Raw genomic sequence first — 243,793 nt, 5'->3', positions numbered from 1 at the left:
AGCATAATTATTAGCTTGATAAACATTTTCAATTATTTTTATTGTATGTGGACTCTGAGACACCTAGCATGTGAATTACTGCAGTAGAACCTATCTCTAAAGGTGTCAGTAGATCTATGAATTTATTTCCAATTAGCTACCTTCATAAAATGGTGAAATGAAAAAAATGGCTTCAGTTAAAAACGTTTCAAACACTCCCTCTTTTGCTCTAATTTCTATGTCAATAGCCCAGCTATTATCAGTTATTTTCAGATGGGCATCAGTAAAAAAAAAATTTTTTTTTTTTTTTTTTATCAGTTAAGCTGACAGAAGAGTACCTAGGGAAGAACAATACGACTGCAGGCAATGGCACCGGTGGCTGCAGAGCCTCCAAACAACAATCATAATTAATGCTGTTAACATTTAGTGTGTCTACAGAAGTTGTCCAACAACCAGGACATTGTTCAAAGTAAGGGCTTACAGAATTCCTGAGTGGGACATGATTGCTCCAGAGGACTGTAAAGTGACATGCTGTTGTTGGCTGCTGTGGTGTTGATTCCGACTCATAGCAATCTCATGCCACAGAGTAGAACTGCCCCAAAGGGTTTCCAAGGCTGTAATTTTTTTAATCTTTATGGAGGCACACTGCCACATCTTTCTCCCATGGAGCTCCTGGTGCGTTCAAACTGCCAACCTTTCAATTAGCAGCTGAGCGCTTAACTATTGCTCCACCAGGGCTCCTTAAAGTGACACATTGTATCAGCACAAATCCCTGCAATCTACCACACTCCAACAAAGCTGCGTTCTCATGGTTTTGATTAGAAACTTAGTATTCTTAAAATATCTTCCACATCTGTTGCATCAGAATGTCATGGCAAAACCAAGGCCTATTTGTCCACTAGGCACAGTAGGCACAACACCAAGGCCCACAACACAGGGGCTCATGAAAATACTTTGATTTCTTTCAAAGTCAGAAAAAAAGATAAGCTTTTTAGTCAAATAATGTTTAAATAGGCAATATTAATATATTAATCTTTATATTGATGTACCTGCAAAACATAATTTTTAGTATAAATAAATAAAAAATAATTAAGCCCTCCACCACTAGCTGAAAAATTCGGGGTTCAAACCCACCCGGAGGCGCCTCAGAAGACAAGGCCTGACAATGAAGGTCGCAGCCTTAAAAACCCTACGGAGCAGTTCTACTCCGCACGCATAGGATCTGCCATGAGTCAGAATCCACTCCTTGCTACCTAACATCATATATATACAGATTTTTTTTCTTTTTATAAAGAGGGCTCACAAAAGTCATAGTGCGGCCTGGCCACTAAGATAAAAAAAAAAAAATCGGGGACTTTTAAGGATGTAATTTCCGCTAAGCATTGGGGGCTTTACAGCCTCTTCAGTGTGCCCAAGTCAGAAGACTTGTGGCCACTTCAATTCTTCTTGGGGACCTCGGGGAAGTCCACTGTCACTTCAGGGGCTTCTACAGGCCGCTGCCCCCTCTCCGAGCCTCAGGCCCTCACTGGCTCTCGTATTCGAGGCCGCAAGCTGGCTGCTCAGCCTCCCAACTTCTGCACCTCGGTCCCTCAGCAGTTCACCCGAGGCCGGCACCACAACGCACCTCAGCCACAACGCCGTGAAGCGGGCCAGAGGCCAGGCCGGCGCCTTTGCGCACGCGCGCCAGCGCCGAACTAGCTCCTCGGCTCGGCGAGCGCCTTCGCTGTAGCTGAGGCGCTCGCCCCAGGAACGCTCGCTCCACCCTCCTTCCCGGCGACTGGTGAGTTGGCAGTTCCGGGGCGGGGATTGGAGGCTAGCAGCCATCTCCTCCAATGGGAGCGAGACTGGGGTGGGCCCAGAGGCAGAAGGAGCATGGCTTGGAGACTGCTGAAAGTGAGTTCAAAAGTGGGGTTCTTGTTATAGCGAGGAAAAACGGGGGCCGGGAGAGGGGAGGTTGGAGGACTGGTCGGGGTGAGGTGTGGGTTTAAGGCGGCTCCAAGAGCGTGGGCCCCTTTGGGGACGTTCTTGTGTCTCTGCGAGCATCTGCAAATGCTCGTGCGTGTGCATTTACACGTTTATTTGTGAAAATGTGTGTGAAAGACCACGTACACATATAGGTAGTTGCCGATTTGTGTGCCAGTGCAGGTGGGCCAAGTTTATATAGAGCTTGGCATTAGGGACACTCAGTAAACACATTACCGCCTAGCATGCTGTGCTGCATGCAACGTGGAACGAACTTAGAATAAGACAGGGCCCCTGCCCTTCTAGACAAAGTTTTGTAAGGGCAGGGTTCTAGATGTGACCTGCGAATTGTTGTATTCCCAGGGCCTAGCACCTGGTTAGGAGCCCTGGTGGCGCAGTGGTTAACGGCTGCTGACCAAAAGGTCGGCGGTTCGAATCCATCAGCCGCTCTTTGGAAACCCTATGAAGCAGTTCTCCTCTGTCCTGTACGTTCGCTGTGAGTCGGAATCGACTTGATGGCAACAGGTTTAGTCTTCGTTTTTGAACACCTAGTTGTTGTTGTAGTTGCTGTTGCTGTGGAGTCGATTCTGACTCATGACGACCCCATGTGTAGGTGCTCAAATATTTGTTTATTGACATAGGGGGCTTCCTATAATCTGGAGGAGACTAGAACTGAGACAAAGACTGTTCGATCTACATTAACAGCTAGGAGTGATCCTTAAAAGCAAATCTGATCATGTCATTTGTTTAGGGAAGAAAACCCAGCCTATCCTTAGTTTCATTTTAAGCCAGGCTATCCCTCATTGCTCGGTTCCAAATTCCCCTCACCCCTAATTCCTTGGGTCGTCACATTCTATTCTGTCACTGAGAGCCTTTAGGCTTTTATCTCTCCCAGAAAAATGTGCTCCCTCCCCCTCCTGCCTCCTAGTTAACTCCTATTTATCCTTCAGATATCATCTTTAAGTCACTGCAGCAAGGAAGCCTCTCCCTACCTCTGATACTAGGTTGGGTCTGTTTTTACCCTGTACTTTTTTTCTTTATAGCACTCCTCATGTTTACATATTCGCATGATGACTGATTGCTGAGTGTCTCATCCTGAGATTGTATGCTCTTTGAAGGCAGGGATCAGGTCTGTTTGCCCACCTTGAAGTGCTCAATAAATATTTGATAAATGATTGGACTAATAAATGAATGAGGGACTCACCATCTGGTGTGGTAGTTAGAGAAAAGCATTGTGGATCACGTTTGAGCTAGGATAGTGGTTCTCCACCCAATAAGATTTGAAGCGTCTCTTTTTTATATCTTGCAACCCCTCTTTATTGTCCTGATATGGAATTATGTATAAGTATTCTATGTATAATTCTTAAAAATCAACACAATGTCCTAACTGGACATAAAGGAGAAATTAAATGAAAGTAACTTATAATAAAATAACATATTTCAATATGCAAATATTGGGGCATGACTCACCTAGATTTTGAGACAGTTGATTCCTTGAACCTGTACTTAAACACCCAATTGCTATAGGTATATTAAGATATGTTAAGGAGCCCTGGTGGCTCAACGGTTAAGTGCTTGGCTGTGGTTCGAACCCACCCAGTGGCGCCATGGGAGAAAGCACTGGCGATCTGCTCCCTTAAAGATTGAAAAAAAAAAAGATTATAGCCTAGAAAACCCTATGGGGCAGTTCTACTCTGCCATATGGGGTCACTATGAGTCGAAATCGACTTGATAGCACCTGAGAACAACAGGTATATTGTTAACCACCCCAAACACTGTACCACAATTTTCTGAAATCATGAACAATTCTTGGTAAAGTTCTGTACAGAACAGTACAGTTGTCCTTCAATTTACAAGGTAATTGCATTCCTGGGAAAGTCAATGTATATGAAAATCATACAGGAGATAGTTTGTATTTATGTGGTGAAATACAATTAGTTGTGGGTTCAGATAATTAAGAGAACAGAATTTTTTTTTACCTATGTGAGTGTCAGAGGGCATTCACAAGTTCATACAGGATGTGGGACAATTCATGTGTCATACTGTCTCAAGCATTCCAGGAAATCTGACCTGATTCTTGCCACTAAACCTGTTAACACTCCCCTATCACTGTGATGAGCAAAAATGCCCCTAAGTGCTCCCTAGGGGGCAGTGCTGTCCCTCCTGAAAATCCCTGGCCTGCAATCCTAAGGAAAACCTTCAAGGCCAGGCAAGTGTGTGTGAGCACAAGTGTAGATACAGACTCTGACTGTAGAGGCCAGTGTGTGAGCGAGACTAGAAATGAAGGAGACCAGTATCAGCAAAAGGCCAGGGACATCACTTCATATGGCATGCTGCCATGTCCTGTGTGTATGTGGGAGTAAAGGGCTTAGAAGGTACTGCATTCTGGTGTTGATGGGGCCTCTGATGTATTCTTTTTTCCAGAAGCGGGCCCAGGATGCTGTGGTCATCCTGGGCGGTGGGGGACTTCTCTTTGCTTCCTACCTGACCGCTGTGGGGGATGAGCATTTCTATGCTGAAATCTTGATGCCAGCTCTGCAGCAGCTGCTGGACCCTGAGTCAGCCCACAAGCTGGCTGTTCGCTTTACCTCCCTGGGGCTCCTTCCTCGTGTCACGTTTCAAGACTCTGACATGCTGGTAGGTGCTCCCAGAACATCTGTGCATTAGATGCAAGGTTAAGAGTGGCATCCCCTAGTGTACTCAGCTGGGGATGTCCCTTTTGGAAACCAGAGCCCCAAGTTAGTGGTGGGAACATGGAGTTCAATCCCAGTAATAATAATAGTAATTCTTAATATATTTAAGTCTTATGTGGAGCTTACTGTGTTATACAGTTTTCTCATTTAATCCTTACAACTATTTCATGAGAAAGGTCCTACTATCATCCCATTCACAGATTAGGAAACTGAGGCACGGAGTAGTTAAGTGACTTGTCCAAAGTCATACAACCAGGAAGTAGCAGAGCCAAGCTTCAAACTCATGGAGTCTGGCTCTGGCATCCATGCCCTTAGGCACTTTCTGCTTCGCTGATGTCTGAGGTACCTCAGTCTTCCTCTCTGGAAGACTCAGATGGCTGACACTCTTCATAATCTCACCCCAACCTAACTTTCCAATTTTATCTCTCCATCATTCCCCTAAACTGGTGGTTCTCAACCCTGGTGCGTGTTAGAATCACCTGGGAGGCTTTTGGAATATATAGATGCTCAGGCCCTGTGTCAGACCACATTAACCATAATCTCTGGGTGTGAGGCTGGACACTCCCCAGGGGACTCTGCCAGGGTTGGGAACCACTGTCTGAAAGGAAGATTCTCTAGACCAGCCATGTGTCTTATCTCATTGTCCTCCTAAGGTGCTGCACGCATTCTTACCTTCATGTTTTTATTTTTATTATTCTTCCTTCTCGGAGTGTTCTTTCTACCTCCTCTTCCAGGATCAGATGGTACCCATCATTGGAGACCCTTGCTAGTGCCCTGAAAGTTTTTCCCATCCACATCAGCTTACAGTGATGGATTCCTTTGGCAATCACTGGCTTTGTGACATCTCTTGATTTCTTTCATGCCTTTTAAAATATTGCTGCTAGATTTGTTGGCTCCATCAGCAATCAAGTCTGACCAGCTGAGCACTTTTCTTCCTCCAGCTCCCCACAGGGATCTGGGGATCGGAGAGGGAGGGACCTTGCTGGGGCCTCTCATTAGCCTGGCTGAGGAGGGTCATACCTGGGGCTGTCTTATTAAGCTGATTAAAGGGTTTTGCTGCTTGACACTCCCTGGGTTCACAGTAGCATTATCTAGGGGCTGACAACAACTAGCCATTCTCACCCACCAAGTGGAGTAGATAAAAGTGTACAAAGTCATAACCACAATTGGAAAAGGCAATGGCCATCCCCTGCTTAACCAGTGGTAGGAAACACTGAGTTTTTCCTCCCAGTCTTGATAATAATAATAGTGAGAGCCTACTGGTTCTCAACCTCAAGCGGGCGTCAGAACCACCTGGGAAGCACTATTAAAAATAAAGCTTTCCCTAGTGCCTGTCTGTGCCAGATTCTGGTGCTATAGTCTGGTGTTGGGCCCTAGAATCTGATGTGTAACAAGCTCCCCAGGTAATCCTGATGTAAGTGTGCCAGGGACCACACTTTGAGAAGCATTGATATAGCCTTCTGTACCTTTGACTTTGTCTTCTTTTCTCCAGGAAGTGAAGATCCTGGGCCATAAATTTCGAAATCCAGTAGGAATTGCTGCAGGATTTGACAAGCATGGGGAAGCTGTGGATGGACTTTTTAAGATGGGCTTTGGCTTTGTTGAGATAGGAAGCGTTACTCCAAAACCTCAGGAAGGAAACCCCAGACCCAGAGTCTTCCGCCTCCCAGAGGATCAAGCCATCATTAACAGGTGGGTGAGCAGCCCAGAGTTAATAAGGAACACCTTCATGCAGGGCTCTCAGGGATGTAAGATCTGCCTCTGCCTTTTCACTGCTGTCATATTATGGGCACATTTTTCTGAATTGTTCAGAAATCCTGTTGAGCATCTACTGTGGGGTAGGCATATATTCTCACACCAACCCTTATTTCAGTTTAACGCGTTTACCCACTGAGACTTAGAGAGCTAAATAACTTAGCTACAATCACAGAGATAATAAATGGAAGAGGCTGAGTATCGTCAGGCTACTTTGACTTCAGAACATGTGCCTCTTCCACATCCTTACTCCGAGGCCCTAGGCCAGTGCTGTCCAATACAAACATAATGTGAGTCCCATGGGTAGTATTAAGTTTTCTAGTAGCCACATTATAAAATTAGAAAGTAATATTTGAAACTGATTTTAATAATAAAGTTTATTCAATCTAATATATACTAAATATAACTTTAATATGTAATCAATATAAAAGTGATGAATTAGCTTTGAAATCCAGTGTGAATTTTACATACAGACTAACCACAATTCTAGTGCTCAGCCACATGTGGCCAGCAGCTTTTGTTTTAGACAGCACAACCCTAGCTGTCCAATTTTATGAAATAGGAGGATTTAACAATCAGCATATACAACTGCTTTTAGTAAGGGGAATCCTGGATTGTATGAAGCCCTTCTCTTTGTAATCCCTGGGTATTTTTTCAATACAGTAAATCCAGGAAGTGAAGAAATTCCTACTTTTTAGTAACATTTGAGAAGAGCTTCCTTGGGGAGATCTTGATAGGCATCTTTGGAGCCATTAATGGCCTTTTGGGAAACTAACTCATGGGAAGCTTATTTGGCTCTGCTTCTTGCTTTAGTGTGCTTGCTTAGAGTAAATCTGGTGGTGGTTAAGAGCTATGGTGGCTAACCAAAAGGCTGGTAGTTCAAATCCACCAGCTGCTCCTTGGAAACCCTATGAGACAGTTCTACTCTGTCCTATAGAGTCGTTGTAAGTCAGAATCCACTTGATGTTAACGGGTTTTAGGTGAAATCTTCAGGCATTAGAGATTGGGTTAATGATCTATCTGCCACTTTGTAGGCTGGGGTCAATATCTTTAGCATTGGCCAGGCAAAATATATATTTGTTTTTCTTTCAGCTGCCACAGGTAAGTACAGGTACTGAGATAGTGGTCCTTAGCAGTGCCCCATATACGACAAGTGGCATGTGATGGGAGTGCCTGTGCTTTGAGCACTTGCTCTGCCTGGAGCCTAGCATATAGTAGGTGATCAGTAAATGCTTGTTGAACATATGAATGAATGAATGAATGGGGTGGATATTCATTCATTTATTCATTAGATCAACAAATCCATGTGCCACTGGATCTGTTACACTGCTTTTGGCTGCAAATAACAAAGACCCAATTAAAAGCAGCTTCATAATAGCCATTTATTATTTTCTTCTCATAGCAGGTAAAGCAGGTGGTTCCAGGGTTGGTTGGACAGCATGGCAATGTCAAGGCTCTGGGGCCAATTTCTCAGGGTCTTCATTCTTGTTTGCAAGATGCCTACCATCTTGTTTGCAAGAAGAATGGGAGAGATGAGGTCCCTGCCTTGTGGAGCTCTTGTGACAGGGCAATAGTGAAGGAAGACATGTCCCTTGCCTTCAGTGATTATAGTCTAGTGGGAAAAATTAAGCATGTACATTAATCCAAAAACAGTAGAGAAATAGGTACGAATCACTGTATGAATGTCAAGGGGTGAAGGAACACTTGTGACTGGAAGTTTTTTGGGGAGAAAGAGAGGGAGAATTTGATCTGGGTCAGGAAGCATGGAAGATTTTAATAGGCAGAAATGATAGGAAAATGGAGTGGAGGGATAGGTTCTAGGAGGGACATGACAAGGAGGTGAAAGCATGAGCTTATCAGAAAGGGTAAGCATTCAGTTGGGTATGAGTAGCGGGATGAGTAAGAAGGAGGGAAACTGGATCCTCACAGGCCTGGGGCTGCTTCCAACGCTAGTTGGCTGAGTGGCTTGTTTGCCGATTTTAATCTTTCCCTTTACGTTTGATGGTGGTCTGGCAAGTTCTGTACGAGTCCTGGTGTGTTTCGACTTTGGAATTTTAAGAATTAGCTCTGATTTTCTTTCTTTTTAAATTTAAGTTATATGTATGTGGTGGAACTGTAAGTATGTAGCCATGGAACAATCTTCCTGCCTTCTGGCAGAAGGGCTCTAACCTTGTCCCTTTACAGATACGGATTTAACAGTCATGGACTCTCAGTGGTGGAGCACAGGTTACGGGCCAGGCAGCAGAAGCAGACCAAGCTCTCAGAAGGTAAAATGGAGTTGAATTGGAGGGGCTGTCTTCATTTTTTGGGAGGAAACATGTGGGATAAACATCAGGAATCTTAATAGTGAATAAACATGGTTGAGCAATAGCAAAAAAAAAAAAAAACACAACTACGTGGGGTCCTTTCCTTGAGGAATGTCCATGTTTTCACTATACCCTCCAAGATTTTAACTGAATTTCCCAATTTGATTGTTACAGGTTGAATCGTGTCCCCCCCAAAAATGTATTATAAATTCTAACCTCTATACAAGTTGCAATATTGAAGGATTCTGTGGGGAAAATATTAAATGATGCAGGAAGCATCAAAAGAAGATGGAATGAATACTCAGTGTCACTACATCAAAAAGAATTGGTCGACATTCAACCATTTAAGGGTTAGCATATGATCAGGAAATGCTGGTACTTAAGGAAGAAGTCCAAGCTGCACTGAAGGCATTGGCGAAAAATAAGGCTTCAGGAATTGACGGAATACCAATTGAGATGTTTCAACAAATGGATGCAGCACTGAAAGTGCTCACTTGTCTATGCCAAGAAATTTGTAAGGCTGACTGGAAGAGATCCATATTTATGCCTATTCCAAAGAAAGGTGATCCAACCAAATACAGAAAGTATCAAACAATATCATTTACATTACACACAAGTAAAATTTTGCTGAAGATCTTTCAAAAGTGGTTGCAGCAGTACGTTGACAGGGAACTGCCAGAAATTCAAGCTGGATTCAGAAGAGGACATGGAACCAGGGATGTCACTGCTGATATCAGATGGATCTTGGCTGAAAGCGGAGAATACCAGAAAGATGTTTACTTATGTTTTACTGACTATGCAAAGGCATTTGACTGTGTGATCATAACAGATTATGGATAACATTGCGAAGAATGGGAATTCTAGAACAGCTTAATTGTGCCCACGAGGAACCTGTACATAAATCAAGAAGCAGTCATTCAAACAGACCATAGGGGATACCACGTGGTTTAAAGTCAGGAAAGGTGTGCATCAGGATTGTATCCTTTCACCATACTTATTCAGTCTGTATGCCGAGCAAGTAATCTGAGAAGCTGGACTGTATGAAGATTGAGGCATTAGGATTGGTGGAGGACGCTTTAACAACCTGCAATATGCAGATGGCAGGACCTTGCTTGCTGAAAGTGAAGAGGACTTGAAGCACTTACTGATGAAGATCAAAGACTATAGCCTTCAGTATGGATTACACCTCAACTTAAAGAAAACAAAAATCCTTACAACTGGACCAATAAGCAACATCATGATAAATGGAAAAAAGATTGAAGTTGTCAAGGATTTCATTTTACTTGGATCTACAATTTACACCCATGGAAAGCAGCAGTCAAGAAATCAAAAGACACATTGCATTGGGCAAATCTGCTACAAAAGACTCCTTTAAAGTGTTAAAAAGTGAAGGTGTCACCTTGAAGATTGAGGTGTGCCTGACCCAAGCCATGGTGTTTTCAGTTGCCTTATATGCATGCAAAAGCTGGACAATGAATAAGGAAGACCGAAGAAGAGTTGACACCATTGAATCGTGGTGTTGGCAAAGAATATTGAATATACCATGGAATGCCAGAAGAACGAACAAACCTGCTTTGAAAGAAGTAGAACCAGAATGCTCCTTAGAAGCAAGGATGGTGAGACTACGTCTTACATACTTTGGACATGTTATCAGGAGGGATCAATCCCTGGAGAAGAACATCATCCTTGGTAAAGTGGAGGGTCGTCAAAAAAGAGGAAGACCCTCAATGAGATGGATTGACACAGCGGCTGCAACAATGGGCTCAAGCATAACAATGATTGTGAGGGTGTTGCAGGACTGGGCAGGATTTTGTTCTGCTGTACGTAGGGTCGTAGGGTTGCTATGAGTTGCAACTGACTTGATGGCACCTAACGACAACAGCAATACCTGTGGTTATAATTCTATTTGGGAATGTTAATGAGACAGTGTTAGAGTAGGGTGTGTTGTAAGTCAATTTCTTTTGAGACAGAAGAGAGATTAAACAAGCAAGTGAGGAAGTAGAGATGAGGAAGAGAGATGCCAAACCACATGAAGATCGCCCAGGAGCAAAAGCTCAAACCAACAGAGAAAGACTTCCCCTAGAGCTGGCACCCTGAATTTGGACTTCTAGCCTCCTAAACTGTGAGAAAATAGTTTTGGTTGTTAAAGCCACCCACTTGTGGTATTTCTGTTATAACAGTACTAGGTAACTAAGACATTAATGAAAACTTGCTTTGCTTTTGCCTTGTTTTGAACGGATATTATATCATAACTGGGCAAGCTTGGAAACAAGAAAAGCAATGTGGCTTGCCTCTGATCATAGAAGTAGTTAAGATTGGAGCAGGACTTGAGTGCCATTTTCTTACTTCCTGCAAGAAAATTAAAATTACTCACAAACTTCCCCATTCAGGCTAACTTCTTGGAACTTGAAGATATCCTTCTAGACTTGTTTCTGAGACTGCGTGCAGTTTTGAAGGCTTCTGCAATGCTAATGCACATTTTCTGCGTCTCTCTACTTTGCTTTTTTTTTTTCTCTACTTTGCACTAGGTGCTCGTAAGGCTATATGGAGTCCTGACATAACTTCCTGGGTGGCCTCTGAAATTGTGTGAGGCAGTGGCCCAGTAGGAATCATTTTCCTCTTTGATCCCTTCAGTCCCACTCTGGAGTGAAGCAAAATCCTATAGCGGTGCTCTGCACATATGTGTTCATCAGGGCAGATGGCCCACAGCTGGAAGCCTTGATGACAGCTTCTTTCTAGCACGGTGTCAAGGAACGTGTGTTGACAAAACCTATGGTATGCTTTCAGATAGAGTAATTCAGCAATTTCTTCTAACTGCAAAATCTTGTCAGTTTGGGCAGATGACTACTGTGTGGAAAAGAATTAAAACTTACAAATGAGCTTGTCTTGATGGGTGCTAGACTTGGGAAGCTTGGAGACCTTGCTATATAAGGAAAAACTAAACAAATCCATTGTCGTCAAGTTGATTCTGACTCATGGCGACCCTATGTGTTACAAAGTGCAACTGTGCTCCATATGGTTTTCATGGCTGTAATCTTTATGGAAGCTGTTTACCAGGCCTTTCTTCCATGGAGCCTCTGGGTGGGTTGGAACTGCCAACCTTTTGGTTAACAGCTGATTGCAAATACCTTGTACCACCCAGGGACATTTGCTACATAAGGCTTTTGTCTAATTGGGCCGAACTCCCCCTACCCCTCCACACCAAGAAAATAGCTACACAAATCTCATTTACTTTCAAGCTGGTGATAAAAAGGGTGACTTTATGTTTAGGGTAAGGGAAGGTGGTCAACAGTATAGATGTTGTTCTTTGATCCTGCCTGACCTGACATGTATTTTATGAGCTAACTTGGTGTTCCAGGTCTGTTCCCAACCATCAGATGGAAAAAAAAAGTAGCCAGTACCATTTACCCTTTGCAGGATGATCCTAAGGATACTGTCTTTGGAGAAGAAAAGTACAGACAACCCCTTGCTTTCACACATATCATGTTTCTGAAAATATGTTTTTCTGAAAGTCCAAAAACAAGTCAAGTGATGAGTACCATGGATTTTTTTAAATAAGGTGGCCATATCACTTACTGTATAAATTAAGACACTTTTGGGGAGCAAAAGGGAATGTTAATAATTATGCCCAGGCTACAGGAGTAATTATAGCCATCCTGGGAGAATCAGGGTGTCTGATCCCCCTAGTTATAATGGGGAGTCACTTCTCAGAGCACTAAAATTATAAATTATAAAATATTTAATTATACTTCAACATTTTAGACACGATAATTTTAAATATTTTCCAGTATTTTATACATTCTTTAATTTTGTTTTTTCTTTACAACTGTGTACCCAGTCACTTGACTGGAGTCCAACCAGCTTCTCTTCAGATTAAATAGTTTATCCTTACGACACGCCTACTGATTTCTGTCTGTTTCTCAGTTGTATTGAGTTTATGAGGTCTACTATTTTTTTTTTAGTCAATAGTATTTATATTCAATTTCTCCATTTTCCATATTTTTAAAAATAAAAAGGATAAAATGCAGTAGAACATCCCAGTAGTTGCTCAAATATTGCCAAGCAAAGATGGTGAGCAGGCAGCAGCACCATGAAGTAGTTCAAAATGTTTGCCAGCTGTTGCAGAAAAGTTTGTATGTGGAGGTAGAAGGCCCGAAATGTTCGTAGGCTATTCAGTCAAGGATGGGCTCAAATTCTTGATTGGCTATGTTTACAGATGGGCTGCTACTGGGAGTAAACCTGGGGAAGAATAAGACATCTGTGGACGCTGCTGCGGACTACACAGAAGGGGTGCGAGTCCTGGGCCCCTTGGCTGACTACCTGGTAGTGAATGTGTCCAGTCCTAACACGGCAGGGCTGCGGAGCCTTCAGGGAAAGGCCAAGCTGCACAACCTGCTGACCAAGGTGGGCAATTACATCTCTTCTCCATGCCCACTCCACCAGCTTGGCCTACTGACTCCTATTCATTCTCCAGGGCCAAGCTTAGCATCATTTCTGAGAGCCTGTCTTTAACAGCTGGACCAGTTAGGATTCCTTACTATTCCTTGCTATACTCAATTAATTCTCGCTGTTAATTAAACAATTATATGAGAGCAGGGACCGTGTCTCTTTCGTTTATGAGTGTATCCCTGGCACCTAGTACATGGAATGAATGAATGAACTAAATGATTTTTCATCACACAGTACTTGTGATGGTCTTTCCTTGTCATCTCTTTTAGGAATAAAAGTCTAAATAAATCTCAATACACCACTGCCAGCTATAACATTAGGGACTTAATCCCTGGGTTCAAAAGAGCCTAATCAGATCCATTCTAGAGGGAGTCCCTTGCATAACTGATGACTTTGTTTCCTGAAAAACAGAAATCCTTCATGCTTTCTTGTGTAAAAACACTGATTTGTGGCTGCAGGTCATGGCAGCCCCATTGGGCGCAGTCTCACGGTCCCCACTCTGTGGCTGTGTTGCTGTAGGTACTACAGGAAAGGGATGCCTTGAAGGGAGCTCACAAGCCGGCCGTGCTGGTGAAGATCGCCCCTGACCTCACAGCCCAGGATAAGGAGGATATCGCCGGGGTGGTGAGAGAGGTGCAAGCCAGGGCCCGCACATGAGGGATGCTTCTCGTTGTCTGTAAAAATCATTTGGCCAGCTGGACTAGCCCAGGATGGTAGCCTTTGTGATTTCCTCCCTGGATATTGGAAGGCTGGTTTGGTGTCTGTCACGATGTAATTAACCACAGAACACAAAGGGAGTGTTTGAATAAAGGTCTGAGTGAATCTTTTTCTCATGTCTCTCTCCTCCTCTCTTTCCTCATCTTCATCCAGCAAGGGCATTAAGACTTCTGCTTGCATCCTTGGCCAACCTCATTTGGAACTGAATTCTCTCTCTCGCTCTCCCCAGCCTCCAACTACCAGGTCTCTGTATCATAGGACAGTAGTGGAAACACAATCATGGAGCCCAGCAGTCCTGGGCTGAAGTCCTTGTTCTACCACTTATTACCTGAAGGCCTTGGACAAGACACTCTAAAGTGGGTTGTTGTGAGGATTAAACCCTATCCTAGTGGAACACTGTGGGTGATCAATATGTGATGGCTGCTATTGTTATACTGAAGCTTAATCTGTGGACTCATTCAAGAGATACAGTGAGGTCTGATATAGTGCTTGCTTTCTGGGGGTTATAGGTGTGGGCACCTGGATGGCTACCGCGTGAGACCCTAGGGAAGCCTTTTCCGACTCCTTTGGCACTGGGACTAGAGGGCTTTTCTGCTGCCAGCAGGCAAGTGGTCCATTTCTCTCTCACTCTGCAGCTGGGCATCGATGGTTTGATTGTCACAAACACCACCTTGAGTCGCCCTGCCAGTCTGCAGGGTGCCCTGCGCTCCGAAACAGGAGGGCTAAGTGGGAAGCCTCTTCGGGACTTGTCAACTCAGACCATTCGGGAGATGTATACGCTCACTCAAGGCAAGGATTCTGGTGTTTGTGTCTTCAGATTTGGGTGTGGTGGGGTCTGTGAGCTCCTGGTTCTCCCAATACATGTCCTTCCTCACAGGGTGGCCATGTGCTTCTCTGTAGGGAGAGTTCCCATCATTGGGGTTGGCGGTGTCAGCAGCGGGCAGGATGCGCTGGAGAAAATCCGAGCAGGGGCCTGCTTGGTGCAGCTGTACACAGCCCTCACGTACCAGGGCCCACCTGTGGTGGGCAGAGTCAAGCAGGAGCTGGAGGCCCTTTTGAAGTGAGTAGGGCCGTGAGTAGGAGCTATAATTATGGTACAATTCAGAATGATTCAACTCAAGGAGATGCTACTCATCCTCCTATTTATTCCTCATTCAAAAAGGATTTGAGGGTACATGCTGAACCCAGGGGAAAAATCAACCTGTGTTACTCTTTGACAAAGGACAAACAGAGCCAAGAAATTCAGGGTTAGCTTCCAAGGCAGTGGTGTTTACAAGGCAGGGTTGTCCATTTATGTGAGGGAGAAGGGCCTGAGGAATCCTGGCAACATTCCCACTAATTAAGTCACATTGGTTTGATGTGAGGAAGCAGTCAGTACTTAAAATCAGTCCCTTCCTGGTCTGAAGGCCTGGGCAGAAATATCTCCGGATCCCTGGGTGAAGACAGTGTAGGGGGCAAGAAATGTGCTCAGGATGGGGCCGTGCAATTGGGAGAGAGGGGTGGGTCCTTTATTGAGCTTACAGAGCGGAGATGGGCTGAGGGCTTCCTGTGGGAGAGGCCCATCCTTCACCATGGACTGAAATTGCTTTTCTTCCTTTTCCAGAGAGCAGGGTTTTAGCAGCATCACAGAGGCCATTGGAGCAGATCATCGGAGGTGAGGATGCTGTCTGGTGGGAAGCCGTTCTGTAACCTTCCCACTAAATCAGATGAACCCTGTTGCTGGATCGTGAGAGGAGGGACTCTCTTGAGCCAGATACCCCAAACCATAAGATTCCTTCCTTGGTGGCCTGGCTGGACTTAAAAGACAATCATGAAAGTCACTAGAATCAACAGATGTTCTACAATCACTTGGTCAGACCATAAAGTGCCATTGTGATTCTTTTCTATATTCAGATTCTAAGATCCTTCAGTATTGCAGAGACATTGGATATTTGGTGGTGAGCATGGAAAAAATAAAGCCGTTTAAAGCCTGAATTTGAACTGTAGTCCTTTCCGGAGGACAACTGGCTTTGTTACCTGGGGACTGTGGGGGGCTTCCATTTGAGTTTGACTGTCTTTCATTCTGTCTTTATTTATTTTAGTTTTTAACTTAATTTTGAAAATATTTCAAACATAGACAAAAGTCGCAAGAATAGTACAATGATCTTCCATATACCCTTCACTTTGATTCACCAATTGTTAACATCTTTCACATTGGCTCTCTCTCTCTCTCTCTGTGTACATTTGCTGAAGCATTTGGGGATAAGCTTCAAATATCATGACCATCATCCTAAAGTGTTTCAATGTCTATCTTCTTTTTTTTTTTCAATGTCTATCTTCTAAGAGATATTTTTAAATTATAAAACTGGTATGTCTTCATTATTAACAATTCAAGTAATACAGTATTTTTAAAGTATAAAAATTTCTAGTCCTCTTTCTCCAGAATTAACTATTGTTTGGATTATACCTTCCCAGCATTCATTTTATACATACGAACACACACATGCCCACACTCACGCATATGTGTATGTATATGTTTGCATATCTATTTGTACATGCCATAATACTGTTTTCTATGTTTGTTTTATATTCACATTTTATATCTGCACACCAATGGGATCATACCATCAATATGATTCTGCAGCTTGCTTTCTTCACTTGACTATAATATCATGGACATTGTTCACGTTGGATCCCATCATCTTACCTCATGCTTCTTAATGGAATATATTCAATGAATCCTCTGTTGATCCCTTGGGTAACTTCCAGCGTTTTCTTATCACAGACAGTGCCTCAGTGAACATCCTTGTATATGTGTCTGTGCCTTTATTTAGGTGTTAACGCAGAACAGATTCTGAAAGGTAGGATACGTATGATAGAGGGTTTGTGTGTTTTAAATTTTGATGGATACAGCCAAATTGCTCTCGTAAGCTTTTGAAGCTGCCATTTCCCACTGTGGAAGCAACAGCAGAGGAATGTTCCTAGCAACTCTGGCTGTGCCTGTTCAAAGTTACTGCTGTGACACCTGAAGAAAGAGGCACCATGATAACAACTAATACTCCCTGAACATCGACTGTAGGCCAGATGCCACTCTACAGGGGAGAAGATGGGGGAGGTACAGGCTACCAACTTGTTCAGGGTTACACTGCGTGGAGGCTGCCGAGCTGGAGTTGAGCCAGGTAGTCTGACTCCAGAGTGTGTGCTCCTAATTGCTCTACTATGAATCACATGATGGTAGGTTGACCACCCTCTCTGCTTCTCCATATTCATCTCCACTTAGGTAAGGAAAAGCAATACACTGAAGGAGAAATGGGAACGGGCAAAAAGGAAAGGTATATGAACAGGCTAATAGAAACTGTACTGTTGTGTTACATACCAGGCAGATATTTGAAGTGAAGTGTACCTGAAGGTAACAACCCTCCCCCCCTGTGACAAACTGGAACACCATCCTGGAGTCAGAACCACATTTACTATGGGCTCTGTGGGATTTCTGTTGTGGAGTGGCCATCTTTTAGATTTATAGTGGTTCCAGCTAGATGTTAGGTGCAGCTGTCAGGAGAGAGCATAGTTGCTTTGGGAAATCTACTTGCTGCCCCACTGCTTTCATATTTCTGTGATTTGGGGTGCCACCAGCAGACAAGTTTGCAAAGTTCTTGAAGACATTAGACAAGAAGCTATTGGGGTATATAGTCGTTAACTACAGAAATAGAGAAATGGCAATCTTTTCAATACCAAAGAGCAAATGGTGAAGTTGGAAACTCTGGGAAGTGCTGTTGATGTCTGGCACACCTTGACAGCCAATGCAAATTTACCTTTGTTCCCATAACCTCAGTACAGATTTTCTTTTGAAGAGCCATGCAACTGTGCAGTAGAGAGAACACATAGTATTGTCTGTCCGTGGTTTCAACACAGGCTCAGTCAGAGCCCTCTCCCTTTGCCCACTTCATGCTCTGCCAAGGAACCAACAGCCAGGATCCTGCTTTCCTTTTCAAAAATCTCTTTCTTAGTTTTTATTTTATTATGAAAATAATACCTAGTCATAAATAAATTCAAACAATACAGAAAAATATTGTTGTCATCGAATTATCTGCAACTCATGACAAGCCCCCAAATAAAAGTCTATTTCCTGCTCCCTCAAACAATTCCACTCCCCAGAGGTAATCAGAGTTAACTTTAGAATTTATCTTTCTAGGTTTTTCCAGACAGTTTTCTTTGTATATACAAATACATGTGTCCATAGCTAGTTGCCTGTATACTCATATATAGAATAATTTTAAAAATAGTTCAAAGACCTTGTTTTACACTGATTCACGTGACAGTAAGTTGCTGTTCTGATGCTCCAACACCTCAAATATTTTAGTGTGTGTTTTTTGTAAGCAGGTACATTCTGCTACATTGTCAACAGTACAACCATCAAAATAAGCAAATCAGCACAGATGTTTTTCTTCCATCTAATCCTCAGGCTGTATGATAGTTTGAATTTTTAAAATGCCCCCACCCCCACCCCCACCCCAAAGATATGAATCCCCAGAACCCAGAATAATCCTTTTCTAATCCCCAGGACCTGTGAATATGAATATGATGAGTATCACTTCTGTGATTGTGTTATGTAAACTGACCTTAAGATAGGGAGATGTACTAGGTGGGCCTAATCTAATTGAGCCCCTTGAAGAGGAGAGAGTTTTCTCTGGCTGGGGGCAGAAGAGGACATTAAAAGATTCAAAACATAAGAAGGACTCAGTGTGCTGTTGCTGCTTTGAGGATGCAAGGGGCTACATGTGGGGGAATGTGGGTGGCCTCAGTGAGCTGAGCAGCTCCCAGCAGACAGCCAGCAAGGAAATGGGGACCTCAGACCTACAGCCACAAGGAACTGGATTTTTCTCAGAGTCTCTAGATAAGAGCCTGACCTGGCCAACACCTTGGTTTTGGCTTTGTGATACCCTGAGCCTAAAGCCCAGCCCAGCCCATCCGGACTTCTGACTTAGAGAGCTGTGAGCTAATAGATGGATGCTGTTTCAAGTCGCTATGTTTGTAATAGAATAGAAAATTAGAACAAGCCCTCTTCGTGTTTTACCAGTTGTCCCAATAATGTTCTTTAAAGTAAAACTATCCAGATCATAATCACACATTGCATTTGGTTGTCACATCCCTTTAGTCTTCTGTCTGGAAAAGTTCCTATCTGTCCTTGACTCTATGTCCTGGACACTTTTGAAGCTGATAGGCCAGTTAGGGTGTAGAAATTCCTTTTTTGGGTTTGTCTGGTGTTTTCCCGCGATTGGATCTAGCTTTGGTAGGGAACACTACAGAGGTGATGCTGTGTTCTCATTGCATCCTACCAGGTGATGCACAATTTTAATCTGTCCCATTACTGATGATGTTTGCTTGGGTCACTTGAAGGTAGTGTCTGCCAGGCTTCTGTACTGTAAAGTTACTCATTTTTTCCTTTGTAATGAATATGTGTTTTGTAGGGAGGTACTCTAAAACTATGTACACCTCCTCACTTATCGACTGTCTCGTTATCTGACATTTTGCATTTATGACGATAGTAAAAAATCTGACTATTTTGCTCATTAACAATGTACATTTGGCAGTAACGAACACTGAGGTGCTGGCTTTGATGATTAAGGTTATGCGTCAACTTGGCTGGGCCATGATTCTCAGTGGTTTGGCAGTTAGGTAATGATGTGATTTGACAGTTATTTAATGATATAGTCATCCTCCATTGCGTGATCTGATGTGGTCGCCCTCCGTTTTCCCATGACACTGATTTCACATAATGACCTGGTCTTTGGAAGCTAACCATGTTGATAAGTAAGGAAAGGGTGTAATTATCCTGTTCCTCATCAAATTTTCAATTTATTCATTTATTTATTAGTGTTAGTATGGCTTCATAGTTTTTAATTTTATTTAATGGTTCATAATCCATTACTATCATTATATATTTTGATGCTCAACTTTTCCCATATTTGGCCAGTGGGAGCCTCGTCTGGTGGTTTGTGTCCTTTGGGCATGGTCTCCATCATTCTCTGAGCATATCTTTGCTTTCTGACACAAAATATTCTGGGCTCATCAGGTACTTTCCCTAGCCCAGGAATCTGCAATTTCTCTCAGGAGCCCTGGAGAATGATATTTGGAGGTCAAGATTTGGGTGTACTCGCTGCTATTGGGGTGTTGCTGTTCCCAGGCCTTCTCAGTGGACAGAAAAAGGGAATATACATATGTATATATATTTTTTTATATGCATATATATGTGTATGTGTATATATGTGCACGCACACATTACATATATATTTCTGTGTCTATATATTTGTCATGGATTGCACTGTGTCCCCAAAAATATGTGTACCCATTTTACTAGGCCATGATTGCCAGTATTGTGTGACTGTCCACCATTTTGTCATCTGATGTGATTTTCCTATGTGTTGTAAATCCTACCTCTATGATAGTGATGAGATGGGATTCCGTGGCAGTTATGTTAATGAGGCAGAGCTCAATCTACAAGACTGGATTGTGTTTTAAGCCAATCTCTTTTGAGATATAAAAAAGAGAAGCAAGCAGAGAGACACAGGGACCTCATACCACCAAGAAACAAGGGCCAGGAGAATAGTGTGTTATTGGACCTGGGGTCCCTGTGCTTAGAAGCTCCTTATCTGAGCAAAATTGATGACATGGACCTTCCCACCCCTCCACCCACACCCAGAGGTGACAGAGATAGAAAGCGTTCCCCTGGGGCTGGCACCTTGAATTTGGACTTCTAGACTCCTAGACTGTGAGAGAATAAATTTCTTGTTAAAGCCATCCACTTGTGGTATTTCTGTTATAGCAGCACTAGATAAATAAGACAATATTGAAAACCACAAGTTCAGATCCAATACCTTCAATTCCAATCGCAAACCATAGGGTTTCTTCTCCTCTCATATTTGTAGCTCCCTTCTCTGACCATGAAAAACCTGACCCCCCTTATCCTTAATATATTTAACTATTTCATCAATCTCCTTGTATGTAACTAATTTCCTGTTGCCACCCTTCTACCATGTGTGGCTGTCCTTTTCCCTTGCTTGGGTTCTGACATTCTACACTGCTCCCTTCTTCCCCCTCCAAAGATACCTTTCTCACCTTGTGCAGCTCTGACACCTACTCCAGGCTGTTGCCCTAGGCAGACATTCTCCTCACCCCTTTGAGGCTCTGACACTTGTGCTGGGTTGTTCTCTGTGTGGTTGCCCTCCTCACTGACTTGGGCTCCGATACTCTGTGTCGAGCACCTATACACACACACTTCATGGACACCCTGCTAATTCTGTTCAGGCTTTGTCATTACTCTGGGGCACCTGTCCTCCCTTTCCCCACAGTGCAGGCATCTACCTTGATCTGCCCTAAAGGCTCGAGGACTGAATTGTTCAGGAAAGGGGAAAAGTTACCCTTTGGAAGGCTCCGTATCGGAGACAGACATTCTGTCTCTCAGTGCAGCTGTAAAGTCTGCTCTTTCCTTGAGCACCAGACTAAGTAGTTGGCTTGCATTTAGGGGCCATGGGGTATAGGAAGTACCAGTTTTTCTTAACACTAGAAATCACACTCAGAGCCCAGAGAAATAATGCGTGGAGACATGTCAGAGAAGCAACAGACTGATGCCACCTGTCTCTTCCTTTGGGGGCCTGGGATCATTGTGAGAATGGTAAGCAGAATTGCTAAAGCTTTTAAAATTATTCACTCATGCTTTTTGTTGGGTGGATATTTGGCATCACTTGCCAATTTTGCATTAGTTAAATATACCAAAACTCACTGCCATCGAGGCAATTCTGGCTCATAGTAACACTATAGGACAGAGTAGAGCTGCCCCATAGGGTTTCCAAGGAGCAGCTGGTGGATTTGAACTGCTGACCTTTTGGTTAGCGGCTGAACGCTTAGCCACTGCACCACCAGGGCTCCAGTTAAATATATGCAGTTAATAAATTAAATTTTATCCTGCAACTTGCTTTTTTCACATATCATGGACTCTTCCAACGTCAGTCCTTTAGATAGATCTACCTTGCTGTTTTTAACAGCCCTTGTGTTTTCTACAGAATAAATATATCACCATTTACTTGTGGGGAGACATGTAGGCTGTTTTCAGTTTTGGGGATCACAGACAGTGCTGCAGTGATTACCCTGGTTTATGTATCTTTGTACTCATCTGGTAGAATTTGTGTACTAGATTCCCAGAAGTGGTATTACCAGAGCAAAGGTTTACATACACTTAAAACGTCGATAATTATTGCAAAATGCCCTTTGAAAGGGCTGTACCAATTTATACTTTCCACCAACTTTGTAGGCAAGTGGCCATTTCCTCTTATGTGTACCCACACTGGAATTTCCCAGTACTTCGTCTGGAATAAGCTGTTCTTCCTTTTCCACTTTCCTACTCTGGAAGCTCTGGGAATCTCTTACATTATGGTTCTTGTTGGAAAAAAGATAAAAGGAACCGTGGGTTTAGCAAGCCACTTGGGCTACAGCCAGAGTGATTACCACATCCACCTCTGTGTGTTGTGTATGTATGAGCTTCCTCTAAATCAGACCACAGAGAAGGACAACAGAAGGGATATAGTTTTCCTGGATTCACCCATTCTCACTTGTCTCAGGAGACCTTGCCAGTCTTCCTCCTGCCAATAGGGCCTACCAGTAGGCTTGGCTCTGTATCAATAAGGGCCGGGTTCTCTAATGCAGCAGTCTCTTTCAAAGCATTGGGTATATCAAGTCATACACATTCGGTGTTTTGAAAAAATCCATTTCCTCGCCAATCTGATATGCTGCTTTTGGCTCAGGTTCTATGGCTAATACTTTTTTGTCCAGTTGTCCATGAGAGCCAGATCAGGGAAATATCCCATTAGAATGAGTGTTCTCCAGGAAACCAGGAAATGGAGACACAGAGTGTGAGATAATTTGCTCGTTTTCACCTTGGAGGCCAACGGTGTCACTTGGATGGAACAGTGCGGGGTTCTTGGTGGCATTCGCCCAGTGCTCCCTGGCAGAAGAATCAAGTTTGCTCTTTTCAACAGCCTTTGGTTTTCCACAGTATAAATATATCCATGTTTACTTGCAAGTTGTGACATAAGCTGTTTTCATGAAGCTGAGGGCTCATACTGCTCTGCTGTCAGTGGCAGACAGGAGGGCAAAGACTCCATCTAGAAGAGCCAGTAAAAACCAGTTGCTATCGATTTGTTTCTGACTCATGGTGACCCTATAAGAGTCAGAGTAGAACGTGCTCCATAGTGTTTTCAACAGCTGCTTTTTTTTTTTGGAAGTACATAGCCGGGTCTTTTTTCTGAGGTGGCGCTGGGTAGACTCAAACCTCCAGCCTTTTGGTTAGCAGTTGAGTGCATTAACCATTGGCATCACCCGGGGACTCCCAATCTAGAAGAGGACCTTGCTATTCAGTTCCATATGACATGCCATGCAGAAGAGCCAGCCAGCTTCTAATCTGACAACAGAAGGCAGAAAGCTGGAATTTTTAAAACGTGAAATCTTCAGTTTTAAAATTTTGGGCTGGTATTGTACCAGTGGGCCAGATGTGAATTACAGCCATCAGTTTGGGTGCTATGGTTCATACTGGCTCTCAGCAGCAATTCCTAATTCCCTTGAGCCAGGAGGACGAGTAGAGGGAGGGCAGAGGGTAAAGCAGGAGAATGGCCAGCCCAGTCAAGTGGGGCAAGAGGGCACCAGGGGATGTGCTGGCTGCCAACTCTACCACCCGTGGTGGAGTGAAAAGAGAATGCAGACTCTGGATTCAGACAGTCCTGCGTCCTCCATGTGTTTCTCCTACATGGACAGTACACCTTCTTGCCAATCCAATCACAGATTTCTCTTTCGTCCCTCAGGTACCCAGACTTCTGCTCATCCTACTGATATGAAAGAACCTCACAATGCCAAAGCTCTCAGAGGAAGGACTCAGGATGTGAATGGGCTAAGTTTCAAACTCAGGGGAAAAGTAGGCTGAAAAGTCTAGTTGCCTACTCTGCTATCTATCATCCCTTTCTCTCTTTGTAATAGAACCTTCACATTTCAGCTGGACACATGGCTTCCCAGAATAAAGGCTACATTTCTGGCCTCCATTGTAGCTGGCTATGGCCATTTGACCAAATTCTGTGCAATGAGATACACATGGAAGTATTGTATGCAATTTCTGTGAAGTCTCCTCCTGCCTGGAACATGTGTAAGATAGCTGGAGCTTTAGCAGCCATACTACACCTGGGGACAAGGGCCATGCTCTAGGGATGGTAGAGGCAAAAGCTGGAAAAGCTCCATGGAACTGCCATACCAGCTGTGTCTACTTCCACACCTCTTTTACTTGAGAAAATAAAACTTCGTGTGTGCAAGTCAATTTAATTGGGATTTTCTCTCATATGTAGCCAAACTTAATCCCAGCTAATAGAGAAACCAGGTTGAGGCTAAGACACATTTCAGGGTTTCTCCTTCCTCCAGGCCCAGATCTCTAGTGCCAACACACCATAAGAATACGCTTGGACTATCATGCTACTGTCTAGTCTTGGCTTCCTATTGTATCCAATGAATCACAGCAGTCAGGGAAATTTTCTCTAAGGACCTTGTGTTATAAATGTGGGAAGTGAAGTTAATGTGGCTTGTCAAGTGTAAAAGGACACCAGGGCACAAAGCTGAGGGGCGTGTGTGCTGGAGCAGAGCGAGAATGATCTGGAATTGGCACACATGAGTTTGTGAAATACCCGGGCAGTAACACAGGGGTGTGGCTCCTGAGGGCAGGGCTCTCAGGAGAGGAAACACAATAAACAGGCAAACCCCTCCAATTCCTGCCAGCCAAGGAGAGGTTTCCTGGGTGTTGAAAACTTCCTTATCTGGAAGATGTCTCCAAGGACACAAAAGGAGCTATAGCAGGTGAATGCAATCTGGTGGTGTACCACCTGCCACCATGTTAATCACCAGAGTTGACCTGGTCGGTCCTGGAAGAGTTGCTGAAGACATTCACCCCAGTAGTAACCTTCACATTGTTATTTCAGTCTAGAGAATTTGTAGTCCTTAATGGGTCCTGGGAGCCCTGGCGGCGTAATGGTTAAGAGCTCGGCTGCTAACCAAAAAGTAGGCAATTTGAATCCACCAGCTGTTCCTTGGAAACCCTATGGGGCAGTCCTGCCCTGTCCTATAGAATCACTATGAGTTGAAGTCAGCTTGATGGCAATGGGTTTTTTTTTTTTTTAAATGGATCCTGTGAAACATCATCCTATCCCAACAGAGTGAAAAATGTGGATCACTCTGGTTAGATCAAAATTGCAGCTATATCCCTTTCAACCACTGGGACATATAAGTGCCACTTCCATTTGTTTGTCTCTCTGGTTTCTTGGGATGCTAGTATCCTGTCTAGTGGCGACATGTATAACTGAGTAAAACTGAAAAAATGTTCATTGACACCAAATCACTGTGTGTGTAGGTTATTATATGAGGTGGTATATCCTGGAGGCGCGATTGGGTGAAACTTTCATCTCTTTTGGCTTTTGTAGAGTGAGATAGTGTGTCAGGGTTGTATCCTTTCATCATACTTATTCAATCTGTATGCTGAGCCAGTAATCCGAGAAGCTGGACTATATGAAGAGCAGGGCATTGAGATTGGAGGAAGACTCATTAACAACCTGTGATATGCAGATGACACAACCTTGCTTGCTGAAAGCAAAGAGGACTTGAAGCACTTACTGATGAAGATCAAAGACCACAGCCTTCAGTATGGATTACATTTCAGCGTAAAGAAAACAAAAATCTTCACAACTGGACCAATAAGCAACATCATGATAAACGGAGACAAGATTGAAGTTGTCAAGGATTTCATTTTACTTGGATCAACAATCAATACCCATGAAAGCAGCAGTCAAGAAATCAAAAGATGGATTGCATTGGCCAAATTTGCTGCTAGAGACCTCTTTAAAATGTTGAAAAGAAAAGATTTTACCGTGAGGCTAAAGTGTGCCTGACCCAAGCCGTGGTGTTTTCAATCGCCTCATATGCATGTGAAAGCTGGACAATGAATAAGCAAGACTGAAGAATTGATGCCTTTGAACTGTGGCATTGGCGAAGAATATTGAATATACCATGGGCTGCCAAAGAATGAATAAGTCTGTCTTGGAAGAAGTGCAGTCAGAACACTCCTTAGAAACAAGAACAGCAAGACTACATCTCACGTATTTTGGACATGTTATCAGGACGGATTAGTCCCTGGAGAAGGACATCATGCTTGGTAGAGGGTCAGCAAAAAAGAGGAAGACCTTCAATGAGATGGATTGACACAGTGGCTGCAACAATGGGCTCAAGCATAGCAACAATTGTGAGGATGGCGTAGGACCAGGTAGTATTTCCCTCTGTTGTGCACAGGGTTGCTATGATTCGGAACCGACTTGAGTGCACCCAACAACAGGAACAGCAATGAGATAAGCCTTGTATTTACGGTGTCCTGTGTTACTTGCAAGTTGCAGTTTTCATGATCTAATTTAAAAATGAATAACATATTTTCAGGTGCAATACTTTATAAGCACATATTATAGTATCCTTGGTGTACCGTGTGTATGTTTCTTGCATCAAGGACTTCTAGTTTATGAGCTGTAAGTAGGTCATTTGAGATAAAAATTAACTCACTGTAGTAGTGCTTTTTCTAGGACTCCAGATCCTTTTGATGCTTTTATTTTTACAGGAGGCTGGAATTATGCTATGTCTCCCCTTGTGTATTCTCACTGGTTTGGAAGTATGGTACTGGTATTATCCTGGCTTTGCTGAACCTTGAATTGTTTTTTCCTGAAAAATTCCGTTTTCAGAAATAGGCTATTTGAAGGACAAAGAAATTCTAGATTATACCTACTCCTCGCTTATCGACTATCTCATTATCTGACATTTCACGTTTACGTCAATAGTAAAAAATCTACTGATTATTTTGTGCATTAGTGATGTACACCTGGCAGTAATGAATGCCGAGGTATAAGGCAAGAGTAACGCTGGCTGCAGTGGCATCACTAGGGTTGGTGTCACCCTGTGTGGTAACTCATGGTGTCAACCCCCCCCCTCTAGGGACCTTCTCTTGTACCAGCCCCAGACTGGGCTCCCAGGACTCACCTGTTGGCAGTGCTGCAGGGCCCAAGTGTCGGCAGCTTGTGGCGGCTCCTGGCTCTGGGAGGCACGGAGCAATGGCAGGGAGCCAGAAGGGCTGGTGGCTGTCTGTGAATGGGACAGCCACGTAGGAATGGCCCCTGGCCCCTGGTTTGCAGCTTCTGTGCAGTCCTGCCCCAGGCCTGCTCCCACTGTGCTCAGGTCTCTCCAGCGTGGATGACCTGCCCAGCTCTGCGGAGCTGTGCTCTGGCACCAGCCCCTGAGTTCCAACGAGCTCCCCATCCGGTATGCTGGAGAGCAGAAGGAAGAGGAGACCAAGGGGGTAGAAGGAAGGATGGAGAGACAGTGGGGGAGGAGTTGGGAGTAAGAGGAGAAAAGGAGGGTGTCATGGATTAAATTATGTCCCCCCAAAAATGTGTGTATCGATTTGGCTGGGCCGTGATTCCCGGTATTTCATGATTTTCCTTATGTTGTAAATCCTGTCTCTATGATGTTAATGAGGGAGGATGGGCGGCAGTTGTGTTAGTGAGGCAGATCTCAAATCTACAAGACTGGATTGTGTTTTGAGGCAATCTCTTGAGATATAAGAGACAGAAGCGAGAAGAGAGACAGTGGGACCTCATACCACCAAGAGAGCAGTGCTGAGAGCAGAGGGTATCCTTTGGACCCAGGATCCCTGTGCAATTTTCCCCTACTATTTTTTTTTTTTTAGTTAGGGGGAACATTGATGAGAAGGCCGACAGAGACAGAATGCCCTCCCCTGGAGCTAACGCCCTGCATTTGAACTTTTAGCCTACTTTAATGTGAGGAAATAAATGTCTCTTTGTTAAAGGCATCCACTTGTGGTATTTCTGTTATAGCATCGCTAGATGACTAAGACAGAGGGGAACAGGAGTGAAGAGGAGGAGGAGATTGGAGCAGACCTGCCATAGCAGGCACATCACCTGCCAGCCCTGAGGTGCTGTGGAAGAGCACATCCCTGGTCATCTTCCTTTTTGCATAACACTGACTTTTGCATAACAACCTGGCCTTTGGAACCTAGCCAAGTCGATAACTGAGGAATGGGTGTATTTCTTTTCTCTACCTGAGAATGAGGATGATTCTAAGGAGGAGTGTGATGAAGATGCCTCGAAGGAGCTTACCCATTTTGTGGAACCTAAAGCTCATTTTGATAGTAACAAAGACACTAACACATTAGAGGTATTAGAGGATGATGACACACTCAATGTTGCAGAAGAAAGGGGCGAACCAGATGATGATGCCCGTGATGAAATTGAAGAAAACAAAGGTGAATGATGTGAAGATGTCTCCTACTTTGAAAATATAACGAACTCACTTCAGCAATATGCCAAAGTTTACCCTAATTTGATCCATGAAGATGCAGAAGTAGGTTATTTTTTGGCTGTATTTATGGAAGAGATATTGGAAATTATATATATAAAAAAAAAACAAACCCAAAACCGAACCCAGTGCCATTGAGCCGATTCCGACTCATAGCGACCCTATAGGACAGAGTAGAACTGCCCCATAGAGTTTCCAAGGAGTGCCTGGCGGATTCAAACTGCCAGCCCTTTGGTTAGCAGCTGTAGCATTTAACCACTACACCACCAGGGTTTCCACTGGAAATTATAAAGGGCCAATAAAATCTTTATGCAACCCAGAAGCGCGCAAGGTAATACAGAGGGCGGGATATTAGAATGTCAAGTAAAAACCGGCAGCCTACAACTGTAGAGGAAATAAAGACATTCATTGTAGTGCATATACTGATGGGTATATACATCCTGCCAGAGCTCAGACATCATTGGTCCACTGACCTCCTCTTGGGTGTAACTTCTGCGACAAACCTTATGACTAAAACAAGATACAAGAAACTGACCAAGAACATACGCTGCAATGACAATTCAAAAGCTGTGCACAAAGGAGAACCTGGCTATGACTGGCTTTACAAATTGTACCCAATTATCAATGCTCTCAATAGCTGCCTAAAAGAGGTGTATGTGCCATCACATGTCATGGCAGTTGATGAAAGCATGGTGCTATTCAAGGGCCGTTCATCAATAAAACAATACATGCCAATGAAGCCGGTCAAGCGTGGGTACAAAGTATGGTGCTTGGCTGACTCGTGAACTGGCTTCGTAAGTCAGTTTGATATCTGTTCTGGTAAAAAAGGCATAGACCATGACTCATTTCTCTCCCTCGGTAAGAGTGCTGTACTTGGACTGTGTCATTCTTGCAACCATTCTCACAGTATCATTGCCTTTGACAATTTCTTTTCCTATCACTTGATGAAAAGCATAAATGTAGACACAGCGTGAACAAACAGAAAGGGGCTACCAGAAATGATGAAGAGGAAAGATAAATTATAGCGGGCAGAATTCCTGTTTTGTATGAAAGGATGTGTGTCGGTGGTAGTGACAATAGACCTGTGACAGTTTTGTACATGTTCCACAATCCAAAGGACATCACTAACGTCAAAGGAAAGAACAAAGAGGGTTCCTCCTCAGTAATCCCTTGCCCAAGAGCAGTTGCAGAATACAGTGCAATTTTGGGGACAGTGGACTGCTTTGACCAGAGGCATGAAAGGTGCGCAATCGGAAGGTGCTCTCTCAAATGGTGGCATTGACTGCTGTATTTCCTTATTGACCTTAGCATTATAAATAGTTTTACAATGCGGAACTGTAACAGTGGGGGCAGATGTGACCAACTTTCCTTCAGGCTTGCTCTTATTAGGCAACTTACTTTGGGCCAGGAAAGCAAAAGAAGAGGAAGACCCTCCTTTCTTGTGAAGACCAGGCCAGGAGCAAGCAGGGTGCCAAATGATGTATGGCTCCAACAGGTTGGAAACTGTTTACCTGTCAAGGGATGTAGAAGGCAACGCAGAGAATACAGCACTAAGAAGGAGACTCGAACCACAATTATGTGCAACCATTGCAGGGTGTCTTTCTGTGTTACCCCATGTTTTCAAAAGTTTCACACAATAAAATAAAATTGTTAAAATGATTTTTTTCATGCCTCATTCTACTGATTCTACCGCTAGAGTCCAGTGACATATATGTGTCCCATATAATATTTATCAAAATTCATCTTACCTAACAAAAATTTAAAAACTCAATGATTTAGCATGCATTCCATTACTGAAAAACATCTTATCATCAAAAACTTACAAACAAAAAAATAATTTGGTCATAAAAAGGTGTTTGAGACTCTGATATAACCATTTAAAAAACACATACATATATGAATATATTTTTACACACACGAGTATATATTTTTATATTCACATACATACACACTTGTGTGTACGTATATATAAATGAGAAGGGTCGACCCACATTCATCTTCCCTTTTCCTTCCTTCCTTCCAATTAGTCATTTATTGGGAACCCACTTCATGGTCATGGCTGTGCTACATGTTGGGGCTGAAGGTAAGTGAGTTTTCCGGTACCTCTTTCAGAAGAGACAAACACAAATACAACTGGCCAGAATCCAGTAGGTCACAACCTACAAAAGAGAAAAACAAAGTGCTTCTGCAAGGATTCACTTGGAGGCTTAGCAAGATACAGCTGTGCTGATTTTCCTGTATGGTCAAGACTAACTTCACGCTATTTCCTGGGACCACAATTATGCAAGTTCCCCAATTTCTTGCACTGACTGCGCAAAAGCATGCCATTTTAACACCATTCCTTCCAGAGAGGTCTGTCATAGGACCTGGGTAGATGGTTCAACTCTTCCCAACACCTGGCTGGCACCCAGGGGTTGCTCAATGCTCTTTGTCCGGGAATGTTCCTTGGTCTGTTTCCTAATACATTTACCACCCAGGGACCGCGTGCTCTTTGCCTGCTCCCTACAGCCTCCCCGCGGCAGTGCCCCCCACCCTCAAGGCCTGTACAGAGGATCATGCTTGGAAAGTCTCCACTTCTTCCCAGCATCAGACTCCTTCACCCTGGGGCCTCAGTGCTGTAGGGTCTCCTTGTTCTCTTTGCTGGTTATCAATGCCTCGGTCATGGTTTTAATCAGATGCATATGGTTCTTTATGGGCTGATACCATAACCTGGCTAATGTGGTTAAAAAAAAAATTAGTGGCCAGTTTATTATTCCTCCCGGGTAAGTGATGTCTTAACCCAGTCAAGGATATGTCACCAGTTGACCCTTAAAAGCCTCTCTAATCGTGAGAACTCAAGGCCAATTGCTGTGTAAAGTACATCGTGCAGAAAAGGCAGCAGCTCAGGGCACTCAAGATCTCAGCCTGGGTTTGAATCTTGCCTCCTCTACTTACTAGCTGTGTTACTCTGAGAAAGTTCCTAGCCTCTCTGTGCCCTATTTGTAAAAATGGGGTTATTAGATAATAAAAAGACCTACCGCTTCAGGGTAGTTGAAGAAATAAATGAGTAAACACACAGAGCAGCGCCTGGCACACAGTAAGCACTCTGAAAGCTGTTAGGATTGTGAGGTGACTGCCCATCCTAAGGCACATACAGGGCTGGCTTTGCCAGCAACTTTTGTGCCCTGAGGGCCTAAATCTCTGCCATGACATGGAGCATTTAATTATGTTGTGTAGTATTTATTTCTTCTCCGACTCTGAACTTTTTGAGGACAGAGACTATGTTTATCATCTGCTCAATTCAGCAAACACTGACTGAGAGCTGAGTGTGCCAGGCATTGCTGGGTATAGCAGTAAAGGCAAATAAGCAAATAGCAACATGGTCCCTCCCCTGTCTCCCAGGGCCTAAGGGGATGTCTGTCTCATAAACATAGGATGGTGAAATTGAGGAATGTTGATATGAACTCTTCTGAATAAAGATCCAAATTTATCTTATATTTATCCCCTCACACCTTTGGCCTCTGACCAATTTCACACCAGAAAAGGCAGATTTTGTTTGAAGTCTTGACAGACCACGTGGGTTCACCATCTCCTATAGGATGTCTTTGTAGGGAGGAAGTAGGTCTGAGGATAACATCTGATTTAGAAGTCTGGAACTTGGTAGTTCCTCATTTATACAGTGCCAGAGTTGATGCTACTTTTGAGCACCTTTTGAAAGGTTACAATATCAGCATACATGGTACTGTGAGCATATTCTCCTTGAAATTTCATTTGATTGTGAGTGGCTCAGTTTTCGAGAAGAGAGTTGCTGGCACTAAGGAAGTACAGTTGGGAACTAATTCCAATATTCCGGGCACAGCAGGACCTATCTCTGTCGCCTGAGGAAAAGAAAGAGGTGTAATAGTGAGAAGGTCTTTGTTTAGTTTTCTTATCAGGACAAACTGGAATTATGAACAAAATGTGCTGTCCCAAATTCAACTCGACTATCCATTCTGTTCTAAGGTCATGTACACTCCTGGGAAAATCTAGTGGTTCCCATTCCATGGCTGGGCATAACTCTGACCACAGCAGTTCATCAATTCTGAGATGCTATTTTCCTACTTTAACATCTCTGAAATGGAGATGTCTTAAAATCAATGGTATCTTGAGCATTTTGTCAGAGGTTAACTGGCAGAGTTTTCTTTCTTACAACTTATAGCATATTAAATGGAAGACTTAGGGCAGTGGTTCCCAAACTTTGCTGCACATTGGAATCACCTGGTTACCTTTAAAAACTACTGATGCCTGGCATCCACCACCAGACATTCTGGTTGAATGCATGTGGGGCACAACGTAGGCATCGGAATTTTTAAAAGCTTCCCAGCTGATTCTAAAATGCAGTAAACATGGGAACCATGGAAATACAGCATTTCTGCTTTATTCAAGCTTTATCCAGCTCCTAGATTCCATGGACAGCATCCTTTACAGGTTCTCCTTCAATGTATTGAGCACTTCTCCATCTCATTTAAGGATGTTTTTTCAGCTCTCCATTAATCATCCTTTATATTCAGACAAAGATACTTTATGGCAAGAAGAATTATTAGACATAAAGGACATTTCATAACAATAAAGGGCCAATTTAATAGGAACATAACACACCTAAATTTGTATGCTCTTAATAACAGATCTAAAAGAGAAAATAGACAAGTTCACAATCCTTCCACTAACTAGTATAACAAGCAGAGAAAAGTCAGTAAGGATACAGAAGACTTGAAAAAGGCAATTAACAAAAATGGACATATATAGAACACTACGCCCGAGAACTGCAGTCTTCTCAAGTGCATGTGGAACTTTTATCCGAGTAGGCTATATGCTGGGCAATAAATCAAGCCTCAGTGAATTTCAAAGGACTGAAATCATATGGAATGGGTTCTTGACCACTGTAGAATTAGCTAAAAATCAGTAACAGAATGGTAATTTTAAAATCTCCAAATGATTGGAAGTTAAGCAACATATTCCTAAGAAAAACATGGAACAAAGAAGACACAAATGGAAATTAGAAAACTTTTTAAACCGATTGACAATAAAAATACAATATATTAAAACATGTAGGATATCAGTAAAGCCAATATCCTTTGTCTCACATACTCTAGACATGTTACCAGGAAGGACTAGTCCCTGGCGAAGGGCATCATCCTTGATAAAGTAGAGGGTCAGCAAAAGAGAGAAATATCCTCAACGAGATGGACTGATACAGTGGCTGGAACAATAGGCTCAGGCATAACAATGATTATGAGGATAGCGCAGGACCAGGCGGTGTTTTGTTCTGTTGCATGTAGGGTCACTATGAATCGGAACTGACTCGATAGCACCTAACAACAATTGGTAAGGCAGCATGTAGGTAGAAATGCATAGTTTTTTTTTTTTTTTTTTATCGTGCCTTAAGTGAAAGCTTTTTTAAATTAATTTTTATTGTACTTTAAGAGAAAGTTTAGAAATCAAGTCAGTCTCTCATACAAGAATTTACACACATCTTGCTATACACTCCTAACTGCTCTTCCCCTAATGAGACAGCACACTCCTTCCCTCCACTCTCTCTCCTCGTGTCCATTCGGGCAGCTTCTGGCCCCCTCTGCCCTCTCATCTCCCCTCCAGACAGGAGATGCCAACACAGTCTCATGTGGCTACTTGATCCAAGAAGCTCGTTCTTCACCAGTAACATTTTTCATACCATATTCCAGTCCAATCCCTGTCTGAAGAGTTGGCCCCGGGGAATGGTTCCTGTCTTGGGCTAACAGAAGATCTGGGGACCCCGACCTCCAGGGTCCTTCTAGTCCCAGTCTGACCATTAAGTCTGGCCTTTTTACGAGAATTTGGGGTCTGCATCCCACTACTCTCCTGCTTCGTCAGGGGTTCTTTGTTGTGTTGCCTGTCAGGGCAGTCACTGGTTGTGGCCAGGCACCATCTAGTTCTTCTGGTCTCAGGCTGATGTAGTCTTTGGTTTATGTGGTCCTTTCTGTCTCTCAGGCTCATAGTTACCTTGTGTCTTTGGTGTTCTTCATTCTTCCTTGCTCCAGGTGGGTTGAGACCAATTGATGCATCTTAGATGGCTGCTTGCTAGCGTTTAAGACCCCAGACACCACTCTCCAAAGTGGGATGCAGAATGTTTTCTTAATAGATTTTATTTATGCCAATTGACCTAGATGTCCTCTGAAGCCATGGTTCCCAAACCCCTGCCCCTGCTTCGCTGGCCTTTGAAGAAAATTCATAGTTTTAAATGCAACTAATAGAAAAGTTAAAATCAATTACGTAAGCTTCTACCTTAAGTGCAAAAAAGAAAATTAAAAAATTAAACCTAAAATAAATGAAAAAAAAAAGAAAAATAATAAAGAGTGGGAATCATTGAAACAGATACGAGACAAACAGTAGAGAAAGCCAGCTAAGCCAAAGTTTGAACGGTAAAAAGATTAATAAAATAGGCAAATCTCTAGCAAGATTATCCAAGAAAAAAAGAAGGAAAACACAAATATTAATATCAGGAATGAAAGAGGGGACATTATTAATCCTACTGATGCTAAAAATATAACAAGATAGTGTTGAGAATAGCTTAGTAAATTTGACAACTTTGCTAAAACGGGAAACTTTCTAGACAAATACAACCACTGGAAGGAAGAGAAAATACGAATAGCCCTTTATCTACTAAAGAATCTGAAATTTAACATATTCCTACAAAGAGAACTATTGGCCCATATGGCTTCACTGGCAAATTTTTCCAAACAATTAAGAGAGAAAGAATGTTAATCTTACATAAACTCTTACATGAAATAGAGAAATAGGGATCACTCCCCAACTTGTACTGAGAGATCAACATAACCTTGATATGAAACCGTGATGAGGACATTACGAGAGAGGAAAACTGCAGGCGAATATTTCTCATAAAGGCAGATGCAAAAATCCTTAAAGATTTTAGCAAATCAAACCCATCAATATATAAAAATTGTACCATATTATGAGAAATTGAGGTTTATTCCAGAAAGGCAAGATTGGTTTAACATTCCAAAAACCAATCAGTGTAATTCACCACATTAACAGAACAAAGAGAAAAACTATATGATGATCTTAACAGATAAAGAAAAAAGTATTCAATACCTGTTCATGGTAAAACTAGGAATAGAAAGGAACTTGCTTAATCTGATAAAGAGTATCCACAAAAAATTAAAAAATACCTACAACTAAGCTAATACTTAAGAGTAAAATCTTGAAAACCTTCTCCTTGAGTTTGGGAATATGACAAGGATGTCCACGTCCCACTTCTATTGAACATTGTGATAAAAACCATATTAAGGTGAGAAAAAGAAAGAAAAGGTATAAAGACAAGAAGCGCTAAAGAGTGATTACTTGAAGATGACATGGTTATGTATCTAAAAAATTCAAATCATTAACAAAACTATTATATTTAATTAGTGAATTTACCAAGGTTTTGATGGATACAAGCTCAATATACAAAAATCAATTATACTTCTATATACTAATAATAAACATTTGGGAAATTAAGTAAAAATATTTACAATAACATAAAAATAAAATAGGAATAAATCCAATGAAAAATGTACAAGAGCTCTATACTAAAATTTGTAAAGCACTGAAATTAAAGACAACCTGAATAAATGAAGAGATGTACCATGTTCAGGGATTGAAAGATTCAATATTGTGAAGATGTCAAGCCTCCCCAAATTGATTTAGAGATTCATTGCAATCTGAATCAAAATCCCAGCAGGACTTTTTTGTGAAAATTAAAATGCTAATTCTAAAATTTATATGCAATACAAAGGATCTAGAATAGTCAAGACAATCTTGAGGAAGAAGAATATATTTAGAAGAATTATAATACCACCCAGTAAAAACCCAGCGCCGTTGAGTTGATTCCAACTCATAGAGACCCTATAGGACAGAGTAGAACTGCCCTATAGAGTTTCCAAGGAGCACCTGGCGGATTCAAACTGCCGACCCTTTGGTTAGTAGCCATAGCACTTAACCACTACACCACCAGGGTTTCCTACCAGATAGCAAGGCTTACTATAAATTCCAGTTAGGACAGCGTGGCATTGGCCCCAGATTAGACAAATTGACTAATGAGACAGAATAGAGAATCCAGACACAGACCCATACATATATCATCACCTAATTTATAACAAAGATACCAGTGCAATTCAGGGGCAAGGGACGGTCATTTTAGTATATGGTACTGGATCAATTGCATATGCATGTGGATTAAAATAAGCCTAGCCTCCTAGCTCACTTTCCTGTGTATATGTAATAATACCCCTCCTAAAAATAATATCCACAGAGGTCCTAATTATAACACAGAAAAAATAAAATTAAATTCTCAACAATGAGGGCATGTTCACGTATATATGATACAGCCTTAAGGTAGGAATTTTCCAACATGGAAAAGTCCTATAACATTGGATAAAAAATGCAGACCACAAAAATTCTGCATAAACAATGATCAAAACTGTGCAAAAGTGTGTACAGAGAAAAACCTGCAAAGAAGTAACACTAAAATGTTAACACTGGTTGTTATGGATTGAATTATGTCTCCCCCAAAAATGTGTGTCAACTTGGCTAGGCCCTGATTCCCAGTATTGCGTGATTGTCTACCATTTTGTCATCTGATATGATCTTCCTATGTGTTGTACATCCTACCCCTATGATGTTAAAGAGGCAGGATTAGAGGCAGTTATGTTAATGAGGCAGGACTCAATCTATAAGATTAGGTTGTGTTTTAAGTCAATCTCTTTTGAGATATACAAAAGTGAGCAGAGAGACAGGAGAACCTCATGCCAGCAACAAAGCGGCACTGGAAGCAGAGCTCGTCCTTTGGACCTTCCTGTGCTGAGAAGCTCCTAGACCAGGAGAATATTGATGACAGGGATGTTCCCCAAGAACCGAGAGAGACAGTCTTCCCCTGGAGCCAACACCGAGTTTGGACTTCTTTCCTCCTAAACTGCGAGGGAATAAATTTCTCTTTGTTAAAGCCATTCACTTGTGGTATTTCTGTTATACCAGCACTAGTTGACTAAGACAGTGGTTATCAGTTGTCTTGGGGTAGTGAAGTAATGGGTGAGCTTTTCTTTTCTTTTTATTTTTCTGTAACTTCTGAAATTTCAAAACTTTCATAATGACAGAATAAATTAAAAAAAAAAAACTTTTTTTTTTTGCATCTGTAATCAAAACACTACCCTTCAAGCTCCGCCAACTGCTTTCTTTCTTATTAATCTCTCAAGCTCTCCTGCTTTCCATTTTCCCTACAAAATATATTCATTACTTCCTGTGGCTGGGTACACTAAGGCTTTCACTTGCCACTTCCCCACCTAGCCCCACCCTACCCCCAATTAAGAGAGAAAGTGTTTGGGCTACTCTTTGTCATCAAGTTAATGAAGAATGCCCAGGCAGGGAGGGTATAAATACTCCCTTGTTGCAAAAGGCAAAGGGTCAGAGTAATGGAGTCCAGGTTATGTTCATAGGAGGAAGGACAGTTTTCATGTACCTTTGTTGAGTAAGCAATTATTCAGTGGTGGTGAGAAATGTTTCATTTTAGATACTCTTTTTTTTAGGAGGGTACCAGCTGCAGCCCAGAGTGGAAGTTTCCCTTCTGTTTCATGGGACTGGAGTTCTGCCCACTTCCCTGGGGATTCATAGATCCACAGAAATAAAGCCCATTTCTTCACTCTGTGGAAAAGTAGCAGCAGCTGGGCAGAAAAGAAAGGAGCCTAGGGCTGTGACATTTGCAAAACACCAGTGGTTAGAGACTGAAGTTAGATGATTTCTGTAAGGAAGAGTGAATGATTGAATGGGGTGGGAGGCAGGGAAGGAGGGAGATGGGGACACTAGAGGAGGAAAGGTTTTCAGGCTCTATGCTAAACCTGCACAGCCTTCAGTGTGTTCTCTTCAACAAAAGGCTTTGGAAAAAGTAGAGAAGTAGCTCCTCTTTCCTGGTTATTGAAGGAAACTGGGTGGCAAAGAGCTGGTACAGAGGAGCTGCTACAGAAGACATAAGGGAAATGACTTAGGGAGCAGATTCAGCCAGAGTAGTTCCATTTTCATGTTCCATATACTGGCTGTATCGCTTAACACTTGCAACCTAACACACCTTCCTAAAACTTTGTAGCTTAAAGCAGCAACCCTTCATTTAGCTCATGATTCTGTTGGTCGGCAATTTGGGCTGGGCTCGGGCCAGGCTTGGTTTATCTCAGCAGGGGACTACTCATGCAGCTGCAGTCAGTTTGCAGGAAATTAGAGCTGGCTGGCTAACGGGTGGGACTTCTGGGTTCTCTAGAGCCAGCTCAATCACTTGGTGGTCCGTGGATTCCAGGTGCAGTCAGAGAAGGCAAGCACCAATTCACAAATCATGTCTCTGCTTGTGTTACATTTGCTATATCATTGGCCAAAATAGTCACTCAGCCAAGCCCAGATTTCAAGGGGTAGAGAAATGTGTTCCACCTTAAGACTTGAAGAGCTGTGGAGTCCCGTTGCAAAAAAAAGAAGGCTGAGAAGAAGTTATGGACATTTAAAATGCAGATTCACAGACCCCACTCAGACCTACTAAATCTCATCAATTCAAGTGGGGCCTGGGACGCTGATTCTTAGTAAGTCCTTCAGGGGCTGTCCCCCTCCCCCTCCTTTATGTTTTTAAACGTGTTATTTGATACTTATAAATATACGTGATATATACAATATATGTAATACTTATTAAAAAAAAAAAAACAAACCCATTGCTGTCGAGTCAATTCCGACTCATAGCGCCTATAGGACAGAACTGCCCATAGAGTTTCCAAGGAGTACCTGGTGGATTCGAACTGCTGATATTTTGGTTAGCAGCCATAGCACTTAACCACTATGCCACCAGGGTTTCTGTAATATGTATATAAATTAAAAAAATAAAGCACAATAATATGCATTTATAAATCTATCACCCAGCCCAAGAACATTAACAATAATTTATTTATACTTATATCTACTATGTGCTTCCATTATCCCTTCCTCCTGCCTCCCCACAAGAGGTAACATCTTATATTTTCTGTTTTTCCTTCCCTTAAAATTTTTGAAAGTATAGTTTTTATCTCTTTAGTATCCATGCCTCTATAACACATTGTTTAGTTTTGCTTGATTTTGAGCTTTATAAAAGTAGCATCAATCTGTATGTAATCTTCTGAAACTTGCGGTTTTCACTCAACATAGGGTTATCTATATTCTGGATGTGGAGAAACTGGAACGCTTATTCATTGCTGGTAGAAATGCAAAGTGGTACAGCCAGCCACTGGGGAAAACATTTTGGTCGTTTCTCAAAAAGTTAAACAAAGAGCTACCATAAAAAAAGAGCTACCATATAATCCAGCAATTCCACTCCTAGGTATATACCCAAGAGACTTGAAACAGCAACTCAGACAAATATACACCAATGTTCATTGAAGCACTATTCACAATAGCCAAAAGGTGGAGACAATCTAAATGTCCACTACTGATGAATGGATAAACAAAATGCAGTATATATATACAATGGAGTATTACACAGCTATAAAGAGAAATTAAGTCCTGATACATGCTACAACATGGATGAACCTTGAAAACATTATGGTAAGTGAAATAAGTCAGTCATAAAGGACAAATATTGTATGATTCCATTCATATGAAATATCTTACCAGTACCAGTTGCTGTCAAGTCGATTCCAACTCATGGCGACCCCGTGTGTGTCAGTGTAGAATTGTGCTCTGTAGTTTTCAATGGCTGATTTTTCAGAAGTAATCATTAGGCCTTTCTTCCGAGGTACCTCTGCGTGGGCTCGAACTATCAAGTGTATTAACCATTTGTACCACCTAGAGATTTCTAGCTTCCAGATTAAGACAGACTAGGAAGAAGGACCCGATGGTCTACTTCTGAAAGGATTTAGCCAGTGAAAACCTTATGAATAGCAGCAGAACACTGTTTGATATAGTGCTTGAAGATGAGCCCCCCAGGATGGAAGGCACTCAAAAGATGACTGGGGAAGAGCCGCCTCCTCAAAGCAGAGTCGACCTTAATGATGTGGATGGAGTCAAGCTTTTGGGACCTTCATTTGCTGCTGTGGCACGACTCAAAATGAGAAGAAACAGCTGCAAACATCTATTAATGATCAGAACGTGGAATGTACGGAGTATAAATCTAGAAAAAATGGAAGTTGTCAAAAATGGAATGGAATGCATAAACACTGATATCCTAGGCATTAGTGAGCTGAAATATGTTGGTATTGGCCATTTTGAATTGAACAATCATATGGTTTACTCTGCAGGGAACAGCAACTTGAAGAGGAATGGCATTGCATTCATCATCAATAAGAACATTGCAAGATCTATCCTGAAGTGCAACGCTGTCAGTGATAGGATAATATCCATACGCCTACAAGAAAGACCAGTTAATACAACTAGCATTCAAATTTACACACCAACCACTATGGCCAAAGATGAAGAAATTGAAGAATTTTACCAGCTTCTGCAGTCTGTGCATTGATCATTACTGGAGATTGGAATGTGAAAGTTGGAAACAAAGAAGAAGGATTGGAAGTTGGAAAATATGGCCTTGGTGATAGAAACAATGCTGAAGATTGCATGATAGAATTTTGCAAGACCAATGACTTCTTCATTGTAAATACCTTTTTTCACCAACATAAATGGTGACTAAACATGGACTTCGCCAGATGGAATACACAGGAATCAAATTGGCTATACCTGTGGGAAGAGACAATGGAAAAGCTCAATATCATCAGTCAGAACAAGGCCGGGTGCTGACTGTGGAACAGACCATCGATTGCTCGTATGCAAGTTCAAGTTGGAACTGACAAAAATTAGAACAAGTCGACGAGAGCCAAAGTATGACCTTGAGTAGATCCCACGTAAATTTAGAGACCATCTCAAGAACAGATTTGATGCGTTGAACACCAAAGAGTTGTGGAATGACATCAAGGACATCATACATGAAGAAAGCAAGAGGTCATTAAAAAAACAGGAAAGAAAGAAAAGACCAAAATAGATGTCAGAAAAGACTCTGAAACTTGCTCTTGAATGTGGAGTAGCTAAAGTGAAAGGAAGACGTAAATGAGCTCAGCAGAAGATTTCAAAGGGAGGCTCGAGAAGACAAAGTATTATAATGACATGTGCAAAGACCTGGATATGGAAAACCAAAAGGGAAGTATGCACTCTGCATTTCTTGAACTGAAAGAACTGAAGAAAAAATTCAAGCCTCGAGTTGCAATACTGAAGGATTCTAAGAGGAAAATATTAAATGACTCAGGAAGCATCAAAAGAAGATGGAGGGAATACAGAGTCACTATATTAAAAAGAATCGGTCAATGTTCAACCATTTCAGAAGGTACCATATGAGCAGGAACCAATGGTACTGAAGGAAGAAGTCCAAGCTGCACTGAAGGCACTGGTGAAAAACAAGGCTCCAGGAATTGACGGAACACCAATTAAGATGTTTCAACAAAGGGATGCAGTGCTGGAAGTACTCACTCGTCTATGCCAAGAAATTTGCAAGACAGCTACCTGGCCAACCAACTGGAAGAGATCTATATCTATGCTTATTTCCAAGAAAGGCAACCCAGCAAATGCAGAAATTATCAAACAATATCATTAATATCACATGTAAGTAAAATCCTGCTGAAGATCACTCAAAAGTCGCTGCAGCATTATATCGACAGGGAACTGCCAGAAATACAAGCCAAATTCAAAAGATGATGTGGAACCAGGCATATCACTGCTGACGTTAGATGGATCCCGGGTGAAAGCAGAGAATACCAGAAAGATGTTTACTTGTGTTTTACTGACTATGCAAATTATGGATAACATTGCGAAGTATGGGAATTCCAGAACACTTAATTGTGCACATGAGGAACCTCTACAGGGATCAAGAGGCAGTCATTCGAACAGAACAAGGGGATACTACAAGGTTTAAAGCCAGGAAAGGTGTGCGTCAGGGTTGTATCCTTTCACCATACCTATTCAATCTGTATGCTGAGCAAATAATCCAAGAAGATGGAATATATGAAGAAGAATGGGGCATTAGGATTGAAGGAAGATTCATTAACAACCTGTGTTATGCAGATTACACATTCCTACTTGCTGACAATGAAGAGGACTTGAAGCACTTACTGAGGAAGATTAAAGACCACAGCCTTCAGTATGGATTATACCTCAACAGAAAGAAAACAAAAATCCTCACAACTGGACCAATGAGCAACATCAGAATAAATGGAGAAAAGATTGAAGTTGTCAAAGATTTCATTTTACTTGGATCCACAATCAACACCCACGAAAGCAGCAGTCGAGATGTCAAAAGACGGATTGCATTGGGCAAATCTGCTGCAAGAGACCTCTTCACAGTGTTGAAAGGCAAAGATGTTACCTTGAAGGTCTAGTGTGTGCCTGACCCAAGCCATGGTGTTTTCAATCACCTCCCAGACATGTGAAAGCTGGACAATGAATAAGGAAGACTGAAGAATTGACACCTTTGAATTGTGGTGTTGGAGAATATTGAATATACCATGGATTGTCAAAAGAATGAACAAGTCTGTCTTGGAAGAAGTACAATCCGAATGCTCCTTGGAAGCAAGGATGGGAAGACTACTTCTCACATGCTTTGGGCATGTTGTCAGGAGGGATCAGTCCCTGGAGAGGGACATCATGCTTGGTAAAGTGGAGGGTCAGCAAAAAAAAATGAAGACCCTCAGTGAGATGGATTGACGGTGGCTGCAATGGGCTTAAGCGCAATGATTGTGAGGATGGGGCAGGACCAGGCAGTGTTTTGTTCTGTTGTACACAGGGTTGCTATGAGTCAGAGCCAACTTGACAGCACCTAACAACAGTGATTCCCTGAGATATCTGGAATAGGCAAATGTATAGAGATCAAAGTTTATCAGTGGTTAGGGGTGGCAAGGAGGGGGAAAGGGGAGAGTTACTGTTTAGGAAGCACTGAGTATCTGTTAATGGTGATGGAAAATTTGGCAACAGATTCTGGTGATGGCTGCACGTGACTGATGTGACTGGTGACACTGAATTATAATTACACGTCAAAAAATGTTGAATTGACAGATGTTGTGTTATTTTTACCACACATACATACAAAAAAGGCTGTTCTTGCACAGTTCATTCATTTTCACTGTGTATGTTCCATTATATGAATAGATCACAAATTACTCATTTTCCTACTGACATTTGTGTTGTTTTCAGTTATTTTGCTGTTTTATCAGTGCCACTGAGTATCCCCAGATACGTTCTTTGTACACTCTAAGAATCACTGACCTTTAATGACTATTAAAAAATGGTTAAAGTGATCTTTTATTGAGTTGCTATTAAATAATACCTGGGATACACAGGTGCAGATACTTGACTGAAACGTCTGCCTATCTGAACTAGTTACTAGACTACAAAATCATGAGAGCCACTGCCATTGAGCATGCATGCATCAATCTACATCATAGCTTGAATCATTTTGTGTGATTTCTTGCAAAAAGCATTCAGAAAAAAACATAATAAACACCTTTTACTGGCTTCAGGTTGGAAAGATTAAAGGAACAGGGTGATGTTAACATACAGGTAATGATTGTGAAAAGGAAATGCTTTCTTAAGAGGTCCTCCTAAGTAAGGTTGGAGGAGTGTCTAAAGGGTTTGAAATGACCCAAGGAGGGTCTTTTTCTAGTCTTGAAAACTCTCAAAAACAGAGAGACATTAATTGACGGTTCTTCCCCTAGTCAGCCTAGTTGCTGATTTCGGGAAATACTTTTCCAGCTACATGGGGGTACAACGTTGGAGGGTCTCTTCAGGGTTTGTAAAAGAACACTGGGGGAAATCCAAGTGTGAAGCAAGAGCTCAACTCTTGACAGGGATGATGTTTGTGGTTTTGTTACTGGAAAATATCAGTGACCTTCACAAGGCCAGTGTTGTGTGGACAGAGGAATTAGGAAATCGTGAAGGGGTGGGTGAGATGTGGGAGGCATAAAAGGACCAGCAGGTGCCCTTCACAGCCCTGTTCTTCCAGAGGCAGACGGACCAAAGATGAGGTAAGTCTCTGGCTTTGACCTCCCGCTTTCTCCGGTTTTTTGCATACAATTGCCATCTGCATGATGGGCCAGATACGGGAGAAGCCTATAGGAGAGAATCAGAAAACACAGAAAAGGAACACAGCAAATTAACTAAACTGCAGTGAGGTAGAGGGCTTTTAAGAGCTATGGATGCTAGCCAAAAGGTCAGCAGTTCAAATCCACCAGCTGTTCCCTGGAAACCCTATGAGGCAGTTCTGTTTTGTCCTATAGGGTTGCTATGAGTCAGCATCGACTTGAAGGTAACCAGTTTGGTTTTGGTGGTCAGAGGGCTTAGTGGTTAAATCCTGTCTTTTTCTGCGTCCATAAAAGAGAATGCTCTCAGACAGTGCTGTTGTCTCTCCCGGAAGTCGTTACTTACTCTTTGGTGTATCATTTTTCTTGAGGTGATGAAGTTTTCACCTTTGCTAGGGGATGCCAGCATCTCCCACGGCATCTTGAGTATATCTATTAGATTTTTTTTTCCTTTTTTAAAAAATTATTATATGAAAGACCAATAGTGACATATTAGAGGAATTAAGGCACTTAAATTTTCTCAAAATAAAAAGTTTTTTTGAAATGTTGAAATATCAAGACTAGGAACATAACACAACCAAGCAATTCTTGAGTAGACATCTGCCACGAGATGTTTAACTGTTCATGCTTTCAGGAAGCGACTTATTTTCTAGGCAGCCTTCTGGCACTTTGGGGCTAGAAACATCATTTCCTAAGGGCAAAGTATCATAATAGACACAACCATGACCATGTAATTGTTTTAAATTACAGAGTTAAAAAAACTTTTTATTATGAAAAATTTCAAAAAGTAGAGAGAACAGCGTAACAATCCCCCACACGTCCTTCTTCAAGTTATCCACATTTTATTGGCAGTTATCTTTGTAGCCTGGCACTTTAGGGGTGTCTGAGAGAGGCTTCTCTTTGCTGAAGAGTACGTATATTACTGCCAAATTAACATCAACTGAACGCTGCCAGAAACTAAGTCCTACACACCCACCTGCCTTCGTATCTTGGTGGTCCCTCTCTGAAGTGTATGTAAAATTCCCAGCAGCATAGAGCTTGCTGGAACCTGGGTGTGCTGGGAAGCTGCTAAAGTGTGTGGGTGAGTGGGGGCTACTTCTTGGTCCTATCACTTCCATGTATCTGTTTTTCTTTTCTGGCTGCTTTATGGGAGGGGTGTGTTGTGGACAGACCAACTTTGCCCTCCTTTCCTGTCTTGTCTCTGTAGTGCCCTCGGAGCTGTCGTTGCCCTCCTGCTCTGGGGGCAGCTTTTTGCAGTGGACGTTGGCAATGAGGCCACAGATATTGCAGGTGGGTATATTTGAGTCCCCAGCACTGCTGCATTCCAACCTGGCCCTATCAGATCTGTATCCTCTCTTTGGGAAGACCTAGTCCTTGCTTCTCATTCCAGTTGCTGTGCTTTCAGTACAGCGAAAAACACTGGGGATCTTGCCAGAAATTAGGGAAGACTGCCCTTCCTTGGCTTCCATTTGGGCTGGAGGGAGGCTGATGTGTAGAGCAGCTTCCTCTCCTCAGATTTTTCATGCTCTCTGGGAGCAACTCCTGAATATTAGCCTCCTCTTCCTGGTTCTTTTTCTTTGTAGATGATGGCTGCCCAAAACCCCCTGAGATTGCGAACGGCTACGTGGAGCACTTGGTCCGCTATCACTGTAAGAACTTCTACAGACTGCACACTGAAGGAGATGGTAAGATCTGGAAAAGTGTCTCCATCCACCTCCCATCTGCCCACACTCCTCCTCTTGGCATTTCCATGATGAATGGAGCCAGGAGTGATTGGCCAGAAAGTTCACATGTTCTCCATGGAGCCAGAAGACTGAAATCCTAATAAGGATCTTGTCACCAGTAGCTGTGGCCCATTGGACAAATTAGTTTTTCTCAGCCTCAAGTTTTTGCTTTTGTTAAGGGAAGGTGATGCCACATAGCCCCCCCATCTGAGTCCTACAAAAGGAGATGCGGTAAAAGAACAAATGATGATGGCAATTATGCCAGGTAACCCTTACCTAGTGAGTACCAGGTTCCTGGCACTGTCCAAGTGTTTTACATTCATTAGCTCACTTAATCCTCACAGCAACCCTATGAAGAGCTAGTGTTACTATTCTCATTTTGCTGATGAGGAAACTGAGGCACAGAGAGGTTGAATAATTTGCCCGAGTTCAGGTAGCCAATAAGAAGTGGAGTGAGGATTTGAACCTGATCCCTACCCAATACTGCCTCCCTATGACTACAGTTCTATCCTGCTGGATTTACTCAATAGGTGCTCTCAGCACTTAGCTTCTAGTGTGGTGCTCCTTCTTCCTCTCCTCCCTTGCCTTTCCTTCTCCTTTTTATTTATTTCTAAAAACCTCTCTCCCTATGCTAGGTCCAGACCTGATTTCTCTTTTGACTCACCTTTTTCTTTTTGTTTCAGGAGTGTACACTTTAAACAGGGAGAAGCAGTGGGTAAATAAAGCCGTTGGAGAGACACTTCCTGAATGCGAAGCAGGTAGGAAGCCAGGGGCCAGGGAAGCAGACTAAGGGTGGACGTGGAGGGTTCAGCTACAGTTAGGCATCTAGGTGGAAATGTCCCAGAGGCGCATTCCTCCTGGATGAACTCCTCAGGGCACGTGAGGGTCAAGATGGGGGATCAGGGAAAAATGACTGGCCAGGCAGTCGTGGTTACACCATGACTTCTTGATAGAGCTCACAAAGGATTTGGGCTTAAAAGGCAGACTGGGATTCACTGTGCACACTGCCTCCAGAGGACCAGGCACAGGGAGACCCTCTGGGCACAGACAGACAGCCCGCCTAGGGAGTCCAGAGTCAAAGGTAAAGCCAGCTCCAGAAGAAAAGCCAAGGGAGGATATAACAAAATGCTATTACCTGGAAGCTAAGACAAGAGATTGGAGATGGGACTTCTGTTTCTTTTTATTAAGAAGAGCTGCTACTCTCTCTCTCTCGGAACAGAAGGTTTTGCCTCTTCTTTCTGTGCCACTAGTGCTGTGGATCTGTAAACCTGCCTTATATTAACTACAACATCTATAAAAGCTGAGTTTCAACCAATGCTGCAATACATTCCTCTTTATTGAGAGAGAATGAGTTAACAACTCCAAGCCCTTACAATGAACTTCAAGGAACTGTGAGAATTCCGTTGTTGTGACAATTTCTGTTTAAATATACAGTTCATCCACTAGGGTTTGAAAATCTCAGTCTAGTTAGTTACAAAAGCAGGAAATAGAACTCTATCTTAGCGATGTAAAGATTATTAAAGAGCATTTAAATATTTCCAGGTCAGAAAAAACAAACGAGGGTAGTTTAGATAGTAGCAATGGCCAATGCTTTTACCCCTTTTTCCCAGATTGGGAGACTCTTCCATATTTTGCCTCATGATTTTCTTGCTCTCCTTGACAGTATGTGGAAAGCCTAAGCATCCAGTGGATCAGGTGCAACGGATCATAGGAGGACTACAGGATGCCAAAGGCAGCTTTCCCTGGCAGGCTAAGATGATCTCTCGCCATAATCTCACCACGGGGGCCACGCTGATAAATGAAAAATGGCTGTTGACCACAGCTAAAAACCTCTTCCTGAATCATACAGCTAATGCAACAGCAAAGGACATTGCTCCTACTTTAAAACTCTACGTGGGAAGAAATCAGCTTGTGGAGATTGAGAAAGTGGTTCTGCACCCTAACTACTCCCAGATAGACATTGGGCTCATCAAACTCAAACATAAGGTGCCTGTTAATGAGAAAGTAATGCCCATTTGCCTACCTTCAAAGGATTATGCCGAAGAGGGACGTGTGGGTTATGTGTCTGGCTGGGGGCGGAATGCTATCTTCAATTTTACTGAGCACCTGAAGTATGTTATGCTGCCCGTGGCTGCCCAAGATAAGTGTGTAAAGTACTATGAAGGCAGCACAGTACCTGAAAAGAAAAAACCAAAGAGCCCTGTTGGGGTGCAGCCCATACTGAATGAACATACCTTCTGTGCGGGAATGTCCAAGTATCAGGAAGACACTTGCTACGGTGATGCTGGGAGCGCCTTTGCCATCCATGACCAGGATGACGACACCTGGTATGCAGCCGGGATCCTGAGCTTTGATAAGAGCTGTGCTTCGGCCGAGTATGGGGTGTATGTAAAGGTGCCCTCCATCCTGGACTGGGTTCAGAAAACCACAGCTGACAACTAACGAAAGGCACACTGAAACTCTTGCCTGAGAGCAAGATTTCACTCTGGAGGAGGGGAAACAGTGGGAGTGGATGGGAGACTTGAAGCTGATGGGAGCCAGCCCTGCATTGCTGAGTCATTCAATAAAGAGCTTTCTTTTGACTCATTTCCGTGCTGTTTTTAATTTTAGGCTGTTTTTATCCTTTCCTTTATGGTACAGGGGCAGCCAAGTAGTAGAGAGTCTACCAGGAGTAAGGAGAAAAAATCCCCAGCCAACTAGCAATCCCTAAGTTGATAAAAATTGTCCCACCTTGGGGCTCATGCTCACTGATTGAATATCTACTGAATGCCAGGCCTCAGTAAGGCAATTGTTATCCTTGTTTTATAGACAAAGATAAAGAGACTCAGAGAAGTTAAGCAATTGCTTAAGGTTATACAGCGAAGCTGAACCTTGAACCTTGGTCTGTCTGAAAAGACCCCTGAGCTCTTTTCACTGTCCCCTGTTGCCCCTTTGAAGTGAACTAGGCCTGGTTTGGAAGATGTTAGCACAAAGTAGGTTGAAGAAAAAGTTCGACGGAGACAATACTTTGTGCTCCAATGCACCAGCACTCCAGAAAATAAGATGGTGTAAAGGCAGGGACTCTAGACTTACTTGGCCCAAATCATATCCCAGCCACAAATCTGCCAAGTGCTTTAAGCTCCCTGGCCATCTGTATCCCAGACAATCTCTAAAGTCCCTGCCAGCATAATGTTCTGGGACTTCGTCAAGAGTCTCTTCCTCAACAGGAGCTGGTTTCACCACTTGGAACAAATCCACCCTTTACCAGAAACCAAATGGAAGTTGTCTGGGTCTCCTGTTTCACAGAGATAAGGGTCTTGCTATTGTCTCCCCGAAAAAAGGTTCCAGAACTCTTGTAACTAGGAAGCTCCTCTAACTGAACTCTTTTTTTTTATTAACTTTTATTGAGCTTCAAGTGAACGTTTACAAATCAAGTCAGTCTGTCACATATAAGTTAATATACATCTTACTCCTTACTCCCACTTGCTCTCCCCCTAATGAGGCAGCCCTTCCAGTCTCTTCTTTCGTGACAATTTTGCCAGCTTCCAACTCTCTCTATCCCCCCATCCCCCCTCCAGACAGGAGATGCCAACACAGTCTCAAGTGTCCACCTGATATTATTAGCTCACTCTTCATCAGCATCTCTCTCCCACCCACTGTCCAGTCCCGTCCATGTCTGATGAGTTGTCTTCGGGGATGGTTCCTGTCCTGGGCCAACATAAGGTTTGGGGACCATGACTGCCGGGATTCCTCTAGTCACATACAGACCATCAAGTATGGTCTTTTTATGAGAATTTGGGGTCTGCATCCCACTTATCTCCTGCTCCCTCAGGGGTTCTCTATTGTGCTCCCTGTCAGGGCAGTCATCGATTGTGGCCGGGCACCAACTAGTTCTTTTGTTCTCAGGATCTGAACTCTTTCTTGCTATAAGCCTTCAGTACACTGACTCTCCACCATTATATCTTCTTATACCAAAACATGGCCTCTCCTTCTCATGGTGTAAAATGCTACCTGATGCCCTGATACTCTCACCAGGATCTGGCCTTCACTGTAAAGTTCTCTTCACATGTACCCTCATGATTTATCGATAAATTTCAACAGGTTAGAGCTAGTGGCCCAATGAAGGACACAGACTTCTATGCTAGAAGATGTAAAAGAGGTAATATCTAGAAACTGGAAAACAATATACACCAAAAAATTGAAACAAAAATAAAACAAAAAATGCTCTCAGAATGCCATCAGTTATGTCTTTTTCTCTTGGGAGTATCTTCAGCACTGAGTATTCAGTCCCTGTTTTTCTTAAAGGATAATCTGATTGCATCAAGTGGCTTCAAGTCGTTAATCAGGAGGAAAATAATAAAACAAAACCTTTGGTATTTTCTAAATTCACTTACCTTCTCTGCCTTCCTCTCCAGTAGTACCTTCTACCCTCTATGGTCCCAATCTTTGGTTTTTGGTGACACTGAACTCTGCACCAAACCAAAAAAAACCAAACCCGCTGCTGTTGGGTTGATTCTAACTCATAGCGACCGTACAGAACAGGGTAGAACTGGCCCCACAGGGTTTCCCAAGAGTGGCTGTTGGATTTGAACTGCAGACCTTTGGGTTAGCAGCGGAGCTCTTAACCACTGCAGGACCAGGGCTCCTCTCTGAATACTCCCTGCTGTGTCTAGCCCTTGTGCCTGCTTTGCTCTGGGGCCCTCTGCTGAACTGCCCTTCCCTTTTCTGCATAAGCACCTCCTACTCTCCTCTAAGAAGGCTTTTTTTTCTCTATCCATGAGTCATTTTTATTTACGTACCATTTAGCATAGAATGGGGCTTTCAGCACAGACTTAATACACTTGTAGAACAGAATGCAACTAAGATAAGAACAATAATATAAATCATGACTTCAGAGAAAGAGTCTCTAAAGCCTGTGGGAGGAGAAGAGATATGCAGATTTTACACAGGCCAGTTCTGAGTTTTTGTTGGTATCTGAGCACTTACCATACATCAAACACTGTGTGATTTGGGCTGTAACAGAAGACCTGACTAACGTGACTCAGAGTGAAAACATTTAGTTCTTTTGCACAAGTCTGGGGAGAGGTGAGCCCTGAGTTCACTTAGCAGCTCAATACCATCACCGGAGGCCAAGCTTTTTATTGTCCTCCTCAGAATGTTGATGTTTCATCCTGATGCTAGCTGCCTCGCGGCCATATGATGGCTGCTGCAGTTCTGAGTCACAATTACAATCCAAATCAGAAAATGGGAGTGGAAAAGGCAGAGGTGGTAACAAAAGAGTTTTGTTTTATTCCTGGAGTGACCTCTTTGTCAGCGAAGGACACAAAAGCACCCAACAGCCTTCCCTCTATACCTTGTTAGCTAGAGCCAGGTCACGTGGTTACCCTTGCTTCAGAACGGACTGGGGAAAAAACCACTTGGCAAAGAGGGATGGACTTGAAGCGACAGTGCTGCCCTGCCCAGAGCTGAGTTTCTGTTGGTAAGGAGGCCAACAGCTGCCAAGTAGGCCACAAACTGCTGGGCCACTGCACTGGGGCTCTGTGTTCATGCTCTCCCTCTATAAAGTCAGTAAGTCAGCCTCATGAGGTTTGAGAGGAGTCATAACTTGCCCCAGTGGTGGTAGGTTGTGCCTGGAAGAGCAAGGATTCTTCATAAAGCTATTAAAACAGGCCAATCCCATGAAGATGAGATTCTAACAATTCTGAGATCTCTTTTCAGTCTTGAGCCCTTGAAATTCAATTTTGTGTCTCAGGAAGAGGCAGAAATTCTGTGTTCTGGGAAACATCTGCCCCACTTACTACGGGCAGTTAATTCCTTGCTTAGCTCAAGGTGGGTGCTGGGTGGTGAAGGTTCAAGCTTACTCCTTGGGCAATTTAAAAACCTAAAAGCTAGTACAATGAGTAAACCGATACACTGTTTTAAAAGTGTGAACTTCAGGGTAAGAGGCTCCAAAACAAAAACAACTTGACTGCTATCAGTAGACAATTATTTTTTTCAAGAGAGACTGGAGTAATAAGGACTGGGAGATAGGACAGCATAAGGAATATAAGTGGAGGAATGGGCGAGGGGTGTGTGTGTGTGTATATATATCCAGGGTAGAAAATAAGTATTTTTGCTCTTATAGGAACTGACTTCCCATTTTAATTGTCTATCTCATAAGCATGGTTAAATCAAATTGTACTAGCCAATGTCCAGGAGAATCCTGTTTTAAAGAAAAAACAAAAACACAATATAAAGAGAAGGTAACAAAATCACTCTGGGGAAACTTAACTCTGTGACTTGACTGCTTTGAGGTTTGCAGGTAGTAGAAATGGAGGTATCCCAGATCATCAGAGTACCAGCATGGTCTTCTAACCGGGGACCAGGTATTTTACATACAAGTCAAACCTCTTCTTCTCCGCTGGGATGCTGAACATGTTTCCAAAGGATTCCAGAAAGTACACAGCTGGATTCAGGTGCTGTTTCAAGATGTGCCATTCTCTTTGATGCTGACAGTAGTTAATGAGCTAAATGTCTTGATACAGTAGGTCATATTTGGGAATATTTTTAGGATCAATAGGGCTTTGGACAATCAATTTTCCCCTCATTGCACCTCGATAGATTACTTCAATCAAATCTATGAAGTCTTGTTTGGTTTTGAAACTTCCCACAAACTTAGTGTGATCTGGGGACCTGGACAGTGTAACAGAGAAACAACCTCTTTTAGAACTTCTAATAATTACTTCAGGATAAACAAAACGATAGTAGCTTTTTTATTTTCTTCTTGTCAAGGAAGAAGACACAAAGCACAGCACTGATTTTTCAATTTGTGACTATAGGGCCATTTGGTGTATAACTAAAACCAGTGCTGTGGGTCACTGTGGGAGGCTGAAAGCTGTCATGTGAAGGGCTTCTGCTTCAAAATCTATTTTAAACACTGTTCAGATCATTAGCAAGAAGAGTTTTCTGAGTGTTGGCATGAGCTTAGTTGTTTGTTGGTTTTTTTTGCTAGGCACTGTGCAAAGGCCATTAACTAGTCATGATCCCCAAATTCTACTCACTAATGCTTTGGAATGGAGGATATTAAATATTTATATGTGTGCTTTTTTTTTTTCAGTATTACAAATACCAGATCTGTTTATATAGACATTTTATACAAGGAAATAAAATTACCAGTGAGGCCAGTGGTCGTATTTTAGTGTATATCCTTCTAATCCTTTCTACGTATGTTTTTTTATGTATGTATGTGTGTATGTGCGTGTGTGTGTGCTTAAGTATATTGCATGTATGTTTTTCACAATAATGAGAACCATACCCCACAAACTATTCTGTGATGTGCTTTTCTCAGCTACCATATTTTTTTTGAAGTTGTTAAATATGCATCTACAGCATCCTATCGATACATAGTAGCTCTCTGTGGACATCTAGGTTCTAAGTCTTCGCTTATAAAGCAAATGAACATCCACATAGCCAATTTTGTCCTCTTTCATGATTATTTTCTTCAGAGAAACTCTTAGAAATACAATTTCTAGGTTAAAGACACTGTTAAGACTTTTGATATGTAGTATCATAAATTGGCCTCTAGAAAGTTTATACCAAATTAATAATTACATTAATTGTGTTCCAGGAGAATAAATAGCTTGCACTTTACAATAGATAATGACAAAGAGATATACAAATCTATGCAAGCAGATAATTCAATTAAAGCAAGAAACAATAAGAATTACGGATATACTCAATAACAAACACTGGGATGCTGACTGGATGGAGTGGAAGGCATTAAAGAAGGCTTGAAGCAGTATGACTTCAAAATTCCTCTGGGTGGCTTAAAACAGGAAAGTTGGCAAGACAGAAGCATGTCTTAGTTTGCTGGAAGGAATGCTTCTTTTACAAATACAACCTACCAGTCCCAAGAGTTTAAGAATAATCACATATTTTGCTTAAAATGAAATTCCTAAGAAAAATTTTAAAAGCTGTTCTATATTTAAAAGCTGAAGAATGGCTAGTGCTTTGTAAACTGTACTATTCTTCCATACTTATGCAGGAAATTAAAATTTACCAATGCTACATGAAACACTCATTTTACACGAAAAATTAGAAAGTGCAATTGAGGAAACAATCCTTTTAAGACTCACAGGGCCAACACCACATGCAAACAGGTAAGCTGCTGAAACTGCTTAAAGGAAACTTTTAAGGCTGCAATAACGTCAAGTCAACCTCACTTACCCATAATCCACTTTCATATGCTGCCCATTGAAGAAAAATACAGTAGATGGAATATAACTGATGTCAAAATATTGGGTATAAACTGGAGTCTCGTCCACATCTACCAGGTATATAGCAGCCATTTTACTCAGGTGAGACGAGGTCTTGGAAAGCTGCGAATGGAGAGAGAGATGCAGGTTACAATGTGAGAGGAAGCTAATGTCTGTTCTGTAAAACTTTTTACTAGGACAGAGTATCTTATTTGAAAATTATTCCTGGGCCAGGAATCTAGTCCTTTTGGGTTTCACATTAGGCTACATTAGACATGGTGTAACTACACCACCCAGTCTGAATTATGGCTGACAAGGGGTTCTGGGTAAAGTTGTGTGAATAAATTTTTACTCTTATTTTTTCCCTAGTTTCGATCACATGGGTTTCCCTGTTTTGACAACGCGTTATAAAAATAACACGTTCACTTAAAAACAAAAAACTCTGAAATATATAATGCAGATACCGAAAGCCCCCGTAATGATAGCAAATACTTTATCTATTTGGTACTTTCTATTTTTTTTATGTGCTAACTGTTCTAAGTGCTTTCCTTCTGTTAACTCATTTAATCCTTACCATATTCCTTTGAGGTATGCACTATTATAGTCCTCATTTTATAGACGAGGAAACTGAGGCACACGGAGTAAAGTAATTTGCCCAAGGTCATATAGCTAGCAAGCAGTAAGGCTGGGATTTAAACTCCCATTTTGGCTTCAGAGTGTGTTTTTGACCTCTGTGATATACCTGCCTCCCTATAGCTAAGGGTATGCTTTTCTGGTCGTTCCCTTTCTCCCACCAAGGTTAACACACACACACACACACACACACACACACATTCTTAATCACAGCAGTGAGGATCCTAACACCTGATGCACACTGTTGGTGGCAGTAATAGAAATGGAGGGAAGAGGTCTCAGTGTTGGGTTAAGACTCTGTCTTAGGCTGGGTTCTCTACAGAAGCAAAACCAGTGATGTGTGTGTGTGTATGTGTCTGTGTATTTACATACACACACATATATATAGGAACCTTGGTGGCACAGTGGTTAAGAGCTTGGCTGCTAACTAAAAAGTCACCAGTTCAAATCCACCTGTTGCTCCTTGGCAACCCTATGGGGTAGTTATACTCTGCCCTATACTGTTAACTATAAGTCGGAATCAAGTCGGCAGCAATGGGTTTAGTTTTTTTTTTTTTAATACATATACGTATGTATACATATGTGTATTTATAAAAAAAAAAAAAAAACCTGTTGCTGTCGAGTTGATTCCAACACATAGCATCCCTATAGGACAGAACAGAACTACCCCATAGGGTTTCCAAGGAGCGGCTGGTGGATTTGAACTACCGACCTTTTGGTTAGCAGCTGTAGCTCTTAACCACTGTGTCACCAGGGCTCCAAGTATATGTATATCCCCAACCCAGTGCTGTCAAGTTGATTCTGACTCATAGCAATATTTTTTCTGGTTTTTAAGATATATGTAGAGAGAAAGAGAGCGAGCTGGAGGCTTCTCCTGACTTACACACCTGCAGGGGCTGGTGAACCCAAGATTGGCAGCTCAGATAGCAGGCCTCTGGCTCACAGGTTGCAGAGGCTGATGAATCCCAAAATCTGAAGGTAAACCGGTAGCTCAAGTTCCAAGAGCCAGAGGTCAGATGACAATCCAGAGTGAGCAAAAGCCAGCGAGCTTTGCCAGAAGGTCCACATATATTGGATGCAGGCCAGACCCCCAAGGAAACTCCCTTTAAACTGACTGGTTGATCACAGCAGGTCTCATCATGGAACCGATTACATTATGTCAGATCTCATTATGAAGGTGTTTACATTATATTAGATCTCGTTATGGAGGTGATTTTATCATTACGTAGCTGCCAAACTACATCATAACTGCCAAACCACTGAGAATCATGGCCCAGCCAAGTTGACAAACAACCTTAACCCTCACAGGCTATCTCCATAATAAATGGGAGACAAGAATAAACCTAATCTGTTCCATACACTCCCTCCCTACTCATCAGAGTGTGAGGATGTGTTGTGAAATCAGAGATTATAATCAAGCACATACTGGAGGCAGCAATCTAGATTGAAAAGAGCATCTGCAGCCAGTTCAAATCCAAGCTGTGCAGTTTAGTGGGTCTATGACAGTGGCAAGTGACTTGACCTCTCTGCTATTACCCCATCTGGGAAGTGGGGCTACCATTACCTCACTATTTTGAGGACTGAATTAGATAATGTTTGTAGACACTTGTTAATAATGTTTTCTCCTCTTATACTGCGTTGTTGGTGAAACTGAGCTTCAACAGCAAGTAGTGGGGAAGGACACCCAGGACAGATTCAGCACAACCACAGCTTTGGGGATTCAGCTCAGTGGAAGGAACATCATCAGTCTTTAGTGAAAGTGTGCTGAATAGTGAACAGCTATAGCCCCAGGCTCTGCCTGCTCCCCTTCATACATTTTGCAGAAAATGTAATCATTTTTAATAAAAACCATTTATTAAAAAAATTCACTTACAATATCATCTAGCTGCAGACAGACAGGATCCTCGTCTCTCCCAAACCTGAGAACCAACACTTTCTCTGCAGTACTTTTTATTGCCTGGTCTACTTCTTTTTTGCTGATCAGCTTGGGCAATAGGAAGCTCATCTTGAAATAATCCAAATTATTAATTCTCGCTGGCAATCCTGAAATAAAGCTGCAATGTTTAAAGACAGTTTGAGTGCATGAGTCCTAACTATGTAAAAAAAAAAAAAAACTTTTTGGAATAGGTAATTATATTTACGTGGTATAAAAACAAACAATACAGAAATTTAAAGTGTGAAAAGTCTTCCCTCCTTGCTTTTCCCTCCTCCAGCTCAGTTCCCATTTCCCAACCTCCCCCTGAAGCCCCCATCAGGTATTATTTTTATCAGTTTTTTACATATCTTCCAGAGTACAAATATGCATTCCTATATTTCTTCCCTTTTCACCCAAAAGATAGCCCACTCTATCAATGTTCCAGCAGGAAACAGATGGCACCCTCAACTTTGGTAATTTGAAGACAGTTTAGTGAAGGCAGGATGTAGGAAAACAAGGTATAGTGCAAAACTTTGGGGCTAGTAACCGTGGAGACATGGGAGGGAGTAGTTACCAGAACTGGATGGTGGAGACAGCTGAGTGGAGAGTGCTGTTGGCTAAGCAATCAGCCTGCAGTTAAGGGATGCAACCACTCTCCTCCCTCCTACTAGTGCTCCCATGGCTGCCTCCAAATGAAATCATAGGGCAGGGGACCTGCTGAGGCAGGCCAGCCTCCGGGTCACAGAACAGTCTAGAGGAGGAAAGGCATGTCGGGAGAGCAGATGGAAGTCCAGCACACACTTTATCCACTCTTCGCGCTTTGCATTTTTTACCTAACATACAAAGATTTCATACTTATATAGAAAACTTCCACTTTCTTTTTCATAGCTGCGTACTACTTCATATCATACTATTTAAACAGTCCGTTATTGATAGACATTTGTATTAGGGACATGGCAAACAGATCAGCTGAAGGCGTGTAGGAAACAACAATCAAAAAAACACAGAAAATACTGAGATAGAAAGGGCCTTACCCATCCCCCTCATTTTACAGACTAGCTTGCTTATAGTTACACTTCTAGCTCTACAAGGACTAGAATTCAAACTACCAAATTTCTACTCCAGTGCTCTTTCTACTATATAAGCTTCTACTTTTATTATTGAAGAAATTTCATTTCTAAGGAACTTCTTAACAAGGAGTTTTTTGTTTTTTTAGGCCAATCTTGAGAGATTTCATTGAAATATACTTGATATTTTGAATTCAGTTCCAAAGCTGGCTAATGTTAAGAAAAAGTGAGAATTTCTTTCATTGTATTTTTGTGATATGTCATATCTTAAGGTATGAATAAAAATTCCTGCAATAGGTCATACTTTAAACAGGGAAGCTGATTGTCAACAGGGAATTCACAAACTGTTGGTATCAGAACAAATTACCGATGAAAAGTCAAAGAGAAGATTAATCTGTCCCACCACTAGATTGCAAACATTCAGAAACTCCTCTATGTTGCTGATAAAGAGAAGAAGGTGAGGGGAGGGCAAAGTTGTCAACAAGGAAGCCAGGGGGGGACTGGATGGAATGCTGGAAGGAGAGGGAAATTGAGATGACACTTAAGAAAATGTCCATAGCAAAGGATACTAACAGGGAATTCACAAAACAAGAGGTACAAATGGCCAATCAATCATAGTTAAACTGTGATGCGTTAAGATTGTGTGTCAACTTGGCTGGGCCATGATTCTCAGCGTTTACATGTGATCACTCCCAAGATGGGATCTGCTGTGAGTAACCGAGCAGTTGAAAGGAAGTTTCCTTGGGGGTGTGGCCTGCATGAGAATATATGCAGCCATTCTGGCTTTTTGCTTGCTCTGGATCCTGCGGCTGCCTCCTGTTCGTCTGACCTCTGGCTCTTGGGACTTGAGCTAGCAGCTTGCCTACCAATATTGGGACTCAGCGATCTTCACAGCCTGTAAGCGAGAGCCCTGCTCTTTGATCTGCCCATCTTGGGTTCACCAGCCCCAGCAGCTATGTGAATCAGGAGAAACTACTATTCTGATTCACAGACTTGGGACATTCCAGCCTCTACAATCAGTGTGAGCCGTTTCCTTGATATAAATCTGTGCATTCATACGCTCTACTGGTTTTGCTTCTCTAGAGAACCCAGCCTAAAACATAAACTTTACTAATAACTAAAGAAAAACAAATTAAAAGATAACTTTAAAAATCCACTAAATTTGCACAGATTAAACAAGATAATAATATACAACAATCACACCAAATGTGAATGTTGGGGCTGGTATTAATCATCCCTGCTGGAATGCAGAGAGGCAAAACTATTCTGGAAAGAAAGCTATTCTTTGACCAACTATTCCATTAAAAAAAATTAATACATAGGAAATAATCATACACGTGCAGAAAGATTTATTGTGTAACATGTATTCATTACATTTATAATGGTGAAAAATTGGAAACAACCTAAATGGCTATCAATAGGGGACTGATGACATAAATGAACACAGTCCTGCAATGGGCCACTATACAGCCACTAATTTAGAGATGAACAATTAATATACTGAAATATTCTCATGATACATAGCTCAAAAAAAGTTACAAAACGGTATGTAAAGTATAAACCCAATTTTACATGAACCGTAAATATAATGTATGTGTACATATTTGCATAGAAAAATTGCTGGACGAGTAAACATCGTAAACACCATCAGTGGTTATTTCTGGGTGTGGATAAACGGGTGATTTTTATTTATTTCAGGGTGTGCCTCTGTCCAAGTATCCTACAATAAACATGTATTATGAGAGAAATACTTGATAAACTTTTTAAAGATGCCTGTGGTTAGACTGGGAGCCCTGACGGCGCCGTGGTTAAAAGCGCTGGCTGCTAACCCAATGGTCAGCGGTTAGAACCCACCAGTGGCTCGGCAGAAGAAAGATGTGGCGGTCGCCTTGGAAATCGTATGAGGCAGATCTACTCTGTCCTTTAGGGTCGCTGTGAATCGGAATCAACTCGAGAGGGCAACCGGTTTGGTGGCTGGGCTACTCCTGTCTACAACTGCCAGGGAAGACACACTTACTTTACTTGTACAAGTCACCTTCTTCCACTTCAGGGCTGTCAGCAAACGGGACCCCTTCTCGGAAGAAGCGGGACACACGTGGCGCTTTTCTTCAGCTCCAACTCAGGCAGCGACCCTAACGCCAAGTAACCGAGGGGCTGTTGCCTAGCAACCCTCCGCTGACCACTTCCGGGTAAAGAAACGAGAAAGAAAACGCACTGGTGTAGTAGATACTGAGCGGTCGCTGGTCAACCTCCGTTTAACCGCCCAATATGCAGGCGAGATTATTCTAGTGACCGCCCACTTTACCGGCTCTAACCGGAAACCCTAGAGTCACTTCCGCCCATATTAAATATGATTCACCTTTCTTCTTCAGCTCTTCCCCCCCTCCCCCATACTAGACGTTGGATAGTACCTTTGAGACTAAGCGTGATTGGCTCGCGAGGAGACTCAAAAGAGGATAGTCTAGCCTTGCCAGCCAGGTCGCGCTTTGTCCCACTCCTGGAACCAGGAACCGGCGTTTGGCGGACTGCTCTCGGTGGTATCTTTGCGCGGATAGAGAAGGCCCCGCAAGGTATCATGGGGGTAAGAATGGCGGCTTTCAAGGTGCGGATTTTGGCTCCCTGAGGCCGCCTGAGCGTAGAGTGGCGGCGCCGACGCCCCACAGTCCGGGACCGAAGGGCCCGGAGAGTTGTGCTCGCTGCCGTGAGTGTCCCTTCTTTTTCCTGCCCTTGCCACTCCGGGCCGCTCCCGCGGCGGATATCGATCCCTTGCTCAGGTCCGGGTTTGAAAAGTTAACTTTTTCGGTTGTCACCCAACTCGCTTTTTTCACCTCAGGGATGCGTTCCGGTCCTTCCTGCCCTGTCCCCTTTCTTTGCTCCGGTCAGATCCCTCACCCCTCCTCAGGCCCCTGCCTTAGCTCACTCCCTGACCGATGATCAGCCGGAGTAGGGCCCCGTGTGTCTTCCTCTGTTTTTTCACGCGGCTGTCGTTACCAGACAACTTCGTGGGCGATCACCTCTAGATGTCAGCTTCAAGAGTGCGAGAATTTTTGCCTGTTTTGCTTTCTGCTCTGTCCCTATTGCCTAGAACAGTGTGATTGGCTCAGAGAAGGCACTCAGTGAACAATTGTTGAATGAGTTAATCTAGCTTTTTCTTCACTGTTTTTCTCATACCTTTTGTGGCGTCTTTGTCATTAGTTCTCCAGAATCTAGCCTCTTCACGCCTTATTTTTTGTTCTTCAAAGCTAGTTAAGGCCTCTCTGTCAGAAACCTTTTCGTGTGCTCCTTTGCTTGATGTCTCCATAAACTTGTGGCGTCTGGTTCTCCTTTGATATGTTTAAACTCATTCATTTATTCCTCAAACGTTTGTTTTAACTAGGTGCTGGGCTAAAGCAGTCAACAAGATAGACGAGGTTCCTTTAGTTGTATAGAATGGTATTCTAGAGGTAAATTTTCTAGTTTAAACTACAGCTACTCAAAGCCTGTATGTTTCTACCTCCCTGTTTGGAGTGTCGCACATGTATACAGGTGTCACCAATATGCGTCCATCTCTTTTATATTCTGCCTAATATTTTCAAAATGCAGCTCTTGCATCTGATTGATAATGTGTGTCCAGTCTGTTTGACTGTACTCTCAATGTAGAGCTGGGTGTGTTCATTAGAGCTTGGCAAAATATTTTGGATTCTGGTGGCACCCTACCCTTTCCTCTGCTTCACTGACTTGTTGGAATGAGGGGAATTATGCAAGCACTCAGAATAGGTGTATGTTTGCAATGCCGTGTAATGAGAAGTAAGAAGAATTTGTTACTTGTTGAAGGTCAGGAAGTCTTACAGTCACTTAAACAAAATATTTTTCAGGAACACCGTTCCCTAGAGTTTCTCATCAATGTTTTTGGTGAACATCAATAGTTATTAAACAGATTTTGACTGCTGTGAGGTAATTCTTTTCTACAAAACACACTGGTCTGAAAAAAAGCCACCAGAGTATGGATAATATGGATGGCAGCCTAATACCCCAACATCTCTATGTACTCTGTTGTATCTGTAGTTTAAAGAGAGGGATAGAGTAGAAGAATAGAGAGTACATTCATGAAAAAAAAAAGTGGCAAGGGACCCACTCAGTATATAGGAGTGTGGTAAATAATGTAAAAACTTTAGTTATATAACTGTTTATGGTTATAAAGGAGCCCTGGTGGCACAGTGGTTAAGTGATAGGTTGCTGATCGAAAAAGCAAGGGCCCTTTGAACCCACCAGCTACTCAGCAGGAGGGGAGAAAGATGTCATAGTCTGCTGCTATAAAGATTTGCAGCCTTGGAAACCCTATGAGGCAGTTCTAATCTGTCTTATAGGGTCACTGTGAGTCAGAATTGACAGCAGTGGGTTATAGTTACATAGAACTTTCACATGTACTTTCTTGTCTGATCCTCATAATAATCCATATTTTAGGTAAAGCAAGCATCGTTTTCACTTTATAGACATGGAAGCGATGGCCAGCCAAAGATTAAGTTATTTGCTTGTAATCACGCGAATAGACAGTGTCAAGAGCCTGGATTCTAACTCAGGTTTTATGACTTCAAACCTAGGGGTGTTTCCACTACATTGCCTGTACAAATGCTGCTAGTCCCTCATAACTGTTCCTTAGTGAAGTCTATTCTTGTCTGGATGATACCCTTTTGGATTCTGGGGGGATGTTTGTGTGTTTCTGGTGTGTGTTTGGATTCTGCAAGGGGGTCTTTCAGGATTGTCAGTGACTTGACTGAAAGTTTTTTGCAAGATAAGCTAAAGATATCCTGGTCTTGTTGCAGGGATGGGGAGAATTAACCCCTAAATATACCTGTAACTATAGGTATTCTGGTATATTTCAGAGCCTAACCTTCTCCTGTTTTATGTCTTGTCTTAAATGGTTTATTCTCCTGCCAGGGAAATCCCATAGCCTGTGATGGAGGACAGCAGCGAGGATGCTTCGATCCATCGACTGGAAGGCACTGATCTGGACTCTCAGGTTGGTGGTCTTATTTGCAAGACCAAAAGTGCGGCTAGTGAGCAGCATGTCTTTAAGGCCCCTGCCCCTCGCCCTTCATTGCTGGGACTGGACTTGTTGGCCTCCCTGAAACGGAGGGAGCGAGAGGAGAAGGATGACGGAGAAGACAAGAAGAAGTCCAGAATCTCTTCCTACAAGGACTGGGAAGAGGGCAAGGATGACCAGAGGGATGCTGAGGAGGAGGACAGTGACCAGTCCGGCCGAAGTAGCCGAAAAGACAGGTAAAGGCCTTAAAAAAAAAAAAAAACCGAACCCACTGCCATCAAGTTGATTCTGACTCATAGCAACCCGATAGGACAGAGTACAACTGCCCCATTGAATTTCCAAGGAGCGCCTGGCGGATTTGAACTGCCAGCCTCTTGGTTAGGAGCAGTGTCACTTAACCACTGCGCCACCAGGGTTTCCGGTAAAGACCTTAGGAAGGATTAATCCAAAGGGAATGAAAATGGAGACCAGAAAGTAAAATCCAGTGTTTATGCTCATTTTTTTTTCATTGCTTTTTTTACCTGGTTTTTTATTTATTATTGTTTTTTTAAGTGAAAGTTTACAATTCAAGTTAGTTTTTCATATAAAAATTTATACACACGTTGTTATGTGATCCTAGTTGCTTTCCTTATAATGTGACGGCATACTCTTCTTTTCCACCGTGGATTTCCCGCGTCCATTCAACAAGCTCCTGTCCCTTTTTGCCTTCTCATCTTGCCTCTGGGCAGGAGCTGGCCATTTAGTCTCGTGTATGTACTTGAGCTAAGTAGCAGTCTGTTCGTGTATCTCTCAGTTTTTTTTATTGGCCATTTAGAGCTTTATACTTTTGTTATGATTCTGTAATGTTCAGAGTAGGTAGGAATTGATATTTTCTTCATATTTGTGGGGAGAGTTCAAAGGTAACTAGAGAATAAATGATTGAAGTTAGAAATGCTATGGGTTGTTGCCATATGTAAGACTGGGGTACCAGGGAGATAAAGTGGAAAAGGACAGAGCACTTGTTTGGCACAGCCAAGAACTTCTTTTGGGCAAGGTTTCTTTCCTGCAGAGGGGTCTTTTATCATTACCCATACCTTTCAGACATTATCGATGTGCCCGAGTAGAGACACCATCCCATCCTGGTGGTGTGAGTGAAGAGTTTTGGGAACGCAGTAGGCAGAGAGAACGGGAACGGCGGGAACATGGTGTCTATGCCTCATCTAAAGAAGAAAAAGATCGGAAGAAAGAGAAATCACGGGATCGAGACTATGACCGCAAGAGAGACAGAGGTAAACTGGCATAGCACTTATTGCCTATTAGACATTTGAATAAACATACTGCCTTTTTCCTGTTGCAGTTTTCATAATGCCCAATAATTAGGGAGCCCTGTTTGCAAGATAGGAGTCCCTAGGTGGCATAAACAGTTAAATGATTGGCTACTAACTCAAAGATTGGTGGTTCTAATCTCTCCTGAGGTGCCATGGAAGAAAAGCCTGGCAACCTACTTCCAAAAGATCACAACCCAGAAAACTGTATGGAATATAGTTCTACTCTGAAACACATGGGGTGACCATGTGTTGGAATCAACTCAGTGGTAATTGGTTATTTGCAAGATGTTAGTCTGGTTTATTTTGACCCCACTGGGATTGGGAATGATAGGCAATTTAAGAAAATTTAAAAAAAAAAGCAACATAGCTGCTTTGCTTAAGCGTATGGTTCTTATTTTATTATAAAAATTGCTGAACAGGTGATAATGGGTAAGATGTATGAGAAAATCAGATTTTACAGTATTATTGGTGCTAGAGAAAGGACAGTGCTCTGGAGCAAAGCCAGACGTAAAATCCAATGCTGGCTTTGCTCAGTATTAAGTTCTATAGCTTATAAACTTGTAACTATTAAAAAACTAGTAACTATAGAGTTATAACTCTCATTTTTTGAATTCTTGCAGGAAAATAACTATTACTGTGAATTTGAAACTTTCTAGCCAGTAACTATTTTTTCCTCTTGAAAGAGTGGGAAAATGTGAGTTTCAGGAACCCCATGGATGGCATAATAGCAGTGCAGATTGCACCTGTGAGTGAGTGGTAGAAGGCCTGTCCTTTCTCAAGGGTGAAGATGGGTGTAAGTTAGGGCAGGACACGTTTTCTAAGCCTTGCGTGTGGCTCTCCACAGATGAGCGAGATAGAAGTCGGCACAGCAGTAGATCGGAGCGAGATGGAGGATCAGAGCGCAGCAGCAGAAGAAATGAACCAGAGAGCCCCCGACATCGGCCCAAAGGTGGAATTTCCTGCTTCCTGGCTGTGGGTTGTGGAGGTTCACGTGTATAAAAGTATAGAAAGGCAGAGGAAGTGACTCCCATCCTCAGTGGGTTCATCGTGGGCAATGATTCTACCATGAGCCTCTTGGAATACTTGGTTTGGAGTCGGGTGGGCATAGCCCTGACCTCTTGAGATGGATATGCTTCCTTTAGGGAGATAAGCACGTTTGCTGAACAGGCAATTTTCCAACTAGCAGTAAAGAGTGGGGAACTGGGAGGCAGAAGGATTTATTAAAAAGAATTCTTTGTACTCAAGAGAGATATTTACAGAGACAAATTCAACAATTCTTAAAACGTTGTTATAAACAAAATGAAAACTAATCCATTAAAATCAAAAGCCTTTAAAAACTGTCAAAAACACCTTATCCATTAGAAAAAGGTGCAAGATTTATAAATAGTAAAAGAAATAAATTTGGGAAATTGACTTTTGGCTGATTGTTCTAGCGCTATGTCTTGGTAAATGAACTATTTCCTGTGGATGTGTCTTTCGTGGCTTTAGATGCTGCCACTCCTTCAAGGTCTACCTGGGAGGAAGAGGACAGTGGCTATGGCACTTCAAGACGTTCGCAGTGGGAATCACCCTCCCCATCACCTTCCTATCGGGACTCCGAAAGGAGCCATCGGCCTTCCACTCGAGATCGAGATAGGTGATGTTCTGGTTGAAGCATCTGAAGCATCCCTGTTGCTCTGGGTGGGTGACAAGGGGTGGGTGTGATGAGGCAGAGGGATCTAAGATGGAGGAGCAGCTGGCAGCTGGGGAGAATGTCTCAGCTTAGTAACTGTTTAAGATGCTGGCAATCCTGTTTCCCAGGTCCGTGAGGAGTAAGTACTCCGAGGACACACCTCTGCCAACCCCATCCTACAAATACAACGAGTGGGCGGAGGACAGAAGACACCTGGGGTCCACCCCGCGTCTGTCCAGGGGCCGAGGTAACTCAGTGGGAGGAGGAGGCAGGAAGCAAGACCTCTGATCCTGGTGAGGCTGAGCTGAGGCTGTGCTTCTGGGGCTGTGTGACTTTCCAGGTCTGGTCTTGGCCACTGGGGATAAGTTAGGCTCTTGTGGACTGACGTGCTACGTGTTCTCCTTCAGGAAGGCGTGAGGATGGTGAGGAAGGAATTCCATTTGACACAGAAGAGGAGCGGCAGCAATGGGAGGATGACCAGAGGGTAAAAGCTTAATGTCTTTAAGGGGCCGAATAAGAGGTGGCAGAGGAAAGTGGGGTTAGTGCACAAGAGCCACAAGTGACACCCTAGTGGTTTTGGACTTTGATGAGATTGTTAACACTAGCTGAGTGGTTCAGTGCTGAAGTCCTGGAATCTCTTTCCAGAGGACTGGCTCCACAGGAAAACTTCTTGCCTAATGCTGTAGGCCAGACCTAACTTTCCTTGTTAGGTGCTGGCGCCACAGTGTGGTAAGTCTAAGAAGTGCTGTTATGATGGGCTGGATGACTCATGGTTCTTTACTGCCCTTTAGTCGGGGTGCTCCATGGCACTAGTGACTTCTTACCACACGTTTCCTCCCCTATTGGCTAAATCTTGCACGTAAACTTGACCTGCTTCTTGTTTCTGTCACTTTGTCTTATGCTTTTCAGCAAGCTGACCGGGATTGGTACATGATGGATGAGGGATACGATGAGTTCCATAATCCCCTGGCCTACTCTTCCGAGGACTATGTGAGGAGGCGGGAGCAGCATCTGCATAAACAGAAGCAGAAGCGGATTTCAGCTCAGCGGAGACAGATTAATGAGGTGAGGTCACCTACAGTAGTTGGAGTGTATTCAGAGCTGAAGTTGGATGCGTATGGGAAAGGTCGTGTTCAAGGATGATACCATAGTTTGTCTCCCCGTTGCCTAGAGACCAGATGTACATACACATCTGGAGGTGGAAGAGGGCTGGGCACAGACCTTTCAGTAGCTTACAAAAACCCCAGCACGTGACTTCTCTGCTTTACGGTACTTCCTTGAGGGGTGCTGTTGATGGGTGCTGTCATCCACTCACTCATCGATATGGTGGGCCCTGGCTCTGTGGTCTGTGTCCTTTGTGTCTTAGTGGTCAGGACTGATAAGTCGAGCCAGGAACTGTCACCATTTGTGTCTCCATATGGGGGTTCTGACCTTGAGTAAGGTGCTGCTTCTTGGATAAAGTAACCGCAGGTAATTTGAGATCAGCGATTCTTCAGTCAAAGGAGCTGCAGGGTTGAAAGGCCTGTGACATCTCTTGGGCCACCCATGGTCCTCCTGTCAGGACTCGAAGGGTGGACTTGCCTGGTGACCTTTCTGGATGACCTTCTGGTTACAGTCTGAGTGTGGCTTCGCATTGTGTCCCCACAGGATAACGAGCGCTGGGAAACCAACCGAATGCTCACCAGTGGTGTGGTCCATCGGCTGGAGGTGGACGAAGACTTTGAAGAAGACAATGCAGCCAAGGTGCATCTGATGGTGCATAATTTGGTGCCTCCCTTCCTGGACGGGCGCATCGTTTTCACCAAGCAGGTGAGGCTCCCCTGTGCCTAGAGGTGGAAAGAGGAAGACTCAAAAAGAGGGAAGAAGGGAGTGAAATGGACCCTGTTGATTTTAATGATCAGTGAGGGATTTCTTTTTCCTCAACCTCCTGCAGCCAGAACCTGTGATTCCAGTCAAGGATGCCACTTCGGACTTGGCCATTATTGCTCGAAAAGGCAGTCAAACAGTGCGGAAGCACAGAGAGCAAAAGGAACGCAAAAAGGTTGGTTTCTTATTACCTGGGGCTGGGAAGTCTGCGTATTTTTCTTTTTTCTTTTAAAAAAACTTGTTAGACCTCACAGACAGGATTCCTGTTGGAAGTGAGAGGACACTCACCAAGCAAGGATCTGCCCTAGGAGGAGCGCACTGTGTTCCTCCACCAGGTCCAGTTAAAACAACCACGGGGTATGGCGCTTTCAGAGCTTGAGGCTCCAGAGCTGGAATGCATGGCTTGGTGATTTTGCCACCTGCTATGGGGATTTGCCATGTGCTAAATGGAGACTCCAGCATCATTTCTGTCACCAAGGCCATATTTTCCACCTACTGATCCTTCTTTGTTTCTAACTTTCGCATTCCAGTCATCAGTACTTTTCAGTGCATCTTGGAACACTGAAGATAGCATGATAGGAAGTTGCAAGACCAGTGACTTATTCATTACAAATATCTTTCTTCAACAACATAAATGGCGACTATATATGTGGACCTCACCAGATGGAATACACAGGAGTCACATCGATTGTATCTGTGGAAAGAGATGATGGAGAAACTCAATATCATCAGTCAGAGCAAGGCTAGGGGCCGACTATGGAGCAAACCCTCAGTAGCTCACAATCAAGTTCAAGTTGGAGCTGAAGAAAATTAAGTCCATGAGAGCCAAAGTACAGCTTTGAGTATAACCCCCCTGAATTTACAGACCATCTCAAGAATAGATTTGACACATTGAACGCTAATGACCAAAGACCAGAGGAGTTTTGGGATAGCCTCAAGGACATCATACATGAAGAAAACAAAAGATCACTAAAAAGGCAGAAGAGAAAGAAAAGACCAAAATGGATGTAAGAAGACACTCTGAAACTTGCTCTTGAACATACAGTAGCTAAAGCGAGTGGAAGAAATGATGAGGTAAAAGAGCTGAACAGAAGATTTCAAAGGGCAGCTCGAGAAAACAAAGTGTTATTATAACGAAATGTGCCAGCACCTGGAGTTAGAAAACCAAAAGGGAAGAACGTGCTTGGCATTTCTTAAGCTGAAAGAAGTGAAGGAAAAATTCAAGCCTTTAGTTTTAATACTAAAGAATTGTATGAGCAAAAAATTGAATGATGCAGGAAACATCAAAAGAAGATAGAAGGAATACACAAAGCCACTGTACCAAAAACAATTGGTCGACATTCAGTCATTCAGGAGGTAGCATATGATCCGGAACCAGGGATAATAAAGGAAAAAGTCCAAGTGCACTGAAGGCATTGGCAAAAAAAACAAGGCTCCAGGAATTGACGGAGTACCAATCGAGATGTTTCAACAAATGAATGCAATGCTGAAGTTGCTCACTCATCTATGCCAAGAAATTTGGAAGACTGCTACCTGGCCAGCCAACTGGAAGAGCATTCCAAAGAAAGGTGATCCAGCAAAATATAGAAATTATCGAACAATATCATTTATCACATATAAGTAAAATTTTGCTGGAGATAATTAAAAAACGGTTGCAATAGTACATCATCTGGGAACTGCCAGAAATTCAAGCCAGATTCAGAAGAGACGTGGAACAGGGGATACCACTGCTGATGTCAAATGGATCTTGGCTAAAAGCAGAGGATACCAGAATGATGTTTACCTGTGTTTTTTTGACTATGCAAAGGCATTCGACTGTGTAGATCTTAACAAATTACGGTTAACGTTGTAGGGAATGGGATTCCAGGACACTTAATTGTGCTCATGAGGAACCTGTACATAGACCAAGAGGCAGTTGTTCAAACAGAACAAGGGGATAACTGCGTGGTTTAAAATCTGGAAAGGAATGCATCAGGGCTGTATCCTTTCACCGTACTTATTTGATCTGTATCTGAGCAAATAATCTGAGAAGCTAGACTAAATGAAGAAGAGTGCAGCATCAGGATTGGAAGAAGACTCATTCGCAATCTTCGATATGCAGATGATACAGCCTTGCTTGCTGAAAGCAAAGAGGACTTGAAGCATTTACTAATGAAGATCGAAGACTCCAGCCTTCATTATGGCTTAAACCTCAACATAAAACAAAAATCCTCACAACTGGACCAATAAGCAACATCATGATAAATGGAGAAAAGATTGAAGCCAAGGATTTCATTCTACTTGGATCCACAATCAATGCCCACAGAAGCAGCAGTCAAGAAATCAACATACTGCATTGGGCAAATCTGCTGCAAAAGATCTCTTAAAGTGTTGAGAAGTATAGATGTCACTTTGAGAACTAGATGTGCCTGACCCAAGCCATGGTATTCTTAGTCGCCTGGTATATCTGGTATGCATGCGAAAGCTGGACAGTGAATAAGGAAGACTGAAGAGGAATTGATGCCTTTGAATTATGGTGTTGGTGAATATTGAATGTACCATGGGCTGACAAAAGAACAAACGAATCTGTTTTGAAAGAAGTACAGACAGAATGTGCCTTCATCTCATGGAGTTTGGACGTGTTATCAGGAGGGACCAGTCCCTAGAGAAGGACATCATGGCTTAGTAAAGTAGTGGGTTAGCAAAAAAGAGGAAGACCCTCAATGAGATAGATTTACACAGTGGCTGCAACAGTGGGCTCAAACATAGCAAGGATTGTGAGAACGGCACAGGGCTGGACAGTGTTTCATTCTGCTGTATATAGGGTCACTCTGAGTTGGAGCTGACTCGATGGCACCAGTAAATGGAGCTGGTCATCAAATCGGCTGATTTTCTTTTGCCCACAGTAGTGTTACAGGATGGAACAAACTTGCTTTTCTTTTTCAGGCCCAGCACAAACACTGGGAATTGGCTGGGACCAAACTGGGAGATATAATGGGTGTCAAAAAAGAGGAAGAGCCAGATAAAGCTCTGACAGAAGATGGCAAAGTGGATTACAGGTAGGCCATCTCAGGCCAGCAGTGGGCTCCCCAAAAGACTGGGGGCTGTCAAAGGCAATGGCAGTGGAACTCATAGAACGCATGGCTTGTGAATAAGATGATAAGATGTTACTGAGTTTAAGGCAAAAATTCTTCCATCGCTTCCATCGCCTTTCCACCATCTTCAACTTCTCCTAGATATGATTCCTGTCACCACCATAGCCCCTACCATAGGAATGCTTTCTCTGTGCCAGGCAGTATGAAACATTTCTCAGTAGTCACTCATTGGATTTTCACAACAGTTCATGAAATAAGTGCTGTTCATACTTTTCACACGAGGATACTGAGATCCAGGGAGGTTAAGTAACTTGTTTGAGCTTACCTAGCTAGTAAATGGCAGAGTTAGGATCGCCCCAGGCAGTCTAGTGTCAGAGCCCAAGCTCGTAGCCACTCCGCTCAGCTGCCTGTCAGATGTTCAGTGTAGGAGGCTTTGTTTTGCTAGCTCAGATTTCAGTTCAATATAAGGAGAACTATTTTTAACAGACGTTCAAAAATAGAAAGGGTTGTCTCATCAGGCAGTGACTTCCCTGTTCACAGGGGCATTTAAGCAGATGTTAGATAACTGCTTGTTGGGATTCCTGCATTGGGCAGGTGGTTGGACCCAAATGTCTTTTGTCTCATTCTTTGAACACTGTGAGGTCCTGTTGAACTGTGTCATGAGTTAATAATTCTCTGTACCCCTGTGAGAAATGTCCCAAATGAGAAGCTGGTAGTATTGATCAAACTTCGTCAGTATCTAGTTAATTTAATCCCTTAGGTGTGCATTGTGAGGTGATTAGGGGGACTGACTGAATTTAGAAATAGGAGGCTTGACTGAGCTTGGTGTAGCTATGACAGAAGGAAGTCTTTTGGGGGAGGCGTAGTGTGAAAGATTGCAGAGACTCATGTAGCACTGAACTAGTATCTTTTTGCTGTGCAGTTTTGGGATGTGTACATGTGTCAGATACTTGAGTGTTTTCAGGAGGAGTTATAGGTAAATATTAAGTGGGTCCGTCCTTATAATTCTTTGAAAATGAAGTTTTACAGACCCTGCCAAGAGGAGGGAGGATGCCTGACCTAAACGCGAGTGTTCTGCGACCCTAACTTCCTCAGAAGACCACTGGCTATTTTAGCCCTTTAAGTGTTGTGCTGAAGTCGTCCAGGGGTATATTCTGTACAAGTTAATAACCTGGTGATTTCATCTCCTCTCTGGTCAAAGTCATTTTAGGTTAGAGGGTTTGCCCACTCAATAACCTGTGACTCCTTTGATCCATATTAGCTGTTTGACCCTGGGGTGTAGAGTGTGTTGTGGATGATGGATTCTTAGATAGCAGTTCCAGTCCCTTTGGCCCGAGGTGAAGAGAAACATCTCTGACTACCTGGCTGCTATTGTTTGTTTGAGATTTATTGCTTCTCATAGAAGTAGTTCTCATTCTGGGTGTAGGAAGAAGGGTGGTAACCCAGTCAGGAAGGGAAAGAGTAGGAAGTTATGCAGGGGACTTAGGCTGCTGTGTATTCTCAGGACAGAGCAGAAGTTTGCGGATCACATGAAGAAAAAGAGCGAAGCCAGCAGCGAATTTGCAAAAAAGAAGTCGATTCTGGAGCAGAGGCAGTACCTGCCTATCTTCGCAGTGCAGCAGGAACTACTCACTATTATCAGGTAATTCCACCACCGAGCCCAGCAAGTCCAGTGTTGAGTCAGGTGTCTCCATTGTCTCTGGTGTTGATTGCTAGTTTTTTCTTTTGTGCGTTGCATCTGATGGAGAAGGGAAATCATTACTTTTTCTGTGTCCTGGGTGTTCTGGACAGCACCACATAAAGTAAGCAAGATAGTATCACTTGTAGTTCACTTGTTTAAACTTTAGTGTATTCTAGACATTTTTGATGGTATCTTGGTATGAGGCTCTTTTCCCTATGAAATCCTCCTTTCACAGCAAGCATGCTCTTGGGATAGCTAGGCATGGGGACAGCAGGTGGCCGAGTCCGCTCAGAGTCTTGCATTTGGCCTTCCACTGGGTTGACTAGCCGTTTACCTTTCTTCCTTGTAGAGACAATAGCATCGTGATCGTGGTTGGGGAGACGGGGAGTGGGAAGACCACTCAGTTGACCCAGTACTTGCATGAAGATGGTTACACGGACTATGGGATGATCGGGTGCACCCAGCCCCGGCGTGTGGCTGCCATGTCAGTGGCCAAGAGAGTCAGTGAAGAGATGGGTGGAAACCTTGGTGAGGAGGTAAGTGGACATGAAGGTGTGCTATGTAGTTTATTGCATGACAGTTTTTTATCCATTTGTGCTGAAAGGTGTCATTTGTTTAGCTATTAGCATGGGCTGTGCTAGTGACAAGCTGGTGGTTGGTTTTGAGCCATCTCCCTGACCTCCCAGGTGGGTTATGCCATCCGCTTCGAAGATTGCACCTCAGAAAACACTTTGATCAAGTACATGACTGATGGGATCCTGCTCCGAGAGTCTCTGCGGGAAGCCGACCTGGATCACTACAGTGCCATCATCATGGATGAGGCCCATGAGCGCTCCCTCAACACTGATGTGCTATTTGGTCTGCTCCGGGAGGTGAGGGCCGAGGGGTCCCAGTCCCTCTGTGTCTGTATAGCTCTGACCAGAGCACTGGTGGTAGTTAGAAGCTGAGGAGCAGCTAAGTGGGCTGGGTCTAATCTACAAAAACTGAGGGGGCTTCTGACAGGCCATAGTTTGCCCTGAGGCCTCGGGATTGCTGGGTTCAGATCTGGTTTTGTAATTGAGTCTGTTCTAGCTCAGCTTGGTAACTTATAGTTCTCTTTTGGCTCTGGCTCCATCTGGTCAGCCTTCAGGATTGCTGTGAATCTAGTATGGCAGTTCATCAACTTTGGCTTCTGTTTTGTTTGGAGTAGTGCTGATGGACTACAGGGAGAAAGCCCAGGGTCCTGATTTTGGGGACACCTCTGACGATCCTTTCCTTTTAGGTGGTAGCTCGACGCTCAGACCTGAAGCTTATTGTCACATCAGCCACTATGGATGCAGAGAAATTTGCTGCCTTTTTTGGGAATGTTCCCATCTTCCACATCCCTGGTCGCACCTTCCCTGTTGACATCCTCTTCAGCAAGGTACTGAGGCCTCTGTTTTTTAACTGGTCCCGACCTCTGATGAGGAGCCAGTGGCAGGGCATCAAGCAGGGTACTTAGTTGGGGAGGATTTCGTGGGTATGGTGGGGCTGGTGGGGAGGCCTGCAGCCCCAGGGCCCAGGGGAACAAAGGACCGTGCTCTGGGAGAGGTTTTGTTTCATTGTTTCTTGGAAGCTGAAGTACAGGGCCCAGGGAGGCACCAGGAGTTCTCACAGGGTCTCACGGCCAGCCTATCCACAGGTGTGGCACCCTGAAAGTTAGCAGACTTCAGCCCCAGAGCAGTATCTGGGCCACTGGGTTTTAGAAGGATGCCTGGGGCGCATTCCTGAGACGTGGCCTGTTGACGGCATCCCTGCTGTGTTTCAGACGCCACAGGAGGATTACGTGGAGGCTGCAGTGAAGCAGTCCTTGCAGGTGCACCTGTCGGGGGCCCCTGGGGACATTCTTATCTTCATGCCTGGCCAAGAGGACATTGAGGTGTGCGCCTTGATCATGACTGATGAATGAGTGTATCCTGTCTCCAAGAGTTTGGGGCTCCAGTTTCTCACAGCTCCCCTCTGCCCTTAGGTGACCTCAGACCAGATTGTGGAACATCTGGAGGAACTGGAGAACGCTCCTGCTTTGGCCGTGCTGCCCATCTATTCCCAGCTGCCTTCTGACCTCCAGGCCAAAATCTTCCAGAAGGTGCGACAGCAAGAACGTCTGTCCAGGGTCCCCACCTTTGTCCCTTGTACCCGCCAAAGCAAGGCAAGAAAGACTTTGGCTCTTAATTAACCTCCCAGGAAAAAGCAGAAAGGATGGTACTCTTCAGGCAGGGGGCAGGGTGGGGGGTGGGCTGTGCCTCCTGTGGAATCTTTTCTCATCTGGGGCACTTTCCCTCCCTGCACGTCACCTCTGCTCTAGGCTCCAGATGGAGTTCGCAAGTGTATTGTTGCCACCAACATTGCCGAGACATCCCTGACTGTTGATGGCATTATGTTTGTTATCGATTCTGGTTATTGCAAATTAAAGGTAAGAGAAGACAGAGGGGTCGGGGCCCTAAATCTCCACCCAGAGCGAACTCAGTTGGGAAGTTTGGCCCTGGGTTCTTGGCCCTGGAATGAGAGATGCACACAGAAGTGGTGATTTTGCATAGGGCACTAACGTGAGTGTTGATTTTGCTATGTGCTTTTTTAAAATTTAATCCTTGTGATGATGTGATGAGGTAGATGATTTAAATAACAGTAGAGATAACAGAGCTGGTATTTATGGGTTTAGTCATTTCTCAAGGTGCCTGGTTCCAGAAGGATGCATGGCCTGCATTGCTGAGGCATTTCCTCTGTGATGTGTAGGAACTAAAATTTTTCTCTCTTTGCCTCAGGGCTGCCTTGCTTTCTTTCCCCTACTCTGTTCTCAGACAGTTTTTTACTGACTTTCCCTTCATAGGTCTTCAACCCACGGATTGGCATGGATGCTCTTCAGATCTACCCCATCAGCCAGGCCAACGCCAACCAGAGGTCAGGCCGAGCTGGCAGGACGGGCCCAGGTCAGTGTTTCAGGTAGGAGTCCTGTGCTAGCCTGCCTTCTGGGGCAGTGCTGGGATTGCTGCATGTGCAGCCCGGGCGGGGCTGGTGAGGTGGGGGTGGGCAGGGATCCAGCAGTGGGTGCCTGCTCTAGAGCTGACCCCCAGGCTGGGAGGTTGGTGACCTCAGTCCTCTGCAGGTAGCTCTGAGGTCCGAGTGGCCTTGGGTCCTAGGCAGACCTGCATCAAGTGAGTTTCTGCAGTGAAAGAGCAGTAATTACAGCAGGCCTCTCCGCCCTGCAGAGTATAAATCTAAACGAATTACATCACTGGTTCTTTTTCACTTCTCAAATTTTTCTTCTTTGTTCCGATTTTTGAAAATAACTGTCACTATAGGAATTCAGAAAATACCGAATATAAAGAAGGAAATAAAACTCAGTTATGATCCTACTCCCCAGGTGGATTGGTTTCAGATATGAAACAAGCACATAGGGAGCTCCACCCGAAGAGCTGAATTGGCGGGACTGAGTTCTGAATAGATCGAACAATGGGATTAAAAGAAAAAGTGGGAGGAGAGGAATGAACAGTTCTCCCCCTCTCTGGGATCTTACTTGTACCCATGTGATCTTCGACTGCAGGGGTCCTGGGTGGGCAGCCTGGCCTTGTAAGAGGCTCACCAGGGCGGCACACTCAGAACCAGGGTTGTCTTTCTCTGCAGGCTCTACACCCAGAGTGCGTATAAGAACGAACTGCTGACTACCACAGTGCCTGAGATCCAGAGGACCAACCTGGCCAATGTGGTGCTGCTGCTTAAGTCCCTTGGGGTGCAGGATCTGCTGCAGTTCCACTTTATGGACCCACCCCCAGAGGACAACATGCTCAACTCCATGTACCAGCTGTGGATCCTCGGGGCCCTGGACAACACAGGTGATGTGGCCCTGGAACCTGGCATGGGCTCTGGGGTTTGGGTTTTCACTCTCTTTGCCACCCTGTTCCCACTGAATGTCTGGACTTGTTCCTCTTTCCTAGGTGGCCTCACCTCTACTGGGCGGCTAATGGTGGAGTTCCCACTGGATCCAGCTTTGTCCAAGATGCTCATTGTGTCCTGCGACATGGGCTGCAGCTCAGAGATCCTGCTCATTGTCTCCATGCTCTCAGTCCCAGCCATCTTCTACAGGCCCAAGGTGGGAGAGGATGTCTAGGATCTCAGGGCGTGTTTTGGAAATTTGCAAGAATATTTTTTTCATTTTCTGGTAGAGTTTTGCCTGTGTCCTCACATTTTAGAATAAATATTTTATCATAAATTATGTTTATTTCTCTTGTAGCATAAGTGTAATACGGTGGCATGTTTGCAGTTATGTGTGGGTAGAACCTCTGGGATATGTTCAGTGGGCCTAGATGTTCCCTGGGCTTAAAGATTCTCTTTTCGTTCCTAGGGCCGGGAGGAGGAGAGTGATCAAATCCGGGAGAAGTTTGCTGTCCCTGAGAGCGATCATCTGACCTACCTGAATGTCTACCTGCAGTGGAAGAATAACAATTACTCCACCATCTGGTGTAATGACCATTTCATCCATGCCAAAGCCATGCGCAAGGTGGGGCTGTGGCCCAGAGGAGCAGGTGTAGGACAAGGGGTGGGAGTGAGGGGAAAGAGGAGTCCACTCTGTTGGCCCTGTATCCTGTTGCAGGTCCGGGAGGTGCGGGCTCAACTCAAGGACATCATGGTGCAGCAGCGCATGAGCCTGGCCTCGTGCGGCACCGACTGGGACATTGTCAGGAAGTGCATCTGTGCTGCCTATTTCCATCAGGCAGCCAAGCTCAAGGTGAGCGCAGGGAGCAGGTGGCTCTGTGGCCCCTCTCCTGGCCTGGTGCCTGCACGAGGGTGAGGTCCTTTTGCATGCAGTTCTGTAGGTCTGTGCTTCCCCCAAGAGCCTGTGTCAGGGTGGTTTTAAGGGACCGGGAAGCTGCCCAAAGGAGTAGAGTTTCCTTGACATGCCACCTGTTGTGTTTCTTCTCTAGGGAATTGGGGAGTATGTGAATATCCGGACAGGGATGCCCTGCCACTTGCACCCCACTAGCTCCCTTTTTGGAATGGGCTACACCCCAGACTACATTGTGTATCATGAATTGGTCATGACCACCAAGGTGAGTCTCTTCCAAGAGTGCTGGCATAATGTGTGCCTCCCGCTGGGCAGGCTGTTGTAACCCTTCACTGTCTCTGGTCCACGCTGTTAGCTGGGGAGACTTGAGGTCACATGTATTGCTTCAAGGGGAGTTTGAGGTTGCTTTTCATTTGGGGATTGGGGAAAGTTTAGAGAGTTAACCTCTAAGAGACAGTGACCTCAGCTCTGCAAGCAGGATTGTTACTTAGCTGCTGCCTAGGATGAGCACCCCCTTTTGCTGTCATTAGGAAGGTGTTCTGAGGAGCTGGACCTTTTTTCTTGGATACTAGGGGACATTTTCTCAACTGTGGACAAATTTGGATGGGAGAAGGGATTAAAAGTCCCGTCTTGGGGGTTTTTCTCTGCCTGTTCCAGCATCACAGGCTGGGCTAGGGCTCCTTTCCACTTAGCTGCCAGTTGTGGAATCACTCTGGGGAGGTACAGCCTGAAGCATTGGCCCTTCCGTGATCACTGCTGCTGCTGCCTTTCTGTCTACAGGAGTACATGCAGTGTGTGACCGCTGTGGATGGAGAGTGGCTGGCAGAGCTGGGCCCCATGTTCTACAGCGTGAAGCAGGCAGGAAAGTCACGGCAGGTAAGGACCCTGCAGTCATTAACATTCTGTCTCATTTCAGTTATCTCCCCTCCCCCACAGCCCGTCCACACACCCCATTTATTTTTCTGGAACATATTAGCTCATGTTTCAGACATCGTGTTGTTTCACCTGTATGTGTCTCTGACTAAATGGGCTGTTTTTTTTTAATTTTTATTTTTTAATGTAAATCTTCGTGCTGTTATTTAAAAAAAAAAAATTCATTATTTAACATCATTTATGTCTTCAGTCCTCATTCAGATTTCTCAGATTTCCCCGTTTATCTCAAAGACAACTTTTTAGGATTGGTTTGCTTGAATTAGGATCCAGACACTGCTTTTGGTTATTATTATTATTCTAAAGTAGTCATCGTCCCCATTCTTTTTCAATGACATTGATTTATTGGAGAAATGAGGTCACTTGTCCCATAGACTGTTCCATATTTTGTATTTGGCCGATTGCTTTCTCATAGTGGTATTTAATGTGTTCCTCTATCTTGGGTGTTTTCTGTAAACTAGTAGTTAACCTAAAGGCTTGATTAGACCAGGTTCTGTTATTTTAGGAAAGGGTGCATAGATGTGGTACTGTGTGTACTTCTTTTATCTCCTATCAGGAGGCATGTAAGATCTGGTGTTCCCACCTGTAATGGTGCTAAGATTGATCAGGTGGCGTCAGCCTGATACCTCCATTATCAATTCTCTGTCTGCTGCTTCTCAAGGTTTCAGTGTCTATTGATGACCGTTACCTAGATTGATTGTTTGGGGTTGTAAATGTTTCAGGTTTTTGCTTCCCTCCCTTTGTCAGCATACTCCTTCCCACACTGGACCTGCACACATCTTCCTTACATTTATCCTTTCCAGCCCCAGGTGGTAGTATTTTCCCTATTTCCTGGAGTTGTGAACTGGATAAAAAAAATGTAAGCACTTACTGAATTGAGTGGACTGCTGAGGTCAGGTCTAAATTTTCCAATTTCCACCTTGAATCAAAGAAGAAAGTGGGCTTTGGCCTGAAAAGCAAAGGTCGCCTTGGTGTTGAGGCAAAGGATCATGTGGCTCCTGCTTCTGAGAGGTGGCTTGGTCACACAATGCCTGGTTTGCAGCAGGGAGATGGATGCAAGCAAGGTCCCCTCACCAACGGTCCCCAGTGGGCTCAGCCAGTGCTCTCTTCCTCTCTAGGAGAACCGCCGTCGGGCCAAAGAGGAAGCCTCCGCCATGGAGGAGGAGATGGCGCTGGCTGAGGAGCAGCTGCGAGCCCGGCGACAGGAACAGGAAAAGCGCAGCCCCCTGGGCAGTGTCAGGTGAGCCCACCCCTGGGAGGTTGCCAGACCATCTTAATAGGCTCACCCTGCTGGAACATGTGTTTCAAGGCTTGGATACAGGGTCATGACTTAAGAGAAATTGAACGTGTGAGGAGTAAATGAGTAATAGAAGCTGTTCGCGTATAAGTGGTGCTTTGTGGCGGTATGACAGACACTCCTTACAGTACGCATTTGCAGGCTCTGTCATTGTCTGTCATGTGTGATCAGGACCTGAGGTGGCTTGGGTACAGGGTAGGTCTTACAGCTTTACTGACAAGCTAGGAGCTTGGAAACCACAGTGGAGAGGGGAGAAGAGAGCCTTGGGCTTGTGTGTCTCTGTGGTGCTGGAGTGGTGTCCTGGAGAGGTGGGTGGCAGGCTACCTCCATATAACCTAGAGGATATGAAAGGAGTTTAAAAGAAAAAAAAAAAAACCTTTATCTTACCGCATTCCTTAACGGAGATCAGAATGAGGTGGGCATCCTTTATTTTGTTCTCCTGCTTCCAATCAAAAATGGGGAAGGAAAGTGGAGTGGAAATGTGTTGGGGGATAAGATCCTTTAGCTCCACAGCCTCTTTACACCCCAGTTAGGATCAGCAAGGCTCAGGCTATTTATCTTGTGTCCTGGGTTGAAGTGAGGAGCAAGTGTTTCCTAACTTCTTTTCCTGTGTCACTAGGTCTACAAAGATCTATACTCCAGGTCGGAAAGAGCAAGGGGAACCCATGACCCCTCGCCGCACCCCAGCCCGCTTTGGGCTCTGAGCTGTCTCTGGAAGAGGATGGGAGCCAGGTATTGCCCTGAGCCCTCTGGCTGGATGGTGTGAACCTCCGGACAAAGCCCCCTCATCTGTATACTTTCCTCTGTATACGTCCACTCGTGGCCCTTGGGGTCTGCTGCCGAGGAAAAAGGAGTTCCTCAGTGCAGGCACTTGGAAGGGGCCGAGGCTGCTGTCTGGCCCAGCAGAGTAGCTGAGAAGCTGCCAGAGCGAGAGGTGGCCAGACCTATCTTCTCCAAGTAAGCAGCCTCTGGGATGCTTGGTGTCTAAGTGTCTGGTGTGACCATGCCTTTTTTAATCCTTGTGTAAAGCAGTAAAACAGACCTAGAGGGAATTGTAATTTGGTTATAATTCAGGATTTGGAGATAAATTTATTGTTTGTAAAATGTTATGCACTTCTGCCTGTTTCTTTTCCCCTCACTGCCAGGAGAGGAAGGGCAGAACCTCCGACCTGACTTTGCTTTGATGGATCTTCCTAGAGCCTTAGTTCTGCCCTAGTTCTTTAGGTAGTGCCTCCCAGAGGAGGCTTTGGGAGGGTGGGACACAGGTGGACAGGGAGGGAGACCTGAAAGTGGCCTGGGGCACAAAGCACTGGGCAGGCCTAGCCGGGGGTGCCCAGCTGTCCCTCAAGGCTGGTGGGTGATGGCAGGGCCGCTGTTGAGGCCAGGTAGTAGAGGGAGGTGAGCAGGAGCTGGCTGTCTGGCCTTTCCCAGGGTGCAGTGGCTGCTTTAAAGAGGCTCACTCTTTTAGTTCAGGATGGTAGAACTTGGTACGCTTTGCAGGTATAAGGGCCGTGTTGCTTACTGATTTTCATGTAAAAGGTAAGTCTATATTCTGGCATCACTAGGCTTTTCTCTTGTTAAGCAGCCTTTTTAAGTCTGTTGAGGTAGCTTTTTTGGTATTTGGCCCTTTTGTGCCAGCCATTATTCTTACTCTGTGATTCCCTATAGTTGGGCTTCTACCAGGTATGCTGGTTGGGGCCAAGTCACCTACAGAATTGGGGGTCAGAGGCACTTTCATACCAGACCAGGGCTCAAAGTGAGCTCCGTGGTACCTGGCTCCCTTTGCTGACTGCTGGTTCCAGTCCTTTTTACACTGTTGCTGGAATTTGAATTTTCATGTGTTAAATTCTCAACCTAAGGCAAAATATAATTCAGTTTTGTGGATGAGTTTAGAAGCCAAACTTTGCCAGCACCAGCTACCACCTCTACTGTGCTTCCATTCCTTTTCCTTCTGACCTCCTTTATTGGAAATGCAGGTGAAAACAGTCTTTTTAGGGCTCTGGAGTGAAGAGAGAGGAGCCCTGGTAGTACAGTGGTTAAGTGCTCAGCTGCTAGCTGAAAGGTGAGTGCTTTGAACTCACCATCCACTCTGCGGGAGAAAGATGTGGCAGTCTGCTTCTGTAAAGATTTACAGCCTTGGAAACTCTGTGGGGCAGTTCTGCCCTGTCCTGTAGGGTAATTATGAGTTGGAATTGACTTGACAGCAGTGGGTAGAGTGAAGAGAGGGCTTCCAGCTGCGTGGCTGGGAAGCCTTATCTTGGCATCAGGTTGAAGGGTGAGGAGAAAGTATCTGCCTGCTTGGCAGGGAGGAAGTGGCTGGGTTTGTGAGCTGCTCACAGACTTAGGCTTGGGATGCAACAGAATAGGAAGAAGATTCAAATTGCAGTTAACGCCTTTCTTACTAACAAGATGTGACCTTGGTCACAAACTCACCTTCAAGTCCCTTAGATAAAAAAAAAAGATGAAGCCAGAAAGGTTATGGTCCAGTCCAACCTTGCAATTTAAAAGCTAGGAACACCTGGTGAGGGACACACTTGACACACAGGTGCTACAAGATGAGCAAGGAGGCTCACTCAGCCCAGCAGCTGTACCGGAATCTTAGTTGATATTGGGGTTTCTGCCTAAGATTTTGTCTGGACCTGTGCTTCCAATGTTTTCCTTTTAATTACATACCCTTTCCATTCAGCTCATCCTAAATTTCCTTCTAGCTTTAATACTCTGAATCTTACTGTCTTTTTTTAAGATGATAACCAGTTCTTTTTCTAGAAGGGCAAAAGCGTTTCTATGATGATAGTCCTGTGGCTTCTCACTAGACCCTGGACCCCCCAAGTGGACTCCCAAGTTTGGTTTGATGCTTTCAGACTTCCCAGTGTGAGGAAACAGTGTGTTGAATTGGACACTGTCCAGGAGATAACCCTTTGTGGGGCTTGGGGAGTTTTGCTCTCGGTTCACTCGCATTTATCCTTTAGTGCCTCGTTGATGGGAACAGGATATTTTAGACACTAGAAGTATCTGAAGTTGAGAGAGGGAGCTCGTTCTGGGGACCCCAGAGCTTGCTTGACAGGCTCGTGTCACAGCAGGAAGCTTTCTCCTCAGTTTGGGCTTGCACAGAGAAAGCTCAAAAGGCATGTTCACATGTGGCAAAATGATGGTTCAGGGAGCGACCCTCTTCTCAGGGAGGGAGGAAGAAGGAACTTTAGCAAGGTGGGCTGGGTGTGCCTGCTGTTTGCTCTGGATTCCTTGAATTCAGGGGGAGAAGAATTATACTCAGGGTTTGTAAAAGAAGATCTGCCACGAAGAGGGTTCTGCTGGCAGCAGTTCCCGGAATCTGAGCAACATCCTCCCACTGGGTGGTTGAAGCATTTGGCTAAGTCCCATCTCATAGCCATTTCGTTTCAATATAAACTGTTCAAACTACTTTTTGGGAATTCTTCTTCTTTGGTTATTTCTTAAAGGATTATGAGCAGGCAACACTTAGTTTCCCTGCCTTTCTTCCTATCTCTTGCAAACTAGAGGCTGGGTGACATAGATGTTTTTCTGGCTTTGCTGCCCCATTGCTCTCCCGTAACTTCCTACCTGCTTTGCTCTGGTGTCATCACCCCACAAGACAACGCTGTAAAAATGCATAGCATTCGAGTGTCCAGATATTGCCACTTGGACCAACATATGGGAAAAATTTTATAAATTACAGAGAGAATATCTCTTCTTAGTAGACTGTACAGGTAGAACTTTTGTTTGACTAAATGGGCCACTAACTGGAATTAGGAAGCCATTTCATTAGAATCAGATTCTTCAGTATTTGGTTTTTCTAGAAAATTACCCTTATTCTAAACCAAAGGGGGGAACTTAGCCAAAACAGCATAAACAGGCAACAGCCATCACAACAAAACTACCAGAGACACCAGTCACTTCTTCCTTATACTACGCTTGTGAAGAACTTGCCCTTCTGTCCTGTCAGGGGCTTCCTACATAGCATGTCACTATTAGCAGTGAATTTTTTTGGTTCTTATTTGGCTAGGGTAGGAGGTAAAACTATTTAAGAATCATTGACAACCAGTGCTGTTTTTTCTTCCACTCCCCCTACCTTTTCAGAAATGCAAATTCTTTGCTTTCTTTACCCTACTATGTATTTCTCTCAGTTTCCTACAGACAAGACATATAAATTCTAGATATGTACTCAGTTTAACAAAATCCTACTCTAAAATAGTTTAGCTGTACTTGGAGTTTGTTATAATGGAATTTTACTTGCACTGAGCTGGCAGGGGAAAAAACTGTAAAAGGAGGAATGAAATATGGTGGTCAGGGAGAATGCAGATGGCTGTCTCTCTATCTCCCATTTGGAAAATGCATCACTTATTTCTCTTTCTTTCGTTTGGGTCTCAGGATTACCTTCATTCTTGGGGTTTTTATAATTTAAAAAATTCCAGACAGAGATGGAAAGAAAAAAGTTGCTAATCATCTCTTGTTGGTTTAGAGACACATCCAGATAATTAAGAAGCTTGTAATATAGGGAGTTACAGCTGCTCTATGTGAGTAAAAGGGACCTGTATCCTTTAGAATCTAGAGAAAATAGGGATGAACACGTTGCTGAGTGCTTGAGGGGCAAGGTACCAGGAGCTCACTGAGACTGCTGTGCTCATGTTTTTATTTTAGATTTTGGACCTGGAGATGATAGTATGGTTCCAAGGCTCACTCCACTGCAGGAAGTGGACAAATCTCAATAAAGTGTTAGCATCTTGTGAAGTAGGCAGGGACCCTGATATATTTCTGTTAAGAGCTGATCCAGGTAAAGAGAGAGATGGGAACTCGCTTGTCCTCTGGAAAAACATGCGTGGAAATGATGCTTAGGGCAAGGCGACGGTTCTAGCAAAATGAGGAACCTGAGGGAACAGGGAGGAAGTGAAAGTTTTGATTTGAGGGGAGATTTATGGTGATTCCTCAAGGACTGGCCTCTTGACCAGGCAACTCTGTTGTGGGATAACTTCTTTCCCCTGGGGTAATACGGAGTTTACAAATGGCAGGAAAGATAGCTGTGCGCCCTGGCTATTGGGGAGCAAGGTGCTCTCGCATGGTTCCCAGAACACATAACAGGAAGAAGATGTCTGTTCTGCCTGTTTCCTCTTGTCCCCACACTCCCCAAAAGGGACTGGGGCTGGGGCTGGGGGTAGGCCTGAGGTTTAGGCGCTTGAGTATCATTCAAGGTTCTCAAATCAGAATGTATCTTAATCCATCTCCTCACTCTGCATAAGTCATTATCTTTGAAGCCCAGAGGAACTAAACATATGACTTGAGGTCATGCAAGATCTGCTTTCTTTTCCCTATTTGAATTCTCAATCCAGTGATCTTTTTAAAGATAATGTCATGCTCTTGTTATTTTTTGACACAGGAGACTAAGAAAGAAGACATTGACAGTAGAGAAAGACAAGTGGGGGACCTACCTGAGCAGTGGGGCATCCCCACTAATTTGTTGTCCATTCTTTGGCCCAAGTCCTGGGGCATCCCCCTCCAGCCCATTGCCCCGCACACTTTCCTCTCCCTTTGTAAGGGCTCCATTTTGCTCAGGAAGCCAAAGGGTTTGCTGTATAATTTTGGTTGCCCTACATTCAGTTTCTTCTCCTCTATCTCGCTCTTCAGCTTCTTGTTTTCCTGCTGCAGATGCACCATCACATTGTGGAGATGGCTGTGGGAAGAGAGGGAAGGGCAGGTGAGTGTTTGGTCTGCTTTATCTTCTTGCTTCTCTGCTGAAAAGACAAAGGTGTCACAGGAAAAAGGATCATGGGTGCCCAATTCCTTTCAGAACTGGAGCCCTGTTATGGATTGAATGGTATCACCCAAAGATATGTTGAAGTCCTAAATCCTGGTGCCTGTGAAGGTGGCCTTGTTTGGAAATAGGGTCTTTGAAGAGGTTATCAGTTAACAGGAGGTTCTGCTGGAGTAGGGTGGGTCCAATCTAAGCGGTGTCCCGAGGAAAGAGAAAAGACACAGAGAGACAGACAGAGGAAAGACAGCCATGCGAAGATGTATCTTCATGCCAGAGAATGCATAGGACTACCAGAAGCTGGGAGAGAGAAGGAAGGATCTTCCCCTAGAGCCTCTGGAGACAACATGGCCCTGCTGATACCCGGAATTTGGACTACTAGCCTCAAGAACTGTGAGACAATAAATTTCTGTTCTCATAAACCACTCAGTTTGTGTTATTTTGTTACGGCAGCCCTAGGAAACAAACATAGGCCCTCACACAAGTTCTGTGGAAATGGTTGCCTGTGTGTGACCAGTGGAAGAAGCCCGGGCCTGGGGTCTGGGTAGACCCAGAAGTAGAACTTCTGACTCTGTCAACTTTGTGCCTGTTTTCTTATCTGTTAGATGGGGACAGTCAAGCCTGACCTACCTGCTTGGGTTAATATAAGGATCCAGTTATACAAATGATATAAATTTGACTGGAAGAGCCAGAAGGCCATTATGAACTGCGATTCTGATGTGTCCTTGGCAGCTCACGGCCTTGCCTCGGAAACACTTTCACCCAGTTCTGATGCCAAAGTCCATGTTCTCTCCGCTTCCCTGTGCTGAAGGGTTGGGAGCACAGGACATCCCAGCTCTGTTGGGAGCTTGGGCAAATTGCTTATCCTCATTTCATGGATGAAGGCACAGAGGTTGCATTGTAGGAGAGAGGGAAGATAATTTAGCACATTTCCCGTAGCTCAGTAAATTAGTATCAATAGTCATATTCCACCCAAACTAGAGTTTAGAGCACGGTGGATGATAATGGGCTCTGAAGCCAGAATTCCAACCCAGAATTCTCAGGTTGGAATTCTGGCTGTGCCACATACTAGTTATGAGACCAGGAGTAGTTTTTTAGCTTTCAGTTTCTTTCTGTTCTCCTCTGTAAATGGAGATCATAACTTTATTGAACTCATGAGCTCTGATGAGGATTCAATAAATTAATACATGTAAAGCACTTAGAACAGTGCCTACCTGTACTGTACCTGTTGCCGTGCAGTCGATTCTGACTCCTAGTGACCCTATAGGACAGAGTAGAACTGCCCCATGTGGTTTCCAAGGAGCACCTAGTGGATTCAAACTGCCAACCTTTTGGTTAGCAGCCTAGCTCTTAACCACTATGCCACGAGGGTTTCCGCCTAGCAGAACAATAAATACTAGTTGAGCTATCATTGTTATTATAAAAGATGGTTTTCTTTGACAGAGGTTCAAGCAAACTCAAGAATGAGTGTGAAACAGACTTTCTAGAACTTGGCACACTAAAAAAAGTCTAGCGTTCTCTGTTATATTAAGATTCTGACATATCACATGGGACTGAGAAAGAAGACACGACAGTAGAAAAAGACTTAATTCTGGTTCAACTCTTTCAGAAAATGTTTCTAGTGAAAAATTTCATGGACTTTTCTAGAGTAAATCACATAAAGACTTCATCCTCAGCTTCTTCTCTGGGCATATTTTTTACCTCTTGCTCTCAACAAACCTGACTGGCTTTGAAAATACCTGTTACCCTGTAGTCCCTCATATGACAGCCACTCCAGGTACCAATGGGCCTGTAGGTAGGGTCCCAGCATTGTTCTCATTCCCTGGCTCTGCCACTCTGTCTGGTGCCACTTGTGTTAGCATCCTCAGGGCCTTCAACAGTCCACCTTATATCCTGACCTCTCAATTCCTTGACCTCCTCACTTCCAGCGATCTTGTCTTCCACCATAACCCAGTCACCCCTCTTAAGGTGAAGGTCTAGAACAGAGTTTTCCAACTGGGTGCTGTGAATAGGTTACAGGTGTGTTGAGATACTTATGTCCTCAGTCGTTGGGGCAGCCTATAGGTGAGCAACCCCATTCCAGACCATTCCAGTGTGCCATACAAATGTGGCCATTTTCTAAGTGTGCTCTGACAAAAGTGGGAAGTATTTCCCTAGAGCTCGTTAGTATACCACTTCTAAAACCTTAATTTTAAATTCTTGCCTTTACCACTATCCTCAGACTTCCATCTCTCATCCCCATACTTCACTCCCAGCTGAGCCAGCTTTGACTATGCAGTTGAAGCAAGACTATAGGCAAAAGAGTGAAGCATCGAGTAGAAGGAATCTAGGTTCCTGAATGTTCCCATGGAACAGAGGAACTCCATCAACTCAGACTGCTCACCTCAGACTGTTCCACGAAGAGAGAAAGTTCTGTGTACCTTCATTTGGGGATCCCTTTGTTATAGCAGCTTATCCGTACCCTCACTAATGTAGTCTGCCTTTTAGTGCCTGGTCCCTTTGTAGCATTCTTGATCTCTGAGAATCACAGCAGGTGAAAGTGGTAAGGGGCACAGAGACTATTAAACACTCTCCATATTGTTGGTGAGGAACTAAGGCCCAAAGAGGTAAAGTGACTTGCCCAATGTCACATAGTTGGATGTAGAATCAGGACTGGGTAGCCTTCCCAAAGTAACAGACCTATCCTTGCTGAACCACATATCCAACAACAAAGCCAGCCCTGGATCCTTGCTGAACCTTCCTCTTAGGTCCCAAGAAGCAGCCAGGGTGGTGTGGGATGACTTACTCCTTCTCACCAGTCAGTTTGGCGATATATTTGACCTGTTCACGGAGCTTGCTTCCTAGTTTCTCATTGGCGATCCTGTAAGAAAATCCACAAAAGAGCAGCCAGTTCCCTAGCCTCCTGTGAGCAAGAGCACAAGTTGGTTGAATGGGGTACTGGATGGTCTCAACAGCTTTCTGCTAGGTCTAGACCCCCACTCATCACCCTGCCCCCAGGCCTAGATAGAGCCTTCTTAGAACCCAGCAATTGATAGGACTCTGTACTTAACTCCTATGCAAAATCAAGTTGATCTCCAGGTGCTTTTAAGGCATCCAGGCAGTGAGCTGGATTGCAGGTTGAGAAGAGGAAGTGTGACTTATAGCTAAGCATCCCTTCCATCTTGGGGACTGGTGCATTTCAAAGTCAGCAGGGTTTTTGAAACCACTCAAAGAGTCAAGCCCCTCTTCTTATTCCAAACCCTTGGGTGTGGGCTGAGACTGGGTCAATTTCCTTGGAGGGTAGGGTGTACGCATGTGCTGTGTGTGTGTGAGTGACACTTCTCTGGCACATACGTGGTTCTCTAGCTGAGCTCAGGGTGTGGGACCTTCCTTTTTTCCTTATACTTACTTCTGCTCTTTAGCCCATTGCTCCATGTTGGTCATAATCTGATCATTTTCTCGGTGGAGTCTACAGTCTTCTTTGGGCATAGAGCGCTGGGTGGATCTAAGGACTTCCTGAGGCACGCAACAGGGGTTTGGTGCAAGCAGAAAAAGAGCTGGTAAGGGAGTGGAGGCACAGGCCCATCACCCTCCTACTCCCCATCAGGCCTCTTCTCTCCTGCTTGGAGGAGAAAAATCAACTCTGCTGTCCATCCCCTAGGCCAGAGCTGGAGTTGCCACCCCAGGACCACCACCCAAAGCTCTTGCAGTTACATCCCACACGAAGGTGACCCCTAAAGAGGCACCATTTATATCAGAGACACAGTAGATTCGTACATTTACAATAATGACTTTCAGGCCAAAGGCATTAAAGTGGCTAGTTCTAAAAAAGCAGCATGTTAAGCCAATTTTCCAACAGATGGACGAAAAATATCTTGATGCCTTTTTTTCATTTGCACAAAGGCCCTGTGGCCACCACAAGATGTCCTGTGGCCTCCTGCTCTGAACCTCACTGCTTGGAGAGCTGGTGATGGAGGCATGCCCAGGTGGTCTCTTAGCAGATTTTACTGCCAGTTCCATGGCTGCTGAAAGTGTCGGGAGGACTCTGGAGGGGAGTGACCAGTGAATTTTCTAAGTCAGGGGAGGCTCATGTACCTGGCAGGGAGGCGGCACCAGTTTCTTCTCTGGACCTGGGCATTTGCTCTGTGGGATGTCTCTCTACCAACAAAGCAACAGGAAGATTGTTGTGTTGAGACAGCTGCTGTGGCCCAGAGTACCCAGGCCCTGCTTTGTGCTGAATACAGTGGGGTTGGGGTGTCCCTTCGCTGCTCCCAGACACCCTCACCCCCACCACCACCCCCACCCAGAGCTGTTGGACATCCGGATGGTCGATGTGTCAGAAGGGCTGGAGGAAGCCACAGAAGCTGAGGAGCGCCCATACCTTCTCGTCCTCAAGGAGTTTCTCTTTCAGAGCGGCCATTTCCGCCTGGAATCCCATGAGCTGCTCCTCTTTGGCTGCCAGCATCTTGAGGTCATTCTTGTGCTGCCTCTGCCACTGCAGCACCTGGCTAGTCATCTCCTCCAGCTTCTTGTCGAAGACGTGCACCTGCTCAGGGATGCAAAGTGAGGCGGGAGCGTCCGCCTTGCCACCCTGGACCCAAGAGGGCTCATGGGAAGGTTGGAGGTTCCTTCTTGACCTTGGGAGAATCTTTCCAAAAAAATCAAACCCATTGCTGTTGTTGTTTCTGACTCTTAGTGACCCTATAGGGCAGAGTAGAGTTTCCAAGGCTACAGCAAGGCTATGGAAGCAGACTGGCACATCTTTCTTGCGTGGAGTGGCTGGTGGGTTTGTACCACTGACCTTTTGGTTAGCAGCTGAGCGCCTAACTACTGTGCCACCGGGGAGAATCTTTAGGGCGTATTTTATTTCTAGTGACCAGCAGAGGGCACCCCTACCCTGTGATCTTTGCTGCCTTTGCCCAACCACGTAAGAGGATGGAGAGAGCCCATTAGCCAAAGGGAATGGTTTGGTGGTAAATAGTTGGTGCAAGAGGCAACCTTTTGGACTGGCTAGGAAGGGCCTCACCTCTAGCTCACTCTGCTGGTGGAAGCCCTGGAGTTTTTTTAATTCCATATTGAGCTTTTTCATCCTTTCCTCATAAGCAGTGATTTCATCTTCCAGGTGAGTTTTCCTCTCTTGGGTCTGCATCAAGCTTCGGTGCAGATCTTTTGTCTCTGCGGCTGCTTGATTGAGCTTCCAGTAAAGACAAAGAGCATGAGAGTGGTGGCCAGAGCCCTTTGGCCCTATCTGTTGAGTCCTTAAAGGAGACGTTTCCAGTCCCTCCATCGTCCTCTACTCAGGGCAGTACAGACAGACCCCTTGCCTAGTGTCCCAGAGCGGGGTAGGAAGTGACAGTGGTTGGTCTATTTCACATCCCTATACCATATCATTGCCCCCTTACCTACACATACACACACACGCACACACAATCTTTTCAGTCCTAGGGATTGATTAGCCAGGTAGGTAATCTGGAGCGCAGGGATGGGCATGAATTCCCTGACAATCCAGGCTTCAGGAGTATCTTGCCTCAGGTTACCCATGAGCAGAAAGACTTGTTAGATTTGGCCTCCATCTTCCCTCTCCCACCCCAAAGGCTCGTGAAGAGGAAGCACGCTTTCCCTGGACTGAAATCCGTAGTTCATGCAAGAGTTTGTAGATTTGAGACAGCCCTGGGGAAAGCCAGCTGGACAGGACACGCTTCCCGCCCTCTGACACTACTGTGACATTTCTCTGCAGAACAGCCTGGAGGTCAGAAAATGTGGCCCCACCTTCTCCAGGGCTTGAGTCAGGTCCTCTTGGCAGGTGGCTGCCTTCCGGGATAACTCCTCATAGGCCTCTTTACTGACCATGCTCTGGAGACAGTGCTTCTCTTTCTGCACAGCCTTGTCCAGCTGGGCCTGCAGATTCTTCGTGGCCTCCTTCTGCTGGGCTATCTTTAGGGAGGAAAACATCACGGTCACAGCACCAGCTTATCACCTTGGAGGCATCTCTGTATTTATAGCAATTGGACAAGACCTGGGCTCTGTTCTCTCTGCACTAACCTTCAGAACAGTCAGTTATAACCCCCACATTTTCACCTTACTGTTTGTTGTCAAAGGAGAGCTGCCATTTCCAGGTACTTCTGTATCCCTCCCCCACCTCCCCACTTCTAGTTAGCATATCCCCAAATACAAGGAATACTGGACTCTGCAGCCTTTCATAAATATCCAGAATCCAATTCTAGGTCAGGAGATGTGATACAACATTTCATTTGTGTGTTTTATGCTTCACTTAGTTCCTAACAATTTGCTAGACTTGATGCAGGAGGAAGGCAGGGACCACATGCATTTTGTTCATCGCTGTATTCCCACCACCTGTAACTCAGGGCATGGTACATAACAGGTGCTCAGTAAATGCTGAATGACTTTTTCAGATTGAATGGAACATTGCACTGAGCAATGTTTGGAGTTAGGGATGAAATGACTATGTTAGCTTTGAATTAAAAACATATTTTTGGAATTTAAGTCTATTAAAAAACTTAAGTCTTTGCCTTACGCTAAGTAATAAGGATTCCTTGTACAGTTACAAGGGAATTGAGATGTGGAGTCAGAGGATCTGGGTTGAGATCCTAGTTCTATCATTTACCTAATTTCTCTGAGCCTCAATTTCCTCATCTGTAAACTGGGATAATTTCAACTCCTTCACAGAGTTTTTGTAATGATCAAATGAGATTATGTATGTAAAAAGGGCTTTGTAAGGTGTAAGTCACTATATAACTGAGTTATTATCATGAATATGCTGAGTAACTAGTTATCTTGTATACTTCAGTACAGGAGAGAGTCTATTTCTAAATCTGGAAGCAGGAGGGAGACCTTAGACTTCTGTTCTTTGGTATTCTAGCACACCTGCGTCCTCATGTGGCCACACACACAAACGCTTTTCGGGGCTGGGGGTTTATTGCTTTTTTCCCAGTAAGTTCTCAGTGCTTGAAGTTTATTACTTTTTTAGATGGGCGTTTGAGTTTCTTTGACCCCAGGAATTAGTGAGATGAAAAATGTTAGATTGGGCTTCTGACCTGACATTTTCCATGCTCTCAGAGTAAAACTGTTTCTAAAGTTGAAACAATTTGGTCTTGACGGCACTGGGTGTGGCTGGGTTATAGGAATAGAAGTGCATCTTTTCTGGGGATTGCTGAAAAATGTGGTATTAACTAGGGAGTCATTGGAGAAACCAGAATTTACTAAGTTCTTGATAAGTGGTGGCTGAACTGAGAAATGTCACCGTGGAGGCAGGATACCAAAAAGAACGGTGGTGAAGAAAATCATAATGTCAGAAGCTAAAATGGAAGCTTTATTCTAAATTTCTCTAAATTTATTCTAATTTAGTTTAGAGAGAAATATACCTAAAATATATATGTAAACTTATATAAACCACAGAATCAGGAGTTCTAATAAAAATTCTAATAAAAGATCTACTCCCTCATCAGCCAAAGTCATTAGGCCTAGATGGTTTTATAGGTGATTCTACTAAGCCATTCCTGATTGCTCTTATTCTCACATCCATTCTATCAGCTATCCTGGTCAATTCTACGCCAGTGTACATCCTGAATTTGCTTACTTCTGTCTTCACTGATACCACTCTACTGTGGACTGCAGTAGCCTCCTAAGTGGTCTCCTCACTTCCACACCTACTCCTTTCTCCCAGTACGTTTGCACACACTAGTCACTTATAGTTTAAAAATGTAAAGACTTACCAATGATTTCCCCCATCCCTTTGAGGAAATCCCATCAATGGAATTCTGAAATTAATGCTTTTATTTCTACTTTTACATGGCTATACATTTTCTGGCAAATGTGACCCATAATAAATACTTTAAAGTATTCCTTATATTCAGGGAAGATCTGAGGGACTCGGGCCTCAACTCTGCATCACGGTAATGGAGAAATTTATATTTCTGGAGAACGAAACTACAGAAATACCAGTTCCTTAGACTTGTGCTGTCTAATATGGTAGCCACTAGCCACAAGCAGTTACATTTAAATAAAATTAGTTAATATTAATTAAAATTATACAATTTAGTTCTTTAGTCATATTAAGCCACATTCCAAGCACTCACATGTGGCTAGTGGCTACTGTACTGGAGAACTCAGATACAGAACTCTCCCAGTCTACTGGGCTGCGCTGTCCTTCTCCCGGCCTCGGGTTAGTATGTTGCTGTTATGTGTGGTCAAGTTGCTTTGGATTCACAGTGACCTCATATGACAGAGTAGAACTGCCCCTAGAACCCTAGGCTGTAATCTTCATGGGACCAGATCTCCAGATCTTTCTCTCCTGCAGAACTGCTGGTGGATTCAAACCGCCAACTTTTTGGTTAGCAGCTGAGTGCTTAACCATTGCACCACCAGGGCTCCTTAGTATAATCGCACCATTTTAGGATCCTTTTTTTTTTTTTTTACATTACAAAAGAATCAGAGTTGCTTGTTCTCTTATTTGTAATCCAGAGACCATCTACCAAGCTGCTATATTTATTTCTTGCCCAGAAAAATTACTTGTATTCAGCTGAGGAAAGTATTGTCATTCATGATGAAGGGGAAAGAGGACAAGCGTTACAGCCAGATGATCCAAGCTCGGATATTGGTTTATCCCATCACTAATTAGTGACTTTGGGCCTTGGCCATTCCTTCATCTGTAAATGGGGGTTGACACAGTAATGTATATCTTGTTGGGAGTAAAGTGCATGGTAGGCATGTAAAGGACTTCAGTAGACAGTCGATAAATGATAACTGAATTTAAGCACAGTGCCTAGCGTAGGTCACATCCATTCCCTCTGTCATCCTTTGTGTAATGAAAAATAACCATCTCTCCTTCAATCCCTTTTTTGTGCTTTAGGACTTGTTTTGGAAGTATTCCCTAGAAAATTGCCTTGAACAATGGACTCACTCAACTCTGGTCTAACATGCAACATTGGAAGGACTGATACCAAAGCCCAGGTAGTTTGAGGGCTCCACTAAATGTTAAAGAAAACATTCTTGGTTTCTTTAAAACATGCGAAAGAAACATATTTTTGGCTCAGCAACTGGGTGCTGAAGGTTACCCTACTTTAAAGAGAAGGGTGGAGCTGCAGGTGCCATAGGAGGCATTGACAGCTAGCTGGCTGGGCAGTGAGTTGCATTTCTGTGGTGGAGGAGAGATGGATGCAGGTTCAGGACAAGGGTCACAGGGCTCAAGTTTCTCACCCTCTAGGGTTCCTATCTACTACTCACTTCTTTATTCAGCTCTTGGACAGTTTGCTGGGTGCTGTTATGTTTGCTGACAGAGGTATCTAGTTGTGTAGAATAATTCAGCAGCTCTGCTTGGAGATTTTCATTTTCCTCCTGCAGCTTCCTCAAGTTGTCCTTAGACTGCTCCGCGATTCAAGAACAAAGTCCACAAAAGAAGTGTAACCACAAGCTCCTATAAAAGCTCCGCTCCTCCCCTCACTCGGGGCTCCATTCTCCACCCTGCAGAATCTTAGGCCTCCTCTTCCTCCTCACTCACCTTTTCTGCTTTCCCACAATTGTCCTCCCTTCTCTTCTGCTGTCTGAGCACCCAAGGCTTGTGCACCCATTGAGGACTGGCTAGGTTCATTTTGCCCCCGGGTTCATGACCCTGACTCTCCCCAGATTCTCTTTCTCACCATCTTTTCTCTCTTTCTTTCTTCCTGTCGGGATGCCTCAAGTTCTTGCTCCAGCATTTTCTCCTGTTCTTTGCTCTTTTTCAACTGCAGCCGTTTCTCCTCCAGTAACCTTTTTACCTCCTGAAGCTCATCTTCTAGACTGTCTTTGGTGGAGGCTTGCTCTTTGTTCTGAGAAAATAAAAACTGGGCTGGAAGATAGTCTTAGATTATATTGTATTTGGGAAAAAATATAAACAATTGCACACAGGGAGTGGCTGGAATAAATATGAGGAAAACTCCATAGTTATGTGTTGTTATTGTCATGAGGTGCTGTCAAGTGTCTTCCAACTCATAGCAACCCTTGTACAACAGAATGAAACACTGCCTAGTCCTGTGCCATCCTCATAATTGTTGCTATGTTTGAGCCCACTTTTGCAACCACTGTGTCAGTCCATCTCGTTGAGGTCTTCTTCTTTTTTGTTGACTCTCTATTTTACCAAACATGATGTCCTTCTTCAGGGACTGGTCCCTCCTGATAACATGTCCAAAGTTAAGTAAGCCAATTTATTTAATTTATAGATCCAATTCCTATGGCATCAACCTTCTCTCCCACTTACCCACCAAATCTTTTCACATAAAATACTTTGAATAAAGTTAAAAAAAAAAAAAAGAAAACTTAGAAGAGAACAAAAAAGAATAATTCAGACATCAAAGACTTTAAATTGAATGACAAGGATAGCTTTCAAATCCTAGACAGAACAACATCATCCTGTGCCTACTTCTAAGCTTAACCCTTGGAAATGCCTATTATTGGCTGTGACAATTGGTACTGAGTGGGGGACTTACCATTCTAACACAAATTCTGGACAATGAGTTTGGAATAGATTGGTGGTGACATCATCCTGAATAAAGCCCAATATATTTTAATCTTAGACAAAGGACATGTTTGGGCTGGCTGCCTACTTGCCCTTCATACCTGGTGCTGAATCTGTTTCATACGCTCTAGGGTGTCATTCAGCTTCATTTCCAGCTCATCCACTGTCTTCTGAAGCTGCTTCTTTTCTTTGTCTGAAATTTCAAACTTCCTCTTGGCCTCAGAGAGTTCTGATGTCAGCTCATCTATTTGTTTCCTAAAACAAAATAACAAACCAGAAGCAACAGGAGGATGGACTTTAGTGCTTGTGTTGGAGACTGTGGAGATGATCCCATGGGGAGTCCGTCCTGTCCCACTCCTGGGCACCTATCCATAGGTGGCCCTGGTCAGCTCACAAGGGATGGCCTCTCTCTAGGTGTGAGCCCATGGTACCTGTTGGATGCTAGTTGTTCTTTTGCTATCAAGAACTCCTCCTGCTGCTTCTGAAGGTCTTTCTGTAGTTCTTGGATGGTATCTTCCTTCTGCCTGTCCAGGGCAATATAACTTTGAAGTTTCCTCTGGGAATCCTCCAGCTTGCTCTCAGCCAGAAAGGTCTGCTCTTTATATTGGGCTGCTTGCTGAGCTACAGAGACAGGAGACAAGCCGGGGCATATGCATGTGGGAAGGGAGCATGTATGAAGCTCTCATAGATCAGACTCTCAAATGAGACTGTCCCAAGAGTCTGTTCTTTCATTTTTTGACCTACTTCAATTCTTAGTCTATCTTCATTTCTCTTCATTTCGTTATCACTCCTAAAGAGTGCTATTAAATTATCTTTCTTCAACTACCCCCAGCCATGGACTCCTTCTTCACAAAAATTAAGCAAACTGGTAGAAAATGCTCAGTGTCTCCTGTGTGTCTTGTTATGTCCTCAGTGACCAGTCCTGACCCTTGTAGAGTTTAGAGTCTAGTGAGGGAGCAATAACTGGCCAACCTGGTGTAGAGAACACTGTAATGTTTAATTCATATGACTGTAAATGCAAGAAGAGTGATCAATGTGTTTCAGAATAGTTGGAGATGGATTTATGGAGGAACAAAAGTTGAGCTGAGCCTTAGAGGAAGTAGGAGGAAGGGAATCCCAAGTGGGAGAATTGCTAGGTGAACACGTGGTGGAGGGAGTGGGGAAGGTCTGTGGGAAGCGGGTGAAAAGAGACCAGTTTAATTGGAAAGGAAAGTGAAGAGGAATGGTGGGAAATAGAGTTGAGTAAGTGGGTGGATAAGAGGGGGCTTTGGAGGACTTTGCAAGTCTAAAAGAAATGTTTACACTTAACTTAGTGAATTCTGAAGCAGGGAGCTGGCATAAAGGAAGAGTGCGTTAGGAAAATCGGAATGGATCAGAATGGAGAAAGATTTCCTGCAATGTCCTTTTAGTCGACATCCTTGCCTCCACTGAGTATGGGGGAAAGCACCCAAATATGTTGCTTATTGGTGCTCCTCTACACCCTACATGCTTCCACATCCAGTACTCTCTACTATAGTTTCTACTTTAAACACCACTTTCATCTCTGTTTTCTCTACCAAGTTTTCTAGCCTGGGTACCAAAAAGAGAAGGGTGTAATTACGGAAATAATGACACATTTTGGAAGAAGAGTGGAGGAGGATTTTTTTTTTTTTTTTTTAGGGGCGAAGATAGTAGGTTCCAATTGGAAATGTTGAATTAGAGGTGTTGCCCAGATGGAGCAACTCCTTAAAGATAAGACTGACCACAGGTGTGAAGTCAGGGCTGAGGCTCTCAGTTTTTAGGGTCATCTGAAGAGAAATGTACCTACGAGGAGGGAAGTTCTCCAAAGAATGAGTGTAGAGAGAGGGGGAAAAGGTCTTAGAGGAGGGACAACTATAGTTGGGACGGGGGGGCAGGTAGGAGAGAAAATAATGGTAAGATTTGTGGGAGAATAAGGGATCTGCTGTGTCTCCAAAGATGATAAAAAAATGTTGAGGCTTAGGTGGCCATTAGTGTCACACACTGACACGGAGTTAAAGGAGGTGAAGAAGAAGGTCAGGTTTTAGATTTTTTTTTTTTTTAATTGGATACACTTTACATATCAAAAATTTTACCCTTTTAAAGTATATAATTCAGTGTTTTTCAGTATGTTCACAAAGTTCAGCAATCATCACCCGTATCTAATTCCAGAACATTTTCATCACCCCAAAAGAAATCCTATACCCAAGGCAAGAAGTTATTGGTGACCCTTAAGAAAGCAGTTTCAGCAGAGAGGTGAGGACACAACCCATAGTGCAAGCTCTGAAGAGAATGTGCTCAGAGGCAAAAAAGGAGAGAGAGCAATCCAAAAACCAGGGAAGGTAAGAGAAATTGTGTGATGAAGGATGTAGTACAAAGATGCAAAGGACAGAGCTCTATTTTTTTTTTCTTTTGCAAAAAACAAAAACAAAAACACTCTTTTATTGTGCTGTAAGTGAAAGTTTACAATTCAAGTCAGTTTCTTATACAAAAACTTATACACACATCATTATGTGACCCTAGTTGCTCTCCCTACAATGTGACTCCTTCTGTCTACCATGTATTTCCCATGTCCATTCAACCAGCTCCTGTTCCCCTCTGCCTTATCTCGCCTCTGAACAGGAGCTGTCCACGTAGTCTCATGTGTCTGTCTACTTGAGCTAAGAAGCATACTCCTCACCAGTATCATTTTATGTCTCATAGTCCAGTCTAATCTTTGTCTGAAGTGTTGACTTCAGGAATGGTTTTAGTTTTGGGCTAAGAAGAGTCCAGGGGCCATGACCTCTGAGGTCCCTCCAGTCAGTACAGAGCCCTATTCTTCCTGTGGGGTGTGTGAGTCCAGGAGTTCATTTTCCCAAACACAGTGCCTGCTATGTGGTGGTGTCTTCTGAGAAGAGGTGCAGTTGGGGGTGAGTGAAGGAGTTTAAGAAGGTGGTAACCTCTGGGAGATGTAAGATGAGACCAGAGAAGGTTTGGAGTGAGAAATTGGGGAATGGGGGGTAGTGGCAATTTAGAAAGAGACGGGGGCTGTTCTAACTCAATGAGTTAGAAGCATAGTGGGATAGCTACTTGCTGGGAGCCTCACCAGCCAGCTTCTGCTGCTGTTTGGCTTCTTCAAGACTGTTCTTCAGCTTCTGGAACTCTGCACGCAGAGCCTCACAGTTGTCCTGATTAGCATCCAATTTGCGTTCTGTTGCTAGGAGTTGCTGCTTCTGGAGCTCCATCTCCTTGTTTTTGAGGGCATCCCAATTCTGTGCTAGTTCCTTCTCTAGCTTGTGTAGCTTTTCATCTTTCTCTTGGAGGGCCTAAGAGGAGTAAAATGTGAATGCTGATAAAGGCCTGAATGGCAGCATAGTGAAATCAGCTAGAGATTGTCGTGAGCTGTTATCTAAGCCAACCTCATATAAGCCACCTTCATCTCTCTCTTGGAAATTGCAGAAGCCTAACTGTGGCCCCTGCCTCCACCCCTGCTTCCTTCTAGGCTGTTCTCAACAGAGCAGCCAGAGGGGTCCTTTTGAAGTATAAGTCATACCTTCTTACTCCTCTGTGCAGAACCCTCCAGTGACTTCCATCTCAAACAGAAAAAAGGCAAAGTTTTACAACAGCCTCCTGGAATGCTCATAACCTGGTCCTTGGCTACCTATATGATCTGACCTCTTACCATCCATTCCACCCCATTCAGCCACACTGGCCTCCTGGAACACACAAAGTAGGCTTAGGGCACAGAGTGTTTGTACTTGCTATTCCCTCTGCATGGAATATTCTTTTTCAAGACCTTTGCCTAGGTGGCTCCCTTACTTCATTCAAATCTATGCCCAAATGTCACCTTATCTGAGAGGCTTTTCCTGATCACTCTGTATAAAACAGCCACCAAACTACTCCCCCCATCCCCTTACTCTGAGTTATTTTTCTTTATAGGGATTTATCAATACTTAACATTATACACTAATTTCGTTGACTTGTTTGTTGTCTGTCTCCCCCTCCCCCCCCACTGGTATGTAAGCTGTAGGAGAGTAGGGATGTTGTATGTTTTGTTATATTCTTAGTGCCTAGAACAGTGCTTGGCACATCATACAAACCCAGTGCCGTCGAGTCTTGGCACATCATACCAAACTAAAACTAAACCTGTTGCCATCGAGTTGATTCTGACTCATAGCGGAACTGCCCCATAGGGTTTCCAAGGAGCGCCTGGTGGATTCAAACTGCTGACCTTTTGATTAGTAGCTGAACTCTTTTTTTTTTTTTTTTTAATTTTTATTGTGCTTTAAGTGAAAGTTTACATATGAAGTCAGTCTCTCATACAAAAATTTATATACCGTGCTAAACACTCCTAATTGCTCTCCCCCTAATGAGACAGCACACTCCCTCCCTCCACTCTCTATTTTCGTGTCCATTCGGTCAGCTTCTGACCTCCTCTGCCCTTTCATCTCCCCTCCAGACAGGAGATGCCAACATAGTCTCATGTGTCTACTTGATCCAAGAAGCTCATTCTTCACCAGTATCATTTTCTATCCCATTGTTCAGTCCAATCCTTGTCTGAAGAGTTGGCTTTGGGAATGGTTCCTGTCTTGGGCTATCAGAAGGTCTGGGGACCATGACCCCTGGGGTCCTTCTAGTCTCAGTCAGACCATTAAGTCTGAGAATTTGGGGTCTGCATCCCACTGCTCTCCTGCTCCCTCAGGGGTTCTCTGTTGTGTTCCCTGTCAGGGCAGTCATCGGTCAAAGCCAGGCACCATCTAGTTCTTCTGGTCTCAGGCTGATGTAGTCTTTGGTTTATGTGGCCCTTTCTGTCTCTTGAGTAGCCAAACTCTTAACCACTGCATCACCAGGGCTCTTTATACCACTCCGGGACTCCTAAAAGTTAATACTATAGGATAAATGCTACATAGCCCCATCAGTATTTCCAAACTACATGATTTGCATAGTCATAAGATATTTGTAATTAAAAAGATTAAAATTTCCTTGAAATTCTTAGTAAAGCTAAGAAACTACTACATTTTTTTATAGTAGTTCCCTCCTCTATAGAAAAAGAAAAAAAGTATGAGGGACAATGCAAGTAAATGTGCCCCAAACTTTCTTGGTAACTTGCAGGGCTGGGGAAGAACCTCTTTTGTAAAGAGTCAATGTCTCTGTTATGGTCCCTGGCTAATCATATTGATTCATGCTATAAGAAATACCAGAGAAAGGCTCAGGATTATCTCTGGGCCTGAGAGCCACATGTCATGGGCATGTGTTGATGATCCCAAGTCCATTACAGTGGCTGGAGACTGCAGTTCTGGCTATCCCCCAGGCACAGCCCTTAGGCCTCACACCTGCCCTATTGGGGTCTCCCACCAGACTGCTTCTTGCCTCACCCTGTCTTTCTCTGAAGCAAACTTTTGGATCTCACAGAACCGCCACTCCATCTCCTGCAGCCGCTGTTGCAGGTGGAAGGCCTCCTTATCCTTCCTCTCTATCTGGGCAGATGTCTCCTCTCGTAGCACGTGCAGTTCCAGCTCCAGCTTCATCATGTCTACAATGGGATGAGACAGAGCACTGCCCTCCTCTCAACCCCTCCTAGCTCAGAGGAGGGCTTAGCTTCCTTATAGTTCCCCCCATGCAACCCACCAACCGTGGCTTACCCTTCATGATGTTCTTCTTCTGTTCCGACACGACTTCTAGCTCCAACCGCAAGTCCTTCACAAGGTTCTGGTACTCCTCCACATGCAGGCACTGGCTGTCTTTCTGCTCCTGCAGGTGCTTCAGTATCTGGCAGATGAAAGAAGAGAAGGGCAGGATGAGGACTTGGGGGGAGAACATTTTCTAAAATGTCCAATGTCCAGAATAGGCAAATCCATGGAGATAAAAAATAGATTAGTGGTTGCAGGGCCTGGGAAAGGGAGGAATGCAGAGTGACTACTCTTGTTAGTTGCTAGAGTCAATTCAGACTCATGGTGACTGCATGTGTTACATGTGTTACTGCTCTATAGGGTTTTCTTGGCTGCAATTTTAGTGGAAGCAGATTGCCAGGCCTTTTTGATGGTAGAACAGGAGGAGGAAAGAGAGGTCGTTGGTAGTGAGATCACATAGGCCTTATAGTCCCTTGGCAAGAACTTTGGCTTCTACCCCGAAGGAGAGGGGAATGGGCTTTAATCAAGAGAAGGCAAAAACATGTGGATGAGGAGGAGCAATTAGTTGCCTGGGCATTAGGGGATGCCTGGGTGTTTTTTTTTTTTTGGCGGGGGGAGCATTATTTTCATAATTTCAGAGTTGAAGTGAAGGAGGGCTGCAGCATGAAGACAGGAAGTGACAGCTGGAGAAATACAGAGCCATCACCACAGACCCAGGCATGAGCCCTGCAGGGAATCAAAGCCTCATGCCAGCTGTGCCAGTTTAGGGGAGGAGAGGACTGCTGGAGTAAACTGTGATATGGATAGTCTTATTTCTAATAGAACATTCAGGTAACATGAAGGCTTTGGATAGCAAATATAAAACGGTTGGGGAAGGTGTATTCTGGTTCTTGGAGGTCTGTATGGCTTTTAAAAATTGAGTGTTATGAGATCTTGCCGTAGGTTGGAATGTGGAGCTGACCTTTAAAAAAAATATTGACAGAGGTCCATGGAGGAACCACAAAGTCCAATATTGATTCCTCATTCATCAAACTTTCTGGGACCAGGAAGTCCTGGAAAGGGAAGAGTCTCTGCCTCTCCCCAGTTAGGAGAGCCCTTGGGGAGCTTATATGTCTTGTTTGGTCCCTCTGCCATCCCCCTTTGGCCATATTTCAGTATCACATCTTGGAGCATGCAGGTATGCCATCATCTGCCCACAGCAGGACCTGTGTGGTTGGCTTTGCCTTGTATCTTGGGTTACAGGCATGACTTACTTAAGACCTCACCTACGGTGGAACCTGACCCACGTTCAGGGTTTTGACTATTGGTTCGTCAAATCTTGACATTTGTTTACATCGTCTAAATGCTAATTCATGATTAGAATCAGCGTTTGAGATTGCTTTGAATTTTGCAAGCATCGAGTTTTAAAAAAAAGGAGGGGGGATTAAATTATATACTCTTTCATAAATTTGCTACTTTTCAGCTCCTTCTATCTGAGACTTAGCATATATTATGTATACCATGTAATGTGACAGTGCCAGCCAAGGTCACAGAAATTTTAAGCAGAAAAACCCAAAATCAAAGCCAGCGCTGCTTGACTCCACTAGGGACAAATAAGCAAAAGTTGGCCACCTTTTTCACGTCTTCACAGTCTTCGGAAGAGCAAGGAGGATGTCTGTGCGTGGCTTTATAGGAAACAAAGTCTGCTTGTAATTTTATCAAAGACTCTTCACGCTCCAAAACCTGGAAATGAACACAGGTCAGTTATGCTGAATTACCAGTGTAACGTGTTTATTACTACTATTTCTGCAGGGTGTTCCTCTTTAAAGCTTAAAGTTTGTCATAGCATTACATAATTCTTCACGTAATTCCTGTGGGGTTGATAGGGAGAAGGAATTATGTTCTTGATTTTATATCAAGGTTCACTAAGGCATGAGAATGATTTGTCTAGAGTTGTCAGTAGCCACGTTTTGTACTGTCTCCTGAACTCTGTGTGGCCCAATTTATGAGGCAGGAGAAGATTCTTTGGAGGCTATGATGGAAAGATGAAAACTACCATATTTTAACGCAAATAACATGTGCCTTCTACATTTGTTTGCCAACTGCTCCCTCCCTCCTGCAAGGTATTTTTGTAAGCATGCTATATTGATTTTTTTTTTGCAGCAACATGTAAAAAATTAGCATAGCGGGAGCTTATGAAAATATCTCATGGGCAAAAGGAGCGAGGGAGTGGTTGACAATCAAATGTAGAAGGTGTGTGCTATTTGAGTAAAAATATGGTAATTACCAAAGGACAGTATTCAAGATTCAAGAATTAAAGAAGGAAGATGAGTGTGTATGTAATTATTTTTGAAAATTAAAAAAAAAATGAAATTTTTGTTTGTTGAAAATAATTCAAACAAAAGCCGAGCATCTAAAATAAGAAGTGAAAATCTCCTCTCCACTTATTCTTCCCTCCCTCACTTCACTTGGAAACCCTGATGGTGTAGTGGTTAAGAGCTATGGCTGCTAACCAAAAGGTTGGTAGTTTGAATCTACCAGGTGCTTCTTGGAAACACTATGGGGCAGTTCCACTGTGTCCTATGACAACAGAGTAGAATGAGTAGGAATTGACTCGACCACAATGGGCTGGGGTTTTCTTTTTTTTTTTTCACTTCACTCAGGGTATTACCGATAATATAGTACATATGTACTTCTACATTATGATCAGAGTTTTTAAAAAATAAGGTATAGTATAAGACATTTGAAGAGTCTTGGTAAAAGAGATTTAGGTGATTCTTTTCCCTCCTTCCTTTCCTCACGGTTTTACTTTGGGTATCTGAGAAGAATGTTTTAGAAGACAGCACTTACCAATGCATTACTGCAGGCCAATTTATTTCGAAGTTCCTGGATTAGATCATCTTGTTCGGAGACCTTTTGCCAGACTTCAGACAGTCGCTTCAGGGTCTCCTGATGGTCTTGAATCAGGCAGGGAGAAGAGTACATACGCACCTTTGGATGATCCCCCTTGTTCTCGGGCTCCTGAGATATTTAAAAATAATAGGTTGGTTTTGTTCACAATTTGTGACCTAACTTCAGAATACCTTAAGCATGGAAAATCTCTAGACCTATATTCTAAAAGTATACATTCATATTTGTGAATCATAGTTTCCTCAAAAAAAGAAAAAAAAAATTCAGCCAGTGCATACTTAATGATAAAAAGTTGAAACAGTTCACAAGTTCACAAAACAGTTCACAAAAGTAAGTTTTCCTCCATCCTGACTCTGTACAACTCAGGTCTTCTCCTCCAAGACAGTCCACATTATCAGTTTTTTTTGGTATCATTCCAGGTATATTTTATGCATATTTGAGGATAAGTGTGTATAATCCCCTAGTTTTTTTTCCAGCACAACTAAAAATCTACACACTACTTTAAGCATTGTGTTTTCACTTCACAATTTATTTTAGATATTTTCCAAATTATTACCTGTAGATCTGTCTTGCTCTTTTTCAAAAAAAATAATTTCAAATTATACAAATAGTACAATTATCTTAACTTTATAAAATATGGTAACATTACAAGTAAGTCTAAATTTCTTTTTGACCACCACCTCTAATGCCAGTCCCTGCTCTGTACTCTAGTGATAACAATTTGTGCATATCATTCTAGAACTTTATCTGTACATTTACATACATAGAAATGTATCTGTAGAATACATATATTGTCTTTTTAAAGCATAAAACTTGATTTTTTTTCACTCCACAAGATGTCTTAGAGATCTATACATGATAGCACGTGCTTCTATATTGCTCTTTTTAATTGCTTTTAAATGTGTTTATCTAGTTCCCAGCTGATGGACATATAGATTATTTCTAGGATTTTGCTAAAACAAAGCTGAAATGAATATTTGTGTACATAAATCTTTGAGTACCTGTTCTGGTATATGTGTAGATTAAATTCATAAAGTAGAACTGCTAGAACAAAGGATATTATATTTCAAATTTTGATAAATATTACATAATTGCCATTCAAAGCGATTATACCAAGTGACACCCTCATCAATAATATATGGGTATGCCTCTTTTCCTAAAACGTAGGTTTTTTTTTTTTTTTTAATTTTTCCCTGGATCATCTGAAATCATGTATGAAGGCTACTACCCTCTCATTTGTCTGAACTAATAACGAGAGTAAAAAGTTCATTCATTTACACTTTACATTCTAGTTTGGAAGGTAGTTCCTTTCCCTGTTGAACTTGCCTCCCTAACTGCTCTTTTTCAGGCAAAGTTAGAATTAGTTTGTGTTTGCTGAGCATGAAAGCTGCCCATGAGCATGCTGTAGGAAGGTCAATCAGAAGTCTAAAATTGACCATAAATTATATATATAATTTAGTGTGTAAAAGAGCAAAGGAATAGGAAGTGTAATAGAAAAGTTAAGAAACAGAAAGACAAGATATACAGGTTCTAATATTTTTTTAATATTACAGGATAAAAAATAGGAATTAATTTAAAAGTAATAGAAGAAAAATTTCCTGAATTGAAGAAGAATGTTAAGTATTTAGATTAAAAGGGTCAGTTAAGTGTTGAGAGGCTTAATGAAAAGCAAACTAAAACCATCCTGAGTCTAAAAACCTCTAGGGTTCAAAGAGATAAAATAGGTGACCTACAAAGAATGAGAAACAGATTGATATCTGACAACCCTTTTAAATACTGGACGGTATAAGACAATGCAGCAATATCTTCAAAGACTGAAGAGAAGATGCTTTTGAAAGTATCTATACACAGCCAAACTAGCACTCAAGGATGATGGCAAAATAAATCTTATTCAGATACAGCCGTATTGAGAAGTTGTACGCCCACAGCCGTTTCTGAAAGAATTAACAAAGGGTTATTACAGTCAAGGCAGAGGTCCAAGAATGCAGAAGATGTGGTGTATACTGCTGAGCTAAGTAATGGGTAAAACTTGGCTGTATCTGTAATAGTAAAGAAAACAGATATTTTCTATGTTATACAAACAGTTCCAGAGAACAGAAAAAGATAAAAGTTTCCAACTCTTTGTATTACAAGTAGCATAGTCCACACATCAATATGAGATGAAAGCACAAAAATTTGTCATAAAACGAATCTCATTTTTGAAAATAGATGCAAAAATAAAACTTTAAAAGATTTAGTATAGCAGTTTACTAAAATAATAATATATCATGATTAAATAGGGTTTATCCCAGGAATGTAAAGATTGTTCTATTTATGGAAATCGATTAATATAATCCACTTCATTAAAGGAAAAACAAAATACTTTGTATCATCTTGGTGGATGCTAAAAAAGTATGATAAAATTCTTGACAAAAAGTCTTGATAAGCTAGACGTAGATAGTACATCTTAAACTTGAAAAAGGATATTGTCAAGAAGCCAAGAGCAAATCTTATACTTAATGGTGAAATATTTAAAAACATTTCCTTAAAGTGAGGAGCAAGGCAAGAATGCTATGATTCTTCAGTGTTCTGGGGGTCCTGGTCAATGCAGCAAGATGGAAAAGCAGGTTTATAAATATTGAAAGGGGAAGTTACTTAGAAAAATCCAAGAAAATCAACTCAGAGAGCTCAGTAAGGTGGCAGGATAAGAGATAAAATACATGGTTTTCCTGTATATCACTAGCAATTAATAAAATTAAATGTAAAAAAGATCCTATTCACAAAAGCAATAACAACTGTAATATACCTAGAAAGAAACTTAGAGAGAAATATGTAAGATCTATAAAGAAAACTGTAAAACCTTAGTGAAGAACATATAAGAAAACTTGAATAAAAGGAGACACATACTATGTTCCATAGGGCATATTTCCCACAAATTAATATATAATTTGAAAGTAAGAACCATAAAGGAGGACCTGCCTTAAATGAGGTTATCAAAAGTTACTTTAAATTGAAGTCACTAAAAAAACTCAGACTGGTATAGGAACTAGCAGGTAGGTCAGAAGAATAAAGAGAGTCCAGAAAGCCATGTGTATATAAGAATCAGTGATTCAAATCAGTGAAATCAGGCATTTCAAATTAGTGGGGAAAGGGTGGGTTGTTCAATATGGTGTTGGGACAATGGAGATTCATTTATAAAGACATAAAATTAGAGTTTTATACATACATCCTAGATGAACTAAAGATAAAAATATAAAATTATAAAAGTGCTAAAAGGAAATACACATTTTTATAATCTTGGGAGTAGAGGAAGGCCTTCCTAAGTAAGACATAAAACCTAGAATCTATAAAGGAAGACTAACAGATTTAACTACATAAAAATGAAAAACTTCTGTATGATGAAAAATAGCATTAATTAAGTAAAACAAAAAGTTACAGACTAAGAGAACATATTTGTAAGATAGGTAATGAATCATTATTATCTGTAATATATTAAGTTCCTATAAATCAGTACAAAAAAAGACTAACAACCCAATAAAAATGAGAAAATGATTTAAACAAATAATGCATAAAACAGATCCACGTGACTGACATACTTATGAACAGTGCTCAGTACTTTGTTTGCATGGTACATACTGGGATGTATCTTCCAGACCCACTTCAGGAATGAAGACATAATCCCCCAGCTGCTGGGAGTGCTGCTTGCAGACAGCCCTCAGCGAGAGAAAACTGTGTTGCCCAAGGTCACTCCTGCTCCTAGGGGCAACTCACATCCCATAACTGGTGATCAGCATAGAGGTATAAAGCCCAGTTCCCTCCCCCTAATTTAGGATGGATCTGAAGGTCCATCCCAGCCCCAGAGTGTCTCATGGGGTGGGCTGAGGCTTTCACACAGCTCAGTTTCTCCCTCTGCCCAATCCTATTTCCTTCTCCTTCCTTTCACAGGTGTTGATACCAAGAACTCTCCCTAAAAACATCCTGCACACTAATCTGTGTCAGAGTCAGCTTCATGTCTATTAGAGCTAAAGCAAATGAAAGTTGTAATGAGAAAACTTTTTTTATTTTGCCCATCAGTGTAGAATAACTTAAAAAGACTGAAAAATACAGTGTGGATGTGGTGAAATACACTCCAATTATTTTAAGTAAAAGTGTAAACCAGTAGAGCCTATTTGGTATATAATTTAGCAGTATCTTTAAACATTAAAAATAAGCATATCCTTTGACCCAGCTATTCCACTTCAGGAAATTGTTGTTGCTGTTGTTAGGTGCTGTTAAGTTGGTTCTGACTCATGACCCTATGTACAACAGAATGAAACACCGCCCAGTCCCATCTTCACAATTGTTGTTATGCTTGAGCCCATTGTTGCAGCCACTGTGTCAATCCATCTTGTGGACGGTCTTCCTTTTCGCTGACCTTCTACTTTACCAAGCATAATGTCTTTCTCCGGGGACTGATACCTCTTGATAACACGTCCAAAGTATGTGAGATGTAGTCTCGCCATCCTTGCTTCTAAGGAGCATTCTAGTTGTACTTCTTCCAAGATAGACTTGTTTCTTTTGGCAGTCCATGGTATATTCAATATTCTTTGCAACACCACAATTCAAAGGTGCCATTTCTTCTTCGGTCTTCCTTATTCATCGTCTAGTTTTCGCATGCATGTGAGGCAATTGAAGACACCATGGCTTGAGTCAGGCGCACCTTAGTTTTCAAGGTGACATTTTTGTTTTTCAGCACTTCAAAGAGGTCCTTTGCAGCAGATTTACCCAACGCAATGCATCTTTTGATTTCTTGACTGCTGCTTTCATGGGTGTTGATTGTGGATCCCAGTAAAATGAAATCTTTGACAACTTCAATCTTTTCTCCATTTAACATGATGTTGCTTATTGGTCCAGTTGTGAGGATCTTTGCTTTCTTTATGTTGAGGTGTAATCAATACTGAAGGCTGTGGTCTTTGATCTTCATCAGTAAGTATATCAAGTCCTCTTTACTTTCAGAAAGCAAGGTTGTGTCATCTGCATAATGGAAATTACTCTATAGAAATAAGGATGTTAATTGCAGCTTGTGTGTAACAGAGAGAAAAACAGGTCAATAAATGGTACATCCATACTACATAATACAAGGTAGCAACTAAATGAAATTGTTAAGATATACATTTAAAAAGCAAGTTATAGAACCACATGTATGGGATCCATTTACGTAAAAAAGAAAACCCTAACCATTTGTGCATATAACTGCATGGCAAAAAGCCCAGGAAGATTCCCAAGACATTGTTTAAGTGATTGCCCAGGGGGAGGAGAGTGTGGCGAAGGAGGCTGAAAGTGGGCTTTCACATTTTAATCTCCATACTTCTGCCTATAGAGACTATATCATTGTATTACTTGTATAATTAAAAAAAAAAAAAAAAGAAACAAGGGCCATTAAAAGAAAGAAAAAAATACAAGTGTTTTGGTTTTCTTCCTCCTGTCCCCTGGCTTTCTCTTCCTGTTCAATCCTGAAGTCATGGTTTACCTGAGCCCTGTAATCTAGAGGTGTCCTCACTCATCACTCTTCCTCCCCCCAACCGCTCTGAGAACATAGAAGGTTTGGTAGCTCATTTGGTAATTCTCTTTCTTCCTAATTTGAAGAGGATAGCTCTTTATGTTAATTAAGGAACCTCAAGATTGCTAAGGAGCAATCTTAAAGGAGATGTCAAAGCTGGAAGGTCAAAAGCCGAGGGCTACAAAATTCGAAATGATGTCTGCTTAACGGTATGGGTTTCCAGTGGAGGAGGCTGGGACTGTTACAGGGGACCACATGGGAGCATGTCCACTTGCTAGAGCTCGTGGTCTGAGAGGTCTGGTTTAAACCCTACCTGACCAACGATTCCGTTGAGCTCCCCCTCCAACATCTTCACTTGACACTCTAGTAACTCGATGTTGCTCAGGGACATTTGGTATTTATCCCTGTAGAGATTTAAACTCCTTTCTAGGGAAACAATCTTGTTCCCAGCCAAGGCAAGTTGCTGCTGTGCTATATGCAGCTTCTCCCCTGTGTTCTCTTCATTATGACTTCCCATTTCTTCCTCATAGAGAATCACCTGTTGGGGCAGGAATAAAACTGCACTGAGCCCATAGAAGCAAGCATCTAATGAAGAAAGGATATGGCTATAAGATCCCATGCAGAGGAGTCTTATATCTAAACTAGAAATCTAGGTGAACAGAATAGGTCCAGCACAGATCTAAAAGCTATAATATGTGATATCAGAATGTTAATGATTAGAAACAAAAAGATAGTCCTGTTTAGATAATAAATTTCTTGAAGACAGGGACTATATCTATTTCCTGGTCTGCTTGGTATTGGTAGGAACTCAATAAATAGTTGTTAGTTGATTAATAGGATTGAATTTGTATAGCTCCAATTTTTTTAAGGGCTTGCAAAACTAGTATTGTTTCTATCCTCAGTGTTCCTTGGGAGTCTAATTTAGAAAATGCAGAGCACCTTGTGCACACAAGTCCACATCAGCCAAAATCCCAAGAGGTAGTGGAGGGTGTGATGCAAAATTCCCATGGGATTTGCATGAACCTTATTTAGATTGTTCAGTCAAGTGAAATTTCTGTTTTAAATATGAACAATGTGGTGGGTGCTGAGGGGATACAGATGTATAAGACAGTGGTTCCTCCCTCATAGAATTTACCAACTCCTAAATCTTGGGGAGATAAGATATAAAAATAGCAATAACTGTATAAAGTTGAGTGTGATAAAGTGTATGACTTCAATTATATGTGCTGAAGGAATTAAGGACAGAGAGAGTCACCAAGGAAACCTTCATTTTGGTTCAAATAGTTCAGTGTCAAATTTTGGTACAAGTTTTATTGATTTAAGCTAATTATATGTGCTGTCTACCATTTGAGATTCTTCTTAGGAAAGAATCATTTAGTCTGAGATGTTTATTAGGTAAGAAGAGGAGAGGAGTATTTTATATTCAGGTGTTTATAACAGAAGCTACCAGTGGCCCGCTCATATACCATACACACTGAACTCATTCCAGCTGCAAGCACCTTTGCATCTTTGCCTGGGCTTCTCTGGCCTGAGGAGAACATTTAATCAGAGGGGTAAGATAGTGCAGGGCAGAAGTGCTGGGGAGTTTGTACCCCCAGGTATAGCCTGAACCAATGACTCAGTGGGGTTGGTTGGGATCACTCTGAGGTGTGTTCTACAGTCTCCCAGAGTTCCTCAGAGGGATTTAGTCCCAGTTGTCCACAGTGATAACCTGCTCAATAGTGATGTGTTTATGGACCTCCTGCCCTTTCCTGTCAGACTACCCTACTCCCTCACTGTACTTCCTGGGATCACCTCCTGAATTAACTACTTGTATTCATATCCTTGCTTCAGGGTCTGCTTTTGGGAGAACTCAGCCTTAGACAGAAGTTTGATGCTTCTGTGTAGCTAAGAGTTCACTCTGAGAGAATTTGGCAGAATGCCTAGAATCATTTTCCAACGCTTTCCTCCAGTCTTCTGAAGTTTTCCCAGGTTGGAATCTGTGGCAGTGACTGTTGCTTGCCAAATCTCATATTAATTCTTCCTTTCCTCCTTAATAATAGAACCCTTCCTAGACTTTGGGAAGCAATACACCTAACTAAAATACCTCATTTCTGAGACTCCCTAGCAACTGGCTTGGCCATGTGACTAAGTTATGGCCAATGATAAGTAAGTTAAAGTGTTGTATGGTGTTTCTGAAAAGTGTCTTTAAAAAGGAAGATTGTGCCTTTATTGCATCCCCACCCCTTCCTTCATCCTGCTTATATGGAAAAAAGATGTGATGGTTGGAGCTCCAGCAACACTTTAGGTGATCTAGAGAATGGAAGACTTGAGCTGGTGATGGTGGAGCCAAAGGATAGGAGCCTGGATACCTGATGATACATGAAGCCACCATAACAGTACTAGATCACCTACCTCCAAACTTCTTTTATATGGCATAGGAATAATCTTCTATCTTATTTAGGCCACTATTACTTTGGGGTTTTCTGTTATGCAGCCAAAAAGAATCCCAACTAATTGAGGGTTACTTTATCCAGGCTGGACTCTTTAAGTTATGATGACCAAAACCAAAACTAAACCCAGTGCCGTCGAATCGATTCCGACTCATAGCCACCCTATAGGACAGAGTAGAACTGCCCCATAGAGTTTCCAAGGAGCACCTGGCGGATTCGAACTGCTGACCCTTTGGTTAGCAGCTGTTATCACTTAACCACTACGCCACCAGGGTTTCCAAGTTATGATGAACTAGCCAGAATTAACATAGGGCTGTACTAGCTTTATTAAACCATAGTTATGCCCACAGGCTTTGTCCCACCCTTCTCTGTTCCTCCTCCCAGTCATTTTCAGCAAATTCTCATGTCACTAGGCCACAATAGTCCTTTAAAAAAAATTCTGTGTTCTTCAAGACCCTCACAAAGCCCCTGGAGTTAGTCCTTAAGCAACAGCACCATCTAAGACACTCTTTGGAATTTTATCTTTAAAGCTGAAGGAAGAAAATGCCGGGGAAACTGCAGAATGTAAGAGACTGCCTGTTCCATTACATAGGACCCATGGTTTTATTGCCCCTAGTGTCATCACTGTACACCTGGTTTTAATTCTATAGCCTTGGTTTTTGGAATTTACTTGGGATTCTACAGGGATGTACTCTCTCATTAAAAAATACCGCCCTGGGCCATTAGAAACAAATGTCCAGAATATACTTAAGCTAAGTCTACATGCTTTAAAACTCCAGTTTGGAAAAATGACTGCTCTGCTATTCTTGATGATCGACTCAGATTCAGTGTCTGGTTATCTTATCAACAGCGCTGGTGCCAGGAATTTATATGTTATCAAAAGCTGATTTTCTAAAAATGGTTGATTTAATGGACCTTAGTCCTACTTTATAACCCTTAGAGACCTAGAGTCTTTTGTAATAGATAGAAAAGATGGACACATACACCCCCCACATACACTAATACTGGAGCTCTCACCCAGTTATGTCTGTTCAGTTTCTTTCTGCTCAGCTTCAGAAAGATCAACAATTAAAGAGGGAAAGTTTATAAAACCTGCTGAAGATGTTGTGATGCTCTCCTCTTTAAGTCCAGTGTTTGCTTTCTAGTAGGCTTGGTCTGATTTCTATAGGTACATGGGCATATGGGACATTTCCATAGCTATTCTGTCTATACCTCATGTTCTTTCAGTTTGCAGTGATGGTGAAGTTGAACCAGGTCACAAGTCTGCTTCTCTAGGATGGACTGATACTGCAGGAGGGAACAGTAAGAAGTCTGTAACTCCTCTGTGCGAAACTCCAGTTCCTGCTGAAGGGCCAGCAATTTTGTCTTCAGTTGTTGGAGTTGTCTCAGATGACATTGTTTGCTGGACCCAAACTCCATCTCTGACTCCTCGAATGCTAATGCTTGCTTCTTATTCTTATTCTGCAAGGTAGATTGAGTATACAGAAAAGGATTTAGATGGTCAAGAAGCGTGCATTCATGCTTGATATTTTTCATGTGCACAACCATTCACACACCCATCTATCCATTCTTTTATCATTTCATCTACAGAACATTTATTAAGCATTTCACTCTACGGGCAATAAAACATACCAATTTACATTCCCACAGTGGAAGAAGAAGGAGGAGGAGGAGAAGAAGAAGATGAAGGAAAAAAAAAAAAAAGGTTCTTAGTAACCAAAAACTTTCCAGGTCATGGACCACAACTATCACAGCCTCCACCAGACTGAGTCCAGCACAATGATGGTGCCTGGCTACCACCACCGACTGCTCTGACAGGAATCACAACAGAGGGTCCCAGACAGAGCTGGAGAAAAATGTAGAACAAAGTTCAAACCCACAAAAATAGACCAGACTTACTGGCCTGACAGAGACTGGAGAAACCCCAAGAGTATGGCCCCTGGACACCCTTTTAACTCAGTACTGAAGTTACTCCTGAGGTTCACCCTCAGCTAAACATTAAACAGGCCCATAAAACAAACATGTATATGAGACTAAATGAGTACATCAGCCCAGGGGCAAGGACGAGAAGGCGAGAGGGGACAGGAAAGCTGGACGAATGGAAATGCGGAACCTAAGGTCAAGAAGGAAAGAGTGTTGGGGTTGACAACCAATGTCACAAAACAATATGTGTATTGATTGTTTAACGAGAAACTAATTTGCTCTGTAAAACCTTCATGTAAAGCACAATTAGAAGAAGAAAGCTTACCATGTCAGAAGAAAAGACACCTAAAAGACTTAGGGAGTAGTATAATCGTATATTTTAGACACATGGTAATATGCTTATGTTTTGCCTTCATGTATAAAGATGACATAATTGACCTGGAAGGAAATGGATTTCTGCTCATGGTCCTTGGACTGAACACAGTACTAGAAAAGCTCAGACAAAAGGGCATTGAAAGAAGTCAAGGGTGGACTCTTGGGGAAACAGCTTTCTGGAATGTTGAGAATTTGGATGCAGGCATATTGTTCAGGGGCATCTGAGTACTGACTGTGTCTCTTCCTTCAGAAGGAGGATGTGACCTTGCATATGCTGTGTGTGTGTGTGAGTGTGTGTGTGTGCATGTGAAAGATCTCTTCCTGCCTATCCACAATCCACCTGAAATGCTGCAAGACCCATTCTACATTTTCATTAATTCGTCCAATAAAAAGGTGTAGAACGTCTACCTTCTACCAGGTATTCTGCTGGTAGAATATATCCTGGAAGTTTTTTTTTTCTATTACAATTAAAGTTATCACACTGATGCTGCTATATTCTCTTGCCTAACATTCCTTTTATGAAATGACATATGAAAGAGAGGTGGATGAAGAGGGTAGCCTGCGTACAGTTCTTAGTTCCCATCTTTGCTATTCTCCTACTCATTCTTCAAGATCCTGTCCAAATCCTGCTCTCCTTCCTGTTTTTCCCTGAAAAGCTGTCTTTGCACCAGCACCATGGACTCTACGGGTATGTATTTAATGTGGCATTTCACATTCTGCCTTGCATTATAATTATTTCTATGCATCTTAGCGCTGGTGGCACAGTGGTTAAGAGCTATGGCTGCTAACCAAGAGGTTGGCATTTCGAATCTACCAGCTGCTCCCTGGAAACCCTATGGGGCAGTTCTATCCAGTCCTAAAGGGTCACTATGAGTCGGAATCAACTCGATGGCAATGGGTTTGGTTTTGGTTTTATCTCCTAATTAAATTATACACTCCTGGAGGGTAGGAGCTACGTCTGCCCCTGTAGTGCCTAGATTACAGATTCAAACACAGGCACTAAATGAAAGGAGGGAATAAGAGACTAAGGAAGCTCACTGGCTCCTGAGAATTTGAGCTTTTAGTCTTGGCCTCATTAACAGAATACTTTTAAAACAGTGGCTCTCAAACTTTTTAAAATTAACTTTTTTTTTTTTTTTACAGTTTTATTGAGGTATACTTACATATTGGAAAATTTAAAGTAAATAGTTAACTTAGAAAATTTATAGAATTGTACAACTAGCATCATAATCTACTTTTAGAACATTTCCATTACCCCTCAAAATTCCCTTGTGCACAGTTGTAGTTACTCCCTGTTCTTATCCCCAGCCCCAGGCAATCACTGATTTGTTTCTTGCCTCTAGAGGTTTGCCTTTTCTGGATACTTCATATAAATGGAATCATCTTTTGAGTGTGGCTTCCTTCACTTAGCATGGTGCTTTTCAGGTTTATCTATGTTGTAGCAAGAATCAGTATTCCATCTTTTTTTTTTATGGCTGAATAGTATTCCATTATATGAATATACCACATTTTATTACCAGTTCATGGATATTTGAATTTTTTTTAGGTTTTTGGCTATTATGAGTATTCTTCTACGAAGATTGATGTACTAGTATTTGTGTGGTCACATGTTTTCATTTCATTTAATTAATTTGCTCAAAAAATTATAGTGTACCTACTATGTGTCAAGCACTGTACTAGTTTCTGGGGATGTAGCAGGGTATAAAAGAGACAAACTCCCTGCCTCCATGGAGTTTTCATCTCATAGGAAGAGAAACAGTAAACTAAACAAGTAATTTATGTAGTTTATTATCTTTTCTCTTTAAAAAATTTTACTGTACTTTAGATGAAGGTTTACATAACAAACTAGTTTCTTATTAAACAGTCAGTATGCACATTGTTCTTTGACATTGGTTAACAACCACACAACATGTCAACACTCTCCCTTTTCAACCTTGGGTTTCCTATTACCAGCCTTCCTGTTCCCTCCTGCCTCCTAGCCCCTGCCCCTGGGCTGGTGTGCCCCTTTAATCTCTTTTTGTTTTATGGGCCTGTCCAATCTTTGGCTGAAGGGTTAACCTCAGGAGTGACTTTATTACTGAGCTGATAAGGTATCCGGGGGCCATACTCTCAGGGTTTCTCCAGTCTCTGTCAGGCCAGCAAGTCTGGACTTTCTTTTTGAGTTAGAATTTTGTTCTACATTTTTCTTCAGCTTTGTCCAGGACCCTCCATTGTGGTCCTTGTCAGAGCAGTCAGTGGTGGTAGCCAGGTACCATCTAGTTGCACTGGACTCAGTCTGGTGGAGGCCGTGGTAGATTTGGTCCTTTAGTCCTTTGGACTAATCTTTCCTTGTATCTTTAGTTTTCTTCATTCTTCCTTGCTCCCGAAGGGGTGTGACCAGTGGAGTATCCTAATGGCCGCTCACAGGCTTTTAATTTGTGTAGTTTATTAGAAGGTTAAAAGCTCTATGGAAGAGAATAAAGCAGGGGAGAGATGAGGACTGCCTGGATAGAGGAGGTGGCAATTCTGAATTACGTGTTCAGGGAGGTCCACGTTGAGAAGGTGATATTTGAGCCAAGACTTGAAGGCGGAGAGGGAAGGAGCGTGCTAGAAATCTGTAGCAGGAATGTTCCAGGGAGAGATAATAGCAAATGCAAAGTCCTGGAGGTAGGAATGTGCCTGGTAGTGTTTGTGGAGCTATTGGAGGCTCCAGCCACTCTGTTCTGGCCAGAGCAGAGTGAATAAGGGTGAGAGTGGTTCCAGGTGACATCAGAGAGGACGTGGAGGTTAAAACGATCCTTAAAAGTCATGAAAACCATTCACTTTTCATTTCAGTGAGATGCAAGATCACTGGAGATGCTAAGCCTGGGACTGACATGATAGCCCTTGGATTTTACAAAGGCACACTGGCTGTTCTACTGAGAATCAACTGTAGGGAGGCAAAGACAGAAGGGAGGCTACTGTAAGCATCTAGGCATGAAAGGATGGTGGTAGGGACCAATGTGGTAATAGTGGAGGCTGGGAGAGTAGTTGGATTCTAGAAATATTTTGAAAGTAGACCCCTTAGGATTTGCTGCTTTGCTAGATGTGGAATAGTGGGAGAAAGAGGTAAGACAAAATGACTCCAGGATTTTGGTCTGAGTGACTAGAGAGATGGCATTGACATTGTAATGAGATTAACTCAGCAGAAACTGGGACTCAAAAGAGAGAATACCTTCTCTGGTGCGGGTGAGTGGTGACAGCACAGATAAGGTAAGGAAGACTCAGTCCAGCTCAGAATCAGAGACAATAACTGATTGTGTTAGTTCAATCTCAATTACGCTTTTCTGGTCCTCCTAGAAGTTTATCTCACTCTAAATGCCTCAGAATGGAGAAAACAGAGAAAATGGATCACAGTAGTCACCAGGCAAAAGAAATCGTAGAAAAGACAAGCTGAACTCTTGGCATAAATATCCGGAGTTTGTGGCTGGAGGGACATTGATGAGACTCCTTTCCTAAGCCAAATAAAGCTGAGTTTTGTATTTACTTTGTGTAGTTATAATTGCCAACATTTATATTAAGTAATTTTGGTTTACTGCTTTCATTCTTTTCAAGATAAGAATGTTGTTACTCTCACAACTCATCTGTCTATAAATGAGTTTTGGAGATAAGGGAGTTGGGAGTAGTGTGTGTGTGTGTGTGTGTGTGTGTAGGGAGATTTTTCTCAAGAAAAAGACATGATCAAAAATAAGCACTTAATGCAGACAGAACTTAAAGCAAAAGGGTGAACATTCTGGTTCGGGGTAATTCGGAAGGGCTTATTTTAGTGAAGCAAATAACCAATAAAATCCTTATCAAATTTTGCAAAAATTTTTTTTTCTTTTGTCTTCATTGCAGGTGACCCAATCTCTGAAAATTAAGAAACTGGATTCTGTGTGCTTCTGGTACTAGTGTATGATTGTTGATTTGGACCTGTCTTGCCACTGCTGGACGTATATGACTCAGTTGAAAACTAGCTGTGGTCCCCTTTGTTCTTGTCTGTTCTTTATTTGGCTCCCCTTCTTTCCATGTCCCCATTTTCTCTTCATTGCCCAAAATGATGAGAGAAATGCTTTTCTTTTAAAAGAAGTCAAACTCTTTCTTTAGGCCTTCCCCTTTTAGTACTTGAAAAATTATATTTACTTAGGTGTATTAGGTGTAAAGAATGTCCTTTCCTATGTGGTATACAGAAAGCTTAGCAACCTGGCAGTGACACTGGTGAACTGCTAATAATTTCTCTTCCCTAGAGGTCATGTTGAATCTTCTGGGTTTGATTCTGGTCTGAGGTAACATGATGGACCAGCCAGATGATCAGAGTTCACCCAAACCCTCCACAATAGGGCAAACATAGCAACTGACTTAATTTTTCTGGTCATAAAGATCTAAGAACTGCTTCTATATGCAGAGAAACTGGAGTTTTCTAAGGTGTAAATTTCAAGCATTTGGACACTATAGACACCTGTGGGTTTAAGAGGAATCCAATTTCAAAGAGGTGGAGAAATGCCCAGGCTTATTTGAGAGCTATTAAATTCCTACTTATTTATCCTTAAGTAATCAAAAGGTTATTTTTCTTAATTCTAAATTAATAGAAAATGACATGCTATGGATTCAGCCTGAATTTCACTTGTATAGGTGCCAAAGAGCAGTATCATAAAGGCACTGACACATTTCCTCTTGCTGCTGCTGCTTTCTTTCTAGAGAAAACAAAAGTATTTTACTAGGTTCTTTTTGACCTTTAAGCTGAAATCTGGAGTAAATGATTTTGTGGCAATAAAATTAATTTCTAAACTGAGAGTCCTAAGCTAGACATGTTCTAGAAGCCATCTGGTCTACCATGTTTCTCAGATAAGTTTCTATCTGAGCCTTAAGATGTAGAGAACTAGCTGCCCGTAGGAACCTGTTCCCATATTTAGTCAACCTTTCAGCCCTACTTATGGTCAAAGAGATTATAGCTATTGCTCCCTCTTTGTCTATGTGGCCACTTGATCATAGAATGAAATTAATTGGCCTGGCATGATCTGCCTTTTGAAAAGTCACGTTGGTTTCCACCTAATACTTTGTGCTTTTCAAGTTGATGCTAATTGATTGATGTTAAGTTCTGTATTTTCCCTGATATTGAAGTTAAGCTGACAGGCCTACAATTACCAGGATTGTCCTTTTTCCCTTTTTAAAAAGATGAGCACTTCATTTACCCCTTTTCAGTCTACAGGGACTTTTTTTTATCCTCTTGAGTTCTCAAAAATAATCGCTAGCAGCTATGTAATAACACCTGCCAATTCCTTAAGTACTCTTTGAAGTGTGTCATCAGGCCCTGCTGATTTGCCTAAAGCCACCTTTTCAAAATACTTTTTAACCATTTTATTCCCTGTTCTAGTTTTCTCTAATGCTCTTCTCTCACAGGTTGCCATTGTTCTGATAACTGGATTCCTATTGATTTTTTTTTTTCATTTAAGAATTGAAAGTCTCATTGCCTTTGTTCAGTCATTGTTATCAATTTCTTTCCTATCTTTGAGGTGTTAAGTGAGATATTTTCCTTGTAATTCCAGCTTAGCCTTCTATCACTAGATAGGTTTATCTCTTGCTTTTTATGTCTTCTACAAATCGCATCTCGTACTTTGTGGGAGAGTATAGAATTGTGTGTCTAAGTAACACTCGTTTCTTTTAGACACATCTTTGTGGTTTAGATGCTCTTCTCGTCAGTGACCTCTCCTTACCAGAGATTTACTTTTATTAAAATATACTTTTTATTTTAGAATAATTTTAGATTTACAGAAAACTTGCAAAAATAGTAGAGAGTTCCTGTATACCCTTCACTCAGCTTCCCCTAATGTTAACATCTTACATTACTGTGGTACATTTGTTCAAACTAAGAAAGTAACATAGGATAGAATACTATTAACTAAACTGAAGACTTCCTTTTTTTTTTTAATTTCGTGTTTTTCTACTAAGGTTTTTTTTTTCTATTCCAGAATCCAATCTTCAGTCCTACATTGCATTTAGCAGTTTAGCATTAAAAAATTTATTTTTCATTCCCAGTGATTCCAAATGATGTCTGTATGTGATGATTTCTACCAAGATTCCATTAATCTTTACACATTCAGCTAATTACTTTTATCTGCAGGAATCAAATTTGCTTTACATAATTTTGTGCTAAAAATAATATCCTTCATATACTCCAAAGATCACTTTCACAATCTAAGCCCTACTGAATCTCAAGGTATGCTCTTTGAGACCACTGGGGCCAAAGAAGCTCGAGAAAATTACTCAGAAGGCTTTCCCTTTTGGGGTTTGATCATCATTTTATTGTGATAGCTCTTTGTCCTTTTCTTTTTTCACTTTGAGACCCTCCTTTGATTTCTGGACAGGGCCAAGACTAGGGTGAAGTAAGCGAGGTTCAAATTTTAAGGTGCAATTAGACTAATAAAATGTGGTTTAATACCTTTCTCCTTCCAAGTTGCCAAGTGCATTTATAAGCCATATGGCTTCTCCTGACTGGAGGAATAAGTAAACTCAACAGCAATAGTGAAAATGTTCTAAAATGTTAATATTTATACTCCCATGGTCATGTAAGTGCAGGGTCGGTTCTCAAGAGTGAGTGCTCCGGTAAATTTTGCACCCTAGGCACCTCACCTGCCTCACCCTAGATCCTGTCCTACTCCTGGGTTTTGGAGCATAATGCATTCTTGATTTACAATATCATATAATTTTCCTTCCTCATCACTCACCCTTCGCACACCATTCCTTTGGCTACACATAAAATGTGATCAAATCTTTGCGTTTTCTCGAATAACTGTAGTCTTGAACTATGACCTTCTGATTATTTTCCCAGTGTGCTTAGATATTAGCCAAGATTTCAGAAAGTCTTGGGTTTCTCCTTTGTTCCCATATTATATTTCCTTGCGGAAGGCAGATCTTGCAGGGATTTTCTGAGTGGAGGAGTATAAGTCTACATGTAATTGTGTATTTGTATGCATAGTCTACAATTTAAATTCTGCACTAAGTGCTAGGGAAAAAAAGAGCCGTTTTTAAAGCTTGTTTCAAGCTGTTAGAGCTTCTTCTAGGCAATTAGAATAATAAAATGCGATTTAATACCTTTCTCCTTACAAGTTGTCAGGTACATTTATAAACCACATGGCTTCCCCCATGACAGCAGTGGTGAAAATATTCTAAAATGTTAATATTTAGAAAGAAGTGAATTATGATCATCTTATTCCTGAGATTCATTAAAAAAACCAATGTATTTTTCTCTGTCTGTGACTTTCTGGGGAAAGGACAGCAATGCTCAGTAAGTTGAGGTAGAACTGCCGTGCTAGTAAGATTTTTAGGGCATTGTAGAGGAACAATTCGTGGTTTCTCCAGTGAGGCGGTAAGTCCTGGGAGAACTCTAATAGACATAGTTAAAGGAGACTGGATTCTTCACCACAGATATTAAAGAGCTGGTTGCTTAAACAGCAGCTGATAGGATAACTTGGAGGTCCAGGAACAGGTCTGTGCAACCAGTACTTGCTTTATGTTTACCAAGAACTAAAGTCCCTAAACAGAAATGAAGACCACAAGCAGGAAATTCTTGGAAAGCCAAAGTTTTTAGGGAGCTGTGGGAAAATATCTCCCAGCTGGCTCTCCAGCTTGTGTGGATAAATTTACAGACTGGTTTAACAATCTTAGAGTCTCCAAAGAGAGAGAAAACCTGAAACTGAGATGAAGTGGCCTCAACCGATGAACTGTCTAGACTCACATAAAGATTGGTTCAAAACTAGTCTCGAGAAAGATGATCATGCCAGGATGTCTTAACTGTTTACAAAGGCACAGGATGAGTGTGACTGAGTGTCTTGACTTGGGTACCCCAGAAGCAGACCCTGTGACAAAGAACTGAGTGTAAGTAGTAGTTTATTTGGGAAGTGAAACTCTGGTAGAGGAGCTGGGAAATGAGACAGGGAAGGGAAGGAAGCTTATAAAGGGTGTGCTATCATCAAGGCAGTTAACCACTGCAGGCAACTGGAGTTTAGTCTTATCGAAGAACTCTGGGAGACAACAAAGGAGTTATCTCTCACAGGGGCGCAAGGGATATGTGTTATTTCATCAACCACCTCCCCATCTGTCATTGGTTAAGGGCTGCTTCTAGGGTTATTAACGCTTTGGCACTTTCAGCTTGTTCTAGGATTGAGTTCCTGCATTCAGAATAAAAGCTTATAAGCAGAGAGTGGAGGATGGCAATGAAAACATCTGTTTCACTGATGAGCAGTGATGCCTTGGAGCAGGTGGGATGATTTTATTTTCGTGGTTGACTTACAGATTTGTCTAAGATTCATTAGGAGAAATTACTCATATAACCATGATCTGGTATTTTCAGGGCAATGGACTTCAGGTGCTGTTAGTCCAGGTGTGATGGATCAGAGAAGGAAAGGACAGCTCCTCAGATGTAGATTATATTGGATAGCTAGATTGCAAAATCCTGAGAACAAGCATGGCGTTTTCCATTTATATGTGTTTTAGGGTGTGTGTGTTTAATGCTCTTTTATTGCCTGCTCCATTAATGCTCTTGACTGACAAAGGAAAGAACTTTCTATTGTTTCTGCTAAAGGGAGCAGAGGTACTTGGGAGCTGCTGAGTCCCTCACCTGGCTGCTGGTCATCATCTCCTCCACACAGAGCTGATTCTCCTGCAAAGTCTTCCCCTGTCTCTTGCAGACATTATGTAGATTCTTGATGTCAGTTTGCAGGTTCAAGAGCTTGTTGTTCAGGCTGCTCACTTCTCTGTCACTCTCTCCCATCTAGGCAGCCAGAAAAACAAAAGCATAAATTGTAAACTATCAAGAAAATGCTTACTTTAACTCAGTTAACAGGTTGACAGAAACTCTAAATTTGCTGGAAATTTGTCCATCAACCTTTAGCTGTTATTACTCATCCTGTGTAACGTTTACACAGGACCCATTGAAAGGTGTCTGAGTGTTCTGCATTATTCAGACAATTACTTATTTATATCAATTAATCTTCACCACACTGTTATGGGTGCATCACATACATTTGGCCGGTTTCTCAAGAGGATGTCAAAGTAGAATAATTCCAGGCACCTAGTGGACTGTCTATAAATATTAATGGTTCTACCACTGATAAATGAACATATTGAGGTGTCAAGTGAGCTTGTCAAGGCTATAGTGAATCAGTGACAGAGTCCATGTGGGATTCTGAAGTCTCTTAACTTTCTCTTCTACCTGCTAAGTCCAAAGACCATCCTCACCTAGAAACCTATTGCTTTTCTTTGAAGGTATACACCACTCGGAGTAAAAGTAGACTGATTGCATAAGTTGCCTGATTTTGATTATGAGTGAAAAGGATTAGCTAATTATTGCTAGGTCAGAATGGAAATTAGTGACTGAGATAAAAAAAAGAGTGGGGAACAGCAACTTGGGTGGTGGTAGGAGTGTAGGGCAGGAGCTCTATCACACCAATATGCCACCCTCCGCTTCTGTGATGTGGATGCCAATGGTGTGGAAAGAAATTAGGAAGAAGCCTTTTGTGTTCCTGTATAGTGCTTCAGGAAACCCTGGTGGTGTAGTCGTTAAGTGCTACGGCTGCTAACCAAAGGGTCGGCAGTTCGAATCTGCCAGGCGCTCCTTGGAAACTCTATGGGGCAGTTCTACTCTGTTCTATAGGGTCACTATGATTCGGAATCGACTCAACGGCACTGGGTTTGGTTTGGTTTGGCTTATAGTGCTTCAGTTCTATTACCATGCTGGCTTTTCATAACCCCTGTGAGAATGGGCATTACCATCTCCAAGTTTTAGATCTTAGAACCAGGGCTGGATTACCCAATAAGTAAGGTATACATGGGCTTACTTGTGTGTACTTACTAACCTGTAGTGAACAATTTCACTTGTTTTTTTAACCACATCTTTGAAACCCATTTGAAACTGTTCACTACAGATTCTAAGTAAACACAAGTAAGCCCATGCTTACCTTGCTTAATGTAGGCCAATATGTAACTTGCTTACTGGTTAACCTGTCCCTGCTTAGAACTGAGTCCGAGTGCTTTTGTAGAGGTGCCTTTCTTAGGTTAGATTACTCAGAAATGGTCTGCGGTGAGGATTCATGAGGTCATTAAAGAAATGCTCCCAAGAGAAACCAGTAAGCAAGTGAGGGTAGCAGGACAGGGAAGGGGAAAAAACCAAGCAAGGGTGCTATTTCAGACAAAGTCCTGTGGGCAGTAGCTTTAGCTAGATCCCACAGGGAACTCTGGAGTATAAGTTATACCTCAGAGTTTGTCCAGACTGGAGACAATGAAAGCTGCACTGTCAAACTCATGCATCAGTCAGTCAATGGCCAAGAGTAGCCCTGTGGGATCTGAGCTTCTAAGTACTTTCTGCTCTCTGTTTCTGTGGCCAAAACAACTCCAATAACCCTCCTCCTAGTAGTAGTCCTCCTAAGAGAGTTGCAGCTGTAAAAACAAGGAGAAACCAGGAGGGTGGGCGCACAGAAATGGTGAAGAGATCAGAGCCACAGGGCCCAAGGTCCCATAGCTGGTTAGCAGCAGAGCCCATAGCCAGTGTTCCGCCATCATATCCCACTGACTGGTCTGGCCTTTTAAATATATGAGATATATAACCCACATTCTCAGGGGTACTGGAGACCTGATACGGACATCGTAAATCAAGCCTTACTGGACAGGTCAGTTTAAGAAACCTCTGTGCAAGGTCAAAGGGTGGGGGTGGGGGGTGGGGTGGGCAAGGGATAAATGCGAGAATCGGACGCTGCAATGTCAGAGTATTCGGAATTCAGAAGGTTTCCCAGAAGTGCTGCTGTCTCAGCTGATTTATTTCTTCATTTCCATTTAGTACCTGGATTTTTTTTTTTTTTTTTTTTTTTTACCACTTTACAGTTTAATTAGGTTAACGGCATGGCTCTGTCATTAAAAGGATTTCATTATCTCAAAACTCTCCCTCCTCCTCTCTTGCTCCCTTCTCTTGTTTCTCACTTCCAGAAAAATAACAGTGGATGTCAACTGCCCTAAGCATGTAATTACCATTAAGACAATTACCAGGGACTCTCTTAAGAGAATATGTGTGGAACAGCTGAAAAAATGGTGTACAGACACTTTTCTAACTTGAAAACAAACTCCTTGACCCTACAAGGAGCAGCAGTTTGATTCTACTGCTTTATGTACTTTTTCTCATGGTTGCCAAGGTGGGAATAAACTACGGAGCCTTGTTGAGGAGCTGGACCCTAGGGATCCTCTCCATTCTTGCCACAGGACTCTCTTTCCTTACCACGTATGAGAAGATTAGGTGATCACACAATGCCTGCTGTAGCCAAGTACCCTCTACTCTTGTCTTAATATAGAATATATGCATCTTAAGGCGAGGGCCACGTCACCAGTTTGTTCCGTATGGTGCTAGCACAAATACCAAAAACAACTTGAGCCTATCTAAGTTAAAAGCTAAATGCTCTCTCTCTTTTAGGCCAATTAAAAAATCCCTCCTCCCTCCAGTTTGGATGTCCTCTGAGCAGAAGGTGCACTAGCCCAATTTTGTTGCATTACCAGAATTTCAAAACTGGATCTTTAATTTAGATGATCTCATCTAATTTGGGCATTAGCATTGACTCTGAGTCTCTGAGGCAGTTTCTTCATTCGTAAAAGAGGTTTGGACTAAATAATCTTTCTTTGAAAATTCCCTAAATCATTTGAGTACATACAGTAATGGGTTTTGCTGGATGTCAAATCAAATTAGTTTTTGCAATAAAAACCTGACCATTTACTCCTAAAGCCCAAATCATAAAGAGCTTTCGATTCTTGCGAACAGCAGTGAAAGCTCTGGGAGAGCAGTAAGGTGATTTCCATGACCTACAAACCATTTTTTACTGTGGGTAGTTGTAAGAAGAGGCTGTGTTCACTACAGAACTCCAGAAAGAAAAGTGCTTCCGGGGTCCCAGTAAACCTAATTTCTTGCTAATATCTTGCACAGAGTTCAAATCAGGCTGTTTAGAATCTCATCTATTTTATGAAGGCTAATTCCAAGCAGATGCCTTTAGAGTATCAATATGCAGTAGAAATTGACTTAATCTGACATTTCATCAATCATGGCTCTATAGCCAGTACTGGAGCATGAGATAAACTGGAAGTCATGATGGTGACCCTTAGGCACCATCTGATCCTGGCATGAATCTGAAGTCATTAAGGATGGCTGAAATCACAAGCCTCCGGCCGTATATGAATTTTCATTACATAAGCCATGTACGTAGATTTTAAATTTGTTGGAAGTAAGAGGTTGGAGCCTGGTCATTCTGCTTGAGAGCATGTGACATCATCAACAGCTACCAACCCATTAGCAAACTGGTGAGCGCTGATACTGCAGTTGTGACCATACTCATGATAAATATTAGAAAATAGGTTATTTACTGAAGCAAGTTTTTCTGTATTGATTAAATGGGTCTTTTTTTTTTTTTCCTCCAAAGAGCATGGCTTCTTGAACATATATTTCAAAGAGGGGAAGAAATTTTGTTGTAGGTTTCAAAGTATTGAAAGATGGTCTCATGCTTCTTCTTGGGGATAATTTGGAAGCTAATGTTAAATTGAAGCTTGTGATTCAGTAGCATTCTCAGAACCCAAGCACATTAAAAAGGTTAAAAATGGCAGCATTCCCAGTGATTCAGCACTTGAACAAGAAAGCTTGGGTGGCAGTTTCCAGAGTTATTTTGAAGTCAACCAATTAGGCCAAAATCATCTTTGGAAGATTATCTTCTTTGACTTAGGAGGAGGACAAATTTTCAACAACTAAAAACCACTTTTAATCACCACTACCATCACAACCACTCAATAGATACCAATTTATGGTAAGAGTCATGCTTTAAAAAGCATAAAATCTTAAAAATTAATGCTTCTTCAGGAATTTTACTCGTATAATAATAGAGTTTAGTTATCTACAGTAATTTCCAAAATTGTTATTGATATTACTAACTTGATTCCTGAGTTTACTTTTCCATTTATGGAAACATTGCAGTTTTTGCATTACTTATGATGGGAATTAATGGGCATTTACACAAGGTTTTGCCTGTGAGCAAAAATTCGGGAATCAATTACGTTCATACAGTGAAGTATGAATATATTTTATTGTGTTCTAAGTTCTTTAAAAATTGGCACACTGTATAAGTATGTGGTTTAGGCATACCCATGGCATATGGCAGAGGTCAGCCACGTATGGAATGTGGGCTGATTTTTACTGGTGCTTTTTCTTGGGCAGTTGCCACATTTCTCCATCACGTCCTTGGAGAATTTATTCCTCTAGAAGGTAAGCTCTGCGAGAGCAGGGATCTTTATTTTGTTCACTGCTTTATCCTCAGCTCCTAGAGCAATACCTGGCACATCCAAGGTGCTCCAAAGATATCAGATGAGTTGAAGGAAGGGCCTTCTACAAAACCCACACCTGATCCTTGCTCCCTGGCAGTGAGTCCATACAGCTTCTTCCAGTAAGCCAGCAGGAAGGGAGCTGAAACTTGTCACACCTGTTTTAGAGGCTGCTCACCACTTGGTAGGATGTCTGCGAAAAAGCATGTCATAGGTTATACTCTATCCTCTTGTATGTTGCCAGTTGCCATGGCAACAATGAGGGACCTTGACAAATCACGTACTGATTCTTAAAGTGGAAGCAACACATTTTACTTCTGTGTTTCATTGGCCAAGGTCAAGGTGTGTGACAACCCATACTAACCAAAATAAAATAGCCACCTTAAATCCTTTCTGGAACAAGTGAGGGAATATGTCACCACATTTGGACCAAAATATTAGACTAATCGGAACACTCCATTTTCATACCATTCCAGATAAGAGAGAATGTTGGCAACAACAGCTAATATTTAGTTAAGTGCTAACTATGTGCCAAGCACTAATAAAAAATTAGTATCTCATTTAATCCTCTCAGCAAGCCTTTGAAATAGGTACGCATTATCCTTGTTTTTTAGGTTCCAACCAAAACCAAACCTGTTGCTGTTGAGTTGATTCCGACTCCTAGCGACCTTACAGGACAGAGTAAAACTGTCCCCTAGGGTTTCCAAGGCTGTAATCTTTTTTTTTTTAATTTGTTTTGTTGTTGTTGAGAATATGCACAGCAAAACATACACCAATTCAACAGTTTCTAAATGTACCACTTAGTGACATTGATCAAGGCTGTAATCTTTACGGAAGCAGACTGCCCCATCTTACTCCCGAGGTGCAGCTGGTGGGTTTGAATCGCCGATCTTTTGGTTAGCAGCCAAGTGCTTAATCACTGCGCTACTGGGGCTTCTTTTTCTAGGTTGGGCAAAGGAAATTCAGAGAGGGTAAGTAATGTGCCCAATATCATACTGTATTGGAAATGGACCCAGACCCTTGACTGGAGGAGTTTGGGTTCTTAAACACTATGCTCTGCTGCCCCGCTCTGACCGTGGTTGTTTGTAATTCTTACTACTGGAATTCTGAAACTTGATACTTGAAAAAACAAAGGTTCAACTCCTTTTACACAGAGGAATTAGGAGCCTTACCTCATCTTTCACTTCCTTGGCAGCTCTCAACTCTTCTTTAAGCCTTAGCATTTTCTGAGCTTTGTTATAAACCTGAAAAAGTCCAAGTTTTTAAGGTGGAAAAAGTATAAATGAGCCTGGCCCTTTAAAAAATTTTCTGTCTGGATCTCTGCTCTCAGTATGGGGTTTGGAAAGTTTTCCTAAACTGTTAGCAATACCTAGTTGCCTATCCATCTGTCTGTGTTTTCAAAAGTGTTAAAATCTTCACCAGGGAACCAGGCCCAAGGTTTTACATCTTTTCCAGAAAACCACTACTCAGTGAACCAAATAGTTTCTCAGTTCACCCTTCTTGGAAAGTGAAAGGTCTGAACTGATTTTACTTTCCAGATTTTTAAGTATTCCGTGGCTCAAATATAGTAAATATTATGCACTAATTATGAAGTTGGCACTGTATTAACCATTCTGTGTGCATGACCCCACTTCATCCTCACAGTAACCTTGCAAGGCAGGCAGTATTACTACCCTAATTTTACAGAGGAGGAAACTGAGGTCCAGAGAGGCTAGGTGACTTACCCAAGGTCACACAGGCTCTTCTACTATTCTGTGAAGAGTTTCCATTAATTTATTACTATTGATTTGAAAAGATCCGATGGGTGCTTTTGAAGCAGTGATTTCACTTAGTGTTGGTGCTTATAAAGTTAGGAAACTTGTAAAGTGTTAAGAATGATCTAGATAAAAAGCCTCAAAGAAAACCAGAGGATCTTGCTCATGTATGTGTGTATAAGTACAGGATGAGTGTTTGAGGTCAGAGTGCACTGAACGTATTAAAATAATTTCATTCATTATGTTTTTAACTCTAAGACTAGAGGAAATGTCCACCAGAGACTTACCTGCAGAATAGTTCCAAGAATGAGAAGCTATCAAAATGCTCATTCTTTGTAATGAACCACATCCCCTACTCCTAAAATGAGCCAAGAGGAAGAAAGAATGTGGGTGAGACTTAGAATTTGGAATGTTTTATGGAGTTGTATTCTGATTTGCAGCATTGTTTACCCTCTTAATGCTTCATGCACAGAGATGCATCATGGGAATGATGATGTAGCTCAGGCTTGCCCAATAGAAATAGGTTAGGTTATGTTGCAGTAACAGACAACCTCCAAATCTTAGTGGCTTAAAAACCATAAAGGTTTATTTCTAACTCGACCTATATAAGTCAACCTATACTACATGACCTATATGAGTCAACTGGGGCTCTGCTCCATATTATCCTCACTCTGCTCCTCATTGTCCCCTGTTGGTAGAACCTCTAGCAACTAGTATGTTGTCTGTTGCCATGGCATAAAAAAGGGAATTTGGCAAATCACAAACCAGTTCTTAAAGTGGATGTGATACGCTTTACTTCTGCTCACATTTCATTGGCCAAAGCAAGTCACGTGGCTATATCTAATTTCCTCCTATGTGACCCAAAGGAAATGCTGGTGAACATCACAAATGACTTCCACACCAGGAAAGAGAGAAGATTAAAAAGGACTATGATATAAAAAAACACGAAATAGGGCTTTACACCACCAAATTAGGCGGTTCAGCACCTAATGTGAGGAATGGCCTTAAGGAAGGCACTCATCTCTCTGCGTCTTCGTTCTTGCCTCTGTAAACTAAGGAGATTGTAGTAGATGGCCTTTAAGGTCTTTTTCAGATCCAAGGTTTACTGATTCCATGCCCTACCATAATAGGCATCTTTCTTTAGTAGGAACAATGAATTCAACAAAAACATCTACCAGACCCTGGGTAGTCAGGAGATGATTCCTAAATCAAATGAAATCTTGTCAAAAAGAGAGAAAAATGATTTTTAGATTATGATCATTTCATCTACAATGGAGTTATTGTACAGCTAAAGGTGCAAGGGCCAAGAGCTTTTGGAAGGAAGATATTTTTAAAAGTGGAAGGTATGTGTTCTAATATTTGCATGAAAATTCATTGGACTTTACTAAGTAAAATAAGCCAGAGTAAAAACAGAGAACTGAATTTTGTTCCATGAAGGAGATATGGAATCCTATGAATCATTAACAGCAGCAGGCAATTTGGAAGTGCTTATGATGGAAAAAATGGAAGGGTTATATGACAAATTTTAGATGCATTTGCCAGTAATATTTGCCAGATAGATACGGAAGAGTGCTTTGAGGGACAAAAGTGCTTCATTAAAACATCCCGTGACCCTTCACAATACTCTGATGAGTGTAGCTGGACAAATGCTTTGCAATGGGAAACTTACCACAGAGGGAGAGACTGTCTACCTGATCTATGAATACTGATTTCTGTGGGCCTGGAACTTCATCATGTCCCCTTCTTCTGCCTTCTGTGCTGTCTTGTGTATTTCTGATGAGATCATTTCCTCAGGCCTCATTTCCTCCACAGGCATCTCTGATTCTGCTGTACCTGCCCAGACAACCACTTTCTTGTGTTCATAAATTCTGCCTTCTGCTTTCCCAGCAGGCCTTCCCTTGGTGACAGCTGTGCCCATGAAAAAATGATCATAGTGGAAACAAAAACCCAGTCAGAGCAGTGAGTGATATTTTGTGCCTTCCCAGTTGGTCCCAGCCTACACTCAGAGCACCTTACAGATTCCTAAGAAACACCTAGAACTGCATCTCACATGGATGACCAGTGACTGTAGCAGGTATGAACTCAGGTATTCAAAGAAAAAGTCAGTTTTTTTTTTCTCTCATTCACCTCTTTATTGAGTACCATTCCCACTAAATGGCAGAAAACATAGTTATTTCTGAAAAGCTCCATCATTTTTAGGTTAAAAATGAATTAGTTCATGATTTCTTCTACTTCTGTAGGTCTCTCCAGAGTGTGCCTAAGTTCTGGAGTCCTAGGTTGGATCCTAGCATTAGGGGTGGCTTCTGGTTCATGGTCATGGGCATCTCTTGACTGCAGTGTGCTGAGATGTCTGTGTCTTGGTCAAGAGGCCACGCATAGTGCATCTTCATCTTGTGGGCTTTGGGTCTGCTGGGCCTCTCTCATCCTTGGAGGATGTTCTGCTATGCCCCTGAAGTAGACATGTGAGAGCAGTCTTAGGCCCTCTCTTCATACACCCACCATTCTAAGTTTTTGCCTGGTAAAGTATTGAGAGGAAAAGGATAGGGTGCTAGGATCTTGCTGACTTTTCTGACTCCCAGCCCTGGTATTGATCAAAAGTCCCTTCTGGATTGGTAAAAGTATCTGGGAGTTCTATTGTTCCCTCCACTTTGTTGCCATCTCATAGATCCCACCAGGGTCTAATTCTCTTGCACATATTCAAATTCCCCTTTTCTTCCCCTTCCTAATTCAGAGGGTTTCAGTTTGTTTCGTTTATGGCTATTTGTAATTTTCTTTGTCTCGCCTCAAAGATGGTAGTAGTTTACTCTTGTGAAAGAACAGGAACATACAGACCTTTCTGAAATACTTATAGACTTCTAGAAAAATTGGAAAAAAGTACAGAGTTCCTGTGTGCCCTTTCCCCAGCTTCCCCTAATGTTAACATCTTGCACAGTGATGACATAATTATGAAAACTAAGAAATTAACATTAGCACAATTAATTAAACTATAGGCTTTATTTGGATGTCACCAGCTTTTCCACCAATGTTCTTTTCATGTTCCAGGATCCATTTCAGCATCTTAAATTGCATTGAGTTGTCATATCTCCTTAATTACCTCTCACCTGTGATAGTTACTCAGTCGTTCTTTGTCTTTCATAACCTCGATACTTTTGAAGAGAACTGGTCAGTTATTTTGCAGAATGCCCCTCAATTTGGCTTTGTCTGATGTTTTTTCATACTTAAATTAAGGTTATGTATTTTTGGCAAGACAACCACAGAAGTGATATGTCCTTCTCAGTGTATCGTATCTGGGGTACATGATGTCAATATATCTTATTATTGGTGATGTTAACTTTGTCACTTGGTTATGCTTGTTTCTTCTGGGTTTATCTACTATAACCCAGTACCTAGTGCCATCAACTCATAGCGACCCTAAAGGACAGAGGAGAACTGCCCCATAGAGTTTCCAAGGAGCACCTGGTGGATTCGAACTGCCAACCCTTTGGTTAGCAGCTGTAGCCCTTAACCACTACACCACCAGGGTTTCCTTATCTATTATAGAGTTACTATTTTACCATTGTCAGTAATAAATATCTTGGGGGAGATTCTTTAAGAGAATACAAATATTCTGTTTCTCTTCAAATATTAACTATTTTTTATCACAGTGGCCTGTGTTTGCAATAATTATTACTGTGGTGTTCTAGTAGTGAGTTTGTATTTCTTTTACTCCTTCTACATTTATTCATTGGAATTCTTCTGTAAAGGAGAGCTGTCCTTTCTCCCTGATTTAATGAATGATTTTTATCAGTATAGATTCATAAATATGTATTTTATTCTATGGATTATAATCTAGTATTCTTATTTATTTTGTTGCCCAAATTGTTCCAGCTTTGGCCATTGGGAACTCTTTCAGGTTGGTGCCTATGCCCTTGCAACAAGCCCTCATCCTTTCTTGAACACTTCCTTACTTTCTGGCCTACAAGATACTCCAGGTTCTTTTTTTTTTAATTTTTATTGTGCTTTAAGTGAAAGTTTACAGATCAAGTCAGTCTCTCACACAAAAACTTATATACACCTTGCTACATACTCCCAATTGCTCTCACCCAAATGAGACAGCCCGCTCCCTCCCTCCACTCTCTCTTTTCAAGTCCATTTTGCCAGCTTCTTACCCCCTCTACCCTCTCATCTCCCCTCCACGCAGGAGATGCCAACATAGTCTCAAGTGTCCACCTGATCCAAGAAACTCACTCCTCACCAGCATCCCTCTCCAACCCATTGCCCAGTCCAATCCCTGTCTGAGGAGTTGGCTTCGGGAATGGTTCCTGTCCTGGGCCAACAGAAGGTCTGGGGGCCATGACCACTGGGGTCCTTCTAGTCTCAGTCAGACCATTAAGTCTGGTCTTTTTATGAGAATTTGGGGTCTGCATCCCACTGCTCTTCTGGTCCCTCAGGGGTTCTCTGTTGTGTTCCCTGTCAGGGCACTCATCAGTTGTAGTCAGGCACCATCTAATTCTTCTGGTCTCAGGATGATGTAGTCTCTGGTATAGGGGCCCATTCTGTCTCTTGGGCTCATAATTACCCTGTGTGCTTGGTGTTCTTCATTCTCCTTTGCTCTAGGTGGGCTGAGACCAAATGATACATCTTAGATGGCCGCTTGCTAGCGTTTAAGACCCCAGGCGCCACTCTCCAAAGTGGGATGCAGAATGTTTTCTTAATAGATTTTATTATGCTAATTGACTTAAATGTCACCTGAAACCATGGTCCCCAAACCCCTGCCCCTGCTACGCTGGCCTTTGAAGCATTCAGTTTATTCAGGAAACTTCTTTGCTTTTGGTTTAGTCCAGTTGTGCTGACCTCACCCCTATTGTGTGTTGTCTTTCCCTTCACCTAAAGTAGTTCTTATCCACTATCTAACTAGTGAATATCCCTCTCTCACGCTCCCTCCCTCCCCCATCTCATAACCATCAAAGAATATTTTCTTCTCTGTTTAAACCATTTCTTTAGTTCTTATAATAGCGGTCTTATATAATATTTGTCCTTTTGCAACTGACTAATTTCACTCAGCATAATGCCTTCCAGATTCCTCCATGTTATGAAATGTTTCACAGTCCAGGTTCATCCTGTATTTTCCCTGCCCCAGCCATTTTTCCAAGGAGCCAAGGCTTATGTGTATATTTAAAATCATGGTATAATACACATAACATAAAATTTACCATTTTAAAGTGTACAATTCAGTGGCATTTAGTAAATTCATAGTGCTGTGCAACCATTGCCACTATAGAGTTCCAGAACATTTTGACCAACCCCAAAGGGAAATCCCATACCCATTAAGCAGTCACTTCATCTCTTCCATCCCTCATTCCTGGTTACCATGTATCAGTACTTCATTCCTTTTTATGGCTGAGTAATATTCCATTGTATGGATATAACACATTTTGCTTATCCATTCATTAACTGATGGACATTTGGGTTGTTTCCCTTTTGGCTCTCATACACAGATGTTCATAGTAGCAACATTCACAAGTATTTGTTGAATACCTGTTTTCAATTCTATGGGGTATATACTTAGGAGATGAGTTGCTGCATCATATGGACTTCCAGAACAAACAAATCTGTCTTGGAAGAAGTACAGCCAAAATGCTCCTTAGAAGCAAGGATGGCAAGATTTTGTCTCATGTACTTTGGACATGTTATCAGGAGGGACCAGTTCCTGCAGAAGAACATCATGCTCAGTAAAATAGAGGGTCAGTGAAAAAGAGGAAGACCCTCAATGAAATGAACTGACATAGTGGCTGCAACAATGGGCTCAAACATAAGACCCCGCAGTGTTTTGTTCTGTTCTACACAGGGTGGCTATGAGTTGGAACCAATTCGATGGCACCTAACAACAACATGGTAATTCTATGTTTAACTTACTGAGGAACCCACAATTTGTTTTCCACATGGTTGCACCATTTTACAATCCCACCAGCAATGTATGAGGTTTCCAATTTCTCCACACCCTCGTTAACACTTGTGTTTTTTTTTTCTTTTCAAATTTTTTATACAGCCATCTTAGTGGTTGTGACGTGATATCTCATTGTGGCTTTAATTTGCATTTCCCTGATAGCTAATGATATTGAGCATTTTTTCATATGCTTGTTGGTAGGGCTAACATTTTGACTGAAGTGATTTTCTCACTTGAAAAATGAAAATAATACTATTAACCTTGCAAGGTCCATCACTCATCTGTCAGTTTGTCATACTGTGGTGGCTTGCGTGTTGCTGTGGTGCTGCAAACTATGCCACCAATATTTCAAATACCAGCAAGTCACCCATGGTGGACAGGTTTCAACAGAGCTTCCAGACTAAGACAGACTAGGAAGAATAACCTGGTGATTTGCTTCTGAAAAAATTGGCTAGTGAAAGCTTTATGAATAGCAGCTGGAAGATGAGCCCCTGAGGTTGGAAGGCACTAAAAATACGACTAGGGAAGAGCTGCCTCCTCAAAGTAGAGTCGACCTTAATGATGTGGATGGAGTCAAGCCTTTGGGTCCTTCATTTACTAATGTGGCATGACTCAAAATGAGAAGAAATAGCTGCAAACATCCATTAGTAATCAGAATGTGGAATGTATAAAGTATGAATCTAGAAAAATTAGAAGTTGTCAAAAACGGAATGCTTGAAGATCAGTATTCTAGGCATTTGTGAACTGAAAATGAACAAATCTGTCTTGGAAGAAGTACAGCCAGAATGCTCCACACAAGTGAGGATGGTGAGACTTTGTCTCACTCACTTTGGACATGTTATCAGGAGGGACCAGTCCCTGGAGAAGGACACCATGCTTGGTAAAGTAGAGGGTCAGAGGAAAAGAGGGAGACCCTCAATGAGATGGATTGACACAATGGCTGCAATGATGGACTCAAGCATAGCAATGATTGTGAGGCTGGCACAGGACCAGGCAGTGTTTCGTTCTGTTGTACATAGGGTCACTGTGAGTCAGAACCAACTCAGTGGCACCTAACAACAACAGAGAGCTCAAATGGACTGGTATTGGCCATTTTGAATCAATCATATGATCTACTATGCAGGAATGACAAATTGAAGAGGAATGGTGTCACATTCATTGTCAAAAAGAGCATTTCAAGATCTATCCTGAAGTACAACAATGCTGTTAGTGATAGGATAATATCCATATACCTACAAGGAAAACCAGTTAATGCAACTATTATTCAAATTTACTCACCAACCGCTAATGCCAAAGATGAGAAAATTGAAGACTTTTACCAACTTCTGCAGTCTGAAATTGATCAAACATGGAATCAAGACGCATTGATATTTACTGGTTATTGGAATGCAAAAGTTGGAAACAAAGAAGGAAAATATGGCCTTGATGATAGAAATGACACCAGAGATCGCATGATAAAATTTTGCAAGACCAATGACCTATTCACTGGAAATACGTTTTTTCAACAACATAAATGGTGACTATACACATGGTCCTCACCGGATGGAATCCACAAGAATCAAATCGACCACATCTGTGGAAAGAGATGATGGAGAAGCTCGATATCATCAGTCAGAACGAGGCCAGGGGCCAACTGCAGAACAGACCATCAATCACTCATATGCAAGTTAAAGTTGAAGCTGAAGAAAATTAAAACAAGTCCACAAGAGCCAAAGTACAACCTTGAGTATATTCCACCTGGCTTTAGAGACCGTCTCAGGAATAGATTTGACGAGATGAGTTGTGGGATGACATCGATGACATCTTACATAAAGAAGGCAAAAGGTCATTAAAAAGACGAGAAAGAAAGAAAAGACCAAAATGGATGTCAGGAGACTCTGTGAAACTTGCTCTCCAACACAGAGTAGCTAAAGCAAATGTAAGAAATGATGACGTAAAAGAGCTGAACAGAAGATTTTAAAGGGCAGCTTGAGAAGACAAAGCATAGCATTATTATAAAATGTGCAAAGGCCTGAATGAAGTTAGAAAACCAAAAGGGAATAACACACTCAGCACATTTCAAACTGAAAGAATGGATGAAAAAATTCAAGCCTTGAGTTGCAATATTAGAGGATTCTATGGGGGAAAATATTGAACAATATTGAACAACATAGGAAGCATCAAAAGAAGATGCTCCAAAAGAGGATCAAAAGAGGAATTACACAGAGTCACTGTACCGAAAAGAATTGGTTGACATTCAGCCATTTCAGGAGGTAGCATATGATCAAAAACCAATGGTACTGAAGGAAGAGGTCCAAGCTTCACTGAGGGCACTGGCAAATAACAAGGCTCCAGGAATTTACAGAATACCAAATGAGATGTATCAACAAACGGATGCAACACTGGAGGCACTCACTTGTCTATGCCAAGAAATTTGGAAGACAGTTACCTGGCCAACCAATTGGAAGATATTCGTATACACGCCCATTTCAAAGAAAGACGATCCAACAGAATGTGGAAATTATCAAACAATGTTATTAATAGTATATTCCAGCAAAATTTTGCTGAAGGTGATTAAAAAACAGTTGCAGCAGTACATTGACAGGGAACTGCCAGAAATTCAAGCTGTATTCAGAAGAGGATGTGGAACAAGAGATATTATTGCTGATGTCAGGTGGATCATGGCTGAAAGCAGAGAATACCAGAAAGATGTTAACCTGTGTTTTATTGACTATGCAAAGACATTTGACTGTGTGGATCATAACAAATTATGGAAAACTTTGCAAAGAATGGGAATTCCAGAACACTTCATTGTGCTCATGTCAAACCTGTACATAGACCAAGGGGCAGTTGTTCAAACAGAATAGGGGATGATGTGTGGTTTAAAATCAGGAGAGGTGTGTGTCAAGGTTGTATCCTTTCACCATACTTATTCAATCCGTATTTGAGCAAATAATCCAAGAAGCTGGATTATATGAAGAAGAACACGGTATCAGGATTAGAGGAAGACTCATTAACAATCTGCAATATGCAGACATGACACAACCTTGCTTGCTGAAAGCAAAGAGGACTTGAAGCATTTACTGACAAAGATTAAAGACTATAGCCTTTAGTATGGATTACACCTCAACATAAAGAAAACAGAAATCCTCACAGCTGGACTAAAAAGAAACATCATGATAAATGGAGAAAATATTGAAGTTGTTAAGCATTTCATTTTACTTGGATCTACAATCAATGCCCATGGAAGCAGTAGTCAAGAAAACAAATGACATATTGCACTGGGCAAATCTGCTGCAAAAGGTCTCTTTAAAGTGTTAAAAATGAAAGATGTCAGTTTGAGCACTAAGGCGAGCCTGACCTAAGCCATGGTATTTTTAGTTGGCTCATATGCATATGAAAGCTGGACAATGAATATGGAAGAATGAAGAAAAATTGATGCCTTTGAATTATGGCCTTGTCAAAGAATACTGAATATACTATGGACTGCCAGAAGAACCAACAAATCTGTCTTGGAAAAAGTACAGCTAGAATGTTTCTTAGAAATGATGATGGCCAGACTTCGTCTCAGGTATTTGGACATGTTGTTAGGAGGGACCAGTCGCTGGAGAAGGACATCATGCTTGGTAAAGCAGAGGGTCAGCGAAAAAGAGGAAGACTCTCAATGAGATGGACTGACACAGTGGTTGCAACAATGGGCTCAAACACAGCAATAATTGTGAGGATGGCGCAGGACCAGGCAGTGTTTTGTTCTGTTGTACATAGGGTTGTTATGAGTCAGAACCGTCTGAAGAGAAGCTAACACAACACCTTACGGAATTGATATGGGAATTAAATAAATAGGATATGTGTTACGGGGGTGATATTTTAAAAAATTTAATGGGCTTTTCTTTTTTTGCTCTTTTCAGCACAGAATCTGCTTCCTGAGTTGCCCTTGACTGCTGTCTGCCTGGTACTATGCAACAAGACGATTGTCTCAAGAAAGAACTTTCTAATATCCTTTAACCCCCACCCCCACCTTCGTCCCCTCTACCTTCTCCCAGGTTGCCAAGGGTTCAATAAAAAAGGAAAGGCTTTTGCCAAGGTGCCTTTCTCCAGCAGGAGAAGGGTTAAATACTTTGTGATAACTTCAGCACTGAACTGTCAAGTCTCTAAGGTTCAGCTCAGCAATCAAACTGCATAACCTAATAGAGCCCCTGGTGCTACGGGAAACACAAGACACTGATTTATATTTTAATATCAGTAATTTCCACAAGAGCAACATTTCTGAGTGTCATTTTACAATTTCTGTCAAATGCCAGCTCAGTTTTTCTTAATTCTGTTTATTGTGTCTGAATTTGCAACCTCATCCGCAATGCAGATTCTTAGCTCCCAGGAGAAAAGAACATTTCCATCTTTCTCTAGAATGGGAGGGATGGGGACAAGGGGCAGAAATAGGCATATACAATAATTGGAAATGTTAATGCAGTACCGTTTATTAAGAATGGTTATGAAATATTTTAGTTAAAAAAAAAAGGCAGTATCAAACAAACTTTGCAAAAAATGACACAAGGCGTGCTTGGGATCCAAACTGGGATCTTTCCTTCTAGAAAGCAGAGCTGTCCTGGGCACTGCAAAACTGAGAAGAGGAAACTAGGATGGGGAGTATTTGGCCACATTTACTGTAAGATGGTTGCTATGGCCATTAGCACTATAGCAGGTTGTAATGGGCTTTGGGATCCTCAAGTATCAAAGCTGCATGGTCACATAAATACCAGATGTTGCCATTAATAACAGGGAGCATGGCTCTTTCCTGTATTCTTTGAACATCTAATAAAAGTAAGAACAAAGCTGGTGCTGTTGACACCAAACCACATCTACTCGGTGTGTTCAGGGTGGGGCTGTTTGTGACATATGTACATCCAGGGTCCCGACGAGCTAGTTTCTGCATCGGTCCTTTTCTGCGCAGTTCCACGCAACCTCCTGTAATAGCTCAACATATTGCTCCCCTTTGAGGCCTGAGATTAGCTTTGGCTTGAGAGGATTGCTTCCTGGGTTGTTATAGAAAGGAGGCCAAGAGTCAGAGCAAGGCGCCTACAACGTGGTGAAGCTTCTTGCATGAATACTCAGAGTCTTTCCACATGGGAGCGTTCTCAGTCTCCACAATCCTTCTTTTCTCCAAAGCCACAGCTCCAGTAGGTCATAGCAACTCCATAGCTCTGCCTCCGGTTGATGTTAAGATCTCATGGCTTCTACCGGCATCCTTCATTTTCATCCACTCTAAATCCAACATCATGTCTCATTGCCAAACCCCTGGCAGAAGCTGTGTTGAGTTTCTCAGTGGAGCTATCGACCACATTGACTGAAGCCTCAGCAACGTGTTTCTCCCCGTCCAAAAGGGTAAAAATAACAGGAACAAGTTGTCGGAAATGAAATTTCAATTCATCCACGCCCTTTCTACACTTCTGCTGCGACTCCCAAGCAGGGATCAATAGTGTTTAGACAGCCAAGGAGATTTTTTCCCCTCTTAAAGCACCAGATCAATAGAGAAAAAAAAAAAAAAAAAAAAAAATCCTCCAGCCCTCTGTATGTGTTGTAGTAAATGTGAACAAATCAGAGGCCTTCGGCTAAACGGATTGACTGAAGGCAGCAGCAGTCCAATGCTTTGTAACTAAGAGCGCATCAGCTGCACAAGTGGCAACGAGGGAAGGAAGCCAGCTGGGTGAAACCCCCGTTCTCCCATGCTTCCGATAACAAGGAGGCTTCAAAGGGAATTTCTGTCCCCAAAATGAATAGAAGAAATGAAAAGATTCCTGTGCGCTGTAGTATGTGGGAGTGACTCTTTAAAAAATTAGAATTACTCAGGATTACCTAGCCCTCAGTGGAGTGCATGTTTTGGGAAACAGTTTGGACTTTGGGGTACTGCACACTTCCTCTTCATTTTGTCTTCTGCTTTTTAAAGACTTTCTTAGCTACCTATGGCTTTTTCTCATTCCTTCACAACTTTTCTCCCCATCATGCTATCCAGCTCTCAAACATTAACTCTTAGAAGGATTCTGAACCCTGGATTTCTTGGCTACCTGTCACCTCAACACATTAATTTCTCTGACTCAACTGGGTTTCTCATTGCTGCCATTGATGTTCTCTGAGGCCTGTTTTTTCTCCTGCTCTTAATCCCATTATCTTCAAGAAAGAGAAATTAGGTCGAAGCTTAATTCTGGTTTTCCTCAAATGATTTGCCCATGAGTAACCTTTTCCTCCAATTATGAAAATTTCTGTACTTTATTATGTCCCCTCTTCCCATCAAAGATAAATAATACAGTGTGAAGGTATCACATGGGTTAGACTGACTTCCAAATTTGGGTATTCTGTTTCAAGGACTGGGAAGCCAATGAATCGAAGCCCTAATTAGAGGATGAGATGCTAGTGACTTCTGAGACGAACTATCACAAAACAATTCCTTCATTGTGCTTGAAAAAACCAGAAGAATTCAAAGACTATTACATAAAAAAAAAAAAAATTTAGCTGGTCCTATTTTGTGAAATTAAAGAGTTATTCAGGCTGCAAAACCCAAAGGTGAACTACTGTGAACATGTGGACGTCAGCTTTCCTTATGAAGGAATGGTTATTGTTATCAGGGATTATTGTGCTAATCTCTATAATGAATTAAGATTATATTTGAAATAAAGCATTGGCTAAATTTACTATAGAAACATATAAAGATGATAGCATAAAAAAAGCAAACCAAACCTGTTGGTGTTGAGTTGATTCCGACTCATAGTGACCCTATAGGACAGAATAGAACTGCCCCATAGGGTTTCCAAGGCTCAGCTGGTGGACTCAAATCACCAACCTTTGGGTTAGCAGCTGAGCTCTTAACCACTGCACCACCAGCTCCAATGACAGCATAGTCAACATATATTAACTTAGATAATATAGTCTTTTGTAGTAGGTTTAGTTAAATAAATGTTTATAATCATAATAAAAGAAGTGGTTCTTACCAATTGTGCTATAGCTAGAAGCTTCTCTTGAAGTCACTTCCTGCCTCTTATGAGTCCATGTTTTAAAATAGACCTGTTCTCCTTATGGTCACTGGCATAACCCAAAGGTTATCTGTTATGGATTGAATTGGGTCCCCCCAAAAATGTGTGTTAACTGGGCCAGGCCATGATTCCCAGTATTGTATGGTTGTCCACCATTTTGTGATCTGTTGTGATTATCCTGTGGGTTGTAAATCCTAACCTCTGTGATGCCATTAGGAAGCCCTGGTGGTGCAGTGATTAAGAGCTACAGCTGCCAACCAAAAGGTCAGCAGTTCAAATCCACTAGCTGGTACTTGGAAACCTTATGGGGCAGTTCTACTCTGTCCTATAGGATCAATGACTCAATGGTAGTGGGTTTGATTTTTTTTTTTGGTTATGATGTTAATGAGGCACGATTAAAGGCAGTTATGTTAATGAGGCAGGACTCAATCTACAGGATTAGGTTGTATCTTGAACAGTCTTTTTTGAGATATAAAAGAGGGAAGTGAGCAGAGGGGGGTGGGATCGCATTACCACCAAGCAAGAAGAACCAGGAGTGGAGCACGTCTTTTGGACCAAGGGTCCCCGTGCTGAGAAGCTCCTAGACCAGGGGAAGATTTGATGACAAAAAACCTTCCCCCAGAGCTAACAGATAGCCGTCCCCTAGAGGTGGCACCCTGAATTTGGACTTCTAGCCTCCTAGACTGTGAGAGAATACATTTCTGTTTGTTAAAGCCATCCACTTGTAGTATTTCTGTTATAGTAGCACTAGATAACTAAGGCAGAATTCTAGGAGAAGGGAGACACATCTCAGTCACTTCCAATAGTCAAGAGGTTAGGTGAGAGTAGAAAAAGTTCCTCTCAATGAATAGTTCCAAAAACAACAGAAGAGAAAAACAGAGCCTGTGATTTAGCCAGAAGCCCTAGGGAGTCACTGAAGATTATTGAGCCAGGGAGTAGCACATCAAGAATTGCTTTAGGCAGATTAGCCTGGCCTCTGTGTGTAGGAGACAGAGTAGACTGAAATAGGAGAAAGAGTGAGAAGGCCCGGAGATTTAGACAGGAATTAAACCCATTGCCACTGAGTCAATTCCGACTCATAGTGACCCTATGGGATAGAGTAGAATTGCCTCATAGTTTCCAGGTCTGAAAACTTTGCGGAAGCAGATTGCCACATTTGGTGGGTTCAAACCACTGACCTTATGGTTAGCAGCCGAGCACTTAAACTGCTGCACCACCAGGGTTTCTTAGACAGGAGTTAGGAGAGGACCGTTGTCAAATAAAAATATTCAGTTGAGCAGAGTGGTAGGTAAGGTATCTGTTCTGTTAATTTGTTACTATAACAGTATAATATTATATCCAAATATATAAACACACCAAATAGAAGTTTACTAAGCACTGTTGGATTCTGGGTGGGTTTAAAAACAAGCAAACAAAAGAGCTTCATTTTTGAAGAAATATTTACTAAATGAAGACTGGTAGTTAGTGAGGTTTAACACTGTTCCATTGGGGCAATACTGTGTTTCTAAATGGTTCATTTTCTTCCATCACTACATGAGTATGCAGATTAGATCTGGTTACATTGGGCTCCAAGAACTCTCCACATTCATCTGGTTGCGTTGAAGTCAACTGGTCAAAGAGGGCAGTCAGGACTTGGAAACCATTTTGGTCTAAACAATTTCTGTTGTATCCAACCTGTATCCCATATGATTGTTTGCCAAACATTTCATTTATAATCGTAAAGGGTCGAGGTGAGATGAAGGTGGAGGGGGAGAAGACTACTAATATTAAACCCGTTTATTTCTCAAAGTCTTTTTTTTTTTTTTTTCCCCATAGCTGTTCTTTAGTGATCATGTTGCAGAGGAGAAGGGAGAGTGAGGTGGTTACATATGGGTGCTGCTATTGTTATGTTGGAAAATACTTTTTGATGAACAGTCATTTCCTTCCACTGCCGGAGGGTGTTGATAATGAGCAAATTACCTTTTACTCCCTCTGGTGTGGATGTGAAATTGGCTGTTAATAGAGTTGCTAATGCTACCAGGTTAGCATGTGATTGTTCTATTTTAAGCCAATTTAAGTTATATTTGGGGAGTAGCCAATAAGACATCTCACTAAGAATGTGGGCCCAACTGCAGCATTTAATACCAAGAAACCTGCCTCACCCAGATGTGGCTGTGAGCCCAAGTGCTGACCATGCTGTTTTAATACAATGTCTTTTTTTCCTTTGTAGGTATAAGAATGGTCTCATTAGGCAAATGCTAAATGTTTTCATCATAGGATAGGACCCATTTCAAACTCCAATAATACAGAATGCTATCAGCCAATGTACTTTGTTTAACCTAACAATGGGTTAATAATGGTCATTTCATTACTACTTGTTATGCAGTGAAACCTTACTAGAAAATGAAATGTTCAGAAATTAGTTGAAAGGAGCAAAAAAGGTGAGAGATTTTACTCAGTTATATGCTCGATTGGGCTAATTAAAGGTACAAATGCATTAATGGGTTATGGGAATATCTTTGATTTCTAAAGATGCTTGCCTAGGAGGGAAATGGTGTGTTCCAATCGTGTATGCACTGTGCTTGCCTCAAGGGGAGGAAGCACAGCTTTTTTTACTTACATTCTCCAGGCCTTCCCGCTATAGCATCTATTGCCACCTGGCACCTGGTGGGCGAATTGAGTGCAGTACTTGGGAAAGTTTCTTGATTAAATAGGATATTCCTGAACAAAGCACTGTTGATTGTGATTTTCATGTTTTATTGCCTTTTCATGTTTTAAATGTAAAGCTCATTAACTACACACAGAGGGGGATACAGGTATGAAGGATGGAAAATAAAATTCAAATGATGTGATACAGAAAGATACAGTGTGTACCATACTGCTTTGGATTAATTGGTCTGGACCCTACGATGACTCCTGTCACCTGATCAGTTTACTGGGCTGAAAAACCTGTGGGAATGGGAAGTTCTGGTGCCTAGCAAATACCCCTACATCACCTCTTGACAAAATACCTCCCAAGGAAATTCCAGGCTCACACTCTCTAATTTGCCATTGAGATCTGTAGCCATGGAAAACTCATCCCTTACAATGTCCCGCTCATTCACCAAACATTTACTGAGAGCCGCTTGTGCCAGGCAGAGGTGACTGGGACAGGGTTCCTGCCCCTGGAGCTCAGAATATACTGGGGGAGACGCTTATCTAAAAAAATATAATACATGGTGAAAAGTTGGCCAGTAAGAGGTGATTAAAAGCTTGGGCATTTGGAAAATATGTTAGAGGTGACTTTTTTTTCCTTAAACAAACACATGTGGTACTCAGTGTGCTGGGCACCACTCTAAGGACTTCACAGATGTTATTAACTCATTTTGGACATCACGCTTGGTAAAGTGGAGGGCCAGAGAAAAAGAGGAAGACCCTCAATGAGATGGATTGGCACAGTGGTTGGAACAATGGGCTCGAGCATAGCAACAATTGTGAGGATGGCACAGGACTGGGCAGTGTTTCATTCTCTTGTGCATAGGGTTGCTATGAGTCAGAACCGACTCAATGGCACCTAACAACAACACTAAACACAACAACACTAACTCACTTAATTCTTATAACAATCCTAGAGGTAGATACTATTATTATCTTCATTCTATAATTGAGGAAACTAAGGCACAGAGAGGTTATATAACTTTCTCAAGGTAACACAGCTCATTGGTACACAGGATTTGAACCCAGGCCATCTGGCTCCAGAGTCTGCCCCCTCAGCTACTACATGCTACCCTCCCTTTAAGCCAGTCCCAGGAAGATGAATGGGATTTGGGCAAATGGAAAGCAAGGGGACTGGGTAGATGGGAAGACCAGAGAGGGCATGCCAGGAAAAGCGACAAGCTTGCACAAGGACACTGTGACTATGTGTGGCACATAAGAACCCCCAATGATCAGAGCCGCAGGATCAGAGAGGGTGTGGTTTGGGGATGAGTGCCCATCCTGGAAGGATGGACAGAGAACGGGGAGCTGGCAAAGAAGGCAGAGCAGGAGCCCACAGAACGAAAACCAAAGGGGAGAAGGCAGAAAAAACGAGGCTGTGGCCACGGTGTCAAATGCTGCAGAAATTCAGGATAAGGAACACCAGGCCATTGTGTTGAGATTAGGCTGCTATTGCTGATTTTAGTGAGCACACGGCAGGTAAACAGAGGGCTGAAACTACACTGTGGTTGTTGAGGAGTTTCTGGAGGAGAGAGTGGTGTGAATGTTTTCCAAGAAGTTTTATAATAAAGGGGAGGAAGGGGACAGAGTAGGACAGGAAAGGAAGGGAAGGAAAGATAGTGAGCCTGGCTTAGGAAAAGCACAGAGAGGGAGAGAGCAACGGGGTGAGGAGGCAGATGAGATGGCTGAACTCAAGATACAGAACTTCTCCCTGGGATACCCTCAATGTGAAGCACTCTCTGGAGGACAACATAATTTTTTTTTTTTTTTTCAGGCAGTACGGCATAATATAAGAAGGTTCTGGTGCAGATATAATACGGGTAGTTGATACGACATCCCAGACTGTGACCACTTTGCGGGCAGGACATGGGTGTCCCTAGCAGATTACTTGGCATGGAGCAGCTTCTGAATGTGTGTTCACTGAGTGAATAAGTGGGTCTCATATACTGTTACTGTGAATATTACAAAAAAAAAAAAAAAAAAAGGTACTGGTTTTAAAATACTTGGAAACACAGCTATAATTTTTTTTTTAATGGTTTGCAAGTCTTTTTATGAAATGTGTCCAAGGCCTTGAGGTACTAGGACAATAATATGATTTTTCACTGGGTCATCAAAAAATTTTTGCACTCATATGTGTACTACTTCACGGACAGACTCTGTATTGTGTTTTTTAGCTGCTTTTATTAAAGGCAGGAAAAATAAATTGTTTCTGAAACATAGGGTATATATAGTTAAAGGTGTTAAGAAAATGTAAAAAATTTTACTAGTGTCCTGACTACTAATTTGGATGAATGTTTATTCTCAAAATGTTTTGGCATTATCTTTCTTTTTCCAGAAGGGTCAGGCACATGCCACTACAAATACATTAAGGACATCCAAGAATATTTTTCAAGTGATTTATTGGGGTAATGTAAAGACTATTTGTTTAAATATATCTCGTATTTCCAGTAATGCTGCAGCATCATTAGAAGTGACTTGGCTCATTGCGTAAGGAAAATGGTTTAGCTATTTAGGACCTCTCCTTTAAAAATAGGCTATTTTCCTCTAAGAATTTACCAGAATTGTGCAGGTATTTTTAGAAAAGTGTATGAGGAAGGGTAAGGTTATAGCCTTCAGCCTCTAGAGAATTCCTCCAGAAGTCATGTCCGCTGTAAGTTCTAGTTCATTTTTTCTCTCTTACTGATTCTCCAGAGAAGAGAGAATTCCCCTCTTGAGGTATTAGGGCATAGCTACATCTCTGGGGAACTGTGGAACTCTCCAGAGAGGCTCTGCACTGTATTATCAGTGTAGGCACCCAGCCAGTAAGATATCAGGCCTGGTTCCAGCAGTGAAAAACTGCTTATACTCTTTGGGGCAGTAGAACTCTATTTGATGTACAGAAAATGAAATCCACTAAATACTGAGCACGTGATACATAGTCTCTTCTCTGGTAGGCTCTGGTCAATAGTGTCTTTAATATTCTTCACACATGTAATTAAAAAAAAAAAACCCATTGCTATCAAGTCAATTCCAACTCATGGTGACCCTACAGGACAGAGTAGAACTGCCCCATAGGGTTTCCAAGGAGGAGCTGATGGATTCAAACTGCCTACCTTTTGGTTAGCAGCCAAACTCTTAAGCATCGAGCCATGAGGGCTCCACACATGTAATAGTGGATACATACAAATGTTTATAGCATATATGCAAGTTTATAACAACAAAATAAATACCTGTGATCCTACCACCACAGCGTATGACACCCAGGTGTTCCTTCTTGTCCCATTCTTCTGACCCCTGTCTCTCCCCATACAGGGGACCACCATCCTGAATTTTGTGTTTATTCTTCATTGGATTAAAAAAAATACTTTTATTACATGTATCCCTAAGTAATACATTGTTTGTTTGCTTTTGAGCTTTATAAAAATGATATCACATTGTATGTAATCTTCTGCAACTTGCTGTTTTTGTTTACCATTGTTGCCAAGATTCTTGGATGTGGCTGTATTTAGCTGTGCGTCACCCATTGCACTGCTGTATGATATTCCACTGTGGGAATATGGCATAGTTTATTGATTCATTTTCTGCAAATGTACACTTGGGTTGTTGGCAGTTCCTTAGCCATGACATACAGCACTGCCATGCACAGCCACGTGCATTCTCCTGAAGCTCCCATGCATGCGTTTCTCCAGTGTGTATACCTATGTCAGAGGCTTGCAAACATTTAATTTTATGAGATAGTGCTAAACTGTCTTCCAAATTATGTTATTCTCAACAGTGCCATTTGGGTTTGTTACTAAACTTTATGAAAAATATATCCATATATCAATGTCGTTATGATTCAAGAAGAAAGAAAGAAAATAAGAAAAAAAAAAAAAGGTAATTCCTTAAATAGTTTAAGGCCAGTATAAAAAGCACAGAAATTTCCTCATGTGTTTTGTCCTATCTAATGATTGAAATTCAGCTCTAATGGAATGTTAGAAATGTTGTTGAATTGAAAGATTAAAACAGATTAAATCCAGTTGGAGTACATATGAGAAAACTGGTGATTTCATTTATTGTTCGTGAAGTGTTAATTGCCCTCTTTCTAGAAAGTAATTCAGCACTGTGGAACAAAAGTTCTGTAAAAAGTACAATTAACTTGGCAATTCCCCTTATAGGATTTTATTTTAAGGAAAGAATATGATAAGTATACAAAGATACCTGTTTAAGGATGTTAATTGCAGAATTATAGTAATAGCAAAAAAAAAAAAAAAAGAAAGAAAGAAATAATCTAAATGTCTAAAAGTGATTGGTTAAATAATTTTAAATGATGGAAAGTGTGCATGTTATGGTGAGTTACATAATCTGTATACGGACCATCCTTCATATAATACCATCCAACTTTTATAAAAATAATGTCTAGGTATTTATTTTTTATGGGAAAAATTATGGATGCAAATACACCAAGTTTTATCAGCAGTGGCAGGATTTCAGATGATTTATTATTATTATTTGGTTATTATTATAGGCTATGAGTCAGAATTGACTCAATGGCAGTGGTTTTGTAAAATTATTCTTTTTGTTAGCTGTATTTCTATTTTTTTTCCTACAAGAATAACGTATTACTTATTTTGATTAAAATAAAGAATAACCTGTTGCACTCTATTCAAGAGAAAGCTTGGAGATTTTTGATTCTGCCTATACTCCATCATCCATCTATGGATTATCCTTGGAAAATTAAAAAAAAAAAATTTATTTTATTGTACTTCACATGAAGGTTTACAGAATAAACTAGTTTCTCATTAAACAATTAATACACATATTGTTTTGTGACATTGGCTGCCAACCCCACGACATGTCAACATTCTCCCCTTCTCGAACTTGGGTTCCCTATTACCAGCTTTCCTGTTCCCCCCACCTTCTCATCCTTGCCCCTGGGTTGGTGTGCCCATTTAGTCTCGTTTTATTTTATGGGCCTTTCTAATCTTTGGCTGAAGGGTGAACCTCAGAAGTGACTTCATTACTGAGCTATAAGAGTGTCCAAGGGTCATACTCTTGGGGTTTCTCTAGTCTCTGTCAGACCAGTAAGTGTAGTGTATTTTTTGTGTGTGTGTGAGTTAGAATTTTATTCTACATTTTTCTCCAGCTCTGTCCAGGACCCTCTATTGTGATCCCTGTCAGAGCAGTCAGTGGTGGTAGCCGGGTACCATCTAGTTGTTCTGGACTCAGTCTGGTGCAGGCTGTGGTAATTGTGGTCTATTAGTCCTTTGGACTAGTCTTTCCTTTGTGTCTTTGGTTTTCTTCATTGTCCCTTGTTCCAGATGGGGTGAGACCAGTTAACCCTGGAAAATTTAACATTATAGATTGGCACGTACTATGAGGACTTTTGGAGACCCAGGGTGGTGTGAACAGTTAATGTGCTTGGTTGCTAACCAAAAAGCTGAAGGTTGGGGTCCACTCAGAGGTGCCTCAGAAGAAAGGCCTGGCCATTTACTTCCGAAAAATCAGCCTTTGCAAATCCTGTGGAGCACAGTTGTACTCTGACACACATGGAGTCACCATGAATCAGAATCGACTTAACTGCAGCTTGTTTCTTTATGATGACTTTCTCTCTCTTGCCATGCTCTCTGGGGACGTAAACTGATTTTATATCAGTCTAGAAGCAGAAATATAATTACACAGCCCCCAAATGCAGTCCAAACACACAAAAAGCCAAATATCTGTACTATCTTTGGTTTTGGACCATATATGCCCCAGCTCCAGCCCATCAGCATCAATCATACATAGCACCACCAGCCACCCCACCTCTCTACCTTGCATTTTCCTCCACGTGTTTGTCATTGTAACTTCCCTATGAGGTGGGAAGGGTATATAGTGGCAGGTATAGTAATTATCAAGGCCATTTTTTTTTTAATTTGGTAAAAGACTGGTCAAATATTTTCATTTTATAATCCCTGGTCTCTTGGAGCTTTTGAAAATAATGGCCAGTAGTTTAGCAAGTTCATTAGCTAATTCCCTTTAGGTTGTGGAATGCATATTACCTGGACTTGCTGATTTACATATTGTGCTGTGTTTTCAAGTATTCCTTTACCTGGTTTATTTCAACATCTATATTGAAAGGTCTTCATTACTACCTAATTATCCAGGCTCCCTTTCTTTATTTTTCTTGTTAAAGACCTTTTTAAAAGAGCAGCTCAGTATCCCTGCCACTCAGAAAAAACAGAGTCATCATTAATTTCACTCCCCTCCTCATTTATTAGCCCACCACTTTATTGCCAGTGCTTCCCCTCCCTCAGACCATTTTCCTTGCCTCTAACCTCTTTGGCTGTGTTAGCTCATTCTGCTTTCTTGGCTGCTCTTATCTTTCCTTGACAAACCTTGGGAAGAGTTTGTGGTTTTTTTTTTTTTTTTCCATTCTTTCTCATCTTTTCTCTATTTCCACAGTGGGCTTTCTTCCACCCTTAGATCTTTTCAGCATTCTTTGTCAAGAGGCTCCTTGCATTTTTTAATTCAAGGCATCCTGTGCCTTTGTGACTTAACTCGGATTTGAAAACTGTGCCATTGCTTACAGAGCTATCTGGGATTTTTTATTTGCCCAAGTTGGATTTCTGAAAATCTTTGCACTCCTATGTTCTATGAGCAATTTCCTTAATGTTTTTAGACACAGAAATCGGGTCATATTGCTAGGGCAGTGACGTCTCCTGGTCAACAGCATCAAAGGCCATTTACAGGCAGGGAAAAATCAGCACCAATGTGAGGTCATTGTTCATGCTTTGGGCAGGAAAGAGACATTTTCAGACCCCAAATCCGTCGTTGACAAAGAAGCTAAAGTGCTATTGGTACTCCAGGTTTTTGGCACTGAATTTGGTTTCCTGGGCAGAGAACACAGCACTGACGGCAAGCAGCTTGCTGTTTAGAAAGGCGAGATTAACAAGTGCCGCTCAAGAGTTCCTCTTTCTAGTTTACATTAGGTAATGAAATGGTAACAAGTGCTAGGCTTTGGATTCACCAATTTAGACGCATCAGTCCACAGTGTTTCTTTGTTCTTTGTTTTTGATAGTTTCTGTGTGTGGATGTGGAGATCTGCAGGTGAATAACTGAGCTTGGGCGACCTTCCGATCCAGTACATGGCTGCCATGGAGGTGTGTTGTTGAGACCTCCCTTCAAGAGAGAACCTGTCACAAGGAGTGCAGGTAGCTGATGGGCTCCAGCTGCGGGTGCCTACAGGGTCCCTCCTGGCCAATGACCAAGCATAGCAGTGGTGCAAGGGCACCCCTTTTCTGGCTAGTGCAGGAATTTCTATGGACAATCCTTGCACCAACTTGCCCTGTTTGGTTGGCCAAGCTGTTTTGGAGTTGCACAGCATCTGAGACTTTCTTTTTCCCCCTTCCTTTCACAAGTGTCAGACCTACATGGTAGTCTGAAGGCTTTCCCTGCCTAGTCCTGCTCTCTTGCCCTTTATCTTTCACAGGTGTTAACTCCAATAAATCTCTTATACTTTTAACTCTATCTCAGCATCTGCTTCTTGGAGGATCTGAACAGACACAAAGACCTAGCACTCATTTAACCTTGCTAACCTCTTCTACCTACCCCTTCCATCCTGCTTGGCATGAGCTCAGGGATATACTCTCTTTCGTTACTTTATGGAAAACCCAAATGCTACATAGCCACGGAATGCATTCCAGGCTAAATAAAAACTGAATTGGGGGTTAGTCCCAGTTCGGGATTACATATACTATTATCTCCATTCATTAAACTGGATAATTGATCTTATTACAGTTTGATTGAATTGTTTGCCTCCCAGGAAAATAGCTTGTACTTGAACTGTAGCATCACTAGGTGACACTGCTGCCCCGCACAAAGGCGCAGCCTGAGCTAGGCTTTGCCAGAGCCGTCCTGGCACCGGGGTCTTACAGTTTCTTTGGCTGGATGTGGTTTACAAGTTTGTAATTCACTCCAGAATCTGAAAAGTTATTTTGGAATCCATGATTCCTGGCTCTAGAAGAGTATGTAAAAATCTCCCCCCACCCCGCCCTCTCTGTCTCGCAGAGTTGAAGAGTTGAGAGCATGTATGTGAAGGTGTTCTTTGGAACTCTTGAATTGATCCAGGAACTAACTGTGGCTTGCTCTAATTTCTCTAAGTGCCCACCAGTTCTCCTTATATGACCACTCATGCTTATGGATCGAAAGAACAACTGAAAGTTCAGCTATACCCTCTATCCCAGATATGGGAGAAAAATCAATAAGTGGTATCTACACTAAAATCTTTAGAGTCCCTTAACAGAGCCACACGTCCAGTTAAGAATCACATGTGTTAGGGTACTGAAGACACTGATTATAAGGTGTAGGGTGTCTTCTGTTCTGAATACAGAACAGGCACTCCCTGGCCAGGTTTCTGGCTTTAGCACTGCCACCTTTTATGCTGCTTCCACCACCTTCTTACAGGCCCAGTCAGCAATCTGTAAACATAACACCTGTCTTGTAAATCCTCACAGACAAAGCTGCTGAGTGGGACTAAAAATTTAACCCTATACTTCAGCTCCTTGCCCGTAATCAGTCATGTCTGTTAGTTCTATGTGCATGATACTCCTTTCTTGGAGCAACAGCCGGGTTGGCACAGTGGTTAATCTGAGTTTTAAGAAGTTATTTTCTTACACACGGGTTGATTATTTGGTTGCATAGAAAATAGATATATATTGTTATTGTTGTGCGCCATTGAGTCAATCCTGACTCACGGTGCCCCTGGAAAACTGCCTCATAAAGCTCCCTAGGCTGTAAGCTTCACAGGAGCAGACTGCCAGGTCTTCTCTCCTGTGGAGCAGCTGGTGGGTTTGAACTACCAACCTTTCAGTTAGCAGCTGAGCACTTAACCATTGCACCACCAGGGCTCTTTTTTTTTTTATATTAACTTTTATTGAGCTTCAAGTGTACCAGGGCTCTTTTAACACTTAACAAGACTGAATTCATTCATGCCTCCACTGGGTTAGCTCCAAATCACAACCAGCAATCCACTCTTTACATTTCCTTACTATTGCCCAATCTTTTTTTGTTCCATTCCACACCAACAGTGTTTGGGAATATCCGAGAAGATTCCTAGCCCAGTGCCTTATATAGAAGCCTTCGGAGTATGTCAGTGGAATAGTTTTTGAAGAACTGGATAGCCATAATATGGCTTATAGGCTCCAAAATCCGAGTGCAGTGCTTCTCAAATTTGTTCGATTTTAAGAATACAGATTCCCAGGCTTCTCCCATAGAGATTCTGACTCAGTACATCTGGGTGTAGGCTTGAGAATATGCATTTTCAAGAAGCAGCCCAGTGAGTCTTATTATCAGGCAAGTTCAGGAAACACTGCCCCACTAAAGTGGGTTCTAGTTATAACCAGTATGTGATTCCAGTCAGACTCCCCAGAAGCCACAATTGGGGGGAAAAAAAACATCATGGTGGTTTTAATAGCTACAGAAACATCTGTGAGGCCTCGGATGCCCTCACCAGGTAATTGGGCACCTAGGGTCACTGGAGCCACCTGGAATTCCGATGGAGAAAGCCTTGGGGAATCTTTTATTAGCATACTTAATGCGCTTGACTAAGGGGAAAAAGTATATGAAGCCAGGGGGCCTTGTCAGCAGCCCCTCCCTGTATAGTGCATGGCGGAGAAATACTGCTCACTTTCTCAGGAAAGGCTTAGCTTAACCCTTGGCTAGCTTTCCCTGGGGAGAAGCCAGTGGGCTTCCTGGAAGAGCTGGAGGGGGTCCCTGGGACCCCACAGGCAGCGCCTGGAAGATGTACACGAAGGCACACTTCGGTCACGTAAAATGGTTATGGCTTCCATGAGAGAGCAGTCGGCCATGTTATATCCTAGGCTGCGCTCCTTCACTGGGGTCGGTCTTGAGAATCCCTGGGGACCCCAGAATATTGCCCCCCCCCACCAGTGAGACATCCCTGTCCCTTTTCCTCATGGCTGAAAAGGTAAATGTGGTTCTTTGTCACCTTAGGGTCGATTAAGGGGTACAGACCATTAGCGGAGAGTAGAAATTGAAACCACGTGCCTTAGTCAAATGGAAACTCTGATCTGCAGGTTTCAGGGCACTTCTGTCTGCTCTCAGGTCCACATCACACCTTCACACCAAACCAGGGTAGGTACGATTCCAATTTTCTCCCCCGCTCGGACAAAGTTGGCCATCCCGTGGGGAATTTCTGTTTGGTGGCAACAGCGCAGTGAAAAAGCAACATTCTTCTCCCCGTTGCAGATAAATCATACTGCATCAGGGGCATCTTTTTGTTTTCTATCCCTGAAAGAGTCTGGGGGTGGCTTTTTTTTTTCCTTCCTTTTTCGTAAATAAATATTTTAATTGGAAATTTCCAAGCGTATGACAGGCCTAGAATGTGAACTTGAATGTACTGTAATAGAAATCATCAGTTGCCATGGCGACGTGTTCCAAGAGCAGATTGCACCGAGTCACATGAGCAGAGAGTGCTCAGTAATACTAACACATCAGAGAGCGAGGCCACTTAACCTCAATCGCTTCCAGCTATTGTGCAGAATGCAATTGAATTTATTCCTAATTTCTGCCACTGCTAAGGAACAAAATTTCCCTGTAGATTTTAATCTTACTCAGGCAGCCCCAGCCAGGGCTCAGACACTGTTCAGCACCAATATTCAGCTGGGCTATTGGCCCACTTTACAGCTCTGTTTTCTTATTCTTAGTTTTAATAATAGGTTCCTTCCCCTTGCTGGATCCCACTCGTCCCTCTGCTCTGGGGAGAACGGCCCTCCTCCTCTCGGAGCCGCTGCATGGCTTCTCTGACTTCGTCTGCTAATGTAAGGAACACAGCTTTCATAATAATACCAATAAAAAATGACAGGGCTCCAATTCAGCACTACTTTCCCTCCCACTCCCCCCCAAACAAACAAACCTATTCTGAAATATAATTCCCCACAGCTTGGAGCTGTACCTGGGAATGCACAATTAACAGTGAATAATTTTTAATGGAACCCAAGTGTTTATTTTCAGTCCCTGTCACAGTCACCTCCCCCCTACACACACACACACACACACACACACACACACACACACACACACACACACACACACACACACACACACACACACACACACACACACACACACACACACACACACACACACACACACACACACACACACACACACACACACACACACACACACACACACACACACACACACACACACACACACACACACACACACACACACCCACCCAGGAGAGCAACATGGTCTTGCAGGGGGTACAGCCACTGATCACAGAACACTCATTTCGAGAGGTTATCAGCTCTTATGAAGGCTGATAAATCAGAGTCTCTCATATGGACAGTCTCAAGTTAGCAGCTGCATCGATCTCTCCTGCCCCTTTTAAGTTATTTGTCTTATTCACTTCCAAAGATGATATCAGAGATGCCAAATGAGCATTTGTTTTCCTTGCTCTTCCTAGGGTGAGTTGCTATGTTGTAGGGAACGAAGAGGCATGCTCCCGGGGCCTGGCCCTTTGTTCCCAACCCAAGGTCACCTCTCCCCTTCGGCTCAGGTGTAGTCAGCAGTCTGCCTGTGTTCTGAGGCAGGAGGCACAGGCCTTCCTTGCTGACGGTCTTTGCGTGGATCTAGCCCTCCGATGACCTCCCGCCTTTATGAATGTCACTTTTAAAGAGATGGAAAACCTGCTTTAATAGCTAAAGGGAGATAAGGCAGAGTCCAGCCCTCAGAAAGTCCAAGTTGAAGATCAAGCAAAAGGAAGCTTATATAGGGAGATGACTGGAAAAGTCTTGTGAAGACAAAAAAAAAGGGTAGTTTCTGCACTGGCTTCCTTTGGTAGGTAGGTTCCTCTAAAAAGGGGAAAAAATGTAGTTGCAAATCACCGTTAGTACCAAGCTATCGTTCTAAGGCTGTGTAGGGCTAGGAAATGGGGAGAGAAGTCAAGGAGAGAGAGAATTGCAGAATGGAATTAGGACAGGCTGCTGGTGGTCGGGGCTGACTCTATACAGACAGCATGGTAACTATGGAAATCTTCATGGAGCCTGCAAAAGAAAAGCAGCCAGAGAGGAAATGAAGAGAAGCATTCCAATGAATTTTATATCAGCAGTGTGACATTTGGACCTGGAAAGAGAAAACCATACGCCAAGCTGTTGGTAGCACATATGGCTCTATGCCCGCCCTGCTGTGAGGAGCCTCTAGAAAGACTTCACCAAACTGCCTCGCCCCACATCTGTCCCTCCACAGAGCAGGGTAGCAGGGTGCCTTTAGCTAAAGCCCTCAATACCTTTCAGGGACTTTAAACCAGTGCAAGGACCCTCTGACTAGGACAGGGGAGATGGGGCGAGGGCTGTCCTTGTAACTTGCAAATTAGCTATTCAGAAAACTGAATATGTTTTCTAATCAAAACTGGTTTGATTTATACTGGAGCATCAATTCCATACTTACAATTCTAAAATACTCCTGACCCTCTTGCTAGAGGTCAGGAAATTAATGCCTTAGAATGTTTCAGGAGGATGTTGAATCCGTATCTAAGCAATGTCCTGTTAGAGAGAGTGGCCTTCTGGAATCTTTACCCATACGAAAGTACATGGCTAAGTGACCAGTGAGCCTCCTGGCCTCATACCAGAAAAAGATGGTGAGAGAATATCAGGAAAAATCCCGGGCATTTTACCCCTGATGAATTTCATTAAAGGGAAGGACAATCTGTGCTATTATGTTAATACCTGCAATAGCAATTTTATTATGTTCGTTCATCTATAGTCAAGGAATAACATTATTATAATTCCTTATAATCATATAGGGCGTATAGCTTTTCAAAGTACTTTCATAATTATTACCTTACTTGAACTGCACGGCAACCCCATGATGTAGGTGGAGTGTATTTTACAGATGAGAAAATTAAGGTCTAGAAGAGTCAGGGCTAGAACAAAATCAAACTGAGTAAGGACAAAATTTAGATCTTAGAGGACTCCTGGTCCAGTGCTCTTCCACTTCCCATGGTGTATTGGACATACTGAGGGCTAATGTGCCTGCCACTTACATGGTCCCTTCTAAGGGAAATGGCCTAAAGAGGCTCCTTCCTACACAACTGGTTACAGACCTATGTTTGGGAAGGAGTCCCTGGGTGGCACAAACTAAGTGCTCGGCTGCTAACTGAAAGGTTGAAAGTTTGGATCCACCCAGAGGTGCCTCGGAAGAAAGGCATGGCAGTCTACTTCTGGAAAATCCACTATTGAAAACCCTATACAGCACAATTCTAGTCTGACACACATGGGGTCACCATGAGTTTGAATCAACTTGATGGTAACTGTATTTGTTTATGTGTGGAAAGAACTGGTCCACAGTCCAATGGATGGTGGTTGGGTCACAGGCAGAGGGTGACCAACCAGAGGGGGCCAGTTCCCTCTGAACAGGTTTGATTTGGATATTACTCAATAGAGTTCTCCAGCTTCAATGGAGGCAAACCAACTCAATCCGATCTTTTTTGGGAAGTGTGAATCCCAGTGGCAAATGAGAAGACAGGACATTTGAAATCAGGTCTAGTTATCTGTCTACAAGAAGCCTGCTGTGTGAACCTGCCACAGAAACTGGGACTCAGAGTGAACGTGGCATTTGAGGTTTTGGTATAGTCACTTTGACTCTGCCAAAATATAAACCATTACATTTTCAGCTACTAAGTAGTGGAAGTGCCTCCCTCCATTCAAGACCCACCACCCTACCCCTTCCTTGGTGGTTCAGGATGGGGTCAGGGATGGGTTGAGAGTCAGGGATGACTGGTAAATATATTATCTAGCAATAACAAACAGAGTTTTAACACTGGCTTTTGGTATGAGTCCAGGTGAAAGGGCTGCATGGAAATGTCCCCATGAAACATACAGCTGTGTTGGCTGGCTCCCTGTGCTGCTCCAAGTTTCTATGGAGCCTTGAATTGAACGTCTATTACAGAAAAGTAATCAGATTGTGGCTGGATACTATTCAGATAAATCAACTTATTTTTTCCCTTATCTTTCTTTTTCCCTTCTTGTCCTACAAGCATGTAGTTTGATTGGTCGTTACCTCTGGGGAGGCATGTAGCAGGCAGGGTCTTTCTGGATCCTGTATTATTAAAGCTTAAGCTTTTAGGGCATTGGTTCCAATGGGGTGTTACCACTGCAAAAGGGGCTTTGGAAATGTATGCTATGGGTTTCCCTGTAATTTCAGTGAATGGAAGTTATTATTGGCATTTAGTTCTCCAGGAGCTAAGGATGCTAAACATGCCAACAATGAATGTACAGTCCTGCACCAAGAACTATCCCACCCCAAATGCCTATGGTGTCTTCCCTCTCACTTGGGGGTTGGGATTTGGGAGCTCAGGTCTAGTGTTTTGAAGAAACATGAAGGCAGAAGGATTTCCCAGGACTCAAATGAGATTCCTCAAAAGTTGGGAAGAAGACAAGGGAAGAAGGAAGACAAAGAAGGGGAAGAGTAGAGAAAAACCCTGGCCACAGAGGGGACTTCTACCTCAAGACCTGACAATACCTCTAAGTGTGTGGCAAGACCTCAGAGTGAAGCGGGTACATGGTATATCAAGGCCAGGGTTTCTCAGCCTTGGCACAGTTGATATTCTGGATCAGATAAGTCTTTGTTGTGGGGGCTGTCCTGTGCATTGTAGGATATTTAGCAGCATCCCTGATCTCTACCCACTAGGTGCCAATAGCAACCCCAACCTCTAGTCATGACAACTAAAAATGTCTATAGGCATTGTCAAACATCTCCTGGGGTGCAAAATCATCCCAGTTGAGAAACAGTATTCTAGGCCAAGGGTTGCAAAACTCAGTTGCCTACAGGAACCAGATGGTGATGATAACAACAGTGATAGTAGTAGTAGCAGTAATAGTTAACTCTTCTAATGATGCCAGGCAACATTCTAAACATTTTATAAATATTAATTACTTAATTCTTACTATGAGTCAGAATTGACTCGATGGCAACAGTTTTTTTTTATTAACCTGTGAAGCAGGCACAACCTAATTTTATAGGCAAGGAAACTAAGCCGCAGAAAGACAAAGTAACTTGTCCAATGCCACACACTAGTAAGTTCAGAACTAGCTCTCGAGTTCAGGCCATCCATTCCCGGAGCCCACGCCTTTCTCTGCTATGAGGCTTCAGCATGGCGCCAGCTTCCTTTATTTAAGCCAATTCATTTGACTCGCCTGTAAATCAGGTAGAACACCTTTACAACACTCATATTTTAAGGATTAAGGAGTATAGTTTTCTATGATATAAATGTTTCTATATTTGACAAGCATTTCTCAAACGATAAGATTTATTGAATTGACAAAAGTAGGTGGTCATTTAAAGTATGTGGTGGTTGGTCTTGGCTTCAGCAGGATGTGGGACCTTCCTCTGAGCCACACTCCCTGTATTCTAGGAACCACAGGGTTTTGGCTTTAGTGGGATACCAAAAAAGACTGGGCGCACACCTAGAGTTTACCATGATATTCATTGCTCTCCCTCCTACCTCCTCTGTATTGGTAAGGCAAGGCAACAATCCACTTAGATATATGCTGAGCTTGAGTGAAACTTCTCATGTCTTGGTTGGGCATTTTCTACCCAGACTGTGATGGGTAGCAGGCTACCTGGGGAAAAGGGGAGCAGCCTATGGGCCCCAATTCCCCACACTATTGGTGACATACATAGAAACTGCCCTTAGCCAGGTCCCGTGGTGCTTTAACTGGATTATGACCCCTCTGCCTGAACAATTGTCACATAGTGTTCCTGTTCTTACTGGTTCACAGCCTGAATAACTCCTCACCCCCATGCCACCCTACCTGTGGGACAGCTTTGAAGAGCTCCTTAGACTGTCACAGAAGCCTAATTTGTGAACTTTTCCATTTCTTTTCCCAGCAGTGCTTTAACACTGACCTCGAGGTGTCTAGTGGGAAAGTTAAAGTTTGGCTCTATGTCCTCAGTTCTCAGGCTTTCCCCTGAGAGGGTGACAAGTTGCTAATCTGAGTCCATAATTTTATGTTGGCTTTTTTTTTTTATGTGAACAGTTATCCTTAGAAGAATGCATTTTGGATTTAAATTTAAATTGGAGTTTGAGAGGTGTAAAAACTATAGGAACTATGTCCAAATTTTCATAATAGATACTTTCATTTTCAATAGTTGTTAGAAAGATCTTCAACACTTCCCACATTGTACCTGGTTTTAAATTCACTTAAAATCATGTATGCCTTTTCTGAACCTCATAGTTAGAAACAAACAGTGATTTTCAGAGTAATCCTCCCCAAGATGAGAGTGAATATTTTCCCAGGATACAAAAGGATCTGGCTCTAAAGCAAATAATAATAAAGAATTTGAGCAAACCTTCAATACCCACCCTTTAACATTGAAGTTGGCCAAGGGATTGAACTGCAATTCCAGCTTACGTTTAGCCACAACATTTAACTTTCCCTCTGGGTCCATTTCCACCCCAGAAAAGGACTAATAATTATTAATTACCTGTTATATGGCTAAACATCCTTCCTTATATTATATACTTTATCTCAATTCATTAAAAAATACTCTCAAAGCTCATTATTTAGGTCAGATATAAACTAGAGGACCAGATACACTGAAAGACACCTAATTCCACGAAGTGGCATATGGTAGGGGCTGGTCAAGAGGCAGAGCACTAAGGTTGTTCAGAGGCACTGAACTTCCAAGGATGGGGTGCTCATAAAGGCTTTCACAGAGATTGCTTCCTCCTCTAGGAATGTCTCCCAGATCCTCCTCGCTTCCCCTGACCGAACTGAATTAACTCTCCCATCCTGGAATTTTCACATCACTTTTTTTCACCTTATACTAGGGTTTTTATTCATATCTTTACTTTACATAATTTACTTGGGAGAAGATTATCTCTTTTATTCATCCCGCTGTTGGATATGGTGACTACCATGGTGCCTTGTCCACCTATTACAGAGAAGGTGTGAGTAGATATCCTTGAATGAAGTCCTTACTGATACTTTTCTCTAAGCATGCTAAGAACCAAACATTTTTCCTCTCCTACCCTGGCACTTGCTAGAATCATTTACTAGCAGTGTAGTCTTTATGACATCAAGACTTTATTGGGATAGGGAGTTGGCATTTTGTATAAGCGGTTCCATTACTTCCCCGTAGGAGGCCATCATTTCCTAGAAGTGCACCACCTCTGGCGCCAATCTCTCACGCATTCTCCTCCTGAATGCCGGGAGCAGAGGCATGCTGCATGTCACCTGCTCCTCCAGCTCTTGACAGTCTCCTTCCTTTGTTTCCATATCCTAAGCAAATTGCTTGGTTGACAATCAAAGCCAGCTAACATCAAACAGCTGCTATAGACAGGTGTGTTCTACAGTTACCTGCTGTTTGCTTTCCTCAGCAGGGACTGATATGACAAACAAAACTGGGCGCTGGGTGCCAACTCACTCTTAGCATTTTTAGACTTGGAAATTCGCCCTAAGAATAGCCTCCACTAGTCTTCATCAGTGTGTGTCTGTGTGGGATACTGTATAACCCTATCAGTTCCTGCAGTTCTTTGCAAAACTTAGAAATGGCAAGTGGCTGCATCAAAGCAAAAAGGCTGCATGGTTCTGGAGCCCTTTATTGGTAAAGGGCACCCAGTCTCCTTAAAATATCTTCTAGACTTTTCTTTCTTGTTGATGTGATTAAAGGAGTGTTGCCTCCTGCTTTCTGCTTTTAGCAGTCTTCCCAAAGATCTCAGGCTCTGACCTTTGAAAGTTACTCTAACCACCTTGGAGTGTTATTGGTCACCTAACCTCCCATCATTGGTGGTTGTGGTGGGCTGGAGGAAGAATGGATTCCCACTTCTTCCAATATTCCTTCCTGTGCCACAGAGCCCGCAAAGCCATTGACAACTATTTCCCAGATGCTTTTGTACCTAGGGTTTGGGATGTGATTTAAGCTCTGCTAGTTGGATGCTACCTGTGTGAAATGTGGAAGGTGCAGGTGAAGGTGAAGCTCATATTTTCTGGGGCCACTGTTTCTCTGTAGCACCACCATGGCCATGTTAGGATTTTCTTGTGTGGCAGCTATCTATGGTGGCCACTTCCTGTCTGCACTGCTTCCTGATCATGGCAACTTCCTGATCACAAAAAAGGTGGTTGTTCCTTTGGTGGCATGAATCATTCCTGAAACCTCAACCTAGAGTATGTTTCTCTAGCTTTCCCAGCAATTCTGTAAGTTGTATGATATTCTGCTTTTACTTGCTAGAGTGAATTATCTCTCCTACAACTGACCCTTAATCAAAACAGAAGGCAAATGGGTTAGGACATTAATCCCCCCTCTGCTTCACTGGGTGCCTGAGGTAACTGGTCCACCTGCAGGGGCCCCACGCAGGCCCAGGCTGGACGCTCCGAGAGAGGAGATTGTTATTCTGCCCGGAAGCACCTGCTGTCTCTGTGTCTTTGCTCATGCCATTCCCTCTCTTTGGAGCCTTCTCCCTCCGGATCCATGCCACATTCCTTCTCCAAGAGCCACCCCACATCCCAAGCTCGAGGCAGATTTTCCTTCTCTGAGCACTCAGCAAACTTTTCTAACAGAACTGCTACTTTTGACTCGTATTATTATCTCTTCCCTCCTAAGCTAAATTGTAAGTCTAAGAGCAGGAGCAGAATCTGAATCATTTTGGAACTTCTGAGAGCCTCAACACCTGAGAATGACTTGCATGTGTAGGCCTGTGATAATATGTGTAACATGAGCAAATGAACAGAGGAAAGGAAATACATGGAGCTGTATTCTCCATGGTGAGGACCTGATCTGCCACTCTTCATCATTTGCCTTCACATGGATTTTGGAGACTTTCAAAGACCTAATGCCAGTTTAAGTGTTGGCATCAGAGCAGCAGCACTGTCCAATAGAACTTCGATGATGGAAATGTTCTGTATCTACATTGTCCAGTATGGTAGCCCCTGGCCACATGTGACTACTGAGCACTCAAAATGTGTCTAGTGTGACTGAGGAACAGAAATTTTATTTTGTTTAATTTTAATTGATTTCAATTTAAATAGCTTATGTGTCTTGTTGTTAGGTGCCATCAAGTCAGTTCTGATTCACAGCAACCCAGTGTAAAACAGAACGAAACATTGTCCGATCTTGCGCCATCCTCACAATTGTCGCTATGTTTGAGCCCCTTGTTGCAGCCACTATGTCAATCCATCTCATTGAAGGTCTTCCTCTTTTTCGCTGGCCCTCTACTTTACCAAGCATGATATCTTTCTCCAGGGACTGGTCCCTCCTGATAACACGTCCAAAGTAAGTGAGATGAACTCTTGCCATCCTCACTTCTAAGGAGCATTCTGGCTATATTTCTTCCAAGACAGATTTCTTCGTTCTTTTGGAAGTCCATGGTATAGTCAATACTTTTTGCCAACACCATAATTTAAATGCATCAATTCTTTTTTGGTCACCTGTCCAGTGGCTACCATATTGGGGAACGTAGCATCAGAGAACATACCATTTTGGCAGACACACAGGCTGTCTGTATTAACTATTCACTCTAAAGTTTTGAGCCTGAAGAAATACATCATATAGGTCAGGACCCTCTAGATATCATTCTCGGTGTTTCTGGGCTGGGAGTTTGCCCTTCTGGCTCAGGACCAGGGCCTTACACCTTGGGAAAAGACAGCGAGGTGGCAGCTTCATGGTGGAAACTTTAGGAACAGGGGACTAGCTTTCAAATACTCTTTTCCCTAATTTTTAGGAATGATCTGATTCTTTAGAAACAAGTGACATTTCCTACTTCTTTCACCCCTGAAGGGCTGAAGTACTGGAGCAGGGACTGTGGCAGCACAGAGGGAGAATATTGCTGGAAGGATTGTTTGGCAACGTGATGAGTGGACTTTTGCTACGGGTCAGGTAGCAAAATGGATGAATGGATGACTCCCTCTGGAAAGGCTAATTGGTTTCTCATCAAGACGTTTTTGTCCCTCTATTTCTCTTGCAGCAACCACAATTGTGTGTCCCATTGCAGCTGGATGCCAAAGGTGCAAACAAACCACTGTAGGCATTCTGGATCACCATGAGAAGGCTAACACTAACACATCCTAGTCACAGGGTAGATGCAAGGATAGACCTGGGATCAACAATGCAGACACACAGTCCAGTACACATGCTCTGTATACAGATGCCATCACCTGGCTGTAGGGTGACCTCTTTTCACACAGGTCTGAGAGTTCTTTGACTTATAGTAAGCCCCTTCACTGAATTTTCAGAGATCTGAGTTTCATATCCTGAGAGAAGGTAGTCCTTCAATTTAGTCATCTCTGCAATGAACTTGCCAGAGGAGAATATAATCACTAACCACACCTTGGCTCATACTCTTACTGACATAATAGAGTTTTCTCTTTCTGAATTCACTCACATAGACGTCCTTTTTCCCTGCTGGGTGCATAATTTACATAAGACATAAATTATACATCCAGGGTTACACCTTGTGAATATAGAATTTACTATCACTAGGGGGATCATCCCAATATTGGCTTGATTCTGGTTGATCTCCAAACAATTTTGGATGACCTGTTAGGAAGACCGACAGAGCATACCTGCTTGACCTGGGGAGGGATTTGAACTTGGTATTCTGAAATTAAAGTTCATGTACTTCTCTGTCACGCTGAACAACTTTACAAAGGAGGAACTGCACACTCAGTCTGAGACCTTTCCTCCTAGTTCTCCCTGCTATTCTGCTCTTTTCTCGTCCTTACCCCTATGATGCACCCTCTCTCACAGTGCCCAGTTTTAAAGCCCAGGTGCAATCTCACTCTCAAAAGCAGGAACTTCTATGTGATTCACCCAGAAGGACAAGAGGAAGGGAAGGACCAGCAATCCCTCTTTCCTTCTCCAGCTTCCTCTTTGGCTTTCTCCTACAGCTATATTTCCCTCCTTGTCTTAAATCCCCATTCCCAGAGTGGTGTCTTATAAAAAGAGCAGAGAGAGACACACACACAGGGAAGACAGACACTTGTAGACAGATGCATCTACAAGCTCAGGAATGCCAAAGTTGCTGGCAGCTAGTAGAAGCTGAAAGAGACAAAGAAGGACCTTCCCTAGACCTGACACATGGAATTTGGACTTCTAGCCTCCAGAACGGTAAGAAAAAAAAATCTGTTTTTTAAAGCCATCCATTATTGGTATTTTGTTATTGTTATGGCAGCACTAGGAAACAAAGATTATAACTCAGGGCTATGATTTTGTACAGAAATCAGAATTGCAGTGGTAAGAATTGGAGAAAGTGTGAAAAGAGGACTGAGGACCAAAAGATAGAGAGAATGCTTAGTTAGGAGAAGGCAAGGAGGAGCCCCTGAGGGGTGGGCAGAGTAGCTGAATGTTGGCATCAACAAGGGTGAAGGTGCAGACCAGCTCCTAGAACTGGCAGGAAGATTTTTTGGTGACATTTGAGAGTATAGTTTCAATACTGCCACAAAGTCAGCTTGTTGGAGAGCGAAAGAAGGTATGTGTGACTATTGGTCTCTACTTGGCCAGAGCGAAAAAGAAAGAAGGAAACCAAAGATTCAAAGAAGAAACTAGTATACAGAGACAATAGTCTATACGAACAATGACATCACCTGCCTTGAGACCAGAAGAACTAGATGGTGCCCGGTTATCACTAGCAACAGTTCTGACCAGGGACTCAATAGATGGTCCCAGATAGAGTGGGAGAAAAATGTAGAACAAAAGTCGAATTCCTAAAGAAAAAAAAGCCAGATTTATTGGACTGGTAGTGACTAGATGAACCCCTGAAACTATTGCCAAGATACTCTTTAAACTTGGAACTCAAACCACTCCCAGAGGCTACCTTTCAGCCAAATGACAGATTGGCCCATAAAATAAATAATATCACCCGTGAGTACTGTGATCCTCAAAATAATTGTGTAGATGAAAACAAATACTTAACATTTACCCTAGACCAAAGATGAGAAAGCACAGGGAGGACAGGAAAGCTAGATTAATGGAAACAGAACAACCAAAATGGCAATAACAAGAATGCTGATAATACTGGGGAGGATGTAACCAATGTCACTGAACAATATATATATATAGTTAAATGAGAATCCAATTTCCTGTGTAAACTTTCACCAAAAACAGAATAAAATATTTAAAAAGTTTTTTTTTTTTTCTTGAGAGAGAGAGAGAAAGAAGGAATGTGTTGTGAGGTGAAGGAGGCAGGAAGCCACTTGAGAACTTTGACAGCCAAAGAAGGAGAAAAATCACATACTTACCTGAAAGGGCAGTAGGGTCAACTGACATTTCTTTAAAGAATAGAAGAGACCTTTTACTTGACCTTGTTTGTTAATCTATCTGGACATTCAGTCTTTCATTTTTTCCTCAGAAGTAGGTTATTAAATTGAATATACAACTTTCCATTCTAATTATATTTGCCCAAAGGTGAGGTTTAAGTTTGTGTTTTTGGCAGGCCTGCCAACAATTGGCAGAAGTCAGTGCGGCAAAGGAAAAATCCAGCTTATGATCTAAAACATGCTACAGATAAAGATGTGTGCTGCTTACAAAGATAACCATGGTGGCATGGTCCTGCACTGGTCCCCATGTGATCAGTGCTCCAGCAAGAGGGAGCTCACAACAGAGGGATAGGGATCTGCAAAACCTTACAGATAAATAGTGATGGAATTCTTTTTGAGCTTGCAGACCATTTGCTAGAATCCCAGCTTCATGTTTCATCAGTGTTGTCCCTTCCTCCCCACACACCTATGCTCTTAAATAGACTCCACATTGATCACCTGGGCCTGGGCACTCAGCCCTGGTGAGCCTTCTTCTTGGAAACTGCATTTCTTTCCTCTCATCACTGAACTGCTTAAAGCAAGCTGTGTAAGTACCTCAAATAGTGCTTGAGTCCAGAAAGTCAAGTGCATAGTCTACCCGTATCTACACTGCAAGCATCCCATGTAGGTTGGCTTTGCATGTTATGTAAGTTGCTGCCAAACATGCCCATTAACTGTCATTTCTCAATGGCTCCATCCTTTCCTTTTATTTGGGGGAGTATCCTTCTGTATTTCTGGTTGAAGACCCACTCATTTATTTGCATATTTTCAGAGTTATAACTATATATTATGACCATAGAATATATAATATATATGGGTCTAGGTTTTTTTTTTTTTTTTTAGGTTTTCAATTACAGTTTTTAAAATATAATAATTAATTCAAATAATCAAACAAGAGTAGTTATGGAGCACCTATCTGTGCTCACTATTAGATTAAATCCTGTGGGATACAGAAGACTTATACAACACAATATTTGCTCTCAGGTTGATTACACACAAGCTGGAGAAGCAAGAGTCATACACAAGAAGCGATGGTTAATGTTTTGGCTGGGGCTGGCACAGGAGGCACATGCAGGAGCCTGGGAGGCCACAGGGGCCTTTCTTCCCTGCTTGTACCCTGCTTCAGCCTCATTGGCAAAGGTCACATCCTTCCTTGACTACAGCTTCTGCTGGGAGCTACTCTAATTCTCCCAGGCTCTGGTAACCTATTTCCTCCCACTGTTCCTTTCAGCCCAGGGTAGTAACAGCTTTCTGCTGTTGCTAGTCTCTAGGTGCCTCACTTTTCCTTATTTGTTCTCTTAGCCCTATCCACTCATCTTTAAGTAGCCCCTTCCTTAAAATGTCTTCTTCTGTACCATTTGGGATGAACTGTTTGCTGCTGGGACTCTGACCAAGCAATGACACTTAAGAAGTTGCAGGTAGGGGTTGGTTTGCTTGTTAGTAGAGATTGTAATGTGCCAACTAGAGCAAATATTTGTTTTTTTTTTTTTATAGGAGAAAGGGGCTGGCTTTTCCTGGCAGGATAGGAGGAGGAGCTTTTAAAGCTGACTTACAGAGAGGAAAAGCCCAGGGCTTGAGGTGAACAAGTTGGCGGTTTGTTGTAGACAAGACAGATCTCTATAGTTAATTTTTAGACTTTAAAAAGTTAAATTAATCCTTCCTGAAGGCATATGCTTCCTGTTCTGTCACTTGTTTGAAAAGAGAGCTACATCAAAGCCCCAGGCACCAGAATTCCCCAGATCCCAAACTTCACAGCCCTGCTGGGGAACACTGCAGATCCTCAATTAGGAGGAAGAGTGGAGGTGAGCAAGGAACCCCCTCCTGCTTTAATTACTCCTGACATAATATTCTTTTTCAAGCTTTGCTAATTGAAATCAAACAGCTGCCACGTTTGGGCAGCGACAAAAAAGAATCCATTTTTCAGCCCTCTCTGATTTAACAAAGACTGACAGGCTGTGAGGAAACCAGAAGCAATTTTGCTCCTATGGCTACTGGGTCTTCCGATCATTGACTCAAAGCAAAACGAAGAGTGCTGAGGAGGTAAAGTCTTTCCTAATATAGCAGAAGGAACACTATCCATGCCGGAGTTCACAGGGCAAAAGACACATTAAGTTAGTCTTGAGGCCACTGTCATTAAAGTGACACAGTAACCAACTCTTCTCAGTGCTCAAGATTACCATGACATCTACTACCACATGTTGGAAGTGGCTAGAAATAATCAAAGAAGAAAGAAAAATGCCAGCCAAGTGAGTTCTTTTCCAGATAAGTTCTCCAGGTAGTGAAAGGTGGCAAGGGGTGGTTTTATCAGTCTGGGACCAGTTAATAGTAAAAGGATGCTGAGAAAAAAAAAAAAGAAATTCTACAACACACGTAGGGATATGCTGGGTGCTTCCAGAGAGGTTGTCTTATTCAGTCTTCACAATAACACAGTGATTCAGATACTATGAAACAAACTAGACGCGGAGTTAGAGAGTTTAAGTTTGTGTGTGTCTCCACTAGAGACTTCTTGTATGCTTTTAGGTCTCGGGGCCTCAGTTTCCTCAAACATGAAATGAGGATGATGCTTAATCTTCCTGCATGGGAGATAATCCATTTAAGCACATTGATTTCTTTGGATGAAAACTTAAATCAATGTCAGGAAATAACAATTATCAATGTGAATAGAAAAAAATGAAATCACTTGGGCTAAAATCAGAAGAGAATTACGTAAATAAATACTCGAACAGTGACATCAACCATAGGAACAGAACACCGAATACGTAAAATATAAACGCTCTTGACTAGGAAAGCGGTGAAGAGAATATCAGGATGTAAACTGAGATCTCGACTAGAGATTAATTGGCTCAGATTAGAGCAGAAGAAAAAGAACATTCTAGGGAAAAATTAAAGGGTGGGGTAGGCAGCTTCTAATGATCTCTGCCTTGGGGTAGCCATGCCCTGTGTAACCCTTGCCCCTTGAGTATGGGCTGGACATACCAACTTGCTTCTAAAAAACAGAATAGGGTAAAAGTGATAGGATGTCACTTCCAAGATTAGGGTACAAAAAGACTCTGGTTCCTGTCTTGCTCGCGCTCTCTTACTCTCTTGCTTGCTCTGATGAAGCCAGCTGCCACGTTGTGAGCTGCCCTATGGCGAGGCCTAGGTGGCAAGGAACTGAGGGAGACTCCCATCCCAAGCCCATGAGAAACTAAACCCTGCCAACAACCTCTTGAGTGGGCTTGGAAGTACATCCTCCACTAGTTGAACCGTGAGATGACTACAGCCCTGGCCAACAACTTGTGAGTGATTCAGAGCCAGAGGGCCCAGTTACTCAAACCCAGATTCCTTTCCCACAGAAACTTCGAGATAATAAATGTTTGTTGTTTTAAGCTGCTAAGTTTTGAGGCAGTTTGTTATATATCAATAGATAACTAGTACAAAGGAATTGAGTGAGACCTTTCTGTGACAGAGCATTTGCAGGGAAAATGTCAAGGATAAGCGGGCAGCATATATATATATATATATACATTTTTTAATTGTGTTTTAAGTGAAAGTTTACAATTCAAGTCAGTCTCTCATACAAAAACTTACACACGTCTTGCTCTGTAACCCTAGCTGCTCTCCCCCTAATGTGACAGCACACTCCTCCTCTCTACCTCTCAGTGTCTTCCTTTGTCTTGGTCATGCTGTGCTGACATTCCCCCTTACTGTGTATTGCCTTTCCCTTTACCCAAGTTAATACGTGTCTACTACCTAGTTAGTGATTTTCCCTCCCACCTCCTCCTTCTGTGGATTTTCCTTGGTGGATATTCTGACAATACTTACAATAAGCCCAAGGAATCAGTGGGAAAAGCACATAAAAGATCCTTTAATGGAAATTAAGAAACGTCCAGCAAGAAATCAATGGAGTTTACCAGAAAACAGAAGTGCTTTGAGAATCTATTTTTTCCAGGTTGAAACGTTCTTAAAAATTTCAAATATAAACATCTAACCTAGTGTGTAAGATATTCTTTCTAGAAAGTATAGTGGGTAACAGTTTTGAATGAAACTTTGAATAATGTATCCCTACACATGCCCCAGCCCTTCACTTATTCATCAGATGTTCACCGGGCATCTACTATGTGCAAGGTATATGGTGAGGCCACAGTGGTGACTACACCTTCATGGAGGAGGTGGCATAGATTTTACTGCATGGGGAATGGGAAGAAGGGCATCTTAGGCTTAAGAAACGACCTGAACAAAGTACATGGTATATTAGAAAAATGGCAATGCACTGGGAGATCAGATCGTATGGCAAGCCCCCAGTGACATATTGAGGATTATGGACTATGTTCTGCACACCAGGGGGAGAGAATCACTGTAGGCCTTTTTGTTTGTTTGTTTTTGTTTCCTCTTGTTGGGAGACTTTTGATGAATCTAGACATGGTCTCCCCTGTGTGTTAGAAGGATAACTCTCTAGCACTGTCAAGGGTTAAAATGTAAAGGGAAAGATTGTAGCATAAGACAGTTGCGAGGCTTTTTGCACTGCTTCAGGTGACAGACAGGGGTCTGAAGGAGATCTGTGGAAATAGAAGTGAAGAGGCAGTCATGAAGGCATGGGGGAAAGTATATCCACAGGACTTGTTGACCACCTGGATGTGCATATGTTTGGGGGCTGTAAAGAGAGGGTACAGTGCAAAAGATGCCCAAGTCTGGAGACTTCGAGAGCTATTCAACGCAGGCACCTTTAATCAAGATGGGAAACATGAGGGAGAAGGCATGCCTTCTGTTTTGCAGACGTTGAGCCAGAGAAGCTATTGGACAGATGCAGCTGGACATGAGACATACAGGTGGTGGGAGGCTTGGGGCTGGCATTGAGGAGAAGGAAAGGGATGAGATATAGATTTAGAGTCATCAGCAGAGAGGCAATGAAGGGCAGAGATCATGGTGGAGAAGGGAAGAGGAGACAGAACCATCACAGGTAGGAGAGGAACCAGGGTGAAGAGTCACTGAAACCAAGGGAGAAGGATATCCTCAGCTTTCAATTTTGTGGCTATGTCAATTTAACGCACATTTGTTGAGTCTCTACTATGTGCCAGAAGAACAAAGGTCTCAACCACATTGGGGTTCACGGTCCAGGAAGTTCTTTAGCACAAGCAGACTTCTGTTTAACTGAGGCATTACCCAAAAAGGGGACATAGTAGAAAAATTAAACAAATGCATTTTAAATCTGCCAAGTTAGTAAAGGGTTTTTTTTTTTTTCTACAATTGTAATATTCTATGCTATTATAGGAGTCCATGGGTGGTTCAAATGGTTAACATGTTTGGCTGCTAAGTGAAAGGCTGGAAGTTCAAGTCCACCCAGAGGCATTTTGGAAGAAAGGCCTGGTGATCTACTTCCAAAGAATCAGTAATTGAAAATCCTCTGTTCCATTCTGACACACACATGGAGTCACCATGAGTTGGAATCCACTCAATGGTAACTAAACAAACCCGTTGCTATTGAGTTGATTCCGACTCATAGCGATCCTATAGGATAGAGTAGAACTGCTCCATAGGGCTTCTAAGGAGCAGCTGGTGGATTCTAACTGCCGACCTTTTGGTTAGCAGCCAAACACTTAACCGCTGTGCCACCAGGGCCCCATTCAATGGTAACTGGTTTATGCTGTTGTAAGATGGAAGAAATATATATACTCATGTATTACTGGTGAAAATAAACTGGAATAACCCTGTGGAAAAATGGTTTGGAAATACATACTGAGTCTTACAAAAGATTATAAATCACTAATTCCTTAGGATATCCCAAAGGAAATAATCCCTAATTCATAACAAAGTCTATCTACAAGATGTTTATCACAATAGTATTTGTGATGAGAGATTGAGAATTAGCTTAGATGCAGAGATACAGTAGAATGGTTTAATAAATTATGACAAATCTGGAGGATGGAATATTAGACAACCATTAAAAATGATGTTTGAAAGAAGTTTGTAATAATATATATAATGTTAAATGGAGAAAATGATATTCTGTGTCTCCACAAATATGTAACATAAAACTAAAAGCCCATAGATAGAAAAAGAAAAAAGTCTAGAAGGAAAAACACTACAATTTCAACAGTGGCTAGCTTTAGGTAGTAAAACTTGGGTTTTCCCTCATTTGATCTATTGTTTTGTATTTCCCTATTTTCTATAATATGCATTTAATTACTACTTAACTAGAAAAACAAGCTCTAATTAATAAATAAGGTGGTGCTGTGGTTAAGAGCTCAGCTGCTAACCAAAAGGCTGGCAGTTTGAATCCACCAGCTGCTCCTCGGAAATGCTATGGGGCAATTCTACTCTGTCCTATAGGGTCACTATGAGCCAGAATTGACTGACAGCAACGGGTTTGGTTTGATTTTTTGAAGGCTGAAGAGGGTACAGTGGAGACTGTTTTGGAACTGGGAAGCCCTGGTGGCATAGTGGGTAGTTAAGAGCTACGGCTGCTAACCAAAAGGGCAGCAGTTCGAGTCCACCAGGCACTCCTTGGAAACCCTATGGGGGCAGTTCTGCTCTGTCTTACAGGGTCGCTATGAGTTGGAGTCGACTTGACAGCAATGGGTTTTGGTTTTTGGTATTGGAATTAAAAGGTTTCAGAGAGGGACACCAATGTTCATTTCAGCGTTGTACAGAATAGCCCATAGGTGGAAACAACCCAAGTGTCCATCAACAGATGGATGGGTCAACAAAATGCGGTATATACATACAACGCAATGTTATTCGGCCGTAAGGAAAAATGAAGTTCTGATACATATCACCATGTGGATAAGCCTGGAAAACATTAAGCCGAATGAAATAAGTCAGACTCAAAAAGACAAGTACTGTACGATTCTACTTACACAAAATATCTAGAATAGGTAATTGCAAAGAAACAAAAGTTTACTAGTAGTTTCCAGGGGCTGAGGGCAGGGAGAATGGGGAGTTGTTGTTTAGGAGACAATGAGTTTCTGTTTGGGGTGTTGTAAAACTTCTGGAAATGGGTAGTGGTGATGGTAGCACAACATGGTGAAAGTAATTAATGCCACTAAACTGTACACTTAAAAGTGGTTAAAATGGCAAACTCTTTGTTACATATATTTTATCACAATATAGGGGGAAAAAAAAGGTATCAGAGAGGGGTCAAAATATAGTGCCCAGGGCACTTCCCTTGGGACCTTACTGGATGTAGAGGTGGACAGGGCTACAACCCCATGCAACTGCTGCTCAGAGCTTGTTGGAGACACTCTGGGGACCAGGGGCTCTGAACAAATGGCCGAGTAGTTATAAGACACCCCTCGAATTGTTTCTCCCACTATCTTTCTCCCCCTTTACTGTCTGCTTCAGGAAAGGTTAGATCACCCTCTGGATGTCTCCTCCGCTCAGGGCTACTATCCCCCAGAACTCTCAATTTCCAAGGATTGTACTCTTTCCCTCCCTCTCCTGCTGGCTCCGCAGATTCAGCCAGCCCAGAGAGAGCAGGGCCAAGATAGGCGGGAGGGGAACGGAGCAAGCAATTGCTCTGAGACACACCATAAGCCCATGAAGTCTGAAAGGTTAAGCAAAGACTGAGGCATGAAGAGTGAAAATTCTTCATTCAACAATAAGCTCTCCCCCCATCTCTCCTTAAAATGGAAATAAAGGGTGCAAGATGACATTAGGCACTTTAAAATATGCAAAATTAGGAGCTGGTGCAGATCTCATTAACACCCGCCTCCAACATCATTAAGATGTTTCCAAGAAAATTAATTGAGAGACTCATTAAAAATAAATTAAGAAAAATGTGTTGCAGAGCGCCTGCACTCAGCTCGTAAATCACAGCTCAGAGCTCTGGCCCGCTGCTCCGGCAATTAACTCCAACCTATTTGTTTTATCCTGACTGTGAAAATTAGAAAGCAGACGTGGAGATTAGATTAGGGACGTCTGTCAAGCGGAACTTGGAGTGAATATTTTAGGATACAAAATGGAAACCAGGAAAACAAAGAAAGCAGAGATTTCATTCTGTCTTTGAAAAGTGACAGGCGGCTGAAGGGTGTTGGAGGGAGAGTGTGGGGAAGGGTGGGAGGAAGAAAAGAACAGACATTTGAGCTATTCTGACCAGAAACAGAACAGTGCATTTCCATTATAACTATAAACAGATATACATCTCAGTAAGGATGGCATTGAGACATAAAATAGATGTTCCTGATGATACTTGCATATGTCATATTTTAATGTTTAGACATACAACCATTTGGTCGAATCACTCAAAACCATTATTGGTCTCCTGCAATACGTTATATATCAGTGATGACCGAGTGTGCCTCTAAGGATGCAAAATAGCCGGCTTCCTCACTGGGTCTCTATTCAACAACAAACAACCAAAAATTATTGAGTAGTAGGCACTCTGCTAGACTCATTCATGTGTTATGATCTCATTCAATTTTCATAACTCCAGAAAAGAAAATCATTTTACACGATATGGAAACTGAGGCGTCTTGTAAAGTGATATGGCTGGGAGTCACCTGGCCAGTAAATGGCAGAGTTGAGATTTCAACCCTGGTGTTGTAAATACAAGGAGCTCTGGAGGTGCAGTGGCTAGGCACTTGGCTGCTAACCGAAAGGTCAGTGATTTGAATCCACCAGCTGCTCTGAGAGAGAAAGATATAGCAGTCTGCTTCCGTAAAGATTATAGTCTTGGAAAGCCTATGGGGCAGTTTTACTTGTCCTATAGGGTTACTATGAATTGGAATTGACTCCATGGCAATGGGTTTGGTTTTGGTTTCAGGTTGTAAATATAAGACCAGTGCCATCCTCAGTGCCATAGTTCCTCCCATTCAGAAGTACGTATGAGTCATGGTATTTTTAAAATCTCCAACTAGAAAGGCTTCTTTTTCAATTCCCTTCCTCTCTCCCTTTATCTATTACTTCCACAAATATTAATTGCACATCTACAGCATGCAGGCATGGTACCAGGTCTGGGGGATATAATGGCAAGACAGACACTGGATCAGTTGTTGCAAATGTGAGGGCTGCTGTAAAGGATAGGCTCAGTATATAGTGCAAAGGGAAACAGGCTGTATCGATCATTTGGGTCATTTTCTGAACGCCTATTATAAACCCTGGTGGCATAGTGGTTAAGAGCTACGGCTGCTAACCAAAAGGTCGGCAGTTCGAATCCATCAGGCGCTCCTTAGAAACTCTACTCTCTCAGTTCTACTCTCTCCTATGGGGTTGCTATGAGTCGGAATCGATTCGACGACAATGGGTTTGGTTTTTTTTTTTTTTTTTAGTTGGTTATTATATACCAGCTCTGGGGACCCAGTGTTTGACTCTTGGTTCTCCTACTTACAAGCTATGAGAGCTGGGGTAAATTATTTAACCTCTCAGTTTTCACATCTGTAAAATGGGGATAATACTAATACTTACCTCAGGTTTACTTGAGGATGAAATGAGAAAATCCATGGGAAGCCCTTAGCAAAGTGCCTGACTCAGAGTCAGTCCTGAGTAAATGTCAGCAGTTATTATTTCGAAGTGACATTTAAGTTGGCTCTTTTAGGAGCAGTAGGAATTTAATCAGAACTCCTTTCCCAGGGACAGCTGCAGCCTTACGGGTGGTGTTAAAATTATTTGGATCTTTCAAATAAAGTGAGGCATTAATAATAGGCATGACAGCTTGTCATAACACACAGCCTCATTGGGCCAAGGGTCTGTTGCTCTGGGCTGTGAATGGGAGCTGAGTGCGACAGGACCAGGAGCAGGTGGCAGCTTTGCTTCCTCTCCTCCAGAGCATCTCAGAGGCACTGAGTGGAAAACTGTGCTCAAGTGAGAAAGATGAAGGTTCAGGAAATGAACCACACCACCGAATTTTCACGACTCCTTCCTACCTTGCTAGCAAACAGTTGTGGATTAGTAGTTAGTGGACCAGCATCAGTGGCCTTTGGAAACTGAGTGACAGTACAGTGCTTAGTATGCTTCATTCTGTTTTAATTGAGTTTCTTAAAGATTGGGTGTAATTCTTTTTTGCTTTAAAGAACAGAAATTTATTTTCTCACACTTCAGGTGGTCAGAAATCCAAATTCAGTGCACTGGCTCTAGGGGAAGGCTCTCTCTGTCGGCTCTGGGGAAAGGACTTTGGCTCAGCTTCTGTAACCTCAGCATTCGTCAGTTCCTTGGGGATCATCATGTGGTATCTATCATTTTCCATTTGTGTTTGCTTGTCCCTGTGTCCATGCTGCTCCTTATAACTCAGAAGTGATTAGGTTTAAGACATACCCTACACTGACATGGCCTCATTAACATAACAAAAAATCTCTTTTCCCAAATGGGATTAGATTCATAGGTATAGGGGTTAGGATTTCAACTCATATATTTTAGAGGGACACAATTCAATCCATAACAGTGGGATAAGGTGAGCAGTTAGGTTTTGGGCATGTTGAGTTTGAGTCTCTATTGTCCAGCAGAAAATCAGGCATATAGATTTGACACCCAGAGGAGAAATTCATGCTGGAAGATTTCTGTCAACAGCAGCAGGTGATTGGATTCCTGGGATGAAAGGACTTGGGAAGGAAGAGTAATCCCTGGGCACACCAACATTTCCAGGTGTGGATCTGCATGACAGATGTTTCTGTGCTGTAGTAGGAGACTCAACAGCCATGACCCTGGTGGGAAGCTCCTACTAGGAAGCAAGCACAGCACTTTGAAGTTGGTGCCTGAGGAAGGGTTCCACTGGGAGGGGGCTCCAGGACTGGGGAACCCATGCGTGGAAGGAAAGAAGCAGCCCTCTTCTTTAGTTTACAGGAGGTTCTCTCTTTCAGTGGCAGCTCCTGGTCTGGGTTAACACTGGCCTCTATCTATTACTCCCTAGAGCAACAAGGAACTAGGAATTTGTATTCTTAATGTCAAACCCAAAGTGTGTTTCTTGTGTCATCATCCCCCTAAGCATCCAGAAGCCCCCAAATGCCTTGCCCTGCCCTGGAATAGCACCGTGTCTGGGCCCCAGGGTGCTCATGTGAGTTCTTCTTCCGCTAAACAAAGGGGTAAATATAACCACTCTCTATAGTTGCCCTGGCCTTTAAGCCACAGATTATGTTTGAAGATCATTCTGCAGTTGGCGGTTTTCTGTTAACCAGGCAGAGGTAGTAACATGTGTCTGTTGTTTTGAAGAGCTTTACAATCAAAATCTATGTAAATTGGTCATAGACATATTGAAGGGAAAAGTAGGTAAGCCCTTATTTGGGAGGCAGAAAACTAAGCTAAACAGACAATTTAAAACCAAAGGAATGTAATTGGAGGGTATTGGATGAGACAATTTTGGAAAAATGTAAACAAATTATACTGAGGAGCCTGATAACTACAACAGGTAAGAGCTGAGCTGCTTTTGGAGGCATGGAGCCCATTGGCCTGGTCTTCTCCTTTCCCCACGCCTCCAGGCTGTACCCTCAGGATATCACTGGTGGATCACCAAGGCCCTGGCACTTATACTTTGTAGGAGGTTGGCGTCTATCCTGCTTACTTTACCCGGCAGCCTTGTGGTGCAAACAAGGCCAGCATCATGCATCTCCAGACACTTGGTTCACATGTATAAGTCATGATGAAACTTTTTCATGACACAGCCCGTTAGGCTGCATGTTCCCCTCTGACCCTTACACCCTGAGGAAGGCTCATTGGTTTTTAAGCAATATTCCAGCCAATTTATCTTCTGACCCAAGGCCTTACTTAGGCTTTAGTTGAGCTGAAATCCTGTGGTCGAAGGGTTTTTTTTTTTTTCTTCTAAAACAACCCAAATTTATTTCTTAGAGTTCTGGAGATCAGAAGTCTTAACATGGATCTCAATGGGCTAAAATCCAGGTGTCAGGAGGGCTGTGTTCTTTCTGGAGCCTCTAGGGGGAGAATCTGTTTCCTTGCCTTTTTCAATACCTAGTTTTTTTTTTTTTAGAGGACATCTGTCTTCCTTGGCTGTGGCCCCTTCCTACATCTTCAAAGCCACTGATGATGGATCAAGTCCTTCTCACATTACATCACTCTGGCCTGTTCTCTGCCTCTGACTTCCTTTTTTTTTTTTTAATGTCATTGTGTTTTAGGTGAAAGATTACAGTACAAATTAGTTTCTCATTCAAAAATTTATACACGAATTGTTTTGTGACATTGGTTGCAATCCCTACAGAGTGTCAGCACTCTCCCCCTTTCCCTATCCACCCTGGGTTCTCCCTTTCCATTCATCCAGTTTTTCTGTTCCTTCCTGCCTTCTGGTCTTTGCTTTTGGGCAGGCATTGCCCATTTGGTCTCGTATACTTGATTGAACTAAGAAGCACATTCCTCACATGTGTTAGTGTTTGTTTTATAGGCCTGTCCAGGAGTGGCTTCAGTTCTGAGTTAGCAGAGTGTTGTCTGGGGGCCATAGTCTCAGGTGTTCCTCCAGTCTTTGTCAGACCAGTAAGTCTGGTCTTTTTTTGTGAATTTGAATTGGGTATAATTCTTATTAAAGATTTGTTGGCAACGAATAAGACAAACCTCAGGAGAATTGGTGCATTTGAGTTATGGTGTTGGCCAAGAATATTGAATGTGCCATGGACTGCCAGAAGAACAAACAAATCTGTCTTGGAAGAAGTACAGCCACAATGGTCCTTAGAAGAAAGGGTGGTGAGACTTTGTCTCACGCACTTCGGACATGTTATCAGGAGGGACCAGTCCCTGAAGAAGGATATCATGATTTGTAAAGTAGAGGGCCAGCAAAGAAGAAGACGACCTTCAAGGAGAGGGACTGACACAGTGGCTGCAACGATAGGTTCAAATGCAGCAACGATTGTGAGGATGGCACATGACTGGGCAGTGTTTTGTTCTGTTGTACATAGAGTTGCTATGAGTTGGAATTGATTGGACAGCATCTAACAACAACAACAGTTACCCAGGAGATGCCAATATCCAAGCTGATACTCAGGCAGGTGTTCTAAAATGACCCTGGGGGTTGTTTACAGTTGGCGTTCCTTATGACTGGCTGGAGACTGTGCTGTAACCAGTTATTCAGTATTTTGAATATTGCCCCTGACAATAAACAAGGCTGGACCAAGGTAAAGTTTGAAATACATGAAACTTGAGAATAAAATACTTCTTAGTAGATGACATGCCCAAATTATAAAGGAGGGCCAACAAGCAGGATCTAGTGAGTACTCTGGACAGAAAAAGGACTAAAAATAGTAGACCTGCTAAAGAAATGCCAAGTGAGGGCATTAGGTACTAGGAAACTATCAGAGGATATAAGAGTTACCTCCTGAAACTTCAAAGCTCATTCTTAAAGGAATACAATATACAAAGAGAAACATGTTGGAAAATTATTAGTTTTTAGATTGCAAGAGTAATCGTAAAATGTGTGAGATTGTGAGTCAGCTTATTGTACACTGTTGTATGTTGATGATTCTAGGTGCCTGGGGAAGACCTGCTGCCCTCTCACATTCCACTCCCACTGGCTAACAGCAGAAGTTTCCTTTTCTAAAGTTTCTTATTTCTACCTTAAAGCTTAGAAATCTGTTGAAGGACAAATATCAGGGAAATGTAGCACTCTCTGCTCTTAGCAGAGGGGATAAATTTCATACTGTTTCCACATGACAGAATTTTGAGAGTGGAAAGGAAGAAAGAGGGCATGTCCCTAAACAGTAGAAGAGGGGTGCTGAACTGAGCTTTTATAAGCAGCAAAAACAAAGCCAACAAATTTCAAAATTTTGTGAAGCGTTGGGCTCCTAATGGCAACATTTCAGAAGTATCATTTTCAACTCAGTCCTCTCCTTGGCTCCATGCCCAAGTAGGTGCTATGCTCTAGAGAGTCTATGTCTACCATATATCAGGCACTCATCTATCTTCTCTATCCCCCACTGCCCCAGGTTGGATTCTCAATTGTTTGGGATCTTGCAAAACCTTCCTAATGAATTTCCTCTCCTCCAGTCTCTCCTCCTTTACTTTATTGCCCTATAGCACAGATATGATCATGTCACTCCTCTGCCCCAAGCCTTCAATGTCTATAGAATAAAGGTCAAGCTTCTCAACTTCGCCACCTTGAATCTGGCCATGGCTTACCTTTTTACGGGTATCTCTTACTACCTGCTCTTTTTCTTATTATACATTTGAGACTCTTGCCCAACCAGACTACTCACTCTTTCCCAACCACACTCTATGCTTTTCCATTTCTTTTACTCCCTGTTACCTTTGTCAGACCTGCCCCAATTCATTATTGCCTGCCAAATTCCTACCTATCCTTTAAAGTTCAGTCCAAATGCTCATTTTTCAACAGGCTTCTTTGGTTCTGAACTCTCCCTGTGCCTCAACCCCAGAGAGAAGTAACTTAATTAGGGGTTTGGATAATGATTGCCAATACTTTTTGAATGACTGAATAAACTTGCTCCTAGGATGATCACATGTGTCTCTTAAACCTCAATTGGCTGCAATATATGCATTGGCCTATGACATCACTAGATTCCAAGCTTCTTGAAGATACGGGCCAGGCCTTATTTGTATCTTCACAGTACACACTGTAAGGGCTCCTTAAGTTTTGAAATTTAAGTGCTTTTACACTGGGTTACTTATATCAACAAACATATAGTTCTGCTTTTAATAATGGGGAAATAATCATATGTATAGATAAATTTTCTTGTGAGAGACAGTGATGAAGCTGAGGCCACCTTCCAAACTTATGGTCCAGTACTCTTTTACCCATTGTACTTTACCTACGTCAAAGTAGAACACTTCATAATAGTCATCTCTTTAACTTTTTGAAAGGAGACAGCACAGTGCAGGCATAATGTTGAGCAGGATAAACCATGCACCCTTTCCCACTTACCAAATGATGCACGTATAGTAAATCAGTGCTGATTGTGCACAAAACACCTTGTTTTCACACAGCCTCTGAGATTAAGTGCACCACTGTGAGTCACTTTCACATCTTATAGGACAGCGGGGAATTTAAGAGTCAATGTTTTTGTTGTTAGGTGCCATCAGGTCAGTTCCAACCCATAGTGACCCTATGTACAACATAACGAAACACTGCCCGGTCCTATGCCATTCTCACAAGTGTTGCTGCGTTATAGCTCATTGTTGCAGCCACTGTGTCAATCCATTTAATTGAGGGTCTTCCTCTTTTTTACTGACCCTCTACCTTATCAAGCATGATGTCCTTCTCCAGGGACTGGTTCCTCCTGAAAACATGCCCAAAGCGAGTGAGACGAAGCCTTGCCATCTTTCTTCTAAGGACAATTTTGGCTGTACTTCTTCCAAGACAGATTTGTTCATTCTTCTGGTGAAAAAAACAAAACCGTTGCAGTCCAGTTGATTTCAACTCATAGTGACCATATAGGACGGAGTAGAACTGCCCCATAGGGTTTCCAAGGAGCAACAGGTGGATTCGAACTGCTGATCTTTTGGTTAGCAGCCGTAGCTCGCTGTAGCTCTTAACCACTGCTCCACCAGGGTTTCATTCTTCTGGCAGTCATGGTATATTCAAAATTCTCTGATGACACCATAATTCAAAGGCATCAGCTCTTCTTCAGTCTTCCTTATTCATCGTCCAGCTTTCACATGCATATGAGGTGATTGAAAATACTGTGGCTTGGGTCAGTTGCACCTTAGTCCTCAAGGTGAGGTGACATCTTTGCTTTTTAACATTGAAAGAGGTCTTTTGCAGCAGTAATACGTCATTTGATTTCTTGACTGCTGCTTCCATGGGTGTTGATTGTGGATCCCAGTAAAACAAAATCCTTGACAGCTTCAATATTTTCTCCATTTATCATGATGTTACTTATTAGTCCAGCCCCTCACAAAATCCTAGAGGCTATTATTTAGACATATTTCTCTTCACACAGCCCATAAATGCTGCTTAAAACCAAAACCCACTGCCATCGGGTCGATTCCGACTCACAGCGACCCTATAGGACAGAGTAGAACTGCCCCATGGAATTTCCAAGGAGCACCTGGTGGATTAGAACTGCCAGCCTCTTGGTTAGCAGCTGTAGCACTTAACCACTATGCCACCAGCGTTTTCTATATGCTACTGGGGTAGGCAAATTCCAAGAAATAGGCTGTGTTGCAGATTAACAAATGACATTTTTTTTTTTACTTGAAGACCATATGTGTGTGTGCCTGTGCACGTGTGTGCACATGCATGCACACACATGCACACACACAAACACCCCACACATACACTGCAAGCAGCAGTCTTCAGGGACCAATGTGTCTTTAAGCTACCAGTGGTGACCTCTGAGATGCCCTGCCAAATTTCTTCCTATTGGTGCTGTATTTCCACTGAACATAGAACATATCCCCAGCTGGACACTACACCCTATGTTATGGAATCCATCCTGTCAAACTACAAATTGGTCTGCTTTTTTATCCAATTGAACTGATCGAAACTTTGGAATGAGTGTGAGTATTCTTTTGTTACTAAATTATTCTGGGCTGTGGCTATTTTTTGATACCTAAGAGGTATTATCTAGTGTCTTCTGTCATAATAATTAGGGCAATTAGCATGGCCAGTGGCTTTGGATTGATTTATTCTATTAAGCTTATATGTAGGTAGGAAAGACTTAACTGCCCTGGTTCTGTCAGGGTCCAAATGGTGTTTAGGCTTCCACTGCCTAGTCAAGCATTTCTGGGGTTAATATTCATTAAAGTGATCCTGACATTAATGATAAGTGACTGTTTCTCCCCATTGACAATTTTATAATAATGACCTTTTGTTTGCTTCTCACTAAAGGATACAGAGACATTGCTGAAAGGTTCCATTTGTCCCCATCACCTATCACCCTTTATTTTAAATATCAGGTTTTTTTTTTAAATAAGAATTTTGCCTTCTCATTAGAATAAAAAATATTTGAGGACAGAAATTGTGTTTTATTGTAACCAATACAGTAGGTAGTTAAAAAAAATAAATAATTCCGTATCTGTATTAACAATATTCTAGGAATTCACAAAGAAGCATTAGGATTTGAGCGTGGCTACAACATGTCACAAGAGACTTGTTGTGAGTTCCTTAACCCCTTCAATCTACATCTGCAAAAATGGGGACAATAATGCTTACCTATAAAAGTTTTAGCAACTACGAGATAAGAAAATGTATGTGAAAGCACCTGTCAGTGCGTGGATGTTGAATGTGTCCAAGCTTATTATCATATTACCAGATAGCTGAGACCTAATCAAAGAACCCACCCTGAATGCCCATGAAAATGTAATGAAATCGAGAATTAAATATATTTGTTTTATGCCTCTGACTGATTTCATTTGTACTAAAACAAAACACCTGTAAAACTTAGTGTTTTAAGAATCGTAGAGACTATTTAGCTTCACTTCCTCACTTAATAGGCAAAGGAACTGAGATGCAGAGAAGTCAACATCAAGGCTATGTGGCTAGTAATTAGCACAGACTGATCTCCCTTCCATCCTGCACACATGACAGTTTGCACTGTGATTCTGAAAGATGTGTTAAAGAACTGACCTCTCCTCTGAAGTCTAGGGTGAGAATGACTGATGACAGCAATTCACCTTGAACAAGTTTCTTTTAATAACTTTTTTTGTTATGCTTCCAGTGATTAAAGGAACACACACTCATTATAGAAAAATTGGGAGAGAAAGTATTAGAAAATTAAAATTCCCCATAATCCCACCACTCAGCAATATTTTTAACATTTCAGTGTGCTAAATAAAATTGGGATGATTTCACATATATTTTTGTACGTAATTTTTTTCATTTGGCATTATTCTATAAACATCCCCCATATCACTAACGAGTCTTTGAAAATACTATTTCAAAGGGCTGTATAACATTCCTCCATGTGTATTTATCATAGCTCAGGAAGTAGAAATCATGTCTTTGAGAGTCAGACAGACTTGGGATGGAATCCCAGCTCTAACCCTTAGTAGATGGATGTGATGCAAAACCACATCCTTATCCTCATTAAGCCTCAGTCCTCACATCTGCAAAATATTGATAATATTCAAATGATGTAGGGTTTTATATGTGTATATATGCAGATAGTAAACAATAAATGGTAGCTATTTAATGTTATTATTTTATCTTGTTTTATTATCAGATACTTATGTTGTTTCCAGTTATAAACATGTTATGAAAGATTGTCACCATAGCTGCTAAAGTAACCTACTTAAAATGTTTTTAATTTCTTATATGCCATGACTTGGAAAACCTAAATCCCCAACTCATACCTCCCTCCTGAGTTTCAGATGCATATATCCAACTGCCTGGATATCCCAGGCGTAGTAAATTCAATGTGCTCAGAGCTGAATACATCATCTCCTTTCTCCTCATATTTATCCAAACTTGCTCTTCCTCCTATCTCATCACCACCCAATTATATACCCCAAGCCAGAAACATGGACATCATCTTTAACTCTTCCCTCAGTCTCACTCTCCACATCTAATTTGTCACCAAATCCTGTTGTTATAATGTCTAAATATCTCTCAAGCTCAACCATTTTCTCTAGCACTACTCTCACTACCCTGGATCCACCACCTCCTTATTTCTCGCCTGGACTACTGCAGTAAACTCCCAACTGGTCTCCTTGATTCTGGTCTTGCTCCCTCCATTCCATAACTCACATCCCTGCCATAAGCATATAATTGATCTGGATGAGAAGGAGCTGTAAACGGCAATAGATATCAATGTCTTCAAATCATGTTCTTTAGAAAATATGATGTCATAGGTTAAGAAGAATCAGTGAAACATAGTTCTCTTGGAGACAGGTTGACTGCTCAGTACAAGAGTCAAGTGAAATATAACAATGAATGATATATCAGTTCACTTGAAATAATACTCATGAAGAAGTGACATTTATTGGATTGTGCAGAGATGATGTGGAGGTAACACTGGACGGGCATGGTAGATTAAGATGAACTTCTCCAGCATCGCAAGGACCACATGGTCTTTGTGAAAGTGGCAGGGAGAGGATCATTTACTAAAGCCTGTAGCTTGATAATTCTAGGAGCCAAAGTCATAACCAACAAGAACAAGCTTTTCTGCACCCCCCAAAGAAAGATTAATAAGTTATCGAAGTGGATAAAAGGAGGCTTCATCAGCTTCATGATCACAGTGAATCCTCAAATACCAGGGGCTTTTAGCAAGGGTGTTACCAGGGTCTCAACCCTTAAACACATAGAATACTTATAGGTTAAAGAGGGAAAAATGGTTTAGTTCATTAAGTCCAGGGAAAACAGTAGTGTGTATAAAGTGGAATGAAGTCCAGACACTAGAATTAGGCAAATAAGACTAGCAAACAAATAAAGATGAGTTATGGTTTTTAGACTAGCGTTTTTCAAACTATCTGTGGTAAAGAACCATTTAAAAACAACATTCAAACAATCGTAACTAACTTTTGTAAAATACAGTAAAATTAAATACTAGAAAAATGAAACATAAAAGAAATGCAAAATCCATGGTCCATTTTTTATGACACAGATTACACAGACATAAATTACTCTGACAAGTTGCTATAAAAGTTTCTAAATGCTCATTCTTAACTTTTGTAGTTATCTCATTAACAAACAGTTCATAGACTGACACTGGTCCATGGACCACACTTTGAATAGCAGTGTTTTAAACTATTTATTCAAGATAAATGGCAAAGATTTTCCCTCACGAAGATATACTCTTGGGCAGACACTAGTCAGTTAATGTTCAAAGACTAAAACATTTTGGCTTTTAGAAAACTTCCATCTCTGGTCAGGCTAAATGCAGACCATCTCCATGAGAAAATGCCTATCAAACTCTTGAGCCTACGTCAACCTTACAAAAACAATGGTTGTTTGGATTAAAACCCTCATCAGAGAAGTTATAAGCTGTGACTATAATGTTGAGTGTATTGTTTGGTGATGGATTTTTCAGTCAATCAACCGTTAAGAATGTCCCTCCATTCCTACCAGATCTCAATCAATTATCATGATGTTTAAGTTGACAGACACAGTGATAGAAACACTAGTGATAGGGCAGGCTCCTTTAGCCTCTATTGAACAATAAACATCCATCAAGCATGCAGGCTACTTGCTGTCCTTATTCTAAACACAAGGGCAGCTGTCTCTCTCTGGAAAAGACATGCAGTCTGTGCTTAAATAGTGGATGGAAGATCTCAGCTTCCCAGATTCACTATCGTTTTAGGTTAAAAGGGCTAAGAAATATTGATGAAGCATGGATAGTCAGAAGAAAGGATGGGCAGTGATCTTTATTTCTTATCTTTAAACTCTTGTTCAGAGATGAACTGTCCTCATAACGGTGGCTTGAAACTCCATTACAAGACACATTTTATATGACTCTCATCGGCTGTTTCCTATTACGGCCAATAATGATGGTTACTGGTAACTTTGGAAATAAAGGATTGGGCATAATGCATGGAAAGCATAAATATTAATTTACAGATCCTGCTGAAATTTGAGGGGACTGACAGGCAAAACTTGGAAAAGAGAAGACTTTAGGGAGATAGTCTTCGACCACTGAAAACCAGAAATCTTACGCAAGAGGGAGCTCAGGTTGCCAAACACACATTGAATTATGTTCTAAACACTGGGGATGGAAAGTTAATAAAGTGCTGTTTCTGTTTTCATGGTCTGGTGTCAGAGGCAGACATGTATACTAATGATTACAAAATGGTAGGAGACATAGAAGAATCTAAATTCGTACAAGGTACAAATGCTATACAGATGAGGGAGAGATTAACTCTACCAGGTAGAACTGTTTTAAGAAAATATAAAAGGTTACAAAGCAATTTGTATTGGTAAGGTGACTCTCAAAATATTAAGGTAAACCACTTCTAGAAGTTGCTAAAGAGAAATCTAAGAGCCTTAATCTTCACCTTAAGTCAAATACGTACCTAAACCTCCTACTTGTAAGGATCTTAGGTTAAAAAATCTTTATCAGGATAATTACCTTCCACCAAAAATTATACATACACATACCAACACCCATACCCCTGATCGAAAACCATCAAAATCTCTTATTCAAGTAGAACCAAGTTTCTAAGAAAGAGCAATTTTGAGTGCTAACTGGGGAGGATCCACAAAAAAAGACAAATAATAATGGACAAAAAGAATGAGCTCTTCTTGGCCTAAACGTTCAGGGGAGATGGTCCTTATTCCATTGCCATCCTATGTCATTGTTGAGTTTTGATAGTTGTAGACGCTCTTAATAAATAAATATGCAACAGATAAAAGCTTTGAACAGACTGGATAGAATACAGCACCTAAAAAGAACGATTACCAATACTATTGTCCTTCATTATTATTTTTTAATAACATCTTTGAGATTTAATTAACATACAATAGAATTTGCCCCCTTTAAAGTGTACAATTTGATGATTTTTAGTCTATTTACAGAGTTGTAAAACCATGACCACTATCTAATTTTGAACATTTTCATCACCCCTAAAGGAAATCATATACCCATTAGCAGTCACTCTCCATTTTCTTCTCTACCCAGCCCCTTTCAGCCACTAAGTCTACTTTCTGTCTCTATGGAGCTGCCTATTGTAGACATTCACATATAAGTAGAATCACACAATAAGTGAACTTTTGTGACTGGCTTCTTTTACTTAGCATAATGTTTTCAGGGTTCATTCATGTTGCACCATGCATCAATACATCATTCCTTTTTACGGGTGAATAATATTTCATTGTATTTGTATGGATATACCATATTTTGTTTTTCCATTCACCAGCTGATGGACATTTGGATTGACTGCACTTTTTGGCTATTATGATTAATGCTTCTATGAACATTTGTATTGAAGTTTTTATGTGGACATATATTTTCAATTCTCTTGAATGTACACGTAGGAGTGTACACTTTTTTCCAAAGTGGGTGCATCATTTTACAATCCCACCAGCAATGTATGAGGGTGTCAATTTGTCCATATTCTTGCCGACACTTGTTATTATCTGTCAGTTTGATTACAGTCATTTTAGTGGATATGAAGTAGTATCTCGTTGTGGTTTCGATTTTCATTTCCCTGAAGACTAATGATGCTGATCATGTTTTTAAGTGCTTATTGGACATTTGTGTATCTTTATTAAAGAAATTTCTACTTGAATCATTTGCCCATTTAAAAAATGGGCTTATCTTTTTATTGTTGGGTTGCAACAGTTCTTCATGTATTTGTTATGTCACTTATCAAAGATATGATTTGCAAATATTTCTTCCCATTCTGTAGGCTGTCTTCTCACTTTCTTGTGTCCTTTGAAGCACAAAATTTAAAAACTTGTCTATTTTTTCTTTTGTTGCTTGTGCTTTTGGTGTCATATATAAGAAGCCATTTCTTAACCTAAGGTCACAAACATTTACTCCTATGTTTCCTTCTAAGAGTTTTATAATTTTAGCAGTTACACTTCGGTCTATAATCCATCTGGAGTTAATTTTTGGATGTAGTGTAAGGTAGGGGTCCAAATTCATATTCTTTTGCATGTGGCTATCCAGTTGTCCCAGCAGCATTTGTTAATCAGATTAGTCTTTCCCCATTGAATTGTCATGGCACACATGTTAAAAATCAATTGACCATAAATGTAAGGCTTTACTTCTTGAAACTGTCATTTCTATTCCACTTATTGATCTGTTCTTATCTTTATGCCAGTCCCACACTGCCTTGATTACTGTAGCTTTGTAGTAAGTTTTGAAATAGGGAGGTATGAATCTTCCAAATTTGTTCTTCTTTTTCAAGATTGTTTCAGCTAATGTGGGTCTTTTGCATTTCCATATGCACTTTAAGATCAGCTTGTAAATTTCTGAAAGAAAGGTAGATGAGGTTTTGATAGGAATTGTTTAGAATCTGTAGATCATTTTGGGAGTATTGGCATCTTATTATTCAGTCTTCCAATCCATTCTCATGAGATATCTTCATATTTATTTAGGTCTTTAATTTCTTTCAAAATGTTTTATAGTTTCCAGTGTGCAAGCCTTGCACTTATTTTGTTAAATTTATTCCTAAGTATTTTATTCTTTTGATGATAATGTAAATGCAATTGTTTTCTTGATTTAATTTTGGATTGTTCATTTCTGGTGTGGAAATATGGTTAATTTTTGTATATTGATCTGGTATCCTGCAACTTTGCTGAACTCATTTATTAGTTCTAATATTTTTATTTTATTTGTGGATTCCCTAGGATTTTCTATACACAAGATTATGTATTCTGAAAATAGAGATAGTTTTACTTCTTCTTTTCCAGTCTGGATGGATTTTTTTTTTCTTTTCTTGCTTAATTGCTGTGGCTAAACATCCAGTGTAATGTTGAATAGAAGTGGCAAGAGCTGACACCCTTCTTTTGTTCCTGATCGTAGTGGGAAAGCATTTACTTTTTACCACTGAGTATGACATTAGCTTTAGTTTTTTTGTAGATGTCCTCCACCTTGTAGAAAATTGAGGAATTTGCCTTCTATTTCTAGTTTTTTGAATGTTTTTATTACGGATTTGTCAAATACTTTTTCTGCTATTTCTGCTTTTGAACTAAAATTTGCATTGCTCAAGTCTGTCTTTTCCAGGAAGACAGGTAATATAGCTAATGAGGCTGTGGATTTAGGTGAGGAGGATTAGCAACAATGTTACTAGCATGCCTTAGTTTCTGTTGGTTATATTTACAAGGTAGTACAAGAACAAGAAAGGGAAAAGCTCAAAAAAGAATTGGTTAGTTTGTAAGCAGAATTGAAAAATGCAATTATTTCTCATTTCCATTCACTAAAAGATAAAAATGCTTTGTGCAATAAAGGTCGATTCACAAAGAGCATCACAGCCAAGATCTAATTAAGTTTACAATCATCATTCCCTCTGCTGAAATCTCTGAATTGATTATGGTGGTGTCCCATAAAAGCTTTTGACTGGACAAAGTGGCAGAAGCAAAATGATGGAGCCATGACATGGTTCTTTCAGCCTCTGCTGGGAAGTGGCACACATCACTTCTACCCACATTTCACTGGCCAAATAAAGTCTTGTGACCAAGCCTGACATCAAAAAAGCCATCCTCTCATAAGGATAGGTGCTGAAAGCCAAAGGGAAATAAGCAGTATGTATGTATAATCTTTTCATAGGAAAGAGCAGCAAATAATTGGGAACAATAACAGTCTGCCATCGTCCGTCCACCCTTTTGGTGACAACTACTTGCACCTCTCCTTTCTGCGTACAACATCTCTTCTGCAAGGAAGATACTGAAAAGTCTCATCCAGTCACATTTCAGACTCAAAGCACTAGATTTCATGTGGCTTCTCATGATCCAGACAGTTATGAACTAAAAAGTCAAGTTATTTGCTCCTATATGTCCAATATATAGTGGTGGAAGAAGGACAGAGTGACTACAATATTTCCACTTAGAAAGGGAAAAGCAGGAATCATAAACAGGCACTGGTTCATAGCAACTCTGAAATCCTTGTGGGGGGATATAGTGAGGGCTCCACAGGGGTGGGGACTATACTCTTTTCCATTATCCTCCTCAGCCACATCTGAAAAGGACATTGAAAAATACACCCTCCATTGTGACTCAGCCTACTTTCTATAGATGGCGGGGGGCCCAAGGGTCATTTTTGTCTCAGTCATGTGTTTTTTTGTTCGTTTTGTTTTTTATCTAGGCTGGTGGATTTTGGGGGAGTATTGGCATCTTAACAATATTAACTCTTCTAATCTATGACCATGGGATATCTTTTCATTTAGGCCTTTAATTTCTTTCAAAATGTTTTGCTGGTATTACATCTCTTTTAAAAATGTCGCCAGCTTTGCATCTATTTGATCCTTGTCAACGTCATATGCCAATAAGCAATTCCTCAATTCTTTCTGAGACGTTCTTCCCTCCAGACTTAATTACAGGTATCTTGAGCTCTCAGAGTTCTGTGGGAGAGATGTCCTTAGGCAATCCATGGGCAACATCAGGAATCCTAAAGTGCCTGCTTTTTTTGTACATAGCGTCAGTAACGTGGGCTTTAGTGTATAAATAAAGGCTGTCTCCAAAATTTGGGACAACTGAACATATTTTCTAAAATGAGAACTACTCCCCCTATTGTAGTGGTTTTCAACCAGGGGTGATTTTGCTCCCAGTGAACATTAGCCAGTCTGGATACATTTTGGTTGTCATAACTGGGGAGTGTTACCGGTGTTTAGTAGGTAGAGGTCAAAAGTGGTGCTAAACCTACTGCCATCAAGTTGATTCCAACCCACAGCTAAACATCTCAAAATGTACAGGTCAGCCTTCCTCCAACAAAGAATTGTCTGGCCTAAAACGTTAATAGTGCTGAGGTTCGGAAACAGAACCTATCTCCAACAGAACCATTGAAATGGAAGTGCCCTTAACATTCCTGATTGGTCTCCAGGGCAAAAACAAAGACAACACATTTCTGTGTTTACCCCACCAGCCAGAAGGATGTTCTTCAGTTTCTTCTTCCCCAGAAGCAAAACATGTGAGATCAGAAAGACAATGAAAGCCCACTTGTTTTGATATTTGAGGGAATCATAATTTGGTTTTTTAAAAATCCTTTCATTTCCTATTGATCACCACAACTCCACCTCCACCTTATTTGTTCAGATTTCTTACACAATCTATAAACTTTTGATTCCTTCCTTTATCTACTAGAGATTCTCTATCATGTTAAAACTCATTCTCAATTTATATGGATTTTATTTTTACTCTTTGACTCTTAGTGTGTTCTTTTCTTTAGATACTCTTAGAGGCAAAAGCAGAGCTACTGGGAGGTCCTGTTCTGGTTTATAATAATGTCTGGTTTATCATTATTATGACAGTATTATTATCATCTAGCGCCTCCAAGAATGTTTCTCTTGTTATTAAGTGTCTGTGAAGAAAATTCATGTAGTTTAACAATAGTTGGAATTGACTTGGCTGCAACTGGTTTTTGTTTTTTAATACTAGGAGTTAGACATACTTAAGGATGCACAGGTCTCATGTCCAGGACTGGGGTCCTCAAGTATCAGAGAGGTATTTTAATAAACATATGCAGAATTTTTTAGATGGAGATTAATTCATCAGGAAACAACACTGCAAAAGGGAACAAAAACTAATAGATGCCAGGCCATATGAGGTAGACTTTTGCTCAGAGAGCAAGATAGGTTGTACCTTCTAAGAATCTAGAATCCAGAAGTCCTAGTTTCAGCTCTGTGACCAATTTACAGAGCCTAGCAGGATCTCAATATCTAGAGTGAGAATCCTTGCTTGAATATGACTGAATTATTCTAGTATTTCAGATGAAAATACATAGAAAGAAATAAAGCGTTGTGGTTTTTATCATCTTTTGCTGTCTTGGCTAATTCCAATTGTCTCTACTACTTTCCTAAAAAAGAGGCAATTCTGCCTTCCTATAGAATTCCCAATGAGGAAGATCATTCTGTTAGGTAGATGTTCTATTACATTTTTGCTTTTCTTCATTTCACACCTGTCTTGGTTATCTCGTGCTGCTATAACAGAAATACCATAAGTGGATGGCTTTAACAAATAGAAATTTATTTTCTCACAGTTTAGGCGGATAGAAGTCCAACTTTAGGGAGCCAGCTAGAGTGGAGGGCTTTCTCTGTCGGCTCTGGAGGAAGATCCTTGTCTCTTCAGCTTCTACTTCCTGGTTCCTGGGCGATCTCCATGTGTCCTGGCATCTATCCTCCCATATCTCTGCTCTGCTCACTTGTTTAATCTCTTTTATATCTCAGAAGATATTGACTCAAGATGTACCCTACGGTAACCCTTCCCCATTAACATAACAACAACAACCCATATCCAGATGGGATTATAACCACGGGCATAGAGGTTAGGATTTACAACACATATTTTTGCGGAACATAATTCAATCCATAACAACACCATTTTCCGTTTTATTCCTTTGTATCATGGTTGAAAGTGTATGTGATTCTTATCTCTTCCTTGTTTTTTTTTCACTGTGATTTCTGAGATTTAACCACTGTTTATCCAAGCTGCAGAGACCAGATTCTTTTAACAGGAAGAGAGCCCAGTGCAGCGGAAAGCACACCAGCCTGGGAGTTAGAAGGTCTACTGCCAGTCTGCATCTGCCGTCCTCTGGCTGAGTGTCCTCGGATAAGTCGCTTCTCTGTGGACTGTGTGCTCTGTAAATGAGAAGGCTGTACTCAAAGAACTGTAAGAAATCACTTCCATCTCTAATGGTCTCTATATCTCAAATCTTCTATATACACGACAGCAGTGTTTTTTTCTTCTTCCTCTGCTTATTTCACATCCATCTATTAAGTATGGTGTTTGTGTGTGTATGTGTGTGATATTGGCGGTGGTGAAGTGGGGAAGAAGAGGAAGAATGGATTAGTAAATGTGTGTAGAGCATAATAAGGCATAATAATCTGTAAACCTAATTTGTGTTGAAGAAGATATGCAGGTATTTTAATGCCTCTGTTAGAGGAAATATATAAGCATTCATCATGGTTACAGAACAGCATTCTTGGAAATGTCACTCCCTTCCCTCCCCCAGGACAGATGAAGCACCTGCAGACTCTGACTGGCCACAGAAACAACCATGAAAACCCTTGTGCTTTTGTAACGAGGGACAAAGCTTTGAAGCTTCCGCTTTAAATCGCCCCAGCATCTCCCAGCTTGTAATGAGGACAGCATTTCCCTAGTCAAAACATCCTGGTTCTATTTATAGGTGTTCACTTCTCTGAATAATAAACAGAAGTAGTAGGCTCTTCTCATATTATATCATTTTCCTTCAACTATACTATTATTTAATGCAACGCCATCAGTCCAAAAAAAAAAAAAAAAAGCCAAAGCTATGATATGTAACTGTGTAAAAACTGTGTTAGTTAATTACCTTAGAGAAGACACTGACCAGAGTATATTTAAATTGTCAAAGCCTTGCAAGAATATTTGATCGGCTTTGTTTACCTGCATTTCCAATATCTTCCTTGGAAAACAATATTTTCAATTTGCTCTATTTCATTGGTGGGGGTAGGTTTCAGTCCTTTAAAGGATTCCAGAAATACCCAGGGTCCCTAGATGAAGTGAAGCTGTATTCACTTTCTAGGTAATGTCCCTCAGCTGATGTTGCTTTAAATAAGAATGACAGACAACACAGCATCTGCAGAGACAGCCACGATTCACTTCTATTCTCTTTCAAATGTAAGTTTGTATTAGGTTATTTAATGGACCACAATATATGCAGTAGGTACAGAATCCATACCCCCAAATGGCTGGTGCTTAATTCCATCCCTCCAGTCTGTTTTAACTAAGACGTTTTCTCCTGGGCATATAATCTTCATTATCATAGAAGTTATTTTTAATTTATAATTAACACAGTCTCCTTCTCATCATGTACGCCTTGATCGTCTTAGACCCTCCGGACACATCTCGTCTGGCAGTGCTGGCGTGTCCTGCAGTTCTCCAAATGTGCACTAGGTGTCTATCTTAGCCTTTCCTTCATCCTTCCTCCTCCTCTCGTCCCTGACACTGTGATATAGTGCATAATTCCAAAATGGCAGCTTTTTGAAAATTCACCTTGATTATCAGACATTAAAAGTGACTCATTCCGCAGTGACTGTCTGGCAGAAAGGATGGGATCAGACAGCAAGACAATGAGGGGACTGGGCGCATTAACGCACTAGATTACAGAGCCCATCAAAAATACCTTTGTTCTGTCAAAGATCGAAGCAATTACTAGTTGTGTTCTGCAGAGGAGAAAGAATGAGAGGGGGAAATCCACCAAACAAACAAAAAAATCCATCCAAGAATTTAAAACCTGTTTGGATTTCTTTATTCTCAGAAGGAAGGGAAGTGTCTGATCAATCATTCCCAGAGGAGGGGAGATGGGGATCGTGGTGCTTCCGAAACTGAAATCTGTTTCTTTAGGTGGCTATCACATTTTCTGCACTAGATCCTGTACTATGGGATGCAGTAAAAAGGAAATGGGCAAGGTAACAGGGTTTGGTCTTGCTTACAATGACACTCACCCTGATTTACACAGAATGTTTAGAAGACAAAATATTTCAAAATTAGAACACTCATTTTCATTAAAAGCAAAGCTTCTGATTTCTATCCTGTCATATTATAATGGTAACCAAGAAATGTGTGACAGGTGGAAGAGGAAAATATGTGTAAGGGCTATTACTGATTAATACTTTATAGGCACCTAAACTGGCCCATATAAAAAGGCAGTAGGAAGGAATTTTTGAAAAGATAGAGCACATGGATTCTTGCATCTAGTATGTGTGTGCATTTGTGTGCAAAGGGGAGGAGGCAGCTGTGCGAAGGGGGAGGAGGAGAGTCGAGGGCATTCATATTGAGCCCTGTGTGGGTGTATAATTGGGTGAGATGTGTGCTGAATCGTCAGCAGGACTGCAAGCCTGGCTAGCTTGTCTGATTCTCCAAGGAGACAAAATACCCAAATGGGAGGTTGGTGCCGGGCTTTCTTCTTCTCCTTTCTTTCTTTTTTTCCTTTTTATCATTTTCATCATTTGCCTGTGAACTCAGAGGGGCAGTTTCAGTCATGGAAAACGCCCCAAAGGCGCCCAGATCAAAAGCAGGCTTTGAATTGTGTACTTAGGTGGCTCTCCCTGCCAAATACATTAATGCGATTAAAATGCAAATTCCATAAATGATTATTTTCCATCTGTTTAGCAATAATAATAGTGATGCTATGTGTTATCAATGGCGCCCTTCTCTTACAAAGATTAAATCATGTACCAAGTGAATTTGAATGCTCTTCTGCACGTGGATGCTGCAGAGTTTGGGAGGTCCCAGAAGGTCTCATTTGCCAGCAGGACAGGAAGGAGGCCACTGTCCTTGTGCAGGGATCTCTTGATAAAAATGGCTGTGTTTTAACTGACTGTCATTTAGAAAACAGATTCATTAAAACAACTCATCGTGTTTCACTAATTGTACGATATACTTGGGGTTTGTCATTTCTTTCCCTGCCCCCTTATTTCCACTGTCAGGTACAGAAAATATATCCCTCTTTTTGGCCCTTTAATTACCCCCCTCCCCACCAATGGCTTCATTCCTTTATTGACGGAGCGAGGCAGATTCAGCAGGACTCCCTGGTCAGAGTGGCTCAGGAACAGTTACACATGCAGGGACCCATTTGTTTTTGTTTAGATTCACAACACATACTCCGAGTAGGGAGAAAGAGAAATCTATAAGCTTTAAAAATCTCTGCCTAAACCTGACCAAGAGATTAAAGGGGAAGGCAAAAGGGGAGGACCCAGACCAATTTCCGCACACCAGCACTTGTAACACAGGGATGGATTCATGAAAGAGAGACCAGCACAAGAGTTTTCACCAGTGGAATTATAATGAGCCCTAAAGGTTAGCCTTCGACTTCGTTAACAAACAGCTCTAGAGATAATTTCCAATTTTCAGTGTTTATAGAATAGTGGTTCCTTAGAAAACCCAAAAGTGGTTCCTTACTTATAATCAAATTCTGAGAGTGTCTAGAGTCTACTCTGCATGTCCAGCTGGTGCTGAAACACAAACCATTGAAAGTAATTAAATGTGTGCTCAAAATCAAATGTGGAAGAAATAAAAAGAGGAAGAAATTTTGCAAATTAAAGTGATCACATTAACCTCCTCTGATGAAATGGGTTCAGTCAAATGAAAAATACTTATTTTTAAAAAAACCTGCATAGATATTTTAGCTATTAAGAAGGTAATGATCATTCTAATATTGAAACGGACAGACACATAAAAAAAGATAATAAACAAAAGAGGAAAGCTTCATTTCCAGCAGTTAGAGGCCAGAGACCCTGCTACATGTAAATGGGTTTTTAAAATGTACAAAAGAATACAGAAGCAAAAATTCCCAAAATTGCCAATAAAGAATAGGGCGATTTGCTGGGAATATACCCCCACTCCACCTCACCTTCTTCTTCCTTCTCCCCTCTCCTTGCTTCCCTCCCCCTTTACTGAGCCCTAGAAGAATTGCCATAATTGCAAAAAGGGAAACAAGTATGACTAAGATTACAGCCACATTAAACAAGAGCAGCAGGCAGTTATGATAAAGGGCCACATCTAAACATTTGTCTTTTTCCTAAAGTGTATGTAGTGTTAGGTGGAAAGCAGACTGCTTTCCCTGAAGGGGTTATCAACCTCTGTAATGGCACCAGCACCAATAAGAGATGCTTGAGCTATAGATGCTGGAAGGAATATTCTTTAGGCCATTTAATGTCATGGTAAGTCTTATTTCTTTCCATGCAACAAATCCCTTTTCATTCCCCAGGCTTGGCACTTTCATTCTTAATTTGCAGTAGGGGCAAAGGAATGGAAAGGGTTAAAAAATGAGCTGGCCAGAAGTTGCAAAGGTAAAGGGAGGTTAAGGATCAAGGGGCCCTGCTGGGTGGTGCTTTAGTTAGGAAGGGAACCGGATTAGGGGGTGGCAGACCTGGGTTCTAATTCCAGTCTTGTATTTTACTACTTACTCCCTATGTGACCTTGACTGGGTCCTCAAATCCACTGAGTTTCAGTTTCCTCATGGGAAAAACAGATTTGTAAATTCAGGTAATGTTAGAACTGGAACAACCTCAGGGATCGTTTAGTAAATTTTCTCCATTTTTCAGACATAAAACTAAATACCAATAATAGCAGGCACAATACTACTACTACTGCTACTAACACAACTAGCTCATATTCATCGAGCATTTAACATGTGCCCAGCACTATTCTAAGCACTTTACAAGTATTATTCTATTATCACAACAGCCTTGTGTGGTAGGTAGTATTATTATTCCCATTTTATAGATGAGGAAAATGAGGTATGGTGAGGTTCAATATCCAGTGTGGTACAGTTGGTAAATGGTGGAGCTGATTTTCAAACCCAAATGACCTGGCTCCACAGTCCAGCTCTTAAGCACTGCACTCTAATAAGCTAGGAATGTCCCCTTTTGCTTAGGAGGCACACTCATTCCAGGAATGGGGTGCACTACCTGAATTAGTGCTGTGCAAGTCCTGTGAACACAGACCCTATGGAGGTGTGTTTTTAGTATCATGATGATGGCTGACAAAGGCTACTATGTTCCCTCCAGGTTCCCTGAGGCCACAACTTCCCTCCAGCCAAGTTTTCCTCCACCCTGCTTTCACAGTTACCTTGCTGTCCTCCCAGGATGCCCTGGCGTATATGGTGCCTTTCCCAAAGTCAGACTGCCACCTCTCTCTACTTGTCTCCTGATCCTTACTCTCTCTCTTCAACCACCTCCTTGAAGTTCACTGGAGCTACTATTAACTTGTATTTGAACACCCAGCATGATACTCTTTATTTCTTTGCTCCAGCACTAACACTTGCACACTTTTTGTTAGCTATTATGGATCAAAACTGCCCCTTAGAGCAAAAATAAATGGCAGAAAGAGAGATCACAGCAGAATAAACACCATTATTGCAAAAGATGCTCAACTCCAGATAGCGTGACAGACTGCTCATTGGCTAAGACTGGTTGCAGAGTAGTGCAGACACTCATTACTCCAGAGAGAAGACTACAGTTTGCCACATAGATCTCCTTGGCTAATGTTGTTGTTGTTAGGTGCCTTCAAGTTGGTTCCAACTCATAGTGATTCTATGTACAATAGAGCAAACACTGCCTGGTGCTGAGCCATCTTTATAATTGTTGCTATGTTTGAGCCCATTGTTGAAGCTACTGTGTCAATCCATCTTGTTGATGGTCTTCCTCTTTTTTGCTGACTCTCTACCTTGGCAATCATGATGTCATTCTTCAGGGACTGGTCCTTCCTGATAACATGTCCAAAGTATCTGAGACAAAGTCTCGCCATCCTCGCTTCTAAGGAGAATTCTAGCTATCCTTCTTCCAAGACAGGCTTGTTCATTCTTCTAGCAGTCCATGGTATATTTGATATTCTTTGATAAAACCATAATCCAAAGACATCAGTTCTTCTTTGGTCTCCTTTATTCATTGTCCAGCTTTTACATGCATATGAGGCTAGTAAAAATAGCACCCAGTATATAAGAAAATATATTATCACTATATGGTAATGGATGGTTGGTGAAAGGACAATAGTTATTAATATCAAATTATTACTGTATGGATAAGTGTTAAACAGGCCATGTGTGTCCTAAGCCCAGTGAGGCTAGGTAACTTGCCTAAAGTTGGCAGGTGATAGGTACTGAGATCCCACTATAACCTAGGTCCTCTATTCCTCAGGACAATGTTCCCCACTCAAAGAACAAAGATGCCCACTCTTTGATGCTCTACTGCTGTGTGGGAATGAGCTTACTGTCTTCGTGGGTACAATACTTAGGCAGAAAATGGAGGCTAATGATGGCAGGAAGCTGACTTCTTCCTCCTCATTGGCTTGCCTGGTGAAGAAGTACACAATTTCCCCAGGAGAAGAAGAGTGCCCTTAAAGCCCTTAGCTAATATTATTCACCAACAGTAATTTTGGTTAGCTGAATAAGTGCAAAACCTAAAGAATACAGAGACTTAAGAAACTCTGTTTAATTCATGGTACTAAGATATTTTATCAGGTGGCATGAAGTAAAGTGCCTTTAAACACAATCACATAGCATTTTGTTTGGTCATCCTCATTTGGGGGTGTGAGAAAAACCAGGAGAGAAAAGTAGCCTCCTCAGGGATTTTTCCTTACAGTACAATTTTTACAAAAAGCTGAGTGTACAACTTGCAAAATAATAAGCTTCGGTGATAACACAAGCTTCAGCTACGATTATCACAAAGAGCAAGTCTCTGCTCAAGCTTCTAACTTAGCCTCGTGACTGCAGAAGAACAGTCCAAAATGTCACATTCAAGTTGAAGTGACTGCAGCCAATTAGGTAATTTCCGCCAAATTGGGTTCATTAATACTTGGGCATTATCTTGTGGGTGAAATAGAACTCTGTGACAAGGTGCAATGTGGCTGGTGAAATATCAGTTTTGGACAATCACAAATCAAGATCCAAGGGTATGTTAAATTATTCAGCATTCCTGACCTCATTATTAAGTGACTTTCTATGGGTTTTTGGTCATATTCACATAATCTTAAAATCCAAGGAGCTTGATTTCATTTCATTCACCAAGCCATTTCCCTGTTTCATCTTTTTTTTTTTTTTGCCTTCTTCACTCTCCATGTATCAGAGGTTTTGTGTATATCTCTTTTTATTTTGTATTCTGTTTAATTTTATAATTTTAAAGGACAGTGGCTCTGGTTTTCTTTGAGAAACACACAGTGGAAATGCTTGATAAATGCTGAATGTTAATTACAAATTTGGTTCCCATGCCTTTCTTCGCTAGCACACAATCTCAGGTAATACAATAATCTTGCAATTTAATGTCTGCCTTGGTCCACCATGTATGGAACAGAAAGCAGTGATCTGTAACATATGGCTTTATAAATGAGTCAGAACTTCAATGCCAACTCTGCATCTTGAAGTATTCTAAAATGATAGCAACAATATTATTTTCTAAAATAATGAGAGAAAGCCATAAAAGACACCATAAGAAGATCATGTAGTAAAGATATTTGTTTGATTCTCTTTTGCTCCAAAGATGTTTGGAACAATGGATAGTTGATGCTGACATGATTTCTACAACCAGGAAATGTATTGGACATTTAAAACTTTAAATTGATGTTCCTATAGGTACTAAAGACCTCTAATCATCAACTGCACAACTATTCTAAGAACACTGTCTTAGTTATCTAGTCCTGCTATAACAGAAATACCACAGTGGGTGGCTTTAACAAACAGAAATGTATTTTTTCACAGTTTAGGAGGTTAGAAGTCCAAATTCAGGGTGCTGGCTCTAAGGGAAGGCTTTCTCTGTCAGTGCTGGAAGAAGGTCCTTGTCTCTTATAAGCTTTTGCTCCTAGGCAATCTTCATGTGACTTGGCATCTATCTTCCTCCATCTCTGCTGCTAGCTTGCCTTTAATCTCTTTTATATTTCAAAAGAGATTGACTAAGATATAAAAAAACTAATGCTTCCTCATTAATATAACAAAGACAACCTATTCCCAGATGGGATTATAACCACAGATATAGAGCTTAGGATTTCCAAAACAAATTTTGGGGGGACACAAATCAATCCATAACAAATATCAATAGCGGTACTATTTAAATTTACAAGTTAAAATATGTCATTGGGGCAAAGCAATGATACGGACCTGGGATACAAACATCATCAGATAACTTTACTAATCAGTGAATACCTGCCAAAAAAAGTTCCTACACTGGGGTTCTTTATGGAATTAACAAAATGAATTATAGAACAGTAGGCTACTTTTGATATAATTTCTTTTAGATAAGTGTCTTTGTACTTTTGCACATGATTCAGCCCAAAACATTAATACCCTGAGAGCAGAGACACAGACCTCCATTTCATCATACCCCAACCAGATGGGACCAGAGCAGGTGAAATCACTTTGAAGTGTTCTTCTCTATAAATCAACTTCTGATTCATTCCAGAGTGGAGCTGTCAGCCCTTAGGCACCCACTGAAGTTGAGAATTTTTAGCAAACTAAACACAGGCATTAAAATAATGTTTGAATTAGTTTTAATCACAGTGGCCTAGATTCTCATGCTCTGCAGGGACTTCCTGTATCTCTTCCATGTGTGAGATCCATGGAAGGGCTGCACATGGAGAAGACTCACTGGAGTGCAGAGCAGGAGGAGAATTTAGGTCAATTACCTTTTGAAGTGTGATCGCTTTAAACAGCTACGCAAGGTAGCATCTTGCTATCTGAGCCATATATAAGTAACCTGTGCAGTTTCTTTAAATATTGCTTTTTGGTTGTAAGCAGTCAAAGTATCAAATTTATGTAAGGAAAAAAAAAGGACAAGGGAAGTTTGATCCATGTTCTTTCTGGAATCCATTAGGAAGGATTAGGTAAGTGGTTTACCTCTCTTAAAGCCTGGGCTTGAAAGTAGGTGCCTGCATTTCAGCCTCTTCCAGTTGGGCCTTTGTTTTTTCATCTGTAAGTTGAGGAGACAAGTAGTTTAGATGTCACCTCGGGACCTTTGGCAAATTTACAAAAAAATCATAAAGTTGAAGAATGTATACAGAGGTGGGGGAAGGAGGCAGGGAGCCATGAATTTATGTGGATTCATTCCCCAATTTTAAAGAAAAGGTAGTGTGTTTTCAGGAGCTCTCAGAGAAAAAAAAAGTCATGCTATTTCTACAATCATAGGAAAAAACCTGGCAGATTTTTTTTTTAACTTTAGAAAGTAGATGCCATTCTGATACGTTTATTTCTTCTTCGTTATATAATTATTTATCAGGCACCTACTGTATGTCAGGTGCTTTGCCTGGTCTTGGGACGATAACAGTGAACTTAACCTGATGTCTGAATTCAGGAAAATGAAATAATGTGTTAATGGTTCGTGGAGTCTTAGAAAGGAATGCTTAGAACTATGGAGTAGATGGACATATTTCAGATATGAATATCGTTTTATTTAATTTCTAAAGTTAAAAAAATTCCTCAGCAATAATCAATATGAACAATTTTTTCTGTGTTCTTTTGGACTTTTTCTCCATCTGTATATAGACATATATAAAAACACAATTTCTTATGAATATGTGTTCATATTCTATATACTGATTTGTAACATTTATTTTACTTAAGGGTATTTCATGGACGTTTCCATGTCAGTAGATAGATACATAGATAGACTGATGGATCTAATTCATTTTTTCTAATGGCTATGTTGTTGTTGTTAGGTACCATCGAGTTGGTGCTGACACACAGCGACCCCATGTACAACAGAAGGAAACACTGCTCGGTCCTGTTCCATCCTCACAATCCTTGCTATGTTTGCATCCATTGTTGAAGCCACTGTGTCAGTCCATCTCATTGAGGGTCTTCCTCTTTTTCAGTGACCCTCTACTTTACCAAGCACGATGTCCTTCTCCAGGGACTGGCCCCTCCTGATATGTCCAAAGTACATGAGACACGGTCTCACCATCCTCGCTTCTAAAGAGCATTCTGGCTGTACTTGTTCATTCTTCTGGCAGTCCATGCTATTTTCAATATTCTTCGCCAACACCATAATTCAAAGGCATCAATTCTCCTTCGGTTCTTATTCATTGTCCAGCTTTCACTCGCACATGAGATGGCTGCAAATTATCATGGCTTGGGTCAGGGGCACCTTAGTCCTCAAAGTGACATCTTTGCTTCTGAACACTTTAAAAAGGTCTTCTGTAGCAGATCTGCCTGATGAAATACATCCTTTGATTTCTTAACTGCCGCTTCCATGGGTTTTGATTGTGGATCCAAGTAAAACGAAGTTCTTGACAACTTCGTTATTTTCTCCACTTATCATGATGCTGCTTATTGGTCCAGGTGTGAGGATTTTTGTTTTATGTTGAGGTGTAATCCATACTGAAGGCTGTGGTCTTCGATCTTCATCAGTAAGTGCTTCAAGCCCTCTTCACTTTCAGCAAGCAAGGTTGTGTCATCTGCATAACGCAGGTTATTAATGAGTCTTCCTCCAATCCTGATGCCCCGTTCTTCTTCATATAGTCCAGCTTCTTGGATTATTTGCTCAGCATACAGATTGAATAAGTATGGTGAAAGGATAGAACCCCAACGCACACCTTTCCTGACTTTAAACCACGCAGTATCCCCTTATTCTGTTCTAACAACTGCCTCTTTGTCTATGTACAATTCCTCATAAGCACAACTAAGTGTTCTGGAATTCTCATTCTTCACGATGTTATCCATAATTTGTTATGATCCACAGAGTTGAATGCCTTTGCATAGTCAATACAACACAGGTAAACATCTTTCTGGTAGTCTCTGCTTTTAGCCAAGATCCGTCTGACATCAACAATGATATCCCTTGTTCCATGTCATCTTCTTAATCTGGTTTGAATTTCTGGTTGTTCCGTGTTGATGGACTGCTGCAACCAGTTTTAAATTATCTTCAGCAAAATTTTACTGGCAGTATGATATTAATGGTATTGTTTGATAGTTTCTGCATTCTGTTGGATCACCTTTCTTTGCAATGGGCACAAATGTGGATCTTTTTCAGTCAGCTGGAGCCTCAGTGGTGCAGTGGTTAAGAGCTACGGCTGCTAACCAAAAGGTTGGCAGTTTGAATCCACTAGCTGCTCCTTGGAAATCCTATGGGGCAGTTCTATTCTGTCCTATAGGGTCACTGTGAGTTGGAATCGACTCAATGGCAAGGTGTTCCAGTCAGTTGGCCAGGTAGCTGTCTTCCAAATTTCTTGGCATAAACAAGTGAGTGCTTCCAGCATTGCATCTGTTTGTTGAAACATCTTGATTAATATTCTGTCAATTCCTGGAGCCTTGTTTTTCACCAATGCCTTCAAGCACAGCTTGGACTTCTTCCTTCAATACCATCTGTCTTAGTCATCTAGTGCTGCTATAACAGAAATACCACAAGTGGATGGCTTTAACAAAGAGAAATTTATTCTCTCACAGTCTAGCAGACTACAAGTCCAAATTCAGGGCATTCACTCCAGGGGAAGCATTTCTCTCTCTGTTGGTTCTGGAGAAAGGTCTTTGCTATCAATCTTCCCCGGTCTAGGAGCATCTCAATGCAGGAGCCTCAGGTCCAAAGGGTGTGCTCTGCTCCAGGCACTGCTTTCTTGGTGGTATGAGGTCCCCCCCTCCTCTTGATTCCTTTTCCTTTTTATCTCTTGAGAGATAAAAGGTGGTGCAGGCCACACCCCAGGGAAACTCCATTTACATTGGATCAGGGATGTGTTCTGGGTAAGGGTGTTACAATCCCACCCTAATCCTCTTTAACATAAAATTACAATCACAAAATGAAAGACAACCACACAATACTGGGAATCATAGCCCAGTCAAATTGATACACACATTTTTGGGGGGACACAATTCAATCCATGACACTGATTCTTGATCATATGCTACCTCTCGAAATGGTTGAACGTTGACCAATTCTTTTTGGTACAGTGACCCTGTGTATTCCTTCCATCTATCTTTTGTTGCTTCCTGCATCATTCAATATTGCAACCCAAGCCTTGAATTTGTTATTCAGTTCTTTCAGCTTGAGAAATGCTGAGCATGTTCTTCTCTTTTGGTTTTCTAACACCAGGTTTTAGCACATTTCATTACATTTATTTTGTCTTCTAGCTACCCTTTGAAATCTTCTGTTCAGCTCTTTTACTTCATTTCTTCTATTTGTTTTAGTTACTCTCTGTTCAAGAGTGAGTACCAGAGTCTCTTCTGACATTCATTTTGGTCTTTTCTTTCTTTCCTGTCTTTTTAATGATCTTTTGCTTTCTTCATGCATGATGTCCTTGATGTTATCCCACCACTTGTCTATTTTTTTATCATCAGTGTTCAATGTGTCCAATCTATTCTTGAGATGGTTTCTAATTTCAGGTGGGGTATACTCAAGGCTGTACATTGGCTTTCGTGGACTTGTCTTAATTTTCTTCAGTTTCAACTTGAACTTGCATATGAGCAATTGATGGTCTGTTCCACAGTTGGCCCCTCGCCTTGTTCTGACTCATGATACTAAGCTTCTCCAACATCTTTCCACAGATGTAGTTAACTTGATTCCTGTATATTCCATTTGACCAGGTCCATGTATAGTCACTGTTTATGTTGTTGAAAAAAAGTATTTGCAATGAATAAGTTGCTTGTCTTGCAAAATTCTATCATGCGATCTCTTCGCATCATTTCTATCACCAAGGCCATATTTTCCAACTACAGATCCTTTATCTCTGTTTCCAACTTACATATTCTGATCACCAGTAATTATCAATGCATCTTGATTGCATGTTTGATCAATTTCAGACTGCAGAAGTTGGTAAAAATCTTGAATTTCTTCATCTTTGGTATTAGAAGTTGGTGCGTAAATTTGAATAATAGTCATATTAACTGGTCTTTGTAGGCATATGGATATTATCCTATCACTGACAGCATTGTATTTCAGGAGAGATCTTGAGATGTTCTTTTTGACAATGAATGCAATGCCATTCCTCTTCAATTTGTCATTCCCTGTATAGGAGACCATATGACTGTCTGATTCAAAATGGCCCAAACCAGTCCATTTCAGCTCACAAATGCCTAGGATATTGATGCTTATACATTCCAATTCATTTTGATGTCTTCCAATTTTCCTAGATTCATACTTTGTACATTGTACATTCTGATTATTAATGGATGTTTGCAGCTGTAGTCTTTTCATTTTCATGAGAGAATGCGGCATTCTCTCATGCCACATCAGCAAAAGAAGGTCCCAAAAGCTTTACTCCACCCATGTCATTAAGGTAGGCTCTACTTTGAGGAGGTGGTTCTTCTCCAGTCTTATGGCTATAGAATATTCCATTTTAAGGATGTACCAAAATTAACCTTGGATGACAATTTGGGATGGCATGAAGGTATTAAATAGACTAATTTTGCATTCATTAAAGTTGCAGGTTTATAAATGTCCTATTCTGCCATGGATAAGACCACTCATCTTTCCCCATAAGTCACTGAATAGTTTCATGATTTAAAAAAAATATTATTTTTTAGTACGGAAAAATCTAAAAGTGTCTTTTAATTAGTAAAACACTTTTATTGCTTTTAGTGCCATGGCAGCATGTTAAGGAAAAGTAAATAATTCAGAGCAGTATAGCAAAACTAAGGAAAATCTCCGAGAGACCTTCAAAGAAAATGATGTAGATAATTTAACAATTGCTGATAAAATTACTCTTATGGTTATAAAAATAATAATTGTAAAAAATTTGAAAAATATGGAGACATAAAGAAAATAAAAATCATCCTGAGTTCTACTATTCAGAAATAACAACTTACTGAATTTTCTTCCAGTTTTTTATGTGTATATGTGTGTCTAAGAGTGCATATACACACACACGAACATTGAAAAAAGACTGGAAAGAGATAGATACCATGTGCACTCATTCAGTCATTTATTTTCCTATTTACAAAGTTTTGTATTCAGCTCTTTCCTTTTGTAGTCAGCTGAAAATATATTTTTTAAATGAAGTAAAAAAAAAAAGAGCGTTTATTTCAGGCCTACAAGGAGCTACGCCAACGAAATGATAAGAACCCATTTTCTGTCAATGCCTTCCTTTCAACAGGATTATGGGTTATTAGAAAATTTAAGATGGCTTTCAAAGATGAATTAGTTTTAGGTTCAATTTCAACAAATATTCAACAATGAGGGCAAAGCATAAAATCCATTAAGCCTTGAGACTGTTCATTATGAAATTCGGAATTTTAACCACCTAGAAATGTAATCCAAGCTTAGAGTTATTTTTTATCCCTTGATACTGCAAATGCCACATACAGCATGGGCCTAGGAGGCTACAAGGGGGCAGAGAAAGACAGAGCTCCTTTCCTCCCTGTGGGTCTCCAGTCTCCCTGGCCTGTCTAGCACCACTGAACACTCACCCAGGGTGGCTAGCAGAAAGAGTTAGCACTTCCCCTTCCCAGGGAAATAAAAGGACGGCAGATCTAGCGTCTCAGACACACAGGACCCAAGGTCATCTTTCCACAGCCCCACATACAACAAAAATGCCCAAGGGTATATGGCAAATAATTTCCTGCCCCCTCCCATCCCATTCACACACACACAAGCCAGAGAATGTCTGCTCCCCACTATTTGGTGAAATGGAGAAACTGAGGAGCAGAAAGAGAGATTCAGTTAACAAATTTTTTAACATTAAAAAAAAAAAAAATCAAACTCATTGCTGTCAACTTGATTCTGACTCAAAGAGGCCCTCTAAGACAGAGTAGAACTTCTCCATAGGGTTTCCAAGGCTGTAAATCTTTATGCAGTCAGACTGCCACATTTTTTCCCCTTGGAGTGGCTTGCAGGTTCAAACTGCTGACCTTTTGGTTAGCAGCTGAGCACTTAACCACTGTGCCACCAGGGCTCCTAGAGAAGGTGATAAAAGCTACAGGAAAAGAAAACACCGGGTAAGAAGGAGTGGGAATGGGTTGTGGGTTTAAATAGGATGATCAGCAAAGGTCTCACTGAGAAGGTGACATTTGAGTCAAGAAGGTGAGGGAATTAGCAGTTTAGATGTGGGGGATACAGTAGGGTGTTTTAGGCTAAAGGAGTAGAACAGGCTTGCAGGGTCCAAGGAGAGAAGGAGAGGAGATAACAGAAAATGTGATCAGAGATGTGAGGGGTGGTGGTGGAAGGTTTGCATGCATGCAGGACCTTTAGCATTATGAGGACTTTGGATTTCCACTTAGGCTTGAATCCTTGTACTATCATTTGACAAGGGTCACAAAATGAGTAGCGCTCAGAGTTTCTACTTCCTTGTCTGTAAAATGGGAATCTGATTGACACACACAGTTATTTTGACGATTAAAATGAGTCTGTAAACTACCAAGCGCAATGTCTGGCATGTGAAATGCTTATAACAAATGCTTGTTGCCTTATTCCTCTGTGTATAACTTTGCCTATTTTATACATATTTTATAAACTGACAAATAAACATAGAAAGGTGATGTGACTGACCAATAGTTACCCAGAGGTAGGGCTCTGCACAGATTTTAATTTTGTTTAGTAAATAACATTTTTCCCCGAAACATAATAAAAGCCACATTATACAGATTAGTAATTTTGGAAGGTAGGGTGGGGATGCAAATTGAACAAGGAACTAAATCTTGGACACATTAGCCATTGATGAGGGCTGATCTACTTAGCAGAAATGTACAGGCAAATCTCATTATTTCCCATTTCCATTGAGTGTCTATTTCAAAGACAGAAAAAAATGCCATCTGTCCTTTTGGGGGACATCTGAACATTCAAATAATACCAGATAAAATGGCTGGCTTGCAAACTTCTGAAAACACCATTGCCTGCAGGGTTGAAAGTATCTCTCTTAGATCAGTCTGCTCTGGGTTAACCTTTTTATATGATGGTGGACGTTTTTCTCTAATGTGGTAGTATCATTAGTGTTTCACCTGAGTTCATAGAAATCACTTTCGAAGTTTCCCCTCAAACTCAGTTGCTACAGAAGTTAAAAATCAGTGGGGAAGGCAATTAGCTGGTTGGTTATTATGACTTTACTTAGTACATTTTTAGCAGAAGGAAAAACAACAAAAACCTAAAATAGTTCTACAGAAACTTACAAGTGACCACTTTTACCCATAGATCTTAATACAATTTCACCATTCCAAAGAAGCCACCAACACCTACAACACCCTCTCCTCTTGTATTATGCAGTTGTCATCAGCTGATAAGGGCAGTAGGAACCATTTTAATAAAAGTTTCAGGGAACTTACTGCTGGAGGGCCAGAACCTATAGGAAGAACTGGAGGTGGATTTCTCTCTGTATATAAATGCAACTGTACTTAATTCCAAGACAATTATATCATCTTTGGATATTCTGCTGGTCAAAGGCATTTTTGTTTGTTGTGTGCTGTCAAGTCAAATCTGATTGACGGTGATCCTACAGTACAGAGTAGAACTGCCCCATAGGGTTTCCAATGAGCAGCTGGTGGATTTGAACTGCTGATCTTTTGGTTAGCAGCCTGAGCTGTTAACCATTGCACCACCAGAGCTCCAAAAAGAACTTTTCTCTACTCTTAAGCATCAAAGTTTTGTTTGGTCTGTACTCTCTGGTCTAGATTCTGGACCTTGCCAAAAATCTGGACTATCTCTACTTAACCTGATAAGGGCTTTTCTTGAAAAATGTGTCTTATGATTTTTGTATCCTGTATTAGGAGCCCAACAAATGTTTGTTGAATAAATGAGAAAAAAAAAACTAACTCACTTCCATGTCATTTCTACTTTTCCTGTTACAAACCAAAGTTTGACACCTACCCACACACACATACTGTATATTTACCTCTTCCCAATTATGTGTGTATACCAATATACACATACGTATATGAAGTGTGACTACCTTAAAAAAAAAAATAGAATTTATAGCTCCAAATTTGAGTTGTGCTTTTGAAGTCATCCAAGGAGATGATCTATTTATTTCACAGATACAAGTAAAATTTTGGGCTAGGAGGCTACAAAGGGGCAGAGAAGGAAAGACCTTCTTCCTTCCTTGGGTCTCCAGTCTCAGTGGCTTGCCCAGCATCATGGTGTCCTTACCCAGCTTGTGAAATTCTTTTTCTTAAATAATGTTTTCTTGAGATTTTGGTGAAAATTTACACAGCAAGTTAGGTGCCTATTTGACAATTTCCACACAAATTGTTCAGTGACATTAGTTACATTTATCACAATGTGTCAACATTCTCTTTAATTGTGTTCAGTTTGTTCCCTTTCCAGTACTCTAGTTTCCTATTTTCTCATCTTTGCTGCTGAGTAGTTGTTGACATTTTGGTCTCCTATTGATGGTTTTTAAGTAGGGCACAGATCTTACAGGTAATATCCTTTATTTTGTGTGCCATCCTGCTATTTTGCTAAAAGATGATCTCAGGGGATAGGCTTCTAGGTTTAAAGAGCGTCTAAGTTTAAAGAGCGTCTCAGGGAGATAGTCTTAGGGAGTCCTCTGTTCTCTAGTTTTCCAGTTTGTCTGGCTTCTTCTTCTTTTTTTTTTTAAATAAGAATTAGAGTTCTGTTCCACATTTTTCTCCCATTCTACTGGGATAAACTATTGTGACCCCGGTCAGTGGTGGTAGCTAGGCACCATCTAGTTCTTCTGGTCTCAGGGTAGATGAGGTCATGGTTCATGAAGCCTATGAAATTCTTTAAGCATTTCTCTCACTGCCCGTGGCCATTATTTTGGATATTATCAATGGTGGCAAAGGCTCATCACTTATAGTAGATATGACTTCTGAAAATAGCTAAAAGTCATTTGGAACCAAACTTCTGAAATAAGATAAGTTTACAAATTGGATGATACTATTTTTTATCTAAAAATATCGGGTAGGACCATGAAAGTAATGAGTTAACTTTTTTTATTTTGGTATGGCTTATAAATTGCTTCGGAAAGCACTTCCAAAAGAGGAAGGCCCAATGCTTTGAGCGATAGTGATGCTATGGGAACAAATACATGGCCTTGTGGGGTCACTAAGCCAAAGTATAACACTTCTGCAATCCCAAAAGTAAAGAATCAATTAATCAACTACATTAGTCTCAGTTAATGAAAATTCGTCCTACAGTTAACAATACTACATCCATAGGTTTTTACAATAAATTTTTACATGTGTATGCACATTCAGAGACAATATGCTGCTTTGTATAAAGTAGGGATTCACTAAATAACTTTTATGTCCTGGCTACAGAATTTCCATGAAGGAAGTGTTTAGAGGCAACAATCTAATTGGAAGGAGGAGTGCCCTAGAGCTCTTTTTGCATAGCACTTTAAGTATGATTTAGAAAATATGAATAATTTAAAGTGAAGAATGGCGGAAGGCTGATGGAGATTACAGGGACCTAAAGCCTCTCCTCCTTCCTAACCCCTGGTTAGGGACCTGCACTGTGTCTATAACAGACTGAGAATCTGAGAAGGAAACATTCGTTCTCAGATAAACCAATGGCTAGTTATACAAATATAGGCACGTAACTCCTCACTCCTTTGCCCCAAGCTTGGGTCTATCCGAGCAAGTGGATGGACAGATATGGGAGAGTATGTGTGGATTGGTAGCAGGAGGGGTAAGCAAGCAGGTAGGTGGATGGGAGACAGTAGCATCTTGATGGGAGAAAAAGGACTGATAAGTGGGTATGAGGATGGGTAGGTAACAAAGAGGGCTTCTGTTTAGTGAAGTAACCCAGGCTGCTAGCAAATAGTAATCCAATATAAATCTTAAAAGTCCAAGAGATTAGTCAGCTGAACCACAAAACCAGGTTCTGATGGAGTCCTTTTAAAACATTCAATTTTCTCCACTCTGGCACCTCTGAAAGTTAAAAATTGCCTTACTGGGTCAAAGTGGCTCTGACTAATTTTTCCCATCCAATTCTTTCCGGATCTTTGGTGTGGATCAACAGCTCATGAGAAAAAGTGCACAAGTGGGTTGCATGTGTTACTGGCAATGAATTACCCAAAAGCTTTAAACTGGGGACACAAAATGGTGGCAGCTTTTCCCAGGGCTGCTCTATGAAGAAACGACAATCTCTGAGAACCAGATAAAAACATAAACTGAAAGAAGAAGGAGCCTGTGAACCAGCTTAGGGGTTTTCCCACCCCTCTCTGGAGTTTGCTGTTAGAAAACAAAAACAAAATTATGAAATACAATTCCTTCCATGCCTTTCCTTGCTCAGAATTAAAAATCATCTACTGAAGACTCTCACTTCAAAACCCAATCAGGTGCTTTCTACTATCAAGGAAGGTGCCTGAAGAATAAATTGCTCCTATCAGAAATAAAGTATTTTAGTTCTGCCACAAGCAGTGAGATCTGTGTTTATAAGTCTCTCCAAAGGCAACTCCATTTTTGCTGCTCTCCTCTCATTTTCTTTTGATGCATAAAACCTGTAGACTGGAGCGCTGTGACTGCATTCGGCTCTGGAGCAGTGAAATTGTAAATATTCATTAGAATTCAAGCTAGCTCTCCCAGGTCTCTCCTGGGGCTGTGCAGCTATGCAAACAGCAGCGGTGCTGCATTAGCTCACAGCCTCGAGGCCACCTATTTCCCCACAGCCCCAAGGACCCTTTCTTCATAGTGATCACATGCAGAGAAACTGGCCCTTAAACACCATTTCGATCTACCATTTCACTTGTTTGTCCTTTTCTCCCCATGACTGCCCATCCTTAGCAATTGTGTCCGTCAGTCCCAAAGATGCATTAAGAAAAGAACCATGTCCTTGACTAAGAGCCCATAGACTGAATGCTTTCACTGTGTATGTGCTCAGTCTATTTAGGATATTAATCAGATTGTAGCCATCCCAAGAATGAACACACACACACACACATATATACACATTTATTTATTTACAAAACAACTCTAGATAAAGAAAATAGAATAGATACATATTCTAACTAAGATACAAGAACACTCATAAGTTGTTCCATCTTTTTTCAAGGTAATCCTGGAGGAATAAAAAATACACTAATGTTTTTTTAAATTGGGATTAGAAATAGTATATTAGTTATAACAACCCTACAACAAACAATTACTTACATATTTAACATATAAAAAGTAGGCTGAAGGGACCTATGTTTGACTATGCTGATTCAATTCTCAATGTATTGCCTACAAGGCTGAAGTTGATGGTCTAAGTCAGACTCCCTGAACTACTCCCTGATACATCTCTTGAATGCCAGATGATTAGATTTCAACAGAATTCAGAGCACCTGCAATATTAACTTCAAAATAATCTGAGTAAGAAATCGATGCATAGAAAAGTGACCTATAGAAAGCAATTTATAGAGCTTCAAAATAAGAAATAATATTACTAATATTGAAACATTTCAATGCGAAAGTGTAGATTGAAATTCTCTGGGCCTGGCTAACATTTAGATTTAATGATGAAAATGAAAAATTACTTTATGCAACAAAAATGAGTGGTCAAAATTTCACATATATGGAAGTTTAATTTGATTTAACTAGATGAGTTCATGAGCAAAAGGCAGTCTGCTGACCATTCTGGAGGATGCAAAGATGAATGATACGTGGTGTATGTCTTGTAAGGTTTAGAATTTAGTAGCTGAGATGAGATGTGCAGAAATAGCTATGCCATATAGGGGGAAAATACTATGGCACCTCAGGAGGGTTGTGGGGGATTATGGGCAACCTCATGGCAGAAGTGAAACTCGACCAGACTCTGAAGCAGTAAAAGGCTTTTGGCAGACAGAATTGGATATAGGGAGAAGTCCATCTTTGTAGAGAAAGAAGAAGACATGGCTGGGATGTGTGGAGCTCATTTTGAAAAAGTGAAATTTGGTGTCTTAGTTATCTAGTGCTGCTATAACAGAAACACCACAAGTGGATGGCTTTAACAAACAGAAACTTATTTTCTCACAGTTTAGGAGGCTAGAAGTCCAGAATTCAGGGTGCCAGCTCCAGCAGCAGCCTCTCTCTCTCTGCTGTGGTGAAAGCTCCTTGTCATCAATCCTCCCCTGGTCTAGGAGCGTCTGGGACAAGGACCCCAGGTCCAAAGGAGGCACTATGCTCCTGGCTTTGCTTTCTTGGTGGTAGGAGGTACCCTTGTCTCTCTGCTTGCTTCTTTCTTTTACATCTCAAAAGAGGTTGATTTAAGACACAACCTAATCTTATAGATTGAGTCCTGCCTCATTAACATAACTGCCTCTAATCCTGCCTCATTAACATCAGGTAGGATTCACAACACATAGGAAAACCACATCAGATGGCACAACACTGGGAATCATGCCCTAGCCAAGTTGACACGTTTTCGGGGGACAAAATTCAATCCATAACATTTGGATTGGATGGAAAGTAGTGTGTGGAAAGACCAACTATAGGACTTAAGTCTGCACTTTGGCTTCCTTGACTTGGGTTAAGCTAGGATACCTTGATAGAAGATGCAGGAGAAGTTGCCAGAAGGAAAACTGAATAACATGGAAGCAGACAGCAGGCTGTTGTGATATTTGAGACCAGATGTGATCATCTAGGGAATAGTAGTGGTCATGGAAAGGAAGCTTGGTATTCGAGAAAGGTAGAGGTAGATTTGATGGGATTTGGAGACTAAATAGTAGGTGAAGAAGACACAAAAAGAATTTGAACTTTTGAATTTGGGGGAAGGGATGGGAGGATGGAGATGCCATTATCAGAGATAGGAAGCCCAGGAGGTAGAGTTGGCTTGGGACAGTGTGATGGTAAAAGAAACTAGCTTTTAGTAAACTGAGATGTGCAGTGGAATGCTGGAATTGTAGACCTGAACATCTGTGGAGATGAGTTGAGCTAGGAATATATGTAGATCTGTGGGTCATTGGCACCAACGGCCTGAAAATGGTTAAGATCCCCAAGGCAGTGAGCATGAAGGGAAGGAGTTGAATTGGGCAGGGGGGGAGTGCCTCTATTTAGGGAGTGGGAGATGGAAGATGTAAAGGTAAATTAGATAAGCAGGAAGGTAACCAAGATCAACCCAAGTCAAGGAAGCCAAAGGTGTTTCACGAAGGATAGGGTGATCGGCAACATAAAACACTGCAGAGATTGACAGGGACAAGGACTCAGAGGATGTCATTGGATATCGGGATTGAAATGTCAATAGTTATGAGAGGACAATTTCAAATTAGTTCACTTTAAAAGGGTCTAGGAATGATTAAGGGTTGAGTGAGGTTAATTTATGGGTAATTATTCTTTTGATAGATGAGAAGGTTTTTGTTGTGTGCTTGTTATTTTAACGCAGAAAAATACATGAGCGTGTTGATAAGTAAAAAGGGAGGGAAGCAAGGATTGGAGAGTTGTAAAAAACAAATGATAGAATAGAGCTCTGGAAGAAAGAGTGATGCATTTGGATCAAGGGAAAGAGGGAAGAATTAGCTGTGGAAAGAAGATGGGACAATTTTCCCTCGGAGACAGGCAAAGAGAGACTAGGAGGGGTTACAGATCACTTGGATGTGGAAGGCAGAAGTTGAGGAAGCTCATGTTAGAGAATCTCAACTCAGTAAAGCAGAGAGCAAGCTCAATTTCTGAGAGAAAGATGTGGGCAAGTGGGTTGCAAGCTCAAGGAGTGGGAAAAATGATATCTTTGGGGGATATGACAGAGAGTGAATAAAAGAATTGACAGCAGACCTACCTGAGGTGGTAGGTAGTAAAAGTGCTAATGGACAAGATAAATTTTAATTGACAAGATGTAACTTTCTCCAGCAAGGTCTAGCAACTTGCAGGAGGCAGGCAGATGGAAAAGCAGATGGTGAATAGAGGCCAGTGTTGGTTATAGGCCAGGTAGGAACAAGAGAAGTTCGAAACCACAGGATCCCAAGGTATAGTAAAGGGTAGGTTAAAATATACATTTAAAAGACCTTTTGAGTGGGTATCGGTGAGACAGAACCCCTCAGTGCTGCATTAAAAAATCATGTTTCCTTTGCTGGGCTTCCCCCCAGCTTTGCATTTGAATCCTGCTTTTGCTTGGAGGTTATATGTAAACCCCAGTCCGCCTGCGTAGTATGATTAAGAATGTTGCTGACCTAACTTGTATGAACTCCCTACTTGTAAACCCCTTTAAAAGTAATTTGCCTGCCTGTCCTTGGCAGCAACAGCTCCAACTGACTCCTTTTCCTTGTACAACGAAATAAAGGTGCCTTTGCTGTTCTCTCACCTTTGTCTCTCGTTTATTGGCCAATATGAGTCATGCTGAGCACGAACCTGGGGTTTCCACCCAGTGACATTTCTGGTGAGCCAGCCAGGAGCCATTTGCTCGGTTCCTGAGGTGAATCTGAAAACAGACCGGCCCTGATGTCTGGGGCCACCAGGAGATTTCTCCTAAAAACCTTGAAGCAACTCTGAAAGTCGATCCCCCCCGGACCCAAACGATGGCTCTGTGGAAGACATGAAACGTGCCTGGATTGTTTGGTAAGTACCTAGAAGAGTCCTGAGTACTTAGAATAGTCCCAAGAAGCAGAAGGAATTGACTGCTGAGGGCATAAAAGGCTCAGGTACCTGTCAAATTGGTACACCAGATTACGTTGTGTGAGCGTGTTAAGTGTGTGTATCCAGAGAATGGGGAATGTTCAAGGGATCCTAGAACGTGTCTAGCTAAGATGCATCTTTAAGAACAGGGAACAGACTCGGGTAGACATGGCTCTGGCAGCATGCTTGTCCCTTTTCTACTTTTACCTTTTTAAATATATGTCCAATAAAGCCTTTCTTTTTGCTTTACTAAATAAACACTGTGGTGTTTTCACCCTACGAGAGTTAATGTACTTTTTGCAGGGATTCTAAAACCACAAATCCAGTCGACCTCGAGGAGACCTGGACTGTGGAGCAGAAGCTGGCAAAAAGAGAGCTCCTATCTTCTGGACCCAAGCATTTGTACTCCATGTCCCTTCAATAATGACGGGGTGAGTGCTCTCAGAAAATGAGTCTTTGCTTATTCTTTTTCTCATGTTTTCTTAAGTTTTGTTCAGCATATTTTTCGAAAAACTGCTTGTTTGATTAAGGAGAATCTTTCTTAGATTTTTGCTTGATCGCTTAAGAGTGATATCTAGTAACATTTGGTGAACTGCAGTTCAGGTTGGGATTTGGGCATTTGAAACATTAAAGAGGTAATTCTATTTTCAAAGAGCTCTGAGCCACTAAAAAAAAAAAAGCAGCAAAAATTTGGGCATGGGTCGACCAGTAAAAGCCATTAGGGTGGTCGCTGGCACTCATCAAGAGTGTCAAAGACTCCTGTGACAGGATAAGGGCTAGGCTGCCTGCCACCCCCAAGCAAACTCTCACGTAATGAAGGTACACATTGGTCTAAGTGAAACATTGTCCAAACTCCATGGTGTTCCTCGTTAGGTTTCTTTTTGTGGCTCAGAGAAAACCTGGAAAATCGTGCTCTGTTTTGCCAAATTTGCAGGGGGAGGTAACAGCACCTGACTTGTTTTGCCAAATTTGGAGGGAGAAGCGGCAGCTCCTTACCAGTTTTATAAAATTTGCAGGGAGAAGTAGCAGCTCCATACCTGTTTCATGATACAGTTTCTCAGGAAAGAATCACAATAATATTCCTGCATCTGATGCTCTGGCAAGTTAGTAAGTTTTATCTAAAAGCTGTTATTTCCATTGAATTGAGTTGATCTTACCAAAAATTGCTTTATACACTTTTAGAAGCTAGAATCCCCATATCCTTTTTTGTATGGTATTGTTCAGTGCGTTTATGTGTTCTTTCTGTCTCATTTTGTTCTGAGAGCTTACTTCTGGTCTAGAGCGGTGTGTCTAAATTTCTGTCTTGTATCAGGTTGGAGGCTCTGGCTGAGAATTGCTGTTTTTGTAAGGTTGTCTTAGAACCTCAGTTCTTTCCTCATCTGAGAAAAGCTATGTCTTGTGTCTGTCTTATGATTTATATTTTTAGTAGCTATATTGAAAAACTTTAAGTCAATGGTAAAAGCAAAGGCTTTCAAAGTAACTTATGCTAGCTAGATATTATATAAATGTGTTTTATTTAAAGAAAAAGGATAATTTTGTCTTAGAGTAAAACAGCTCCAGAGTATGAAAAAGAATGCATAGGGCAAGCCTAGAAAAAATTGCTAAAGGGCTTTGATATTTACTAGATAGATAAAAGATTGTGATAAAGAGAAAGCAAAACTGCTTTCCAAGAGAATAATAAAAGGGAAAGAAATTAGTTATCTTTTACCTTTCAAAATGCCTACATCAATTTAAACATATGTAAATGAATTGGGATGACCCCCACCCCCAGCCTCTAGTCTTGCTAGCCGAGAATTGATGGATTCATTTACAAAATTGCTAAAGAGCTTTCGTATTTACCGGGTAAAGATCCCAAAAAACCCACTGCCATCCAGTCGATTCCGACTCATAGCAACCCTATAGGACTGGGTAGATCCACCCACCACCCAATCAAAATGCCTAGATTGATTTAAACATATGTAAAGGAATCATAGTGACCTAATCTTGTCTTCTACCAAAAATAGGGAGGGTGGGGCAACATCAGGCCTCCCTGGTCCCCAGTCTTCAAGGTCGTATGGCTCCAGGAAGCATACTACGGTTATCAGAAATTGGGTGGATCCCAATCATAAAAGAAGTGTAAACAAGTTCTCTCTATCGTAGGGGAACTTTAAGAAGCCAACAAATAGAAATCACAATGAGGCATGCCTGAAATGGCCTGGGAAAATATTTCCAACCCTAGCCGGATGCTTAAGGTTATATCCATGTCAATAAATTGGCCAGTTGAGCAGAGACTTTGTGATTTCCAAAGCCAGTTGATAAAATCTCCAAGGGCTAAAATTAGATTGGGAAAATATGGGAAATAGTAAAAGTTGAATGAAAATTTAGAAAGGAAACTATGGGTTTTATGTGGGAATATTGCTGATGTTTTAAGGTCCTACTTTCTGGATATAAGAAACTATTTTCCTTTCTCTCAAATTGTATTTAGATATTGTAACTCTTGAATTAGAAGCTCTTATTGGTAAACTTAGCAAAGTTATAACTATCATGACCAGAAAAATGTCCAAAGTTCCACCTATGATTTTATAAAATTGAACATCATTAGATTTCCTATTAGTTCTCTCGAGGAACAGTTTGTGCCTTAATAGATAAATGTTGCTGTGTTTATATTAATGCTCAGCCTGAGGTTCTGCAGAATGTAGTTGCTGCTGAGGCACATGAAAAGCTATCACTGATGCTGCATATGCATAGACAAACACCTCATGAGATTTCTTTTCTTGGTCCAAAGACCTTAGGGTCATGGCTTCATTGGTTATTTCAGACAATTGCCCTAATAGTATTTTTAGTGTTCCTATTCTACCTCCTAGTTTGCTGTATGGTGCCAGGGATCTTAAAAACCAGATGGTGCCCAATTACTACTTATTGAACATTTTTGATGAAAGCTTTTATAACAAGATTACGATCCAAAGGAAGGAATGATGAAAGAGTTGTAATTCTCCTGGAATCCAGATTTCTGGTTTTCATGGAGGTTAGGGTAACCCACCCAGACTATCATCTTTGCGTGTCCTTTTGAATCTCAAACTTTGGGGGGAAAAATCCATTAAGAAATGTATCAATTATTATGGGACCAATAACAGATGAAGTTGCTAATGAGATAAAAACACAACAGTAATCTCTGACCTCATTAGTCAAGTCAACATGAAATAACAAAATAGCCTTTGATTTTTTTATTAGCCCAAGAAAGTGTAGTCTGTGCTGTAGTAAACACCTCTTGTTACATTTGGATAAATAACACAGGAGAAGTAGAACAGGATATACACAGAATTAGAAAGCAAGCCACTTGGTTACAACACTGTAACATACTTACAAACTCCAGATTTATTTGATTGGTTACCATCAGGAATAAGTACATGGGCTAGATCACTACTGCAAGGGATAGTAATATTCTTAGTCTGTATCCTGATGTAATTAGGCATAATAAAACTTATCTTCTATTGTCTTATACACTTAAAAAACCTCAGGTTAAAATGTTGATGTACATTGAGTCTGCTCACTTCTGCAATGCGGTTGATGGCAGTGTTACTCTTATTTAAGATCCTGGGGAAGAACCAGCTGGTATCCAGTGGAAAATCAGCACCATGAGTATAAAGAGCCTGCCATGGCTGCCATCTAAGGGCTTGACTAAGTCCAGGTATTAATCATCAATGTGTTATCTCCAATCTCTAACTAAAAGAAAAGAATGATTTTGGAGTTAATATTCGAGCCATCATTCCCTGTCCGTGAGCATAAAGAATGTGACCTAGCTTGAGTTAGACTCACAAAGACACATCAACTGGGTCCTGAGGTATAAAGACAAAAGCTAAGACAATAAAACTCTTTTAGGGAAACATTCACATAAACAGAGCATAAAAGCCACTCTTTTTCTTTTAATATTTAGTAGATAGCAGTTATAAACCAACAAGAGGTCAGTAAGTCCTTTTCCTTGTACAACAAAATAAAGGTGCCTTTCCTGTTCTTCCACCTTGGTCTCTCATTTATTGGCCAATACGAGTCATGCTGATCAAGAACCTGGGGTTTCCACCCTGTAACATCAGTGTCCTTGTGATTCAAAGTAACCACAGAATAGTGAAGGAATGAATAAGGAAGAGAAAATGAAAGGATAAAAATCATGTTGCTTTCTTTCTTTCCTCTAGTGTTAATTCAACAAGAACAACAACAACAAACTGTTGAATGCCCCTCCATGTCAAGGCAAGAAGTCTGTATATAAGATCCAAAAGATTAGGTTCCTTGCCCTTGAGAGCCAGAAACAACAAGAACAATGAACATTCATTCAGCACACACTATCAAGTACCGCTCTAAGTGCTTCACTTAGGCTTCACACTAATCCGAAGAGGTGGGAACCGTTTTTATGCCTCATTTCACTGATGAAGATGTTGAAATACAGAGAAGTTAAGTGACTTGTCAAGGTCACACAGCTAGTTACCAGCAAAGCTGGGACTTGAGTTTAGTAAGTGTAGCTCCATAGTCTGTGCTCTTAGCCACTACACTGTAGTATACTAACTGAAAGGTTTTGAAATGGGTTATAAGTAGGGTGATTACAGACCCCAATTGGATGGGAACAGCCCTAGATTATGCCTGTTCATCCAGCAAAATTATTCATTACATCCTCTTTCAAGCAAAGCTGTCCTAGTTTGGAGGATAAATTATATGGTCACCGTAGTTATAAGAGATCAAACAATTGCTGAGCTATTTTTCAAACAAGTCTTAGATCATGGGATGAATAGGGACAAAGGACTGTAAGGAATTTAAGAGAAATAAATGAAATGCTATCGTCCAGGGCCTTAAGACCTGGCTTCTTTGATCCTCTTGGTAAGATCACAGTCCCTTCCCTACCCCTAGCAGCCTCTGTAGCCCTAAGTGCTTTAACCCGACAGGTTTTGATTAAAAGAGGAACACAGAAAGGCATATTCTCGAAGCTGCTATCAAATGGAGCTCTGCACACCTGTTCTTTAAGCAGTAATGGAAATTGAACACACAAAACCATACAGCAAAACTGTTCTCCCATCTCTCTCTTCCTCATCTCCTTTCCTTATCTCCACCCCCAGGCCAGCATCTCCTATGTTCACTTCAAATCTCAGGCATAATAACTACATGTCATAGAAACGTGCAGCCTCAGCCAGAGCTGGTATCAGGCTGATGCCAGACCATTTGCAGCAATTTTGGCTGTTTTGTGGCTGTCAGTAATTTCTTCATTTCCTGAGCTCCCTCTCCCTGTTGTCTTCAGCCTTCAGTGGGAAGCAAGGAAATTGGCACCAATCAACAGGAATCTGGTACCAGAGGAAAAATGTTGTGTTCTTGTCCTTGGCAAATTCGCCCCCTTGGAAGATTTAGAGATGTACACTCAACTGTCTGCAGACAATTTTTAAAAATGTATCACTTAGTTTTCTAATAGGCACTTATACAACATTACATCGATTCAGCTCTTTCTCCAGTAATATCATTTAGAATACTATAACTGTGCTGTTTCTGGGCCTGTTTGTTCTCAGAATCATTCGTCACCCTTCCCCTGTTACGTATCTCCGGGGTTCACCCCCTGCAGGCTGCATTTCTAGGCCGAGTGTCAGCTGACTTCCAGGGAGGTTCAGCCAGTGGGAGGAACTGGACTGAGAATGGAGTGTGAGAGAGGGAGAAACCTTTTAGGGCCTTTCTCTCCCTCCCCTCCTGCTTTGGGGAGGAGATTCCAGTAGCAGGGCCTAGGCCAGCACAAGGAGAGAACCAACTCAGCAAACCTAGCAGAAAGACATCCATTCAGGGTTTTCAGTAATTTGCCAAGTGACAATTGTTTTTTTAAGGCTTTATTATCCTCAGGTTTTAATATGCTGGTCCACAGAATTTTTTTATTTCTCTGACTGCTTTTTCTGTTGTCTCCTCTGGTTATCCTGGGTCCTCAGGTTTTCTGTCCTCTAAACTCACTCTTGCAATGAGTTTCTCCATCCACAGTGATTTCAACTACAGCTTAGATTATAAACAATTCCAAATATACATCTGAGCTGCCTGAGGGGCGTTTTACTCTTCCTCCCTCCCTTCCTTTGTAAGCTCATCCTCTAATATGATTTCAATAATAGCTAACATTTATCATGTGTCAGGCACAGAATTGATGCTTGGAACTCTCGCTGCAACCCTATGAGGTAAGTGCTGTGATTATCTTTGTCCCCCAGAGAAGGGTCTGGTAAATGGTGGGACTGAGACTTGAATGTGGGCAGTCTAGCTTCAGAGCCCATGCTCTTGGCCACAACACTATGATTCCTTTTCATATTCAGCCCCTTGGTATTGTCTCCTTTGACCCTAGATTATGCTAATAGCTTCCTAGTACTCTTCCTGGCACCAGCTGAATTTAATACCACTTTTCACATGGAAAGTTTACTGTGATCTCTATTGGTCAAATTTAATGTCCTTACTGCATCTCCAAGGTCTTCCATTGACTACTCTGTCATGCAAGCTCTCCCAGACTCTCTGCTCCACTAAGGATATCTGTGGATCCTGCAAGATGCTTTTCCTACTTCTTTAGACTATTCCCTCTATCTAAAACACTGTTTCTACCTCCTTTTTAGCAAACTTTTTACCTCCTCTTTTAGGATTTCCCCCTTTCAGGAAGTTTTCTCTAACTATAAATGTAAGGGTAAATTACGTAAAGCAGGGACGTTGTCTTCTATTTCTTTGTATCTCCTACAGAGTCTAGTTTAAAGTTTATCATGCACTGGGCACGCAGTAGAGATTGGTGATGTGCTGACATAACCATGTACCATGTTATCCGACACTGGAAAGAGCCCAAGCCGACAGCTGACAGGTATAACTTTATAATTTCTATAGATCAAAGCATAGGTCTTCACCTTTCTGAGGCTTCTGTCCTGTTTCTGGGCCTGTTTGTTCTCAAAACCATTCCTCACCCTTCCCCTGTTCTGCTTTGTATCTCTGGGGGTTGACCTCCTGCAAGCTGCATTTCTAGGCTTGAGTGTCAGCTGGTTTCCCAGTAGGTTCAGCCAACGGGAGGAACTGGAGAGAGAAGGGAGTGTGAGAGGGAGAAACCAGGGCATTTCTTCCCCTCCCCTTATGTTTTGTGGAGGCAATTCCGGTAGTAGTGCTGTCTCCTCTCTAGCTCCAGCTTCACTACATAGGCCTGTCACAAAGGCAGCTTCTATGAGGTGACCCTAGCCCCTGGGCTCTGGTAGCACCACTGCCTCTCTTTGTCTCTGCAGCCTAGGGAGGGTAGTGGCTTCCTGCTGTTGTTCACCTCACTACCCCCACTGGCTTCTCAGCTCCTCCATGTGATTTACTGCATTTAATTCCCTTTATCGCAAAAACTTGGAAGTGTTTCATTTTCCTGCTTAGTCCCTGATAGAGCAAGCAGCTTTGTTTGTTGGTTTTTTTTTTTTTTTTTTTTTTTACTATTATCTCAGTAGAATTGTGGAAAAATTCTTGTAAAACTAAATCCCTGTCAAACTAGGATTATTTTCTCTCTTTTGGCTGTTTGACTAAAGGAGAGATGTGGCCTCACGTAGTAAATTTACAGATTATGAGATGAAGCTGTCATGTATCAATGGCATTAAGCCTCTAAGATAGTACTGATGTAACTAACATGTTTTAAGCTTACAACTCTTGAGATTCTCTATTATAAGTAAAATTTGAAGATACACCACAAGTAAAATAGTTCTTTAGATAGTAAGGTACAAAACAAAAACAGGAGAAGTTTCTTTATAATCTTATAGGTAAAGGAGACTAATTCAACCTATAGATGATGACCCTATCTTATTATCTTCTTGGTATTTTTAAATGGACTAGTTTAATGGTTATCATCAAGTGGGAGTGCTCACATTCCTATAGAAAATGGTGTACTTTTAACCTCAACACAATTTCAAGATAAAGTCTGTCATCAAGATAAGCTATAAATTCACCACATACCAATCCAATTTGAACAATATAGTGAGCAGAGAGGACAGGTCTCATCTGTGTTTGAGGACATCTTCCCTCTGCCATTCACCCACAGCATCCACCTAACCCTATCTCCAGTTCTTTTTTCAGCTGTCTTGTCTGAGGGACTTTTGCTAGTATCTTTAGATAAGGCTTTGTAGCTCCTGACTGGACATAACAGATATGCAGAAAAGGAAATAATCAATTCACCCATCTCGTTAATGAATATGCATTGATCATCCCCTCTGTGCCCACACACCTAGAATGAGAAAAACCCTCTATGGAAGACACTGTTGATTAGCTATCCCAAAGCTAGTCACAGCCTCTTCTCTCTCAGTCTCCCTACATAGAGGCTGGAGTGGTAAACAGTTGCTTCTGGGCAGGAAAGGGTGGTCATGTGACTCACCTGCTGTGAGATATAAGCAGATGTCTGCAGACGGTAGGGGGAGTCTTCTGGGAAAGCCACTCATCTCCAGATAGAAAGGAACAGGCATGGGCGTGTGATCCTTCTCTCTTCTTCCTTGTTTCATTTTGTTGTGCATAGGGTCTCTATGAGTTGCAACTGACTTGATGGCACTTAACAACAACATTATTTCGTGATAGTGGGTGGGTGGGGCCTTCGGGTGGGTAAACAAGAGTGAAAAACTGGCTTGGAAGTAAAGGCTGTCTTCTTTCAAGAATGAGTAATACTGGATGGTCATTTTCTTCTCTTTTCTGTGGAACTGTACTTAGAAGTTTCAAGAAAGGAAGGGAATTACACTAGACCATCTCAGAGAAGGTTCAGTGTCATAAAGAACACTGATTTGACACTGGAAGACCTGGATCCAAATCCTAAATCTTTAGCTTAACAAGCTTTGTGACCTTGGGCAAATTGGTGGTAAATAATGTTGTTGGGCCTGACTGACAGTACTCAAATTTTGCATCTTGTATCTCATCAGTGATTCAACTCTGCTCAATACAAGCGGTTTCCTTCCAACTCCATCCATCCAAAGAATGATAGGAGCAAGAAAACTTCTTTGTCAAGAAAGATATTTACATGCTTATGGGCATCCTATTATCCTTTTTTATAATTTATACTTTTTAATTTATTTTGGGGGATTTAAGAAATTTTGGAGAGTGAATTTTACCACGAAGGTGTAGTAATTGTGCTAAAAACCTTACAGCCCACTTAATCTACTTTGTTTTCCTGCTGGTTGAGAAAGCTTGGACTAGATGCTTTCAGGGTCCTTTCTAGTGAAAAAATTCTCTACTTTCAGCATCTTCCTCCATGCTGCTCTTGGGCTCTTAATGTCATGGATCTTCTAGCCCTTTTCCAGCTCAAGTAGATCAGGTAGTTATACTGGAACTAATAAAATAAATTGTACAGCTGATTGTAAATACCAACAGCCGAAGATGTATGTAGTAATTAAACAGCTTTTCCTTTGGGATAGCTGGAGGAGGAAGCAGTCAAGAGCCTTCAGGGTAAAAAGAAGCATGCAAGCCTAGGCCATAATAAACGTTTTGTTTGTACTGGTTTGTTGGGGGAAAGAATTCTGGTGCTTGGCACAGCATCTGGCTGAGGTACAGGTGACTAAAATCAGAAGTCCTGGATTTGACTTTAAGCTTTGCCACTTCCTTAACTTCTCTGCATCCCAGTTTTTTCAAATGTAAAAACAGAAATAATATTTCTTGCCTTGTAAGGTGGATATGAGGACTTCATGACATATCATAAATGAAAGCTCCTATTGCATAGTAGCTCCTCTATGCATGTTGTTTGAATCTGAACCTTGGAAAAATATACAGAAAGTAGTAGAGTTTCCAGTTAGCTGACTGTAGCTGCTCTGGTAGTCTGGCAGTTAAGACCAGGTTTTCAGATTCTAGGAGTGTGTGTGTGTGTGTGTGTGTGTGTGTGCTACAATACAATAAATACAATTTTGAGGGCAGCTTCACTAAAGAAGAGCTGAAAGATTTGGAAAAAATGATAAGTGAGGATATGCTATCTAACTGAATTGAGTTATTCAAAATCTTTTTGGAGGAGTTAAATCAGGAGGCAAGAATAAGCAATATTTATTTCTTCTTTTAAGGAAGATAAAAATCCTTATTTAGTTCTTGGAGGCCCCTTCCATTGGCTTCTCCACAACCTAGTTCTCATCCCCCAAAGCAGTAAGAACAGAGTTCTCAGCCTTTACATTGATGATTTATCCCGGTCACAGAGGGGACACCCGGCTAACTGAGGTTAACAGCTTTCTCGGTTTCATTTCAAAAAGACATTAGCATGGAAGCTCTATGAAATGCTGATATGCCAAATACTGATTCATTCACCTGCACAGTTTGCTATAAGGCTGGGACCTATTTGACAGGCAGGGCTGAGCTCCCAGCCTTTTCCTAAAGGGCAACCCCATAACTCATCTCCCAGCGCTAAATTACACCTGACACTTCACTGAAGACTTCAGGTGCACTCACCCAACTGCAATCAGCCTAATGCAGAAGAAGAGGGTTGGAAATGACAAAGGTATTCTTTTAAAAAAAATAATATCACTAATTCAATCGTAGGTGGAAATATCTGTAATGTAATACATTCCAAAGATGGGTTTTGTTAAGGGCAGGAATTCAGCAGTGTCCATCTTTGTCTTTGCTTATCGAGAATGCGAACTAGCTGGGACCACAGGAGGAGAGGGTGGCACACGGGTTCTTACCCTGGCTTGTGCATGGGGGCATCCGCATTGTTATCATGAAATGACCATGTTCTTAGGCTTGACCTTTTCACCAAAGAAGCTCTAAGCTTTTCTGTACTCTTGGCTTGTGGTTCTCTATTTCCCTCCCAAATTTGAAGCAAAGCAAACTGTCCCAAAGCTGCAAAGCAGTGGGCCCTTGCTGCTCCTCTATGGGGTTTTCTTTGGACAGGCATAGGAGAGGCCAAATGTCTGTTTCCTCCCCTTAAGCAAAGGGTGCCTCCAGCAGTCAAGTGCTTTAGCATGCTGATTAAAGTGTTAACCGTCATGACTTTGTGACCCCCAGGGATGGTTTTGTGGAAGAGAAGGAAAAAACAAAACAAAACAAAATAAAAAATACCCTGGCAAGTACATTCATCCTCTCTCTTCCATATACTCCTTTCCAGGACTTTTCCTCTACTCTTTCAGTGGGGGCAGGAGGTCACAGGTCATTTTATTAGGTTCTTTGTGAAGGAGCTAAGCAGGTCCACAAGGCTTTGGCCTGGCAAAAGCTCACAGGAACTTTGGAGTGGTGAGGTAGGATGTTTTCACTCTACTCAGGAGTTTTTTTTGTGCATGTTCTAGATTTTGAGGACACTGCAGTGGACAGGCAGACACAGCTCTTGTCCCATGGAGCTTATGGTCTAACTTGGGAGACCTAAGCTTAAGAAGAACTCAGACAATTGACCTCCAGAGCTGGACAGTACCCAGCACACATTAGGTACTTGATAACTGTTTGCTGAATGAAAAAATTGAAAATAGGATGAAAAGTAAAGAAAAGGAGCTAAACATTATTAAGTTCCCTCTGTATCCCAGGTTCCATGCTAGGTCCTTCCCATTATGTTATCTAACTCAGTACAGGCTGAACAGACAAATTCAAGGTCAGAACCTGGTTTATGGCCCCTAAGACAATCTCATTCATGGCATACACATGAGAAATTGTGTTCTTTAGCAGAAAGACCCTAAGACTAGTTGTCCATAAAAGTTGGGCTTTAGTACTGGCTCTGCCATTTGTTAATGTTGTAGTCTTGGGCAAGTCATTATCCCTACTGAACCTCAGTTTCCACATCCGTAATTTGGGATGAAATATCTCCCTTACGTGGTGGCCAAGAGGAATGAATGACGTGGTGAATATGAAAGGGCTTTGATTATAAATAAGATCCCACTCTCTGTAAAAGGAAAATATAATTTTATCCAGTCCACTTTCTAAGAGTCCATTCTACATCTAAACAATGAAGTGCTATATACATACTTCCAACAATTTCAAACATAACATCAGAAACAGTAAGGCTGGCCTGGTAGTTATCTAAATGGTATTTGGGGACCTTTTTATTAGAAAGATTCCTGGTGTTAAGCTAAGGATCATTCAAGGTAATTATTTGCTCTGCACTCATCATATATTTGGAGAAATTACCGATATCCCGATAGTTCTGTACTTAAGTGGACACAATTAATTCCTTTCTTTATAAATCAATTCCCTTTACCCCTTTAGTATTTCTAGGACTTCTTTTGATGAATTCAAACTTGGGGCACCCAGGAGCATAAACTTTCAGATTCTAATTGAATAAGGAATGACCCTATTTAATGATAGTATGGTTTTGAGTGCATTTTCCCCAATCAGCATTACAATAATTAAAACAAAAAAATTGTATGTAACTTTTTACTAGTAATCCTTTGTTCTTTTAGTCAGTAAAAAAAGGGTTAAATATTACCTATTTTTAATTTTTCTCACTACTTTTATTTTTAACTCTTCTTTGGGCTCTGTGCCTTTGTTCATGGTACCTCTCATATCAGAATCTGTGAATTCTGTAATATCCTTTCCCAGATCATCAGTGAGGTGGTTATATGATACCAAAGTCGGCATCCGTCCTCAGGGATTCACTGGACACTATCTCCTACCTAAATGTGAGGGGCCACCATTTGTCATTACTCTTTGTTTATGGTGCTTCAGCCAATTTTCAACCTATGTGACCATGCACATATTCTATCCAATTTGAATTAATTTTGCAAGGGGAAATTCATGGAGCAGTGTATCAAATGCTTTAGTAAAAACCATATATATTACCTCTAGTGCATTCAGTTCATCCATTAATCTTGTAATGCGATTTAAAAGAGTGATCGTATTTGTCTGGAATGATTTGTCCTTCATCCATCCCCAAAGCTGCCTCCTGCTCTTGGCTCCATTATCTTCTACATCCTTTCAGTTTTTCTCTCTTAACATCTGATTCATTAGATTATTAGGCACGGGGTTACATTTTAATCTATGATCATTACTGTGAACACCTTTTTTTTTCTATTTTGAAAATATTTACAATTTTCAAATCATCTTTAAAATGAGGATTATAAAAATAATTTCTATTGATGGTTAAGCTAAGCAAATTGCTTTAATGCAATCTCTTTGTTTCAACTATGGCTCTGTAAACACTTCATTTACCCAGGTCTTTCTTGATTTCTTTTAGAATAAATTTTTGTTATAAAGTATTCAAGCTACCTTTCCTGTTCTGCTTGTTTGAATTGTGTTTTCAGGGCCACATTTTCCTTCTGTCTGGGAAAGACGTGTACAGCATTACATAAATTAAGGGTGATAAGGAATACCAAATTCTTGCTGTTAATACTAACATCTCGACTACGAATGCCTACAAATTTGCAAAAAAGTCTTAAAAAATGCTTCTCTATGTGTACCTAAGTCAAAATTGCCTACCCTCTAAAAATGTTTCTTACCTTTGAGACCTATGCAGATTTCCCCCACCCCATAGAGCTCAAGGTATAACCCAAATCAGTAAATTTGCCAAATCAGTAAATTACGGGCAGAAGTTAACTCAAAATTCACTGGCTAATGCTTTTCAGAAGTAGACTGCTGGGTCCTTCTTCCTAGTCTGTCTTAGTCTGGAAGCTCAGCTGAAATCTCTCCTCCACGGGTGACCCTGCTGGTATCTGAATAGCGGTGGCATAGCTTCCAGCATCACAGCAACACGCAAGCCCCCACAGTACAATAAACTGATCAGCCATGGAAGCAGCAGTCAAGAAATCAAAAGACACTGCGTTGGGTAAATCTGCTGCAAAGGACCTCTTGAAAGTGTTGAAGAGCAAAGATGTCACTTTGAAGACTAAGGTGCGCCTGACCCAAGCCATGGTATTTCCAATCGCATCATATACATGTGAATGTTCGACAACGAATAAGGAAGACTGAAGAAGAATTGACACCTTTGAATTGTGGTGTTGGCGAAGAATATTGAATAGACCATGGACTGCCGAAAGAATGAACAAATCTGTCTTGGACGAAGTACAACCAGAATGCTCCTTGGAGGCAAGGATGGCGAGACCGTGTCTTACATACTTTGGACACGTTGTCAGGGGGGATCAGTCCCTGGAGAAGGACATCATGCTTGGCAGAGTACAGGGTCAGCAGAAAAGAGGGAGACCCTCAATGAGGTGGATTGACACAGTGGTTGCAACAATGAGCTCAAGCACAACAACGATTGTAAGGATGGCTCAGGACCAGGCAGTGTTTCGTTCTGTTGTGCATAGGGTTGCTATGAGTTAGAACCGACTCGACAGCACTTAACAACAACAACAACAACAGTTAACTCAAAATACAAGATGTTTTCAAAAGAGTAAGGAGAGAAAGAATAATAAAATAAGAGAAGAATGATAAAACCAGGGAGAAGCTGGTATGTAACAGGTAAAAGAGCAGGTAATAAGCAGTGGGTCTTTAGAGACCTAGAGACAAGAATATCAGTTAAGGCTTTGTGGGGCTTCCTTTCAAGAGCTGAAGAGGTTCAAATATGGGCTGATCTATCCTTTGACTCATAGTTCCAATGCAAGCTACTTCTCCCTAACTACCATCACAGTTATTCTCCAATTGGTCCGTGTTGCTTCACCAACTCTCTATTTAGGAATGCTAGTGGGAAGGAGGACTCAGAAAACTGCTTTTCAACTTTCTGCTACAGTGGGTGAAAGGTTGGGTGAATGCTGAAACAAAGGTCAGATGCATATGAATATTACAGCATCCACTTCATGAATTCTTACCAACGGCCCTGATATCACTTGTAGGATGTATGCAGTGCACATGGGTCGGTGTCTTATTAAATGATGAAGTGAAATGATCTCAGGACTTTATATTAAATCAGATTCAATTTAGGCACCTGAATTTGTGAGGTTGACTAGCATATTTCAATAAGATATTCTATAGAGTGTGTATCGAATGTCATTGAACTGCTAATCAAAGACTTAGGTTCCACATACACTCATGCACAAGAATATTGAGTGGAAGACACCTACTAGACAATAAATATATTTTTTACTAGACAGTAAATATATTTTTTCCTTGAATTTTATTTCCATTTTGACCTCTATCCTCTTCCTCCTGTAATAAATAAGCCCATTGTAGATCAAAATGAACTTGTACTTAAGAAATATGCAGGCTTACACTGATATGTGAATACCCACTCATTTAGGTAGGAAAGGCAAGTATTTATTCCCGGGAAGGAAGAGGTGCATACAAAATTAAGTCAATAGGCATGAGTAACTGCTGATTTTTATGCAACATTAATAAGTTGAGTGCCTGAAAGTATACCTTTCTGTATATACCCATCTATGCTTATCCTACACAAAGCATATGTACTGAAAATTAATTGTGTTCTATTTTCCAAGGGGAAACCCTCATGGAGTGGTCGTTAAGAGCTATGGCTGCCAACCAAAAGGTCGGCAGTTCGAATCTACCAGGTGCTCCTTGGAAACTCTGTGAGGCAGTTCTACTCTGTCCTATAGGGTTGTTATTAGTTGGAACCGACTTGACGGCAATGGGTTTTTTAATGGGTTATTTCTCAAGGAAATTTTTTTTTTTTTTTAGCCAAAAGACCGACAAGCGATAGTAGCAACTTTTATTTTTTTAAATTGTACTTTAGATGAAGGTTTACAGAACCAGTTTCTCATTAAACAGTTACTACACATTGTTTTATGACATTGGTTAACAACCCCATGACATGTCAACACTCTCCCTTCTCAATCTTGGGTTCCCTATTGCCAGCCTTCCTGTTCCCTCCTGCCATCTAGTCCTTATGCCTAGGCGAGTGTGCCCCTTTAGTCTTGTTTTGTTTTATAGGCCTGTCCAATCTTTGGCTGAAGGGTGAACCTCAGAAGTGACTTCATTACTGAGCTGAAATGATGTCTGGGACCATACTCTCAGGGTTTCTCCAGTCTCTGTCAGGCCAGTAAGTCTGGTCTTTCTTTTTGAGTTAGAATTTTGTTCTACATTTTTCTCCAGCTCTGTCCGGGACCCTCTATTGTGATCCCTGTCAGAGCAGTCAGTGGTGGTAGCTGGGCACCATCTAGTTGTACTGGACTCAGTGTGGCGGAGGCCATTGTAGATGTGGTCCATTAGCCCTTTGGACTAATCTTTCCCTTGTATCTTTAGTTTTCTTCTTTCTTCCTTGCTCCCAAAAGGGTGAGACCAGTGGAGTATCCTAGATGGCCGCTCACAGGCTTTTAAGACCCCAGATGCTACTCAACAGAGTAGAATGTAGAATAGTTTCTTTATAAACTATATTATGCCAGTTGAGCTAGATGTTCCCAGAGACCATGGTCCCTACAGCCCTCAGCTCAGCAATTCTGTCCCTCAGGGAGTTTGAATGTGTCTGTGGAGCTTCTATGATCTTGCCTTGCACAAGTTGTGCTGCCTTCCCCAGTATTGTGTACTGTCTTAACCTTCACCAAAGTTACCACTTACCTATTTTCTATTTAGTGTTTTTCTATCCCCTCCCCTTACCTCCCTCGTAACCATCAAAGATTGTTTCTTTTTGTGTGTAAAACTTTTCATGAGTTTTTACAGTGATGGTCTTATACAATATTTGTTCTTTTGTGATTGACTTATTTCACTCAGCATAATGTCCTCCAGCTTCATCCATGCTATGAGATACTTCACAGATTCATCGTTGTTCTTTATCATTGCATAATACTCCATTGTATGTATGTACCACAGTTTGATTATCCATTTGTCTATTGATGGGCATCTAGGTTGTTTCCATCTTTTTGCTGTTGTGAACAATGGTGCAGTGAACATGGGTGTGCATATGTCTATTTGTGTGACGACTCTTACTTCTCTAGGATATATTCCTAGGCGTGGGATTGCTGGATCATATGGTATTTCTATTTCTAGGTTCCTAGGGAAGAGCCATATCGTTTTCCAAAATGGTCATATCATTTTCATCCCCACCAGCAGTGCATAAGAGTTGCGATCTCCCTGCAGCCTCTCCAACATTTATTATTTCCTGTTTTTTTTTATTTGTGCCAGTAATGCTGGGGTGAGGTGGTATCTCATTGTGGTTTTGATTTGCATTTCTCTAATGGCCAGTGGGAAACCCTGGTGGCATAGTGGTTAAGTGCTACGGCTGCGAACCAAAGGGTAGGCAGTTCGAATCCGCCAGGCGCTCCTTGGAAACTCTATGGGGCAGTTCTGCTCTGTCCTATAGGGTTGCTATGAGTCGGAATCGACTCGACGGCACTGGGTTCGGTTGAATGGCTAGTGACTGGTAGCATTTCCTCATGTGTCTGTTGGCTGCTTGACTGTCTTCTTTGGCGAAGTGTCTGTTCATTCCCTTTGCCCATTTTTTAAAATTATTTGTCTTTTTGTTGTAGAGGTGTTGGATTTTCTTGTAGATTTTAGAGATTAGATCTTTGTCTGATTTGTAATAGCCAAATTTTTTTTCCCAGTCTGTAGGTTCTCTTTCTACTCTTTCGGTGAAGTCATAAGTGTTTAATTTTTAGAAGATCCCAGTTATCTAGCCTATCTTCTGGAGTTTCTGTGTTGTTAGTTGTGGTTTGTATCTTGTGGTTTGTATTAGGGCCTCTAGTGTTGATCCTATTTTTTCTTCTATGAACTTCATAGTTTTTGGCTTTATATTTAGGTCTTTGATCCATTTTGACTTAGTTTTTGTACATGGTGTGAGGTATGGGTCCAATTTCATTCTTTTGCAGATGGACATCCAGTTTTGTCATCATCACTTGTTAAAGACTCTCTTTTCCCTATTTGATGGACTTTGGGCCCTTGTTGAAGACCAGGTGACCACAGGTGGATGACTTTACATCTGGGTTCTCAATTTGGTTCCATTGGTCAATGTATCTGTCATTGAACCAGTACCAGGCTGTTTTGACTACTGTAGCTGTATAGTAGGTTCTGAGGCAGGTAGTGTGAGTCCTCCTACTTTATTCTTCTTCTTCAGTAGTGCTTTACTTATCCAGAGCTTCTTCCCGTTCCATATAAAGTTAACGATTAGTTTTTCCATCTCTTTAAAGAATGTTGTTGGTATTTGGATCAGGATTGCATTGTATTTGTAAATCGCTTAGAGTAAAATTGTCGTTTTCACAATGTTGAGTCTACCTTTTCACGAGCATGGTATGTTTTTCCCTTTATGTAGCTCTCTTTTGGTTTCTTGCAGTAGTGTTTTGTAGTTTTCTTTGTATAGGTCCTTTACATCCCTGGTTATATTTATTCCTAAGTATTTTATATTTTTTTAGGGGCTATTATAAATGGTATTGTTTTCATGATTTCCTTTTTGTTCTTCTCTTTATTGGTGTATAGGAATCCAACTGATTTTTGTATGTTTATTGTGTATCCTGCTACTCTGCTGAATCTATTAGTTCCAGTAGTTTTCTTGTGGAGTCTTTTGGGTTTTTTGTGTATAGTATCCTATCATCCACAAGTAGGGACAGCTTAACTTCTTTATTACCAGTTTGGGTACCTGTTATTTCTTTTTCTTGCCTTATTGCTCTAGCTACAACTTCCAGCACAATGTTAAATAGGAGTGGTGATAAACAGTATCAAAGAAATCTTAATAATCATTTTCAAACACAGACAATTTTAAGGAGATTTACACATTTGTAAATTCCTTAAAATCAAAGTTGTCTTTTTCTGACAAATCTTGGCTTTCTAATTTGACTGATAAAACCTTAAAAGCTCAAGATATGCAGGCCCTTTATTATCACACCTTTACTGTCTCGTTCCCTTGTTTATACTAATGAGAACATAAAGAAAAGAAACAGTTTTGAAACTGGGATATTATCATTATCAGGTGATTAGGATTTTTCCAGGAGGCTATAGGTTGAGAGCTGCACTGAAAGGGAAATAGAACAGGGTCCATCTGGCCATTTTTTACTCTTTGGGACATGAAGGTGCCATTGATGGGAAATTTTACTCAAGTGAACATTCAAGCTACTGTCTTTTTAATTTTTCATTTTAAAAATTATACTCTTTGATCTATGGCTCTTTGTCTTTACTTTTTTCCTTCCTTCTTCCTTTCAATATTGAATGAGCCCCTCCTACATGCCAGGCATTGTGATAGGTGGTGGTAATATAAAGTCTCATAAGACATGAAAGTATATTAAATATATATACTTACATATTTATAAAACCCATGCCCTCAAAGAATGTATACTTTTATAGGAGGGACAGACAAGTAAATTGATGTGGACCTTATGGTGTGCTAAGCATTACATTGGAGAGGTTGTGAGGGGCTCTTGGGGCACAGAAGAGTGACATCTAATTCCACCTGGGGGAAGGCTGGCAAAGTTATTTAGAGGAAATAATGCTTCAGTTGAGTTTTGAAAACTGACACTAGCTAGAGTACGGGTTCTTCACATGGCATCCATTGATTCCCAAGGTGTTCATGGATAGACTGCAGGGGGGTTTGTGAATGTGGATGTGGAAAAAATAACATCTTTATTTTCACTAATATTGAATAGTATTTAGCATTTCATTCAATTATAAATGTAGGGAACAAACCCCAGTAACATTAACAATACTGTGACAATGTCACCAATAGAAATCATATCACATCCATGTCATATATTGTTGTTGTTACATGACGTTATATTATATGGATATGTATATGCTATATGATACGGATGTGATATGAAAATATCTGTGATAGGTATCTCAAAATACTCCTTATGATTATTGCTAACTTAAAACACAGTTGTAGATCCACCATTGGACCTTATCAATGTGTTATTAAAAAGTAGATATATTATATCTAAAATTTGTTATTGTAATATTTTGGTAACTGAATTTAAATATAATTTGGTTTCCTTTGTAGTTACATATTTTTGTTTCATACATTTAAAAGCATTATTCTGAGAAGGGGTCCATAGGCTTCACCAGATTGGCAGTGAAGTCCATGGCACAGAAAAGGCTAAGAACCCCTGAATTGCCTAGGAGCTTGGGGAGGGGGCACAGCTTACTTCAGGAAGAGGAAAGGCTTATGCTTGACTTTAAACACTGCATGATGCTCCAAATTATACAATTTTTTACAAAGCAAATGTTGGTAGATATGGAGATTAAATATGTATACAACAGTCTTGTGAAATTATTTAATATATACTCATTATGTTTTCATGGATACATGTTTCTGAGGAGTAAACCTATTGGTCAAGCATATTAATAGCTCCCAGAATTTCTGAACCTAACAAAAGGGTCTGTCATGACATCAGATTCTGTAGCGGACTGTGGTGTGGTAAAGGCCAAAGAAAGATGCCTGAGATACTTATTCAGTAGTTTTTCTTGCGTGGATAGAATGCTAATGATCATCTAAGATCAACCAAAATTTGCTTTACATGAATTTCAATGGTTGTGATAGGTGCTGGAAATAGAGAATATGCTAAAATGCTATCAAACATTGATGGAGGCAGCTGGTAGCTGAGGAAAGGGCACTTGACCAGGAGTGCATAGCCTTGGGTTATAGCCCCAAGCCTGACACTAATATCTGTGTCACCTTTTGAATGTTTTATTATTGGTAAAATGGAGAGATAATGATTCTTGTGCTAACTTATCTCATAAGCTTGCTCTAAGCATCAAATGAGTACAAGTCAAGATGCTTAGATAAGTTTGAAACATTATGCATATATTATTGGTATAGAAATAACAGTAAAATATCAGTATCATTATATTTTGTGTTGTGAATGTAGAATAACAGTGCAATAGTTCTACCCTTGCATTATAAAATACTTTCAATGCAAAAGCTTTCCGAATTGAAAGGTATTATCTATTGTATACAATATAAAATGCAAATGTAGCATATAAATACGTCTATAACATAGGAGTTAAATTTTGACAAGAATAAAGATAATGAAGCTTGTTTTGTAAGTCACTAGATGATTCCATAATAAAATCATTTCCCTATGGCTAGCAACAAGCTTTCAAATATGACCTATAGGAACAGAAGCAGACAGCAATAAATTTATGTATGTGCTATTTAGATTTAGTGGCACTCAGATCACAAGGGTGTATGCATTTAATTAGTGAAGTACATTCAATTCTAAAATTTAAATCACTTCCTCTAAATAAGCTTGATCTTCAGAGGGAGCATGCAAGAAAATGTTGACAATATTGCAAACAATTGGAGAAAAACACCAGCCTCAGGATTTTTTTTCTGAAAAAAATCTTATTAATTATGCTTTTAATTATCACCTGGCAGAGCAGGATTTAAGTACTAAACTGGGCTTCCATTCTCTAGGTCAATGATGAAAGTTTATTTCTACAGTAAAATACACCTTTCACATTTCGGGTGTCGCCATATAAATCAAACAAAGAGAACTGCATTTTAATTCTCTCCATTACACAGAAGCATACAAGTTACTAACCAGAATATTCTTCCATTTTTAGCTTGAAATAGTTTTCAAGCTCTAGTATGCCTAGAAACATTCTTAAGCCAAGGCTATTGTGATTATACCTATTAGAAGTTTATTCTATATAAATTATCGAATGAAATGGAATCTAAAACACTACCCTTGACTACCAAATGGAAAAGTCCCTAACCCTTAGTCACTTGCTAAAAGAGACAAATGAGCTAGATTTGAGCCCTGAAACTACCAGCTCTGAATAAAAAAAAACCCCAAAAACAAGGCTTAATATGCATCTGGGAAGGACACAGTTAATGCAAGTGGTAGAGAGAAGGAGCCCTACTCTAACCTGCTTGTGTTCATTGCTTCCCAAGTACGGACACTTGCCCAATGATACACAGACATACATTAATGCATACTTATGGACTGGAGTGAACAAACATTTAAAACCAGGAGAAGCAAAATGCAATAAACTCTCCCCACACCCCATACAGTACATACACACTCACTACTACACATCTTTGACAAGTGTAAAATCCAGAAGTCCTCAAGCAATTTTGTAGGCAAAAATGACAAATTAATAAAAACTGCTGAGTGCAGACACACAAAGACACACAGTTCAAGATATAAGGCAGGCATCTGAGGAAAACAGTCACAAGTTCCAAAATGGAAAAAAAGGTATCCTGGACACCAAAGCAGATGAAGAGTTTAGGGAGCATAATTTCTCATCGCAGTAGATGATTTCAAAGACCAATCTCCCTATCACCCCAATTTCAACACAAATGTCTAAAAATTAAAGCTGAATGGATCCAATCTTTTATAAAGTTGTCCTTGGCAGTGAACAAAGCCTTGGTCAATGATCCTTGTCTTGCCAGCTGGCTTCAAGGATCCTGCCCCTCAGTGGGCCCTCAGCATTCTTTGTTTTTCTATTCTTTTGGGTATGGGATGCTCTGCCCATTCATGTGAGCAGATAGATGCTTAGGTCTATGAGATGCTGAGAGACAGGAAAGTAGTTCTCCTCAAATTGTTCTCCTAGATTTAACACAGCAAGCCAGGCAACGCATGGTCTCAGCACTGGTTAACACATTGGTGCTATAAAGCCTGTTTGATACTGGATCGAAACTGATGCCCCAATAAAAGCAAAAATGAAGCAAAAACTGAAACAGTCTTTTCACATGCACACGATAGCCTATTCCTTTCTGAGTCCAGCTCCTGAGTGCACATGAAACTCTGTGACCTTCACTGGGGGCAGAGGCACTCCCTCCTTGCTGGAGTCTGCCCTCAGAAAGAATGGATTTTTTCTGGCTTCTGATAGTGTGAGATCCTCTGCCTGTCACTCAGAGGGTTCAAAAATGGGGTTCAAAACAGAGAACAAAGATGTATAAACAAATGCAAGAGAGTGAGAAGAGAGGAAGAAGTAGGAAAATGGAAGAGACTGATATTAAGCCTTACCCTAGGATGGGCCAGTCTCCCTGTGCCTGTAAGAGACTCCTAGGCTATTTTAATTATAAATATTTATATCCACAGAAGCAAATTCAGAAGGATTTATATCCCAGGGGAATGCAGATCAATAGATCTGAGCAAACCTCATCTCCGGGCTGACCACTTAACACTGTTATCACCAATTAGGGCTGCCTGGCCCTCTGGGAGGGTATCGGTTCTCCTCTTCTCCTCCGTAGGTCCACCCAATTCTTGGCCCCAAGAGTAAATCAATAGCAGGATGCAGGGATCGATGCCCAGGACGTCTATTTGGCTGCAGTGGTTCACCTTAGGATCGGAGTTTGGTTAACTCCCATCTATCCCGCAAGCCCCCATAACTCCCCCAACCCTTCCATTCTCCTAGATCTTCTGGGGACATCCCAATTTTGATCTTTAGCTCATTAACTGAAATTAGCCAAAATGCTGCCAACTCTTTTGAGTAAGGAAAGAAAGACCTGGTTATCACTTGCCTCACTTTCCAAAAGTGAGGAAACTTACCAGACCTCAAGGATTGGGTCAGAGTCGATTCCCTGTCTCGTGGCCCATGGCATGCTGCCTGCTGCTGCTTGGCCACCAAGTACTGTCAGAGCGGCTGGAGCTGGCTGGGTTTCTGTTCCAGGTCTGCCTGCGTCTCCCAATGCTTGGTCTGCTGTTGATAGATCCTCTGCTCCTGAAGCATCCAGGTATTGACCCGCCCAGGGAAAGAAAGAAAAAAATGGGAAAAAAAATCAATTAATACTAAACGGCTTAACAAAACCATGCCTAGCACAGGCCTGAAGCGTATGGGGTAGGAGTTGGGGTGTTCTCGGTGGCAACAGTGGTTGTGGGGGGCAGGCTTAGCCAGCTAGAAAAGCTGATGTTCCAGGGACAGGAAGCCAATATGGTAGGCATGATCTTTCTCTCTCTCTCACACACACACACGCACAGACTCACACATGCACACACACACACAGAAGCTAGCTCAGCCTGACATGCCCTAGTCTGAAGCAAACAGGACAGTGTAGGTACATGTTCATTGTGAACTGGTGGAGGGTGACAGATTCACCAAACTAGAAGGCTGCAACCAAACGCATAGGAGTGGGTGTTTTTCTGTTGTGTGTGTGCGTGTGTGAAGGTGGGTTAAAAGGGGAGGAGATATTATTTTGCTCTGAAATGGTAATATCACTTACGTGTTGGAGGAGAATTTGCCCAGCCATTTCTTCACACATCTATCACACCGCCACATGCAGACTCACATGAACCTTTTTTAAGGGGGGCAAGAAAATGGGGGGGCACCATACCTCAGCTGCCAGGCCCTCTCTCTTCGGCAGAAGCTGGCTTTGAAGGCTCGGGATTTTTGCATCTCGCTGTTCCAGCTGTAAAGAGTTTACATAGGGAGGGAGCAAGGAAGGATCATGAATGTCAACCAATGAGCAATTAGCATGACAAGACTAAAGTATTGATCCACTAAAGCTCACAGCACTGCTGCAGCCCCAGAGGTGGAGCGGCTCCCTTGTCACTAACTCTAACGTGCATTTCGGAAGCCTGTATTATAGGGCTGGCTACTTTTTGTAGCCGTGGCCCCTTCTTGGGGCAGGGGAGAGTGGCACCCTCATGCTGCCTATCTGCAGCTAATAGGGCGGTCCCCAACCCTGAGAAGAAAGCTGCAGAAAAGAGCATAAGGAATATAAAGATTTTGGCTGTCCTACTTCATTTTTTTAATGCAGCTCCCTTCCCGTAGCACCAGGCAGTTCTATGTATTGATTAGAAAAGGGCTAGGACGAAATCCTGGCCTGACAGATGGGGCTGGAACTAATGTGTTTTACCATTCCACATGGTCAGTGGCAACGCGCTTTCTGTAGTATCAACTTCTGGCCAATCAAAATACTCAACTTCCTGTGAACATTTTATTTATTTTAACCACTAACAATCAAGATGGGAGGGGTAAAGGTGCTATTTCAGCAAAGAGACACCCTTATTTCTAGGCATAAAGGTTACAGTACATCAAAAGAGAAAATGATAGAGTTTGCGAGTCTGCAGAGTGTTTAGATACCACTAGCCAGGTTAGGTGTTAGTCCTTTAAATTCTCCATTTTCTCCTTTGATTTCTTCTTTGTTACCCTCAAACATACTCATACTAACCTTTCTTTATCCTTTCTTCTACTCTGCTCCCCATCCATTCCATGCCTCCACAAATTTATTTCTTAATTACCTTTCCAATTTCCTTGCATACCTTTATTTAAAGACCCATGAGCACTCTATATCTTCCATGAAATCTCCTAGGCAGAAATGGAATGTGTGTGGAAGTGATACATGTCTGTCCTGGCTCATAAAAAGCTCCTACATGATCCTTTATTCTCTTTCCCTTCCACTGTGTCCTTAATAGAAACATGCTGAAGATGGTGGTGTAATCTGGGTCTCTGGGTATCCAGCTGGACTATTATGTGAGGAATGAATTTTAAATGTGTTAAACTATAAACCTAAAGTACTAAGATTTTAGGGTTGTGTATGTCAATGTTAGTGTAGTAGCTAGGGTTACTTTTATTGACTAATAAAAATGGTGAACAAACATAGGCATGCCCTCTGCTTTCATAGAGCTTGTTATCCAGTGGGTGAGAGAGATAGTAAAAGAATAATTACAAAAATAAATGTAAAAGCACAATTATGACAAGTACAATAAAGGAGAGGTATATGAAACAATAGCAACATAAGCCAGAGAAAACTGTCCTAGACAACAGCCACTGTATAACGAAGCTGAAATCTGAAGGGCGAATAGGAGTGAACTGGGGGAATATGGGGATGTTCCAGGAACAGGGAACAGAATGTTCAAAGTTGCTATCATAAGAAGGAGTAAGGTACACTCTAGCAACCAGAAGAATCCCAGTGTCAGTAGAACGTAGAGAATGAGAAAGAGTATGCAGCAACATGAAGCTGGGGAAGTAGGTAAAGGCCAGTCTATGCAGGACCTTGTAGGCTATAGCCTTACGTCTTCATCCTAAGATCACTGGGGAGTCAAGCAAGTGTTTTAAGAAAGATTGGTAATGAAATCAAACTTGTGTTTTGAAAAGGACTCTCTGGCTGTAACATGAAGAGTGAGTTGGTAATTCCATTTCAAGTCATATAGTGGATCAGATAACCCAAGAATACATCTACCAAAAAATTAAGATATTCTGGATAAAACATAGCCTTCTTTTAAATGAATGTGCAAGACTTTAAGAAAATAAGCTCCCTAAATTCCAAGTATGAAGAGGGAACTGAAATGAGAGTA

The 243,793-nt window shown here is 41.7% G+C and overlaps 5 protein-coding genes and 1 long non-coding RNA gene across 16 annotated transcripts; 3 read left to right on the top strand and 3 right to left on the bottom strand.

Moving 5' to 3' along the window:
* The first annotated feature begins 1,804 nt into the window (after positions 1–1,804).
* DHODH (dihydroorotate dehydrogenase (quinone)) lies at positions 1,805–24,193 on the top strand. 6 transcript variants are annotated; one of them, XM_049864789.1, is made up of 10 exons: positions 1,805–1,872; positions 4,366–4,578; positions 6,127–6,326; positions 8,574–8,656; positions 12,912–13,099; positions 13,664–13,768; positions 14,497–14,650; positions 14,762–14,921; positions 15,465–15,515; positions 23,692–23,790. In XM_049864789.1, the coding sequence occupies exons 1-10, from the start codon at positions 1,852–1,854 to the stop codon at positions 23,717–23,719; spliced, it is 1,203 nt and encodes a 400-aa protein (XP_049720746.1). In that variant the 5' UTR covers positions 1,805–1,851; the 3' UTR covers positions 23,720–23,790. The 6 variants fall into 6 exon arrangements, with proteins under 6 accessions (XP_049720746.1, XP_049720745.1, XP_049720748.1 ...); XM_049864788.1 differs by having other exon boundaries at positions 13,664–13,777; XM_049864791.1 differs by lacking the exon at positions 14,762–14,921 and having other exon boundaries at positions 13,664–13,777; positions 23,692–24,193.
* A 1,452-nt stretch (positions 24,194–25,645) lies between these two features.
* LOC126065111 (uncharacterized) lies at positions 25,646–30,102 on the bottom strand. Its single transcript, XR_007514721.1, has 3 exons — positions 29,672–30,102; positions 26,939–27,222; positions 25,646–26,317 (listed from the first exon to the last, which is right to left on the bottom strand). It is a non-coding gene; the product is annotated as an uncharacterized LOC126065111 (long non-coding RNA).
* A 5,774-nt stretch (positions 30,103–35,876) lies between these two features.
* Positions 35,877–60,397, bottom strand: TXNL4B (thioredoxin like 4B). Of its 4 annotated transcripts, XM_049864796.1 has the most exons (5): positions 60,343–60,397; positions 59,949–60,113; positions 56,823–57,003; positions 54,288–54,439; positions 48,665–52,754 (listed from the first exon to the last, which is right to left on the bottom strand). In XM_049864796.1, exons 3-5 carry the CDS (start codon positions 56,952–56,954, stop codon positions 52,589–52,591), a joined length of 450 nt encoding a protein of 149 aa, XP_049720753.1. In that variant the 5' UTR covers positions 56,955–57,003; positions 59,949–60,113; positions 60,343–60,397; the 3' UTR covers positions 48,665–52,588. The 4 variants fall into 4 exon arrangements, with proteins under 4 accessions (XP_049720756.1, XP_049720753.1, XP_049720755.1 ...); XM_049864799.1 differs by lacking the exons at positions 48,665–52,754; positions 60,343–60,397 and adding an exon at positions 35,877–44,410 and having other exon boundaries at positions 59,949–60,247; XM_049864798.1 differs by lacking the exon at positions 60,343–60,397 and having other exon boundaries at positions 56,823–56,992; positions 59,949–60,247.
* On the top strand, positions 44,306–48,680 carry LOC126065109 (haptoglobin). The gene is made up of 5 exons (XM_049864795.1): positions 44,306–44,325; positions 45,587–45,669; positions 45,963–46,064; positions 46,787–46,861; positions 47,767–48,680. The coding sequence occupies exons 1-5, from the start codon at positions 44,321–44,323 to the stop codon at positions 48,543–48,545; spliced, it is 1,044 nt and encodes a 347-aa protein (XP_049720752.1). The 5' UTR covers positions 44,306–44,320; the 3' UTR covers positions 48,546–48,680.
* A 15-nt stretch (positions 60,398–60,412) lies between the features above and the next one.
* DHX38 (DEAH-box helicase 38) lies at positions 60,413–85,104 on the top strand. Of its 3 annotated transcripts, none has more exons than XM_049864774.1 (27): positions 60,413–60,501; positions 62,849–63,190; positions 64,035–64,222; positions 65,106–65,210; positions 65,750–65,897; positions 66,062–66,180; positions 66,341–66,417; positions 66,843–66,998; positions 67,581–67,742; positions 67,867–67,974; positions 70,725–70,837; positions 72,378–72,515; positions 72,904–73,090; positions 73,241–73,426; positions 73,816–73,956; positions 74,341–74,451; positions 74,542–74,658; positions 74,878–74,985; positions 75,400–75,512; positions 76,194–76,402; positions 76,505–76,659; positions 76,912–77,067; positions 77,161–77,295; positions 77,492–77,617; positions 78,133–78,228; positions 79,401–79,522; positions 80,199–85,104. In XM_049864774.1, the coding sequence occupies exons 2-27, from the start codon at positions 62,868–62,870 to the stop codon at positions 80,281–80,283; spliced, it is 3,684 nt and encodes a 1,227-aa protein (XP_049720731.1). In that variant the 5' UTR covers positions 60,413–60,501; positions 62,849–62,867; the 3' UTR covers positions 80,284–85,104. The 3 variants fall into 3 exon arrangements, with proteins under 3 accessions (XP_049720731.1, XP_049720732.1, XP_049720730.1); XM_049864775.1 differs by having other exon boundaries at positions 60,440–60,512; XM_049864773.1 differs by lacking the exon at positions 60,413–60,501 and adding an exon at positions 60,541–60,632.
* PMFBP1 (polyamine modulated factor 1 binding protein 1) lies at positions 82,733–110,371 on the bottom strand. The gene is made up of 17 exons (XM_049864758.1): positions 110,153–110,371; positions 104,262–104,432; positions 103,044–103,154; positions 101,445–101,571; positions 101,178–101,335; positions 98,909–99,128; positions 96,258–96,447; positions 95,928–96,081; positions 94,973–95,140; positions 94,560–94,697; positions 91,086–91,250; positions 90,343–90,510; positions 89,698–89,862; positions 88,726–88,832; positions 88,123–88,197; positions 85,018–85,259; positions 82,733–82,818 (listed from the first exon to the last, which is right to left on the bottom strand). Exons 1-17 carry the CDS (start codon positions 110,354–110,356, stop codon positions 82,733–82,735), a joined length of 2,649 nt encoding a protein of 882 aa, XP_049720715.1. The 5' UTR covers positions 110,357–110,371.
* Between the last annotated feature and the right edge of the window lie 133,422 nt (positions 110,372–243,793).

Source organism: Elephas maximus, chromosome 21, assembly GCF_024166365.1.
Source record: "Elephas maximus indicus isolate mEleMax1 chromosome 21, mEleMax1 primary haplotype, whole genome shotgun sequence".
In the NCBI taxonomy this organism is placed as follows: domain Eukaryota; kingdom Metazoa; phylum Chordata; class Mammalia; order Proboscidea; family Elephantidae; genus Elephas; species Elephas maximus.
This window is presented reverse-complemented; position numbering and strand designations above follow the sequence as displayed.

Excerpts from the sequence above, each read along its gene's own strand:
- DHODH (XM_049864788.1), top strand. The coding sequence starts at position 1,852 with ATGGCTTGGAGACTGCTGAAA. Across the intron at positions 13,778-14,496 it reads TCGCCGGGGTGGTGAGAGAG|CTGGGCATCGATGGTTTGAT; the intron begins GTGCAAGCCAGG and ends CTCACTCTGCAG. Across the intron at positions 14,922-15,464 it reads GAGCTGGAGGCCCTTTTGAA|AGAGCAGGGTTTTAGCAGCA; the intron begins GTGAGTAGGGCC and ends TTCCTTTTCCAG.
- LOC126065109 (XM_049864795.1), top strand. Across the intron at positions 46,065-46,786 it reads ACTGCACACTGAAGGAGATG|GAGTGTACACTTTAAACAGG; the intron begins GTAAGATCTGGA and ends TTTTTGTTTCAG. Across the intron at positions 46,862-47,766 it reads ACTTCCTGAATGCGAAGCAG|TATGTGGAAAGCCTAAGCAT; the intron begins GTAGGAAGCCAG and ends TCTCCTTGACAG.
- TXNL4B (XM_049864796.1), bottom strand. The coding sequence starts at position 56,954 with ATGAGCTTCCTATTGCCCAAGCTGATCAGCAAAAAAGAAGTAGACCAG. Across the intron at positions 54,440-56,822 it reads GTCTGCAGCTAGATGATATT|CTTTCCAAGACCTCGTCTCA; the intron begins GTAAGTGAATTT and ends CTCCATTCGCAG. Across the intron at positions 52,755-54,287 it reads CATATGAAAGTGGATTATGG|GTCCCCAGATCACACTAAGT; the intron begins GTAAGTGAGGTT and ends TACACTGTCCAG.
- DHX38 (XM_049864774.1), top strand. The coding sequence starts at position 62,868 with ATGGAGGACAGCAGCGAGGATGCTTCGATCCATCGACTGGAAGGCACT. Across the intron at positions 70,838-72,377 it reads GATGGCAAAGTGGATTACAG|GACAGAGCAGAAGTTTGCGG; the intron begins GTAGGCCATCTC and ends GTGTATTCTCAG. Across the intron at positions 77,618-78,132 it reads AATTGGTCATGACCACCAAG|GAGTACATGCAGTGTGTGAC; the intron begins GTGAGTCTCTTC and ends TTCTGTCTACAG.
- PMFBP1 (XM_049864758.1), bottom strand. The coding sequence starts at position 110,356 with ATGGGAAGTCATAATGAAGAGAACACAGGGGAGAAGCTGCATATAGCA. Across the intron at positions 104,433-110,152 it reads TCAACGGAATCGTTGGTCAG|GAGCCCGAGAACAAGGGGGA; the intron begins GTAGGGTTTAAA and ends TAAATATCTCAG. Across the intron at positions 88,833-89,697 it reads AACTCCTTGAGGACGAGAAG|GAAGTCCTTAGATCCACCCA; the intron begins GTATGGGCGCTC and ends TGCGTGCCTCAG.